This window comes from Rhamphochromis sp. 'chilingali' (assembly GCF_963969265.1).
Source record: "Rhamphochromis sp. 'chilingali' genome assembly, chromosome: 14".
Classification (NCBI taxonomy): Eukaryota; Metazoa; Chordata; class Actinopteri; order Cichliformes; family Cichlidae; genus Rhamphochromis; species Rhamphochromis sp. 'chilingali'.
In genome coordinates this window covers 21739757-22028114 of record NC_137941.1, presented here as the reverse complement: position 1 = coordinate 22028114, position 288358 = coordinate 21739757, and the positions used below count along the sequence as shown (strand labels likewise).

At 41.0% G+C, this 288358-nt stretch overlaps 14 protein-coding genes across 24 annotated transcripts in view; 6 read left to right on the top strand and 8 right to left on the bottom strand.

The window, feature by feature from the left end:
• Positions 1-1499, bottom strand: part of sox1a (SRY-box transcription factor 1a) — a 12914-nt gene extending 11415 nt beyond the window's left edge. Inside the window, exon 1 of the mRNA XM_080902697.1 lies at positions 169-1499. Coding sequence (XP_080758823.1) covers positions 169-1011 — 843 coding nt within the window. The 5' untranslated portion in view covers positions 1012-1499. The remainder of the gene's footprint in view (positions 1-168) is intronic.
• A 74268-nt stretch (positions 1500-75767) lies between these two features.
• Positions 75768-113497, bottom strand: arhgef7a (Rho guanine nucleotide exchange factor (GEF) 7a). Of its 5 annotated transcripts, XM_080903424.1 has the most exons (22): positions 113358-113493; positions 112998-113243; positions 107722-107805; positions 100618-100702; positions 100389-100522; positions 98603-98804; positions 96410-96498; positions 95620-95714; positions 95331-95426; positions 94958-95080; positions 92615-92753; positions 92469-92528; positions 92209-92355; positions 91760-91846; positions 91573-91651; positions 91346-91485; positions 89235-89456; positions 88994-89087; positions 88596-88685; positions 84005-84104; positions 76782-76836; positions 75768-76635 (listed from the first exon to the last, which is right to left on the bottom strand). In XM_080903424.1, the coding sequence occupies exons 2-22, from the start codon at positions 113160-113162 to the stop codon at positions 76513-76515; spliced, it is 2409 nt and encodes an 802-aa protein (XP_080759550.1). In that variant the 5' UTR covers positions 113163-113243; positions 113358-113493; the 3' UTR covers positions 75768-76512. The 5 variants fall into 5 exon arrangements, with proteins under 5 accessions (XP_080759550.1, XP_080759552.1, XP_080759554.1 ...); XM_080903426.1 differs by lacking the exons at positions 100389-100522; positions 100618-100702; XM_080903425.1 differs by lacking the exons at positions 75768-76635; positions 76782-76836; positions 84005-84104 and adding an exon at positions 84471-88167 and having other exon boundaries at positions 113358-113497.
• Positions 113498-120088: 6591 nt separating this feature from the next.
• aff3 (AF4/FMR2 family, member 3) lies at positions 120089-144276 on the top strand. Its single transcript, XM_080903284.1, has 19 exons — positions 120089-120329; positions 122179-122223; positions 131207-131284; positions 132363-132396; positions 132506-132563; positions 135165-135216; positions 135454-135488; positions 135636-135825; positions 137883-139859; positions 140005-140123; positions 140237-140402; positions 140488-140591; positions 141126-141189; positions 142614-142750; positions 142853-142924; positions 143028-143121; positions 143213-143262; positions 143374-143579; positions 143695-144276. The coding sequence occupies exons 1-19, from the start codon at positions 120258-120260 to the stop codon at positions 143814-143816; spliced, it is 3675 nt and encodes a 1224-aa protein (XP_080759410.1). The 5' UTR covers positions 120089-120257; the 3' UTR covers positions 143817-144276.
• Positions 144277-148038: 3762 nt separating this feature from the next.
• Positions 148039-149071, bottom strand: LOC308409944 (uncharacterized protein; the record flags this gene model as incomplete). Its single annotated transcript, XM_080902938.1, has 4 exons — positions 148039-148134; positions 148210-148317; positions 148390-148508; positions 148573-149071. 4 exons carry the CDS (start codon positions 149069-149071, stop codon positions 148039-148041), a joined length of 822 nt encoding a protein of 273 aa, XP_080759064.1.
• Positions 149072-150807: 1736 nt separating this feature from the next.
• rev1 (REV1 DNA directed polymerase) lies at positions 150808-164531 on the top strand. The gene is given in 23 exon segments (XM_080902161.1): positions 150808-151667; positions 152935-153520; positions 154622-154696; positions 155238-155370; positions 156063-156231; positions 156327-156782; positions 157285-158132; positions 158551-158649; positions 158752-158868; positions 158956-159082; positions 159160-159288; positions 159381-159535; positions 159621-159740; positions 159835-160055; positions 160168-160340; positions 160466-160742; positions 160744-160965; positions 161050-161316; positions 161640-161739; positions 161889-162094; positions 162197-162347; positions 162458-162560; positions 162679-164531. Coding segments are annotated over 21 exon segments (4251 nt in total). The 5' UTR covers positions 150808-151667; positions 152935-153520; positions 154622-154630; the 3' UTR covers positions 162791-164531.
• An 882-nt stretch (positions 164532-165413) lies between these two features.
• txndc9 (thioredoxin domain containing 9) lies at positions 165414-168218 on the top strand. Its single transcript, XM_080903669.1, has 5 exons — positions 165414-165511; positions 166314-166499; positions 166840-166958; positions 167251-167505; positions 167594-168218. The coding sequence occupies exons 2-5, from the start codon at positions 166326-166328 to the stop codon at positions 167706-167708; spliced, it is 663 nt and encodes a 220-aa protein (XP_080759795.1). The 5' UTR covers positions 165414-165511; positions 166314-166325; the 3' UTR covers positions 167709-168218.
• A 1118-nt stretch (positions 168219-169336) lies between these two features.
• Positions 169337-172407, bottom strand: mrpl30 (mitochondrial ribosomal protein L30). Its single transcript, XM_080903670.1, has 5 exons — positions 172128-172407; positions 170645-170731; positions 170187-170333; positions 169771-169844; positions 169337-169623 (listed from the first exon to the last, which is right to left on the bottom strand). The coding sequence occupies exons 1-5, from the start codon at positions 172167-172169 to the stop codon at positions 169491-169493; spliced, it is 483 nt and encodes a 160-aa protein (XP_080759796.1). The 5' UTR covers positions 172170-172407; the 3' UTR covers positions 169337-169490.
• Positions 172408-172634: 227 nt separating this feature from the next.
• Positions 172635-177036, top strand: mitd1 (MIT, microtubule interacting and transport, domain containing 1). The gene is made up of 7 exons (XM_080903527.1): positions 172635-172882; positions 172988-173089; positions 173681-173817; positions 174489-174575; positions 174675-174787; positions 174945-175005; positions 175096-177036. Exons 1-7 carry the CDS (start codon positions 172738-172740, stop codon positions 175189-175191), a joined length of 741 nt encoding a protein of 246 aa, XP_080759653.1. The 5' UTR covers positions 172635-172737; the 3' UTR covers positions 175192-177036.
• Positions 177037-177213: 177 nt separating this feature from the next.
• Positions 177214-185931, top strand: cracdla (cracd like a). 3 transcript variants are annotated; one of them, XR_013974050.1, is made up of 10 exons: positions 177214-178785; positions 179660-179719; positions 179905-180049; positions 180147-180282; positions 180373-180525; positions 181799-182050; positions 182166-183240; positions 183772-184689; positions 185062-185176; positions 185281-185419. XR_013974050.1 is itself a non-coding variant. In XM_080902592.1 (10 exons), exons 2-10 carry the CDS (start codon positions 179671-179673, stop codon positions 185475-185477), a joined length of 3033 nt encoding a protein of 1010 aa, XP_080758718.1. In that variant the 5' UTR covers positions 177214-178785; positions 179660-179670; the 3' UTR covers positions 185478-185931. The 3 variants fall into 3 exon arrangements, 2 of the variants coding, with proteins under 2 accessions (XP_080758718.1, XP_080758719.1); XM_080902592.1 differs by having other exon boundaries at positions 183772-184682; positions 185281-185931; XM_080902593.1 differs by having other exon boundaries at positions 178768-178785; positions 179660-179724; positions 183772-184682; positions 185281-185931.
• Positions 185932-190485: 4554 nt separating this feature from the next.
• ildr1b (immunoglobulin-like domain containing receptor 1b) lies at positions 190486-204678 on the bottom strand. Of its 2 annotated transcripts, none has more exons than XM_080902368.1 (8): positions 204386-204678; positions 198463-198633; positions 196130-196279; positions 195911-196030; positions 195653-195799; positions 193826-193951; positions 191503-192412; positions 190486-191023 (listed from the first exon to the last, which is right to left on the bottom strand). In XM_080902368.1, the coding sequence occupies exons 1-7, from the start codon at positions 204432-204434 to the stop codon at positions 191523-191525; spliced, it is 1653 nt and encodes a 550-aa protein (XP_080758494.1). In that variant the 5' UTR covers positions 204435-204678; the 3' UTR covers positions 190486-191023; positions 191503-191522. The 2 variants fall into 2 exon arrangements, with proteins under 2 accessions (XP_080758494.1, XP_080758493.1); XM_080902367.1 differs by having other exon boundaries at positions 190487-191023; positions 191544-192412.
• Positions 204679-212055: 7377 nt separating this feature from the next.
• On the bottom strand, positions 212056-232881 carry ildr2 (immunoglobulin-like domain containing receptor 2). Of its 3 annotated transcripts, none has more exons than XM_080902783.1 (9): positions 232725-232881; positions 227631-227960; positions 226696-226815; positions 220891-220947; positions 219823-219969; positions 219537-219701; positions 215965-216169; positions 214511-215177; positions 212056-212599 (listed from the first exon to the last, which is right to left on the bottom strand). In XM_080902783.1, the coding sequence occupies exons 1-9, from the start codon at positions 232762-232764 to the stop codon at positions 212564-212566; spliced, it is 1767 nt and encodes a 588-aa protein (XP_080758909.1). In that variant the 5' UTR covers positions 232765-232881; the 3' UTR covers positions 212056-212563. The 3 variants fall into 3 exon arrangements, with proteins under 3 accessions (XP_080758909.1, XP_080758910.1, XP_080758911.1); XM_080902784.1 differs by having other exon boundaries at positions 215965-216166; XM_080902785.1 differs by lacking the exon at positions 220891-220947.
• Positions 232882-234201: 1320 nt separating this feature from the next.
• LOC308410160 (V-set and immunoglobulin domain-containing protein 2-like) lies at positions 234202-240335 on the bottom strand. Its single transcript, XM_080903325.1, has 7 exons — positions 239971-240335; positions 239527-239693; positions 238729-238942; positions 238457-238621; positions 238225-238341; positions 237206-237329; positions 234202-237079 (listed from the first exon to the last, which is right to left on the bottom strand). The coding sequence occupies exons 1-7, from the start codon at positions 240014-240016 to the stop codon at positions 236419-236421; spliced, it is 1494 nt and encodes a 497-aa protein (XP_080759451.1). The 5' UTR covers positions 240017-240335; the 3' UTR covers positions 234202-236418.
• A 7204-nt stretch (positions 240336-247539) lies between these two features.
• On the top strand, positions 247540-274832 carry pou2f1b (POU class 2 homeobox 1b). Of its 2 annotated transcripts, none has more exons than XM_080902365.1 (14): positions 247540-247642; positions 260892-260957; positions 261597-261688; positions 263387-263560; positions 264191-264308; positions 264415-264506; positions 264693-264866; positions 265043-265184; positions 265319-265464; positions 265644-265829; positions 266360-266474; positions 266574-266907; positions 267006-267094; positions 268216-274832. In XM_080902365.1, exons 1-14 carry the CDS (start codon positions 247597-247599, stop codon positions 268485-268487), a joined length of 2046 nt encoding a protein of 681 aa, XP_080758491.1. In that variant the 5' UTR covers positions 247540-247596; the 3' UTR covers positions 268488-274832. The 2 variants fall into 2 exon arrangements, with proteins under 2 accessions (XP_080758491.1, XP_080758490.1); XM_080902364.1 differs by having other exon boundaries at positions 247552-247642; positions 265641-265829.
• Positions 272281-284528, bottom strand: LOC308409543 (T-cell surface glycoprotein CD3 zeta chain-like). The gene is made up of 7 exons (XM_080902366.1): positions 284359-284528; positions 279159-279253; positions 277649-277678; positions 277470-277490; positions 277294-277353; positions 277170-277199; positions 272281-276186 (listed from the first exon to the last, which is right to left on the bottom strand). The coding sequence occupies exons 1-7, from the start codon at positions 284420-284422 to the stop codon at positions 276109-276111; spliced, it is 378 nt and encodes a 125-aa protein (XP_080758492.1). The 5' UTR covers positions 284423-284528; the 3' UTR covers positions 272281-276108.
• Between the last annotated feature and the right edge of the window lie 3830 nt (positions 284529-288358).

Sequence of the window (288358 nt, the reverse complement as noted above, 5' to 3'; positions counted from 1 at the left end):
CCCGTTCACTCCAGCCGTGGCGCTCTGGTAATGCTGCGGCAAGGCATGGAGTCTAGTTTGCATTGAGGGGTCCCCCGGCTCTCCGGTAGGTAAATACATGCTTATCATCTCTCTCAAGTCTCCGGGGCAAGGACCCCGTGAGTGTGTGCTGCTGACGGGAGGGCTTACACTCGGCTCCGACTTCACCAGCGACCCTAATGTCCCCATGGCAGCTGAGGAAGAGACGCCGGAGCTCTGGTGCTGCGTGTAGGTGATCCCGCCGTAGCCGGATGGGGAAGCGTTCATGTAGCTCTGAGAGTTCGAGATGGGGCTGTACTGCAGGGCTGTCATGTCATAGCGGTGCATGGGCTGGGGGTTGTGTGAATGATGGTGGTGTGAGTGGTGGTGGTGGTGCGCTCCGCTCCCCGGGTGCTGGCTGTAGGCTAGCTGAGCCTCCTGCATCATCGCTGCGGCCGCCGCGGCAGCAGCCACCTGCCCCGAGTACGCACCGTTCGCCCAGCCGTTCATGTGCGCGTAGCCGGAGCTGGCGGAACCTCCGTGACCTCCGGGGCTCTCCAACCTCTGCCCGACCCCGGATGAACCCATGCCAACCCCTAAACCAACTCCACCGCCACCGCTCGGCCCAGAAAGAAGTCCACCAGCAAGGGAATATTTGTCCTTTTTCAGCAATGTCTTGGTCTTCCGTCTTGGTCGGTACTTGTAATCCGGATGCTCCTTCATGTGCATGGCTCGCAACCGTTTAGCCTCGTCGATGAATGGACGCTTTTCAGCCTCGGACATCAGCTTCCACTCGGCGCCCAGCCGCTTGCTAATTTCAGAGTTGTGCATTTTGGGGTTCTCCTGCGCCATCTTTCTCCGCTGCCCACGGGACCACACCATGAACGCGTTCATAGGTCTCTTCACCCGCTCCTGATTCGCTTTCGACCCGCTATTCGGCCCCGTTTGCCCCGTCGTCGTATTCGTTTGGGGGCCGGGGGAATGAAGGTCAGTTTCCATCATCATGCTATACATTCACCTGGTTTTTAAACTTCGCCACCAACAGAGAAAAAACAAGTCACTTTCACAACAGGTCAGGCGCACACAGGTACGGGTGCGCTCGAGATAACTGGGCTACAAAATTAATATTCTACCCCAAATTGAAATAAACACGTGATGAAAATTAATCCGAAAAGGCATATAAAATGTTCTCCAACCAGCAGTTCGCCCTGTTTTCGCCTGGGCTGGTTCACATCCACTGTGATAGAATGCGCATTTGAGCCACTTTTCCTGTCGGAGTTGAGAAGTTGGTTAAAGCGGCGGCCATATGATGAGCACTGACAGCGGTTAAATGAGCCACAAGCGGCCAATGAGGCTCTAGCAGCGGAATGATTTGCATGGCGTTTGGTCAGGTGACTAGAGGACCATAGAGGAAGAACACACCGGAGGAGGAGGAGGAGGAGAATGAGGAGGGAGAAAGGAGGGTCAATCCCACAAATAGCACGAGGCATTTGAAATTTCCAAACACGCTCTCGGAGACTTCATCCACAAAAATAACGAAGATTTGTTAGCACTGATGTAGCGGCCAAACAGTGGGTGCAGTCTGTGATTAGGATGAGTCAAACATCTCAATTTATTTATATTTAAAAAAAATAGGTTAGACTATGGCTGCTGATTTTTTTTTTTAAAGAAGGAAGAAATCAGACAGCTTATAAATTAGGAAGCATAAAAGTGTGGGTAAAATTCTTTTTTACCTTCAACTTTCTTCCCAGATTTGACATTGAAAAGACACTTCCTCTCCTATTTAACAAGTTATTCTCACATTCGCAACGCGCACTAGAAGCCTGGGCCTCACTATATTTATGCACAGGATTTGCAATACACTCTGCCCCCAAACTAGTCTCAGACGACTTGATGCTGAGCAAGCGCCTCAGATATCAAATTTTAAACCATCTCTCTCTCTCTCCCTCGCCTGTGCCCCCTTACCCCCACCCCCTCCTCCTTCCAGGTATGTAATTAAGGTTTGAAGTAATAGCAGGTGTCAGATAGAGAAATTAAGCGCATTTATAGCTGAAAACTATTTGAAAGAGATTTGGTTAAAAGAAAACTCTTGGTCTGAGAGACGAAGCCCAAGAGGATGGATAGTCGTATAATGACGTGAAATTGCCGGGGCAAAGAGCCATTATCGCCGTCTGCTGGTGATGGTGAATGAGTCCTGGCCACGCGCCCGCGTGCAGCTATAGATGAAAAGAAATACTACACGTAAACTGTCATTTTTAGTGGATATGTTGTGGGTCTGTTAACGCCTCTTATTTAACATCCAGTCAGGTATTCCGTTTGTTAAAAAAAAAAATACACGAGAGGGGAAAGCGGTCTGTGTCTTCGAGTCCGCGCATATATAATCCAGATTTCACAGCTGACCTCCCCTGAAAAGCCCAATCAACCTCTAATTGAAAGGGAAAACGAAATACCACTTCCCGCGGCGAGACTAACGATTTAATCATTCTATCGTTCTTTTGCTGTTTTTATTTTAATTGGAGCTTAGCTTGATATGGTTCTCTGTTTAGGACCAGAGGGAGCGAGATCACTCGGACGGATCCGGGCGTTTTTGGTGATAGGGTTAACTTGATGTCACGGTGGTCAATAAACGGTTACAGCGGTCCAGGCAAACGTGGCTTAAGGCCCGAGGGAGATGGCAATGTAATGATGACACCCGGAGAGCTTTGGGGAGATGAGTGCGAGTGAAGCGATCACACACACGCACTCATAAAAAGAAAAAGAAAATAAGAAACCAATTCTTGTCTCATTATACAGATACAGCGATTTGTCAGTATCTGCTCAATATTAAAAGTCTAATTCATAAAAACATTTAACCTTCTTTTTTCTTTTTATTTAAACATATTTTTAACTAAATAGTGTAAGCACACATATAACACCGCTAATATTAAACCGGCCTATTAATAAATGTATTAAATACATTTTCATGCTTTTCAGATTTCTTAAACCTGCCTGGACCCTGCCCTGACACGACTCTGCTTTAATTCACACCAGTGCTGCAATGCATCAATGCATCTCCAGCAGTTATTTTAAAAAAGTCGACATCCTGATGAAAAGATTAGAATTGTTATCGTTAGCTTTCTTAAATAGCCAATAGTAAGAGAAAATATGACTTCTACTATTACTGTCACTCTTGTTAGAATCATACTATTATTGTCGTTATTTATTCTCCGTGCTGAGTGTCTTTAGGCTTGTACGCACAGGATTAGCCTTTACAGTGACATTGGGACCCTGGTGGCCCCTGTTTACTTTCTCTGTCATTCCCCGTCAGTCACTCCTCTTTTAACAAACCTCCTTTCAAACCTCCTCGCTCCTTTTGTGCGCGGCCTTTGTGACGGGTTGTGTGCGCACTGTGATGATGGTGCGCGACTGGGGCCAAGGGTCAAAGCGGTTATCCAACCCTCCCACCCTCCATGGCCACAAGAAAATAAAAAATATATATAAATAAGTGAACAATTTTAAATAAATACACACAGCTTGCGTGCCGACTCCTCGAGCGCAGCGGCCAGCGGGTGCTATTATGCTTTTTATTTTATTTTTTTTATTTTACTCTGCGTCCAGGAATCAGTCCCACGCAAAGGGACCCCTTAATTAAACAAAAAAATAAATAAATAAATCTTTTGACCGATTATATCTGGCTTCCTCCCTTTCATCATCATCTTCTTCTTCTTTTTTTCTTTTTTTACCCCTTGATGCAGTTAACCTGAGCGGGGACAGCGTTTTTACACGGCTGTGGCTGTGCCCGAGCAGTGCACAAGAGCCGGCGCTCGTGTAACTGGGTGGCGTTAGTTTTAAGGAAGTAAAAGGAGTCCTGAACACCAAGGACACAAAACGTGGAGCTAATTATTCAAACGAGTTTAAGAGACAAAGCATCTGCTCCTTAGCCTTAAATTACACATCCTAAATCTAAAGATGTGACGGTCAGCCCCCCCGCCCCCGCCCTCCCCACAACCTACGGAAAAGTAGAAACACCAAGACAAACATAGAGTCCTGAGTGAAAACAGGCTGCCCCTGGATAGTCTAATGCGTCCCCTCGTATTTTACACCATCAAACAGTTATTCTTGTTTACGGCGAAACAAATGTAGGCGCCAGCGAACCTCATCCGATCTTCTTCCCTCGGAAAAATCTAACTGAGCTGGTTGAAGAGCAACTTGTAGGATCATGAAGCCACAGTGTGAGCTTTGCGCAGCCCCTTGTGGAGCTCACTTGTTCCAAAATAAAACGACAGCCTGCAGCTGGAAACACATATTATCTGCACTGCACTGAACACAAACGCTCCGAAATAAAGGCTGTCAACAAGACATTTATTTCAGCAAGCGGAAACGCCGAATTCAGAAAGCGTTCAAATTCGCTTCACTCTGTTAATATTATAACAATTTTGAGAATTAATTCCACCACGCGTTAAAAAGGCGATTTTACGCACAACAGACAGTTTAACTACAGATTAGATGTATATAAAAATGACTTTCTTGCGTAAGGAATTGTAATATGCAAACTTACGCATGTCCCCCTCGTTCCCTCTACTCCAGACAAAGTGGGAAGAATTCTCCCTCCATGCTCCTAAAGCCGTCCTAAACCCCTCCAAAGCTTCATGTAAGACCGCTACTCCCACTACAATCTGGCCGCTCGAGTGCCAAGGCCATCCGTGCCCGGTGCCCAAACCCACCACTCAACACACACTGAGGGGCAGAGACAAGAAGAAATGACATTTATTATACACTCTAAAAAAGACAATTCCAAGTTATTGTTTCTCTCTGCAAAAAGGGGGCTTGCTTCTAACATAATGAAGCGTCTTTTGTGTGGCACAGAACAATACAAAACAAGTATTCTAATAAATAGCCACTTTTTTGTGTGTGTGATGGTGAGGGGAGAGGAGTGTGTGTGTGTGTGTGTGTGTGTGTGTGTGTGTGTGTGTGTGTGTGTGTGTGTGGAGGGGGGAGGGGGGTGCTCTCCAGGATGAATGGGCTGGAGCGGCGGGGTTCTGAAAGGCAGCTGTGCCGCATTCGGAGAGGAGGGGCGAGGACTTGGCGAGGAGCCCCCGCACCCCCTTCGCCTCCTCCTGGATACTGACTCCCATTACTGATCCTGGAACAGAAAAGGACGCAAAGGTGGGGGGGAGGAAAAGGGGTGGGGAGGGGTCGGTATTGACTTTGGAGGCTGTTTTTACTCAGGACATACACTGTTTCCTACAATATGATCTTGGAGTCATCAAATATTGTCTCATGCTGTGATGTCCACAGAATCCAATTAGATGTAACCTGCACAGCTTGTAAGCATGTGGTTTTGACAGCTTCTAGGTGGGGAAGGATTTAGCCTACACACACTCACTCATACACACACACACATATAGCATACAAAAAACATGCAACAGCCACACAGCTGGGCTGATTAAAGCTTTCCTATCTACACACAGGTTTACCGTTTTGAGATGCAGCATGTGTTTCACACACATGGTTCGGTCTCCTCCTCTGAACTCACCGTTGATTGCTTCACAGATTAATTTCTTCCCCGGCCTAACCCTCACATGTCCCATTTGTTTTGCAAACACAGGACCAGAGCCCATTTGAGCAGCTCCTTCATTGTTAATGGATTCAGCAGTGCTTCTGCTGCTGCTCCTCCTGTTGCTGCTCCTCTCTCCCTCCAATGCCTGTTGCAGCATCCCTGCTCCAGGGCTGCCAGAACTCACAGACTCCCTGACTTGTAGCTGACGGGTGTCTTTGCTGCAGGCATCCATCTGCCTACTGGGGGAACCAAGGTGGAAAAACTCCTAATAAAAGTAATTTCATGCTTTTTCATTCTTTGCCAATAAAAATGCTCTAGGAATGCTTTCTTACAAACGTTCATTATTGTTTAGTAACCTAATCAGTTTAGAAGGGCACACAGCGCTTATGTTATTATCCCTCAAAATGTTTTTCTTTTCAATTTGTTTTAAAGCGAAAATACATTTCATAGATGCCTAAACATAGATATATAGATGCCAAGATTTCTTCCTGGTGTGCAACATCAAGGTGTGAGATAACCCACTGGCTTATTGCGTTAAACCACTGGTGGTTAACCAACATTTCCTTTTTTCTAAATCTACTTTCTTCCCAGGACAAAGAGAAGCCACATTGCAGATTAAAACAACTTCTCCACGCTGTCAGGTTTTACCGATTCGCCGGTGAATAATATGCGAGATGTGTTGCATCAAATAAGCACTACAAATAAACCACATAAGTGGGAGATTGACACAGAGTGGCAAGCTAAGTAAAAGTGGCTGGGTGAGAGAGGGGGTGGGGTGGGGTGCAGGGTGAGGTTGGGTGAGACAGCCCGAGAGGGAGATAAGATCAAGTTCAGACCTAAAAGCGTTGAGGGAAAAAAGTGAGCCAATTGGCTAAAAGCAGAGGTCTTAGTTCAGTTCATTCTGTCTATCTCGAATCGCAATCATATGGCACTTAAAAATATGAAGACCTCAGTCAGCGATGTAATATGATGTATCATCTGTTGCATGGGTGGAGAGGCGGTGTTTAGAATAGTTAACCTGGTTTATATGTAGGATTTCAAAATGTATTTCAGTAAATAGCTTAATGTCTTTATTGAGTCTCAAGCAGGATGGTAACCCCAAACTGCCAAAGTGAAAGTGTGTATTTTTTCTTTTTTCCCCCCTGTTTTTTTGACAAAGAGAACATAACATGTCATTCAAATCTGGGGCACTCTTGTCTACAAGCAATTTGTTCTTTTGTTGCTCCATGTGCTCTATTTTCATCTTCTTCTCTTGTTAGAACCGTGAGAGAAGAGCATATAAGGGTTTGATGGAGTGGTGAGTCAGAGACAGGATGACATAAAGAGAGAGAAAAGTGAGAAAAAGAGTGAGTAAAAAGAGCGAGAGAGAGGAGAAGAGAGGGGAGAGAGAAAGAGCAAGCGAGAGAGAGAGACCAAGAAGGCCAATGTCAATCCCACAGCAAACAGCAGCGGATAATCATGGGCTTTAGGAAAACACTGTGTCCATAATGCTATTACCCAGGATTACCTACTCCAGCAGAGAAGGCGAGACTCTCTTCACAATGTGCCACAGACCTTTCAGATAATCATCTTATCACAGATGACAAACCCAGAAGAAACATCCCATTATTCAAGAAAGAGGGGGGGAATCTACAGCATGTTTGGATGAAGACATATTGTAAGCCTAAATTATTCAAGTGAAAAAATATCAGATTTTGAAATTAGTACGCCAGCCGCTTCCTCACTTCCTCTCTTTCATTCGCTCACTGTCTCTTTCTCAGGGTGCTTTCTCCTTTTCCCGCAGGGCAATTAGAGACAAGATTTTATGCATTGTTCAGCTTATCAATTAGCCATAACACCTTCCCCTCTGATTGGTCTGTAATGAACATAATGGTTTTAACAGTCAGGAGTTGCAACTCTTAGAGGTGCTGTGCTAATGGTGTCGCCACGGCGATGGAGTCACAGTAACAGCTTTGCGGAAAAGCAGAAGGAGGAGGAGGGGGTAAGTCAGCTCTCCCTAACACATCTCTAATTAGAGCTCACAGTCAGTCATTACTGATGTAATAGGGTGTAACACTAATGGCTATCAGGCAAGCCTCCACAAACAACAGAGGGGGGCTCTTGTAAGGTGACAGGAGCAGAAAATTTACGGAGGAGGGGGGAAAAAATGGGAGATTATGGTGAGGAGACAGGTGAAATGGAAAGTTGGGGTGTGGAGTGGTTGGGTGTGGGGGTGTGGGTCAAGGAGTGATTCAGGGAGAGTGTGCCTTGCAGCAGAGAAGGTTTTTAAGTACAGTAGTCAGACAAGGTCAGGGCCCATTAATGGAAAATCTTTCTTTGATGATAGTGAAATCTGTCACGCTAGACTTTGGGCAATATATAGAGACTGACAAGACTGAAAATGGTGAAAATTAAGGAGACATGAGGCTGGTTCAGGGAATGTAGATGATTGAGAGCGAGCCGGCGTGGCTGTGAGGGAGGACGGCGGTGAAGGCAGACTCCTAGTTAACCACTTTGGCACTTATACCTTGTTAGCACTGATGTACTCCGCAGTCCCATTCAGCCATTGATGCATGTTTTTACACTTTTCAGCACAAATTGCTCTGGCTGTAGCAAAACAGAGTGACAGAGGTAAAGATAAGGAAGATGGTTGACAGGAAACCAATGTTGGGAGAAATGAAAAGTGAGAGATGTGAAAAGAAAGCCGCAAGCGCTGCTCACTGCATCTATCCAAAGAGAGAAACCAAAGTATGAGTAACTTTTTTTTTTAAAAAAAAGATCTTTACACTAATTTGTAGTTTATTTCAATATTTATATACAGTGCTATCTATATGATGCACCACACAGGATGATACACATAGTTTTCAGTATTATCCTGAACTAATGACACACATTTTCTGTTTTCAAGCTTGGTAACTTTCTTGGTAATCATGAAAATAGGCCACGCTAACTGGAATAAAGGTTTTCTTCTGTGCTTGCTTCACCCAGGATCAAAAGTTGCAAAGACCAGCCTCTGTAGGTTAACACTGATATTCGACCACTTTATTTGCACACACTGGTGTTAATTGGCATTTGAGGTCATCACTGATAGTGTAAATGGTGGTGAAAATTGGTGGATTAGTCTTTGCATCGGTACAACTGGTAAGACAGAGGCAAGACATTCTGTTCTTGTAATCCACCCATTAGTTCGCTGACTGTCTGTGACTTGAACGCCTCCAAAAAATTTTGGTTATTGTGAAACTGTGTGTGAAACAAGCTTCAGGGTTTACAAGTTTACGGTCAAAGTCCCAAACTTCAAGTCTTCTTTAACACAACATGGCATTCATTTTCGTAACCGTAATGGTGTGGCTGATGAGTTTTTACCTTATGGGTGTCCACAGCATTCTCAACCAGGTTCCAGCCCGAATTCAAGTTTACGAAAAATACCCAAACAAGCACTAAAGCTAGATGAGCAATTGCCTAAATGCCAACGACAGGCTTCAAAACAGGTGCGCACAAACCAGTAGATCTACGTTACAGTGACTAGTCCCACCTTTTACACAGTTTATCTCTATTATTTCTTATCTGCTGGTAGGTCACTGGAAAGGACTTAAGCAAACCCTTGGAATGCTTCCTCTCTGCTCCCTCCTTCACACTCACAAATCCCATGATGTCTTCTAATCCATCTGAGCCATTGGTAACCAGTTTTGTAGATGTAAAACATCACTGACAATGTATTGTGTCATTTTCTTGTTTGTTTTTTTTCACTGCTAATTAGCTGTTTTACAAGGTTTGAAGCTTGAAGATTGTTTGTAGATCTGTGCTCCAAATCTACACATAATCTCAGCCTTGCTGAAGGTGGTTTAGCACTTACTTGCTAAAGTAAGAAAGACTGTCTAGTTGGTACAATACTCCCCGCTGGCAGCAGCCTCCCCCAGCAGGACAATACATCATCAAAACTGTTCAGTAACAGTACAAAAAATCACAAATATCCAAATGAGCCTGATCTACAGAGCTGTATGCTGACAACACATTTTCCTCTTTAACCAAGAGGATGCAGTATCCATAATTTCCCAAAAGATTTTCGGATTTTGATCGATCAGATCACAGGACAGATTTCCACTTTGCCTCAGTCCATCTTATTTGCTTGGGCCCAGAGAAGGCTGCAGTGCTTCTGGATCCAGCAACCATTTGTGCCAATGACAATGAGACTTCCTGCATCCACGCATTGATTTCCACTACACCATCAAGTCTGTTTTTAATGCTGTGCTGCCCAAGGGATGGAGGATTACTGCGGTTAAATATTGTTTTTTGACTTTTACCATTTGTCCAGAGATTTCTTTTAATAATATTATATACCGTACATAAGAAACACCCCAAGTTTTGGCAACCATACATGGAGAACTATGCTTCTTCAGTTGTTGAAGTATTTGCCTGGGCAGTTTCACACAGTAGTAAACCTCTTCTCATCTTTACTTCTGAGAAACAAGCTTCCTTTTATACACATCCTTGTTACTGACTTTTTGCTAATTCAGTTTAATGTGACTGCCACTTAAATATGGATTTCAAATGATTTGCAAACATAGCCTTTCTGATTCTGATTCTTTTTCTATTTACACATCCTACATCACAACTTTTTTCTTTGCTTTTCTTTTCTTTTTGGAAACTGAGCAGTGAGGAGACTTTAGTGTCTTTGTTGTCACTAGGATGTGAAGTTGAACCTTGAAGGAGTATTGTATGTGTAACCTATTGTGTAGCTTTACTAACGACGGCAGCAGCAGCTTGGCCTTTGAGGAGCTGCAGGACTTCAGGGGGGCTCTCTATTTCCGAACTCAGCCTTGAAAGTGTGTTTGATTGTGTTTGTGTGTGTGTGTGTCTGAGACAGAGGGGGGGCTCCTCAGTTGCCGAACTATAGTCCCTCACCCAGAATTTGAAATAAGGTCATCGTCCCCGGGAGGCCCCAAGTCAAAGCCTTCCTTCTTCACCTGCCCTTTAACTCTCCTCATCGCCCTCATTTCTTAATTTAACTCTTCACCTGAGTCCCATGTTTCTTTACTCCCCTAACAGCCCTTCCCCTTTTTTTGTTTTGCATTGTTTATACTTTAACACTTAGCCCTCTAATACATTCTGTAGATAAACGCCAACCAAAGGAAGCATAGACACGAAAGACCAGCATCACAATGACTCTGCCACTTCAACTAATATGGAATATTATGCTTTACCTCAAAAGTTTGAACTTGTTCTTTTTGTTTGTTTATTTTTTGTCTTGTCTTGTGCACAAAAATTGAAGCTCCCAATTATGTCATTGGGCCTTAAAACTGTAATTTGATTGGAGAAATGAATTTTATGGATTAGCGAGACAATAAAAACAAAAATGGCATTGTTCGTAGATAAGACAGGTAATAAGTGTATTAAAGCTTGTGGTCTGTGTGTGTGTCTGGAGCAACACAGATGCATATCCAATAGGATGCAGAGTGAGCAGGACAATAACGCACCATTCTTATGCTAATCAAGGAGGCCATTAATGTTTACATTCAAAATCAGGCCTTGCAAAGAAATGCATTCACTCCCTGCTAAACTGGGATAATTAGTTCCCTCTTAAACCCATATTCCATTAACTCAGGTGAATCCATCTGAGTTTCATCAAATTTCTGCCTCATTTTGCATAATAATACAATTTAATAGATAATGACATATTCAGACTACTCTGGGAAAACAAGCACCTATAAGAGAATATTATATGTGTAAAAAAAAAAAGGCATTTTGCTCTATTTTATATGTATCTGAAAATATTTAAAAGCATTTCCTGTAAGTCAGCAGGACTGATTTGTGCATAAATTAAATCTCTAACTGTAAACGGCTTATTAGAGATTAGTGACTGATGCATTTAATGCTCTCTGCAGAGTTTCTGCTCACTTTGTGTATACGACACATCATATTACACTGTTATTGGAGTGCGTTTATGTCTACAGAGAATCCCTGGAATCATCAGTGACATAACAGGCATTGCATTTAACTGGAATGTAGTTTGATACATATTTGTGTGTGTGTGTGTGTGTGTGTGTGTGTGTGTGTGTGTGTGTGTGTGTGTGTGTGTGTGTGTGTGTGTGTGTGTGTGTGTGTGTGTGTGTGTGTGTGTGTGTGTGCGTGCGTGCGTTTCCTTGTGTTTGTGTCACTGAAAGAAGTTTTTTTTAATACATTCACACATGCATGCTTGGGCGTATAAAGCTAAGCAGTTCCCATCAATATTCAGACTTTATCCCACCAACAGTTTTATAGAGCCAGTCACTTTTCCCATGGTGTGTGTGTGTGTGTGTGTGTGTACGAGTGGGTGTGAGTGTGCATACGAAGAAGCAAGTGCAGTCTTATTCAATATAAACCTTTAAATAATTTTTAAATAAAGTATTTTTTCTTCTTCTCATATTTTAGCCTTTATGTAATATGTATGTTTTTCATATCCTCATTTGGAACACAGACATTTAGTATGCTGAAAACACTTATGATTTATATAGGTGAGTAGCTTCACATGTCTCTCTTTCACTCACTCACACATACACGCGTACACACACACACACATGCGCACACACTGTAATGGATAGGAGCTGGCTGAGGGCGTCTGTCAGGGGCGACTGTTCTAATCAGAGCAGTGGGGAGAGAGATAAAGGAGAAAATAATGAGTGTGGCATCAGGCCTTTCATAGCGCAACAAAAGGCCACGGGATCAGATAGACACACACAATGTGGAGAGGAGAGGAAGGGAGGAGAGGAAGAGAGGGAAAAGAGAGAGGGAGGGATGGGAGAAGGCAGCGCGGTGAAAGAGAACAAGGGATGGACGGGGGAATGGGTTTGCAAATATGCTTTCTTGCAAGCGTAGGTGATGTAGGCAACATTATGAAATGCAAGCTTATGTCTGGCTTCACTCGAAGGATGCCGTCAAATGGAGTGGATGGATGTTTCTATGACAACATCAATCATTTTAGCACAGAGTAGTCTTTCAGCAAGTACTGACTATAAATGCATTTGCCAGCACACATCCCTCCTTTTTTCCGTCTCAAAGACTTTGCTGGCCTCGTGCCCTCTTTCTTACTGCAGATTAGTGCTGCTTCATTTACTGCGTGTGATAATTTCCAGTCATCCTTTGATTTTTAATGCTTAATTTATCCAGATTACACTCCTTTGATTATTAATGCCTAATTTAGCCTGATGACACCAATCATTAGATGGTACCCAAACTGAAAGCAAACAACCTTAGTGGTCTTCCAATGTACCGATACAGCCTCTTCTACAGATAATGATACCGTTCAGAGAGCCCTGTGAGTGTTAAGTCAATGCCCACATTTTTACCCAAACTCCCATCAAACTTTAAAGAGAAGAGAAATACTAATTAGAAACTGCAAGCTAGGAGAAATGAGCAGGCAGACTCAGAACAGAAAATCCTATTCAGGGACTTAATGAGCTTGTCGAAGCTGAATAATTGATTTCTAATTCTAGCCTGCAGCTGTTGACCCAACCAGGGAGTGTTTTGAATGGAACTGAAATATGTTGCGCTCTGACTTGGCACTGTTGGCTTTCTGGTAACAAAACCATTATCAGATACTCTCATGTCTACCTCACACTTTCAGGTTTTGTTTAAACCCAGATGTAAAGTTTCTTATTCAATTACTCGGCTGCCGTGTACCAACAAATATACCCAGGCTCGCCCTTTGTACTCTCTTGACACCTTAATCCTGCCACAAATCTTGTTTAATATTTCAGACTTGCAGATAATTTAGTAAAAGGCTGTTTGATTTGTAACCCCCCCCCTTTCCCAAAAAAGCCCAGTAAGGTAAACTCTCCCAGCGTTTTAAGCGTTGAGAACCACAGTCCATATCAGATTGTAGGTGTTTTATGTTTCGCTCATTTGCTGCGGAGTGATTCTTTGTTGCCCTGTGTGGACGATCATATCCTGGGGGCTCTGGGGCAGGAATAGCATAGAGCACCCTGTGTGTGAACCACAGCCGCCCAGCGTCCCTGTAAGATGACCTCACGGAAAATAGGCCTAATTATTACCGTGACAGCCCATGCTATCATATTCTGCCAGATCAGTCACTACAAGGGAGAGAGGGGAGGGGGGGGAGGAGCGGGGGAGAAGAAAAATTAACAGAAATATATACCACTGTGCCACCAACCCCACCCCCCCACCCCAAAAGTGCGCATTTATTTTTAATACCCTAATCAGCAAGTCCCAAAGGTGGTTTGGCTCTCACTCACCTGCACAGACAGACGTAGCCGAGCACAGGTAAGGCAGCAGTGAGAGAGCAGGAGGAGGTGAATTGGGAGCAGAGCCAGAATGAGGCCAGTTTTTATCGTGAGAGGCAGCGGCTCGTGCTGCGGTTCTGATCGAGAAATGAAAAATTAGCGTGCTCATATTGCATCCTCTCATGTTCTAGCAAAATAATTGCCTCAAAAGTTGCCAACACACAACCCCAATTTCTTTCTTTCCCTTTAAGAGGAAATTTCATTCTGTACAGCAGATAGTAGATGGAAGGATGAAGTGGTGGGGGAGCGCAGAAGTAACACAGGGGGGCCCAGGAGGACACGGTAATTACAAGATACAGAGGTGAAGGTAGACAGCAGCGATTAACTGAAGGACTGTCCTACTCCTGAAGCCATAGTCATTAGGGCTGGATCATTATATGATAGATTTCAGGGCTATTTGCCTGGTTTTGTTCCCAGAGACAGTATTCCGAGAGACACCCTGGGAATGGGACATACTACACCAATAGCTACCTCCGTGAGAAAAAAACATGGCAAATATCAATGCTCTGTGCTGATGTGTGGTAGATGCTAATGATTATACTTGGATGCTTTCATACCAGACTGCTGGAGGTCACAACAATGGGTTACACAGTAAAAGAAAATTTTACACAGTGAGTTTTGACAATGACACAAAAAGCAGTTTGTACATTGTGCGTGGAATTATTTGGCTTCTTTTAACTTAAATGGAACTTTTATTGGACTTTCTTGCACTTTTGAAAATGAAAATTCCAGTCTTTTGTAACTTGGGTCTCATATTTGCAGGTTTTGTTTTAGTTACAGTGACATCGCATTCAGCAGTTTGCACAAAAGCCAGCAGTTCAAACACATCGAACTTCTTTATTTAGAAGTACAAAAGTGAGTGCACAGAAATGTCAGTAGTAATGTGGTTTTTTTTTTTATCTTGGATTTATGACGTATAAGAAGAAATTTCTCCTACCAAGTCAGTTCTACTTAGCCTTTGTTAGCAGAACTGGCTTTTTTGTCTGTATGATGATGTTTCTTTGAAGAAATCCTGCAAATTGTAGCATGTGTTACAAAATCAGTCATTAATCATTGTTTCCTGGAATGACTCAGGGTGCTATGATGTCCCCATAAATTGAAATTTATCTGTGGTTTCCAATCATTTCCAAATCACAGTCAAACACTGTAGTTAACATTTGATATTTGTACCCACAAGCTGGGTTAGGTACAGGGAGAGATCATGCATGACCCATCCATCCACCCCAAACTTTGTTCCTCTACTAAAAATGCCTCTTTTCTTTTGACTTTATTACCAACACTGCAGGCTGGTTTCTTACCTTGCTGATCTTTTTTTAGTGATGTGGCCATAGTTATCACTGTACAATAAATAAATACACCAAAGGTTTATGTTTGACATTACACCTTATTCAGGATTTTACGGTAAGGAAATTCTAACAGCTTGAAACAACTTTAGATGCTCGCTTCATATCTTCTACATTGCTGTGTTAGCAGGAAAAATATGTTCCCTGCTAACACTTACAAACATAACGTTTAGAAATAGAGACACACAGGCCACTTACATGATAAAATAATCTTAGTCAACATATTCTAATGATCAACAAAACAGAAAAAGCTATGTAGACAGATCAAAACTGGGAGAGGGGGAGCGTTACTAAGCAGATGAAGCTTCTGTGGAAGTGAGTGCCATCCAAAAATCTTACACCACAGAATAACTAGTGGCAGCTCTTGGTTTTCTCCTGTGAGCTCACTGACTTTGGGGGAAAGGAAAGTATTTCTTTTCTGTGAGAGCTCAGAAAATGTCTTAGGAGTGGCTTGTTTAACAGAACTTGATGCAGTATTTGTATGTGTTATGAGAGGCTTTTGAGGGGCTTGCTTGCTTTGAGATGCAAAAATTGTAGCAAGTAAAGAGTTAATGTTATTGTCTTGCTTGAAATATGTTTTTGAGCTTTTTTATATTAAAAATGTTTAGTTCTGTTAAATAAGTTGTTTGATCTTTATTTTCTTTTATATTTGTGATATACAGTGATTAGTAGCCACTCCTGATAGTGTTTCTTATTGTGTTTTTGTGTTTGGAACATTTTAGTTGGACCGCCCAGCCTTGTATGACCTATAGCCAAAAAGACTTTTGTCACTTCACTAAGGCAGACTATAACAAAAAACGATCTCCACCTTAACAAGTCTTAAAATTAAGTTAATACAATGTGAGTTGAACAAAACCTGACGTATGACACTGTGGCAATATTTATCCAACCAAATTCATCAAAAATGTAGAACCACTGTGTGAGAAACTAAAGACACACTCATTCCAAAGCTTGTTGAACCACTTTTAACAGGAATAACTTGAAGTAATAATTTTCTGTGTGACTTTATCAGTCTCTCACATAGTTGTAAAGACCTATTTGGACTTTGATTCGACCTTTGCAACACCTTGATTATTTTCTTTTTCAGCCATTCTGTTATAGATTTGCTGCAGTGTTTGGGATCGTTGTCGTGTTGCATGGCCCAATTTCAGACCAGGTTTATCTGTCAGACAGAAGGCTTCACATTTGACAATACTTCGGTATACAGAGGAGTTCATGTTTGACTCAGTGACTGCAAGGTGCCCAGGTCCTGTGGTTGCAAAACTGGCCCAAATCATCACCCTTCCACCACCGCGCTTCACAGTTGGTATGAGGTGTTTGTGCTAATATGCATCCCCGCTTTGGTCTTGCTTGTCCAGAGGACATTATTCCAAATGTCACACATAAGCCCATAAGTATTTACATTTGAACACGTAAGTATTCAAATGTGTTCATTTAAGCCATACCTTTTCTAACTGGGTTGTCATAAACTTTAATACTTTATATCATAACTAAGGCCAAAAGAATCTGAGAGGTAGTTCTACAGTTTCTCTGAATGTTTGGGTATCTAACCTTTGGGTGAATTTGCTAGGACATCCACTCCTAGGGAGAATGACGACTGTTTTCCACTTGTGGAAAATCTTTCTCACTCTGGAAGGATGGACTTCAAATTATCTGGGAATGACCTTATAACCTCCCACATATTGTTGGGCAGCAACTGTTGCTTCTCTAAGATCATTGTTAATGTCTTTCCAAACTTTAACTTTTATAAAGATGGCTACATTTGCTGATGATCAGTTAAAAAACTGCATTTGATTAGCAGCACCACTTGGCTGTTACTTACCCTCTTAATACCAATGTAAGGGAGTACTTCATTTTTCACATACTGCTTTTTTTTTTGGCTTCATTTTTGGCTAAATAGATAATGACATTTTGGAATATGTCATGTTTTATTGTTAATTCAAGGTTGCATTTACCAAATATTAACACCTGCTAACACCAGATGATTTTTATTATGTCCTAATACCCCTCAACGAAAAATCTAAACATTTCATACTTTTGTTGTACTTTGACTGTGAGCACCTTTTTGGGTAGGGTTAGAGGACCCTTGCACAGTTTGTCATATGTTGCGTTCTGTATGTAATAAATACTGTCTCGTGTAAATTTGCATTAGCATGGTCCTTCGCAGGCAGAAATTTCACAGTAGACACATGTGCCGTCCAAGCTCGTACAGATGAATAAACAAATGGATAAGGCTAAACGTGTGATATGTTGGCTGTAACAAAAAGCTTAAATTTCTGCTTTTCTACAAAAATGGACCCATGCAGGACTCCCGTGCTGGTTGCTGCAAATGGAGGTAATGCAGGCTATGTGTTTATTTGCATACAGAGCAGGAAAATCAGATTTAACTACAAATCATCGCAGGGGACACATGTGGAGACAAATTTTAATTCCAGGTGTAAACGCATGCTGATTTAACAGCAAAGGGTGATCACACCACGTGGTGATTTGATTTGGTTTTGTTTTCTGCTCTTTGCATGATGTTAATTAATAAATTAAGAAAGTAAAACATGTCAACAGTGCTACAAATCACACACACACACACACACATACAGAACACACAATCAGGCAACAGTAATAAGCTAATAATGAGATTAATTCCACTGATTACAAAATCAGCCTTCATTTGAGACCACTGTATTTTCATTTGTGAGTTTTTGATTGTTTGTGTTGGTGTGTGTTGGTGCATGTTGGGCGGGTGGCGGGGGGTACTATTTCGCTTGGGTTTGTTTTTTTTCCTGGAAAAGAAAAGCAGACTGTAGAAACCCTTGTAACCCAGCCCTGCCCTCCACCCCCAGACCCTCTCGCTGTCACCGGCCATGTGTAGTGTGTAACAGGCACTGACAGTTGCTGTGCAGGTCAGTAACCCTGTGGCCTTGTCTAATTGAGGCTAAGGATCCCGGCTTGTCCTGCCATCTATAATTAACTACATCATCTGCAGCCGTATGAAAGATTCAGCTGGACTGGGAGTGGCCGACACATGATCCCGCTGTTAGTGTTTACTGCTAGTGTGTATAAATGTGTGTGTGTTAGTGAATACATCATAGTCACGGTGACTTTCAGAATCTTCTGATTTACCCAATAGGTGGAATATGAATTTTTAATGCAAAAAAAATGTAATTTACTCTATCTGATTAGATTTGGATGAATACATTTAGCCCTATAACTGTAATGTTGCAGACAGTCCGTCATGTTATTACAAATAAAAGCTTGCAAAATTTGCAGTAAATCCAAGGTATCCTTGTTACCTTCTCTTTAATTCCTGCTCCTTCCTCCCAAGCTTGAGCTTTGCCATGACAGAAACTTGAAGTGCACTCTACACCTTCAAACACCTTGGCTCTGCCTTCCCCTGCCCTTCTCTGCCTCCTCCACCTCTTCCATCCTCCTCCCGTTCGCTCAGCTCTCCCGGCTTACCCTGCCCCACTCAACTCCTCTCTCTGTCCTGTCGATGCCTTTGAAATAGGGCTTTCAAAAATGCTGCTTTTTGAATTAATGAATCATTTTTCGCCAGGTGTCGTCGCGAGAGGAGGAGGAGGGGGGAAGAGGTGGGGTGGGGGATGAGGGGACTAAAGAGGAGGGAGTGGGGGCTAATAAATACAGAGTGGAGAGAGTCTCACCACTAGCAATCCCTCTCCTCCCTTTGCCCGACGTCCCCCCACGCCGCTCCACCTCTCCTCACCCAACACAGACACACACACACACATTCACACACACGCCTTTGCTTTCCTCCCACGCCCCTCCACCCCCAGCCCTAGATGAAAGGCCTAGCTCGTTCCTGTACCTTTAATTTAAAGCTGAAAAGGAAAACGAGAGCGGGGGTGCGAAACACGCTTATGAATATGGAGAAAATTGAATGAGAACCGTCCCTTTGAATAAATCAGTATGAATATCCCTTGGCCTTGTTGGGAGGAAGGTCACAGGAGACCCTTGGATATACAGATGGAGAGCAGTTTGATGGACCAGTATGTGTGTATGTGCATGTATCTGTGGTCTTGTTACATGTATGCATTTGTTTTGAGAAGTTTAGACTCTTTATTATGTTTTTGATAGTTTAGTACAAGGCAATTAAAGACAATCATTTGCTGATTAAATGGGATAGTGATTACTACTAGATGGACTCCGTTAGATAGATGATTTGAATGACTGATTCAACAGTTGTTATAGCCTGTAACGTCTGTGTCCATAAGCAGATACCTACTGCAGAGGTGCGTTCACCTTGAATGGCACGTGGCCCTGCAAAGCTTGAAAAGGAGAAAGCGCTAAAAAGCGTGCGTATAACCATGGCAGTATGGACCATTCCACATGAAGACTCTCGAGTTGTTATTTACTTGCAGAAGATTGCAGCAACGTTGCTGCAGACCAAGTTTGAGTATTATATAGTGTTCAAGGCTGCAAACAAGCAGTAAAGAAACTGTGGACTATGTGGGAGTTAACCCGCAAATTAAACGTATTGTGGAAGACATTCAACAACATCATCCCTCACATGAAAACAGTGTGGCAACAACGACAACTATATATATTTAATAACAATATAGCAATATGAGGAAAAGCAGCAGCACACTGTCCAGTCACTCACAATCAGAAGACATGAGGAGAACCAAAACAACACATTTATTAACACAATATTAATGTTGGCAGTTTAGTTTGATCTTGATCATCAATTAGCCAGATTACAGAGCAAGAATCCTGAACATTGTGATGAAAGTTTCTTTCTTTTGTTACATTATATGGAAGAGAAAGCACATTCTGAAGATAAAACTTGTGATATTTCCCGACGTCACATATGTGCATGTATGTGGGGTTGATGACGGTGGAGCAGATATTTAGCTGAACCAAAATAAATCTCTGTATGTTCAAAACTGTGAACACATATACTTGAAGTATGATCCATCCTAGCAACCTAAACTTAACAGAATCTATTGTTTTCCACAGGAAGCTATTAAATCAGCAGGTAGTATAGGTAAGTTTTATTCTAAGTTGTTCTTCATTTTGTGATGAAATAAACAGCAGGGCAACACGTCTACAGCCCTGCAGGTTCATGGCTGCCTTTGCTGCTTATAGTTCTGTTATTGTGCGCTTTTCTGCACAATGTGATGCAGGGGAATTGAAAAAGAATCCTTCAATTTGACTGAGAACATGATGCTTAGACTGTGACAAATCAGAGGGCACAGTGGTAATAGTATATATATGTGTGGTGACAGTTGAAAAGATCCTTTGTTACATGTTTTCTCCTTGTACTTCCTGTCTCTATCTACCGTCAACTCATCAATAATGCTAAAATATAGAAACTTTTTTTAAATAAATGTAAAATCAGAATAAAAATCGTCACACAATAAAATCACAAGTTTGCAAAGAGTATGTTCTGCTGCCTGCACGAGTTGTTATTTCTAAATATTTGAAAAAGAAAAAGTTATGAACTTATTTTTGAGACGCTAGCTAAAAATGACTCAAAAAATGGAAAATCTATAGACAGAAATTTTAAGCACTACATCAAAAGAGTAAAAAGATAAATTTTATATGATGTAATCAATGTTTTTTTTTTAAATCTGCATTTGGTTTATAAAGACAGAATTTTTCCCAGTGCTTAAAGGAACATCTTAAAATGTCTTTCTGCAACCCCAAAATATTTAGTTTGTACATAACAGGCTCAAACTAGAGACTTTGTTAGCCGTAAAATGTCCTATTAAAAATGTAATCTGTGAGCATAATAATAATCTATGATCGACTAATTCTTTCAGAATTACCACTTAATTTGTTTATAATTCACCAAAACTTGGGTTAACGGTGAATACTTGTCGAGTCCATGACACAATCTGTCAGCAGGGTTCTCACTGAATCACTGATGCGCGTTCTTCTGTTCTTCCTGCTGCTCATTTTCAGGCGTAGGTTTTCATGTTTAAAATGACAAAAAAGAAGAAGGAGACACTCTGTAACATTGTTGAAGATTCGGAAATTGAATTTGTAAGATCTGCTTCAACAGCCCAATGAAGACATGAATGAGTGGAAACGGAGAGCACGGAAAAGACAAAAAAACAAAACACTGGAGGACAGAGGAAGACTGGAGGAGCAGATGATTGCAAGGACTCTGTATCATTTTGAGGTTGTCTTTAACCCAGTCCACTGCCTATTGTGAGAGAGTGGCAGGGAGAAATTGAATTCCCAGTTATTTTGGTGAACAAGGAAACACTGACTGAGTCTCATGAGTTAAATACTAATTGAAGACGACAGAGATTTGGATGAAAGTCGTGAGAGCTCAGCCTGAATGGCACATGGTCTTGGACTCAGAGCACCACAATAGAAGAAGCTAGAAGTGGTGTGTGTATTCTTGTTACTAGTGAATGTGGGTTTAAGGACACTCTTTCTTTCTTTCTTTTTGGTTGACACGTGGATTCCATTCGATCGCACACATAAAAACAGAGACGTAAACCGTGTTAATATCAGTAAACCAATCACAGCAGGTTATTAAGAATCTAATAAGCTTAAGCATAGAAATCAATATATGTATATATTTTTTATTTGGTCTGGTAGTGTGAGGACGACAGAAAAGGATTAGGGCCACTGGGGGAAAAAGTGGGCAAGTCTTTTTTTTCTTCTTCTTCAGAAGTCTGAGAAAAAGTCAGAATTCCGAGATTAAATTTTGACTTTAATATCAGAATTCTGTTTTTTTTTTCTCAGAATTCTGGAGAAAAAGAAAAAAAGTCACTTTTTTTTCCAGTGGCCCTAATCCTCTTTTGTAGAGAACATCTACAAAGCAGGTGGAAGTGAATTCTTTGTCTCACAGAACATTTTCGGTCTTGTTTGGACTGAGCCAAGTAACATTTTAATGCCTTTGTGTTTTACATTAATGTTTCACATATCAATAGAAAGAGGAGAGAAATTTTAATGACATGTCATCTCATTGTCGTTGTTTTCTCTGTATTATTGTAGGTTCTTTACCTTAAAATATAAAGCACCTTGAAGCAACTGTCATTGTGTATTGCTGCTAAATAAATAAAATTGAATTGAATTGAATTTTGCTGTGTGCCGAGCATGACAAAAGTAAACACGGGAAGAAGGTGCCATGTTCTAGACTAGTTGCATGGAGAATTAACATTGATTTTATGGCTCGTTGCTAGTTTGTGAACTCTGCACATCTGTGGTACTCAGAATTCAAAGCATACCTGGCTACAGGAAGGCATTTAGCTCAAACTTGAGGTATACACCTGGTAGCTGGGTTGGATAGAAGTTGGATAACAATCTCATCATAAAGTAAACTATTGTGGCGTTCATTTGGAGAGACCAAGACCGCCTCATCCAACATGTCTTGGTGCATTTGTTTTGTCCTGTACCCGAGTTTGATTACTGTCTTCACATGTGCACAAAGGAATCGCTTCGAGGGGGAAATGAATCAGAGTTCAATTTAAATGGACTGAATAGCTAACAGCGCAGGTGTGAAAACACCTCTAGAAACCGAGCATACGGCACACTCATACAGTAGCTACATGTCAGTGACAAGGTAGTCGCATCATTTTCTGCTTCATTGTCTATTTTATTCAAAAAATTACCCTTATTCACAAAATCAACATCATGCCTGATAAGAGTCAAAAATAGCAATTCACACTAATCATGAAAGTGTTTACAGGATTGTTTACATAATATCTATACAACCTGACTTGCTTTTTTTGAGTTGTCCCCACTGCTGGCCATTTGGAGTAAGTCCTTTCTGCACACGTTTCATAACAAGTGGTTAGAAATTGGTCCCCAAAGAATGGAAGTACTAAACTAACTTTAGTACTATTGCTTTATGCCCATAGTATACATTAATTGACCTTGAAAAGAGTTGATTGCTTACAAAACAGTCTGGGAAAAACTGGGAATCTTGTAGGGTCACTATTTGAAAGATTATAGCTTTCACTTTGAGATAATTTCCCATCTTGTTTGTTTATTTGTACAAAGTGTGCTTCTTGGTGTTTCTGAAAGTTTGAGAAAAGAATAAATAAATGAATAAATTGTCTTTTATTATGTAATGTGGCTATTGATGTCAATAAGGTGCTATGCAGCATTTCCATAAAAGTGAATTGAAATGTGCTAAAATGTAATATTGCGCAAACATGACATGTGTCAAGACATGCAAAAATACTGTGTCTGAAGTCCCCAACTGTTAAAATGTTTTTTTGTCCATAATTGGAAAACTGAGGTTAATATGCAAACATTTCCTACTTTTTAAATAACTAAGACACTTTTTAATTCATTAAAATGTTTATTTTCAGTTTATGTGGATACTAACTCACAATCATTAAAATGATTGGTGCCCTAGGGGTTTTTAAATTTCTACTGTATGTCATTCAGACACCGCGAAAAGGTTTGATGCCAACCTGAAAGTCACGGCTGTGACACATTATTCTTTCAACGTACATAAAACATATTTGAGTTAAAATAACAGAGACACAGAAACCTGCAGATACAACCAGAATAAAGAAATAGGAGCAAATACTCAAAGGTCCATAAAGACACATAGGGAGGTAAGCTACAGGAAGCTCAGAGACAAATGGTTGGAATTATACTAAAAAGAAAAAAACAGCTTTAACTTACTATTTCAATTAAGCGGCACTTCATTGGAATGACAGTCTCTAAAAACAACATTGCAAATGCATGAAATACAATTCAGTGACGCAAAAACAGAACAATTTCTTCTATCTGATATCTTATCTTGCAAACAACTTATCTCAATTTTTGAACAATAGCACCTTTCCAGACTTGTCCCTTAGAGAAAGTTTTCCATCTTGCATGATATTAAATTTCTGATTGCTGAAATTTAGTCTAATATTGTTTCGAAATAGTTACTTTAAGATTCTGTTTTCAACTCAAGTGTGTCATTAATTTAGTTGTGACGCAATCATTATACAATATGCCTGTCAGTTATGTGGTATGAAAAAAAAATTAGATGGAACAAAAATACCCATAATTGTGTTGTTTTGGAAAAAACAACACAATTATCACAAATTCGTTTACGATGATGAAATATGTACTGTGCAAAAGCTGTCCGTCTGTTCTTTGTATTTTTCTAGGAAAGTGGCAAGTGGAAAAAAGTATACAAGGCAGTTTGTTCAGTTCTAATGTATGACCACCTGTATCCTTCAACAGAGCCTGAACTCTTAGGCAAACTTTCTTTAACTAGTCCTCAGGAATAGTTCTCCAGGCTTCTTGAAGGACATTCAAGGCTCTTATTTGGATGTTGACTACCTTTTGTTCAGCTCTGTGAAAAGACGATCCCACACAGCTTCAATAATGTTGAGGTCCGGGCCCTGGGGAGGTCAGTCCATGACTGATAGTGTACCAGTGTGTGTTTTTCTGTCCAGGTTTGCTTTTACTGAACTGGGGCCATTTCTGATGAGGCTTCAGCTGACAGCAGATGGATCGAATGAAAGGCCAAATGAGTCTCTCGGGTCCCGTGTGAGGTCCTGACTCGACTTTTTTTTTTTCCATTTCTTGAGTACATCACTTTCAGATATTGTTAATCTGCTGTAGATCGTTTTATAGGCCTGTCATCTCTTCTTTTGTCCTCTTCTTGTCCAGTTTCCTCAAAGTTTTCAGTTAATAGCACTTCGGGAATCACCTCATTAGTGCAAAAATACTACCTTATGGCTGTTGAACTGTTCAGATTCAGATAAAGAATTTTTTTAAATTGTGTAACTAGGCTGCTAATAATTAAAAGCCTAAAGACAAAATTTAGAATTAGAATTAGTTATTTGATAAATTGTCTGTGACGTGTAGACACAACACTGGTTTGTTAGGTTCTTCTTTATGCTTGATTGACTCATAGGTCAGCGTTAACTGAGTTAACAAAAAAAAGAAAAAGAAAAAACATTCCTCTGAAAAGCCAGGAACAAAGACTGGACTAAATGTATGGAAAAAGCCTGGAAAACTATAGCTCAAGACCACTTTAAAAATAATAACTCTGGATTTCTCGGTAGCAAAATAAAAATGAATAAGGGGTAGTGTCAGACTTTTGCACAGTACTGCACAATTACATAAATGTAAATCCACTCACATGCAGACATAAGGCACATGGTCCTCTCAGCTGCAAATGGAGACTGCTTTTATTCAAGTATATCTCTTTTTGTGTTTGATGAAGAAATGCAAACAAACCAGACACAACCCGAGTCTTACTACTCTCTCAATAACAGACTCGTACTGAAAAGATTTCCTTATCCTTGGTTTCACCTCACCTGTCCTTTACAGGAATGCGAGCCTATCTTTAGCAGGCCTTCTTCTCCAGACTAAGAGAGTGATATTTTTCACTTTTTACCCAGCACATTTCCATGGGATCTCAGGGGCAGCAAATGCCAGCTCACAATAACATGCGGCCTTAACCGTATGTATACAGTAAAAAAACCAAAAAAAAAAACCAGATGATGTAATAAAAAACATCAAAGATGTCTCAAGTGAAAGGTAACATCTGAAGTTTACAAATGATATCAGGTTTATGCCATTCGCTGCGACTCGTGGAATAAAATGTAAAAAATATTTTCCACAATATGAGACGCCACTTAAAGCTCATTCTACCTTAGCTGGTGTAAAGGTTGTATATTTATCACCTGCCAAAGATACCGTTGAGATGCATGAAATGGAGAAAGTGGTTGGAGTATTTTTTTGTTTATACGTTCATCGTCCGTCTGCCATTCACAATAAATAAGTTCCAGCTGAAACTGAAGTGATGCATCTCATTTTGTCGTGCAGTTGATAGCACTCAGCTTTGATCTTTTAAATGTCAAATTTTGCCTTTGAGAGCAAAGTCTTTGAGGCAGCAGACATATCTGCAGTGTTTGTTTTGTTTGGCCTAATGGTACTGATCACACAAATCATTTTGTGTTTCCATGTGGAAGCATGCAATGAAGTGACAACACATTGAGCAACACACACACACATGGTGCTCAGCCTGTATGTGGAAAGAAGGTTGGGGTCAAGTGCTGTGAGGCTAATTAGTTTTTCCAGAGGAATACAAGTAAAACCATCCAACGGCACAGTGTTTCTAGCTGCAGGTCAGGGTGATGACCTCGTGTTAAGAGACACAGATCTTTTCTTCCACCTCCACCTCGCTCCACCTTCACTTTTACATTGCAAAAAAAAAGAAGAAGAAAAAATTCAATTGACTTTTCCTCTCTTCTTCCTTCTGCTTCTTGGTCAAAATTCTCAAACGCAGGACATGAAAGGGGACGCTCCTGTATGTACACTCACCCATATTCACTTAAAGGTTACAAGGACTCGAGACAACTGAGACCAGTTTCCCGTCAGTGTTGTCACAAATTTTAGACAAACAATCTCTCAGATTCGTTCGAATTAAATTCTGTGCAGAAATTACTTCATCTTGAGCTCTTGCACCACACTTGCAAGTTATGCATACACTCTGAGGCTACATGTTACTTATAGGAATAAAACTAGATGTTGAGCTTCGATTTTCTTGATTTAAAAATGAACAGAAAATGCTCACTTGTATTTTTTTCTCCCTTTTTTAAATTGAAAAGCTTGTCTCAGGGCTGTGCATCTCTTGTCGCTCTGCTAATTACAACCTTATTAGCCAGGAAGGACTCAGGTGCTGCAGAATCCTTCAGTGAGGGACATCTGTGGCTGACAGTGCCAGGAAGGCTGTGTCATCCAGTCTTAATAGCTAATGAACAAACACAAGGATTTTCTCTCAGATTCATTATCGTCACAATGAATGAATTCAAGGTCCTTTTGGTTGTCGTTCTCAGCATATTATCTTCCCATCAGCCCATCAATCATCTTAGCCGGCAAACAAGTCCCTCTCTGCCAACTCAAACATAGACGCACACACTGCGAGAACGCACACAAACATAGATACACCCAAGCAGACACTCACCCACGCACAAAATCAGATCAGCTAATCAAGATGTGGTGGCTGAGTGGGAAGAAAAGTCAAACAGGGCCGGACAGATGTCTCACTCTGGTGACTTCAAAAGGGAACTAAAGAACACAAGGCCATGTAATGTGATTTAGATATAATGCTTCCAGGTCAGGGGTGATGGCTAGACTGCTGGGCAGTGGGAGAGCAGCTGACAAGCGTGTAACTAACCATGACGGATGGGAATTCAATGGACTGCCTACTCTGAACACTTTGAGCTAGACGGGAACAAATTACAGAGCTGACCACCTTGTCAGCTAGAGCAGAAGAGGAAATTCATTTGTTCCCAGAATATTTTCTGACATGTGTATGCACTATAATCAAGTCAGGCACAACTGTATTGTGAGGGAAATCCTTCTCGCTGACCCTGCAATAGTAATGTCCAGTCACCACAGAATGACGTGATGATTAATAAGGGGGGGAAAGCCATTCTTACGTGGCAATGATGAGGCAGGTTTCAGTGGCTGTGGTGAGCTGAAAGCAGAACGCACTAGGTATTTAATGCTTAAAGGGTAACACTGATGATTTTTTTTACAGCTTTCCTACGGTCAACTGATTGATATTGCTAACAACAAAAATTGGCTGCCTATCTAAGACATGTATCCAATTCATGTGCCATAAAAATCCATTGCTGTCCAGAAACTATTAATGAGGCACAGACACACTGGGTCATGTGTCTTCATTTAGAAAAACATGAGCCATATAATTTAGAAACAGCTACACATGAGGCAGAAATCTCTGTAACATATTAAAGTCATCTTTTTATCTCTTGCTGTACGGGCCAAAGTCTTTGCTCAAAGGGGATCATATGATTATATAGATAATGACAAAAAAAATCCATCAGTTTGTGTTGCAGTTGCAGAGATATAACGCTTTCACAATTGCATGAGTATTGGGCCATGTTGTGGCCAAACTTTAGCCTTTTTTCCTTTTTTATTATTGAGAAACCCCAACCGGTCGCAGCAGATGGCCGCCCCTCCCTGAGCCTGGTTCTGCTGGAGGTTTCTTCCTGTTAAAAGGGAGTTTTTCCTTCCCACTGTCGGCAAAGTGCTTGCTCATAGGGGGTCATATGATTGTTGGGGTTTTCTCTGTGTGTATTATTGTGAGGTCAACCTTACAATATAAAGCCCCTCGAGGCAACGGTTGTTGTGATTTGGCGCTGTATATATGAATTTGAACTGAATAGAACTTAACCAAAAAATTAAAAAGTGCAGTGTTGAGATGGTTAGCACTCACAGCAAGAAGGTCCTTAGTTCAAACACACCATTCGCCCGGGGTTTTACATGAGGGGTTTGCATGTTCTCTCTCTGTGTACAGCTCCCACAGTCCAAAGACATGCGGTTAGGAGGGGTTACATTAGGGTAAGGTTGGCTGTCTTTCTGAATTGGATAAGCGGAAGGGAAATTAATGGATGGCATCCACAGTATCAATCCTTGGACCCACCATTATACCACCAGCAGGACCAATCTATGTGCTAGTATTTCTACTAAGCTAATGGCTACTGTCAGCAGATTGGGTTTCTATCTATAATGGTACAGGGTTTTTAACTTTTTAATATAAAGTAACTCTAGACTATTGTTATTATTTTGTACTATATAAATATAATTAAATCAAAAGGTACATAACTTCTCTTTAATTGGAGCTTTGTAAACCTTTTCAGGTGTCATCACCACCAATGGTCTCAATTATCACACACCGTAGACCCCACCGTAGATCCTTCATGCAATGAAGGACCTTGCATAGCATCAGTGTTTTGCAGGGAAAGAACTGCAGGTTTTGCATATATGATTGTTTGGTTTTCAGATTGCATTTACGACAGCTTTCACAAAAAGAATTTTGAAATGTGAACACCATTTACATATCTAAAACTCATTATTATTAAATTACTCCAATGTGACATGAATGTGTCACAACTTCAATGACGCCTCCCAGATGTCAATCCTTTCAAAAAGAACTTACATTGTTAGTGATGCATAACAGATGCTATATCAGCTCTTTGAAACAGGGTGAAATGTCTTGTATTAGACTAAAAGCAACAAGGCTATGACCTGCCACATTCACTAGTGCACCATAGTAGGTGATGGTATGTCTCCTTGTTTTTTTCAGATGTCACTCAACCACCCACAAATACATTCCCACAATTATGTATAAATTTTTCTCCTTTGCTATTTTGAAAGATGGAAAATTGAGAATAGCGAGAGCTTCATGGCTCTTTATTTTCTTTTAAAAAATATGAAGGGCCTTACATTTTAATTGTCTGCCGTGATGATAAAGAATAAATGAATTTACTTGCTGTATATCCCACTATTAGACTGCAATTGCCATTTATTATAAACCAACAGGCTATGTGACAAAACATTCAGAGAAAAAAGTTTCAGAAAAAAGCTAATAACTCTGATATTTTTGAAGCTCAAGAAAAATCAGAGGTGATGACTTAATGTTGAGAAGCGCAGATGAGCTATTATGCAGAGAGCACAGACATCAGTAAAGAGGAGGTAAAGGAAGAAATTAAGACACTGAAGGGTTAAAGCATTTCGCCAATTATGCTCCCACTCTTTCCTATACTCTGAGAAATTAATCGGAGAAATTAGCAAAGCAATTACCACTTTTAATTGGACTAATTCTTATGGTCCTGTCACAGCTGCATCCGGAGGTACAGCTTTAAACCTTGAACATGTCTTTTCACAAACGTTATTATTAATTTCTGTGACCCTCTTTTAGCCTTTGACATCTGAACCATTGAGGGTGAACTGCTGTCAGCTTCCCCTAGATTATTATCCTCTGTTAGCATCTCTATTTTTTTCCATCTCTTACTCCCAAGGAAAGAAGACAGCGGTGCTGTCATCTGTGACAGAGAAAAATGGAAGTAATTAAAAACTGAGCTTTAAAGGTGTACAACTTTAAAGAGGCTGTGCAAAGTGTAAATAAAAACAGAATGCAATCATGGACAGATCATTAAAAACTCATATTTTAACTGAAAACAGTGCAACATATAAAATACTTCACTGAGAAATTTTTATTATTTTTGTAACATATATGCTCATTTTAAAATATCATGGCACATTATAGCTCACGTTATATTTTACAAGAATTAAAGAAATTTGAATATTTTTAGGTAAAAAAAACAAGAGTGAAACTTTCTGGGCAAACAAGAAAATAAAACATTCTCTAAAATGCAAAATCCACAGCTTCCTTCTCTTGACCAGGATTGGAGCGAGTTTGAAAAAAAGGAAAATGATGGATGCCATGATCCTCTGGGCTGAAGAGGAGAGAGAGTGTGTTGCTTGTTTTCAGAACAGTGCAAAATCCAGCAAAATCCAGTGTGTGCAATAGTGCACATGGTATAGGAAACTCGCACATCTGTGAAGATGTCCTAGATGAGTGACTAAACATACACAGTGTTTGATACAACATATAGTACTGTCCAGACAGCATCTTCAGGGAAGGCCTTGTTAGTTTCAGCAAGACAGTTTCAGTCACAAGCAAAAGAGAAATCTTGTGCACAAACAACCTGTATAACCTTTTTGCCTCTTGTTTGCAACCTTACAAGCTTTATTTAATTTGCTAATGCCATCTGAACACCAAGAGCTTTTCATTGGTTAAATGTATTATCAATACAAGAGACTTTTTTTTTTGAGAAGCACATATTGTGCCAAAATATTTATCTATATTTTGCTGATCAAACACATTTGCACTCCTCAGAGTTAAAATCCATATTAAGCTTCCGATCTGTTATGGAAGTTGCTGTGCTTAGTAAAAAAAAATGTTTTTGGCTGACTCACTCTTTTCAACAGGGAATCTAATTATGCTCATGAGGACATAATTAGATACCATGAAAATGTTATTGTGAAAATTCAAACTAAAAATGGCCATGTGAGGCTAATTAGGTCATCACAACTAAGCAAAGAAAGCACAGCTTAGCCTATTCTTTATTGGACCTACAACAGACTTATCCAATGTGCCCAGCTGTAAAACCTTTGCATAATTGTTTGAACTGCAATTTCTATGCTGGATTTTTAAAATAAGATGGCTGGAAGGAGGCAGGCAGAAATATATATACTCTTTAAAGTTTTATTTTTACTTGTTCTTTGTCGAGAGACAGCTATCTTAGCTATGTCCATAATTCCTAGGGTATGCCACTGGCTGCACTGTAGGTGACACGCAGCCTAATTAAAAAATCGAGCTGAATGCACCTGGGGACTACAAATAGCTGTGACTGGTCTGTACGGGTTATTGTATTTTGTCTTTTAAGTTTTCAAATGCTGTGGAATCTTCAGCTTGACTACAGCACAAAGCAATTCACCATTCAATTAACCCCGCGCTTTAGGGTTAAACAGGAAAGATCTAGCCAAGGATATGAAAAAATGCCAATACGTTCACTGTTTCGTTTCACACACAAAAAATGGCCATAGGAAAGAAAAGAACACCCCTTCTGTTTACTGTTGCTCAACACTGCTGTCTTAAAACTCAATTGATCCAACTCGACGCCAAGTAGTTCACTTGAGATAGAGTCAGAGTATATTTTACACCGAAGAGGAAGAGACAGAAGCATCTGTTGCCCCTGATAGCTTTGACTTATTTGACTTTTCCTGACACAGAAAGATTGGTGCCTGCTTTGAACCTTCTCAGATATGTTAGCTACAATACATTAACCCCGGCCGGTAGCAGTGATTCCCACTGGGGCCACTCACAGAATGTCTTGCCCTGATGGGCTGATGGGAATCAGAAGAAATCAATAAGCAATGATAGACTTCTGCTGTCCACTCAGCTAATCCCGTTAGTGATAGCTGTGGATTTAATCGAATGATTGCACACACTACAGACACGGAGACAAGCGTACGTGCACACAGATACAGTATACGCGCACACACACCTCCAAGTACACTTAACCCCATAACATTCGTATGGATAAGATCTGTAGATCTTCCACAGACACTCTCCGCTGTCATTTTGTTGAGACAAGCAGCAATTTGAGAGACAATTCCTTCGAGCGCGAAGAGGAGAATCAATTTAATAAATCCTTTGCTCATAGTCCAAGTTGGACCAGATTGCAGGAACATTTTCATTTGAGCAGAAGACGCGGAATAAAGACACATTTTGTCCTTATGATCACTCGATAAAGGATCTCTTTTTGATATGGAGATCAGTACAATGCATGGCAGTGTATGGGAAACTGAGCAGAAATGGACTTCCTTTGACAAAGACGATTTCTCACATGCTGTATACATATCAAAGTGACATAAACCCTGATAACTACTATCAATACATGAGCCACACATCTGTTGCAAAGTATTTTTGGGTTAATACTTCAACCCCCCTCACCCCACCCCACCCCACCCCGTCCCACCCCTTCACATGTGTGAATAGACATTATAAAAGCAGGCCCCAGTGGCACATGTTTAAAGGTACATTAAGAGAGCACATCAATTGTAGATGACATAATCCCCAGTCCTCTTTTCAGTCGCTCTCTCACTTCCTTAATCTCTCCGTTCTTTAACCCTCATCTTCTAAGAGGCTGAAAGCTCCCTTCATCTTCTCCTCAAGCTAGCAGAGAAACCGCGAGCTGCCTGGGGAGAGAGGGAAAAGAAGAGGTATTACTGAAGTCTGATTAAATTAACACTGTGATGCAGATTTCTTGCCTTTTCCTCCCTCTTGTCATCTTATCTGACTGTGTGTTGTGAAAATTAGATGAACTTGTTACATGAGGGTCCACGTATGTGCAATGTGTGCGCGTGCGGGCACACGCACCTCTGCTTTTTAATTAATTACTCTTGTTGGTGTCATTAGCAGGCTCCATAACTCCTGATTTGCATTGGTGTCTATGATAAATAAATAAATATTAGATAACGCAAGCTAATAAAAGACTGGAGTGTTCCATTCTTCACACACACCCCACCCCTCTAACCTATTGTAACCCCCCAGCCTTGCCCACCTCCCCCCAAGGCAGAAGCAGAGCAATCCCCTATAGAAGTACTATAATTACAACGTTTCCACATCCAAATAACTAGTGGTTTACATAAGTCCCGCACGAGCTGCTCACTGTTCAGAAACTATTCTTGCTATATCCCGGTCTCCCCCCTCTAATACAAATGCTGCTGAACAATGTGTGACCTCCCACAATGCACATGATGTAAGTTAAAGTAAAAATGAAAAGTTCACTTTGTGCAAGCTTACATCCAATTTACCTCCTTAAATGTGGACTGAATTCCAGCTCAGGCACTGATTAAATTCCATCTATTTGAGGCTAATTAATCATTTCCATTGTGTCCAATATTGTCATAAGAAAGGTGCTTAGTTGACACTCTAATTCATGAAATGTGGCACCTCTCGTCTAATGCGATCAGTACAATACGCCAACAGTAGCAAGAAATAGACACTAGTTCAGTGGAGATTATTAATTATACTCAATATAGATATTGACAGAGACAAAGTATATGAAGATGATCATATATATGGAAGCTAACTGGAAATATAACAAATTTGCAGTTAAAAATCATGGTCTGAAGCCCTTTTTGGGGGAGGGGGATCACATGTCCATAACTTTAAAACATAGTTTACAAAACAGGAATACACAGACGTTCGCAAATTTTGTCTTGTATGTACTCAAGAGGCAGGTATCCAAATGTTCTTTCCTCCACTGAATTTTGCAGCATCCCCTTATATCACATTTGATCCTAATTTATCCCCCCAAAAAAGGACATCGTATGGAAATTGTGCAATTTTATTACTTCTGCCCGTTCAGTGCCTGAACCAATGCCATTGTCCTGCTTCTTCTTCCATTGACCCCATCCTGCCTCCACCCATCTGCTCCAACAAGGTGATGTTTATCTCCAGCAGGAGGAAATTAAAGCCTTGCTTCATGAGCAGCAGATATGCAAATCTTATACAGTGCAAATAGATTGCGAAGCTCACACAACGGACAGTGGCGTATTGGGACACCCATTGAGCCCCAGTGATTTGAAATCCAAATCAAGACATGCGGAATTACAAGACACACATGGGCTTTCTGGGAAAAAAAAAAATCTGCACGTTGAGATATTAAGGGAAATAAATAGACGAGAAGATGAAGAATTAATGTTGGAGTGAAAATTAAAAAAAAAAAAAAAAGCCAGATTATTTATTCAGCTGCTCCGTCAGTGTAGATATGTTTTAATAACTTTTGTTCAACCACAGGTGAACGCTTATCAGAAGACATGACACACACACACACACACACACACACACACACACACACACACACACACACACACACACACACACACACACAAGAGAGTGAGAGAGAGTGAGAAAGAGAGAGAGAGCATGGAAATACACTCCTCTGATATCACCATTACATGGGATATGTATTTTCTTGAACTCACAAAATTGGAAAGTAATAGTGGCCATGCAAAATGCCTTGCAGTTGTGGAGTATGTAATTTTGATATGCATTAGTGTTATTGTCAGGCAGGGTGTATGGGCTGTTTCCTTGTGTGATTGCAGGTCTGGCTTGTATTGTGGGAGGGAAGCAGACAGGAGAAGATAGTATTAAACCTGTCCTTGCCATTCCAATCTGTCTGCATGTTTCTCTTTATCATTCTGCAGTTTCTATCCACTTACGCTATAATTAAGTTTCCTGACCCCTGCCTTGCAGCCTTAACTAGGCATTGGGAAATATACAGCCACTGCAGATCTCATGCCTGATGTGCTCTCTCTCTCTCTTTCTTTTCCCTCCCGCCTCCCTCTCTCGTCTCCTTCCCTGTTTCAGAAAATCTCTCTCCCACCGTCTCCCTCATTCTCTCTCTGAGTCTCCATGGCACTATAATGGAATAAGAATTATTAATCGAGTAATTGTGTGGAACACATTAGTTTGCACTGAATTTCTCTCATTTTCGATGCTTGATTATCAGGCTGTTGGACAGACTCTACCCTCTCCCTTCACGTCTATACCCACCACTCTCTAAACACATAAGAAATGCCCCCCCCCCCCCCCCCCCCCACACACACACACACACACACGCACACCGACTGGGCTGGACCACACTTTTCAAACCGTATAATCTCTCCCTCTTTATAATGCACATACTTGGACACACACACACATACACAGTGGACTGAAGTATCACACCTGATGCTTAATGTTTGTGAGGTGGAGAAGCGAAAGCCTTCTGGTGATGGGAGAGTCTTGTAATGTCCCTTTAACCTTCAATCTGTCTCATAAAAAAGTCAAACGTGCAGAAAACAACCTCTAGCATATGTACAACCATAAATTACAAAAACAGAAGGGGGGGGGGGATGCCTAAAAGCCAGACACAGACGTGTTGGCAGTAACACCCATCATAAAAACCCCACTTCAATCATAATTAGTCTAATTAATTTAAATCAGTGTTGGATGCCTATCTAAATACAGTGACAACATAAAATGAACATCCACCCTGCAGCACATAGCCTCAGCCTATACGTTCCCATAGTGAAACACACCCTCGTAGGATTAGAGCAGAAGAATAGGGGGATTATTATTTCATGACCTTTCAATCCGCTGCCTGTCAGGTTGAACTAAAGCCATATATGCTGCTGGAGGACTAATCTCCTTCTCCCTTTGTGTCCGCAAGGGATGTGTCATTTCTTTATCCCCTCTATCCAGATTTAGTCCATAAAATAAACTTCCTAGCCTGATCTGATAAGAAGCCATCTCCTTACCGGGATAAGGCTGTGGTGCCTCGTCTCCCTGCTTCCCCATAGCCGTATTTTTGGGTGTCAGATAACTCAGACGGGGATGGGAACAGTCAGGAAATGCCACTTTGTCTGTCTGGGAGCAGGTGACAACAAAAACGACAGTGACTCTGATTAGAAAACACCCCACACCCCACCCACCCATCACCCCGGCACAACCACCACTCTCCATTTTCCTTTCTCTCTTTCTAAAACTACTAAAAATCACATATTATCAACACTTTCTAGGCAGTGCGTTAAACACAAATAAATTGATGTTTGCAGGCACACGGACACAGACATGACACGCCAGACTCGCTGCACAGACATGCACTCGTGATTATTTTGTTATCACTTCATCTTAATTTGGTAAGTCATCACTGATTCAGCTGTCAGCCTGGACCAAGATCTGCTGATCTGACCATTGCTGCCTGTCCCCATTCTGTCTCCTGTTTCCTTCCTCCCTGTGCTATTTTTCTTAATTATTTAATGGGCATAAATCATGTTTCACCAGCTTCCTTAAAGCCACCACACTATTTGACTGGATATTATTCTTCATGCTTGCAGTTCTTTTATGAGGCACACACTCTCCCCGAAGGTCACAACCTACAGGTGGCACAAATGAGCAATAGGGATTTTTTTGGGGGGGAAGAGGTTTGATGCATCCAGTAAAGCAGTAAAGCACATGTATGTTAAAAAAAAATGCTGTAAAATTGCTTTAGAAGTGTTTTTGATGCTGCATCTGAAAATAAGGAATCAATTTTGTCATTTAAAAAAAAAGTTTTCTTTTAAATTACAACTAAGAGGTACGAGGTGGCCATGTCTAATCACAGACTAAACAAAGGCATTATTAGTCCACACTGCACAGGCTTTAAGATTAAAATTCTCCTGAAAACAGCAGAAGGAAACACATGAACCAGAAATAAAATAAATGCTTGGTAGTGGAGGTGGCGGGGTCCCGCTGTGCAACAATCAGCAGCAGAGTCGATTTTCAGCAATTAAATATCAGCAAACATAGGCAAAGATTTGGACTTGAAGCAACAATTTATACTTGACTGGATATTTTTAAAGTGTGTGTGTGTGTGTGTGTGTGGGGGGGGGGGGGGGGGGGGGGTTGAAGGAAAGACTCTATTAGAGTCTATTAGAAATAAATAAATATTTTTATGCTGTCTGATTGTGTAAATATTTCAAGGTCTCCATCTTGTTTTTATTCCCCTTCAAGGTTTTTGTTTTTTTGCCTGAAAAAAATATTCGACAGAGTTTGTTTCTTCCGTTAAAAAGACTGTTAGGATCCATCCAAGTGACCAGTCCCCCCATCATCACCAACACCACCAAAGTGTAAGTGTTGCAATTCATTGTGAACCATGCCCACGCTGAAATGCCCTTCTGCTATGGACCTCTCGCGGTGGCCGGAGCACCTGTTCCCCGGCGCCTGTTGATTTCAGGACACTGTTCCTATACACGGCATTATGGCTCTGATTGTTACGGAGGAACGTTTGTGCTTGTCCACAAAACGGGATCTCCAGCACGGGCTACAATGTCGCCTCCAATTCGACACCACCGGAGGAAAAAATAGGGGGAAAAAAACAGGTGCATTTACGAAAAGCAGTGGCTATTTATGCGCACTGTGGCACCAATTTGCTTAAAATAAGCGGACACGAATGAAGATGGGAAGAAAAAAATACTCAATGCTATCATAAAAGAGACAAAAATGTCTCTTTTAAAATGTCACAGTTGTGGTGATAAGAATCTGAGGATGCAGGGAGGACTTTGGTGAGAAGTGACTAATTACCCTGTGGACCGTCCTGATAGTGGAGAATAATTAGAATCACACAAAAGACCCCAAAGCAGCATCTGAATAACAAGAGCAACATTTTCAATAGAAAATTTAATTTGATTTTGTTGCGAGCTCCCTCCGTGCACTCGAAAGGGAAACTGAGAGAAAGCATATAAGAGGAGAAAGGAAAAATACACACGCACACACACGCGAGATACAGAGAAAAACGTCTTCCCGGGACGTTTTTTTTTTGTTTTTTGTTTTTTTTTTTTAAGAAGAAAAAAAAAAGCTGACAAAACCCACGGAAGGCAGAAAAAAAAACAAGTGCACGGCCTACACGGTGGCTTATATATTCACAATTAGAGCGATTAGATAGGAAGCATTCATTAAACACGGATTAAATAAAATAACCCGGTTTATTATGAAAGCAGCAGCTAAAAGTTTTGTTATCATTTGGCCCCGTTTGATAAGAAAATTAATCAAATATTACAAATTATGTAAATAAAAATGTTATCTGTTGCAGAATTCTTTATATCATAATGACAGCCTTAAATGCAGAATTTAAGGCTGTCATTGTGGAGAATTTTAACCCGTTTTGTTTTTTGTTTTTTTAAACTGCCAGACTCAGGAGTGAAATAATAAATAGCATATATTGGAGAATTTAAGGATTTGAAGGCCAAACACAGGAGCACGTTAATTGCTTCTTAAATTTTGTTATGTGAATATAAAAATATAGCTGTTAAAAAGCAGCTGCACCTAAAAGAATTAACACACAGCATCATAAGTACAATTTGCAGTCTGGATGGAGAAATAGAAATGAAGCAGAAACTGGTGAAATCGATGAAAGATCGCACAAAAAAACCTGTTCTCCAATCATTTTCCAAAGCCTTTTCTGCATGGCCTATATAAATGGGCATATGCTAACTATTATGTAGGCCATATTACATGCAAATGGTGTAAGAGTGCTTTAGAAGATTAGAAGATAGACACCCGGCCCACAGTGGGCTGAGAGGAGTGGGCTCTCCTCCAAGACTGTGTCCTATCTCCTCAGGACTGAAAAAAGCATCCTAATCCTTTACCTTTCATAGTGATCTAAAGCCGATTTAAAACTGTCACTACCCTAGTTTGTGTTTATTTCATGTTCATCTGCAGCTCAAGGCGATACTCTGCACACCCACTTATGACATGAGCAAAAAGATGTGTGCATATGTGTGTGTGTGTCTCAGAGGAGAAGAGAGAGCAAGACTGCAAAACATAACGAGAAACTCAGAGAGCGAGAGAGAGAGAGAGGGGAAGGGTGTGTAGAGCTAACTGACCAGTGGATGAAGAAGTGGCCATTGTGTGCGTGTGATCCGACTGCACTAATTATTTTCCTTTTCAGGTGCTCAGAATTTGTCCTTTGAGGCTCAGACATCCACCTCTTATTTCATGCGTTGTCTAACAAAACCAAGCAACTCAGCTTGAATTCGCTTCCAAAAATACACTCTCCCACACAAACAGATAGTCCAGAAGACGGATGCGTAAACACAGTCTCTCTCTGTCTCACACCCACACACACACAGACACGCACACAAGCACAGGTATGCACACTCAATAACACAAACCATTGACCGCTGAGCCGGCAGGCCTACAGGCATACCGCCTTCCTCTTCTCTCCCTCCTGCTCCTCAAGGCCTTACTGTATTATTCTGTAAGCAGCAAGAGCCCAGCATTGACAGAGCTAATCACTGGAGGCAAGAGCTCTCTCTCTCTTTCTCACACACACACACACACACACACACACACACACACACACACACACACACACACACACACACACACACAGAATGATTGACACACAATGGCAGCGAATCTATGCAGTGCCCCCCTGTCTTGCTTTTTGCTTTCTCTCTCAGCTGAAAAGACAAGGGGGGAGGTGAGTATGATGTGTGTGTCTATGCTGTGCATGTGTGTGTGTTAGTGGTGGTGCTGAGGTGGGGGGTGTTACAAGCAGTGATGTCCAACAAACTGAAACACAGCCAGAAGAGAAGTGAAGACGGCAAAAGATGAGCCTGTGACTAATGCTGTTGCTATCCCTACTCCTAATCCGCCCCACTCCGTTAGGTGCAGTCTGGAGAGAGTCTCAACCCCTCTCATATGAATATGATCCCTGTGCTGGCTGAAGCCCAGCGAACCACTGATCCTGTTATCATCTCGCTGGTGAGAAAAAGAGAAGAAAGGGAGAGACAGAGAAAAAGAGCTTTGTTTGTTATTTACGCAGGCCTCCCGTGTCACATACTCCCAACTCTATATTTCTCTATAATTTTGAGCCTTAAAAATCCTCGACCAATAATATGGTATTTACATAAGAGGTAATAGAGCCGGGCTGCACGGTAATTGTAAGGTTTTCGGTCCAACCCTCCTGGCTTTCGCACATAAAAGAGTGAGAAATTGAATATATGAACACTGTACTTTTTTCAAATGTGTTGACAGAAAGTTGAAGAGAAAGTTGCTATTCTGCCGTTTTACTGCAGAATCAGTCCTGTCCACGGTGACTTGGTGGCAAAACAGAAATCCACTGGGCAACATTTTTAAGATATGAGTAAATCAGCAGTGAGCAGCGTCTCTCTTTGTCAGGCATATGTAGCTGGACAATGACACAGAAAGCAAATATGGGAGTTTGGGAAATCCTCCTTCAGAGGAATTTGACATCTTCTCTTCCTGTCAGAGATTTAGTTTTAGAAAAATTAGATCCAAAGAAATGTTCACATATTTTTTCACCCTAAAGCCTCAAATGCTGTATACAGCTATTAGAATGTATGCTGTTTGCTTTTTTCTCTAGGAGTGTATTGTCAGTCACATTACATATGTAAGACCAGGACTATTAATGACTGCTGAATGTATTTTTAGTGTGTTTGTGTTTTCTGTATTCTTGTTGCTTGCAGAAAGATAAAGATTCAAAGTGAACTAAACCCAAAATTTCCCGAATTCTGTTGTTGTACAGTTAAAATACCCTGACAAAGTTATTTTCTGAAGTTGAGAGCAAATTCTTGATGTTCAATTGAATTATGCCCAGAAACTTATCATTAAAACTATTAAAGTTGCCGTTGAGATTGTAATTTCACAACTATGAGTAATTTACAATATAAAGTATTTACCATCAGATTGTTTGTGCTACTACTAAATTTAGACACGTCCATTGCAAAGATGCAGATCACTTATGTAAAAATATCTTCGTTAACATCGTGACAATAAGGTTTTTGCCAAACACAAGCAAATCCCACAATTGATGTAACAAGATCCTGATTTATTTAGTGTTGTTTTGACAATGTGCGGCCAGTTGTTATCTGGCTGACATGTGCTGGTTGCCCAAGGTGACAGGAAGTGGTGTAGTTAATTAAAGAGTGGACAGCACTCCAGACTCCACTCACACACTCCTGGTATTGTCATAAGCACCACTCCTACCACACACTCCCTCAAGAGTCATTTTCCTCTGTTTCTTAGGACATAGAGGGCCGTGCCATGCCCTCCAGGGCACTGAAGCACTCTCTGGTGAGTCTCTTATGGACTTGTGAATGCACAGATGCGTGCGCAGTCTGCAGTCGCCATCTCTGCATAGACTCATCCAGATAGCCAGCAGATAACACTTTCAATTCAGTTTGATATTATCGTTTTTCTTTTCTTAGAGAAATATGAACCTGTCACATGGGGCGCCTTACAGATTTGTTACATAGTTCCACAGTAGATAAATCCAACAATAGAGGCCAAGGCCTTGCCCCCTCTGCATGGACTGTTAGCAAAGTTGCAGTGCTAATCAGTAGGAGAGGATCACATCTGGTCTGACAGCAGCTGCATCACTGTTTAGAGGAGCTGCCAGTGTGAGAAACACACCGGTCGATTCTCTTTTCTCCCTGGACAGAGTGGGTGTTCTTCTCATTCATTTCTTCTTTCTCAGTCCTTTTCTTTGAGCTAGCCAATTAACCTGGGAGCAGTGCACTAATGAGTTCCCTCTGGTGGCTCCGCGCCACTCTATGGAAAAGAGGGAAGAGCAGGGTGAGCAGAGAGGGGAAAGAAGAGAGGGGTCAGCGAGGGAAAGCTTGGGACTGCATGGGGGAGTGGGGGTTACAGACATGGCAGAGGCAGAGGGGGGTAAGAGTTTTGAGAAAAGGGTGAAGAAGGGCTGATAAAAGGGTGAGGAGAGGGGAGGGGCGAGAACAGAAAGGTTCAGGGCAAGGAAAATATGGGATGGGTTGATGCAGGAGGAGAAGGGACAGAACACCATCCAGTTGGCCACTACGGGCCTATCACCAAGACATTGTCAGCCAGACAATGGGCTTATCAGCCTCCTTTTCACACCAGTCTGATTAACTGGGAGGAATGGGAGGAAGAGGAGGGGAAGGGAAAGGGTACGTCCTTGTACCAGCCCAGTAAATGTCAGAGAATGGGCCAGACCCCGGGACTAGCCTCATGGATTGAGTATACATCACTGAGAAAATAGGAACAGTTTAAAACCCACTGTAAAACCCACATCTTCCCCATATGTGTGTTAACTGCGGAGGGAGATGCGTCTGTAATAAATCTACAACCTTTGTAAATGCATCTCGCCAGCCAGATTAGCAAGGAAGCGATAAGCACCTTGGAGCACCATTAGCTAAATCAGTGTGTGTGTGTGTGTGTGTGTGTGTGTGTGTGTGTGTGTGTGTGTGTGTGTGTGTGTGTGTGTGTGTGTGTGTGTGTGTGTGTGTCATTAGTCACACAAGCACCATAAAGCAGAGAAAGGTGCAAGATTAGTAGATGCTAAGTTTAGAGAGAGTGGAAATATAAAATATTAAAAAATAGCACGCGATGTGCAAAAATTTAAAAGATGAATTGTTGCTCAAACGAATCAGCGACGCACACATTCAGATGACTGATCTGAAATAAAATTGGTGCATACTGCAAAACTTTACAATGCACACCAAATCACAAAGGCCTAAACATTAAGAGAAAGCACGTCTTCTCAAATATGATCATCTGTTTGCAACCTCTGGATTATTGTGAGTACATATTTGGGAGTGGCCCTAACACATATTTGATCACACTGCCTTGCCTGCCAGCTGTACTTCTGAAGCTTGGTGAGAGCCATGTGAAACAAATGACTGAGAGCAGGCTGGAGCAAAATTGTTTGTGACATTGTTCAATTAGTCTCCTGGGATATTGATCCCAGCTTGTTTGTTTACTTGCTTACTGCTTCCCATTTGTATGGCCTCAAGAACCATCTGTCACAGAGAAAGCAAGTGACTGAGTGAGATAAGGCGGGTAGAAGGTGACGGCGAGGCAGGAAGAATGATTTGCAACATGACAGCAGAGATGGCAAAACTTCTGAGCGCAGGCTTAATATTATATAGGAGGAAATAAGTATGGCAGAGAGATCCTTTACAGCACATTGCTTGAAATGTTTTCCAAAGTAAAGTCTTTATAGAAATTTTAAAAAAGAAAAGAAATCCTAAACCAAATGATACCATTTTAGTGGGGAGTGTTATAAAACCAATGCTTGGAGCAACAAGTGGTCGCAGTCTTCTTGTTCTTCATTTCCTTCTTTTTTTTCCCTCCTCCAGTTCTTTCTTTTTTTTTTCAAAAGAAAGGATGCAGTAATTAGAGGGTAGACCAGGTGGAAGTACACAACTCAAGAGCCCCAGCGCTTGCTCGCCCTCTCCTTCACAGGAAGATAGGGAGAGGGGATGTGGAGATGTGGAGGAGGGTAGAAGAGGGTGAACGTGACTGGAGAGGAAAAAGTGGCAGAAGAATACAGCTAGGTAAAATTAAAAAAAAAACGGGAAGAGGGGGAGCAACAGCCGGGCTTGGGAGCATATTGGGTCAAAGAAAATAAAACGTGTCATTTAGCCAAAGAAAGAAGATGAGAGCAGTGTGCACGACGAGGGGTGGGGGCGAGAGCTGGGATAGCTGGGTGAGGTGAAGGGGGAGGTAGAGGCGAGGTTAGCTGTTAAATAAGGTGGGGGTCATAAGAGAGGGGGTGGATGCCCACTGTGATACAAATGAGGGACTGCAGGCAGGGGGGGCCACCCACAGTACAACTTGGCCAACAAAGGTGCTTCTGTCTTGGCCTCCATCCTCCACAGACCTCCTTGAGAGGACAGGATTCCATTAGCAAGCTGCAGAACCTGGGGTCTATTCAACCGCCCGTCCAGGCCTGACTGTGGACGAACATACAGACACACGCGCACATGCACGCATGCACAATGACCCACACACGTGCTCATGGAGCACACATGCATGCACTCATTCACAGTCACTCACTAACGCACATCCACAACACCGCTAATTAATCCTCAGATTACCCAGCCAATTATTACCACACTTGTACTAATTAGAAATTATTTAAAGCATTTCCCAATTAGGGTTTACATGCTCAGTTGGGAAGGAGTCTGCCTCAATAAACCAACTGGTTTTAGTGTGGGGCGGAATGGTAAGCTCATTCATATACACATGTATTTTGGTGTGCACTCTCTCTCAAACACACACACGCACGCACAAATACATGCATTTCAGGATCTGACTGTGGTAATCAGGCCTTCTCAACGAGCCCCTCTGTTAGGACGAGGGGGATGAGGACAGACAAGAGGAAGAAAGAGAAAGAAATAAAACAACAAAAGACATGCTCCTTCAGTGCTGCTGCAATACTGTAGGCCGCTCTTGTTAGGGCTGGGGACAGTGATTAGGAGAGGCCACAATAAGACCCGCCAGGAAACACATGCCAATTAGGTTACCAGGAGAACCACGGGCCCACATCACTATGGGAAACCCACTAGTCTCCACACTGCAAGGCCCAGAGGCACACATATGCACACTCACAGGCACCTATGGCACATCTCCTACTATTTTGATTACATTATGACTTGAATAAGAAGAAGGTGAGGGGAAAACATGAAGGTGCAAAAGAAGACAAGACAAAATGACGGTGTTAAGGTAAAAGGAAAAGCAGCTGTTTGATTAAAGGAATAAACTTTGAAAGTTGAAAGGGTTTTTTAGTTATTCTCTAGTTTGTCTCCTTGTGTTTCTCAGTATTTCCTCTTGTCTGCTGCATCTTCTTATTTGTGTCTCTAATTCCTCTTTTCCACTTGGACCTTCTCAGCTCTACTCAACTGCTCGGTTTCAGTCGTTTTACATTACAACTGAGTACCACCCGAATGTGGTTGGGGACACTAAAGCAATGCGGTCGAAAGTCCTATGATGTCATTTGTATGCGACCAAACAAAACAGAAAAATAGAAGACAGTGGATGACTAACCCTAACCCTGCTGCTAAACTGATGGCAAGCATCTGGACCTGGTTGTGGAGATTTTTCCTTCATTGCTGGGTTTCAAAAACGACGTTTTTGATTTTTGGGAAGGAGTTGCTCTCCCGACTCACTGAGTGACGCCACCGATCGGCCAATTAGTGGCATGCAGTCTGATGACGTCACATTTTTTGGTTCGACTCAGATTGTTTGGCACCCCGGCCCACAGAACTACCACCTAATGGAAAACTTGAAAACCCCCAAACTAAAAACTGTAGTCAAGTTGAACTGATAGGCCAAACTGAGTAGGTTTTAGCAGTAAAGGCCTATCAGGTTATTTTGTCATTTCCTGTTTTATTTTGATAGTCACTTGCCTTCTGTTTCATTTGATTTGATGCCCGTTTCCCAAATTTATGATGTCTTCCCTTCTAAGATTAATTTCATGTTTTCTTAGCTCCTCTTATAAATTGCCTTGTGTATTTGTTCCCACCTCTCTACGTCCTCACCTTTTTGTTCAGTTAAAAGTTGTCCTGTTTAACCTCACCTGCCATCCAGCATTCTTTGGGTCCTAATCTCAACATGGCTGCGCTTTTACATTCTTGCTGTTGATTAAAAGTTTACCTTCGAGTCAGCGTGCAGCTTTCAGCGAGGCAAAGATGAAGGCAGTACAAACAAGGGAGTGAGAAAGAGAAGAAAAAAACACCCGGGCTCCAGTGGGATAGCAGGAGTGCGACTTCAGGGAGAATTATTACCAGATCGAATTACAAGCTCATCCATGAGTGACATGTAAGCCTCAGATACAGACTCAAATGTTTACAGCACCGATATTTGCTCAAGCACGATGTTATCAGGCCTCGATGTAATACTCAAGGCTTTTGTTCTGACTTGCGTGGCAACATTCACCATGTCTGCAGATGCAATAACCAAGAAGAAGATAGCAGCGGCACAATGTTTGCCAGCAGTGTTGTCCCGAGGAGCTGTGACATGACCCAGGCAGAACAGAGAGAAAACTCTCTCTGGAGTCTTTGCGCTGATGTGATGATGGCTGAGATGTTGATTAATGCGCACAGTCCCTGTTATTAAATAAACAGGGTGAATACACAAAATATATTGAATAAATTAGAGCGTGAACTGATCTCCACTGCGACATCCAGCTCATTAGAATGCATGAGCAAACGATGTTCTGATTGCGACAAGAGTCACTTATTAAGCCATGTTTGTCGCCCGCCAGAGCACCACTCCCTGCACTCCCCCATCCCTCCCCCTTTCTCCCCCCAAAACACCTTACCCCCTCTTGCCCACCACACAATCCACACCAAATCCCTCACTCTCCCGCTAAACGCTCCCCGACTTAACTTCCCCTTCCCAATGGACATCGCCAACAAACCACTAACCCTCTCCTCTCTTTACCTCACCTCCCTCCCACCCCCCCACCCCCCCCCCCCTTTCCGCCCTTAATTTTCCTCCACCTCCTCCCCCTTCTACTTCTCCTCCGCTGGGATCTGTGTCATCATTTTAATTAATTTCTAATCAGGCGAGAGTAAACTAATCAGGGAAGGCGTTAAACAATGACAGCTCTGCCTGCTCAGCCTCACACTGGGGGCTGCCATTACTGTTCAGCTTTGCTAAGAAGAACTGCACACTGATAAACAACTCAGTGTAGATGTGGCTATCTGCGCTCATCTTCTCTCTCGCTCACATGTTAATAAGCGGTACACTGCATCGTATACATGGCCTGCTTCTAGACTTGGACATGAGTTGACGACTTGATTGGTGCAAGATTAAATTACGGTTCACTTTTGTACGATTACTTTCATATTCATCTTTGTGCATAGATTAGTGATTGAATAAACATATCAGTTCAAGGACACGTGATGGAAATGCATGTAAATGATCAGAATGGACAAATAAATAACCTAACCCTGTCTGAATGGAACAGTATGTATCTGCTTAGAATGGTTTGCACAAAGACTGCAGTTATCTGTAGGCGGCCAGATCCCACCAAGGCTGAGCCATTCTGAAAAACAGACAGACAGAGGCAGAGAGAGGGAGAGGGAGCACTTCTGGGCAATACATTAAGTGAGACAATGTAACAAGAGAGCCTTGATTAACCTCTTCTGGGCTAACCTTGTGCCTAAAATACCTTAAACCAACATAAGCGGGCCGTAATTGGCAAATTCTAACTGTATGATTGCATGACAAAGAATGTGATGGCAGATGATGACAAAAAATTAGTTAATGACCACCATCACATGGAAGTGAACATTTTCTAGGTGCTTTCTGAATCTGGAATCTGAGTGAGCCATCAGTCACGCTTTAGGCTAGGCTACGTGTCTGCAAACTGAGGCTGGCCTCACCGCGGGCGCTGATGGGTGAAACTGAGTTACAACTCTAGGTGTTATGAAGAAAGAGGTTTTTATGTCTCTCTCATCAAAGCGTTGTAACAGGACCTGATTTCTCCTCCTGCAAGTGCCATGGCAACTAATGACCATCGACCTAAGAAACAAAGACCATTGGCATAGTTACGTGACACACAAGCAAACACGAGTGCGCTCACAGAAATGCACGCGCACGCACACACAGACACAACACTGGGGTAATAATTCCTTGTAAACTTTGTGTAAAGTCACACAACATCACAAAATCAAAGGAAGAAGAATATGAAGAGGATATTTCAGGAAGAAAAACTACACAGAGTGTGTTAAAAACGATTTTTTTTTAAGTTACCCCACCTCCCCTCCATCCTTGCCCTCTTTGCCAAGTATTAGATTCCCATGCCAACCGCTTCCCTGGGATAGAATAAGGATTGCGGAGGTGGGAAGCTGAAACCCTTCCATAACATGTCAAACAACGATGGAATCCAAAGCGCAAGAGGGAGAGAAAAAGGGTAGATTTTCTACGGGGAGAAAGAAACTGTCACATCATCAGATTGGTTATTCTAAGTGGAGGGATGTGGGTATGGGGGCGGGGAGGGAAGGAGGGACGGGGTGGCAGAGGCTTGGGCTGGCAGAATCTGGCAGCGATACACGATGGCGGTATTTCCACTAAAATAATCAGCCCCCAGGCAACGGAAGGGGGTGGGGAGGGTTTTTTTGGGAGGGGGAGCAGGGAAGAGCGACACAGAGAGGTTAGGGATTGTAGGGTTAGGAGAAGGAGTTGGGGTGGGTGATGGAGAGGGAGGATACAAGGGAGGGAAATAGCGAGATTGAGAGAAAGAAAAACTGGGAAGCCAACCAAGGAAATCCTGCTTCTCAGATATGCAGCTGTGGAATTAAAATTGGTATAAAAACACGAGAACAAAAATATACTTCACACTTCACAAGCCTATTGAAGGGTAGAGCGGTGGGAGGGGGAAGATGTGCCACTCTAAACTGGCACTGATACCTCAGGCACAAGGGGGTAAACAGCTATTCTCACTTTGTCTGCTGCAGTGGTTTCAGGGGGTGAGTGAGTGAGTAAGTGAGGTGCCTGCAGGGGTCTCATCAGGCTACGGGGCGAGCTCAAGAGAGAAGACAAGAGCTCCTCGAAGATGAAGAAACGCAAAAATGCCCCCATGAAACAATTTCTACACTTCTGCGTCCCCTTGAGCACATCGTAACGTAACAGCGAGGCATTGATTTATGATCAAACGACCGTGATCGTCACTCAAATTCAATAATAACAACCTTCACAATCAAAGGCTCTCTAAATATACTGTACCTCCACTTGAGGCCAGGATTAGGCCTTTCTGCGCGCACATTTATGTTGATGTGCTACATTACTGAACAAAGAACTATCAGAATCGGAAACAACCGTGCAAACACACAGATGAACGACAAATCAATTAATTTGAAACACGGAAAAATAAACTGCACAAACCCACATCGTGTTTGATTGCTAAAATACAAACGGCCCCTATTAAGAAATTTCACATAGGCGAGCGAGACAAAACGAGTATGGCATAAACACACAAACCTGGAGGTGCGGCACATACATCAATTCCAACTTAAAGGAATTGAAAGTTGCATTTCTCATAGAAGCAGAAAAAAACACAGCTTTTTCATGATATAAAGATGAAAAAAACTAATTAATGACTGAGAGCTCTGAAAGTCGTGTTATCAAAACCAGCCTACTGGAGTGTGACGCCACTAAAATAATACAATCATCAAGCATAATGAGTGAGTTAAGAAGTTTCTCTTATTGCATGTATTAGAGTCAATGGTTGCAGCTGAGCATTGTGTTATTTCATCACTGTAGAGACTTGATCTTAATACGAATCTCTATGTAACACAGGCCCATTCATGCAGCCTGCCTTTCCCCCTCTGATTCAATTATCATGTGCTCTTTTTGAGAGATATTCAATTAAAATGGCTCCCCCCTTTTAATTTATCTGAAAATAATTTGGCAAATATAAATAATAATTTCAAAAGGCTGCACATATGTAACCATGTGCACAGGCTTAACTTGGCCAAACTAAGTAGAGCAAGCGGGCGACTAACATTCATCTTGTTTAACAGGACATATACGATTACTGATTCCATATTTTTGCATTTATTGGGCCACAGTTTTTTCTTAAAGTTTTCTTTTTAAGATGGCTAATGAGAGAAAAAAAAACTCTTAGTTACATGATGAGAGCAGAACACTGGAAAAGGAAGGACAATTGCGTGACCATGAAATCGTGAAAGGGAAAGAAAAAGACAGAGAGAACAGCAAAACTACCTTATTCAAAAGGCAGCCTTTTTGTTGGGAGTATTCTCTACTGAATCTGCCGGCTTTCATTTCATTTCTCTGACATTCTCTCTGTCTGACCATCCAAGTCCTCTCCTGAGACAGATGAGTGGAAGCAGAGTTCCAGAGAGAGCTATCAGGATTAGGATAATTAATATCATCTCATTTCACTGTGATCCTCTCCGCGGCCCACTGCACACACAAGGACAGGATGCAGCGAATATTATGGCAAGAGTATCCAGTCGGCTGTCAATCTAGGCCGCGGAGCACCCCCCCTCCACCCCTCAAATACACACACATACACACAACCCAACTCACTCACATACAAATGCACCCTCCTCAGTGGCTAAATTGCAGTTTGAGAGACGACAGGGGAGAGGCAGCGGTGGCAGCGGTGGTGGGGGGGCCACCGGGGCCCGAGGGACGCCATACAATGGAGCGTGCGGCTGACCAGCGTTCAGGTGAAATTGAATTGGAAATCTTCCATGGCTGGTTAGCATAACAAAGGGCCTCGTGGCTTTAGACAAAGGCTGCTTCTCTAATGCACAAAATCAATCTCTCTACGGGCTTGGTGCATTGTTCCCTCCCGCCATACAGGTGTTCCTTCAATGGTCCTTAATCAAAAGTGTCAAAACAAAGTTAAGAGTTATCTCTGCTCCTCCGCATCTGCTTCTGCAGAGCAGAAAGAGGAAAAGAGACCAGACACTCAGGAAGGCAAACAGCTGAGTGAATATGTGTGCATGCCTGTGTGTGCGTGTGTGTGTGTGTGTGTGTGTGTGTGTGTGTGTGTGTGTGTGTGTGTGTGTGTGTGTGTGTGTGTGTGTGTGTGTGTGTGTATACAGGATGCTGAATGCACTACATCCTACACCACAGTCTGTTGGTGTTAAAGTTGTGTCGCCAAAGAAGCCTAATCACATTTTTCTCCTCAGCCTTGTCCGCATGTGAGCAACTGGTACTCTGTGATGTGATCACTGAGCAAATCCAGGCATGAAAAGAAAGCAGAAGTTTGTCCCGCATGCTTATTTCACAGGAAAAGAGGGTGGCAGCAGCGAGGAATCATTTTTGAAAGATCTCTTCTTTTACAAATGCACCCTGCGCATCATTTCTCATCTCTATCTTCAATCTGAAGGCCTGATTGCTAATATTGGTAGTGGTTGCCTTTCTCTCTGAAGGTTGTTTAACAATGAAAAACACAATTACACCTCTTATGCACCCCCCCACCCCCCGCCATCCCCAACTCCCTTCTGCTTCACTATAACACTCGTCCCGCTCACTCCATTTCTCAGACCTTGACTTGTTCAGACTGGATTGAATCAAAGAAGAATAGTTAAAACACTAAATAGAGACCTTAGTCCATGGCCTTTTTCTCTTTCAGTCTGTAGGCTAGCAGATTCATCCACTATGAGAAGGTAAGAGTTATAGTTCTCCCTGGCTTTATGTACTCACTTCTGCTCCAGGGCATGCAACATGATATTTATACACCTGAACTTTAAGTGGCCTATATGACACTGTAGTTTTTACCAGCACCAAAAAAAAAAGTCTTTAATGACTGTCAAAGATCTTTCATCTTGTGTTTTTCCAGTGGGCTGAACACATTAAATTCATACATTCTTTATGGAGAGTGTATGTATTGTATGGGTATTTTGATAAGGTGAGAAACTTAGTCGCCGTGCTGTCGATGGATTACTATATGTATACTAATGTACATAATATGTAGACTAATCCCATCTCCTAATAAGTAGCATCACAGGCTCAACGCCTCCAGTTTGACAGCCGCCAGATGACAATCTAACCACTACACATCCCTCTTGAACATTAGATACCATGTGGTTTAAAATGTCAGATAAGTGGCAAAGAAATCTCTGCATAATACACTTTAAACCGGCATTTTCAGATTACAGCAAAAGGGGCAGCAATATGATACAAGCTGTTTCCAAACATTACTAAGCTTTGTTTTTTTCTTGCAGTAACTTATTAATATGACTTAAATGTCGCTGCCCAATGTGGTAGCAATAAAAATCACAATGTGATTTGCATTTAGATCGTTTCTTTATAAGTCTTTTCTTTACCAAAGTGCTTGAAGACATGAGGCCATCTATCTAAAAGCCGAGTTTGAACCAGAAATAGACCTTTTAAAGGTATAATGATCCTAAGCACACAATCTGCCAAGAGCTCGCTCCAGAAAAAAAAGTAAAACATCATTATTGAAAAGTTTTAAAATTTGTGGCACTTTAAACTTTAAAAAGAAATACTCAAATTATCTTGCAGCTCAATTGAGTTTGCACTGAGGAGTGGTCAGATTTTTCAGCAAACTAATGGGACAAACCACTACACAATTATGCAAAAAGAAGAAAAAAATGCATTTTGGCATATAATTGACATCTGTACAAAGTCAGAGTCAAGCTTGTTCATCAGCCATGAGAAAGCTTTCAACACTAAAATGCTCCATGTGAAACCAGGAGAGACATCCTGCTGGACATTTCTGCTGGACTGCTTAGTAATGTGTCAGTAAAGCACATGGTTACTTCATGCACTGCATTTTTATTGACTAGTAATTAGTTACCTATTACATTTCAAAAGAAAACTTTCCAACACTGTACATTACTGTGCAAAAGTCTTGAGCCACCCCTCTTTTCTTTGCTATATTACTTCTCGTGAGCCAGATTTTCCCGCAGTTTTTAACAATAGCTCTCCAGGCTTTCTGAAGGTCTTTCAAAGAATTTCTTTGAACATTGGCTGCTTTTTCACTTATTTTCTGTCCAGTCCTTGCACCTGATCATTTTGAGAGGAATTTTCTTTTGTTTTTTTAAGCAATTTAACACTGACCTATGAATCATTCATTCAAGTAAACAAAAGGCATGTAATTCAAGGTTGTGTAACCAGTGTTGTCTCTACAAATAACAGACAGCTTGACAAAGAACCAGTTTTAAATCATATCTTAAGGCACTTTGGTATTAGCAGCCTGTCACAATCCAAATAATTTGTTCCCATTCTTTTTTAGTTGAATCTACAAATAATGGAAAAGATAAGACAGTTTGACAGGCCTAAAATAGTATTTTTGCACCAATAAGATTCCTGGAGAGCTATTTGCCAAAAACTTGGCTTATCTCAGCATGGCGTGCAAAGCGTTCTTAAAAAAAACTGAAGGAATTGGACAAGTGGAGGACAAAAGAAGAAGTAGGAGGCCTAAAGCACTATCAACAGCAGATGATCTGTATGTGAAAGTCACGTACTCAAGAAATAGGAAAAAATCTGACATAGACCTGAGAGATGCATCTGGTCCTTCATTTGATCTATCGACTGTTCACTGAAGCCTCATCAGCAATGGTCTGAGAGTAAGGGTGGCTGTCAATAAGCTATTCTTGAGGAAGAGAAACAGGGAAGAAAGGCTAAGTTAAGCCAAATTACATAATAACTGTATTGAACATCAGTGACAGCAGGTATTATGGAGGACAATTCCAAAATCTTTAGTTCAAATCATAAAAAATATACAGAGGAAGTCAGGAGAGTGGTACACAGTAAATGTTTACAGCCACTGTCATGGTTTGGTGCTGCATTTAAGCTATGGTTGTTGGAGATGTTTTCAAAATTGATTACTTATGAACACAGAAAAGTACCATCAGATTTAGATCAACCATGCAATACCATCTGGAAAGTACTTGATTAGAAGCTCCTTTAGTTTTCAGCATGACAATGATCCCAAACACACTGCCAATGGAGTTAAATCATACAGTGGGGCAAAAAAGTATTTAGTCAGCCACCGATTGTGCAAGTTCCCCCACTTAAAATGATGACAGAGGTCAGTAATTTGCACCAGAGGTACACTTCAACTGTGAGAGACAGAATGTGAAAAAAAAAATCCATGAATTCACATGGTAGGATTTGTAAAGAATTTATTCGTAAATTAGGGTGGAAAATAACTATTTGGTCACCTCAAACAAGGAAAATCTCTGGCTCTCACAGACCTGCAACGTCTTCTGTAAGAAGATTTCTGTCCCCCACTCGTTACCTGTATGAATGGCACCTGTTTGAACTCATCATCTGTATAAAAGACACCTGTCCACAGCCTCAAACAGTCAGACTCCAAACTCCGCCATGGCCAAGACCAAAGAGCTTTCGAAGGACACCAGGAAAAGTATTGTAGACCTGCACCAGACTGGGAAGAGTGAATCTACAATAGGCAAGCAGCTTGGTGTGAAAAAATCAACTGTGGGAGCAATCATCAGAAAATGGAAGACATACAAGACCACTGATAATCTCCCTCGATCTGGGGCTCCACGCAAGATCTCATCCCGTGGGGTCAAAATGATCATGAGAACGGTGAGCAAAGATCCCAGAACCACACGGGGGGACCTGGTGAATGACCTGCAGAGAGCTGGGACCAAAGTAACAAAGGTCACCATCAGTAACACACTACAACGGCAGGGAATCAAATCCCGCAGTGCCAGACGTGTACCGCTGCTGAAGCCAGTGCATGTCCAGGCCCGTCTGAAGTTTGCCAGAGAGCACATGGATGATACAGCAGAGGATTGGGAGAATGTCATGTGGTCAGATGAAACCAAAGTAGAACTTTTTGGTATAAACTCAACTCGTCGTGATTGGAGGAAGAAGAATACTGAGTTGCATCCCAAGAACACCATACCTACTGTGAAGCATGGGGGTGGAAACATCATGCTATGGGGCTGTTTTTCTGCCAAGGGGACAGGACGACTGATCCGTGTTAAGGACAGAATGAATGGGGCCATGTATCGTGAGATTTTGAGCCAAAACCTCCTTCCATCAGTGAGAACTTTGAAGATGAAACGAGGCTGGGTCTTCCAACATGACAATGATCCAAAACACACCGCCCGGGCAACAAAGGAGTGGCTCCGTAAGAAGCATTTGAAAGTCCTGGAGTGGCCTAGCCAGTCTCCAGACCTCAACCCCATAGGAAATCTGTGGCGGGAGTTGAAAGTCCGTGTTGCTCGGCGACAGCCCCAAAACATCACTGCTCTCGAGAAGATCTGCATGGAGGAATGGGCCAAAATACCAGCTACTATGTGTGCAAACCTGGTAAAGACCTATAGTAAACGTTTGACCTCTGTTATTGCCAACAAAGGTTATGTTACAAAGTATTGAGCTGTATTTTTGTTATTGACCAAATACTTATTTTCCACCCTGATTTACGAATAAATTCTTTACAAATCCTACCATGTGAATTCATGGATTTTTTTTTTCACATTCTGTCTCTCACAGTTGAAGTGTACCTCTGGTGCAAATTACTGACCTCTGTCATCATTTTAGGTGGGGGAACTTGCACAATCGGTGGCTGACTAAATACTTTTTTGCCCCACTGTAACTGGGTAGAAAAAGAGACAGTGGAACACTATCAGTCACGGACTGACCTCCCCAGAACCCAGACCTCACAATTATTTAAGCAGTTCGGGATCATCTTTTCATAGAATGGAATAAAAGATGAGCAAAGAAGAGCACTGAATGGCCTTCAAAAAGCCTGGAGAACTATTCCTGAGCAATATTTCAGACAGAGTTCAGGCTGTGTTGAAGAATAAAGTAGCCATGTCCAATATTGACTTTCAGACATGGTCTTTGGTTTTTATACTGTATTTCCATGAATGTTTGCACACGTGTCAATAAGTCGCTGCTTGAATTCCCATTTTCCAAACAAAATATAAAGACATCCACAGGATATTGTAATGTTATGTGGTGTCTAGCGGAGAATATTTAATGTGAAATGATGTGAAAAATTGTGCATGCCTGCTCACTATCAGTGTGGGTGTACAGTGCATTGAAAATCCAGGAGATTTTAGGCCACAGAAACACAGGACTTTTTTTTTAATCTGCCCTCATTTTCTAATTTGGACAAAAGTATTGGACCAGCCCTCTTAATCACCAAATTCAGGTGTTTAATTTAGTCCCACATGCAGCCATGCACTCTGCCATTACAAAGATTTGTGAAAGAATAGGTCCTTTTAAAGTGAATTTGAATGTGGAACTTGAATAAGACACTGTTGCAACAGTTTATGAAATATCGTTCTCCCTTGAAGTGGAAGAACATATGAAGCTGTAACTAACCTCAACACTCTTCAGCCACATGTGCTAAGGTGCGTAGTGCTATGCTGACTCAATAACTGGAATATTCCAAACCTGCTCTGGCATTAACACCAACACAAACACTGTACACCAGGAGCTTTATGGTGTGGACTCGTAAGACTAAGCACCTGTATTCGGGCCTTACATCATCCAGAATAACAGGAACCATTGGAGGGAACTGTTTAAAGAAAACCACCACTGGATTCTGTAGCAGTGGAAACATGTTTTACAGAATGATGAATCATGTTTCTCTATCTGTAGACTGATATAGATGGGTTTTCGTGTATTGGGACCCAGCTGACTGCATTGGGGCAGCTGTAAAGTGTGGTGAAGGAGGTTTAATGCTATAGGACTGTTATTCAGGGGATGACTTGGGCCTTTAAGTTGGGCTGAAGAAAAATCTTATTGCTTCAGCACAGATTTTGTACGAATCTATGCTTCCAACTTAGTAGGAATACCTTGGGGAAGGCCCTTTTCTGTTTCAGCATGGCTGTGCCATAGTGCACATGGTTAGATGAGTTTGGTGTGAAAGAACCTGACTAGCCTACACTGAGCCCTAGTCTCAACCCCACTGAACACCATTGGGCTGAAATAGAAAAGATATTGTTAGCCCACAGAGACAAGATTTCTACAATCATGTAGAAATCTTTTCCAGAAGCGTGGAAGCTGTCATAGCTGTAAAAGAAGGACCAACTCTGTATTTCGCAGCAAAATATTAAGAAACTAAGTTTTAGAATGAGATGTTATAAAAGCCACTGTGTGTATAACATGTAGGTGACATAAATTTTATTGCCCACATAATGTCAGCAGTCCACGGTTAAGATCATATTGAAGGGGAGAAACCTGAAATTTGAACCCATAAGGTTCTGTATTTACATGGGCTGTTCTTGGAACTCTCTAATCACATCTTGAATTTTTGGAAGTTGTATTCTTGGAAGAATGCGTTCTGGTCACCTCAGAAGTTGGGAGCCAAGGAGCCACTGCCCCAGAGCACTCTTACATCGCCTGCTCCACATAGTCAGATCTGTTTATTCAGATCCAAAAAATCTAAAGAGTCAAGCTTGGTTAAAATAAAAATGTGTTTGAAATTACCAGGAGAAATTACTTACCTCTGTAGCTGAAACCTTTTCTTTGGCCTTAGCTAATGCTTGCTAATGCATGCTTGCTGTTATTCATTTCAGTTGTGGAGTTCCTCAGTTGTGGTTCAATATCAGTATCAGTCATGATATCACCCACTACTGCTGTACAGATAACAGCAGTAGTGCTCTTTTTCCATGTCCAAGCAAAAAAGTTGCTCTCTCACGCTTTTCCAAAAATTGATCATTCCTGTCTGCTGGACAAGGTCATCCATGCATTTTTTTAACCCACTTTGACTATTGCAGTGTTGTACCTACATCAGTCAGAACTTATGTCAATGACGGCAGTTAATTAAGAACCCTGCACCGAGAAATATGAACATATTACTAAAGTTAAAGTTAAGTACATTGTGAATTGATTAAAATTTTTAATAATGCCTTTAAAAGCATAAAACGGTTGTATGATGAAGTACATTAAGGATTTATTAATCCCTTATTGTGGTTAAAGCACTGCAACTTAAGAAAACAGCAGCATGCAGAAAAACGTTAAAAAAGCACACAAAGCAGAGCTGAAGTTTTATTTCATTATGTTTTATTCAGCACAATGGAAAAATAAAAAAGCGTGACAGAAATTGAATAAAGCACAATGAAAGTCAAAAAAACAAACTCTCAACAGAAGTGCTCCTGGGAAGAAAATAACGTGACAGAGCAGATGCAGAAGTGACACAAACCAAAGGTTTGCACTGAGATGGGCTTAAGAGAAGCGCACGACTGACCGGTGTTGTGAGGGGAAAATGGTGCAGGGTAATTAATCACATGATACATATAATACTGTGGATACATGTTTGGTGTTTTTTGTTTAACCTCGTTTTCTACGGCACCATCTTCAGGACAGCTGAACTGGTGTAGCATTGTTTAAATCTTTGCATTATTAGCTGGCATTGTGCTTCTGTACCTTTAACCTACCCACAAATTCGACTTCAATCACAGCATACTACTTGTTAGCATGTTTTCTGTTATGCTAACACATTGCATGTCACTGAATTTCATTGTGTTGGCTGCCACTTTCATCTGCAAGACAAAATTACATTGAGGGTGGTTGCTTAGGCAGTAAGCATTTATTTTTCAGCCACATGGTCAGAAGTTCACCTTGTGATCTGAACATATCCAGAACAAATTTTTTAAAATTTCACTTTGTTAAATAAAGTGAACCTGGCGCTCTTGCTCAATATTTTTTTTTTCTATTGGCCTATCGATTGGTTGAAAAGTAAGTATGATTTCAACTGAAAAAGATTTTTCCGTGGTTCCCTACATCCTGTAGGCTCTACTTTACACTAGTGTGGACATATTGTTGTCAGGGCAGTTGAAAAATTAGCTTACTGTGGATGCAGTCTGTAGTGCTCTCTTCCACTATCTCAAGCTGGCTATCCACCAGCCCTCAACTAAATCTCTCACAGCCTCTCCTGCCCTGGCCCTTGGGAGGATTCATGCAGACTAGTTGATGAAAATTCACTTAGTGGAGAACACAAACAAAGCTGTCAGTCTTTAGCTTGCCCATGGGATAGAAGACGGCTATCGGGGTGGGTGGGGGGCAGAGTGGCATAGTAGGTCTTAAACTGAAAATGAAGAAGACAAGAAAGAATAGATGATGGGTGCTGTTTTAGTTTAAAAGAATCTAAGACTAGAACCGTGCTATAAGGAAGGATTACAGCTGGTTGAAGGATTGTTATTATAATAATACATTTTACAACTGCTTAAACAATCATACTGTATATTTTCAAATTTAAATAGCCATTGAAGCTTCAGACATGACAATTTAAAAAAAAAAAAAAGAAATAAAATAAAATAAAATAAAATAAAATAAAATAAAATAATGATCCTTGATTTAGTAATTTTTGCACCTTGAGAGAAAGGGTTTACCTTGCCATCACCACCACTAACAAACACATTTTCACTAATTGTTTTGTAAAATAAAATGTATTTTTAAAATTCAAATTACCCAAATATTCGAAATATTTGTTTTTATAGTTTTATAAAAACTAGGAAAAGGCTCACACTGGAGAAACTGTAGCAAGCGATTATTCGGAATATTGTAATATTGTAATTTCCTCCTCTTCTTATACCCGTTATCTCTCTTTCATTGTCTGTTTGTACTTCTCCCCCAAAAACAACAACAAAAACAACAACAACAACAAAAACCTTCTGAAACAATTATTCAGGTTCTTACCAATTTATTAACTAACTATTTTAGCTCTAATCCACCCATTGCTAAATTTATGATGGAGATTTTTTTAACCATTCTGGCATTTATTTAGGCCAAATTATATGGAAGGGCTTACAATATTAGTCAGTAATGATGATGAAAACTTTATTAATGAGGATAAATAAATAAATAAATAAAAACCACTGGCGTGTTTCCCATAACTGAGACACGCAGCATCAAGTTATTGACTCTCTCCAGCTATTCTTGTACAATTCAATCATAGGTTCACTGCTGCAGAACAACAGGAGGCAGGAGCGGTTAATCATTTGTTCAGAAACTATATGTGTCAACACATGATGGCCGTTACTGGTCTGATCGTACTGTGACACCCATGACAGTAATTACTGAGCACACACATGGACACACACACACACAGCTGCCACTGACACGTAGGAAGCAAGTCTCCAACGGTCTATTGGCCTTCACGACCAGATGGTATTTCCCACTGGCTTTCCTCACACAATCACACACATATTTGTAGGCCACATTTATATTAGTGTATCCAATACACATTTGTTACAGAGTGCATAAGTCTTCAGTAGTATTATTACTCGCATAATATTCTGGGTTCAAGGACTTACTGCTCCTGCAAGACGCAGTCTACATCACCATGTTTAACAAGCGCTCAAACTGATCACGACTGCAGAAACCTTGACCTCCTCCATCTACAGTTACTGAACATAAAGCAAAATCTGAGCGCATCACAACTTTATTGATTTATATTATACCTCAATAAGGATGGGTCACGGAAGAATACCCGAAAGAAAACTACATAAACATGCTCAGCATTTAGGAGCAAGGTGAGAGGCGTCCCAGAGGAGAAAAGTTGAAAGAGAAATCGAGTACATGGTAAAAAAGAGAGAAGTACAAACAGACAATGAAGGAGAGATAACGGGTATAAGAAGAGGAGGAAACAATGAATATGGAAGTCTCCCAGGCTACAGGAGCAAAGTCACCCCCTCGGTATCCCCACTGGGGCCTTTAAGGGTCAGCTGAGAACTAAGAGGCACATTAGTGTCTACTACATTGCCTGTTGAGGTGACTGGAGGAAGGATGAGAGAAACACAGCCATGCTTGGTGAATTATACATACATTCCTCCCTCTGACACACACACACACATAAACACAGGTTACTCCGCACTCTCTCTTATGTCAACCCTTCTTCAAGCCGTTCTGAGTCTCCATCTTATTTTTTTGCTGACCTGTATGTGGAAGGGTTGACAGAGGTGAGCACACAATCTCCCAACGCCCAAACACAGAGAATTGGATCACCCCTAGGGTGACCTTCTTGGTGCAATGCCTTGCCTATCTGCACCCTGTGCTGTCTAGGGGACCATTTAGGGCAGACGTTGACCCCTATTTGGCCCCTGGGGTTCGTTGCTCCTCTGCTTCGGCTGCTGGGCAACATGACAACCTATACAAGACCCTGTCAAACACATGACTGACACATACCCGCCCATCTTCTCCACCAACATTCACACCCGCGCCAGCAAATTATCCCAAAACCCAGACAGATGACCATGTCTTGGCTCCCTATTTGCTCTCTTGTCATCTTCCATATGTTGCGCGCACACACACACACATGCACGTGCACGAGCACACACAGGCACACACACACACACTCAGTTCTGTCCTGGGAACCACTGTGTCAACATAAAGCAGGTTTCATATTGCAGTAAAAGGAGATATGTGCTCATCAATAAACAGCTTATATGGTAAATAATTGCTATAAACAAATATCTTCAAATGTATATACTGTACAGAATCTGTAGGCATGATTTTTGTGACTGGAACTCTCCTTGTTTCTGCAGGTACTTGCAGTCTAAGCAATACTGCCCAGACATAAGGAGGCTTTGGTTGTTGGCAGGTAAACTGTCCACATAGTGACCCAAACAGCAGCAGCACATGTGTACATGAAAATCTCTGCAATTGCTTAACAATTATTTTTGCTTTTTATTAATTGTTTTAAATTGATTTGAATTCATAAATAAAGATATAAAGACACAAATAAGGTTAAGACAGACATCTGCCCCACAAAAACTGGCTTTTGCCCTTAAAGGCTAAGTCAGAAGAGTAGCTGCCGGTTCCCAGATTTCATGGAAACGAAACCAGAACAAATGCACTGTATGTTATTTAGTCCCTGTTACTTTTTCCATCCTCCTGAGATTGATTTTGTTAGTGTTGCAGGGCAGTCTGATCACGCACTGCTCTTCATAAACCACAATGCATCCCATGCCTTTGCTGTACCTGTGGTGGAGATTGGCACACACACACACACAAGCGCAAACAAATTGCACGCACACATACAGAAAAGCCATACACACAAACACAAAAAGAGGGTCCCCGCTGTGAGAAAAAGAGCTACAGTACTCCCTACATCAACAGTGGCCTAGATAAACACAATACACACAAAAGAGTCACCCCATGAAAATAACCCTCCATCTAAGCATCACTGCACTTATCTACTCATAAACATAGGGATAAATCAATTCAGTGAGAAACACATATTTTTTTCTCTCATTTGAAATTACAGCTGCGGGACCAAAGCTAGAATGATAGCATAGGTCAAATTCACTAACCTCTTCTCTCCATGGCAACAGTCTACCTCTTACAAAAAAAAGGCTTAGTGTGGTTTGTTGAAGTCACTGAGAGATGTTTTTTTTGTTCTTGTTGTTTTTTGGTGACATGCTTGTGTTATGAGAGTGTTGGTGTATCTTTGCCTGCTTTTCACAAGGACACAAGAATGCATACATGTGTATACATTTACATCTGTCTGTGTTTCAGTGTGCGTGTATGTGTGTGTGAAACGACAACCCCGTTATCACAGCGTCTGTATTAGCATCGCAACGTCTCACCGCTTTGTTTTACTCTGACCTGTATAATCAGTGTCACATTAGCAACACAACAAATCAAACGCTGCGAGTTTCCCCTGTGCAACCTTTCACACACATGCGCTCACGCACACACACTTACATGCACACCGCATGTCCTCCTTCATGCTCCCAGCTGGCCACCATACTGTGTCAAACAGATGTTAATTAATATGATAACTAATACTTATTACACAACGCTGAAAGCTCCAAAACTACTAATTAAATTTCTTCTTATTCAAAGCAAAAAAGATGAAATGGATGTAAAACAACTCTGCCCTCTGTTTATATGCAAGCTAATGCAGTTCATATCAGTGTAGGCGGTTAGGTTTTACTATATTTGAAGTGTAACAGCACGCTGACTTGAATCAACAAGGCAAGTTAAAAGTCTCTCAGACTATAGTATTCGCGTTAACTCGTGAATGAAAACAATTGTTGACACGTTATAAGATTATTAAATGTAATAAACTGGTAGTTATACTTTAGTAAATAATTATTTTAGTGTTAAACCGTATTGAAATTATAATAACAGGTAGTCATCAGTGATGTTGTAAGTTATGTCTTTTTTTTAACCAGATAAGATGTACTACTTATTTGCTCTTTAAAATAAGTATTATAAACATCGGTTGCAATTTCATATCCATCCCAATGTTCACATATGCTGGAGACTGTATTTATTAGTTATTTACAAAGTTTTATTTACGTATTTTGTAACTTTAACCCAGCTATCCAGATGATGTTCGAAGCTGGTTTGCTCAATAATAATTGGCCAGTGAGTCAAAACCGGTTTTTGTTTTATCAGTTATTAAAAGGCCAACTTTTAACAAAAGTCCACCATTAACATTTATAATAAAGCTCAATCCAACAATTAACTAGAAATGAAAGAATCAACCACCAGAAAAATCCTATTCCCAATATTTTGGTAATTAATTTACTGTCTGAGCTTCAAAATTATGAGAATTTGCTGCTTTTCTTGTCCGTACAATATTATTGTAAACTGATTATCGTTAGATTTCGGAGCGCTGGTTGAACAAAACTTACAATTGACTGAGAAGTGCTTTACCCAATCGTTTCTTTTTGTTTTGGTTGGGGGTTTTTTGGGGGTTTTTTTACATTAGGTCTCAAACAACTTTTCACAAATACATTAGTAACAATGCAAAGATATGAAACAGGATACACATACTTAGAGATTCACCACCAAATCAGCCAATTAAAGGTTTCAGTATGTGTGTTTTGTAATTCAGTAAAAACTTGTATTTATAAATAAATATCGGCTGTGAGACTTGAAAATCACAGCTTTGAGTCTTTGGGTCCACAGTTTTGGGTGAACCAGATATTGTGATTATTTTATGGAAGACTAATATAAGAGCCCGTATTCATGAGCATGTGTAATTGTTTATACATGCCTTAAATCCTTTTCCTCAACCTTTCAGTATTTAGTACACAAAAGTATTCAGATATCAGTCAATAAATTATTAAACAACACTACTTACAAGCAAATGACACTTAGTTAAGTATGTATAAATTAATAATAATAATATATTTTTTGCTTTTATTTTTGCTGTTGTCAATTTGCCCAGTTTAATAGGAAGCCAAGGCATTACAGATACTTTGATTTGGTATACAGCTACAGCTTTCATTTGTTTTCTTCTTCTCCTTTTAATAAGGGCTCTTTTCCTTATCGTTTTAACCAAAAATGTCAAAATGCAAAAGGAAGGATTCAATTAAACAAGGTTACTGAAGTATTAGGCAAAGTTTGGGATGGTGGAGAGTGAAAGTGATAGTATGATGTTCTTTCTCATGCTGAACGTGACTTTTAACACCAGCTGAAAAGAAAATGGAAAAAACAAAAAAAAATCCACTCCTGATGAAGACTATATTAAAAGCTCACTGACAAATTAATAAATGCAGGGGAGACAATTATTATTTTTAAAAGTGCATATTGGCTTTATCCACAGCAATGCAGATTCTTGTCCTGATTTCTTGATGCATGAGCAGGGAAGTCAGCATCTGCTCTGCTCCTTCTACTGTACACCCTCCAGCACTGAAAAAAGGGAGAAGAAAGAGGAAGAGAGGAAGGAAGAAACTGAGAAGAGGGGAGAAAAAAGAGGAAGAAAAGGAGAGAAGACAGACGGAGACAGATGGGCAAAAAGACAAGTGCGGAAAGACAGATGGGAAGAGGGAGCTGAAAGGAGAAGGAGAAGAGATAGAGGGATAGATTGAGCAAGGAAAAGGAGGCGTATTCTAGGAGATCCAGCTGACATTAGTGGGTGAGTTTATGAGATGTGATGATTAGCCAAATCCTGCTAATCAATGACACATTCACATGGGTTCCTGCTCTGTTGCTAAACACTAATTGGTCTATTCTGCAGCAAATAGGAAGATGCTGTTCCCCACTTCACTGTAAGCACTGCGAGCTGACACGGAGGGCACATATGGGGACACACACACATACACACACACGCGTGTCAAATGTTACTTGCATGCACATACTGTACATCTGTAGCGGATTTTGGTGCATAAAAGGTCAAATTGAGACTGATTCAATTTGAAAGTGGATGAGAAGCAGAGGATCATGCTTGACTCCCTCTAACAATAAGGAGAGAATGGGATCCTAGAGCGGCCCAGTTGAACCAGCAGAATGGGTGGGTGGGGGTCGGGGTGGGTGCCGGGAGGGGGGTGGCGGCTGGAGAAGGAGCCCTAAATTCAATTTCACTTTGTTGAGCATTTAGATAATGTCCCCTAATGTAATGTCGGGCTGTGAGTGGATCCACAGTATAGCCTCGGCGGTCGTTAATCACAATGCAGCAGCAGCACCACCAATGCCTGAGGACGGGCACTGCAAGGACGGATGCAGGGAGTACACCTGCAGCTGTGTTGGAAGCAAAAACACCAAAATATTATATTTGATTATTTTTTCCAGTCGCCTTAGTTTTCGACTCAGCTGAACTTGAATTCCAAAATACGGCTTGTGCGCATTATCCATCGCTGTCAACTCAGAAATACAAGCAAGCTTAAGAAAAAAAGCTCTGCATAGATGTGTGGGGTTCACGCGTGTAACACACATGAACCGCATATGCTGCAAGTGTGTAACTACTGTATTGCACTACCTTATCATTGCAATTTGCTCTTGTGCACTTTCTTACACATTCTTCTGTTTAAGCCTGTCTGTAACTGTCTGATCGCCATTCAAACAGGATGATGTTCACGTTGATTTTTTAAACGTTTTCATATGTTTATGCTGGAGAACTTACTGAACATTGTTTTTAGCACAAGAGCCACTAGAAAATAGAGTTATGTTCCCTTGTGCATGACCAGAAAATACTGTGCTTGTTAAATTAAAGGAGACTCATATTTCTATCTAGTGACGCTTTTTTAAAGCGAATTGATTACTCAGGAAACAATCAATTCAGTTACTTGTCAGGTAAGAAGATGAGATATTCAGTAGTTCTAGTGCTTTTAAAAATACTTCCACAGTTTTATTTTTAATGTACTTCAATTTGCTTTAAATGGTAATTCATGGGGAAAAAAGCAGTTAGTAAAGGTCACTATAAGAACTTCTTCTTGGTTTAAAATACCCAGTTTTAATTAAGTTATGATGAACAAACATCTATATTCAGTAAAGAATCCCTCACCTCGGAGGATGAAGCTGTCTTAATGTCTGATATATTTTTATTCTCACACAAGCACAAACAGACAAACGTCGACACCCACGGCGTGATGAGTACCGTCGATGTGGGGTGTATTCCTCACTCGGTGAGTGCCAGTGGTTAACAGTGCTTTGCGTTGAAGAGGGGGACAAGAGGAGGGTTCACTCAAACACATGACTGCTACAACCTAAATATTAGTGCAGGGACTCTCCCTCTCTCCCTCTCTCTCCCTCTTTCTCTCTGAGTGCGCCTCAGTATGTGACGTGCATGTGTGCGTGTGTGTGTTGATGTAATTATGTGTAGAGGAGAGGCTGTTTGGGGTAAATAGAGTTGCAATTATTCTTTTAACCTGTTTGATTGTCAGTCCCACTAACACACGGGGCCAGGGAAAGATAGAAAACAGACAGAGAGAGAGAGACAGATAAGTACTGCATTTAGCGATAAACAGTGGCACACATTTAACTCACAGCTAAAAGGCCCCAAATTTCTCGATGACACGTATTAGCAGAAATGTGATTTTGTTTTTCCTTTGGAATAAAACAGCAGAGCGACGATTGTGTGCCTCCAACATAAAACATATATAATTTTCTAATTGTGTTGTGACCTCCCAGAACACAGTAAAAGCATGAAGCGATGAATGGATGGATTTATGCGTTCATATATTTTGTCACTCTTTTTTTTTTCACCTTATTTCAAAGCAGCTTCAGATGTGCCAGGAGCGTTTAAAGGAGGTGCAAATATTTCTGCAATAAGTGATTTGATTGCTGCGTGTCATGACATGATAACGTGAACTGATTGAATTTGTGATACACTTGCTGCTGACAGCTGTTTGACTGAGCTGAAGTGTAATGCTCCATCAGCATCAAATGGAGTAACCCATTCAGCACCAATACTGGCGCATTAGAGAACAGGAAGTGCATTTTTATTTTCCCCTCAATACCTTCTAAATGGCCTCACAGCAAAGCGGATGACTGGGTTTTGAATGATTACATTTCTCCGGCAGCGATTTCAGGTGGCAGGGGAGTGTAATTCAGACCTTATTTTGAATATATGTACTCGCTACATTTAATGCAAATTATGTTACATTCAGTCACTAAATATATCAAATATAATCAATGACTTATTAATCATATCTTTTCAGATCTTCAGACTGCCAAAGTGTCAAAATAAAAGCACATAAATACGTATTAAATATGGGCTGCTCAATTTTCGATCAAATACTTTATATAGAAATATTTTCTCCTCCCACTCTCTCGTCATATTTTGCACACACACAGGCACACATACACACACACAACTAATAATGTTATCGGCTCAGATCACCAACTCAGCAGATCTCATCCACATGTCACCTGCAATAGCTCAACACATGCATGCACACACACAGATGCAGAGTTTTGTGCTCCTTGTCAATAGGACGTTAAGGGTTTTGGCACTAATGACCAGTGTAGAGATAAGAGAGGAGAGGTTAATGTGTTGCAGTGGGTGATCAAGATAAGACCGATCCCTTCAATCCTGCAGACAATGAGACAGTGAGAAAGGGAGAGAGGATTAAAAAAAACACAGGAGGAAAAATATCTACAGAAATACAAAGAAAAAAGAAAAAAGTGTGCTTGTTTTCTATAAGTTTCATTGTTGAGTGTAAAATTTTTGGTTTTTTTTTTTTAATTATTACGTTTTATGTATGAATAAGAGGATTCATGTCAATTTGGTCCATCAGTGTTTGTGCGCATAAATATGCACACAGCACACAGTAAAAACACTAAAGATGCAAACACATACAAACACTCAATAGCCACCACAACCAGCCAGTCCTGCCTTTCAGCGAACATGTTATCAGTGCAGCTCAAAAGACAAACCAAATATACGACCCTGTCTTGCATGCTAAATGGCTTTATTTGGAGGCTTTCTTTGCACCGGTTGAGATATGTGTGTTTACAAGTGAATACAGCTACTGTATTATGTGTGTGTACCTCTGGTGTTTTGTTTGTTCGGTCTATTCATAGCATCACAGGGTAGATACAGTTTATTGTGATTGCTAATAATTTAAGTAATTGCTCAGCACGTGTATCCACAAGCACACACACACACACACACACACACACACACACACACACACACACACACACACACACACACACACACACACGCTTTCCTTCCTGTGAGTGAAAGTAACATAAAATGGCTGCCCACCCCCAACTCCCCCACCCCATCTGTGTGGCCGGCTGGGTCGGCTGACATTTGGACACTTGTCAATCATCTCTTTCAATAGCCAAGCGGCAGGAAAAATGAAGTCGGGGGGTCAGCAACTCAGTGTATCGCCATGGCAACAACTGCACTGAAGTTCATGTGCCTGCTGGGCCTGTAGTTCGAAGTGTGTGCAGCTCTATGCGTGTGAGTGTGTGTGAGAATGTCCATTTTTGTTTCGGTGTTGAGTGTGTGTGTGTGTGTGTGTGGTGTGTGTGTGTGTGTGTGTGTGTGTGTGTGTGTGTGTGTGTGTGTGTGTGTGTGTGTGTGTGTGTGTGTGTGTGTGTGTGTGTGTGTGTGCGTGCCGTCTTCTGAGCCCAATTGTTCCCTATCAGCCGGAGGCAAATACTCCTCCCATTCTAGCTCTTCCACCTCTCACCTTGCAACCTCACATGCAGCTTTAGCCTTTTCTCCCTCCTTTCCCCTTTGCTCACACTTTTTTTTTTCAAACTCTCTCCTCTAACCAGCAGGTCAAGGAACAAGGCCCTGCAGGAAGTACAGCATCCAAAAAAAAAGAGCGAGTACTTAACCTTTCACCACCTCAGCCTTCCCCTCTTTTTTGCCCCTCTTTTGCCTCTTACCATTATCCTCTTCCTACTTCCTATGCCAGTGTGTGTTTCGCTGTGATCCTCTACTCACGCCCGCTCTAAATGCAATTGTGCATTCATCTGCTTGTCAGTTTGGCCTTTGTTGTCGAGAGGGTGAGAAGCATGCATGTGTTATCCCATGTGGTTCACATGTGTAAGCGGGCCTGCGTATTCAGCCAAAGCACAAGAAAACAGAATGAGCGAGCGCGCAAGCACAACAAACTATGTGGAGTCTGCGCCACTGGAGGTCTGTTTATGGAATGAATGCAGAGGATAATTTGTGTTCTCAGCCAGGGAAAATAGCTCAGATTGAGCCTCAGAGGACAATCTACTGACCCGTTTACCGAACACTTATCGCAGAGAGGTTCACCAGCACTATTCATCCTTTTGGGGCTCCGACTGCCACACACACAAGCAAGCAGCTAGTCCCCTCCTATCTATCCAGACTTTAATGACAGCACGATGTGCAGAGACAGCAGCAACACAGAAATGAGTTCAATACAATGGTCCAACGGGCATGAAAACCTGTAGCTCTGGGGGAAAAAAACAAAAAAAACCCAACCTAATAAAAATTTACACTTACACTGTAGCTTCTGCCAGATTTTAAGGATTAGATAACATTTTAATTGGAGGGCTAAATGATAAACTTCTGCTACTTAACTGGATTTTTTATTGACACGTGTTGGAAAACAAAGCATGCATGAACCACACAGGTTTGCTCAAAGTATTTAAATTTATCGCCCCTCTTACTGAACATAGCAATTTTTATGAGTAAAATCTGCCAGTAATAGCCGTTTGATGTGGATTAACATGCTCCATTACCCCAATGCACCAACACTGCCAGAATCATTAAACACACACATACACACAGAGCTGCAATACGTAATATAGACACCAACATTGCTCCATCCAAAGGTCCCCCTAACAATATGCACACACACACACACTTGGTCCAACACTCTCCTCTTTCCAGTTCCATCAATGGACAAGGCCTGACTGGAATGGTGTAATTCTCTGGGATAATTCATGGATAATTTTGGGATAATCTCCAGCAAACCATTCGCAGCGGTGCCACCCAGTTTGCCCGTTGCCTGATTACCAGGCACCAAATGCCAGCCACTTGTAGTGACCAACACCGCCAACAACCACTCTGATGCATGCAAATAAACAAAACAAACAAGGACCTCCAGCAGGGAAGCATCCAGCTCGGCTTGCACAGATATTCAACAAACACTGCAGGTTATCACAAGCACACATACACACACATTTGCATACACACACTCATACACACGAAAGACAGGGCAAACAAACCAAAAAACACAACAATGTGAAGACATCTTGTTATATGCAAAAGCATGCGTGTTGAGAGCAAATCCAGCACCGACACACTCACGCACACAGAGACACACACACACACTCACAAATAGGAGAACATATGCACACATACGGCCGAGAGGTTTTTCATTAGGTGTGATTGCCATCTCGTGGCAGGAGTAACCATATGATTAAAAATAAATGCAGCACATGATCTTCACTGTGACATGCAATTAAATGATCAGCGTTATGTCTTCTCATTTTGCACTGAAAGGCAAAAAGCACCTGCTGAAATCTATCTTAAAGAAGTGTTATGATTTAAAACCTTTAAAAAAACAAGGTATACGAGCCCCTGTTTACTGTTGCACATAATGTCACATTTATGGTTTTATAAATCTATAACATTTTTGCGTAAATACACACACACTGAGGCAAATAACAGAGAAAATCTTTGAGCACAGAACCTCAGGAGGCTTATGCTGGATGTCTTCTGCAGGAGGGCTACAGTGCTGGTGTATAGCTTGTTAAATACTGACATCTAGTGGCTCAAAGCAAAAACTTAGGTGCCTTAGGGATTGAATTGCACGTGTTGGTCAAATGAAATATCACCACCTCTTGGCTAATACACCTGCATAACCAAAACAAGAAGAAAGCCTAATATATTTAAGCAATTACAGCAATTATCCAGATATTTCATGCAAATCATTTTCCCCTCACTAATATTTTAAATTCCTTGAGTTATTTCCACAGCACTCATTTGGCGTGAAATAGCAGGTAGAGGTGTTTGCATGCACCTAAACAGAGCAGAGCCTTCTTGGTAATTATGACTAACAACAGTATTTACCTAACACCATGGCTCGTTATTTAACATTTTGCTTTCCAATGAAAGAATCCATCCATCAGTGAGACAGAGGGCTTCACACTCGGACACACACACACTTACATGCACACATCAAGTCCTCTTGATGTGCAGTTATGTGCAAACTTGCACACTAAAAGTAAAAACACAAACATTCCGTTAAAATGTAAAAAGCTCATCGCTCTGTCCATTTGATATTTACACCTGTGGACAAGTTTTTGCACAGTGTGTCCACAAAAACTTTTTTTTGCGTGGACCACAACTCCTGTATGTGGGTTACACCTCACAGGTGACACTGCACTTGTTGCACAAAAAAGTGTAAGAGCATGCAAACAGCCCTGACTCCCCCACACACACACACACACGCAAACTCAGTCAACCTATTTAGTACCATTTGAGATTTACTCACTGTTAATTCAAAGCTCTCGCTCTCGGTGTTCACAGTTTGGGTTTTGAATTTGGGTCCTCAAAATCCTCTCCCTCCACTTCCACAAAACTCTGTCCAGCATATACCACTTTAGAAGAAGAAGAAGGAGGAGGAGGAGGGAAAAAAGAAAATTAGAAGCACAGCTGGCAGCACTTTTTGTTTCCCAAAGCTTCCAGAGGAATGGATGTTTCCAGTCACTTTGTAAAAATCACTCCATCAATGGTAACAAGCCCGTTTACATGAACCAAGCAGCTGCTCAGATCACATACAGGAAGCAGGGTCCCTTCAGTCAGCCTGTCACTCCACTCGCACTAAGTCCAGCACTTTTTTTCTCTTTTTTTTGGTCCTGCTGTTTGAGATGACACTTCTTTAGGGATGTGCAGCCTAAGCTGGAGATCATCGCACAGACGCAGCTTTGACCTGTGCGATTACAGATGATGACAGAGAGCAATAATCTGCGTGGACTGATGCATCAGAGTGTCAAGAAAGCTCACCTGCTCTCCTCAGCCACACTCCTGTCTCCGGGCGGTAAAAGCCCTCCTGTCATGTTTACACCAGCGCAGGCACACCGGTCTCCTCTCTCCTCTCTCTTGTCAGACATTGACTGTGGGGGGTTTTTTCTTTTTCCACTGCTCTGTCTCTGCACTTGACCAATCCACTCTATCAGCTCCACCACTCTCAACACCACACAGATTTGCACTGTGCAACCTTTTCCATTTTCTATGATACTTTCACTCACTTGCCTTCTCCCCCCACTGCTGCCAAACCAGTCACCTGTAGACTCAGAGGTACTCAAAACCATTTCCCAATCTCCCGCCCTCCTCGCCTCATTCTTATCTTGTCTATCTCTCCTACTCCTATTTTCACCTTCCTCACTCCCACTCACTTTTCACTCCTACCCACTTTCAGTCCTTTCCCTTCCTCTAATAAATCCTCTGCCTCTACCCAACTATTACAAATTTTCTCTGACCCACTATTTGCTATTAGCCCCTCGTCTTCCTCCTCCCCTTCTTCTTATCCCTTCACTCTCCATCGCTGTCTCTGCCTATCCTCCTTATATATCCTCAGCCTTCGCTTTGCTTTCTCCCCATCTCCAGCGGCATGAATATATTATTATCTACACAATGGGGCCCTGCTTATTGTTTATGAATTACCAGCCTTGCGGCCAAACAAAGCCTATTTTCATAAGAAACCTCCATTTCATTTCAGCTCCAATTAGATTGGGGGCTAAAGAATAGGAGTCCTCAGGCCTCAGCCCCTAAGGATGGCAGGTCCATTCAGCTTCATTCAATGGGGCCTTATTGCTTTCCCATACAAAAGAGCACGTGGATGGGCTTTCAGACTGAAACACCAACCAAAAATGACTGGGAGACAGTACTGTACAATAACAAATCTTTAAAGAAAGGACACTGAGCGCTTATCCTCCCATCCATCAATTCATCCCTCACTCTTCGCTTTCTTCTTCTCCTCTGTTCGTATATTGTAAGACCTGGACATTAATGACAGACAGTTGAAAGAGAAAGGGAGTGAAAGAAAGAGAAGAAGAAAGAGGCAAAGCAGCTCAGTTTTTCACAATACATGTCAAGTCTAAATGATCACTGGCTGCTGAATAGACAGAGGGAAGGGAAAAGAAATGAGTCGTGTGTATGTATGTGTGTGTACAGCTGATTGATTCTCTGCTTTGAAAAGAGGGAGAAAAAAGAGTGAAGGAAAGAGAGAGGAAGACCTTGGTGCTTTTTTTTCCCTGAGCTCCACAATAGTCGGGGGGTCTGAGCTGTATTGTGGAGCAGCCACAGTGACAAGCTGTCACTCCATCCTGGTTGGAAGAAAGAGTCAGAGAGTGAAGATGGGCTGGGGCAGGTCAGAACCCCGATAATATGCGTCTGCCTCCTTATTTCTAAAGTTTCTCACCCACCAGACACTTGACAGGAAGAAGAAGGCTCTCAAGTGTTCCCCGGGAAAGTTGAAGGACAAATAAAAGCAAGCTGGAGCCCAAATGTTAGCTGCAATGTGTACTTATGTACCTTTATGGGCAACATCATGCTCAGAGTGCCAGGTAAACTTCCCAGCAGTAAGGCAATGGCTCTTTTCATGAGCCAGTTCATTATTTAGGATAGAGAGGCAGCCAAACACTTTCAGGGAGTCATGCCAGCAAGGTCAGAGTGTGGCAGTGCTGGCCTGGCTTTATCTGCCGAGATCTGCCTCACAGGATGAATGCGAATTGTGCCTTTGTTCCTATGAAGGAATATTCAACATGAAACAAAAGGCTGCCGTTTTCATTACAACAGAGTGGACAAGGTGAGAGTCACAGTGAAAAGGTTGACATCTGCGCTTATTCATCCAACAACAGCCGGATGAGATCTTCTCCACCCTACAAAGCTTGTCGCGATTACCAGAGTGCACAATAGAATTCAATAGACTGGATTTTTTAAAAAGAGCTAGAATACACACAGACCACTATGATATAATGGTATTGCATGTAAATAGTCAAGCACTTTGGCCATCAGTTTTTCATGCCAAACTTACCTTTACTGTGTTAAACAAGGCAAGAGGTTAAGGTGATAGGGCACTTTTTAATGTGTGCAATAAACAGTGAAAGGCTGGGGGAGAAAAATAGATATAGGCTGGTATAAGGCCTATTTTTTCAATTTAATATTGCATTGCTTCCAAAAAGCAATGGCAGAGTTGATATCTCTCCTACCTTGCTTTCTTTCTCAGCTAACCCTCCTCCTTCTACCTCGTGGATCTGTTTGGAATATCATTCACTCGCAAAGTTCTCCCAAAACATGGGGGGATACACAAAACTGGTGTCAAAGTTCATAGAATGGGCTTGGTACCTAACAATTTGTGTTGAAAATGCGAATCAGTGATCGTTACTTACCTTCAGTTATTGTGGTGCTGCTCTTTCATTCAATAAGCAATCCAGTGTATTGGTGAGTGGCTACACAGGCCTCCTTCAGAACCTCCTCGGCTGTGTCTATTAGGAGCACTATTTTACCCACGGGTATATCCAAGTAACAATGTTGTCGAGCATTGGCGGGCTTCATAACTGCTGGAGAGTTCCAGGAATTGTGGTCTGACTTCATGAAAAATATAAAACACATACAAGAAAGATGCCTTTTCGATCCTTTCCCATTTCTGACTCCACAAAGTTCTGTAAAACCCCTTACGTATTTTTGTTTTTATTGTTTCACATTGTCTCGCTGCCAGTGTTTGTGATTTCTTTTCTCTAATTGCCTACACTGAAAATATTTTCAGTAGGTCTTAGCTTGTGCTCTGTTGTGAAAATTGAAAACTTACAAATAAATAAATAACTAATAAGGCCTAGCAGCCATTGTTAGGCACCCTCCGGCCAAGTGAAGAATGACATCTGAATAAGATGAATTAATTCACTCATGTGTAGCAGCAGGACCGGGCGTATGGCTTTATTGCCCCTTACTTCACAGTTTTGGCTGCTTTTGGTTATTTTCATTCCCGTTGGCTTCATCTCCAGCTCCAATGTAACCCAGTTTAGCCCAGAGTCTTTATTCTCAGCACTAAACAGCAAAACAAAACAAAAACAGCAAAATCCAGATGTTTCCCTGTGGAGAAACTTCAGAAACCAGATCTATATATTGAGCAAGTTGAATTTAACCCCGGTCCAGATATTTGACATATAAATGAGAGGTAGACAAGTCAGCGAGCTTTTTCTACTGTCATCAAAGGTAAACACAGAGAGCCAAATATTTCATCGGTGCTTATTACAGCTCAGTAATATTGTGGTAATAGTGGTAATAAAGTGGTGATAATATGGAAATTTCAAGTTATTACTACAGTATTACCAAAGTATTAACTAATCCTATGAGACAAAACCAGTTACAGTAATAGCATAGTATATTGTATACACTCTACTGATAAACTGCTTGTAATAAATCCATAAAAATCTCTGCATTAAAATGTTTATATACTGACTTGTAAGAAGAACAGTAACAGGGTTGTGGTTGTTGTTATAAAATGTAATATTGTTTAATTACATGTTATTGTTTAGTACCTAATATACTAAAGCACAAAAGGAAAGAATATAGTGGTTTATAATGGTTTAGGCACATATTTGTGTTCATGATATTAGTGTTTGGCCTGTTATTAGCCAATTAGATACATTTCAATCTAATATTACTCAGCTACAGTCACTGTTAAATCTCACAAGCCCATATTTTAGTAACGATATACTATAGAAAACATACTGTTTCATTCAGTCTACTAAATTTCAGTGGAAACCACTGTTCTTTTAAACACTAGAATTATTTACTTCACATTTTCAGGTGAAGATGTTTTATCAGAAACTAAACAACATTTAACCAAAGTAGAGCTTAAAATAATAACTTGTTAAGTCTGTGGACTTTTGAAAAATTATTTATATATAAATTACTTCATCTACCACTGGAAAAAGTTTTTAGACAGGTATACTCTTTGGTGAGAGTCATTTTTTGACTTAACTTGTTGTGATTTTCTTGGGATAGAAATAAGTTCTGCTCGTAGCATCATGTAATTATTGGTTCTCAAACCTGTTGAAATATGGCGAGATTCCCAAAAAGGCTTCAAACCAGCACCTATCCACAGCCTCTGTGCATAGGTGCTGAAAAGAAATAATGAAGTAGTCACACAAAGGCGTATAAGCTGATTTTGTGGTTTTCTATGTCACCTAAAGCTTTCAGGCAAGTTAAATAAAAACTAAAAGTTTAATAGTAAAATTTTGAATTTAAATATTGGTATTCTTATTAGGTTTCCTGACAGACATGTATTAATCCCAGCGGGCACACAAGTGCGAGCGCGTGTGTGTATATATTCCTTCCATAATACTAAATGGGGATGGTGCAGATTTAGTAGCGGCATTCAAAAGCATACCTCAAAAAACACATTTATTTATCCCAACGGGCAAAGGCTCATCTTTTAGCAGTATTTACAATATACAGTACAACATTAATATCTGTACAGTTCCCTTAGGAAAAATGAAAAAGTAAAGTTGTCAAACAAAAACAAAAGAAAAAAATGGATTAAAAACAGACATAAAGGAGTTTCCTGGCACAAGCTTTGCTAAAGGTTAAAAACATCAGGCTTAGCCTGAGTCTGAGGAGGATACCCTGCAAAAAAATCATTTCATAAAAAATTAAATAAAGAGGTTATGAAATGGCTTTGTTCAAGTTAAGACTTGTCAAAGCCTTTGGACCATTAACACCATTAAAGTACCATTCTGTACAGTGGATAGTTGTGCCGTTAAATGATTGTAAACAGACGGAGAGGAACTCTCTCCAGTTATCCTCCAGCTTCGTGAACAGAGCCACAGACATTGATGCTGGATGGTTCAGTACAGTCATGCTTGCTTAGTGATCAAGGAATGTTATTTTGGGACAGATGGTCGAGGAAGTTTAACAAGTCATCTCAATAAGGCCTGTCTATTAAGCTGAATGGCACTTAAAGTGCACTGGTGGATCCATCTCAAACAAGCCCACATTTACTTGCCTTAAGATGGACATTTACCTTCACGCAACTGAGCTTAATTCATGTCTTTCAAACAGTGCAATCAAGTCCACAGGTACTGTACAAGTTCTTTCTTTCTACAAGCTTCACATGGGTGTTAACTTGAGCCTCACAGGTTTGTCTCATCCCACGCTGGGTCATTAATGCTCTTCAGAACGTTTCTAACAACTTTTTCTAGATCCTTCCGTGCTCGCTGCTCTTCCTCCAGTGACCTCTTCATCTTCTTGTTATCCTGTGTTGGAAAACAATCATGAAATACATTTTAAAACAAATCTGAAGATGACATTTAGTCACTCAGCCTTTAAAATTATCCAGTTTTGACATCTATAATTTTATAAACACAGTATCATGAGTTACCCAACAAACATCCAACATCACCTGTTTCAGCTCTTGAACCTCATCCCTCAGGGCATATACCACGTCCACCAGGCTCCTATTTAAAAATAAATAAATAAAATTTTAAAAATAATTATAGAAATTAATAAAAATATTTACAACAAACGCACTTAGAGAGCGCAACTTCCCCCAAAGTGCAAGAGACTTTGATGTTTTGTGATTTTTTTTTTTTTTTTTTTTAGATGTGGAAGGCCTGCTAAGGCATCATTGTGAGGTGGTAGGGCGAAGTACTTGAAAAAAAAACAAAGCAAAAAAACAATGGTGCTAACAATGAGTCATAGACAATTGTATTGTAGTTTTAAGATGAAGCATTACTGATTTTCACATTTTGTCTGACCTTGACAAAATTTTCACCCAAATTAAATCAACTCAAGCTGTTGTTGTTATCTACCATCACACAAAATTTGAAAATGATATCTCTAAAACTGCTAACAAACAGTCAAAAAAAAAGACAAAACAACACCAACAGTTTATTTTTCCTACAAGGAAGGCTGACACATAGGGCTGGGCGATATGGTGTAAAATCCATATCACAGTATATATCACGATATATTCTTTTCTTCCGTATTTTAGCACTATAAAGGCGCACTTAAAATCCTTTAATTTTCTCAAAAATTGACAGTGCGCCTTATAATCCAGTGTGCCTTATGTATGAATTCTGGTTGTGCTTAATGACCTCGAACCGATTTTATGTGGAACACGGCGCTCAAAAATCTGTCAAAATGTTTTAGTACGACTTTGGTAAGCTATGAAGCCGCACCGCTTGGTGTGATTGTCAGAGCATTACGGCTAGTGATGGTAAATTCGATGATTTTTACTGAATCGAGTTTGAATGAGTCACTCACCAAAATGAATCGGGTTTTTTGAGTCATTTGAGTCACTAAGTCAGTTGCCCAGAGAGTGCAAAAAATTTACATTTTCACTCAAACTTACTTTGTTTCTCTTTTCATGTATATCCTACGACTAAGATGAGTGATTAAAAAAGAAAAACAACTATTTTTATAGAGCAAAAAAGAGCAAAAAAATTACGATTTCTAAAGGGAAAATTCATTTTATTTATTGTTATTTTATTTTATTAGTATTTTGCTCAAATGTGTCAAATATATATTTTCTCATCTAAATGTCCACTGAGCTGCAAGCCAGAGGGCGGTAATGTGCCTTAACATTGGTTTCCAACCAAGAAGAAGAAGAAGAAGCTGTGAGCCAGGAGGGAGGGGGTGAGTGAATGATTCCTTTATGCTACAATTCAGCACAGCAAGGGAGGGGGTGAGTGATTCGTTCATGCTACGATTCAGCACAGGAAAAGAGGGGGTGAGTGAGTGATTCGCTTACGCTATGATTCCGCACAGGAAGGGTCGGGGTGAGTAACTCAAATGTGCTGTTGGCATGTTAGCAGAGCGATGCTACTGTGAACTGAGGAGCTATTGTCTTGATGTGAGCTTTCTACTCAGGGCTTTTTTTCCCAGTTCAGAGCAGAGCAGTTCAGTTAAGAAACTGGCTGTTGTTTCTTCCCCCATAATTGTAATTATAAGGTAGATACATTTCTGCTAGTGAAATTAGTTTGCTAACAGCAACAGGGATGAGTCAGTGAATGAGACAGTTGGGCTTGTGAATCATGATTCACGAGTCAGTAAAGTGATTCTCAAGTATTGAACGATTCGTTCATGATTTGCACATCACTAATTACGGCTACTAGGGCTGGGTATCGTCACTGATTTCTAGAATCGATTCAATTCCGATTCACAAGGTCCCGAATCGATTCGATCCACGATTCGATTTAATTCGATTTAATTCGATTTAATTCGATTTAATTCGATTTAAATCTGGGAAATTTCGACAGTCAGAAATATTATAATTCAGATCAGTACATTTACATATTTTTGTATCAATAAAAAGGAAGCTGACACTCGCAAGACTTTATCAAAGGTGTGAGCGTCACAGCAGATGCTTTTGTGTCAAAGTAGCTGAAGATAAAAAACAGAAAAACATGAAGGTGATTTTCCTGGCCTGGGATTTTATAAAAATATTCTGCAGTACATCAAAAACGAAAGAAAACCATTAATCAACATATGAACATTACCTCTGAAGTTACAGCGGTTTTATTAGAGACATGGTTAAGCGTTTTGCATTTTGAATAATTTTAAAAAGTTTAAATTTATTCAGTATTGAACAGCAGAAATGAGGTTTTCTTTTCGGAAGAATGTAAAAGGGAAAAAAACAGCGGCTGACAGCGCTGTAAACAACAGTAGACTTGTGTAACAAGCAAGCGAATAATGAAGAAAGGGAAACTGTTCTTGAAGTACAGAGAGAGAGAGAGAGAGAGAGAGAGAGAGAGCTGTGCATCGCGGTGGAAGCAAAACAGTAAAAGTCAGAGTGAATTCATGACGATGTTTATGTGAAGCGTTTGGATCTTCTTCTGCTGCTGGTTCGGTCAATATTGTTTGGAGAGAGATCAAACTAACAGCTTTAGAATCGGCTCATAAAGGGCGTGAACACAAAGCGCGGACCCGCCGACAGATCAGAATCAGCGAGCTGTCGGCTTTCAGCCCCGACCGTGAGAAAGGCGACATCTCACTGATTCTGATCCGCGGGTCGCGCTGTGTGTTTAAGTCTATGTGCAGAATCCGTGTACCTGCTCTCATTTACTGTCTTAACTGTTTGGTGGTTCTTGAAATTTTGTGAGATGTCACCAGAGATTCTGGCATTTCGGGCAAAATAAATTTATATTAAAAAAATCGATTCAGGATTTTAATGAATCGATTTTACGTTATCCAAGCCAGAATCGATTTTAATCGATGAATCGATTATAAAAACCCACCCCTAACGGCTACCATAGTCAGGAGCCTCGCGGAGTAATCTGGGTCCAAAACTCTGTCCGCTTCAGGTCCCAAAGTCAAACGAACACTGCGGCATCACTGAGCATTAAAAACTGTCTAAATTCTTTTATCTTTAATAAAATGATCAGCGTTGCTGCTTTACCAGGTGTAACAATTAAGTTTAACATTCAGGCATCCATGAAAACCGAGCAGAGCTATGAATTAGCAGGAAGTTAGCTCGCTAGTTTCCACCTAAACATGATATAGCAGAGTTCTGACAGGGAGGTTTCTGGAAAAAACAAACAAACATATGGCTCTGCTATCACTTCCAACATTAACGAAGACAGAAAACTAAACAGCAGTGACGTTTGTAGGGTTACTGAAGTTGGACTAGCTGGTATTTAATGAAGTGCTATATGATTGCTAGCGAGCTATGTTAGCATAACATAAACAGTGAAGCTGGAGGATGAACGCTAGCTTTTTTCCACTCAATAAAAGTTAACGTGAGGGTCTGATGGCTAGGGACAAATGCAATCGCATGGCATAATGCTGTAAACGGACCAAATTTCAGTCAGGACTAGGGATGGATACCGATAGGTTCTGACATAAACGGTAGCAACCAGACCGAAAAGCAGCGCACATTTCGGTGCTTTTTTTTCTTGAGATGTCATACACTTTGGATTCTAGCCAATAATTTTACCTTTCCAAGGATAGTAGGTGGGCCCAGGTACGTACGTTCTTTTAGAGCAGAGCTACAGATTAAAAATGCCCAAGGCAAAGCGGTCAAAAGTTTGGCTGTACTTCACAGCAAAAGATGCAAACTCAGCAGCCTGCAACAAGTGCTTTACGGTAATACTGTGCAAAGGAGGTAACACCTCGAATCTGATGAAACACCTGGCAATGCATAGCGTTTTTTTAAAAGCCGAGAAATGCACAGTATTTAATAGCTTGCTGCAAGACCTCACACCGAGCACATCTACTGCTGGTGTGGTGCCTGTTATCAGACCTGGAGTTAGCAACATCCCCCAAGAAACCGAAGAGTAGAGTCGTCAAAGGAGCTTGCAAAGAAAAGCGTCTGGACTTCTTTAAGTTAATTGAAGACGTTTCACCTCTCATCCGAGAAGCTTCTTCAGTTCTAAGGTCAAATGGTGGGGAGTCCCAGATATAAACCTAGTGGGAGTATCCCCCCACAGAGGGACAAAAGGACCCCCTGATGATCCTCTAATCGCCTGAGCCAAGGTGTGAAACTGGGTGTGGGTCCCAATCAGCCAGTTTCGGGTGACTTCATTGTGAAACCTGGCCCCACCTTATCATGCGAATTCCTGAGGTCAGATGGCCCAGGATGTGAGTGGGCGTTAAGGCATCTGGGGAGGGAACTCAAAGCTGGATTATAGATGGCAGAGAGTTGGTGTCGTAAACCACCGCCTCTGTTCAAAGATGGTCGCTCACAGTGCCATCTATGTCCACTGTGAGCGACCATCTTTGAACAGAGGTGGTGGTTTACGACACCAATGATTAGAGGATCATTAGGGGGTCCTTTTGTCCCTCTGTGGGGGGATACTCCCACTAGGTTTAGGGAGCTTGCAAAGAAAAGCGTCTGGACTTCTTTAAGTTACTTGAAGACGTTTCACCTCTCATCCAGACGCTTTTCTTTGCAAGTCCAGACGCTTTTCTTTGCAAGCTCCTTTGACTACGATGACCTGGATGACTGAGAACCTTCACAGACATATCCCACTAGGTTTATATCTGGGACTCTCCACCATTTGACCTTAGAACTGAAGAAGCTTCTCGGATGAGAGGTGAAACGTCTTCAATTAACTTAAAGAAGTCCAGACGCTTTTCTTTGCAAGCTCCTTTGACTACAATGACCTGGATGACTGAGAACCTTCACAGACGAAGAGTAGAGTCCTGGCCCCTAGCCCTGCCAGTGTAGCAGAAATGATGACGGTTGATTATGGCAGCAGCAGCCGTTCTTCTCTGGTTGAGTAACTTAACGTTATTAAATTAATGCACGTAAGGTGAACTAGCAAACACCATCATAGTTACATGTTGTCTGTCTTCTTGTTTGATAGAGTGATACCATATATACCCCATAGCTGCAGAAAAGGCTAACATTATTATCTTTTTATAAAATAAAAAAAAAACAGCTAAACATGAGAGGTTTTAGGACAATGTTTGTGTTTTCCATTGTTTAAGCACCGGTTCCAACCAAAGGAGGTATGGTGTATCAACAGAAAAGGCTAACTTGGTTATCATTTTGCAGAAAAAAGAAACTGCTAAAAATAAAAACACAAGAGGTTTTTGGACAAAGTTTGTGTTTTCCATTCTTTAAGCACCGGTTCAAGCACCGTTTAACCCTTTAAGACCTAGAATAGAACCAGAGCTTATATTATATTTTTACATGCTGTAATGCCATTTTTGGGAACATTTCAAGTTGCTATACATCAATACAACCATTATAGCCCAAATTTTAATAATAGGTATGCATTAAGTGGATAGCAATTACATAAATTGCAAAAAAAGTGCAATAAACTACAAAAAAATTGAAAATTGTTTTTGTTTCTTTAACATATATTTCTAATTAGAAAAATTTAAGGGGCTTATCAAAACTGTAAATACAAAAAAGTTGTCTATTCCAACGTAGGAAGTGTTACGAACAGCTGATCGGATCGGCAAAGCGTGTTTCTGGGATATTATGTTTTTGTTGCTGCAAGCGTTTTTTATGCAGTTTTTGCAAAGCTATATGTGGAAGGAAACCGTGACCTAGGACAAGCTGATGGCATAAGATGTAAGTACAACTCCTCCGGTTTCATATGCAAAAAAAATTATTGCGCTAGCTTACGTGGTTGCAGTTCTACAGGAATTTAAAAATAGTTGCGCAAAATGGAGCGTGCCCGCTCCGACCGGTTTTAAAGGGTTAAGCACCGGCACCATTTCAAAAGTACCGGTTTGGCACCGGTATCGGATAAAACCTAAACGATACCCATCCCTAGTCAGGACAACAACTGAGATAATCCATCCACAATACGAGGTTAGTCATTAATATACTGCAACAACATGGGAATAGAGCAGCTGCGAGAGAATTCAGCATGAATCAATCAATGGTACGGAAGTGGAGGAAGCGCAGTTTTTCGCTTTCCTCATATTCCAAAACGTGCTTCGTCTCTTCACTATTACTGTCGCCCAATTTGCAGACGATATTGCTTGCAGACGATATTGCTTGCAGACAATATTGCTTGCAGACAATATTGCTTGCAGACGGTGCGATGCTTTCGACCAAAACAGGCGCAGCTTGATGACACCATCAACATGCGCTATTGCGGCAGAGCCAAATTCATACAGTTTCTACGGTATACTGTTTATACCGCCCACCCCTACTGACACATACCCTTATACAACTTATTTTACTCCTCACTAGACTACGGTTATATAAAAAAAAACTGTAACACAACTGTCATTTCAACACAGACCTCAAATGGTGAGGAGAGCCTTCAGCTAGCTCGCAGTAATGACGCAGGGTTCCAACAACAGTTTTCTATATTAGTATGAATCAACTGTGAATCAAGAAATCACTTAAAATAGAACTTGTCAGAAAAAGTGGTCTAAAAGCAACACTTCACACCATTATTTAAAGAAAAACAGATGAGAAACAAAGTCATTGACATCTATCAGTGTTGAAATTGCTACAAAGCCATTTTTGGGACTCCAGTGAACCACGGTGAGAGCCATTATCTACCAATGGAGAAAACTTGGAACACTGGGGCAACCTTCCCAGAGGGAGCCAGCCTACCAAAAGTACTCCACAAGTGCATCAACGACTCATCCAGGAAGTCACAAAACAACCCAGAACAACATCTAAAGAACTGCAGGTCTCCCTCGTTTCTGTTCAGGTCAGAGTTCATGATTCAACAATAAGGAGCTCTCCCTTGGATGTCTCTAAGGAGAAAACCGCTGCTGACCAAAAGTCCAGCCTTAAACCTGATTGAAATGCTTTGGCATGACCTTAAACAGGCTGTTCATGCTTTAATAAACAAACCCTCCAATCTGTCTGAATCAAAACCATTCTTCAAAGAAGACTGGGCCTAAATCCCTTGCTTGAAAGCAGTTCTTGCTGCCCGCGCGTAGCACTAGCAGTTATTAGCCTTTTCCACACAGGGTCAGGTAGGTAAAATTTGATTATCTGAAACAGGTAGGTGTGTCAAATATGCAAAAAGATAAAATAAATAATAATAAAAAAAAAAAACAGGAAGGGGGCAAATACTTTTTCCACAGCTCTATAAGCACCGCATACAGAATACAGCAAGGACTAAGCTGAGTATTACAGGATTTAAAGACATTAGGCATAAACCAGGATAGAAGCATGGAAAAGAGAGTCATCCATCATCTTACTTTTCTTCCAAAGTACTTTGTCCATTGCGACTGGGATCCTCCAAAAGTACTTTCTCCTCACCGGGGATGATCACATGGAGCCCTGTTTCCCTTTGTGGCCCTGTTTCAACACAGAACAGCTCTTCAACAGATGATACTTCCGAACGCAGTAAGCCAGTGCAGTCATCTTTGGTAAATGACTTTTCCTTTTTTAAGACCAAAATCCGAATTTTATTGGAATGACACACAGCATCCAAGAGACACAAACACGCACAGCTGGTTGTAGTTGTGTGTTAGTCATGCACAGACCAGTTTTCAGACAGAAGACACAGAGGATAGTGAAAGCAAATGGGAGACACAAAAACAGAGTCATGTGACCATTCGTCATACACCTTGGTAATTTGAAACTAGCAAAGACTTCACCATCTCTCCCAAATGAAACCACATACTTGTTCTGCAAAAACAAAGTCACATGAATGCCAACGTCTACCAAATGACAGATTTATTCAAAACTCATAATACAGCGTTTGGGACTTGAACACTTCAGCAGTGTAGAACAAATACACTGAAGGCGCTGTTTGCAGATAAGACATGGCTACATGTGTGAACTGAATACAACATTTGAGCACACAGAGGACAATGTTGGCTAAAGACAGTTAGTCTCGTCACCCTGCCTGTCCCACAGTTCGACTTAGTTTCTTAAACCACAGAATACACCTGTCACAAAATATAGCACATGATATAAGGACAGTGATATTCTTAGCTCAAATACTCATAGAAGATTGAATGGGTTTTTTTCCTTGCTCCAAGATGACTAGTATTTACAGAAAGGGTCATTATGTGCTCTTTAGATTTCAAGTCCACTCTGACAGTATTCTGAGCTGAACAAGTAGTTCACATAGAAATGTTCCTGTATAATCATGATCTCTCTCTCTCTTGCTTGTTTTTCTTTTTAAACCCCTCAATGCTATCAAAACACAGAGGGTGAGCATTTACACCACAAATGAGCATTTACTTTACAGTAACACTGAATACTTAAGTCTACCTTTAGGATTATATCATACACACTCTAGGCAGACGACAAAAAGTACAGAATTTTAACAGATTCTATCCCTCAACCCACCCACTGGCCTGTTACATGATTGTGCAAAAGAACTCAAACACTTCATGTCATAAATTCTGTGTAAACGTTGATACAGACCGAGAAAATTTCAAAAAGAAAACAAACGATTCTTCCAGGGATCATTTTGTAAACATCGGCATACAGAATAAAATATAAATAAATTTTTTAAAAAGGAGCATTTATACCAAATAATAAATACAAGAAGAAGAAGAAAAAAAAGAGCAGTTCAAACTGTAACATGGACCAATATATTCTATGTCACTTACATTGCTTACTGTAAGAGGATGTCAGCCTGTACTTTTAATATCCAAGACTGGAAAAATACTTCTTCATAAAAATAGTCATTAACGCTAGATAGTATGGGAAGCCTCACAAGCCGGACAACACGAAGGCAAGTCTCGGTAATGAGGCCACAGCATAGGTGCTAGTTTGTTGCAACAACAAAAAAAGAAAAAGAAAGGAAAAAAGAAAGAAAAGGGGTGATGTTTTCAAATGGCATTGAACATCTTTGTGTGGTTGAAATTGTCAGAGCATACAACAAGAGCTACACCCAGAGTTATTAGTTTCATCTGTGATTTTATAACCATCCTCTCCTGTCTGAGAAGCCTGTCAAGCTAGTTGACGTTGAAAGCTAGTAAACATGGCTGACAAGCTGTTCTCCTGGAACATAACGCGACTTCATGACTCAAAGTTGGACGCAAGTAAATGCTTCTTCCCATGAATGAGTGAGATGAGAAAACTGATATCAATTCATGCTTGCAGGGTTAGAGCTGGAGCTGCAACATGTTTAGCCAAAACTAGCATAAAAACCTAGCACAACTTAAAAAAAAGGGGGGGCTGTCAGTCAACAAGCACCAGTTAGTTGGCTAAAATTAACCTGCTTAATTTTGTTTATTAAAACGGTGACATTTAAAAAGGTCCTAGCTGTTGGATTTATTACCGTTAGACAGAGGCAGACTAGCTCTTCTCGTTCTTTATGCTAAGCTTCAGAGTCATACTGAACGTGGGTGTTATCACTCTTCACACAGAACTTGGCAAGAAATGTAGTGAGTGCATTTCCCCAAATGGTAAGTTGTTTCTTTAACGTATGGGACACATATCCCCCATCAAACGAAGGCGTTCAATTTCTACTATAGGATTGTAACCGTTTTAGCTTGTAGCTCACAGACTGACACCCTTTGCTTGTTTTATATGAAACCTTTTATTTAAATAATTCATTAACTTGAGTATTAAACCATTATATAAATGCAACCCTGTGATACGGACAGAAACATAACTAGACATTAAAGGGGACCAATTAAAATCCTATTCTTATTCCTTGACTCTACTAGAGTGTCTTTGCATGATTATTGCTCATAATAATCCTTATTTAGCTTATACTGGTCCTTTGTGTGGTCTTGACTTTAATCCAAGTTATTTTAGCTCCTCTCCCTTTTAAGCCACCAAATTTCTCCTTATTGGCTGTCTTTACAAACAGAAGATGTATCAAGAAGACCCCTCTCTTTATCGTCATACATCTCGACGTGTTGTTATGTATCCCGAAAAAAGAACAAATGAATGTCAAACTAAGCTTTTAGAGCACTGAATCCTGAAGGCTGAGATTTTGACTTGTATTTCAAAGTTGAAACTGTATATTTAAGAGAAAACTGGGAAAAGCATAATGGATCCACTTTAAGATCAGACTGAGGATCATGCCTTAGAGACTACACTAGGAGTAAACTATCAAAAGGAATAGTAATAAAAGTCACTTCTTCGCTTAAAAAAAAAAATCAAAGGAAAACAAATTATGTCCAATTACTTAATGCCAGCGGTGGTATGTAGTCCTGCAGATAGTCTGTCCCCCCCACCTGATACCAAAGAGCTAGAATTATATTTGCAATGGTCACAAGAGACGTACTAAAACTATCTGTACATCTGCATACTACTATAGGCAAGTCTGAAATTGAGTTTTTTGGTCATTTAGACGGTCAGAACCTTATTATTTATCAGTCTTGGTAGAACGACTTTAATCAAATTAGTAACACCTTACTCAGAGAGTGAAGTGATAATCTTCTCTTTCTGTAGCAGCTATGGACAAAGGACAAAAAAATTGGACTGAATTTGACAAACTATTAGGCGCTGAATATTTAATTAAACCACTGAATATTCAGTTTGGACTGAACACACAAAAGCTATCTGGAATGTTAAATTTCATGCTGTCACGGGTTTGCAACACGGGTATAACTTCATGTTCTGAAAATTCTATTAAACGTCGATAATTTGGATATTGCATTTGCATTCCGTTATATTTTCAGACAGCAGGGGGATATGTGCCTGTACCTGTGTAGCATCTGTGCTATGTTTCAGCATACATACTCTAGAAACACATACTGGAGAGGAGTAGTACATGGTAAATAGAATACAGTCGTTCCTGAAATACATCTGAATATCAGACAGGAAAAGCTCAGTCCCCACTTCTCCCACCCCTGGGTCTCCCTCCCACATATTCCACTCTGAAATCCCTGTACTCTCTCCTGAGAGCTTACCCCATTTATGTTCAAACCAGGGGAGTGGTCACATTCAAGATAAATTAACAATAAATTATCAAACAACTACTGCATGACAACTACAGAAAGAGAGGAGGCACATAAAAGGGGAAATGGCAAAGGCAACAGGGAGATGCCTGAAACATCTTCAAACAAACTGTCGAAAAATAAATAAAACAAATAAATTAACAAAAAAAATTGAAAAATCATAATAGAAAATAAATAGATAAATTAAAAAAATCTTTTTTTTTCAAACACATTGAAGAGAAAAGAGGTAAGCAGGCTGTACTTCACTTCACAGCACAGCTTGGCAGTACTGTACGGTCTTCAGTTCTGGTGAGAGATGCAGCTCTTGCGTGGCACTGAGCCCATTCTGTAACTGTGCGTGGTCCAGATGGAGTCATAGTCTGAGTCCTCTGAAAGGTCAGAGGTCAGTTCTGGCCGGGACACGCTGCTACGGCGGCCCGGCGAATCCACGCAGGACTGGTCCACGTCGGCCAGCACGTGGTTGTGCATCAGGTCGGTGCCCTGCCAGGCTGGGTGGAGTGGGCGGGGTTGAGAGTGATGTTGCGAATGCAGGAGGAGGAAATGGTGGTCGAGGAAAGACGAGTGACGGCACAGGGAGGGAGGGAGGAAGGAGGAAGCATACGCAAACACGCAACAAATGGCAAATCATAAAACCAATGGAAGATGCAGGATGAGACGATGGATAAAATTATAGAAAAGCATCAAATAAAAGATGAGGAAAGGATAAACTCAAGGAAAATAATGCCAAAAGTAAAGGAATGGAGGAGAAACAGGAAGAAGAAGAGATACTGTTAGAGGGGTCAGTACAGAATAAAGTTAAAGAAAGGCACTGAGTACAGAATACAGATGCAGCTGCTACAAAGAGAGCAAGATCCAGTATGAACCTCTCTTCTTTCGTTTGTATATCTGGACGGGTAAGAGTTTGTTTTTTTCTTACTAGAGTTAAGAGTCTGCCTGGTTTTGGCGCTGGTGCAGTATGCCTCGATAACTTTCAGGATTTGGGCGTCTTCTTCCAGAGCAGCTGTGCCTGAGAAAGAGACGGTGCCAGGAAAAAGCACATTTAATTCACATGCTAATGTCTTTGTTCTCTCACTATGAAAGAAATAGGAAGACTGATACCGCTTTCTTAGCCGTCTAGTGAGTAAAATGTAGGGAGAGAACAAGCTATTAGTTTAGCAGCACTGTTTAATCTATAAGGAAAAGGAGGTATACACAACAATATGCAGTTTTCCGTAGAGTCAGGCAGCAATTCAGCCATTTCTTAAATGTCATACTATTACTTTTTATGGAGGCAAAAAAGACTAAGCATATGAAAATAAAAGACTTTACACATACTCTTCCTCAAGGCAAATTCCTCTTCAGACTGTTTCCGCTCGGGTTTGCGCTTGGGAAGAAGTTTCTTCACACTCTTAGGACTTTTACTAAGATCCTGCACATGAAGGGCAAACGGTAGAATACTTTATAAACAGGCTATATTAATTTTTAAAAAAGGATCATTATTCATTTCACTAGCACATACAGTTTCTTAGCATTAGGATTATATAGTTTTAACATAAGCAACGTAAATCAGGTTTACCTCCTTGTAACAGAGGGCGGCAGAGGGCCGTAGTGGGGGTGCAGGTCGCAGGCAGCTCAGGCTCCATGGTTTGGGGGTATTTGGTGGTTCCAGTGGGCCCCACATCATGGTGTTGTGAGGTGTCCCATGGGAGGATGGGTGAGGCAGGGTGTGGTAGGTAGGAGCCACTGTCAAGGCCCTGTTCTCACCATGTCGGGATGGGGTGAGAGGGTGAGATGGGAGCTGAGGGGGACGAGAAGCAACAAAGTGAGTGAATTATACAATGAATATGTAGCTTGCAAAGAAGAACAATAACTATGGATTTACTCTTCATTTGTTTGGCGCTTACAAAAAGGTGTTTTTGCTGTTTCATACATGAGAATAGCAAACAAGCGTCACAACAAAAAGCAATAAAAATACTAATGTTTAATTTTTACCCCTGTTCCAAATTATCTTCACATGCCTCAGTATCTATCAAGACAATTGTTTACAGTGCAGGACACCCAGGGCGTTCCAGATGTTTCTATAATGTGAGGCAATAAATGCAAGCCATGTTGATTTTCAGAAAATTTCTAGGGGTTATAAATTGAGGGGAGTTGATTAAAAAAGAACAATCAGGTCACGGTCAGAAGCAGATGAATAAGTGAAGGACCTCAGGTCACACATTGTGAGAGTTCAAAAGGATGGCGTGGGCTACAAAGGCCATGACCAAGCTATTGCAGATGCCTGCAGCCACAGCCTAAAAAGATCAGTAATAGGTACAATTCCACACAGTCAAGGTCCAAAGAAATAGTAAACCCAAGATGATGCCCCTTCTCACAAGAAAAGTGTTACGTGAGGCCAACAGTAACCCACATGTCGCAACCAAGGCGAACCTACAGAAAACCGATTTCAAAACAGACACTGCTCTTCGGGAGCAGAGGAGTGGTGAAAGAAAGGTGAAGCGTTCAACCCAAAAATACATTCCCAGCAGTCAAACGCTGAGGTGTGAGTATAATGCACTGGTCTTTGTTTTTCAGCAAATGGGCCTGGAAACCTTGTAAAAGTTGGTGGAGTCATGAAATAGGACTATTATATCTAGATTCTCAATGAAAGCATAAGCCAGGCTACCGAAAAACTTGGACTTGAGCAGCAATGAACCTTCCAATAAGATAACGATTCAAAACACAGAGCCAAATTATTCAAGAAATGACAAAAAAATGGATTTGGAGTGACACACCCAGAGCTTCGGCCTGAACACTACTGAGAGTTTGTTGACAGAGTTACAGGTCATGGGAAGGAACCCCTCAAACCTTAGGAACCTGGAGAAATTAACTAAAGAGGGGTGGGCATAAACATGGTTACTGCGGTCACAATTAAATAATCATGACACCAAACAACTGAGCAGGAAATGTGTAATTCATACTGGACTGAGCACTGCGGACTGAAAAATGTCACGAATAAATGTTCGGTTGATTGTGGGCACAAACTTAAGACACAAAATGCCTCCTTCAAGAAAACTAAATGTTTGCAGCGTCTTATTTTGTGAGGGGTCACCACAGTTCATCACCTGCATTCACCTCACCTTATCCCTAGCATCCTCTTCTGTCACAACAACCCTCTGCATGTCCTCTCCTTTACTACATCCACAAAGCTTCTCTGCAGAAAGTGTGTAGAAAGTTCTTTCCCTCCTGTTTGGCAGCTTCATATTCATATTTGAACCAGATATGGTATATCACGCTTCCATATTGAGTGTCCAGAGATCTACTCCTGGTTGGACATGCTAAAACTCCACTACATACATCTGTGACACAGCCCTATGTATGGCATTTAACTCATTTCACAGTGGTGTCACCAACATGCACAGGGGTACACCAAAAATAGAATTATATCAATTTGTTCTTTCTAAGGATAAATGCTAAATATTATGCATTTTTAAAGTTAATTTCAGTAAATGCAATTGTGTATTGTGGTCAATTCCAGTAAAAGTAATCAGCCACTTCACGTGGGTTTGCATCATCATTTGAGGTGATTATATGTATAATGCACTGTAATTAAAGGGTCACAGTCAGTGAGAAATCAATATATTCTGGGTTTCAATGAATAGAAAGAAAATGATCTACATGTGGGTATGTTAATCACTGAGTTCTGACCGTGTGGCAGGGAACAGTGAGTGGTTTGTGGCTGGGCGCTGTGGCTGCAGTGTGTTTGATTTGTCTGGTCAGGTGTTCCACCCAGTCCTGCAGGTCCTGCTGGTTGGTGCATATCACCAGGAGACGGTCAAACATTGTGCCTGCAGGAACAGGGACAGTATTGTTTAAAGTGTTAATAAAAATCCACAGGAATGAGTCAACATCTTGCTTGTAAAACGTGCCCTTACCATTGAGCTCGAAAGCATTTCTATGGGCTTCGCAATCTTCTAGTTTGGTTACTGTCATGCCTGCCAGGGGCAGTTTTCCCTGGAGAGTGAAATAACCACATCATACACATGACATGCAAGAAAAAATAAAACAAATAATTTTTTTTAAATTTATTTTATATATATATAAATAAATGAGACTACTGACCTGGAATATGAAGCCACTCATCCTGGGGCTGGCAGACAGCATGAGGAGGATGTGGGGGAAGAGCATGAGGTAACGCTCATTTTTCTCCTAAAGCAGAAAGTGTAGAGAGTATGAGTAAGCATTTCTTTGTACAAATAGGATGCCTTTAGCTTGTATAGCCCACTTCAAAGTCTACAGATGAACAAATGGCTGCAGCAGCAAAGGTTAGGCAGGTATAAACAGTAACTGTTTTTAGCTTTAATTTAAATTTTGCGAGTTTTGGGACACATTTCTTTACCACTAACTTGAACTTTAACAGTAATTATTTTGACTCTTTGCATTGAACTAACTATTTGTACTATGTGTACAAAAGACTACAATTTATGCACTTTAATATTATATTTACAGGAAGCGAATATTGCAGCAGTTTATAGCAGAGCGAAGTACAGATGAAGGAGCCAAATAAATACCTCTGACAGCTGACTCTGGACCAAGACCTGGCTCATGTAGATCACAGAGCCTAAGGTTTTGATGTCATCCCCCTCCCACAGCCGGATGGATTCTGTAAGAATCTGCAGCTCCAGCTCCTTTCGTTTCCGCACCTCCTGGCACTGAGCCTGGCGTGAAAGAGACAGACGGCTGTTTCAAAATCTTTTCTTAAACCACTTCATTTCATAGAAAGTCTGGTTACGTGTTGTGTCTGTCTGGAGAGGAAGAGAGTTCAGCTTACCGACAGACTTTTGAAAGACGACATGCACTTCTGGATGTCTGGTCTGTCTGGGTGATTCTCCTAAAAAGGGCAGGCACGTTGTACATTTAACAAAAAAAGCTAAACACAGGAGCTGAAGAAAAATGGCTATCCAGTGACACACACACCTCCATGTGTCTCTCGAGCTCTTTAAGTAGTGTGGGGTATTTGTCCAGCCTCATAAAGGGTTTACTGAGGCCTGTGGTCAGGGTGAGGATCCCGGGACTGACAGCACCGCGCCCTTCCATAAAATCTCCCAATACATCACTGCAAGAGAACCAAAGACAAACAAAACATTTAAGCTACACCACAAACAGCATCATCACAGGGTCTGCACGCAACACATAAGTTGGCTTTGTTAGTTATTTAATAGTTGTAAGAACCACTGAAGGTCAAACCATCCTAATTGGCATTCTGATTGTGCTGCTCACTCCTGTTACCTTCATAAGGAGGCTTATGGAGGCAGCTAGACCTATTATTTCAATCAATCTGCACATTGTTTTTTTAAAAATCTGACTAATCTGACTGACTATTAATCTCTGGCTTACTTCCACAGCTTGTCTTTTATTCCGTCTTCCTTCTCTCACCCCAACCGGTCACAGCAGATGGCCGCCCCTCCCTGAGTCTGGTTCTGGTTTCTTCCTGTTAAAAGGGAGTTTTTCCTTCCCACTGTCGCCAAAGTGCTTGCTCATAGGGGGTCATATGATTGTTGGGTTTTTCTCTGTGTGTATTATTGTAGAGTCTACCTTACAATATAAAGCGCCTTGAGGCGACTGTTGTTGTGATTTGGCGCTGTATAAATAAAATTAAATTGAAATGAATTCATCAATGCTCTGTAAGAATGTCAGAAAATCTTGACTATTCCTCTCACTGTGACTTAAAGCCCAACGTGAGATGTTCACTTAGAGCCATAATTTGTTGAACAAAGATACTTTTTTGGTAATATTGCCTCTGTTCACTACCACAGAGGACTTCATCAAACATAAAACAATGTGTCAATATGTGAATTGCTTTTAGCTTTTTTTATACACAGTCCTCCACTTTCAAAAGGCTAAAAACACATTTTTATAAAAAAAATTGAAAACCCAGTTTTAAAAAACCCACCTCTCATAGCTACCTGTACACCCTGGACAGGTTGCCAAGCTGACACAGGGCTAACACAGAGAGACCATATACAGACAATCACTTGCACTCACAGGCAAAATAAGATTCATCAATTAACCTAACCCCACTACCTGAATGACTACGAGAACCCACCCAGAGAGAACCCCTCCCAGACACGGACACAGGGAGAACATGCAAGCTATACCCTGAAAGCCCCGACCAGATGGTGGAGTCAAACTCAGAACCTTCTTGCAGTGAGGCAACAGTGCTGCCCACTTTATAAAGTCCGTATTTTGTTTTTTAAATTGCTACCCATTTGTCTCATATGGTATAAATTTGAAAATCCTTAGTGAGTTATCACATTCACAAGATTTGTTTTTAGAAAACCTGACCTCTTACCTACACTTTGAGGTCGAAGTCACTGAGTTTCAAATTTGTTCAAGGGTTTTTTAATAGACGCACCTATGATATCAATTTGATATCCTATATCGCCTCATTCGAGTTATTGTGTTCATGTAACGACATTACATCCATCAGGCTCTCAGGCTGAGGGGTAAAATGATAAATAACACACTGCCTTTTCAGCACCTCCATATGGACAGCATTTGTTACAATCCATCCAGGCAGTAACGTTAGAAAGCCTATGGACACGTTTAGAATGACGGATAATTCAATAAGTATCTACAAGGCTGACAAACTTCATATTTCAGATGCGACTCAGGTGAGCTTCTACAGCTCACTCGAGATAATCTCTCTCAATTTTCTGTCCTCTAGAGGTCCTCGCAGCTCCTTTAAATTTCATGTTACTAAGACTGCTGAGCAAAATTTACATTCAGCCTATCACCTCCAGATAGAGTTTGTGCTAATGCGTCAGACACATGAGTGAAAGAGAATACTGCACTTCCTCTTCTGTTAAAGCACAATCTGTCCAAACACTGATGGAGCATTAAACTGTTACCTGTGTGGTCATTCTTGTTGTTCTTGGATCTACTTACTTTGCTAATGGCTATCTTCTGGTCACTTGTTTTAATAACTAGCTGACATGCATCAGGTGAAATTAAGCCATCTCACAAACTTAATGGTTCAGTGTGCCCCACCTTAAGCCTCTTACGATGTCCCGTCTGTAATTTACTACTGCAAATACATTAAATTAAAAAAAAAAACACCTCAACAGCAGTGTGTGTAACAATGGAATATCGACTGGACAGTGATGATGACAGTGACAAGCCTAAACAAGAGGAAGCTAAGACCAAATTTAACGTCAACAAGATTTGTTAACACGGTCATTTGTACGACCTGCTGTGCCACGTGTGGGAAAGGCCGACGTCACTGTTTAATGATACTAAATACAGCTGATATGAGCATACCTGTATTGGGTGAGTACATTAACTGCAGAGGGATGGTTCGAGCAGTAACCAACATAGAGAGCCTTCATCTGTGGCATGTGCTTGAGGAAGAAGCTGCCCACCCTTTGTTGGCTTTCTGGAAGCCTAAACAGATAAAAAACAAAAATAAAAAATAGGATCGCAGAAGGTCAAAATACACCTATATTAACTCTCCCACACTAAGAAGAGGCAATATGCACATATGCAGTGTAATTCCGTAAATTTCCATAGTCTAAGTACAGTCTAGCCCAATATCCCTGTAGTACATGCAGCCCAACACTAGATGTCCTTCTGTGTCTTGAGAAACAGTGAAGATGCTGCTGCAGTGGGGCTGTGTGTGCTGGGAGGGACTAACTTGGTGCACTCCTCCAGTGATTGGACGAGCATCTGCTGGAAGGTGCTGATCTCTTCCAGGTTTCCCAGAATCAGAGCCACATCTGAGCTGCTCAGTCTGGAAGAAAAAGTGATGAAGTACGGAGATTGGTAAAAAAAAATTATTCAGTAACACGTACAAGTAAGCCAAGGACTTCTGCCCACTTAGTCCTTTAGATTATGCAAAAAAACAAAAACAAACAATTCACGTGAATTTTATACATTTCAAAAGAACTGCATGTTATGTCGCATTATGTCTAAGTGAGTCATACTTTTCAATATTCTGAAGAGGTCGCAGGTAGTTCATCAGGAGACTCTGAAGGTCCTTGGAATATTCAGTCTCTGTTTCTAAAATGTTCTGTAACACCTAAAAATAAAGGAGAGAAATTAAATTATTATCTATAATAACAGACTTGTTATAGTCATTCAGAACGGCTATAACACTCATTCTGTTAAATATTTATTTGATTGCTTTCTAGTGCACACCAAAATACAAGATTAAAATGTGGATGTAAATACACAGTGTATCAATTATTTTCACAATTTCTGTCAAGGTAATTAATAACTCAAGAACAGAAGATGCATACATAATTTGATCTTCAACAATAAATAAATGAATAAAAACATAGCTTTGGGTTCAGTGCTGACCTCCAGCATTACATTTAAAAATGGATTACAATGCAAAATATTTATAACTCCAATAAGGGGCAGTTTTTTTTTTAATAAAATCAGTATTTTTTTTTTAAATATTCATTTAATGCAGTCGGTTGTACATAATCAGCCAAAAGACCCACATATACAGATAACCATACACAGAGTAGCTACTATGTGATAAAGATGCAGTGTGATAAAACAATTTTGCCCATCATGTAAGGCAAAATAACTGAGAGGACAGCTTCTTTCAGTGAAGGTCATTAACAGAAGGAAAAAAAGCAAAGACCCACACAAAAACAGGAAGACGTGAAACAAGAAAAGCCAAAGATAGTAACCACAGAGGTGCATGGAGGAAAATAATACTAACAGGAGAAAGCAAAAAAAAAAACTGTTAAGTTGCTTGCTTACCAAATTATAGTACGTCTTGCTGATTGCAGATGTGTCAAAGCCTTTAGGTGGGCTCTTAAGGGTGCCAGACTTGGGGGACACTTGTTTGTCTGCGATCAGAAGGGAAACAAATGATGTGATTGATGCAAGTATACACTGACCCTCAAGCTATTTTGAATTCAATATTACACAAACCACATCAACAAGCCAGTTTGTCTACCCACAGTTTATAAATCACTGCACACTTTATTAAGTACACCGTCACAGCACTAGGTTGGACCCCCTTATCCATTCAGAAGTGCCTTAATTCTTCGTGGCTCAGATTCAAAGTGCTGGAATCATCACAGTTGCTGTAGATTCTAACTGTAGCCTTTGAGTACAGTGAACTCACCGTTATATTTAAGAAACCAGTTTAAGCTGATTTGAGCCTCGCCATATGGCACGTTATCCTGCTGAAAAGCAGCCACGAGGAGATGTGCACATCATAATCATACAAGGATGGATGCATACTTCCATCCATTCCATCCATTCGCTTATCCTTTTCAGGGTCGCGGGGGGCGCTGGAGCCTATCCCAGCTGTCATAGGGCGAAATTTATTGGACAGGTCGCCAGTCTGTCGCAGGGCCAACACACAGGGACAGACAACCATTCACACTCACATTCACACCTAGTGGCAATTTGGATTATCCAATTAACCTATCCCCACAAACTGCATGTCTTTGGACGGTGGGAGGAAGCCGGAGTACCCGGAGAGAACCCACGCAAACACGGGGAGAACATGCAAACTCCACACAGAAAGATCCCGGCCTGATGGTGGAATTGAACTCAGGACCTTCTTGCTGTGCAGTAACAGTGCTAACCACCGTGCCACCGTGCTGCCAGGATGCATACTGTCAGCAACAATAGTCGGTTAGCCTGTAGTGTTTAAATTAAATTACACTCAACTAACCGTGCCTAGGAAAAATTGCCCCCATCGCTACACCATCAGCAGCCTGAAACATTGATACAAGGCAGGATGGATCTATGGTTTCATGCTTTTTTTTGTCCTCATCATCTGAATTTAGCAGCAGAAATCGAGACTCATCTGACCACGCAACATTTCTCTAATCTTATGTTGCAGTTTTCAGCATGTGTGAATTGTAGCCTCAGTTTCCTGTTCGTAGCTGACAATAGTGGCACCCAATGTGGTCTTCTGCTGCTGTAGCCCATTTGCTATAATGTTTGATATGTTGTGAAATGTTACCGTTATCCTCGGTTGTAACATGTGGTTATTTGAGTTATTGTTGCCTTGGTATCAGCTTGAAAGATGCTCCTCTAAAGTGTGGCATCAACAAGACATTTTCTCCGAAAGAACTGTCGCTGACTGGACATTTTCTTTTACAAACCATTCTCTGTAAACCCAAGAGATGGTTGTGTGGGAAAATCCCAGTAGATCAGCAGTTTTTGAAATACTCTGACCAGGCCATCTGGATACCACTAAAAATATAAATTGTTTATACAGAAACCATTGGGCATACATTTATTTATTCCTTACGTAAATAAAGAAAACAACCCAAGCCAATTAACCGCCATGTTTTGGGTCACAGTGCAAGCAGAGTCATTTAAACTCCCACCAAGGTTAAAATATTCGAAATACGAGACACGGTGCACTTCTCTTGGCCTCAAGTTTCCGAACCACAGTTTTAGCTTGTTAAAATGAACCCTTCATGCAGAGAAAGCACATCTTGTGTTACTCGAAAACATCTTCACAGTGGCAGCGCTGTGTCACTGGCATCTCGACACAAGCGGGAAAAACAAAAGACTGCAGCAGATGTGGCACTACATTACTGTCACGGCATCGGGTGGAAAGATGGTGACAAAGGCAGCTGTGAAGCCGTGCAAATGGTTAGCGTGACAGAGATTTCTCTTTAGTATACTATTTTCCACAAAGGTATGCAGGGGCAGGAGATTTATTTAGAAATACGTGGACTGAAGGATGCAACTGCCAATTTTTTATGTTGCAACAAACACAGTGTGATGAATCACTACACTAAGGTATTAATATCTTGGTCTAGTGAGTCCAATTTTGGAAATAGCATGAGTGTCTCTAAATGTGAAATTTGTTTCAGAAATTCAACCAGTTAGTTATTAAAAGCACATCAGGAAGTTCTGCGTCTCCCTTAAATTCTTAATCAGACCCTGTTAATCACTCATCAGGTTAGCCGAGGTACTTACCGGAGCCCTTGACCTCACGCACATAGTTGCTAGGAAACCAGCCAGTCTTGCCATTAAGCATCCCTTCCCACCAGCCGCCCTCCTCCTGACGAGTCACGCTGATGAAATCGCCCTTAGCAAAGGTGAGCTCATCCTCGTTGGTCTGCTGGAAGTTGAAACGTGCCTTGACCAGCAGCTGCTGTCCGCTGTTCTCTGACATGTCCTGGTGAAAGAGGCGGGAGCGTCAGCAAGGAGGAGGAGAAGCCAACGGAAATGGAAATAGCATTTGTAACCACTACTATACAGCAAATCTTACCATCTATAACTATTGAAGTCTTTGCTCTGATTTAACTAAAATGTGATAAACTGATTATTGCTATTAATATGTTGTGACAGACAGGCTGACCTGAACTGGTGCAAAATGATGGATTTCAGTAAGAGACAGTTCCTGCAGTAGAAACCTGAAACTTCTACAGTTCTGGTGATAATTTCTGTTCATTAAGTTTCCTACTTCTTAGAAATTTCTGACATAAAATTTAGACACTTGCTGAACAAGTGTCTAAAAAAAGAAAGCTTCTGTGATTTGCCATACCTCGGATGATGAACTTCATTATAAAGGCTACTCTCCTGGCACTGATCAAATTAGGGCTGTTCGATATAACGATATATTTCGGATGACGATATAAAAACGTCTATCGTTTCATTTTACAGTACCGTTTGTTTCGTGGTGTCGCAAAATAAACTGTTTACGGCAATATTTTTTCATGGTTTTGATGGTCACTGTAGTGGCTATATTAATTTCTTAAAGTTCTCTCTTTCTCTTATATTTAATATAACCACGCTACAGACGGACAAGCACCTGTTTTTATGCATCGTCGTTAGCAACAACGATGTTAAAACCATCTCGTGTCCGCTTGTTTATGTTCCACACAAACCTTTCACCATAAAGCTCAAGATCCTGTTGAGACTTTTCAAAATAAACTGAATCACGTGAAAGAGGATGCAGAGTCTTTACGGATGAGAAGCAAAAAAAAGCCGCCAGGTGCTAAAAAATAAACCTTAGACTCAAACGTTAGAACAGGCTTTTCCCCGCAGCACGCCGTGTAATAAATACTCACAAAGAAAACGGCGGCCGTTACAACTTATGTCTAAAAATGTATAGTTTCATGCATCTGTTAAAACACTCGACTCCAGGTACATGACGCGCAGCTGGAAACACTTCACGCAAGTCGAGCTGCCTGAGATTCACAGAATTTACAGAAAATGTTAAATTTTTGTGATTTATATCGCTATCGGACAATAGATGTCTTATATCGGGATATGAGATTTTGGTCATATTGCACAGCCCTAGATCAAATCCCCAAAAACTTCTCTATTCATCATCATCATTATCATCATCAAATACTTTTTAGACTAGATTTTTCTTCCAGGACTATGTTCCCTTTATGCTTTAAAATGGCTTAGGTGTAACTGTACGCCTCTTTCCGTGTATGAGGATGACATGCAAATTTGCTGCTGCCTCCATCTACCCCTGAGTCATTTGCCTGCAGCAAACTCTGCTCAGGCACTATAAAAGCACTTTTCAAAATGGCAGCATGTAATACTGGAGTCATGTGTCTGGACCAGAAACCAGTGAGCAGAAAAAAAGAATAAGAACAGACTGTTTGTGACACATCAGAAGTTCAATGTTAAGTGTTTTATTTATGTTCTCTAGAGTGTTAGAGCTGTAATGATAAATAACATATGCCTTTGACACATATCCACCAAATCTGCGTCAATACGGGTCAGAAGCACGTGTTGACCTTACCAGGCTGCGAAACTGGTTCTGCAGCAGCTTGGAGGATCGGGCCAGTGAAGCCTGAGAGGACAGCGACTCGAACGACTTGATGCGGTGGGCTGAAGAGTGTCGGGCGCACACCGAATCGCTGCCCACACCGATATCTGCGCAAGAGCGGGGAAATATAAATCAGCCTCATGACTACTCCCACGCCCATAATGACACTCTCACACACACACACTGCACATTTTTAACTGACCTGCAGTCACTTTATTCAGAGTAACCAAACTGCTGAGCACTTTGGAGAAGTTCAGTCCCAGCAGCAGGTCACTGGCCTCGAATGGCTACGGGTGAGAGACAAAAGAACATGAGCCTGACAGTCGGCCGCAGCGATGACAACACCGAGCAATCAGTCAGTAACAGTCAGCTGAATAATGTACATAACAAACACTATTGCAAAACACAGAGAGGATAAAACTCAAATATTGATGATTTTTCATTATTAGAAGCCAAACCATACAGGATACAGAGTAACACAGAGGCCATTATTTGGCGAGTTAAAACTTTTTTATCTTAAAAGAGATAAAGCATATTTCCCTAACATGACTAGTTATGAGTCCTTAGTAAGATGATATATCAATGCTGTATAAACAATAAACTTGTTCTACTGTTAAAACAGTTCTGCCTAACTCGGCTCGTTTTAGCAGAGTGCCCTCTGGTGGATAAACTATGCAACGACAGCACTCATTACATAGCTGAAGGGTGTTTCTCACATCTCTTTACTTTTTTTTAGATTGTCATTTCACTAGCTGGGACCACATCCTCAATTAGGTTGGACAGCATTCCTAGTAGATAATGGCAGATGGCGTAAGCATGAATTGAAGCCGCAATTTGGGGACTGGTGGTGGCTCCTGAGCAGATCCCCATCTACTAACCGTAATGAGAAGTCAATGAATTGAAAAAGGGAAGCTGGGTGGGACAGAAAAACGAGAACAAACAAGCTGTAGTGCCAGGGGGTCATACATAGACAGACAACCAGAAGGGGAGTGTATGAGGTGTAATTATTATCTTATCAGCTGTTATAAATGCAGACACCAACATCGCCAAATAGCTAATATGTGTATTTTTATTATTGTTAGCAAAAATCACAAAAAGATAATAATAATTTTCTTTATATAGAATTATTTTTTTCATTTTCATCCATTCCAGCCATCATTATTCTTAACTGTTGTTTCCCTTCAGGGTCACGGGTGGGCTGGAAGCTCTCCCAGCTCAGTGGCTAAGAGCCAGGAGAGGCTGCTAGTTCGTCACAGGGCGAACACATAGAGACAGACAGCCATTGACATTCACATCTATGGCCTATTTAGAATCACCAGTTAACCTACTTTGCTTGTCTTTAACCTTCGGGAGGAAGCCTGAGTACCCAGAGAGAACTCAGGTAGGCTGAGAGAAAACGCAAACTCCACCGAGCAAGGCTTCAGTCAGCTGGGGGATTTGAACCCACAACCGTCTCTGTGAGGATATGATGCTAACCGCTGCAGTGTCACATCCTTTCATTTTGATCAGTGCGTTTTCGTACATCAACTCCTTAATGTGTGGGCTGCAGTACATTTGTGAAAACGCCTTAAGTGACAGAAACTGCAGACCTTGCATTTAATATACATACGCAGGGAACATAATGTTGTTTACAACATTTTCAATCAGAATTCCTCAGGCTAGTGTGAAGTCTACTGTGTGAGTGACGTTTACTAAAAAACTAGAGCATCTAATCGTTTTGGAAAATGACATGAACTGAATACGTCTTTGACCTCTTTTGTAATACATCCTTTATTCAATCTGGTAATTTCAAGGAAATACAGATGTAAATGAAACAGAATGAACGTGAGCAGAAGAATCAGAAGACTGATGTGATAAGTATCCCTTATTTGGCTCTTTTCATGGAATTTCGTGACAACAACAACAAAAAGCACTGTCTGTCCCACCACCACCCTGACACTGGCCTCTCTAGTATGAATGGCAGTGACTGTATCTCTGTTGATGACTTAGGCTAGAGCTGGGCGATATATCGAGTTTTTAAAAAATATCGATATATTTTTATACGAGATATAAGATGTGACAATATCCTTTATATCGATATAGTCTATGTTACGTTATAATTATACTTGTGGAGCCACAAGTTTGCCTCTCTTTCGTCCACTTTCGTCTTTACGCAACGTTACTCGGCCTCGCCTCTCCTTCACTGAACACAACTCCCCCTCCTCCCCCATCGCTTCACCTGCAGGAAGCGACAAGATGGACACGGCAAATCTCCGTTAACGAGTTACTGCGCATCGCCCCGTGCGTGGGGCTGGACGGCGTCAACGTGTTAGCTAGCTAACCATGCTAACGAGCTAACCACGCTAACGCCATGCAGTCCAGAGGGGCTGCACGGACTAAAATCCTTTCATTTTCTCAAAAGTTGACAGCGCGCCTTATGTATGAATTCTGGTTGTGCTTGATGGCCGCGAACCGATTTTATGTGGAACACGGCGCTCAGCAATCTGTCAAAAAATGTTTTAGTACGACTTTGGTAAGCTACGGAGCTGCACCGCTTGATGGATTGTCGGAGCATTACGGCTGAGCCTCGCGGAGTGATACGTACTGTGCTTCAACGTAATATTACCCTACTGTGTATAAGGACTATAAATGGCACCTGTTAAGAGACGTGGTTGCGAAGTGGATTTCAAACTCCAGGCTGTCAGTCACGCAGTACAAGTTGGGAACAGAGCAGCTGTGAAATCTGTCTTTGTTATTGTGCTCAGCATCTTTTAGTTTACATTTTGACTGCACAATTGTGAGCTTTTTGTTATGCACAAAAACAACATTGTTTTCTTTTATTTATGGAGCATTATTATTTAATAAATGCTCATAATTTATTTTTGAGTAAATTTTATGTACATCTGCTCTATGTTAATAAAAGTGCCTGTGTGACATCTGGGACACAGCTTTGACTAAGAACTCTCTTTTTGTTCTTTCTTTATGGCTTTAAAAAAATATATCGAGATATATATCTTATATCGCCATCCAGCTAAAAAATATCTAGCTAACTTAGGCTATCTCTTCCTGTGCAGTGCCTCCAAGTGATTAGTTACTCTCGCTTCGGTAGCACAGAGGATGAGCGACTGTGAGATACAAGTCTCTTTCATCTTCCGCTCTGATTGTAGACATGTCCTCAGGGAAAATGTGGATGACTGTTTGAGTGAGTGGTGTGGAACATAGAGTATGTAGGTGTTTGTGTGCTTGTGATTAAAAGCTACAAGACTCGCTGCCACTTCTCTAACATCTTAAGATTCAGTTTTAGACCCTTAAGATTTCTTCTTCAGTTTAAACAACAGCTTTTGCTTCACGGTGAAACATGACGAGTTATGTATATTAAAGATTTTTGCACGGCGATCATTAACATGACTAACGTGACGAGCTCCGACTTGTCTGCTGAGCCTCAGCATCATAGCCAGGTAATGATCCCCGCAGGCTGAAACAATGGTCCAACACCCTTCTGTGACTCAGCACGCTACAGCAGTGATACACTTGCTCTCACACCGTCACAGCTGAGGAAATGAGCAGTTATCTGCACAGGATGATAGAACAACCTGGTCCATATATACTACGGGTAATATGAGACTGAAGGATGAGTCGAGTAGATTATACTGAAAACAAATCAACACCGAAACAAAACTCTGAAACAAAAGCGCTCATATTAGGCGGACAGCGTTAGAGATGCTGTAAACTTACAGGCAAGGCAGCTAAGCAGTTTCCTGTTTGGCAAAACAGCAACAAACAACTCTTCACTGGCCAAGTCAGTCAGCTGATCTCAATCCAGCTGATCATGTGTTTGAGTTCATGAAGACTGTACTCAGGACAAAAGGCCCCTGACAAAAAAGTCAAGCTTACAGACCAACAAGAGTTTTTAAAATCTTATTAGCTACTTTAGCCTTGCAGATTCATGGTGCTTACAGCAAATTGAAGGCTTTAAATAGCACGATACATGCCTTTTTTAAAGATCTCACTCGCTTTTAGTGCCTTAAAACTGTTAGATAATTTTTAACAATAAAACCGAAATCAACTTATCAGATCAGCGTAGCCTACAGACTGTATATAAAAGATGAGCAAAGCCACTGTAACTTCACCCATTTTGATGCCTTGACTGGAGAGTGTTACCCAATTGGTGTTTTGAAACCAGACATCACAAACGAGGAGTGGAGCTGTCTGAGTAAAAGTAAAAAAAAAAAAGTAAAGTGTAAAGTGTGCGTGTTAGTCCCCATAGGGAAATAGTTCCTCTGCATTTAACCCATTCACCCAGTGAAGCAGTGGGCAGCCACCAGTGCAGCGCCCGGGGAGCAGTGTGTAGGGACGGTACCTTGCTCAGGGGTACCTTGCTCAGGGGTACCTCAGGGTAGCCGTTCAGTGGAGTCGAACCCCCGACCTTCCGATCATGGGGCCACCACTCTACCTACTGAGCTATCCCTGCCCAGTCTGAGTAAGACTGCATGATCAATTCTGACTCTAATGGGAACAACAGTTTACGAAATCATCATCACGTTTGTCCTAAGAAGTAAGATTAGCAATCGAACCCATGATGTCATCAGGAAAGTGTTTGCAGAGATCGCAGATCAATGGATCTAAGGGTTGTTTAACTGTAGAACTAACCAGAGTCACCCAGTCGGCCACTGCAGAGGATCCAGGTTTAAAGCCCTCGCGCTTTGTCTTCATGTTTCAGACCCAAACACTGTGTCCATCACTTATATTCAGTCTGTGGCCAACACTAGCAACCATAGACTGTTTGAGAGATACCTGGTGCTGAGTAACTATTATAAAATGGTAGCATTTACTCCTAATGCCACCAACAACACAAATACAATTAAGTTCAGTTCACTGATATGAATTGGTTTTGGCAAATCCTAGCAGACAGGTAGCAGCTGTAACACCCCTATTAATGCAAGCTTTTAAGACATCAGTTATAGGGACATAAAACGTTTTTTGTAGCTGGTCTTAAACATGTTTATTTCTGCTATAAATGGGTGTCTCAACATGGGAGTCTATAACTTTCTTTTTTCAACACCCTTCAGTGGTCATTTGAGGAATTTTTGCCACTTCACCGGTTTCATTTTTCAGCCCAGGGGGTTGCCACTTGGTGTAGACAGGTGGATTTGTTATTAGTCTCTGGGTTGGCATAGTGTTACTATTCCAGTGGGGCCAGAGGGGTAATGAGAGCTGTACTAACTGTATTTCCTCCTCTATAGCATCATTAAAGGGCCGTATTGCCAAGGTTCTGCTTAGACCCTCAGACAGCTGACACAACACAGAAATCCACTGAAAATAAAGACCAGGCTAACAAGTCTGATTTTCAGCGTTTGCTTTACAATTTCTTGCTTAAAAAGACAAAAACCTATTGATTTTCTTTAATGTGGCACAAGAACAAGACGAATTAAAATAAAAAACATTTGTCTCTTCAGCTTTCAACCAAGTGACATTAAACAGAACAAAGCTGAAGCCGAAGCACACTGATATTCTGGAAACCTTAAATAAACCATGCTGGACTCCAGGAAAGCTGCATCTTGAGCTCATCTCTGTGGCAAGCACTCAAAAAGCTGGTACCAAGATTGCAGTTTGATGGCACAGATACATAAAACGCTAAATCCTAAACGCTTTGCCTTTTCCAGATTCTATTTGGGATATCATCACTTCTGTAGGAATATGGAACTTTAAGTTTTATCGGGGTAGCTAGATGGGATAAGTTTGCTCTTTCTGAGGGACCACAGGGGTTATGGGAACTCCGATGATTCCTCTTCCTGTGGTCAAAGGCATTAATGTTGATGGATAAGTAACAGCAGGCGTCCAAATATCAGACGTGGTCGCAAGCATCTAAGCAGAATTATTAAAAATCAGATCGAAACGACATCGTTCCTGGTGAGATATTTCAACCACACATGGGACCGCAGCAAATCTGGGATGTCCCCACTCAGCCAAGTGTCCAGCTTAACTCTATTTAAAAGAGGTCGGCCAGAACTGCAAAAGCACAGTGCCTCCCCCCCCCCCCCCCCCCCCCCCGTCTTTAACATGCAAGCGCCCACTGCTCTAATCTACCATCGGACCAGTTACCCGGGGTCCGAGCCAGCAGTGCTCTGGATAACATCCATCTTTGCCCTGCAGCTGGTGAGCAGTAGGACTCCCATGTCCCAAATTACTGTAATCCTGCTCTCTACAGTTCACTCAAAAACAGTTTGCAAACAGCTGATCACACATGTGCACACGAGGATTGAACATCCTTTAAAAAAAAGAAAGAAAAAAGTGGTATTTGTGAGTGGTTCATCCTCAGGTAAAGTAACAGCCTGACACAAAAGAGGAGATAGGATGAGGACTATACGAGAAAGAAACACAGATCCTTGCTCAGCACTGCTGTCAGGACCTGTCCCTGCAGTCAGCCAAAGCAAAGGTCTTTACCAATAAAGCCATGCATGCACTCAGCTTGCTTTACTTGCATTTCATTCGTCTGTTACTACTAAAATGGCATGTTTCACACACTCAAATTGACAGTGCTTTTCCCCCAGCTCCTCCTCTTGTTCTGTAGCTGGAAGACTCACCAGGGAGAAGCAATGCTGAGGAACACTGACTTGCATTGTCAGAGTGGGACGGTTCAATGACCCCTCTATGCCCCAGCTGATACTCAGCCATAAACAGCACTCTGTCCTTAATTTGCAGAAGAGTGGGGTTGGAAATTATACAAAATTATCCAGATATTTCTACACGGGCCCAGGAGTGAGGTGCTTAATCCGGGGACATGTTAAGACTTTACACCTTATTATTGTTATTATTATAACGCGTTAATAACCATGTTGGGACAAGACTGGCTTACATAACCATCCCCAGCCTCAGTGACTTGTTCTCAGAGACATGTTTATAGGGTGGCCAGTGTGAAATGGTGGTGAGGGTAAAGCCACGCATGAGCCCGAGGACAAAGCTATCTGGATTAATCAGACAGCGTAAACACAACACGTTCCTGAGACTGCGCGTGAGGAACGTGGATATTTCCACAGTATCAATCAGAGCCCACCGAAGTGGCTAAAATACTGCACATGCATCCACCTTACGGTAAACAAAAAAACAAAAAACAAAGCTCTCAGCCGAGCGATGGGTGATTGTTCTCGCTTGCTAATTCACTCCTCCTCCCTCTCTGTCAGGGGCTCCGTCCCTCCACTCCATGGACGCATTGTCCATTGTCTCCTCCTGAACATGCAAACTCTACGTTTCATACAGCTTCTCTACGTGGTTAAGTGATTGCAATCCCCTCTACGCACACCTAAAATAAATCCGAGAGGGTACTCACCTCGACGCGGAAAGCCGTGCAGCCCTTCAGAAACTCTTTTATGTTGCTCAGGCACTCGCCGTCGTTCTTCGGTTCTTGGTAAACCTGAAAAAACGGAAACGCTGGTCAGGAGTTAAACTTCCAGTTCACGCTCGCCTCTCTCACTGCGGTTGCGTGCGGCTTTCATTGCCTTAAAAATCTATCTTCTTCTCCTTCTTCTTCTACGACGCGCATTCTACTGTCTCCCGTGTGTGAGCACTGACCGGGCCTGACACTCCGGGAGGCTGAACACAACCCCCCCTCTCAGCGGGGAAGTGGAAGAGAGTGCAGCGCTGGGTCGAGGGAAATGACGTAGACAAATAGGGATGCCCCCCTTCCCCGTCTTCCCCACCCCACCAACTTCTGATGTTGCTTTAGCATGTGAGTGCACTGGTTTTTATTCCTGTCCCATTTAAATTCGTAAAGAAGAAGAATAAAATAAGGCAAAAATAGTGGGCGGTGTCGGTAAGCAAAAATATGATTTTATCCAAAGGACTGCAAAATTATGTTGAATCAGTAAAATATTCAAAACATGATCATCTTCATGATGATAAAGTTCAATCTACTAACAAAAAAATACATAGAATTAATAAAATAAATTCTATTTTAGCCTACTGATTAGTACATTTTATAGATGAAATCAAGCTTAGCAGTCGTTCTTGGTCAAACATATCTGCAGCATTCCTGTACTGCCGTTTCTTTTTATTTGACTTGCAGAGAAATATGAATGAACTTAGCACAAAAATTAAGGACATTTGCTTGTTTATTTTGCTTAAATGTTGCCATAATTGTGGGGAAAATGTATTTGCGGTTTGAGCAGCAGAGTTGAGTGTGTTGTTGCCCTCGCCAGATCCCCTCTGCCAGTGCCAAACAGCTTATTCTGCTATTGGATCTTGTTTGGTGTTGTTTATTGGTCTGGATGATTGAAGTCTAATAAAAACAACACGTGTTGGCAGTTTAACAATTTATTCATTTAACAAACAGGAGCTCCAGTAGCATGTGGAAGAACTGCTGTGGAATGGCGTCCCAGCCTTCGACCAGCATTTGTCACAAGTCAGCCAGTGTGGTTGTGTTAGTCACTCTGGCAGGAGCAGCACATCCAGGCTGATCCCACAGGGGCTATTCCATCCTCTCCACTCGCAAATTCTTGAAGTAGTGTCTGATATACATCACTCTGTGGGAGTGAGCAATGTCATCTTGGAGGATAGAGTTTGGCCTCAGACTGTGGGGATGTGGGATTGCTACTGGTTGCAGAATCTCATCTCAAGCTCTCTCCAGTGACCTGGAGGCAATTTCAAAGGAAACCTTGTTTTTCCAGTGAGGGAGATGCCCGCCTTCACAATCACACTGCATACACCAAAAGCTGTTACCCTATTGGTGCATCAATCAGCATAGCGTTCTCCATATCTTCTCCACATTTTGAGCCAATAATCCAAATGCTGAAAGCAGAATATGAACACATCGCTGAACATAACGTTCTTCGGCATCCAGGTTCCAGTGCACATGTTGCAAACAAAAGCGCAAATGAGCCTGACAGTGAAAGGCAGGCTTCCCAGCAGCTCTATGAGACCAGAAATTGTCTAGATAGCGAGTCGTCGGCCATATTGTCCTGCAAACCTAGACTTCAAATCTGTAGAAGACTGCCTGTGGTTCCTAGGTGCTGACAGGTTGAGAAAACAGTCTTCATGTGGTGTCATCTTCTTGGGATACCCATTTGGTAGCCTGTCTCTGACATCCTCTGTTATATGGAAGTCAGTTTGGAAATGGTAGTAAGATTCACTCCAAATAATGCTGCACCTTGGTTTGGTGAAACATTAGCTTGAAGTTGCCCTTTGGCACAGGCCCTATCAAGATCAGTCAATTGTGGTATGCTTGGAGGAGACGGCAACTGACCGCTGTAGCAGGGTCCATGCTCACAGGTACTGACAATCAGGCACCTGATTGTCAGTACCTGCAATGCCAGAAGCTCAAAACAAGAGTCAGTAGCAAAATATGCTACATACTCAACTCTGCCTCTCAACTCACAAAAGCATTTTTCTTATAAATTTCGCACCATTTAAGGGGAAATAAACAGGCCTTCCAGAGGTGTAAGACTTATTGCTAAGGAGCATTGTTACAACAAATAAATCATTGACCAAACTTTATATTTTACCTTTCTGCTAAGTTTATCAATATATGTAAAAATGTAAAATGACAGAGTATTCAAGGTGAGTACCAGTTCAAGGATCTGGTATATGAGTGAAGGTTCCACAGGAAAAAACTCACAACATCAAACACTTCTCATTAGTTTTGTAATATGCTTCTTCACAGGACGCTTGTTTATGTTGGAAACTGTAATTTTCTGAGGTGACTTTTTTTTTTCAAATCAGCTGTTTTGTGGGGGCAGTTAATGCTTGATGGTTGGTACTAGTATAAAGCCCTGATATGTGCTGTAAAAACACAGTAGACTAAGGAGGGAAATCCCTCTGTGAAACATACTGTAATAGGCTGCAGCTGTATCTAGCGTGTATCTAGTGGCACATCTGGCCACTTTATTAAGTCCACTGGTTGTTTTGCAAATATTTAATTAGCCAATTACATGGCAGCAATTTAGTGCCTTAAGGGTGTAAACATAGTCAGGAGGACCTGCCGAAGTTTAATCTGTATATGAGAATGGGAAAGAAAGATGATCTAAGCAACTTTAAATGGGGAACACTAGCTGGTGCCAGAGGAGCTGGTCTATTCGGAGTATTTCACAAACTGTTGATCTACTGGGATTTTCCCACACAACCATCTCTAACGTTTACAGAGAAAGGACAGAAAAACAGAGAAAATATCCAGTGAGTGGCAGTTCTCTGGGAGAAAATATCATGTTGGTGCCAGAGGTCAGAGGAGAATGCACAGACTGCTTCAAACTGTTGGGAAGACAACAGTAACACAAATAACTGCTTGTTACAACCAAGGTATGCAGAACAGCATCTCTGAATGCACCAGACAGTGTACCTTCAGGTAAATGGGCCACAGGAGCAGAAAACCACTTCAGGTGCCAGTTCACATGAGCTCACTAAATATAGAACGTTTGGTCTGATGAGGCTCGGCGTTTGTTGTGACGTTCAGATGGTAGGGTCACAACATATGCACGGATCTGTTGCAAATATGTCTTGAGTTCATGTCAATATGGACAAAAATCTCTGAGGAATGTTTCCAGCACCTTGATGAATCTGTACCAAGAAGAATTAAGCCAGTTCTGAAGGTGAACGGGAGGCCAATATGACTCTAGCAAGGGGTTCCTATAAACGGCCTGTGAGTGTAGTAACTTTTCTCTCTTGGCCACGCTTCAAGATTTATTAGCACCAAATGGAAATTTCACTTGTGATGGCAGAGCAATGCAGACACACCTGGTCACAAGCATAAAATAAGGAAACAGGTGTATCAATGGGGAGTCACTGCATGAATTTAAATTAAGTTTAAATCCACTATGGTGCCCCCCATGCCTTTGTTCTGTGCAGCTAGTGTGACTTGAACTGTTAATGAGCAAAATGTATCTTGTTTTTCTCTTGGGCCTCGTAAAATGTTAGCACGGGCTGCAACACATGGAAAGGGCTATCTCCTGTTCACATCTTCGGCTTTTTAGGTAGCTATCACGACTGACATATGGTCCAGCTGTGCCACACATCTTCCAATTTTGGCATGGCCATACTGTACAGTGCAGCCCAGAATGATAGTGATTGGTCAGCCTGAATTTGTGGTCACAGAGAGACACCCTACTTATTAAAAAAATGTAAACATGTCAAGACAGATAGGTAGATAGATAAAGTATCTTCATTTCATAGTTTTAGTTGTTTTTCAAATAAAAATTGTTCCTTGGATAGTGTATATTAATCATAATAATTTAGCAGACACACTGTATTAAAAATTCCTTCATCACACTTGGCTAATATGTCATTATTTGGTTGGTGCATGTTTTGGTTAAAAAAAAAAACGTAATAACAATAATGATAATAATAATAATAATATTTCTATTCATTTACAGTTTCGGCTCATTGGATCTGAAAGCAGTTAAGAATTAGCCCGAGAGAGAGAAAATACATATTTTTATCTGGTTTTGTTTTTTGTTTTCCTTCTATTAATATGAATAAAGCTCATTACTCTATGTGGTGCTTGCACATTATTCATATGCTGGCATACCTGTGGCCACATAAGTGATTACTTTATCACTGCAAGCCTTTACACACACACAAAAAAAAACTTAAATGAAAATAAAGAACATTATTATTGTGACAGAAGTAGATTTAACATTATTGAGACATTATTTGCCCACACAGGATTCCACCCATCACCATATAAGGATAGGTAGCCTATAAATAAAAAAAAGAAAAGAAAAGAAAAGGGGGAGGCTGTCTTTTAGCCACCCTCAGATGTTCTCCTGCATGCTTGATGATCAAACATAACCTCCACCCCAGAGTGATATTTGTCATTTTAAGGGAGGAAAATGGAAAAACCCGTTTGGGCATTGGCAGGCAAATTTGTTGTTGTGAGGGTGCAGGTATAGCCTCCGGCAGCACATCCTCTTTTGAGGAAAACAAATGGCCTCCTTCAGGTTGTTGCTGAAACCAGCAGACGCTGCTGGTAAGCTGACAGACACAAACACTGCGCTGTTTCTTTAAAAAGGGAGAGGGTCTATCGCTGTCTATGCGCCTTTGCAGTCAATGGCGGCCCACTCTTATAGCAATGGTCTGTGTACAGAAAGCCCCTCATCCCCGGCGGATCAATCGGCGTGCACTATCAAAATACACTGACATACAAGCCGCATCCGCCGGGATTAAAGAGAAAATAAAACGGGTTCTTTCAACGATAGCAAAGATCTGCTGAGTGGTTAGAGCTGCATTAAAAGCATATGTCGAGGCCTTTATTTGAAAGCCTCTAAAGCATCTAACAGCTCCCAAAGAATGACCAGTCTTCATTTTGCTGTAGTGTTACGTTATTGAGAGCAGATTATTATTGGGTGGTACAGACATCGACCTGTATTTTCCCCCTCCCTTTTTCTCCTCTTTTTACACGCTGACATACGCGCAACCATAGTACTTCCATCGCAGACAATAACACGGGCTGCCGTGACCTACAAAAGAAATTTCCTCATGGATCAGTGGGCAGAAAGAGAGGCCAGACAACAAACCGCGTCGGTTTCCCTGTGCTGGGCAACGCGGAGACACGCCGACGCGGGCGGGCGGTTGGGGATGCGGAGGAGAGCGGGGAGTGAGTGTCGGCTATTTCCCTACCTTCTCCGTGGACCCCGGGCTGAGCCGCTCCAGGAGTCTACACAAGACCACCCCATCCTTCAGGGAGGTCTGCAGAAATGCCTCGGGATCTGAGATGGTCTTCTTTGGCGATTCCAGCACCCCGAGCGTAATCAACCATGTAACCGTCTGTTCCGCCGAATTCATGTCCAGTCACAGCAGATCCGATTCAACAAAGCGGCTGTGTTTTGGTATCTCAGCAGCTCAGCGCCCTGGTTACGCTGTCATCTGTGCGTTAGAACAGGAACAGCATTAATCCAACCATATGATGCATGATATGAGAGAGAGTGTGTGTGTAGGGTGTGCTGTGGGAAGAAAGGGGGGGGGGGGGGGGAACTGTACCTCGGGTGGATGCGGATGACGGCTGGCTTGTGGAAATTCAGCAAGTCTGTTTCCCCCCCTCTAACCTGGAAAGCTGTCAAGTGCGGTTCGTTGTAATGCGTCGAGGCAGTGGACTGCATACGTGCGCATCGCAGCCGCCAGCCGCTTGTCTATTGGATGACATCACAGGAGAGGGACAAGCCTGTCCAACCAGTTGTTGGGGCACTTTTATCGTGTCATGAATAGGCTTTTACTGCGTGGCTTTGCATATCCTGCCCTTTCATCCGTTTTTATTATAACCACGCCACAGGCTATCCGTTGTTATCTGCTGTAAGCTGTGTGTTTTTTGGAGGGTTTTTTTTTTTGGACAGGCCTCAGTTGGAAAAAAAATGGGAAGCAGCTGAGCAGACAAATCGGCTTACTGATGTCCTTTAAAAGACAAGCTCTGAAGAAAGGTAACATAAAATATATTTTCACCGAAGCTCCTTCATAACACCGATCTATGTATCCATAAAGACATGCTGCCAAGCTGCTGCATGGACTATTATGGTGTAGCCCTCAATTATGGGGTCAGGATAATATATATTGGAGGTAACATAAAAAAAACAACCAAATAAATTAATAAATAAAAAGTCGTTCTACTTAAAAAAATGTTTTTTTTTTACATAACTTTTATATTCACTGTAAAACGCTAGCTTCACACACACACACACACACACACACACACACACACACACACACACACACACACACACACACACACACACACACACACATACACACACACACATCAATCTTCTACTTTTAAACAGTGTTACCGGTAAAGAAAAAAATAGCCCTGTTCTGTTTACAGTTTGGTTCAGTGTAAACAGCACACTGTGAATTTTACCCTGAGGGCATCAGCTCATACTCTTTGTATTTACAGAACGTGGTTTGGGTTACAGGTGTCATTAAGGCTCTGCCTCCTCACCAGCTCCTCACATAGTCCTAAAATATCTCCCAAAGAGAGGTTGGTGGGGACATTCCAGTTATTTTTCCTGCACTTTTGAAGCTTTGAGAAGAGTTTAATGGAAGAGCTACCGAAAAGAGTTTGTCATCTGCCTCAACAGGTGATAGATTCAGTAGATGCCCTCAGGCAGCTATTCATTCTACGCCTTTAGAGAAATGCACACACTGAGTGATTTGTCAACAAATATAATCCACCAGATGATCCCGTTTTTACTGAGAATCTAAATAAACGCTGACTTATGTGTCTCATTTTAAAGACTTGCCTAAACCGTCCACACATTCAAAACATATAATTAGACTCATTAGATGAAGGAAAACCACCTGATCTTAAAAAACATTGAAACTACAAAGAACTCAGACCGAAACATTATCATGCAACCATGTTAATATTAGGTTAGCCATTAAACTGGCCGTGAGGGGGGTTGAAGAAAATGAGCCAAATATGGCATCAAACTGACCAGGAAGAACATTGAAATGTGATTAAATAATGTGTAAATAAGGTGCTATTGAACAAGAGAATATTATTTAGCTCTCTCACTTCTTTTGTCCTGCAAAGGCAACAGGGAAAACGTTTAGGGGAGCTCTCATATTTCCACTGCACCCTGCACTGTAGCAGAGGAGTGCATAAGTTTCCACTTTGGCCACGAGGCGGCGCCCTCTATTCACTGATCTGTTCTAATCTTCTCAGCGTCGCATGAATGCCTTCTGGCTTAAGTTACGAGACACCTCTTGGTGGCTTATATGCTGCATGCTACACTAACACGGCGTGAACAAGGTAAGCAAGCAGCCAATTAATAATAACCCACAAAAATATGAATACAACTCCTGCTTTGTCTTCAGTGTATAAATTTGAGGCAGCATGGGTACAAGTGCTTCTTAATTAGACTTTTTTAAAATAAATTTTTTTAAAAATAGATTTTTTTTAAAAAAATTGCGCAACATCTGGAAAAAAAAGTTATTTTCATCAAAACTTTATTAATAACTGTCAACACTTCTAAGTAAGCGTGGGCCAAAATATTGATATGGCAATATAGCCTATCGCTTCCATCTGCAATGCATTACTGATACATGGGTATCCATTATTTTTAATAATACATGTAGGCACTCTAAATGGACTCCCTCACCAGTCTGACTGATCAGAGCGCAGACTTTATGACTCCTGGCGGTGGCATTTGTCAAGTTTATGAAGTGGAGGGATGTTAACAGTGAGGACCAAAGAAAACAGTTGAAACTGTGGGACACAGAGTAACTCTTTACTTACTCTGACAAGTTAGAGTAAGTAAGGAGTTGTGTATTTATTCACTGATGCATTACAGTGAATAAATACATAATTCCTTCTTTTTTGCCTATTTGGGGTGTTTTGGGGTTCTTTTATAGCTGTACAGATATTTAAGCATGACAGTGTTAAAATGTATCAACTATCTTTTAATGACTGTATCATTATATCATCATTACCATAAGCAATGTGTCATGATCGTTTTCTATATATTCTGTGATTCCTGCCACAGTTTCTAACAGTCGGAGGGATGTTTCAGAGTCTTTACTCCAGTGAAGTTTTTATTGTTATAAAGCAGCAGTAGATCATTTATTAACTACAAAGGAGGGGGAAAGGGAGGCTGGACTGTTAAATCAATTAGATATTGTATTTTAGAGAAATATGAGCACTGTACAAAAATGCACTAACAGTGTAGCTCACCCCGCTTCTGTTCTCCTCACACCTTCTCCATCTCCCTTATTTTGCAGAAAAGGAGTGTGTGTGGGTGAAAATGTGTACATGCATGCCTGCATGTGCGCGCACACATGTGTTGTCAGGAAGGGTGACTCTTGAGGCAAGCTGTGTTCTAAACAGGCAGCCGTTGAGGGATACCGCTGTACCTTTGAGGTCCTGTCACCATGGGCCTGTAACCAAGGGTGCCACTGTGTGGCTGTGGAGACTAGCTCCAGGCATTTCATATCCCTCCATTCCCAGTTCATCTGTACAGTTTCCACTCTGTTCCACAGGCAGATTCTGTACTTTCATTCTCTTTGCCTTTGTGTGCATGCAGAAGGAACCAGGAATAGTTTATGTAATATTAGAATAAACCAGTCAGATTCTCAGAGAGGTACTCCCACAGACTTCTCAGATGGACTTAAATAGCTCATTGCTAAAACCACTGGGTTCATTTGGACTCACTTTATACAGAATTTTGCTCACATTATTTGAAAAATGGAAATTATTACAAATAAACTTGGAAACGAACTGTTTGTTTATTTATTTGTTTGCTTATTTATTAGATATTTATTTATAGATAGGAACATTTACTCCCACTAATTACACTCAGCTGTTGAGTTATTATTAGCATCTTAGCAATTCACTCACTTTTTTGGCTACTGAGGAGATATTTCATTGGTTTATCCATACACTTTTCTAGAAGCTTGAAATGCAGTTTTCATTTTGATGATGACTTATTCATTTTATGTATTTATGCATTGCTTTGGATTTGTGCCTCACAGCCTATCCATCACTTTAAAGGAAGTCAAGTGTTCAAACCTTCTCAGGTCAGCTAAACTATTCTTTCTATGTACATGTTTCAAGGCTACTGGAAAAGTAGCCTGGAAGCATATTAGTTATCGTATTTGCTACATTTAACTTTTTTTTGTAACTTATCACTTAAATATGCATTTTACAAAGTATTTATTTATTTTGCTTGTTTGTTTGTTTGGGGAGGGGGGTTTGGGGGGATCATACTCATGATGTAGAAGTCTCAAAAACGTCTTAAAAGCTCATCCATTACACATGATAGTAAGGAAGTACAGAGTTCATTATAAGTATATCAGTGCACAAGAAATGAACGGAGCATATCATGTAAATAAAAATGAGTATGCTCACACAAACACATGCCACCTGTACTACTATACTATCTGAAATCAAAGAAACCATACAGAGAGCAAGTCCCATTGAACGAGCTAAAGTCAAAGGCTCACAATCAGTCTGTAAAGTCAAGTCCATCTCATGTCAAATCTAAACAAAAGAACAGCACACATGAACTCACAAACAAGCGCAGTCTTCTCATGTGCACGAAGTTTTTGATGTCTTCAGCATTTGGCAGATCAAATGAGTTTCTTCATGTGGGCTCATAAACAAGCAAAACTGAAGCGTGTGACAGAGTCGCAGAGTTATCTGTGACTGCTCCCGTGTTCGGTCTTTGACAGCTGCCATAAACAAAACCAGGAACACTGTGTTCTCTGAAGTGTGTGCAGCCCAAACCAAACTCCACATTTAATCAGTTAAAATGTTCCCCCTGTCCCTCTTTATAAAGAATATGCTGCTGTTACAGGGAAATAGCTGGTTTGAATGATCATGGTGTCACCTGTGCTTCTTTAAATCAATGAAGTCAGAACTCTAACGTATCAGCCTTTTTGTGTCCATATCTCATTCTTCTTCCGGCATCCCCCGAAAGCCATCTGAGCTAGAGAGACAGCTCATATTTTATTGTGACAAGGCAAAGTCCATCCAAGAGCCAGAGTTACTTCACAGGCCAGAATGCATTAAGCAGAATAATGGATGGGCTAGACAAACACACAGTGCCAAAATGTCAGAAAGAGAGATGATCAGACATACAGTACATTTTCTGTGGAGGGGTTGAAGCCTACAGCAGGACATGACAAATTCAATTTTCCTCACAACATGCTTTCAGCCAAAGATTTTTTTTCCATGTGAGGTAAAGCTTTGCATGTAGAACTGCCTGCTGCAAAACTAATAATCATGTTTACCTGATCTTATAGCAAGAGTAAAATCAAAACAAGACACAGGAGCGTAAATCAGGTGCAACATGAATGTCCCTTTATGGCCATAAGAGGCGTGTGAAACAATGTACACAATGTGCTTGATTTGGCTCCCTTTTTGCCAAACTTTACTACTAATATATAAAAGTGATGCATGTTTACTTTGTCGGACATGCTTGCATAGACAACTATATGTGTGCTGATTTTCTATGAGCTATAATATGTGTGAATCTATGAGACTGTTTAAAGCTGATAGGAAAGTAACGGATAACTTAAATAACCACTCATTGCAACCTGTGAATGCAGAAGAGCACATAAAATATTGCACCCTGAAGCAGATGGGCTACAGGAGCAGAAGACCACACCAGGTGCTAGCTCTGTCAGCTAAATGCAGGACAGTGAAGCTGAGTCACTGATTATTGTTGCTGAATATGTCCATCCCCTTATGATCACAGTGTGCCTGTCTTCTGATGGCTGCTTCCAACAGGATGGAGTGTTGCAAAGCTTAAATCAACTGTCTTCAAATCTTGTCTCGCTACCCTGATCCCCAACCGGTCTCTGCAGATGTCTGCCCTTCCCTGAGCCTGATTCAGCTGGAGGCTTCTTCCTGTTAAAAGGGCGTTTTTCCTTCCCACTGTCATCAAGTGCTTGCTCAAAGGGGGTTGTTTCATTCTTGTGGTTTTCTCTCTATTACTCTAAGGTTTTCACCTTAAAATATAAAGTGCCTTGAGGCAACTGTTGTTGTAATTTGGTGCTAAATCAATTTTAAATCATGCTTTTTATTTGTTTTTGTTTCTAATGTCTCTGTAAAGCACTTTGAATCACCTTGTTGTTGAATTGTGCTATACAAATAAACTTGCCTTGCCTTGCCTATATAAATCAAATTGATTTAAACTCATTACAACCAAGGTATGCATAGGAGCATCTCTAAAACACATTGAAACACACAACACATTGAACTTTGAAGCATTTACACTACAGCAGCAGAAGACCACACCAGGTGCCACTCCTGTCAGCTGAGAACAGAAAACTGAGGCTACGGTTCTCACAGGATCGCCAGAAATTGGATAATCGAAGACTGGAACAACATTACTTGATCTTATGAGTCCTGGTTTCTGATGCAACACACCAATGGTGTGGCACATTTATTTTATTTTATTTTATTTTATTTTATTTTATTTTTTCAAATCAATGTTTCAAAGATATTGAGATATAATGTTGGGGAGGTAATGTATTTTTTGACAGACTTCAGGCACCTTAGCGCCATAACCTACCTGTGTATTGTTGCTGATAATGTCCATCCCTTTATGACCACAACACACCTATCTTCCAATAACTACTTCCAGCAGAATAAAGCACAGTCTCACAAAGCTCAGATCATCTTGAACCTGGATTCTTGAACATGACAATGAGTTCTCAAATGTCATCAAATTTCAGTCCAGTAGAGCACCCGGGGGATGTAGTAGAGCAGTAGATTCACATTATGATGACTGTGTGATGCTAATCTGTCAGTATGGACAAAAATCTCAACAAGGTTCTGTTTTGAGAGCCTTACTGAATCTATGCCATGAAGAATTAAGGCATTTCTGACCGTAAAAGAGGGTCCAACCTGATACTAGCATGGTGTGCCTGATAAAGCGTGTATGCAGAAACCAAGTTCTTACTCTTTAGCTGTTATCAACTTCCCGTATCATGTCATGCTATTATTTTGTGCTCGCTGCAATGCCCCAAGTAACTGAAATGATAAATAAGGCTACTCATACCTTCACCCTAGACTGGATGTCCCAAAACGTTTTCTAATTCTACATCATCGAGTGTGTCGTCAGTGGTGCACTCGACAGCTGACGGCTATGATCTCCCGTTTACGCACTTCAAACTTTTCGCACATCCACAGGTCCACTGAGTCGTGATCTCTCTGGTGTGAGCTACGCGTGTCATCCGTGACGTCGCCGGACCGCCTACCTCGCCCTCGGTCTGCCTCTCCGGTGAGACTCCGCTGCCGCTGCTGCTGCTGTACGGTGGACCTACGAGCCGGGACCGATGCCAGCGTGATGATGGTGGTGATGGTAGTGAGGGAAGGATCGGATCTGCTAACACCAGTCCTCACTGGTATGGACGCCGGAGGAGAGCACTGACTATCCAGGAACCATGCCTACTGTCCTCGCTGGCAAAGGGAAACTTTCCATTGTCTGCTTTCTGCTCCGATGCGCATATTCTCAGGTGAGAGGGCAAAGAGCAGGGACTAGGTCCTACTTAGAAAACAGGAGTAGACAGCTTTATGTCACTGTGCTTATTTTATAAATGTCATGGATGTAAATGCTGCGCTTCGTCCTCGCATTTAAAATGTCACAGATTTGTTCCTGAAGTAGTTCGAAAATATTATGTGAATAATAACAGGTTCATCTACATCAACTGTGTAGTTAATATTTATCACTGTGTGCAGAATCGTGCTTTTTGTACTCCTTTAAAAAAAATATATATATAGCATCTGTAAAATTTCCGTTTAAAGCTCAGATAGAAAAAGGCTAAAAATACCTTGAAATTGAGCATAGCTTCAGTAATTGAAGATACTTTAAGAATGTAACAGGTGGTTTGCAGCCTTGTAGGCTTGCATGCTGTTTGCTGCAGGTATTGTGACGGGTTGTGGTTTGTTTGGTCCAGAGGGGGTTTACTCATCTGGGTATTGCACCAGAGCTGGAGCCTGTGATGTTAGTAGGCATGAACTTGTTAAACACATTGCACACGTAAAGTAGCACTGTGTGACTGTAAGTGTTAGCTGATGAAGCAGGGCAGACTTTTTCCTGTGCACCGCCACAGGTACTAAAATACTATCCTTCTGTGTTTGTTTTTCATTTAGACCTAAGGCCTCATAACTGTCTTGTGGGTGTAGCAATGAGACAGCTCTTCACACACACACTATTTTCCTTCTGCAGGCTTACACTTCAGCCACTCAGACACCATAGTGAGTCATGCATGCGAGCAGAGACACACACACACACACATGAATGCTTTTGCTGCGCTACACACATGCACTGAAATGAATTATAAAGTGCAAAGGAAAAGTTAAATGTGTAATTGTCTAAAAGCAAATTGTGAAATAGAGTCAGATCATTGTTCTGCAGGTCGGGGTTGATTCGAAACATCTGAACTCAGTATTTCTGCTGATACTTGGTGCAGCACTGTCATCTGTGGCAGACACGAAAAAACAAACGAAGAAAACCAAAACTCACAGTCAAGACGAAACCCACTCCCACGACACACACGGTTACACAGATGGGGAAGTGAAAGTAGCGTGAAGCATTTATTCTTCGTCTTAATGCTTGAGCTGCGTGGTTCTGGGTTTTTCATACAAGTGAGTGTGAATTTAAATTGTGAGCTCAAGTGTTTAAAAGGATAAATGTATGTGTGTGAGAGTTAGAGACGGTGGGGTTGCCTAATGTGGATGGAAACAGAAAGTTGCTTGCAAAAGAATCAGCATCCGGCTGATTATCTGCAGCTGTGATTTCTAAGATATGAGTCATCAAGAAGCTTCAGAGTCATCCCAACTCTCACAGTTACTGTGCATGTGAGAGACTCTCAGGTTTACAGTAAAGTGCTACGCTAAGGTATGAATGCAGCTGCAGCAAAAAGGCGGGAAGCAGAATGCAGAAGGTGATTTTTTTTTTCTTTTTTCATTTTTTTAAGCCTGTTTGCATCCTTGTGATGGAGGCTGAAACGTAAAACCCGTGATCAACGCCCAGAGCGAGAAATGAACTAGCCCGTGTATTTACTGTGTGTGCGCTGACTGCATGTGCATCGCCATGTTTGCTAATCAGCGCGCCTAAGTGTGCAGTATTTGAAATTTAAATGAATACACCCACGCCTCACTTAACTGAAACTAAGATGCTCAAATATGATTTGTGTGCACAGTCAACAATAGCTCTTTATTCATTGTCTAATTGGTAACTAAACCTGCATCTTCTGCTTTGAAGTGTTTAAAAAAAATCCCTCTGTCAGGGAATATCTGTCAGTCCTAACCCTTAGTCACGTTCTCCTCAATTACCAAACATCTGTCCTTCTTTTTCCTCAGGAAAGAGGAAGCCAACACAACAGCTGTGCCAAAGATATATTTGAGGTAAGAAATAGCTCAAGTTTGATTTCAGTTGGTTTGTTTTTAAAGCATTAGCACGTATTACAACTGCCTTATTAAATTTGCCACCTCATATTTGAGATGTGTCTTGCACTTCTTACAGCTCTTTCATTTGATTGCATGTTTTTGCAGAGTCATTTCAGTCTGTCTTTAGACTCAGAAGGCTGATTGTGTGGATGCTTTAAGCATCCACACTATTGAGTTCCTGTTTCTCTTTATTCTTTATTATTCTTAGGACTTCCGTACACTTTTCGCCGTGGAACTACTTCCACAATTTTTGTGCTATTTTCACCGTTCAAACTTTAAACTATTCTCCTATTTTTGCTCTTTCCGGCTATGACTTTTGGTATTTTATACTATTATACTTTTTAAAATATTCCACTTTTTTCCTTTAATTTGTCCCATTGAAATGAATGGGAAACTTCTGCAATTCTGCTAAAATTTGCTTGTTTTTGAAACTTAACTACTTCCTCATATTTTCACCTAGAACAACCATTCAAACTTTAAAATGTTCACAAATTATTGGGCTATTCAGGTATGATTCAGCTTTTTCAAATCTTTTACTGTTTTACTTTTATGCCTCTTAAAGTTTTGAGTTGCAAAATTGTGATTTTTCACAAAATACATGCGTTGTTATGGTTGCTATGCTCTTGGCTTCCAGTGTGACACTGAAGCTTTTGCAGTCTTCTCTTCATGTCCGAACAACTGTTTGCTACTTGCTCAATTTTCACTCAACTTCCACAAATTATACATCAAAACGTAGGTATTTTTGCTGGCTTTCAGAAAACGTCACTATCATTGTTGTGGTATTCATAGAACTTTCGCAAATCTCCTCAGACCAACACAATGTCAGAAAACTCTCCATATAAAGTCAATGGAGAGTTTGTTCAAAATCACCGCTGCATTTCTGTAATGAGAGGCATATTCGAATCGTCATATCTCCTTAACGAAGCAAAGTTAAGACATGAGGCTTGTCCCCGAATATCTTCAGACACCCCTGACGCTCACAATTCAAGAATTTCTTTCTCACCTATTACCGTTCTGAAATGAGTTGGACTTGTTTGAGGGTAGGAAATTTGTCCTTCGCTCAGATTTCTTCAGATTTCAAACCCTGGAAATGAACCACTTTTTTCTCTCGTCATAACTTTTTTTTGGATTTCCACAGAGACCTGAACATTTCCATGACTGTTCACCAAAGCCTGCTGTCTCTTACGGTGAAAGAATGATATCGATACTCCAAATAGATTTCGAGTTACAAAGCGTTGTTTGAGGGCAAGTCAAGGCAGTTTTTGCTTCGCTCTACTCAGTTATGGTGCATTAGAAGTCAAATATCTTTAATAATTCATATTTTAATGATAAATTGTTAACACTGGAAGATTCCCCCATCTCTTCTGAACAAAACGGTGTAAGAATGACCGTTCTAGCCCCTACGGTTAGGAAATTATGGTCATTTGTTTGAGGGGAGTCGTCACTATGAGAAATAGACTGCAATAATCCTGTGCCTCTCTGTGCTGCGTGTGTAAAAAGATGCACCTTTTTTGGCGGGAAAACATAAACAGCCACTCTGATTGGTGGATTCAAATTTAGCAGCTCCCAGGCTGACCTAGAAACTTACTTCTCTCTCCCTGTGTGTGTGTGTGTGTGTGTGTGTGTGTGTGTGTGTGTGTCTGTGTGTGTGTGTGTGTGTGTGTGTGTATTTAGTGGGAGAGAGAGAACCCTGCCCATATTTGGCAGCATGTCATTGTAGGATTTAAATTGAACATAGTTAGACTGGTTGACTGGATTAGAGCCTGTGTTTGTGTGTCCCTCTGTGCATTTGTGTTTCAATAAGTTATTACTATTCTGCTAAATCATAGTATTTCTGGTACTTTTCGGTACTTGTGCTAAATACAGTATTTCTGCTAAATCATACTATTTCTGCTTTTCATAAGATTTGTGCCTAATATAGTATTTCTGCTAAATTATAGTATTTCTGCTTTTTATAGGATTTGTGCCTAACATAGTATTTCTGCTAAATTATACTATTTCTGCTTTTTATACTATTTGTGCCTAAAATAGTATTTCTGCTTTTTATAGGATTTGTGCTTAATATAGTATTTCTGCTAAATTATAGTATTTCTGCTTTTTATAGGATTTGTGCCTAACATAGTATTTCTACTAAATGTAGTATTTATGCTTAATCATACTATTTCTATATATTTCTGCCAGGTCCCCAGGCAGCCAATCCTCTGTGAGGACTGAGACATTCAAATTTTCAAATCAGGGCCTGCACGGCTTCCCAGCCAATCATATATGTGTCCTGAGGCATTCAAATTTGCATATTGGGGCCTTCATGGCTTCTAAGCCAGCCAATCATATCTGAGGGCTGAGGAATTCAAATCCACAAATCAGGGCCTGCACAGCTTCCCAGCCAGCCAATCATATATGTGGCCTCAGGCATTCAAATTTGCATATTGGGGAATTCGTGGCTTCTAAGTCAACAAGTCATCCATGTCATATATCTCTAAAAATTCATATTTTAATGATAAATTGTCAACACTTGAAGATTCCCCCATCTCTTCTGAACAAAACCGTGTAAGAATGACCGTTCTAGCCCCTACGGTTAGGAAATTATGGTCATTTGTTTGAGGTGAGTCGTCATTATGAGAAATAGACTGCAATAATCCTGTGTCTCTGTGCTGCGTGTGTAAACAGAAGCACCTGTTTTGGAGGGAAAAAGTGCACAGGCTCTCTGATTGGTGGATTCAAATTCAGCAGCTCCCAGGCTGACCTAGAAACTTACTTCTCTCTCCCTGTGTGTGTGTGAGTGTGCGTGTGTGTGTGTGTGTGTGTGTGTGTGTGTGTGAGAGAGAGAGAGAGAGAGAGAGAGAGAGAAAGGCTTTTAATGGGATGATCTCATTCTAAGATTCAAATTCAATATATTTAGACTGGTTGACTGAATTGGATCTTGTGTGTGTGTCTCTCTGTGCATGTGTGTTTCCTTATGTGTACATATTTGTGATTGTGTGGCTGTTATAGATTTTTTTGCCAATTTTTTTCATTTAACAAGTATATTTGAGGGACCCTCAGCATGTTCAGCATTTTTTCAGCTGTCCATTTTGCTTTTCCAATTTTTCTGTTTAAGTTATTACTATTGTGCTAAATCATACTATTTCTGCTATTTCATAAGATTTGTGCTTAATATAGTATTTCTGCTTTTTATAGTATTTGTACCTAATATAGTATTTCTGCTTTTTATAGGATTTGTGCTTAATATAGTATTTCTGCTAAATTATAGTATTTCTGCTTTTTATAGTATTTGTGCTAAAACATAGTATTTCTACTAAATGTAGTATTTATGCTTAATCATAGTATCTCTATATATTTCTGCCAGGTCCCCAGGCAGCCAATCCTCTGTGAGGACTTAGACATTCAAATTTTCAAATCAGGGCCTGCACGGTTTCCCAGCCAATCATATATGTGTCCTGAGGCATTCAAATTTGCATATTGGGGCCTTCATGGCTTCTAAGCCAGCCAATCATATCTGAGGGCTGAGGAATTCAAATCCACAAATCAGGGCCTGCACGGCTTCCCAGGCAGCCAATCATATATGTGGCCTCAGGCATTCAAATTTGCATATTGGGGAATTCGTGGCTTCTAAGTCAACAAGTCATCCATGTCGTATATCTCTAAAAATTCACATTTTATTGATAAATTGTTAACACTGGAAGATTCCCCCATCTCTTCTGAACAAAACGGTGTAAGAATGACCGCTCTAGCCCCTACGGTTAGGAAATTATGGTCATTTGTTTGAGGGGAGTCGTCACTATGAGAAATAGACTGCAATAATCCAGTGTCTCTCTCTGTGCTGCGTGTGTAAACAGAAGCACCCGTTTTGGTGGGGAAAAGTGCACAGCCTCTCTGATTGGTGGATTCAAATTCAGCAGCTCCCAGGCTGACCTAGAAACTTACTTCTCTCTCCCTGTGTGTGTGTGTGTGTGTGTGTGTGTGTGTGTGTGTGTGTGTGTGTGTGTGTGTGTGTGTCTGTGTGTGTGTGTGAGAGAGAGAGAGAGAGAGAGAGAGAGACAGAGAGAGAGAGAGAGAGAGAGAGACTTTTAATGGGATGATCTCATTGTAAGATTCAAATTCAATATATTTAGACTGGTTGACTGAATTTGATCTTGTGTGTGGGTCTCTCTGTGCATGTGTGTTTCCTCATGTGTACATATTTGTAATTGTGTGGCTGTCATAAATTTTTTGGCAGATTTTTGTCATTTAACAAGTATATTTGAGGGACCCTCAGCATGTTCATCATTTTTTCAGCTGTCCATTTTGCTTTTCCAATTTTTCTGTTTAAGTTATTACTATTGTGCTAAATCATACTATTTCTGCTTTTTTATAGGATTTGTGCTTAATATACTATTTCTGCTTTTTATAGGATTTATGCTTAATCATACTATTTCTATATATTTCTGCCAGGTCCCCAGGCAGCCAATCCTCTGTGAGGACTCAGACATTCAAGTATACAGATCACAGCCTGCACGGCTTCCCAGCCAGCCAATCATATCTGAGGTCTCCCGTTTCCTCTCTCGTCATATCTCAGCGACAGATGTACAGAGAGCAATGAAAATCGCAGTCAAAGTACACCAAAGTCCGCTGATTCAGCCAGTAGAAGAATTATGCTTCTAGTCCACCTAGTTTTTGAGTTACACACTGTTTTGTAACTCCAAAAATGGCATTTTTCGCCTCTCACCGCGATCTAATTCTGACTCCTCATCAGCCTGTTTTTCAAAACGCCTGCTCTCTTTCCCAGTGGCGCAGTTGGTAATGACACGGGTCTGCAAGCCAAAGATCGTGGGTTCGATTCCACCTTGGTCAACATGTTTTTTTTTCCCTACAAATTAATACACTGTCACAGACCAGTAATTCATATTCATCATTTATTACAATTCTGCAAACTTTTATGATTTTACCAGCTTTTCTAATATAGACCTCACATTCTTGTTAACACTCCATGGCACAAATACTCTTCCCTTTACGCTTTGTGTATGTGTGTGTGTGTGTATCAATATTTCTCCCATTTTAAAGTATTACTCCTCCATAATTGTATTTCTGTTAAATCAAAGTACTTTTATTACATCTTAGTACTTCTGCTCAATCATAGTATTTCTGCTACTTTGTGGTACTTGTGCTAAACACAGTATTTCTGCTAAATCATACTATTTCTACTATATTATATTTTTCTTTCTAAATATAGCATTTCTGCTATATAATAGTATTTCTGCTATGTTATAATATTTGTGCTAAACCAGAGTATTTGTGCTGAAACATAGTATTTCTGCCAAATGATAGTATTTCTGTCAAATTATAGTATTTGTGCTAAAAAATAGTATTAATTTAAAATTACAATATTCATAGTTCATCACAGTGTCTCTGGTAAATCACAGTATTTGTGCTATGTTGTACTATTTTTCTAAATCATAGTGTTTCTGTAATGTTTAAGTATTTTTGGCTAAATATATTCTTTCTGTTATCTTATACTATTTCTCCTAAATTCTTGTATTTTTGAGAAGTTATGTTTCTGGCAAGTTACAATATTTCTGCTAAATTCTGCTATGCTATTGCATTTCTGCCAAGTATTATGTTTCCTCTAAGATATTGCAGTTCTGCTAAGTTATTCCATTTTAGCAAAGTTGTTTTGCTTCTGCAAAGTTTTTACAATTTCTGCAACTTTTCAGCTTTTTCAGCTACCTTTTGCATACAGCTTCAGCTTTAAGCATCCACACTGCATTTTCGCAGGAAATGCAAATTTTTCTAGTTACAATTACATTAATGCTTAAGAGGAGAAAATGCCAGCAGCAGCTCATTTGTGGGCTGCAGCCTGTGCATATATGCATATATATGCATTATCAGTTCATCTGCATTTGCTGAACACTTCTGTCATAAATGTCAGGAAACAGTGGAAGATATCCAGCTTTTTTCCACAATCTACACTAACATTTAGATGTCATTTTGTCTTTGACTTTGGGATCTCAGGATACAGTAGCATTGATGATTATTATTGATATATTTTAATAGAACACATGTGATAACATGGTTAATAATCCAGTATCAGATGCTATCTGGTTGACACTAGTGTGTAGTAGATTGTGGTTATTATTGCACCTCGAGGTTGATACCAGAAGTTTGTGCTTGTGTATCAGTTCATCTGGTTGCCTTATCACCACCCAGTAGCTGTAACTCTTCTCTTGTGCACCTTTTTTCTACAGTTACAATTGTTTTCCACACCTCTCACCTTTAACAATTAGGAAGTTATATGATAAATTAAACAGAAACTCCTCGTAGTGCAAAAACAAGAAGCATTTTAATTACAAAAACATACACAGATTTTTCTTTTATTTAAAGTTACTAAATGTTTACTGTTGACTGATACCACCTAATCATTCTGACCATAATTAACCAGATCTGAGTGTGTGCCAAGCGGCCCACTGGTCTAAGTTGCTACCCTGTGGACAGTCACTAGTGTAGACTGAAGAGCAGGGCAAAGAAGAAGAATAGAGTTACAGAGGACCTGTTGGGGAAAGGTGGGAGGAAGATAGCAACACATAATACTCCACCTGGGAGATACTGTTGTTTTTAATGGAGAAAAGGGAGTGAGGGCTGGTGCTGTGTCCTTGGTGACTAAAGGAGAAGAGATAATGAAGTGAAAGGATGAGCGGAGAGAGGAAACACACACCCTCCAAGGCTTAATGCTGAGGGTGGGAAGAGGGAGGAGGAGAAGAGGGAGAGAAAAAAAAAGTAATTTAATGTACATATATATATGTGTGTGTGTGTGTGTGTGTGTGTGTGTGTGTGTGTGTGTGTGTGTGTGTGTGTGTGTGTGTGTGTGTGTGTGTGTGTATACATTATTATTTTTTGTCTTCTCTCTATCTTTTGTTTTTTCTTCTTTGGAAAGAGCCAGACTAGACTGTTTACCCCGAATTCCTGATTTTATGCCAAGCTAAGCTAACTGGATGTGGGTTTTATTAAACGCACAGATAATAAGAGTGCTGATAATTTACTTACCTGAACTCTTAAACAGAGTAAGTGCAGCAAATTAACCAAAATGTTAGCTGAATCCTTTAAGATCAGCTCCACCAACTCTCTGCCGCACACACACAAAAACACACTCACGCAGATCTTCTGACATCAGATCTGATAAAGCATGACCTTTTCCAGAGCATGCTCACCGCTTCAGCAGCCAAGTAACCCTCTGCTTTTGTTCTTTACCCAACGATTGCTGCATGCACGTATATATTAGAGCCAGAGCTGCCATGCTTCCACATTGGGACACATCTGAGGAATCACATGAGCTAAAATGGGGGATGAATGGTACAAAATCAAGACGTTTTGTTAGCATCTATGAGCTCTGGTTAGTCTGACTGCGGGCAATCTAATCAGAAGAGATTATGATCAGAGCTGGAGCAAAGGCGGTGTTCTGTGGATGCACTGCCTCCTGCGTGTGCCTGGTTTCCTCTCAAGTGCTGTGCAGAGAGAACAAATAAGAAATGGCGCACATTCTCGTAATAGTCCAGGTGTATAATAGTGTGTATTTACCACAGACTTTCACATGTCACCTCAGGGCGAGCTGCAACACACACACACACACACACGCAAACGCGCACACACCATCACAGTCTAATCTGTAAGTAGTAACACAGTTAATCATTTGAAATATACTATAATGTGTCATGCATCTAATGTCTGCATGGAAGCTATTATTAGAACAAACAACATAATGCACAGGTACTCATCAGACTGACAGGCCTGACATCTGTTATACTAACCAAGAAATATACAGATTTTATGAGACATCCCCATTAAAACTGCTTCAACTGTGGTCGACCAAGATTTATTTTTTAAAATGTAATGCATGTAATCTTAAAGTCTGAGAAGTTTAGAAAATGTCCATCACAAGTTCCTCGAATATGAAGTTGTGTCTAAAACTAGTACAACTGTCTCAGTGTACAGGAAATCAAAAGCGAATGCTGATCTCTCTTTCTGTATAAATGAGTTATCAGGTGAACAGTTAGTAACCTGAATAGCACAACCCCCCCCCCCCCCCCCCACACACACACACACACACACACACACACACACACACACTGTGGGAGCACATTTAATCTGTGGTAATAGCTGAAACACTGCATGCCACAGGAGTGAACCGAAGACCCTGCACTTTGTAAGTAAAGCAGTGTTTCCTGTAGCAGTCCGTGACGGGTGGGTCGATGATTCTTTTACTTACTTCCTTCTAAGATCTTTGAGGAGATATTTAAAACAGATCAATCCAGCAAAGCTACGTTTTCACTTTTATTGCATGTTCTACAATTGGTGATTGTACCGGCGCACTCAGCACTGATGAGCACTCGTTGCGGTTCGCTTCCAGATGTCTTTCATGCTCTTCTCCCCAGGGCTTCCTTCCACAACAAATGTTGTGATGAGCTTTTTGTGTGTGTTCGGACTCACGTATTGAATACCTTTGAAAATGCAGAATGAAAAATGCAACAGCTCTATGGTGCAGTCCTCCTGAAAACTGCAAAATCATGTCTATTTCTAATTTTATTAGATCACACTTTGAGCCCAAAATGTTCCGTTTTGTTCACATTCAAAGCTAGTGAGCCGCTGTTACATGCACCTGTTTTTGTACACCGACAGCTCTGGTGAGCCGGGGGTTTTAATTCACTGCACACTGATCACAGATGTTTCAAGCGTGCAATTCACATCTCTCAACTTACAGTAGACAGGGACGCTAACCCATATTCACAGCCAGACACGCTCCCCCTGGTGGGGAGGAACAGTGTTCATAATTAGAGTCAGCTGTTAAACATGGTGCTCAGGACTGTAGAGAAATGAAGAAAGTTCTGCTGATTTAGTATTCAGGAAGATTCATCCATCACAGTGGCATTTCACCATTGGCCTTTGACCCCAACTCTGCATTTCTGCTAAACAGGACATGACCCAGTCCTGGAGGGACTTTGGGGACTCCTTGAGGCGTGACCCAGCACAACGAATCCTGTACAACTCTAAGGTATGTCTGTGACTTTGTGTTTATCTTTAACGTCTGAAGTTCAGCTTTATTACTTCATTTATACATCATGTTTGGGGTTTTCTTTGTGAAGTAATGGTTTTCTGTATGATTATCAGTCTCTCACATCGCTGTGAAAGGATTTTGGTCAACTCTTCTTGACAACATTGGTTTAGTTCATCAAGGTTTAGGCATTCATTTATGTGTAGCTCTCTTAAGGTCCCACCACAGCATTTCGATCCGGTTGACGTTTGAACCTTGATTCTATTCTGTTGTAGATTTGCTGCTGTGCTTGGGATCTTTGTCCTGTTGCATGACCCAGTTTTACTCAGACTTCAGCTGTTGGACAGATGGCCTCCTATTTGACTCTAGAATAATGTGATATACAGAGTTCATAGTTGACTCAGTTACAGCAAGATGTCCATGTTGTGGGGCTGCAAAACCAGCCCAAATCGTCACCCATCCACCACCGTGCTGACAGTTGATATGAGATATTTGTGCTGATTTGCTGTTTGGTTTTCTCCAAACGTGGCACTCTGTGTTATGTCCAAACATCCAAATACTTAGATCTCCTCTGTCCAAAGCACTGTGTTACAGACGTCTTGTGGTTTTTTCCAGATGTAACATGTTGTTTTTAGAGAGAAGAGGCTTTCTCCGGTTCTACTTGTAGTGTCACAAACTTTAACATTTAACATGTTAACTAAGGCCTGTAGATATTGCTCTTTGGTTTGTTACTATTTTTCTAGAGGTTTGCACGATCTGACCTGGAGGTGAAGCTGTTGGGATGTAAATTCCTGGGAAGATCTGCAGGTTTTAAAATTTTGTTCAACTGCTCAGACTTTCACCTCCTGGTTCTCATCTGTGTTTGAGGTTGAAGGACTGAGATTACGCTCGCTGTTTCTGAATCAGCGTGTCTGTGGTTGACAAGGAAAAACAAATGTGTGAAAAAAAACCAAACCTCAATCACTTCTGGTGATTTTCCTGCATATTATGAGTCAATGTTTATCTATAGGGACGACACATTTTTAACTGTTAAAAGTGAGATTTACTTACAGTTGTTTTGTTGTCTGTCTTTCCAAAGGATACCAAACAGCCAATTACACAACAAAGGCAAAGTATGTTTTTGCCGATTTTTCTGTCAAATTTGAATATCTGACATTTGTCATCATTTACAAGCAGCTCCCTGTTATTAGTGTTGTAATCTGGTTTCTTTCTCTCTGTCAGACCGAGGGGATGTTCCGCTGCGAATGGCCCGTCACCCTCATGTGGCCCCCCACAAATCGTAAGTGTGGCCTAAGGAAACACGATCCTCTGATGTTCCTCAAGCTTGAGCTGCTTCTGTAGCGCGCACACATACACACACACACACAGAGTGATGAAACACATCACAAATACTCGTGCGTGTCACGAGAACTTCTGTAAACTGTATTCATCAACCTCATCGTGTCAGTAGCTGCGAGGAAAAACACGAGTGATAGCGAAAGAGGGGCGAGAGATGTAGACATCTCAGGTCAATCAGCTAACGGTGTTCCAGGCTACAAGTCGGGTTAAAGGTTACTGAACATTCCTGAAAGCTGTCAGTGGAGACCGATGTGCTGCTGTTTGTTAACTTTTTACATCCTCCTTTTAACGTGAAACACATGTTGAGTGGTGTAAGCCAACTATACAATTTCACAACCTTTGTTATGTAAGACAGAATTTTTTTTTTTTTTTTGAGGGGGGGGGGGGGGGGGGGGTGACTTTACTAAAATATTTATAGAAAGTTCTTTTTAAACATTTGAACATGTTTCTGCAATGTAAATAAAGCTTGTGCAGTTACATAATATAACCAATACATAACCAGTCATCTTTACTGAAGACAATATTGAGTAAAGGGTTTAGCAGTGATTGGTTAATCTGACTTAGTTATCTTTGTATAGTTTAAGAGCCAAAGGTGCTTAATTTATGTGGTTTTGAAACTGAGTTTTATTTGTTTTGGGGAGAAAAATAACTGCATTGAAATTTAATTTTGAAATCAAAAGAAACTTAAAGTACTGTACAAAAGACTTAAACCACCACTCAACTCTTTATATTTTATTTCCAAGGAGCCAGACTTTCTTGTCATTTTGAAAGTCTTGCAATGTTTTTCTTTGGACTTTGGTTGATTTTTTTATTTAGTCCTTGTACCTGACCATTTTCAGAGGAATATTTTGTTTGGTTTTGCAAAAAACACTAGGCTAGTGGTCTCAAAGTCAGTCCTTTGTTATCTTGGCTGTGTGCTTAGGTTCGTTGTTGTGGCGGGGCGTGGCCTGCGGTGCCGTGCAGAGGAGGCGGACGCACCTGCACGGCATCCGCAATCACGCCCCGCCGAATTAAATATTGTACTGGGTCCTGTGGTTGGGTTGTTGGTGTTATGTTGAGCTGGAAGCGGGAGAGCTGCAGCTCTGAGTGCGAATGTACAGCAACCGTGTAGGGATTAATAAAAGCAGCAAAATGCCACTGGGTCTGCCGTGGTCGTTTACAGTTGTCTTGTTGGAAAATTAACCATTGCCCCAGGTCCAAAGGGCTCAGGAGCAGGTTATCATCAAGAATGTCTCTATACCCTGATTAGTGTCCGGATTCAGTCCTCCTTCTGAAAACATCCCCATAGCATGATGCTGCCACCACTTTAGGGATGATATTTTCAGGTGATGATGGCATTCACACCAAAAAGCCACACCAATTTTTTGTTTTTGCTCAGACCAGAGAATTTTGCTTTTTATGGTGTCCTTTGGCAAACTCCAGTTGAGCTGTCATGTGATTTTACTGAGGAGTGTCTTCATCTGGCCACTCTACATCACAGGGCTGGCTGGTGGAAGCTTCTCCTCTCGCCACAGAGCAATGCTGGAGCTCTGTCAATGTGACCATCAGGTTCTTGGTTACATCTCTTATTAAGACCTTTCTACCCCAATCGCTCAGATTGGCAGGGTGGCTAGATCTTGAAGACTCCTGCTGGTTCCAAACTTCTTCCAGTTACGGATGATGGAGGCCTCTGTGCTCACTGGGGCCTTTTAAAGCTGCAGAAATTTTTCAGTATCATTCCCCAGGTCTGATCCTTGATACAATTCTACAGGTCGGCAGACAATTCTTAGACTTCTTGGCTTGGTTTATACTCTGAGAGGTACAGTCAGCGATGGCATCTTATATAGACTGCCGTGTGTCTTTCCAAATTATGTCCAGTCAGCTGAATTTACTCCAATACAAGTTGGAGAAACATCTGACAGATGATCAAGGGAAGCAGGATCCACCTGAGCTCAATTATGAGTGTCATGGCAACATGTATTTGATACATGTTATACTTTTGTTTTGTTTTTTTAATAAATTTGCCAGAATTTTACACAAACGTTTCATTTTGTCTATATGGGGTCCTGAGTGTAGAATTTTCAGATGAAAAATAATGAGGGGTGGCTGAAGACTTTCACACTCTTTTTCACTGCACTGCAGCTCTTAATTTTTGAAGACATTAATAGACGGAGCTGTTCATGGAAATGCAAATGTCAGACTTTAAACACCGTTGAAGTGTTTACCTTATAATGTCAAATTGAGCCCATTTGAGAACACTGCAGATAACCATCCAGATAAGTGAGTGGATTTAAATCATGTCCTGGTTGCACCCTCATGTAGTTTCCACTAATGAATATATGTCTGAAGATCTGTGGGCTGTGTTCAAACTTATCATTTCAATAAAGAAGAACACAAACGTTTGGAAGTGCTGAAAATTTGAAATGCATCATTCTGATAGACTGATTAAAAAAAAATGTATCAGATCGAATCAAGTATGGGCTGTGAAAGGTGGTTGTCTGGCAGGAGAGATTAGGTTTCAGTTGGTTCTTGGCTTTGTGACTGTGTATTTGTTGGTTTACAGCATGCTCGCCGATGACTTGAAGCTGAGCAGTGATGATGAGGAAACTCCCACGGTAGGTAACACTCATCTTCCCATATTGTTGATCATTTCTTTGTCAGTAGTCTTGGCCTGAGACGGACATGATTAGAAGATATTGAGAATCCTTGAGGAGACAGAGAGACTATGCGGGAGAGTGTGTGAGGACAGAGAAAGCCAAAGGGAAAGAAAAAGTGCCTGGCTTCTCCTCTTGAATGACACTTTTTCTAATGTGTATAATAACAAATTACTGTGTTTGTTTTGTGTCCCACAGGTGATTCATGAGTCAGCTTCCTGGGACAGACACAGGTACCTGCTTACAAATCCTTCACTTCCTTTTCCTTTTTCTTCTGTATACCTGTAAATATGAGTTAAATATTGTGAATAACAACAGTATATATGCCTGCGTACCCCCTCTGACCCCTCTCTGATGTTTGTGTGTGTGTTGACTGACAGCCTGTCAGCACAGCGAGCGCACACACATGGCAGGCGGGTGAGACATTCCAGCTCAGACTCCTCAGGCTCAGACTCCACCAATGAGTCAGGCAGCAGTAGCTTTCATTCCCGGAGCCCAAGCCAGAGTCCAGAAGTTCACCCTGATCCCGAGTCGCCTGCCAACATCCAGCCACTGTGCAACAACAAGGAGGTACCAAATGCTGAAGCCACAGCCTCCCCGTCTGCGTTCTCCGTCTTCTCTGCCCATGTCTCACTTGTTTCTCTCCTTCTCTGTTTATGAGCCTGAGGGTGATTTCTCTGCAGGGAGTTGTGGGCTTTAAGGCAGTTGACAGCAGGTGTGGAGAGGGACAGAGCAATGAGGAATGCATGCAAGTGGGAGAGGAAGAGGACTTGGGGGTTGAGGGGCAGAGGTAGCTCGGAGAACTAGTGCGTAGGTGTCATTTTAAAAGTGTGACTCTTAAAGAGAGAAGCCCTCGGGATGTGGAAGTCATCAAAACCTGAATTCGGGTTGACAGTTACAACTAGACCTTTTTCAAAAAATAGATATTACAGTAAAAATAATGTGGACTGCTTGTTTGTTATTATCTCAAATAAATACAGATAGGGTGTAGGCCAGGGTATGGGCTGTTGGAGGTGGGGGGCATTGTAGATGTGTGTTGTGTGGGAAATGAAGGGGAAACCAGCTTCTCTTCTATGAATGCAAGGCCCTGTATGACATAGCATAGACTGTATTACTGAACATGCACAACATTGGGCCCCTATATAGAGGAAGGGAGTGTGTTTGTGGGGAGGGAGGGGGGGTGTAAACCATGTGTTTTTCATTTACGTCAAGTATTTGAGTGTCTCCCAAGGAACAGATGGGGGGTTGGAGTTGTGGAAGCAGCAAATCCAGAGTTCCAGGTAGTGAGAAAAAAAAGGGAGGGACAGAAAAGTAGGAGGGGAGGCAGTCAAGAGGGCACAAGAGATGCAGTGTCTTCTCTGGAAAGGGAGCGAGGGATGAGGGTAGGAGGGCAGAGGGGTCACTGTTTGGCTTGAGGAGTGGAGGTTTAATTTAGCTCCTGGTCAGCGAAGACAGAAAAGAAGTGAGCACGTAAGAGAGAGAGACGTTTGCGCTCCAGCTGTGAGTAAACTCTTTGTTGTTGTTGTTTTTTTACGTGAGTAAAAAGCTCCTACTTTCTTTCTCATTCTTATGGTTAGCAAGCCAGTTGTTGAGCAAACATTAAGTGAGTCATTTGGTATAAGTGGATGAGGGGTTGAGCTACTGTAACCTCAGTCCGAGTCCACTGAGCATGCGTTGGAAAGTATGCTGTTGAAAGGTTCTAATGTTGGAATTTATTTATGAGTCATAATCCAGATTTGTCATTTGGACTTTAAATAGTTTCACAACAGCTGAGCCGGTGAGGTATTTTCTCATGTGCTGTGAAAGTATTACAGTTTTACATGTTTCTATTAGAATGTGCAGATAGTGTGATATAAACACATTTGGGTGAGGCTTGTATCATTCCTTACGATGGTTGAATGTAAGATTAAGTGATCCGGAATCGTCTGTTCGCCCTGGATTATCACAAAATTAGCCCATAATGATGCAAAATAGGTCAGGAGGTTTAATTACTCTCCTACTTATAGTAGTAGTGTAATATCTTGGGGGTTTTTTTAGTAGTATTTCATGATTTAATGTTTGACCTTTCGATTGCACGTGTAGCCTGCAAAAAATTTACTGCATAATTAAGTCCTAACCTCTTGCTTTATTAGAAGCCCCTGCAATCTGGCAAGTCTCCACTGCTTTAGCATCGAGCTGTTTCTTTCCTCAAACTACTGAAATCATTCCACACTCTGTTCTATAAAATTATTTTTTTATGATTGAATTGTTCACTCACTTTTTATATCCTTTTGTGTCTGCTTTCTAGACACATTCAGATCAGGTTGATGTAAATAAGAATAGGTTGATGACAACTTTTAAGGACCTCTTTAGCCAGCATTGCCTTTTTATGTTGGAAGTAGTTGAAAAAAGTACATAAAATAGAATTATAATTAATTCAGCCAGTGGCAGTGATAAAATGCTGTGTGCATATGGCTATGTCAGTAATAATAATTCAGATCTACAGTGGATATAGCTGCATAATAGCATTTTTATTATGTTGTTCCAGCCTATTTCTGTATGTTGAAATCCTCACAATCCCCGACTGTCATCAATATTTTATGATTAATTTGTCTTTTTATCTCTCTCTTTTTCTGTGTTTTCTTAAGCCTGATCACCCCCCTGCTGCCCAGTGGCAGTTAGATAAATGGCTGAAGAAGTCGCGGAAAAAATGTGCCAGCACTGAGCAAAATCCCTCCCAGACTATTCCAGGACGCCTGCACTCTCCCCACACCCACCGAGCCCCATCCCCAGCAAGGTCATTTGACAGCAATCAGGAATACAGCCCTAGCCAAAGCCCTATTCCCAGCCCACAGTTCAGTTACAGCAACAACAACAGCCCCCTTCCAAGCCCTGGTTACAGCTACTGTCCAAGTCCGAGCCCATTTACCAGCACTTGTCAAAGTCCCAGCCCTAGTCCAAGGCACAGCCCAATTCCAAGTCCAGTTCTAAGTATTTGCCCCAGTCCATGTGGGACACTAAGAGACAGCCGTAGTCCTAGCCCTATAGCTAGAGATCCTCCAAGAAGCCCGAGTCCCAGTATACCTGCTCCTTCCAGGGTTTGTCACTACCCTGAGTTTCAGAGTCAGAATCAACCTCAACCCAGTCAATCAACCAATTCCCACAGGATAAAAATTAGGCCATGGATCGCCCCGGTGTCTGACACTAATACAAATATCAAGTCCACGAGTAATACTCATCTTCAGCCATCTCACAAACACAGACCCAAGACTCGACCACCACAGGACCAAGGCCAAAGTCAGACTAAATCAAAGGCTTCTGTCATTTTAACCTCTAGTCAGAATCAAAGCCACACATCTAGACCCAAGCCTAACTTTTATCCAAGCTCTAAACAGCTGGCTGATGTGTCCCAAACTAGAAACACATCACAGCTTGCGCAAATCCAGGGAAGCAGGTCCAGTCACAAGCCCCGACCTCCATTTCAACCAAATTCTCAACATAGCCCCACAAGAGCAAAGCATTTAGTCCCTACTGCTCGTGAAATCAATCCTCTTCATAATTCTCAATCTACCTCCAGAGCTGCTAGTAATCCTGGTTGTGGGCCAAACTCTCAGTCCATCCCTGGCCTCAAAAAACACAGGTCCAAGTCTTGGGAGGCCACTGCCCCCACCACTGTAAATGTTAATCACGCGAAAACAACACCGAAAAAACCTCAAACTAAGAAACAGGAGGTGGAACGCAGAAGAGATCATCTGACCACAGGAGAGGGGAGAAAACACGAGAGAAAGGAAGATAGACAAAAGGAAAAACAGCAAGGGAAACGGGAGCAAAAGGAAGACAGGAGGCTGGCGGAGGAGCAGCTATTGAGACGGTCCTGGATCCAGAGTTCGGCTGAAGAAGAGGAGGGGGAAGAGGAGGAAGGAGTGACGGAACAGGACAGGAGGAGAGAGGAGACGGCAAGAGAGGAAAGTCGGAGGAAGAGGGAGGCGCAACAACAGCGACATAAATGGGAGGCCAAACATAAAGTCCCTACCAACCACTCACATCAGCAAGGGGGGACAAAAAAGCGGGGAAGAAGTGAGGAGGAGAGACAGTTCCAGCCAGACCCGTCGCCTCCTTCATCTTCACGGTCCCCAACTCCTCAGAGAACATCCTCCTCATCCTCTTCTTCGTCCTCATCGAGTTCAGATTCTGAATCTGAATTTCAAGCTCCGATTACCAAAGTCCCAGCAGACTCCACCTCTCAGAGGAAACTCGCCAAGCCAGGGCAACAGGGCCCAGGAAGGCCTGACGCCAGCAGGCCTAAGGTGGTGCAGCAGAGACAACCGAGCTCAGGTAACCCGAGTGAGGACCAGCAAAGTGCGGGGAAGCAAAAACTCTACACCCTCGTCCCCTTTGGACGAGGGAACAAGGCTGCACCCCACTCCCAGCGAGGGCTCCGAAATCTGGTGGTGCACATAGACCTCTGTCTTCTCAAGAGGGTCCCAGACACTGCTACTCAATCCACTCCTAAAAAAACCTCCTCTTCCTCCTCATCCTTATCAGCCAAGGACAAGCAAATTGAGACTATGAAACACCTGCACGTCCCTGAGACACAGACTAAAGACAGCACAAGAAAGCGCAAGGTAGACAGTGTTTCCTTTCATTCTTTGCCAAATGTGACGTGCATGTCCACAGAAATGGAATAAATCATTGTGTTCTGCAGGAAAAATGTCATTTGAATACTTTTGTATGGTCTCATGATGTACATGTGTGTTTGTGTGTGACCAGCTGGAGAATGGTGTGTCACACAGAGAAAACAAGAGGAGTTATGCAGACAAAACCTCAGGCCACACAGAGTCGTCATCTTTCACAGCTGAGACCGTAACGACTGATACCGTGGACAGTGGGTAAGAAAAACTATGACGACACACTTCAGTTTGCACATACAGCCACGTGGCATGCACACCCAGTTGCACCGATGCAATTTAATCCCATATTATGTGGCATTTGTATCAATCAGGTGTGTGGAGGACGATTTGGACAGTAAGAGGCCGCTGTCTCCGCTGTCTCCCTTGTCTCCCCGGCCCCAGAGCCCCGAGATCCCCAAGTCTAACTCCAAAACAAAAGCTGCAGAACAGCATCACACCCACAAGAACAAAGACAAGAACAGAGATTCTGCGATAAAGGTAGCATAAACAGCTACTCTAAATAATGCCAACTCCACTTATTCCAACCATTTTTGCTCATCCTCGTCTCCTTTCGTGCACTCAGCCCAAGATGGAAGTGGAGTGTGTGAAAGTGTCGAAGCAGCCCCAGCCACCACCTGAGTCCTGGAGCACTGCAGCACAAAGGGGGACTGTGCCAAACCACGAAACGTGAGCGATCCCGCGTAGTCCACACAGTCCATTCCTGCACAGCCCACACTGCCTTTCTGTCATATAAAAACACAGACTGACAGTCTATGTAATCTTAATGATGATATGTAAACAGGATTATGTAAAAAGATTCCACAAAAATCACTATAATTAACCCAGATTGCATTTCAGACAATGTGTAATTAGATCATAATGAAGTTGTCAGGGGTCACGTGATTACATTTTGTTCATGTCTTTTAAAATTTTGAACTATACTTTAAAATTAGGAAACCTTTGCGATAAACACAAAACCCCATGTTTCACAGTAGATAAGGTCATTTGATTTACCCAAGTGTAAGTGCTGAATATTCAAAATACATTTAATTTGCTTTGCTAATACACTTTTTAATTGAAAAACATCACCAACATTCAGTACTTTCATTTTGAGACCATTACATTTTCCCTTATATCACCCAGAATGCTCTGCATGATCTCATAAAATACTCTTTACAGTCTGTAATCAACGTTATTGTGTGTTTGTCTTTTTTTTTCTAGTCCTCACCATGCTGAGTACTACTTACATGAAGCCAAAAGGATGAAGCACCGTGCTGATGCCATGGTGAGTCTTTGATCTTTGCTTGAATATAAATTGTTAATATTGAAATTATAGTTATTGCAGATAACGTGGAAGAAGTTTGGAGCTTATTTATTTATTTTTTAAAATCTGTGTTCATTAAGCATGCAGTTCTTTGTCTCTGTGTAGCTTTGCATGATTCACAGTTCAAAATAATCCTTCTTTGTGCATTTCTGGACTGTGATGTAGCTCCTCGCTTACAGTGTCTCCGAAATCACAGACTGCATTTAAAAGATGGGCATAGCTACTGTGACATCACCCATCTGGATTATGAACATGGAAGACCCTTGTTAACAAAGTGACCATACTTGGATGAGAGTAGGGAATGCTAATTTATCAGCTAATGTTAACAGGCTTGGTTTGGATGCAGCACCCAAAAACTTTGTGGGTGCACTGCAAAATCAGTGTTACATATAAATAAAATACACAATCCAAAATTTCACTCAGTGAAACAGCGCAAAACTATTCGACACTTTGTAGCTCACATTATTACTTGTTATTTGTCGGATAATAGAAGTAAAAATTAAAAAACAACTACTCTTAATGCAGGCGTTCACAACGACTGCGTGATGGATTCATTTGTTTTTTCAAACTGAGCTTGAGTTTTCAGATTTTTCCGACCAATCAGACCACTGCATTCAGCAATAAACGTGCACCAATACTGAATATACAAATAGTGAAATAATCCAATTTTACCTCAGACACAGACACTGCTCTGGGTCAGTCGGCTCTCTAAAATGATTTCTCTCCCTCCTAAGATGTGTTCCCAACTCTGCCAACATGAGCTCAAACTGCCCCACTGACATCCTGAAATATGCACGACAGCGGCCGCGATACAGCTTCACCTCCTGAAATTCTCCATGCTGCTGCCTTTTCCTGGGAATCGAATGAACACAGACTCTCAGTTTCTTCTTTTTCTCGTTTAGAAACCTCAGGAGCAGCTGATCATCCCAAACAAATTAGAGACCAAAACTTTTTTTGTGCCAGGCTTTAAGTGCTATAGTGTAAATATGCCTATCAAGTTAGACATTTTAACATTGGGGTCTTTGTGGATTGACTTTTTTTTTTAAGTGGCCAATCCAGGAATTGCAAGAACCATCTGAAATGAAACATTTACAGCACTTTGAAGCATACCCTTACAATAAAGATTACACTGACACCATCTTCTGGTATAAATTGGTTTATATCAGGGCGATTGGGGTGCCAGCCATACGTACAGCCAGTTTAGAATCACTAAATAACCTAACATTTTGGCTTCTTTTGCCTCTCCAACTGTGGGAGGAAGCAAGCTACTGGATTCAAACCCAGAACTTTTTTTCTGTGACAGTGCTAAACATGTATCACTGGGCTGCCCAAAAAAAATTAACAAATAAAATAATATTTTGCCTCTTTTGATTATTTCTTTCCAGGTCGACAAGCTAGGGAAGGCTGTGAACTATGTTGATGCTGCTCTCTCGTTCATGGAATGTGGGAAGGCAATGGAGGAAGGGCCGCTCGAAGCAAAGTCTCCTTATACCATGTATTCGGAAACAGTGGAGCTCATTAGGTGAATGACATTTCAATGCTAAAGCGGTCACAAGTCATTTGGATTTGGATATGTGCATAAACACAAATTGTGGCTCTGGTGTTAAAAAGCCTGTTTCTTAAGGTACGCAATGAAGCTGAAGAGCCACTCTGGCCCCGGGGCGAGACAGGAAGACAAACAGCTGGCGGTTCTGTGGTACATATTTCTTCATCTCATCTGTTTAAGCCACATCTATCATCATACTGAAGGACGTGCATTTTGAGGATAATTTTGCGCCATGTCCGACTCTTACCCACAGTTTCCGATGCCTGGCCCTCCTTTACTGGCAGATGTTTCGCTTGAAGAAGGATCACGCACTGAAATACTCCAAAGTGCTGCTGGATTACTTTAAGGTACATCTAAAAACAAGTCATTTACTTGAAAACAAGTCAACTTTTATGTGTGGATGACACGTCAATAAGCCTTGTTTGCATGTTGTTACAGAGCTCTCCTAAAGTGCCTACTACCCCACCCGGTTGGAGTGACTCTGGGAAGTAGGTGGATGATAACTTTGAATGATCGGCCTTTTCTTCAGCCCATTTAGTCCACTGAAACCACCGCTGATTGCCCATCACTCTGTTGTGTATGTGTGTTTTCACTCTTAGGGGTACAGGAGGACCCCCCTCTTCACTCTCGCCTAATACCAAACACCTCGCACGGGTTTCCCACGAGGGCAGCAGCTCTGCCTCCCTCATAAGCATTCCCCACCGTATCCACCAGATGGCAGCAACTCACCTGAACATTACCAACAGTGTGCTGTACAGCTATGAGTACTGGGAGGTGGCAGACAACCTTGCAAAGGAGAATAAAGGTAGTGGTGATTTAAATGGGAAATAAAAAGGGGAGAGATTACCATGAAAATATGTCAAATGCATTTTGGTTTTCAGATGTTTTAAGACCAATATCTTTTTTTTCTTCCTCATCAGAGTTCTTCAACTACTTGAATACTTTGTCTGGGCCATTGACTCTTCACAGTAGCATCGCTCACGCTGTCCAGTACACCAGGCAGGCCCTTCAGTGGATACGCATTAGTGCCAAACTCAACTAACTTAGAAAGGATTCACTATAACCTGCCCACTGGATCTCATTGACGGTAGAGGAGGTAAAACTCTGGAGAGCACTGAGATGGATGAACTCCCACAGAGCCTAATAACCCCCACAGTATGTTTTGGTGCATACGCTTCCTTACTGTGTGCACATTAAATGAGCCTCTTAACCATTTGCCAAATGTCCCTCGGACCTTGGAGGATTCACATGTATGTTCAAATTCACCCGGAAAGCCTTTTTCATACTTTGGAAGTAATCATTAATCTAGCGGACTTTTTCTCAAGGGGCCAAAGCAGGAGAATATCCTTAATAAAAAAAAAAGACCTACAACTAGAGAACTTGTTTGCATCTTTTGCTAATGACGGTTGTAATGATGTACTTTTTTTCATTGTTTTTACTGTGCAATATTTGATGGATGGTTTGTTTTTAGAAAAAAAAGAGGAAGACTTGCAAGAGAATAAAATGTTTGTCCCTTTTTATTTTTGAGTGTGGAGTTACATAAAGAAACTTTGTACTGAAGACGTCCCTCTGTCGGTTTACAAATTGGGTCTGGTTAAGGGTTACATGGAAATACATACAGGATGATAATCTTTTCCCTCAATGAGGAATATTTCTTCTAATAATCAGCATGTGAAACCCATCAGAAACCACTGGATGATGGCTGTATATAGTGCTTTTCTACTCTGAGCACTCAAAATGCATTTTACTAGAAGCCTCATTCTCCCAATAACACACAAATTCTTACAAGTGCTTTTTTCTACACCTAAGCACGCCCTGTCTAACATTTGCACACTCCAGTGGATGCACTAGATTTAAATATCATCCCCAAGAATACTTCAACATGCAGACTGGAGTAGCTGGGAATTGAACTACTGACCTTCTGATTAATAGACTGCCTGCTCTACCCCAATGTTGAGATTACTTGAGAGAAAAAATGTAGGTGGCTAATCAGAGGCAACATGTGTTGCATGTGTTTCAGTGTACTTAATGAACCTTTAAATAAGTGCAGGTGTACGTTTATAGAAAGCTACTTTGCATATTTTTGACCTTACTTGTGAATAAGGACTGCTCAGATGAACACACTTTCTTATGAATGTTTCTCATTAGGAAACTTAGTTCCTTTGATGATTTGGAGGAGGATCTTTTCTGGGCTTTTTTTCCATTACACTCATGCACGCACACACAGTCATAGTTGATTTACACACAAGAGAAGAAGGTCCGCACAATGTGACTGTAAACAGATTTATGTTCCCCAAAACATGAGTCATGAACACAAACACTCACACTGAGTGAAAGTCAGCCTCATTAGTCACCAAGTTACACTCTCCATCACTCCACTCCACCACTTCCTGCTGCACCAACACAGATGTCGCACATGAAGCTTCAGCATCCGATGTCTGGTACCATAGCAACAGAGAACAACCAATAAGGGGTGTGGGGATGGGAGGGGTGAGTGCTTTTTGGGACAGGCTTGGGTCAGTAGCATCCTTGCTTTCAGTGAAATACGAAGTCTCCAAACACAATCAGTAGCAGACTACTTGTTTATCCCCCTGAAAAATATGACCCACTTTATTTACACTTCCTTTAACACGCAGGCTCCTTTGTTGCAGTCTATATTTTAAACAAACCGATCAAAGATGAGAAAGCTTTGATTAAGTGTCCAAATCAAACAAGGTACTGCAAAGGAGACAGGGCCCAGACTAGTTTTTTTATGCTCCTCAGCGTCCAACTCACTTATTTTGCTAGCGATGGAGGAAACTCCACCCCGTCTTTGCTTTTGCTAGCGCTGTTTTTAATACTATGCAAGACTACATTAAAAAATAGATAGCAGGTTCGCGCGGATGAGTGTTCACGTCCTCGTTCGTGCTGCACGTGCCTCTGCGTCACGGCCGTCAGTTGCCTATGAGATGAACGGTGTTCCAGATCTACTGGCGTTTAGATCAACTGGCGTTGGTCGAACAGATGTGTGGCAGTCTTGCGTTTCAGGAGCTCCTACCGACAAACCAGCAAAAAAACGCCAAATGTGTCATCTGTGACACTTGTGAGGTTGTCTCAAACACACTCCGTCAGTCTTGATGCTGTTGAACAACAAAATGTTTAAAAATGTGGCGAGTTTACCTGGTGATATTCTCATGCGCGACGCGATCGCGAAAACAGCAAACAAGTAACACCACGCCGTTGTTGTTCACAGGACAGCAAGAGTAAACGATCGGGAGACCCTTGTCGTCGTTATCGTTCCACTCGCACGGTTTATTTCACCGAATTCAGCGTTTTTGCTCCACAACTAAAGCGAGCAGTTTGCTCTGTGCACCAACATGGAGTCGAGTCAACCAGCGCCACCTCTGGCCAAGTGCCACAGCCTACAGCCAGATCAACTGGTGACACACATCTGCAGCACGTTTGAATTCGTGTCATGCACATTTGTACCTTTCAATTGTGTGTTTGTGCGTCATGCAAATAAACCTTTGAAATGAATGAAATGATATCATGTATTTATTATCAGCCTACATTTGTACAAAATGCCAAATGACATACACATAGTCATAAGAATCACCATCCTGATATCAACACTTTTGCCCATAAGAAAAATGTCGTGAACAAATATATGACACACCAATATTTCACCAGTGTTGTAACTCACATGTCGCCAGCATAGTCTGCCTGTGTCTCCCCTCTGCAAACGCACATTTCAGAGTTGGATGTGATATACAGTCTGCATAAGTGTGGTCAATCCCATAACGATCCGTAAGGGGATGGCAGCTACGCTGAATGTACAGCAGTCACACAGTGATCAGCAATAAACAGTCCCCAAAACTTGCATATAATCCCCAATGTGGAGCCCATCTACTGACTACCACATAGCAGCTGGACCAGTCCCCAATGCAGGTCAGTCCACTGCTGCCACCTGTGGCCAAGTACCATAGCCTACCACTAGATCAACTTGTGACACACATCTGCACCTGCTGCTATGATCACATTGAGTAAAGGCTGAGTGGCTGCACTCACACGTGGTGCATCTAAATCTACCCACAAATATGTTGAAACATGCAATGCCAGCAATGTGGATTGTCAACACTACAAACAATCAGTAAGCAAAGACTACACGGGTCAATTCCTTCTGTGTTCATTCAACACCCGCTACATTTGTAGTCGCCTACTGCAGAGGGGAAGTCGACACACACTGTGTGGTACCACTTCCCACAGAAGGTGCATTCAATCTGCAAGGAAAAGTAGATTGTCAGTGTCATTCAGCTGGAGTCAGGCTCTTGAGTAAAGCAACTAAACATGTCACAGTGTACAGATACTGCATATTTCTGTGCAACAGTCTCATCTGTGCATCACTTGCTGTTTCCATGCGTCCTGTAGGTGCTCTAGTGTCTTTGAAGTGCAGAGGCATGCAGGTCACCTGAACTAGAATTCCACTGTTGGTGCATCAAAGTGACATGTCACCCAGTGATGTTGAAGTAACCCAGTCAAGGTGCGTCCATCTTAGGTATTGATTCTGTTATCTTACCCAGTCATCGGTTTCTGCACCTGAGCTTGCCTCACCACAGGCACGACATAGCTGGGAAATGTCATCTATAAATACATATGTCACAATGTGGATACACACATAACTGTCACAAATGGAGGTCCAAATGCCGTTTCCCGGGTATACCTGAGTTTTGGAGCAGAGAGAGCGCTAGCTCCAGTCTGAGCCTGGCAACCCCCTCCTCGTCAACAGGGAAAGATATATTGGTCCCCGAAAGTATTTGTTCTGCAAGCTGAACATTGTCTACTCATCAGAATCTGTCCATTTAGGTACAATACACCATGAGCATTGTACTGACCTTGCATACAAAGACGCCACAGGATGTTAGGTCCTGCTGTTTTGGATGGGCAACAGTTGAGCATGTCCATTTGCCGATGGCTGGACATTTCCGTCTAACCAGAGCTCTTTCAAATGTTAAAAAAAAGAAAAAACAGATGGGTACAAAAAACAAGAAAAGGAACAGGTACTGAATGTCATCCAGTGCAGCAGCCTTATGTGATCCACATGTACAAGTTAGAAATATGACTGCTGTGGTTAACATTAGCCTGTCGTGCGTACCTTGTCACATCCCTGCACCTATCGAGTTGTGCTTGTGTTGCCCCAAATGGGTCAACAAAGACAGCCCGCATTTCTTTCAGATACATTATCTTGAAAAACAAATGGAGATCATGTTAAACCTAGTAGGTTCACGTCAAATTCTGATGGTTGTGTGGCGTCTTACAATGAGTGTCCAGTGTCTGTTGTCACAGACTGCCCCAGCTGCCACGTCATAATTCAGCAGATCCAGCTACAAAGTGAAGATCGTGGCATTACATCATGAATAGTCGTGAATGAGGATGGTTACATGTCAAAGCCAACTCACCTTCCTGACACCTTTCATGGACCCCTGCCAAACTGATGTCACGAAATAGGAGTCCATAATCAATACAGCGTGTTGGCGCCCCACCAGTGTCAAATATGCATTTATGATCTAGGGGCACACACGGTACATTGTCATTCCCGTCCAATGAGGTGACCACTCATGTGGAAAACATCTACATACCTCACTTTCCAACTCTTTCCCAGGGGCCAAATCTGCAATGTTCTCCGCAAATAGCTTGTAAGGCCCAATTCTGGACCACAGCACCTTTCCCCTTTCACCAGCCCAGATTCTGGTTATTACTGTGAAGACAACATTGTCAGGAACTTGTCAGACATATCATTTGTACATTGTCTGCTTACTCACCATTTTCGGGGTCACAGCGAGACTGCACCAGTGCTGGCCCCTGGCAGGGTGGCGGTGACAGTGGGGGTGCTGATGGCCCCTGGCAGGGTGGCGGTGACAGTGGGGGTGCTGATGGCCCCTGGCAGGGTGGCGGTGACAGGTTCTCCAGCTTTGCTGGGACCCTCTCCTCAGGCTGGAAGTAGTGCGTCAGTTGGTCAACGTTGACCTTCACAGTCCGCTTGCCCTTCCCTGACACCAAGTCAGCACTTTTGCCTTCCAGCTTCACAATCCTCAAGGGTCCCAGCATATCAGCATCCAGTTTGCCACCTTTTCTCTGTTCCTGCCTCACATTTTTCCGCAAAACCATGTCTCCCACCTGGAAGCCATCCTCCTCTCCCCTTTCTGCCTTCCCCCTGCGGATCTTGTCTTGGGTGGTTTTGACATTTTTGGTTACGTCAGCGTAAACCACCTCCTGGGATTTTAGGCCCTCTTGGGTTTCCACAGTGCGTTTGAGGCTCATTCTGACAGAATGTGCTCACCCATTTTTTAATGTCACCCTCCATGCCAGGCCAGTAATAGCGTGCCATGATGGCACAGTGGGTCTTCTCCCATCCACAGTGTCCACCAAAGTGGCTGGAATGAAATTCCTCAAAAATGTCATTTGCCTCCTTGGCAGTGCAGACCACTTTTGCCAGGTTCTCCGTTCTGTTCTTCTTCTGCCTGCTTACATAGTACAGGTCTCCATCTCCATTGGGCATGTGGGGCGAGACAAGAACAAACAGACAAGAGGGAATGTTCACATTGACGCACAATGCTACACTCTGATGGTTTACATGACATTATCCATTGTACTCACCATTTATCCTGAAGGTCTCAGCTCTTCTTTTGATTGTATATCTTTCCCTGCTGGTTGATCCTTCAGGATAGCGATCGTGGAGCTTGAACTCCAGAAGCTCCCTCACAATTCTGGGATCCATTTCCCTCACCTACACCTGTCCACCTATCTACCTACTCCACTGTACCACAAACACACAGACTAACAGACACACCACACAAACCAACTAGCACACCTCAGTCACTCACTTTCAGGAGTCCACTCTCTCACAAGCTCTTCCCAACCACACTGGCTATAGTTGCCTTCTAATCACTATCTAACTGCTGTAAATTCACTGACTGCTACCACCTCACGAAACCCACAGATGTTGGTTGTACTCACTGGGCTTATATAGACTGCATATGACCACCAATTCCTTCCAGCTGTGCTGCTTAATCACCTATATTGGCTACCAGTGTTCCTAGCAAACACCACACGGTTGCCTCATGTGACTCCAGTTGCACAATTGAAATATACAGAATCACAGTAGAGACATAGGCAGCCTATTCTGACAAGGTGTGTTGTGAGCACACTGATGACATATTTCTATGTGATCTATGTGTGGAATGCATATTGTTGTTGGGTAATAACATGAACAGAAGGAGTTGTGATGTCTACAACTTCATGTATATGATGGGATTTAAATGGATACACAATTGTGTTTCATGTGGTTGCATGGTTTATGGGACAGCAAAGACAACATTGACAATTACAAATGTGTTGTGCAGGTAACATATTCAAACGTGGTGATGGGACCAGCTGCAGATGTGTGTCATACGTATATCTGGCTGGATGATGGACAGAAGGAATTGACCCGTGTAGTCTTTGCTTACTGATTGTTTGTAGTGTTGACAATCCACATTGCTGGCATTGCATGTTTCAACATATTTGTGGGTAGATTTAGATGCACCACGTGTGAGTGCAGCCACTCAGCCTTTACTCAATGTGATCATAGCAGCAGGTGCAGATGTGTGTCACAAGTTGATCTAGTGGTAGGCTATGGTACTTGGCCACAGGTGGCAGCAGTGGACTGACCTGCATTGGGGACTGGTCCAGCTGCTATGTGGTAGTCAGTAGATGGGCTCCACATTGGGGATTATATGCAAGTTTTGGGGACTGTTTATTGCTGATCACTGTGTGACTGCTGTACATTCAGCGTAGCTGCCATCCCCTTACGGATCGTTATGGGATTGACCACACTTATGCAGACTGTATATCACATCCAACTCTGAAATGTGCGTTTGCAGAGGGGAGACACAGGCAGACTATGCTGGCGACATGTGAGTTACAACACTGGTGAAATATTGGTGTGTCATATATTTGTTCACGACATTTTTCTTATGGGCAAAAGTGTTGATATCAGGATGGTGATTCTTATGACTATGTGTATGTCATTTGGCATTTTGTACAAATGTAGGCTGATAATAAATACATGATATCATTTCATTCATTTCAAAGGTTTATTTGCATGACGCACAAACACACAATTGAAAGGTACAAATGTGCATGACACGAATTCAAACGTGCTGCAGATGTGTGTCACCAGTTGATCTGGCTGTAGGCTGTGGCACTTGGCCAGAGGTGGCGCTGGTTGACTCGACTCCATGTTGGTGCACAGAGCAAACTGCTCGCTTTAGTTGTGGAGCAAAAACGCTGAATTCGGTGAAATAAACCGTGCGAGTGGAACGATAACGACGACAAGGGTCTCCCGATCGTTTACTCTTGCTGTCCTGTGAACAACAACGGCGTGGTGTTACTTGTTTGCTGTTTTCGCGATCGCGTCGCGCATGAGAATATCACCAGGTAAACTCGCCACATTTTTAAACATTTTGTTGTTCAACAGCATCAAGACTGACGGAGTGTGTTTGAGACAACCTCACAAGTGTCACAGATGACACATTTGGCGTTTTTTTGCTGGTTTGTCGGTAGGAGCTCCTGAAACGCAAGACTGCCACACATCTGTTCGACCAACGCCAGTTGATCTAAACGCCAGTTGATCTGGAACAACGGCCATCTGAGGACAACCGTGCTGGGGGCCAGACAGTATACGCACACCACGGAAAAAAAAAAAACGTGTATGTGTCCCTAGACTGCTCCGCCAACCGCTGTTGTGTCGCAGAAAAGCGGACACCTTGCACACAAACCCTCCTGAGTTCAAATGAGCAGCGTCACTCTGAAATAACCGACTGTCGCCGCGACAAAATAGCGGCTTCACAACGGCGACTCGTTTTTCGGCTCCCGAGTGAGTAAACTAGCACCGCCAGTGGGTTAAAAACTGCACAGAGCTTTCTGTACTGTTATAGACAATCCAGGTGGCATGTACGTGACTGTCCGCGTAGTGGCAGCATCGCAGCTTCAAGCAAATACTGTATACAGTGCTGAAAACAAGAAGCCGGGGATGATGCGTCAAGCTACCTGAAAGGGTACACGACGATCGGAAGTTGGGCGTATTTTGTTTTTGAAAATAGCGGTTTATGCTAGGCAAATTTTTCAGTTTAAATCAACAGATATATAGAAATGTGTTTGATTTTAAGGAAAGCGCACTAATTATAATTTGGTATTTTTTCTACACTACATATCATACATACAGAAATACATTTTTAAAAACTATAGAAAATCAAATGCTGTCCACATGTTTGAATATGCTGAACGGTTATCTTAGCTTATGAGTGTGCGTTTTCCACAAGTTTAAAATATAACATAAAACTACTGTGTTAACAGTCTGGATATTGTAAAATAAGCTCATGTCTGCAGTGCAGTATATATGTGAGTAATCATACACACCATAAGAAATTACACTGGAGGTATAGGTCAATTAAATTCCACAGAATTTTGCTCCCTTACACAAAATGTTACCATAGTGGTCTATTTTTGTTCTACCACTTTTGGCTGCTCAATATAGGGGTTGCCACAGTGGATCATCTGCCTCCATCTCACCCTGTCCCTAACATCCTCCTCTGTCACAACAACACTCTCCATGTTCTCCAAGAACTTTGTCTGTTGTCTTCCTCATCTCCTCCTCCCTGGCAGCTCCATGTCCAAGATCCTTTGTCCAGTATATCCACTGTGCCTCCCCTGCACATGTCCAAGCCATGCCAGCTTTGCTTTGCATTTGTCTCCAAATCGCTCAACCTGAGCTGTCCTTATGGTGTACTCCTTTCTAGTCGTGTCCATCCTGGTCAGTATTCAGCTCGTGTCTTTTTCGTGTCACCATCTCCAAACTATATACCATAGCATCTCATAAAACTTCCCTTTCACTCTTGTTGCTATCTTTATCTCAAAATTATTCTTGACACTTCTCTCTGTCCATTCCAAACCGCCTGCACTCCTTTCTTTACCTCCCTTGTACACTGTACATTGCTTTGGATGGTTGATCTCAGGTATTTAACCTCATCTACCTTCACTTCACCTGCTTCTTGCAGCTTCACTGTTAGTGTTTCCACAAAGCAGTTTCCTTTTCATTCACAGACATGCATTCTGTTTTGTTTGTACTGACTTTCCATCTGCAGAGCATACCTCCACTTGTCCAGGCTCACTACAGATGATGTCATCTGGAAACGGAGACTCCTGCTTGACCTGTCCGTCGTTATCATTACAAACAAGAAAGGGCTCAGAGCTGATCTCTAATGTAATCCGACCCCCATCTTGACTCTATTTATCACACTTCATGGCAGCTCTGCACACCCTTGTTCCAGAAAACCATAACAGCCTAGTCGACAACCTTTATTTTGAAAGTTTTGCTACCGGAACTACTTTTGCCTTGCTCATTGGTGCTTGCTGAGAGAGAGAAAAGAAAGCAAAGGGATTCAGGCGGTTGAAATGGAGAGCGAAGGGACTGGGAGGGTGAGTGAAAATGTTCAAGAGACATGGCGTGGCAGCATGACACAATAAAGGGGACCTCGGTTCACCAAAAGGAGTCCTCGGAATAACAGAATCGGGGAGGCGGAGGACTCGATCTGACTGTCAGAGGATTTTCATCTCGCTTTGCTTTGGTCTTACCTCGTTTAACCCAATCAGTGGGCACACAACGTTTCAGCTGAGCAGTATCTGCAGAGAGAAGTCTGTGGCTAACAACCAAGTCTGACAGGATACAAGGTAAAGCACTCTCTTTGCGAGCAATCACTCAGGAAGGTTGGTTTGTTTACAGCCGTGGTTATCGCCACACTAAAGTTGCATAGTGTTATAGCGCTGTTTAACGCTGGGTTGCTAATTCTATCAGTATTGTTAGCAAGAGTCTGCAAAACACTCAAACTGTTCCTGATCCTTGATTTATAATACCATTTAGTGGCGTAGCGACATGCATTATTAACCAGCTAAAACCGCTTAGAGTTGCTAGGCTAATGCTAGCCGTCCACCTAGCTCGTACATGGAAGAAGTGACAAAGTGGCACATGGGGCTATGCTGTGACCGACTCGTTGTGACCTACCTGTCAACCGCAGAGAATCTGCCCGGGCATGTCCTTTGGCACGGACGGCTTTCCCTTAAAGTGTGCGGCCAGTACCATGGCATCTAAGCTCATTTAACATTGATTGGTTTAACTGTTGTTAATATCAGTCATCAACACTGGTTGCATTGTTCCTGCCATTTGGTTTGCACATGGGGAAGTTTTGTAAACAAGAGACATCACTCAGGAAGGACTGACTTTACTGTCACCTGGTGTTTAAAATAACTGCCACACCATCTGAGCAGCATTTATGACATTTAGGTTCATTTCAGATTGGATAAAAAGCTGTTATGCATCGCAAAGGTAATTTTCTTGTCCTCCTGGATTTAACCATAACCTGTGAAATTAAGTCAGCAGTTTTATTGTGTGCATTTATGATTAATAATAATAATAATAATATATTGGATTTATATAGCGCTTTTCAAGGCACCCAAAGCGCTTTACAATACCACTATTCATTCACTCTCACATTCACACACTGGTGGAGGCAAGCTACGGTTGTAGCCACAGCTGCCCTGGGGCAGACTGACAGAAGCGAGGCTGCCATATCGCGCCATCGGCCCCTCTGGCCAACACCAGTAGGCGGTAGGGTAAAGTGTCTTGCCCAAGGACACAACGACCAGGACAGAGAGCCCGGGGATCGAACCGGCGACCTTCCGGTTACAGATACGCTTCCCAACACAACTCAGTGATTGTGCATCTCTGAGTTGTTCTGTCTTTGTACTTAGGAATTGTCTCTCTTCTGCTTTCAGATACTCAGTATGAGTCGAGATGGTTGGATGAGGAAAAGAGCCAATGCCAGCGATGACAATGGTTGGGGCGAAAGGGTGAGTCTTATTTAACTCAGCTCGGTATGGAATGGAGCTGTGTGTAAGGATAGTCAGTTAAAAGGTATTACATGGTTTGTGCATTGTGTGCCTTCCAGCATTAATGGGGACACTAGGAACACCCCATCGCCCTCCCACACACTCATTATAACAGCTAAGAGCTGGATTTAGATCACTAGTTGTCTAATTGGTTAAGACTGGCATTCACATTTATGCTTTATAAGAAGAGTGACCTCTCCATATAGCAGTCCAATATACAGGCAAGGCAATAATGAAAACTCAAGTAGACAGCAATATATCATAATATCAGTATCTGTGCAGAATAACTGAGTGAGAAAACCTCCAGTGTATGTGTGTGTATATATGTGTGTGTGTATGTTTAGATATTGTGTGCAATATTATGACTGTATATAGATATCACATAAAATATTTTAAAATCTTCATATTTTTGCTGGTCATGTGCAAACCATAAAAATCTGGTTTGTTAATTGTTTCCTGTTTGTCTTTTTGTTTCTATAACTGCTCTAATTACTGCATGCAGGGCGGCTACATGGCCGCCAAAGTTTCTAAGCTGGACGAGCAGTTTAGACTTGACGCCCCCAGAGAAAAGCAAAAAGAAGGAGCGTGCTCCAGCATCTTCACCGGAGTGGCTATTTATGTCAACGGATACACAGGTAATGCTTTGTAAATATTTATGCAGATTATAAATTTGGTTTGCCTCATTTCTTCAGCTGCTCCAGCATGAAGACCATAAATTCTCTCAGATTTCTCTCTCAGAGGATTAACTGATGAAAACAGTCTCCTGAATGCTGTTTTCTTTCAGAAATTAAAAAAGTACGTACAGACTTCTTTGGCATTTTTCTCACACTGATTTATTAGTTTTTTTTGGTTTGATTTATAGTTTCATAAATCAGTTTTTGACTGTCTTGATTTTATAACTCAAGGTACTGTTTTTCCACTGTGATCAAATCACAGGTTAGTGTATGCTTGATGTAGTATTGTATTTTGCTTTCATAAAAGCTTCGTAGCTCAAAATCATCATATGAAAAATGATCAAGGGAAAAAATAACTTGGAAAAACTGAAATAAACATCAGGCTCATCACCTGATGACATCTGCAGCACACTGGAGACTCATCTCACAGGCAAAAGATGCCAAAGTGCAGTAGCTTGGGAGTTTTTATCCACACAGTGACTATGGCTGTGTTAAAATTGCTGGTTTTTGAGGCACTGGGAAATATGACAGTGATGTATCCTGATGAGCTGACAGCTGTCATGATGCGCATCAAGATGCTGTCTAAGGTGTTTTTTGCCTTTTAGTAAGTTGACATTGTCATTTTTGCCACACTTTCATATTTTTGGGAGCAGATCCCAGTGCAGATGAACTACGCAGACTGATGATGCTGCATGGGGGTCAGTTTCATGTCTACTATTCACGCTCCAAAACCACCCACATCATCGCCACTAACTTGCCTAACAGCAAAATTCAGGAGCTCAAAGGGGAGAAGGTCATCAGGCCAGAGTGGATCACTGACAGGTCTGTTCATTGCAAGATGATAATGTTTATATTTCATATTTTGTTGTACAGTATTAGCTGAAAACCTTGTTTATCTTGTCATTTGTTTAAAACAGTATCAAAGCTGGGCACCTCCTGCCATATCTACAGTACCAGCTGTATGGCAAACACAAAGGCCCGCTCTTCCCTGGCATGACTCTTCGTCAGACCTCAGAGATTCCTGGACCGAGCCATGGGGTGCTTCAATCAAGTACCCATCTAAAACTAAATCTGCCGCATTGCAAAATTAAACCCCCTGTTCTCAATCATAAGAAGTCTTTATGCAGCGCTCAGAGCACCCCCATCCCCGTCCACATCCCCAACCAATCCCGACCTCAACCTGAGTCCATTCAGCACAGCTCTCCAGCTCGCTTTGTTAACCCCGAACCGAGTCACTCTGCATCCGGCCACCTCATTACAGATCCCAGCCACAGAAGCCCTTTGCACACACACCTGCTGCTTAATCCAAACTCCACAAAGCACCCACACAAGTCTCCGCAGTCTGCTTCCCCACAGGAAGCAGAATTAAAAACGTGAGTATGTAAAGTAAGTAGTTACACTTAAAGTGGACCTCTTGTGCATTTTTCCTTATTCATTATTTAGCATCGAAACACTATATTTCAGACATTTGTTCTCCTTTCAGACCACTCTGATGTCATAGAGGTGGCCTATCCTTTATAATATGTTTGACACAAGGCTCCTGTTGTGCACACATTCGATGTTCAGATAGTCTTTTTCAGAATGAAGTTGGCTTAAAGGGAGATGTGTTAGCACAACTAATTTCAGATCGTGTAAGATAAATGAGGTTTCATTTGAATTGAGAATCAAGCAACTCTGGTAGACTCAAGTAACACAAACAAGGATCTGAAAATGTGAAAAATAGGTCCACTTTAGGTAATAGCTCAGTAAGTTCTGTAGATTTTTTTTTTTTAAACTAACTTTACATTTTAAGGTTTTGAACAGAAATCTTTAAAGAGCTTGAAGTTTTTTTTAAATGTCATTGATTAAAAACTCTTCATGTCCTTTTTATCACAGAAATAGAAACTTGCAGACCTCAGTGGATGTGAGCCATTCGAAAATGAATGAAATCCAAGAGTGTAGCAAAGAAGAACCTCATCTCGCTGGGGCCTCAGATGTGAAGGATGCCCCCTTGACCAATGGACACACTCACATTGTTAATGGTGCCTTAAATTCAGAGGACCTGTCCCCTGTTACAAATCAACCATTTTTGATCAACAGCCTGTCCAAATGCAGGGTTAGGAGTTCACCAGATAAACCTCAAAGTCCTTCTGTACAGTTCCAGGCCAAGCCTGACCCCTACGAGTTTCCCCAAAGCCCTCCAAAGCAATCTGACCAGTCCCTTGTCCTCGTGCAGCAATCCAGCTCACAAAGAGCCAATGAGAAAAGACTTAAGCCTCCACCACCAACCTATCAAGAGGCTATAAAAGCCACTGAAAGCCACCTCTTCCCAAAGCAGCTTCAAGCACCCCTTCAGGTCGATATGATTTCTGAAAAGACTCTTTCTCCTGCATCTCGCTCTCTTTCACATTCTCCAGTTCGACTAAACGGAAGTCACCACAACGCCTTTACATCTGACTCTGCCTCCCTCAGCACAAATAATGTAACATTCAAATCTGAACCTCCCATGGACGAGTCATCGTCATCATCATCCAAGTCTTCAGCACAGCTGCTAGAACATACGGGCAGTTTGATCTCCGAGTTCTACTCTCACTCACGTTTGCACCAGATCTCCACGTGGAGGAGTGGCTTTTCTGAGTACGTCAATGAACTGCACAGCAAACGAAAAGGAGCAGGGGGCGCCAGCCTTCCTGGGAAAGAGCGTTTGAGGAAATCTGCGGCCCAGCGATCTATAGACACTAAAGGTAGGAAAGGTAGGGTTGCTGTGTTTGTTTTCTGTACATTTCTGAGGGCTTCTTTTCTTTATGTTGCCTAAAGACTTTGGACCAGGGATAAAAGATGTGCCCTTGCCTGCTCCAGCTGGGGACCTTGGTTGTATGTCAGTCAAGGTCTAGATCCCCTATAAAGGGGAAAAAAAAGCTTAGCAGTATATCATGATTTATAAATCTACAATTACCATTTTTTTTTTGCAGTTGTATGACTTATATGCTTGTATGCTAGAAAACCTGGTATATATTGAGTATAGCAGTGAATACCTTTAATTGGTAGGCCGTCGACATCATTGAGGCACTGCATACATGCACCACAATTGTGCATTAATATTTTATTTAAATCTGAAAAACTGCCCATTGACAATATTTGTATGTATTTGTTATGTGTCAGGTTCATCAGCCCAAGTCAGTGTTAAATCTTGTATCCTCCATGTGGACATGGACTGTTTCTTTGTGTCTGTGGGGATTCGAAATCGACCAGATCTTAAAGGCAAGCCACGTTTTTGTCTGTTTAAATGTGCTATCAGTAAATTTAAAAAAAAAATATGGATGTAACACACTCGCTGCTCGTGTTTAAAATTGGTTCTTCCAGGTAAGCCTGTAGCTGTGACCAGTAATCGTGGACAGGGCAGAGGGCCTGTGAGACCAGGAGCTAACCCTCAGCTGGAGATGGAATACTACCAGAAAAAATACACACATCCACAAGCTGGTGAGATTGTCATAACAGTGGCTTTCACAGGCTTTTACATGTCCAGCCCTTCTGTAACTAAGCGTCCCCTCTCTGTTCACCTTTCAGAGAGCGCAGAGGATGAGATACACACAACTCCTTCACAAGAAAGCCCTGACTCTCGTACCAATGGAGTAGAGCAGGATGCTGTTGCTCTCTCAATGGCAGAGATTGCATCCTGCAGTTATGAGGCCAGGTAACCTATAAAAACAGATCAGGTCTGCCTTAGTTTCGTAACAATAAGAATATGAACATATATTCTTTCTTCCACAGGCAAGCGGGCGTAAGAAACGGCATGTTTTTTGGGAAAGCAAAACAGCTGTGCCCCGCACTGCAGTCTGTCCCATATGATTTTGAGGCCTATAAAGAGGTGGCCCTCAATATGTATGAGACTCTGGCCAGGTAGAAAAACAGCGCTATCTTTTACTCACACTAATTATGTTCTCCCTTAATTCTTAATATGCATAACTTATTCATGATTTTAATCTTTTCAGTTATACCCATGACATCGAGGCCCTCAGCTGCGATGAAGTGTTGATAGATGGCTCTGCACTGCTAGCTGAAGTGGGCGCCAGCCCTGAAGATCTAGCCAAAGCGGTCAGAGCAGACATCAAGGAGAAAACGGGATGCTGTGCTTCAGTGGGCATGGGTAATTTGTTTGCCTAGTTCGTACTGTAAAATAGATCAAGGCGGCCGCTGCATTTTACAAAGTCTGACTAATCTGGTCTCTTCAGGGTCCAACATCCTTTTGGCTCGGCTGGCGACTCGTAAGGCCAAACCTGACGGCCAGTATTTCCTAAAGTCTGAAGAAGTGGACGATTTTATCAGGGACCTCCCGGTGACAAGCTTGCCTGGTAGGTGTGCAGCACCACCTTCTGGACAATCCACTGATATCAATTCTGTGTGGTAAAATATTCAGTCAAATGATGGTGATGCTACTTTTTCAAGGTGTTGGGCCTGTTATGGGGAGAAAGCTGGCCCTCATGGGTGTGCGGTCCTGTGGTGACCTCCAACAAGTTTCTCTGTCTAAGCTGCAAAAGAAGTTTGGACCCCGTACTGGACAGACTCTGTTCCGCTTCTGTAGGGGTCTAGACGACCGGCCAGTCCGCTATGAAAAGGAAAGGAAATCTGTCTCTGCTGAGATGAACTACAACATCCGCTTTACTCGGGTTAGACCTGCTATTTGTCCTCCCTTCTGTGTCATGTGTTCTACTTCAACATGCCAGCTTTTTTTTTTTTTTTTTTTTTCCCCTTCTAATCCTCTTATGTATCATTTACCAGGTTGATGAGACGGAGTGTTTCCTCACTAATTTGTCCATGGAAGTGCAAAAACGTTTACAAGAAGCAGGTCTGCGGGGTCGAAGAGTCACTCTGAAAGTCATGGTTCGCAAAATTGGAGCGCCACTTGAACCTGCTAAATACGGTGGCCATGGCATATGTGATCATTTAGCCAAGTAAGAAAGAGATCGTTATTCTGTCCTTGTGTGTTACAACTAAATCTTCATATTTTCTCCTCTGTTGTTTATCCTTACCACTGTTTCTTTGTAAGCTTATCTTTATCTGTCTCCCTTTTCATCAGGACCGTGATGCTCGCTCAGTCCACTGACAGTGGTCAGCTAATCGCTGCTGCAGTCATCAAGCTGTTCCACGCCATGAAGGTAGAGGTGCAAGACTTGAGAGGAGTTGGCATTCAGGTTCAGCTTCTTGAGGGACATCAGTCTGCAACACAGGACTGCCGAGGCCTGCGAGGACGCTCCATCAAAGAGATGCTGTTAGGCCAGGCATCGAGTGCCAGATCTACTAACCGAGGCGCGTTCGGTGTTTTTTGGTTCCGCTTGTCTTCATTGCTGTCTGTAAAAATCACTTACGTCTTGTAATATTATTACAGATGCTGCAGACGCGCTTCAGGAGAAGACTACTTCCTCTACAACAGTCCCAACAGCAAACTCCGCGCCATATCCTTTGTCACCTGCTGAGCCAGTACCCGGAACAAGCAAGGAACAACCAGCGTGCAGACAAACTCCAAAGCATTCTCGGACACGTCTCAACTTCAGTATCGAAGTCCCCTCCCCTTCACAGGTCAGGACTGGAGTGAAATGTCTGACTGGTAAAACAAAACCTAAACGGTAACATGCCTCTAACTGTCTCCTAATTTTGTCCAAGGTGGATCGTTCTGTGTTGGAGGCCCTGCCTGCAGAGCTGAGAGAACAAGTGGAGCAGTCGTGGACCAGGAGAGATGGGAGGCCAAATAACTGCCATTCCCCTGTTCTGCAGCTTTCCCCTCTCATTTCTCATCCAGCCTCTCCCCCTCGTCCTCCCCTTGCAACCGTACCTGCACTGAATTATCCACCTGTAGGAACGTTGGTCCTGCAGATTCCAAACCAGCCAGAAAGTCCAGGAATTGTACTGGAACTGCCCAACTTCTCACAGGTGTGTATGCTATAGATTTTTTTTTTTTTTTGGTGATGGTTTGCCGGTGGTTTAATTTTACAGTCTAAAGTAGAGAGAAAATCAGGAAAAATTGGAAACTGTAGTTTCTGTTGTACTCCATTCCACAGAAACATGTAGTGCCTTGCTGGCTTGTAGCAATTTTGCTTATTGGAGCCTTTAAACAGCACAAAGCGCTTTTCTCTACTGGAAATGTGCCATGAACACATGAGTTGTGACTGAAGCAGATGGTCCCACAAGTTAAAGAAAACAAAAGCTGGTTTCATTGTTGGTAGTAAGTGAGCTTCCCATCTGTCTGACTGCAGGTCGATCCAGATGTGTTTGCTGCCCTTCCCAAAGAATTACAGGAGGAGCTGAAGGCTGCCTACAGCCGCGCAACCGGTATCCACCCTCAGGTGAAAATGTGTAAGTCAGCAGATGAATTTCCTGAAGGAGTGCTTTTCCTTTTGATTGGTTGTTTTTACTTTTTATTTTTTTAACCCTGATTATATTATTTGATTTTATTTTGTTTCTTGTTTGTTTTTTGTTTTTTTGCCCTTCTGGTTTCTCTGCAGTGGAGCAGAAGAATCCACTGCTGCAGCTAAAACAGTCTGGGGCCGGAATCGGCAGTGGTCGTGTAAAGCTTCGCTACAAGAGAAAAAACGCAGTCAGTCCTCTTAAAAAAGGAGCTTCTCCACTCAAGAAGCGTCCAACAACAAACAGCCCAGCCAAAAGCCTGCCACCTACTGGAAAATCACAGGAACCAATAAACAATCGAAAGGCAAGTTTGTCCTCTGCTCTATGCATATGATGCTGCCAACACGTGAAAACATGTGATTTAGTTGACTTATCTTTAAAAATTGCAACTTCTTTTCATTCCCAGACTGAAAATGGTCCCTCAACATCAGTTTCGAAACCAGAGATCCCACCAGCTGTGGTTAAATTGGCTGCTCGTCCTCCTCCAGCACTGGCAGGAGCCTGTGACTTGACAGACATTAAAACACTACTACGGGAATGGGTTACCACCATAACAGGTACACAGATGTGTTATGATGGCGTTTCCTGTGGTGGTGCTGTTGTTGTTGATTTTTATGGGTTTCCAAAAGTGCATCTTTATCTATTTATTTTTTGTTTATTTTTTTAGAACCCATGGAGGAGGACATCTTGCAGGTGGTGAAATATTGCACTGACTTAATTGAGGACAAAGATTTGGAGAAGTTGGATTTGACTATGAAATACATGAAAAGGTTAGTTCTGTGGAGTTAAGATTCCTCAATTTAACGGTCTTCCTCTTTCTTTGTTTTCAAGGTTTCACTTGCTTGTTACGCTTGAGCTTCGTTTTTTTGTTTTTGTTTTTCCCTGCAGGCTCATGCAGCAGTCAGTGGAGTCTGTTTGGAGTATGGCTTTTGACTTCATCTTAGACAACGTGCAGGTGGTTTTGCAGCAGACTTACGGCAGCACTCTGAAGATAGCATGAAGAAAGACGGGGTGCTCTCCCTCGCTACATGCGATCGTTGTAAACAACACTTTTTTGATTTGTTAATTTCACAATACAAATCATGATGTCTAAATTCTGACTTATGAAAGATACAAATAATGGCTACACTTTTATGAGAAAGAGCCATGACAGTATTTTGAAGTATTTTGGACAAAGCGGTTGTTTTTATCACAGAACAATGATGATAGTAGCAGCTTTTTGGAAACTCACTTTCATTCACTCTTATTTTCCTACGACTCATTTTCATATGCAAGATTTTATTAAGGGCAAAAAAAGCATTAAGGGTATCTGTTTTTTGTAGCACTGCAAAACTTTCAGCTGGTATTAGATCGCATACTCCTGTGGTGACCTGAGCATTGGTGCTGTAGATCTGCTCCAGAGATCTGTTTCCAGAGACAGTTCAGGGTCATTTTGGGTTAGAGAGTCACAGAGAGTCAGATCTGGAGACGGCTTTCTGGCTCGATACCAACGAAGGCTGCTGTTAGATCTCTGAGTCGTAGCTGGACTCTGAGACAAACAATAACATCCGTTCCATCCAGGCCTGATTTCGAAATGTATTTTTTGTTTTCATTTTGGGTTTTTCCCCGTCTTGAGCGTTAGAATCTGGTATGTTAAATTTTCCTCGCTTGGATACGTGATCATGTTAAAACAAAAAGTATATTTCAGCAGTTTTACAAACCGCTTACCTTGTAGCATTCTTTATACATAAGACATTTTCAGAAATGATTGGAGAATTTTTTGGGGGGGTTTTCCCCATCATTGTTTTATCGGTGCTCTTTGCCACTAGCACTTATCTGTGAAGCATCTACTGCTGCGTGCAGCAGTGTTGCTTTTTCTTTTTTTTTTTCTCTTGTTTCTCGTTTCTTTCCAAAAAAAGAAGTGCCAAACGCTGTTATTATACTGTGTAAATAATGTTTTAAAGATCTTTGTCTAAAGTTTTAAAAGAAAAAAACATGTATGTAGAAAAATTACCTCTTGTATTGTTTACCGGTAGTGGATTCTTAGTAACTGTCTCTAAATTGTAACTCTTTAAATGTTTCTAAATGTTCCAACATGGAAGTCAGAAGCTGGCCAAAGCACTTGAGGTGAGGTTAACTGTTGATTCTCAGTAGCACTCTGATATAGGAGGATGTCGACAGGGGTCATGGCAATCAATGAGTAGCCTATGCATTTCTATTTTTTCTCACATAACAATGAGATGTCCCTTCAAGACCACGTAACATTAAATAAAGCATTTAGTGTTTATGCTGAATGTGCATAGGAAGAGGTGATCTGATTTTTAACTCTGTCACCCACAGTGTCTGATTCACACCCTCGAGACACTTTGTACAGCTTGCAGCTGTGTCGCAGTATTTGTGTGAGGTTTGACTTTAACAGCAGATGCAGCTGCTTGACTTGTGATCGCACCATGGAGGATAATTTGCTTGCAGTTAAAATGCGTGTTTTAAAAGATAATTCTGATATGCAAACCAAATCAATCGGTCATCTTTTGAAACTTGTTGAAATGAATGTAATTTAGAATGTGTGATTCACTTTCAAGACGTTGCCTCTCTTCACCTCTCACGTGTTTCCCGAGGGGAATGGCCAGAAGTTAAAATAAAAATAATAATAATAAATTGGCCTGTCTTGTCTAATCTGGCTCGTGCCTGAAGACCTGAAGCTGTGAAACTTGTTTGTAAGTTTTCTAAACCTTGGTAATAAACTGTAAATTCTGTATTCATTTATTTGTCTTTGCCTTTCTATAAACTGGCCTTCAAAAGGACTTTCAGCTGATAGAATATGGTTATGAAAATTATCTTCAGTGTGTCTGTTGTGTTATTCCCAGGTCTGACAGTGATGAGCATATAAATATGCTAGACATGTCTGTTAGAGATGTATATTATTTTGATGCCAAAAAACATTGAATTTAATAACTTATTTTGTATTGTTTAAATGGGATAAAGTTGACAAGCCACACCATTTTTTTTGGGGGGGGGGGGGTCTAGAGAAGGCATATGATAGGATGGCAGGAGAGGAACTGTGGTACCTCACTAAAGAGTAAGTGGTAAAGAAGTATGTGAAGGTGGTGCAGGACAGTGAGACAGTGGTGAGGTGTGCAGCAGGAGTGACAGATGGCTTGAAGATGGGGGATTATATGAAGAATTGATGATATCATCAATGAATATATAGGACAAAGGAGGTTGCTTTTGGAGCTGTAGCGGGTATAAGCCATGGCAACAGCTTTAATCTTCACATTTCGACTTGATTCTCAAAATAGAATTTCGATTTCCCCCCCCCCCCCCCCCCGCCCCTCTTAAAATGCTATTTCAAGTCTTACCTCGAAATTTCGACTTCATTCATGATGTTTTGGTTTTGCATATAAACTACAAATATTCTTCAGCACGGGATTTACTGCAAACAATATATTTTTTCTTTAATACATCAGATGACAACTGAGCTTTTGGGTCGCTATAAACAAAAGCAGCAGTACAACGTGAAAAAATATAACACACACACACACACACACACACACACACACACACACACACACACACACACACACACAAAATAAATTAATAAATAAAAATTAACCCGTAGTATTTCACGAGTTGCCCGGATGTACTTCCCACGACGTCAGACGGGCCCGCTGTGACGTTGTATCCGCAGAGAAACGTTTCGTGCGCGGGCTGAGGTGTTGACGAGCATCTGTCACTTTACTAGGTAATAATTTAATAGCAGCTTGGTTATACTTTATATTTTCGACAAAATGCACAGTTGACGTTCATTTAAAAAAAAAAAAGGATCAATACAACTGTTTCCAAAACTGTTGCTGTAACGTTTGTTAACAATGGCGGGGCTAATGCTAGCTAGTTAAGATAGCAAGCAAACGCAGACTGAGAGTTTATAGGGAGATTTTTGTTGAACTGCTGGCGTGTAGAAGTACGTGTAGCTACGTTTCTTAGTTTGTATAACTTAGCTGTAGATACGTAAGAGGTACCCAGTTACGGTCTGTGCCTGTACCAGCTAACTGTAGGCACCACCGGGCAGAAACAAGGTGTGCCCCCTGCCGTTACTGGCTTTGTCTGCGGCGTTAGCTAGCTAAAAGAGGAGCTCTCGGACCAGTTTCTGTGTAAGCAACGTTGCTAACGTTACATTGTTGTACATACTTGATCACACCAGCTCACAGTGTAGGGGTAAAACAGGGTTTTCCCCATTATAAAATTTGGGAACAAAGGCGATGTCGAGATTCCTTTCTCTTTATTTTGCGTCTTTGCGCAAAAGAAAGCTTATAAATAAGTCGTATGAATAAGTTAACTATTTCCTAGTCGTCATGCGCTCCATCACGCTACCTTTGAACTTGTAGCCAGTGCAGTGTGGATGTCACATGACGGATACACATCAGCCACTGACATTTGCAGAAAGCTTGTATCAGCTGATATCGATATTAGGCACTGTGATGTTGTTATTGTCCTGCTGTCTGGTGTCATGTCTCACCATTGTTTATCTGCCCATTTTCAAACAGAGTCAGGCAGCCATGGCTAACCAATCAATGGAAATCATAGCAAAAGTTTTGGAGCAGTCAGCCAAGCTGGTGGAGGAGCAGGTGGATGCCCAGTTGGCCAAGCTGAATGAAATGGATGAAGATGATTTGGAGAGGCTGAAGGAAAGGCGATTAGAGGCACTAAAAAAGGCCCAAAAACAGAAGCAGGTGTGTGGGACAATTTATAATCACTGTAACATTTTGCTGTGTTAATTTCTTAAAGCAGATAAAATAATTTGAATCACTGAGAAGATTCACTTCTTATCCGCACCATCAGCAGAACCTAGTCTAAAAAATGAAACTTTCGACACTACAATTTGTACTGAAGTCACTCAGTTCTTTGAAGGATCACAATAAAAGACCTGGTGTCATGTTTATAGACTGCCTTGCTCTGAAGTTAGGCTACACAGCATTTGGGTCTATTATTCAAACCCTTTAAAGAGTGTTTTCATTGTACTCCACTATAATAGCTTTTCTTGTATTTGTAATCTTTTGTTTTGCTTTTCAGGAGTGGTTGTCTAAAGGTCATGGGGAGTACAGAGACATATCCAGTGAGAAAGACTTTTTCAGTGAAGTGAAAGACAGCAAGAATGTCGTGTGCCATTTCTACAGAAATTCAACCTTCAGGTAAGTCACTAAATGATGCAACAGGACCATGAATTAGAAATGTAATGTAGTCCAAAAAACAAAACAAAGAATCAGAGGTAGTTTATAGAAAATTAATATGTTCTGCAAATTAATGAATTTATTTATTAAAATCATCTTTTCAGACAAAATGACATTTCCTACGTGTGAAGTGTGGGAATTTGACCTTTAACAATCAACATTGTGCCTTGTTTTGCGTCAGTTTTTTTTTACTCAGTCGCCAAGATATTAATCTGTTGATGTCAGACATCTGAACTTGTCGCTCTGTCCTTAGATGTAAGATCCTCGACAAACACTTGGCCATCTTGGCAAAGAAGCACGTTGAGACCAAATTCATCAAACTGAATGCAGAGAAAGCCCCATTTCTGACAGAGAGGCTGCGCATCAAAGTTATTCCGACTCTGGCTTTGCTTATTGATGGAAAAACAAAGGACTATGTGGTCGGATTCACTGACCTGGGAAACACGGACGAGTTCACCACAGAGATGCTCGAATGGAGACTTGGCTGTGCGGACGTTATTAACTACAGGTGAGATGTGCAGTAGACTCACTCAAGCACCTTATGTGTTGTGAATGAAAACGTTTTATCTAACATGATCCCTTTTTCCTGTTTCTAGTGGCAACCTGAGGGAGCCCCCAACAGCGACACAGAGATCAGGAACAAAGTTCACAAAAGTGGAGAAGAAAACCATCAGAGGGCGAGGTTACGACTCTGATTCTGAAGATGACTGAAGAGGTTTGACAGTGTTCGGGTTTACTCTCTCAGGGCTACCTCATTACTAAAACTCCAGCAGACAGCCCACTTCCTTTTTTCCCTCTTAGTAATTTCTATTTTTTTAATTAACGCAATCCACTGATTCATTTTATTTAAAAAGCATGTTTGTTTCAGCCTTATTTAAGGACTTATCCACCATGATTTATATTGGAATATCTGAGTAATAAAATGTATGGTTCATGAACAAGGGAGCACACTGAGCAACCACTAGCTGTTAGCTGTATTTTGTTTTTCTTGATTTACAGGTGTAATCATTTATTGTAGACAGCTGTCTCACGCACTTTCCTGTAACCTTTGTACGTCTCGTGTTGGAACCAAGTTCATGGGTGCATGTGAGTGCCAAGATCATCTTTGAAGAGCAAAATAAATTTTTACATGACATTTCATGGTAGCATGAGTTTGACCTAACTAATGCAGACTTAATAAAAACAAGAAAAAGATGGGGGAAAAAAAACTGCTTGTGTATTTTTTGTGTTACTTCTTCAGGGTTAGAGGCAGCGTATTTGCAAGAGTTGTATGTTGCCTTTATGGATGAAAATAATACATCCTTAAACTCACTGGATACTTTTGTCTTCAGAACAATCTAAATTCTTCATAGCATAGGTTGAACATGGTGCTTGAAATATTCCTCAGAGATTTTGGTCTATATTCACAAGATTACACAGATGGAAGCATCAGAAGATTTGTGGACTGTGATCAACAACACTTGGGTAGGTTGTAGTGTTTAAATGATGCTCTGTTGGTACACAACCTTGGAGAAGGTTGTGTTGGAAAATCCCAGAATATAAGCAGTTTCTGAAATACTCAAGACTACACTGTCTGGCATAAACAATCATGGCACACTCAATCACCTTGAGGCATTCTGATACTGCAGCAGGCTGTAATGACCATGTCTAAATGCATGCAGTTGCTGCCATGTGATTGGCTGATTAAATATTTGGATTAGCAAACAGTGTACCATATGTACCTAATGAAGTGGCCAGTATAATTACTGGCAATGTTTTTATGTGAGCCTTTGTTCTTAGAAAACAAAATAGGTGGAGTTCCCATTTGCTGTTTTTGTCTTTAAACTGAAAACTATAACCATCTAAAAACATTTTATGGGCGTGGATTATTTGTAGCTGATGAGACTGGCTGGTGCTATGCTGAGCACGTTGAGCATTACTACAAAACTAAAAACCGCAACACAAAAGGGGACCCTCGATTTCTATAAATAACTGTTTGGCAGTCTGATACAATTGAGGTGGTGAGCAAAAAACTTGTCTTTGGGATTTAGGAAGTCATTTTTAATTTTAACAATCTGAACCACTAACTGTTGTTGAATTATCTCAGAACCCAAATTACACTTTTTACCAAATTACTAGCTGTCTGTAAAATTAATATGCTGGTATTCAAATTGCTAAACTGTTGATATGTAGAAAAAATAAAAATAAATCAAGTTTTCTGGAAAAGTTTGAGTAATTCCTGAATTAACTCAAACTTAGAACAGTGGGTTTGCACAGAGTTGAATTTTTCAGATGCGACGTTAATGTCAGTATTCCTGCTTCATCAGGATGGCACTTTGCTCAATCATTTGAGAGACAGGTTGATGAGAACATTTAATCATATTCATCTGCAGCTCAGCATCAAAACACAGGAAACAGCAATCAAGAAGTCTGGTTGGTGCCACAGCTTTCTCTCACTGCAGAGAGAATGACAACAGGACATTTTCCAGGACATTCACACACGCAACAGTGGAGCTAAGATTCGATTGCCTTGTTGTCTACAGGTTGGAGGAGGTGGTGTACAATAAGTTCTCCTTTGCTGTTGATGTATGCATCGGCCATGTCATGCTCAGCAGGGAGCCCATAGGGAGTCTTTAGTGGCTGTATCCTGAAGGTATCAGAAAGAGATGGCAAAGGAGATATAACAGTATAGATATGTAGGCATCTCGGGCAACCTCAATTTGAAAAAAAACTAACCTTTTTTTAATAGTACTTTAAGAGTGATGTGTTACTACTTTTGGTTAATTAATCCTACCTTACAAGGTGCTTGACAAACTTCAGTTGGCTGTTGACTGCAGGAGTATTTTTATGAATTACAGGGACGTGAGCCTAAGTGCGAGACAAAGGCAGAGAAAATTATTCCAAAAGATAAAGGCTGTGAGCGTCTGCATGAGGTGACACACTCTGTACAGATCATTTATCCTGATCAGAGCTCCTTCAGGGTACAAGTCACTGTTGAAAGATGCTGAAAGACGCAAAGAATTAAATGGAAATTCCTGAACTAAAGCTGACAGCAGTGTTTTGTTGTATGTGCAAAAAAAAACAAAAAAAAAAAAACATTGAACATGATCCGGTTACATTAAGTTAATCCAAAAGTAAAACAAAAACGATCTGTAGCCTTTACAAAAAGGGAACCCAGTTTGGGGTCCTGTACCATGACAGAAATTTTACCTTTTGAAGCCCGAGGTGTTTTATTATCTCTTTCTCCCAGTATGGCCTTCGCAGCGCACTTTTGACCCGCATCACTATGTGCAGCTTGTGCGGCTGGTCTGGATCGCCACCATATTTCTCGTGCTCTTTCGATCGCTCAGCAAAAATCTGTTAAGAAAATACAGAATAAAGGATTATCATTATTCCATGGCAGGATTCATCTGTAATGACGGGCCTAAAGCAACACTTTAAAAAAAAAAAAAAAAAAAAAATGCTGAGTAGCTAATAATCCACCTAAACCATTGTGTCTACTGGACCTGCTGGAATTATACCCAAACTTACTTAATCCAAATAAATATTAATGTAAAAGAATTATATTTTGACACACACATGGGTAGGGCCACAAGACGTTACATACTTTGAGTGTTGCTAATTACTTTACAAATGTACAACATTATAGATTCTAAATTTATTCTTACCTCTGGTGGGATTCTGGATTTGGAGAATTTGCTTCTTGCTGACACATACCATGCACAAGGTGACAAAACTGGAGCTTCTGTCAGGGTCTGTAACATATGCAAACAGAGAGAAGGTAAAAAGCAAAGCCCAGTATCAAGGAAAATGTGTTTACTTACATATGTAGAAAATCTAAAAAGTTCTGTAGAGTTAAGTCTCAGAGATAGATTGCTGTTACTGGTGGTAGATATTCTTTTCTTTAGGGAACAAAAGTTTTTGTTTTTGTTTTTTTAATGATTTAAAAATCTGATATTCTGACACATCAGCAGATATTTTGTTTTTATCTTTCAGATCCACAAAATATGAACAGATTTCCCTAACATTTGTCATGTGTAGTTATCCGTTTACTGATTTATGCTTTGCCTGACTCTGGTCAGGTTGTTGGATTTGTGTTACTCCAAACAGCTAATAGCAAAAGGGAAGTTGGAGCACATTCCTCCCATATTAGCTTTTCATCTCTGGATCCCTGTTAAATCTAGAATTGGATATAAAATTCTTCCTCCTTACATACATCTGATACACCTGAGCACTTCCACTTGTCTCTTTTCACTCCCCTTCTGTTTACACACCACTGCACCAAGTCATTATTGCATACATACATTTTTGCCTTCCCTCTCTCCCTTAGTCTGCTTTTTCCTACCTCTTTGCTTTTTCCCCCTCTCTCTTCTATTTCCTCTTATCACCCTCTCCAGTCACAGCATATGCCTGCCCCTCCATGAGGTGGTTCTGTCAGAGGTTTCTTCCTGTTAAAAGGGAGTTTTTCCTTCCCACCATCACAAAGTGCTTGTTCATGGGGGCTAGTTGAACTCTAGAGTCTTTACCTTACGGCATAAAGCGCCTTGAGGCGACTTTTGTTTTGATTTGGCGCTATATAAATAAAATTGAATTGAATTGAATTAAAGCATATTGAAGCGATTTTTGATGTGAACTGGTGCTATATATAAAATAAACCTGAACTGAATCTTAGATGACAATATTAGTATTAAAGTTCTAACTTTAATACTTGGAGCACTTTCTGCAGCAAATGTAGCCTAGTGCACATCACAGCTGACTGGATAGTGGTGCAGAGAAGCCCAGTGGCTTCACACAACAAGTGAGTTTCATTAATGCTGAGTTAGTTACAATGGCCTCATTTTCTTTTCTTTTTTTACATAACTGAGCACGTTGTATATGTATCCAGGACATTGGTCATTATATTTGAAAGTTTCGCGTCCTAAAATTCAGCACTGCAGTCATCTAGCAAACAAAATAAATAAATCCAGTAAACCTAGAAAAATCCAGTAACTATTCTCCAAGTTCCATCCCTGATTTGGGTTTCAGGTTTAGCTGGATTTTTCCTCAAGCAGCGTTAAACTAAATGAGCCCGTATGTCAACTTCAAGATGTACGAAGCACTTTGTAGACAGTTCAAGTCTGAAACATTAAAAACGTGCAGTGATGTACCCACCTTTACTGATAAAAAGCTCAAACTGCGACAGACAGCTGACATGTTGTGTTCCTTCTGCTGCTCTTTAGCTAACAGGGGCTACGAGACAAGGTTACAGCCTTGCTAACCGCTAAATAACACGGAACTCGAGCCTAACTAACCGCTATGAAAAACTGACCTATAATCATACCAAATTTACCAAGTTCGCACATTTAAACATTAATTCGGCACTGAAAACAGCAGTGAAACAGGAGAGTCACGCTGCTGTCAAGCCCTCTCTCTCCGCCGTCTTAACCGGAAACGTCGGGGAGTTACATTAAAAGAGCACCGCCTCTTCGAGAGCACCGCAATTTGCACATTGTTCCTACCCTAATTTTTCTAGTGTGATAAATATGTTGTTTGAATAAATTTGGACTTAATAAAAACTGAAAATACTTTAACTGTGTGTTTTTATAAAAAAAAATACATAACCATCAATTTTCTAACCAAGGTCATTACGTTTCTCCGGGAGTTATTTTTATGGGGCACTCGTGGGTAGAGCTACTTCTCTCAGCTTCTTTCCTGTCACTGGTGAAACGTGAGGTTTATTTAGAGTTATATAGGTCTTAAAAGACAGTTGAAAGACAGAACAATGACACAAAACCACCTGTCGGGAATGGAGGCGTCCGCCGTGTCTGTCTTGAAGCGAGCGGTGGAGCTGGACCAGAGCGAACGTTTCCAGGAGTCTCTCATCTGCTACCAGGAAGGCATCCAGCTGCTTATGGACGCGTTAAAAGGTCCTCCTTTAAAAATAAATAAATATTAATAATTACATATTTTAAACATTGCCCTGAATTACGCTGAACGTCTTTTTTTTAATGTTCTCTTTGTCCTGTGAGCAGCTGTAAAAGATGACTCAAAGAGAGGACACTACAGAGAGAAGATAAAGGGCTACATGGACAGAGCAGAGCAAATCAAAGTTCATGTGAATCAGATGAAGGAAGGTAATTTGCCAGTAATGGAGCAAAAAAGGGCAAAGTGGGCCGGGCAAAGATGAATTACCCTGATCGACTGAGCCTCTTGTTTGCAGTGGTTTTGACTGTTAGACCTGTAGCACCTGTGTGTAAATGAGAGGGAGACAGGTGTAACAGTGGAGCTCCAAGGGGCAGAGGTAGATGTAGCGACCCCGAAAGGGAGCAAGAAGTAGAACTTTGTGGTAATTTTGACACAAGCAAGAACTCAAATCAGGTGAACAAGGTGCTTCAGTGTTGCATATGACCAAATTAATAATTTGCACAATCTTACTGACCCTGTTGATTTGGGTTGCTGAAGCCCACTTTGCCCTGTAATCCAGCTCTAGCTGAATATTGACTGTGCGATCTTCTCAACAACCAAAATCTTGTTTATTGTTTTGTTATATCCCTTACATTTATGTATAAATCTAATTATGTCTAGTATCTCTTATAGGCAGGATCCTATTCCAGTGTAGGACTGTGCTGGTTAAGTTTTTAGATTTAGGGGGAAAATATATGGTAAGAGCCACAGCTAAAGAAGGGGGTTTTCAAAATTTGTGTTTCTCTTATCTTCCCTGATAGATGGGAAGTACCACGAGCAGATAAGAATATCAGAGGATGCTACTGGTTACAGCTATGAGGTTCTGTTCAAGCCATACATCAGCAGCGCTCTCACTGAAGTCTGGGTGGAGGACCCGTACATACGGCACACCCACCAAGTAAGAGTTTTGTCCTCATTAACTGGGGTTTTTATTCATTCCACTCTGTCATCAGTCTTTTATCAGGCTTTGTTCAGAGGTTGGAGCTTATCTTTAATGAGTTCATCCATTAATTTGATACCAATAGAATGATACTAGAGGACTAAGTCTGCAATACACGTATACATTTTCCGCCTTGGGTAGCAGGAGCAGCCGACAGGGGGGACATAATCTCTTTAACATGTCCTGGTCTGCGCCAGGGTCTCTCTGTGGCCAGAAAGCCTTCAACATTTAGATGGCTGAAAGATTTATTGATTAATAGAACTATCACAGATTAGTTGAAGTTAAACAAACAAATGTTATAAAAATCTGTCTGGTAGGTTATGAAAAGACTGCTAAGCTGACTTTAATTAAACTTTTTGTAGAGGTCGTGTATGGGAAAAGGAGGAACACATTCAGTTATGATGTGGATGATGTGTTTGATAAAAGCCTGAACGCATATACTGAAAATCTTTTTTTTCTCTGATCATGTGTTGCAAGCTGCAAGCAAGCAGCTTTCTCCTTATTAGTTTGACTAGGACTTTATAATAAATAATTGTAATTTTATGTTTATGATTTAAAAATCAGCCCTAAACTGTACCAACCTTATATAATATGCCAAACAAAGCCCTCGCCTTTCCTCTCACAAACAGTTGTACAACTTCCTTCGGTTCTGTGAGATGCTGCTAAAAGCCCCCTGCAAGGTGAACAAGATCCACCTCCTCACGTCGCAGGATGAAGTGAGTTACTCACACAATAGAGCTGCATTTTATAGTCAAAGCTGAGCAGCCACTGCTGTCTTCTCTGTTTAGTTTATACTGTCATTTCCCGTCCCGCAGGCTGATAGTGGCCAGCAGAGCGGCGCTCTGGCCGAGTTGAAAGAGAGTCTCAGCGCTCACGGAGTGACTCTAGACCTGCAGTACTCCTCCACTATCCATGACCGGGAGATCAGGTACACCTGCAGATTTTCCTCATTTACAGCAGCCACATACGTGCAGCATGAGGAAGTTCATCCTTGTGACATCTGATGTTCACTTCTACATTAACACTCCATTGCTCAAAATACGGTCTCTTTTATCCCAGTAAATTAAACCTGATTTTATTTTTAGGTTCGATAATGGTTGGATCATAAAAATTGGAAGAGGGTTGGATTACTTCAAGAGACCTAAAGTGAGACTACGCATTATATACTTATTAGTATTCATCTGTAAGTATGGAGTGGCTAAAGTGAACGAGATCTTTCTGTCGTTTGTCTCGCAGGGCCGATTCTCTGTTGGATACTGTGACTATGACCTCAGGCAGTGCCAGGAGACCACCGTAGACATTTTCCACACCAAACACACAAAAACTCTATGAGACTCACAAAGCTAAAATGATTATTTTTTTGCCAAGCCGTTTAATTTACTTACCTGCCTTCCAAACACAAGCAGATCTACAGTATTGTAGGATTTGCTTTAGCTTGCGGGTGTCTGGGGACTGACTTTTATAACAAGATGGGTTACTGTTTGATTTCTGCTGCACTGGAACGTCTTAAATTTCTGCTAACTGTACTGCCGCTGCTATTGGTGAATTTTTAAGTTCAGTTTTCAGTTCTTCAGTTTTCTATGATTTTTTTTCCGTTTTCTATGATATTTATGAAAAATATGGATATTTTTATCTTTTTTTTTTTTTTTTTACTTCCACAGATTGTAATTCTACAGAGACCTTTTTGGGGGGAAATTAATTATTTCAAAACATTTTTTCTAGATTACTTTACACAATTAAAAATGTATTTTTGTTTAAATCAAATTTAAATTTAAAAATACAAAACCAAAACATATTTAAAACGCATTAATAGTAAAATGTGTTACAGGATTGCCAACTTTAGGCCCTTTTTAAATGAATTGCTTATGATGGGTAATTGGACCTCTAGGTAATGAAACATTAGGCCCTTTTCAGTTGACTGGAAATGTACCGTCCTGATTCTATTAGTAGATTAAAGAAACCAAACATGGCCCTGAATATCGTTTTGTACTGAAAAATGAATAAAATGTAACAGTTTTTAAACTATTTATAATACATAAATGCAGAATAAATATTAAAACTGACCAAAGTGTGCTGAAAGATTGTGAGATGCTTTCTTGTTTTCTACAGAATAAAAAAGTCCAAGACACAGATAAAATGAAAACAGTGACCAAGAGGACGAGAGTGGGTAGAGTTACACAGAAAGGTGCACTTACAGAAAGTGTTTATGGTAATCAGCTGGTTGTTTTCCAGGTTATTATAGGGTTAGGGTGGAGGATTACTCTAAAACCTAGAATTAAAACATTTTATTGAACTAAAAAACAAAAACTAGACTTGGAAAAAAATTAAACTAACTGAAAAGATTTTGTGAACTTGGAAAACTGACTAAAAAATGGTAAATGGCCTGTATTTGTTTAGCACTTTACTTAGTCCCTAAGGACCCCAAAGCGCTTTACACTACATTCAGTCATCCACACACTGGTGATGGCAAGCTACATTGTAGCCACAGCTGCCCTGGGGCGCACTGACAGAGGCGAGGCTGCCGGACACTGGCGCTACCGGGCCCTCTGACCACCACCAGTAGGCAACGGGTAGAAGTGTCTTGCCCAAGGACACAATGACCGAGACTGTCGGAGCCAGGGCTCGAACCGGCAACCTTCTGATTACAAGACGAACTGCCAACTCCTGATTGGTCAAATTTTATCGTAGCTTGTCTGATGAAGCGTTGATAGACAAGACTGAGTCCTCTGATTCAACTAAACATTTGCCAACAATAAAAATCTGACTTAAAAAAAAAAAAAAGAGCAGATGCAGGTCAGTGCAGATCAGACCTTGTCATAGTCTCCACACAGTCAGATTATATCCATCAAAAACCACTCATTCACTTATACACACTGTATTTGATTCAGACATAGGTCTTTACATCTGTAACAAGTTCACAAACATTGCAAATCCCATTCTGACTCTTATTACAACAAAGTCTAAGCTTAAGGCACATTCACCACCTGCTTCATAGCTTTCATACATATTACACTGATCAGCAGATTGAGCAGTCATGGAGCACTGAACTCATGATTCCTTAAAAACCTACATATTTCCACAATTATTGAATTCTGGATAAGGTTATTAACACTTACAATTACCGGAGATGTACATGTTTAATATCTTTGACTGATTTTTATGTCCCAAAGCTATATTGTAGCCATAGCTTCTTCTGTTTCTGCTGGCTCTGTATTGGTGCAACATTTCATGCATGTAAGACACTGATGTCTAGTTAACGATTACCATCAAACTCTTATCTGAATCCAGAATCCCAAACTAAATACAGATAAGCTGCAGGGGAAAGCTTGTTCAGTGGTTTCAGATATCGGCCAATTGTTCTTGGGTGAATCAATGGAAACATCTTGCCAAAAAAAAGTCGTCTATAAAAGTGAAAAAATGAAAAACCCCAAAGAAAATTCCCTCACATTTTTTTCACATTTGCTAGAATGAATGGTAACCCTCGTGACTTCAAACAGCGCTGTGATCGGATTATCTATCGGCCTTAATCTCGATATGCACAGCCCTCATCTGGCCTGTGAGAGGAAGAAATTATAATCCATCGCAACACCACATGAATCAGAGACTGCCATATACTGCTAAAAATCAGTACCTTTGCTTTCTTTCTGTCAGGGGGACAAATGCTGTGATGACAAAAGCAGAAAGTGCAATAAACGTGTATGATGCTTTATTATCTACAAACAGCCTCCCTATGATAGCAGATATTAGCCATAATCACATTACATCCCTATTATAAGATAAAAATAAGCCTGTGTGTGTATTCTCCTTTATGTGTAGATTATGGACAATAAATCTATGAATGAGGGAATTAAATAAAACCACATCCCAGACTGTTATGTCACTGTGGGCTCTTATCACGGTGCATGTGTCCCGTTGGATGTAATCCAGATGTTACCCAGCTGGATGTGGGTTCTGGTGGGAGAGACGAGGATTTATCTGTAAGGAGACTCATTGGAGATGCTGCTCAGCCAAGCTTCCAGACACATGGATGCAGATGCAAGCGTTCGCATGCCAATTCCTGCAGGCCCTCCCTCTCGCCGATTGTAGCCCAGTGGCCTAGATTAGCTCTCCCATCTCCCAGTACTGTCCTGTATGAACGCGCAGGAAGTAGGACTCGCAGGAACAATGTGTCATCTCGTTGCTGCGAAACAAGGCGTCGTCTCACAAATCGTGAAAAATGTGTGCGGGAGTTATAGAGGAGCAAAGGTCCCAGGCGAACATTTCAAAGACCGCACCTTCAGGACTGTGGCCAAACAGTCTTGGGTGAAAATGATGTGACGTGCTGGGAGGTGGCTGATTCCTGTTTGTTTTTATTTATTTATTTCATTTCTGAACGCTCACAGCACACCCATAGCCTCCGCTCTTTGATCATCGGAAGGGCGTGAGCGAGCCTGTGCAATATGTAAACAGCTCTATGAGCCATAATTCCTATATTCATGTCCTCTTTCCAGCTGGAGCTTTATTTTTTATTTTTTTACCCTCTACTCTCATTTCTGGGTCTAAAATCAGGTTAACGTTTTATAAGGAGCTTAGCACAGAGGGCCACAGTGTGCCACTAATGTAATAGAGTATCTCTCTCGCTCTCTTTCTCTCACTCTCTCTCTCTCACACACACACATTCTCATCTGTCCTCTTTTCTCTTGTGCATTTGCTCACCCTGTCAGGAAGTGACCTTCTCTCTCTCTCTCTCCCTTTCTTTCTTTTCTCCCAGCCTGTTTTTTTTCCCACCTCCCTCACTCCCTTCCCTCGGTATCTCCCTCCGTCTGCAGATGTGGTATGTCTGAGGTTTAATCATTAAGGCAGGGACACAGCTGATACAAGACCGCTCCGTGAAGAGAGGAGGACGATCAGGAGGGACAAATTGAGGTGCTTGGTTTTAGATTTTTGGTAAGTTCAGCCGTTGTTTTCTTTTTTTTTCTTCCTCCTTCCCCATCTGGAGTGCGTGTGTGTTTTCCCCCAGGGAATGTCACCTGGTGGAGAAATGTTGCAGCGTTGTGGATCATTACGGCGTTGTGAAATCTTACAAGAATCTCTCTGCAATGTCAATAATCCACCGGATTATCCTCTGTTTCTCTGGGAGCTATAGTTCAGCTCAGTGAACGGTGAAACCGCAGGGAGCACTTCACTGCGGAGAGGAAATCAAGTCTGAGGTTTACATACTGTTTAAATCGATTTGCTTAAACTGATCGCAACTTTTTTGAGGATCGAGTGAAAAGGGTGTAATCGGTGACATGAGAGGTGCAGTGTGGACTTTGCTTGTTTGTCCATAACCTGGCACATCTTGTCTTATCAGGCAGTTATACAGCCTCATGCTCTGTTGACAACAGTTCCTTAGATACACCAGCACCCTGCAAAAGGTGGGATATACTAATGTCAGGCCGGTCTTCATGAAAAAAATTGGAACTGACTTTAGCATAGAGTAGCACGCCAACTCAGTAAGATGGTAAAGCAGTGAAGGAAGATTTTAGCTTTTGCTTTGTTCATCATATGTGCTGTACAGTGCGATGCCATGCTTCAAATCCACGTTCTTGCTACTCTGCAGTACCTGGGGTGTTTTTTCTTGGCAATGCCACATGTAACATCGATTAAGACGTTGTTCATCTTGACAACAGACTGTCCTCACCCAGCCCTCCCAACTGATAATGAACAGTAATAAACCTTTGAACCTCGAGTCCATGTTTACTCCTGCAAAGACAACAAGCGAAGTGTTTTCCACTGAACACTTAACTGTCATCTGCTCTACACTTTTTTTTTCTTTTAGGGATCAGACCGATGGAGTCTTTCTCGGGAGACGCAGAAGAAAGCGCAGAGGACGTCGCAGGTGAGGTGATCTGTCTCGTAGTTTAACCTGAGAGTGCTAACACATCGTCATGAAGTGAAATATGAAAGAGATGCTCATTGATAGAACGTCTCGAAAACAGAAAATAGAGAGCACGTGAGTTCTCCTTGTTCACGTGCGCGTGAAATGCTGTGACCTGGATCTGTCTCGGTCTCAATCTCTGTTAGGACGTAAAAGATCCAAGATCAAGGATCTGAAAACTCGTCTCTTTGGGAAAAGTAAGAGAGCAGGCGGAGAAGGAAATACCAAACTCAGCCAGTCAGCCAGTGACATCACTGCAGGAAAAGATCTCGGATCAGAAGAAGATTTGGTGTGAGTGTTTACGTGACACGACGCCTTTCGAAAAATTCTCTTTCAGGTTCACTTACTTGTCCTTACTTTGACTCGTCCTTCTTCTGGCTCCACTTAGATGCGCACAGGCCATCATGGGATCGCGGGCACTGTCCCACGACAGCATCTTTCTGGATGACCTGGTCATGACAGAGCCTGAACCCACCAGGGTCTTATCTCAGGAGAACGTTCACAGCAAAATCAAAGCTCTCCAGGTACGGCACTTCTTTATTTTAGGCCTGTTGTTTAAACTTATGGTAACAGTGACTCTATTAAAATCCTCGTGATGCGCTCTGTCATCACAGATGACGCTTCAGCAGCAGAAAATGCATTTGGGCCCACCTCCTATGGTCCTGCGAATGAGACGTCCACCAGATCTGAGCAGCCAGGAGTCACTTCCTCACAGTCCTCCTCATGATTCAGGAGAAGACAATACATCTCAGGAAACCCTTACAAAGGTGCATAATCCTGCTGATTAGATGATGCGTGGATTCAAAAGCAGGATTTGCATTTGTTTAAATTTAACAAGCAAGCATAAAGTGTTCTGATCATATGTTTTTATTCTCAGCATATCCCATAAAAAAAGGCCAGCGCTGTACCCCCATTTTTTCCTATTATAGTTATAACTGAAAAAAGTGGGGTTATAAATACCTATATAGCATCATTTAAGAAAACAGTATATAGCAATCCCTAAAACAGCTGGTCGCTGTAAAACGTTTTATTTAAGCAGGAGAAAGTGGTGCATATGTTGGGGACTATTTTAAGACACAGATTAATGCACCGTAAATCCTCAGGATTGACTGGACAGAAACTTCAAGAGAGGAATCTGTCATCTGAAATGCTGTTTCCAAAAGTCGAATCAGTGATGGAGCCAGAGGGTTCTTATGTAAGGTGCACTGTTAAACTGTGTCCCTGCAAGCCTGGCCCCTCTTTGGCTCCACTCCATATAGAATATCAGATAGGTAATAGAGGTTATCAACAACCTGTTAGGTGAGGCTGTGTGCAGGCAGGAATAGGACCCAAGGTGCAGACTCCGGAGACAGTCGTGAACTCAAAAAGGCTTTAATTAGGTACTCAAAAATATAACATAACTAAAAAACTCAAAACAAACTTAAACTGGAGGAATGACAGAACACACAGCTAGGAAAACGGTAGATCGCGACACGGACACAGAGAAACACAGGGCTTAAATACACAGAGGGAGCAATCAGGGAATGGGTAACAGGAGGGAAACACAGCTGGGGCAAATCAGGCCTAACGAGACAAGGGGAAGCAAAACCAGACACATTAACATCAGACATGGACTTTCAAAGTAAAACAGGAAACACATAACACAGACTGAACAAAGACACAGACTCGCACGCACTGCAACAGAGGGAACAGAGACGTGGGACCAGGGCAGACACAGACACTGACTGGACATGGGGATATAGCCACTAAGGACACACAGAGACGCGAACTAGACAAGGGGATACAGCTGACAGGGGAGACAGAGCAGCTAGAGAAGACAGAGACATAAACTATAAGACAGAACTCAAAGAAACCAAAGACTAGAAAGTATAAATAATATAATAAACTCAAAACCCCTGGGTCAACGACCCAGGCATCCTAACACAACCATGTGTGATACATTGACATAATAATCCAAAACACTGTATTTTGTAGTTCTTTCTCTTAGCCCATTGTTTGCAGGATTGTACAGCGATTTTGTTGGCCTTTTTTTCTTTGCAGGCGATATCTCAGCCAACATCTCGCACTCTCTCACCCATCCCCAAACCTGCACCTATCAAATCTCTTCCCTCGACTCCATCCCATGCTTTTCCTCTTTCCGTCCCCTCTGTTTCTCCTTCTGCTGCTGAGGTCCCGTCGGATTTTAGAACACCGGCTCAGTTCGCTTCTCGATTAGACACTTCTGCCGCACGCCACCGAATGTCTATCAAACCCAGAAACCAGAGGGCCAGCACTAAGATGAAAGCTGCCGCGGTAAGTTGCTGTAGTTATTTCTCTCTCTTGTATGCTCTTTGTATAAGCAAATAGTGCACCGCCACTTCACTTTCCTGCCCTTCATATCTCTCGCTCTTTTTTTATTTATCTTCAGACTGTCTCTCAGTCTCATTTAGACACCATGAACAACATTGACCGACCCGAGCCTGTCAAAGAACTAAAACACCATCTTGGTGCTCAAGAAGAAGTAACAGTGGAAACAAAAGAAGAAGAAAAAGTTGCTGTTCCCATTGTACATCAGCGTCTTCCTTCAAAATGTGCAGAAATGGCACCGGTCACATCAGAGGCGGTACCCAAACCAACAAGTCAAAGTTTCTCCAAACAGGACTACGTTCTTCCTGAGACTGTAGCCTCCCAAGTACCTCGAGTTAAACCTCGCAGACGTGTGGGTTCAGCATCTGGTGAACGTCCACACTCGTCCTTCATAGAGTCAGGACTGAAGGAACAAAGACAAGGGGATTTGGAGAAGCAACTAATGCCTCATGATGATAATGCCTCAGGAATGGCATTCAGGTGTTCCTCTGCTAGCCAGGAGGTTCAAGGTGATAGCGAACCCACAAGAGGAATTAAACGATATGCCCAAGGATCTGGCTCTTTCCACTTTTCTGTCACTGCATCGAAAAACAGAGATGGAGAAAGACCCCGATCGGGCAGTTTTTTGGGAGTTTTGGAACAAGCTGAAGCCAGGAACAGGATCAGTAGGGAAATGGAGGAGAAAAACAGGGAAAAGGAGGAAGTTAAAGAGCCAAGAGAGCATCCTTTTGCTTTAGGAAGGTTTCGTCAAGAAGGCGCACCACCTAAAACCTCAGCTGTTCCCTGGGACAGGAGTGACAGCTTCAAAAAGGTGGAATCAGTGACAGCATATAAAGATGCACCTGCAGACACAGGCGCTGCTGAGGCGGAGGAGATCGAGAGCAGCCAGGAAGAGGTGGAAGAGGCGGTGGAAGCAAAGGAGCCCCAGGAGGAACAAGGAAAAACAGCTTTCGGTGTCAAACTGCGCTCCACATCTCATTCACTTCGATTTCGGCTTGATACATCTTCTAACAGGCATTCAAAGTCAGCACTGGGTGAGGACCAAGGTGACCAAAAATGCCAAGAAATAAGTGAAAAAAAGTTGCAAGAAAATGCGTCTTGGATGCCATCCTCCTCTGGAGAGGTCAGACCAGCTGGTGAGTCTTTCAGAGCTCCTAACATTGCCATGTAGAAGGTTTGAAAGTACTTAAAATAGTTTTTAAAAATGTCTTGCAAATTCAGAAAAATCCAGCTAAGTAAATTAGAACTAAAAGGAAAAAGCTAAAGAATTTAGGCAAAATGTGTAAAGTAAAAATAAAATAAAATAAAATAAAATGAAGACTAGATTGAAATAAATATGTAATAATATAGCATAACGCTGACATAATGTCAAAATATCACACTGGAATCACGCTGATTATAGAAGCTGATGTTTAATTTGGAGATCTGCTTTAAATTTACACTGATAGTGAAGCAGCGTCTCACAGCCATTATCTCTTTGATTACAGAGTTAATATTACACAGATGTGCACCGTTGTTGCTGTTTAACATGGTAAATAATCACTCTAGGAAGATAAGATTTTTACTGATCACAGGGGAACTTTGTACTCATTAAGATACCACCCGGGCAAACTTTAACGGTAACAGTGCTGCCGAGCGTATCTAACAGATTTGTGTGTCTCCCTTAGATCAAACCCCATCTGGCTTCTCTCCTCCAGTCAAACATAATGCTCCATTTGCCAGCGAAACGTCCGACGTTCAGCCTGCAAACCTAAAAGAAGCAGAAGCTACACCCCGGGAGCCTCAACCTGCCCCGCAGGCGACCTCATCTGAGGTGTCCTGGATGGCTCTGGCCATGGAAAAAACCAAGAGCCTTCAACAGCTTTTCATTAGTAGATTCCCCAGAGATTTTGCAGGAAATTTACAGGCAAACATGCAATCTTCAGCACGACCGCAGGCACAAGCGCAGCCCACAAATCCAACAGAGACTTTTACACAAGTACGGACACAGACTGTGCAAGCTGCAAAGCAGCCATCGGCAGAAACGAATCAAAGCAGAAGCCAAGCACAGACTGTCAAAACATCACCAGGATTTCTGCAACAGAAGGCATCTCCTGTGCTGTCCAATGCCTCCAGAGATCCACAAATGTCAAAACACACCAGTGAAGACCAGATGAACACAACTAAGTCTGCCTCACATTCAGTGGTAACCACCAATCCGTGGACAACCCATTCTCCTTTGCGCTCCCCTTCACAAACAGACACCTCGTTTCAGTTTGCACAAGGCAGCGCCACACAGTCTCTTGCGCAGTCTTACCTTTCCTCAGGCCAGCAGCAATCCTCCTGGAGCAATCGAGGTCTCCAGTCTGCCCAGCAGCTCAAGCCCACACCTTCAGCGCAGACTTCAGCTCCCGCAGCCTCGTCAGCTGTTGGTTCTGCTTCAGCTTTTGCCTCAGGAAGAGGGGAGAGAGAAGCCAGTGAGCAAAAAGAGGCTCCGCCACTCACAAGCCGAAGAGCATTTTGGTCTGGTTCTGTAAGCGAGAAGGCTGCTTTTTTAGAGAGACGGGGAGAGTGGACCACACCACCTGGACCCAAGGGGGTTTGTGGTACTTCTTTATAACTATCTTTCATATCATTTGCCATCCTCACAGTGCTGCCTGACCTCCCCTTGCTGTCTGTGGCAGTCAGATCAATGCCCATTTGAAAATATAAATGTTTAAAAAATCTCTAAGTCTCTATTTGGCAACTATAACAGTAGCCTAGCATGTGTCCGTCATTCATTTGGTGTCCTGGTGGCTACCAACATATTGTTTTATTGCAATGGAACTGATGATTTTGACTGGGTTTATTAGCAGGTTAAATTTATGATTGTTTCTGGACTTTTTATGGCACTTTCTCACGGTGGTTGAAATGCAGGCCATGAACAGATAATAGGGATTTTTTGAACTGACAAGATTGTCCTGAATGTGTGTTCTTAGGTGGAATTGAGGAAAACGCATACAGACATGCAGGGATCAGGTGAATCCCCTACCTTGGCAAAAAACGCACCTGTGATCAAAGATACAGATGAAAGACAAGCAGTAAACCTTGCAGGTGTGTTTGCTCAGAGTGATAATAAATCATTGCTGTACAAACACCTTTTTAATATTCTTAATGAACCCATTTGACCTAGATTTTTTCTGCGTTTCGTTTTTTAGAGTTAAGCCCCACCAACGTTGCAGAAAGGTCGCGTGAGGACAGATGGTCACGGAAAAATGCAGCGTCTTCTTCATCACCGTCATCATCACCCACACTGCCCTCAGTGCTGCAATCCATGTCTGACAGCGGTCAGCCGTCCTGGATGGAATTGGCCAAGAGGAAGTCAATGGCCTGGAGTGATAAGACCATGGACTAAGAAGGACACGAGTCGATGAAGAGCCCATCATAAAGACTAAAACCGCTTCTGTCAGACAGCCGGTTGTTTGATGCCGTTTTAATTTGGATTTAAGTGTTAATGTTTAATTACGGAAGAGGATTAGGGCTACTGGAAAAAAGAAAGTGGGCACGTCTTTTTTTCTTCTTTTCCAGAATTCTGAGGAAAAAGTCAGAATTCTGACCGTAAAGTAACAATTTTGAGGTAAAAGAATTTTGAGTAAAAAGTCAGAATTCTCACATTAAGGTCAGAATTCTGACTTTTGCCCACTTTTTTTCCCGGTGGCCCTAATCCTCCTATTTAATTGAGAGTGAGGGAAGCAGAATATCTTCTGAAAGTTCATCATGATCGCTGTTATTCAGTTAAGGACGAATATTTCATGTGATTGAGCATTTCACAGCTCTTAAAAGTTTATGTTAAATAATAAATTTGTAAGGACGAGTTTGTTGTTGTCATTGAATGACTTAAACTTCAAGTAAAACGAAATGGTCAAATTACATCGCAGTATAGTCATTCACTTGGTATCACCTGAATATCTCCTGAAATTGTCCATCAAACTGCTAAAAATAAACTTCTTATAACACACAGTATGTGGAGAGCGACAGTCAACGCTGAAAAATGTCCCGAGCTACCTGTTAGATTAACCTCTTGTCTGCCGGTGTTTCCTGGACGTTTACTTCTTCACTAACTTAGTCCACAGCCCCACCTGCAGGCCAGATCTGAGACCTTGTACTAAGCTCTACAGCATTACAGCAAACATGGATTCAAAAATGGTATTTTTTATTAAAAAGTCTGAAATCAACAGGTACCTTATTTTCACACTTTAAAAAAGATGGGTGTGATTTAAAAGTAATAAAAAATAAAAAGTCAATTAAAGCTGACATTTTCAGGACCTCTCATGGCCTTACACTGTTAACATGACTTATAATAACCCCGTATCATTGTTAATAATTCATGTTAGCCCATGCTACACCCACACAGGTGAGTCATCTCCTGGGACTATGTGGGTGACGTCGCTGTCAGCCTTGTTTGTGCATCAGAGATTCTCAGTGTGAACATTTAGACTTCCTAATGTCTGCTAGATAAATGAGGCTAGATTTGTGAGTTCATAAGTTTTAATGTATAAAACAACTTTTGAATTTTTTTTCAATTAGGCAGTTTATACTTTCAATCCTTTTTACAGCCATATATTTTGTAATAATTGCAGCGTCAAATAATAAGAACAAGTACAGGACTTCTCTTTGACATCAGGAGACTGCAGAGTATGAAAAAGGTTATCTGATGTCACAGTTTTTACACTGGGATGTAACCCATAATGCACTGGGCTCCCAGGAGACAGCAGCTCAGCTGTGAAATTAGTGTTGTCTGGGGAAATGCAGAGTAACACTTTTTTTTAATGAGCTTTACATTCTGAAATATTTAGCACACAGACTGGCCTTAAGTATAACTCTGTCACGACAATACATTTTCTGAATTTAAGGTTAAACAATTTAAAGGAAATTATTTTTAGGGAGGGAATAACAAACCCGACTGATGCTGATACAATCTTGTAGTTAAAGTGGGAGATGAAAAAGAAGCCAACAAGTATTGTTAGCTATAGGTTATAAATACTCTACTCCAAAATCGTGTGCACCTGGTTGTCAGACAATCATGCCGGTATTTTCAGCTTTAATGGAGAATCTATAGTGGAAAAAAAGAATCCGCTCTACCTGGATTTGATTTTCATCCCCACATGGCTCTGTTATCTGGCTGCCACATAACGCCTCTGGAGAAGCCATTTCTTTTTCTACAGGACTCAGCTATGTTTGCTGGCACAAAACAGTTTTCTTTGCGTCACACAAACCCAGTCAGGTTGCGTGTTCTTCCAGGTAAGTTTTGCAAAAGTTCTGTTCCCAGTCATCAGTCATGTGTCCTCTGTGTGGCACCTGAATATCATCATAATTATAAAACTCACTGCCAAGGTAATCACAACCTTAACCATCCTGCAGCCCAGGCACTCACAATACAACTGACTCACTCACGTCAGTCTGCTATTCAGTTCTGCACCATGCCAGCCACCCACAACAACAACACAACTCACCTGTGCATTAGACTCCAGATAATTATAGGACATTAACTGATGTAACAACAGTTCACTGTCACTTGTTAGCAGAAGAGCAGATTGAAAGAGTAAAAAAAGTAAGAACTTCAGAACATGAAGTCAGACTTCCACGTTTGAAGGAATGAACTTTAAATGATTCTTTTCTCTTTGCATTACTTGGATTCAGACCTCCTATAGGTCCACTCTAAATGCTGAATATAGTTACTTGTTTTAATATTAGAGTACAGCTTCTGTCTTTAACACCAAGTGAAGTCACCAGCAAAAGAGCACATGTTCTTTAGCAAAGATTAAACAAAGACAAGGTTAAATAAAACCTGATGTAACGTCATTGGTCTTCACTTCTATTGTGAGTTAAAGAGTGTTTGTGTCTTATTTACTGTGAAGTAACCGGGACATCCAGAGCCAGTTTGGCTCCCTCACTCGTTTTTTCCCAGGGTGAATGTAGCTGTTGATTATAATGTGGATTTGGGGTCCTGTGGGTTAATAAAATTATGACAAATGACACATCCAGGAAACCTTCTTTTACACAGTCATTGTCTCAGCCATGTGTATAAAGAGTAATATCACTCCTAGCTATAGTTTGACAAAATCAATATCTTTGAATTAGAGAGACGGTGCCATGTTTGTTTATTACTAGAGATGGCACGATACCACCTTTTTATGTCCGATACCGATATCATAAATTTGAATATTGTCCGATACCGATATGAATCCGATATAGTGTGTTTTTTAATTAAAACTGTTTTTTTAATATCTTGCTGCATTTTGTATAAGTTCAGATTCAAGTTTTAAAAAAACAAACAAACACTAAAGCTATTCTGTTATACCTGTATGCAAAAAATACACTGCACCCAAAATATTTCATAGTTCAGCAATACTGATCAATCTAATAAACTTAAACCTACTCCATCCTCCCTATTCTGGTATTTTAAAGAATAAGCAACCTAATTAATAGGGTTGCAAACTCCCACTAAAAAAAAATAAAAAATAGGGAACCACCCTCCACCTCATGATGCTTAATCGACGTAATCAACATTAATTTGATGCAGTGTGGAAAAAAATGCACAGAAAGCCATTATTTTTCAAGAATAATTAAATAGATTCAACATCTTTCTTCAACAGAATTGCAGACTGCACAGATGGTACCTTCCCAAAGGAAAAAGTACTATAGCTTACTAGTGTATATTAGGCTTAATAGTTACTATATACAGTAATGGACTTCTATACATTTTACATCATATTAAAACTTTGGGTGTAAGATTCAGATAATTAATTATTAAAAACTAGACATTTTAAATGAGAATAAGAAAGAAGAGTATGTCTTTGTGCCCCCCCCCCCCCCCCCCCCCCCCCCCCCCTTCCCTGTAAATGCCCTATCGGCCCCCCTTGGCTAAACTTTGCTAGATCCGCCCCTGCACACTTACCAGCCGTCAGCTACGTAGAAAACGATCCTGGTGTAGAAAGTAATATTAAATAAATTCTAACAACAGCTTATCAAGCTTAAACGTGCTGCTGTTGTTCAGCCGCTGGTTTCCTCTTTCTGGCGCGAAGTGGGCAATAAACAAACAAGAGAGACGGACTCGCGACAGAAAAGCCGATCAGCTGATCATTGATCAGTTTCACGATTGAAGTAGCAGCAGGAGAGGGAGGGGGAGAGAGAGCCAGTCGCTCCATATATCGGTTGTTAAGCTTAACGCTGGAATGCTTTACAAACATTCAGAGATGAACTTACACACTTGCTTTACTTCTCTCTGGGATAACTTCCTCAGAGATGAAATGCTGGTTTGGTAGCGAGGCTACAAATACACACAGCCGCTCTATCACATGAGCACACTGCTCCGACGTGCTACGGTTATGAGCCGAGTTGCGCCATGTCGCAAGTTTTGTGAGGTGCTTTTTTGATATTTAATGGATCGGATTACATTTTTTATTTCTCTCCGATATCCGATCCAGTAATTTAGTTTATCTGACCAATACCGATACTTAATATCGAATCGGTACATCTCTATTTATTACTGTTTAATTCTTGATGAATACATTCATATTCCTTTTTTTCCCTTTTAACAATTCAAAAACTGAACATTAGCCACCTTTGTAGATCCAAAGCACCTGGCATTTCTTCAGCTTTGCGGAGACTGTGGTGGTAAAGTGGGCCATCTAAAAATCTGAAGGTTTGTGGTTTGATCCCTGGCTCCTCCTATCTGCATGCTGAAGTATCCTCTGGGAAAATACTGAACCCCGAATTGCCCCCGATGCATCCATCAGAGTGCGAGTGCAAATGTTAGACAAGGGTTAGGAAAAACCTGCTTGTAGGAATCTGTGTGTGATTGGGTGAATGAGGGTTGCAGTGCTCAGTCACTGTAAATAGGTGCTATATCCGGCCATTCATCAGATGTACTAAAAACTTGAATTACTTTCCTCCTACATGGTTTAATATTTTACTCTCTTTTCTCAGGCAGTTCGATTGTGCTGTTGTAATGACTAATGTGACTAAAACATTGCCACTGCAAACTATACTAGTTCATAATGCAAACTGATATGTGACTTTAGTATTCCAAATGTCCACGTAATCCACTCATCCCTGAGGTAATGGGCTACTACAACAGGACTAATGAAATAAAATCCACGTCATGCAGGCAGTATTGTAAAGATTTTATTAAAAACACATACTTTACAACAAAGCTACATCTCTATTAAAAAAAATCCAGTCACAATTATATTTTGGTGTGGGTGCATCCAGATATAAAAAACAGTCCATCTTCCCGCAAATGTAGTTTCCATTGCTACCGTTACTGCTTTATCCACGTACAATGGATAAAATATATATATATATATATATATATATATATATATATATATATATATATATATATATATATATATATATATATATATATATATATAAACAATTTTTAAATAGTGGAAGGCAAAAAAGAAATTACTGTAAAAAAACAAACTTGACAGCAAAACAAAAATAAAAACAAATAACCACTGTATCTTTATTAAACTTATGCTTAACCAGGAAGTAAAACTAGAAAGTAGGGATCTCTTCTGCGAGTCCTGGATCTTTTTCAGCACAGGCACCTTTTTACAACGACAAATGTACTTAACCCAAAAAATCCATCACCACACGTAAGACAATTCAAGAGAACTAGGACAAGAATCACATACAATCATATTAATAACAATCAATAATATGATTTCATGCAGCTGCACATCACCTGCAGTATACACCATCACCCACAGGGTACAATTATACTCATACAGTATATTTACACTACTAAATGAATCAACAACATCTTTGTTCCTTCCAGGTGACCAAACAGGCACCAACTTCTTTATCTTCATTTTTACCGTTTTCAAGAAAAGATCAAAAGACAGAAATGTTTCAGATGACTACAGTGGTGTTGCTATGGGAGCTTCGATCCTACGAGAGAAAAGTGAAAAAGGTGAAATTAGAATTTAAGATGAGGTTACGCACACAGGTAGAGAAAAGCACCAAGACATTAGAAGAAAATAAAAAATGAAAGTAGTTAAGACTAAATGAATGGCACTTCATCCACACCTTCAGGTATATTTGTAATCTTTACAAATCAGTCTTTTGCTTAATTTGCAATTAATTAAAAACCCCTAAATGCAGTTCTGTGAAATTGCCCGCTTTTATAGTTTTCTCATAGTTTTGCATAAAACCTCTTCAAACCATTTCATACACTGAATCATTTCAGTGTATGAAATGTATCCATTTTCTGTGTCCTCGGTCAGGATTCTAAACATATTTCAGTTAAAATACAATAACTCTGGAGTCGTTGTAGGATCACAGTGGTGCACTGACTGATACTGCCAACCTAAAGGTGTGGCTGGGATATTAAAAGCCATGCAAGATAAAAGAAGAATAAAACAACACACCACTGGGTCAGAGTGTGTCACTAGCTGTGTGTGGATCTTACAGAAAGGCGGTCGTAGTTCTTCTGGTTGTTACTGCGTGGAGGCTGAATGTCGATGGAGTGGTAGCTGGGAGGCAACTCTGACCAGTCCTTCCCTTTTCCTCCTTTTCTTCTCATACTGTCCTCTTCATCTGAGCTCCAGGACCCGTTGCGGTGCAGGGGAGGTGAGTAGCTCCTCTGCCTACGAGGAGCTCTGCTTTGTAGCTCATCCATGAGGTCATCGCGACTTCGGGCACGGTGCCTGGACGAACTCCCTCTCTCATTCCTTGAACTCCTGTGAGATGCTCTTCCCCGCCTGTTGTCCCTATCCGAATCATCAATGTAATCACGCAGGATTCCCCGCCTGGGAGGAGACGCACTTCTGTATCTGTCTCTTGATCCACGACTGTTGCGGTGGAGACCACCTGCTGAGCGGTTTGTACTCCCACTGGACTGGCTGGATATCCTGAGAGCCCCCCTAGCTCCATCTCCACCACCAGGGCCCCTGCGTGAAGAAAAGCTGGGTACACGCTGGATAATAGGAGGCAGGGTGATCACTCTTCTCTCCATCCCTCTCGTCCCCATCTCATCCAGTGCTGACAACACACTCGGAGGCCCTGGTGTGTAGGAAACTTGTGGAGGAGCATGCTGAGCCTGTAATGGAGGCACATTCTGGACAGCATGAGGAGCCATCCCTGGTGCAATGACATCAAGCCCTCTCACTTGATTCTCGAAGTATTCCAACACCTGGTTGTTACCATGAATGCTGCCACGCACACTGCTGTTGCCATAGTGTAAAGGAGGAGGTGGCGGCTGCTGCTGTAGGCCCATGGGTGACAGCTGCATGGGAGCCATGGCAAAGTTGTGCTTGTTTGGGTAGTCTGAGTATGAATCTGAAACCAAACTGACAGCGATTAAGAAGATAAACAACAACTGTTGAACCTACATGAACTCAAGTTATTCTCTGGACATTTGAAGGGAGGAGTATTGTTTAGAGGAGTATTGCCAAATTTGTACACAAACAAGGAATTTGTCGCAGTGTCATGATGCAAAAAACAGTGGTACAGAAATAGAACATATGGTATTTGCAGTATATGTATATATATATATATTACAAAAACACAGAAAAGGAATATATACTAACTACCTAGAGATACAGATATACAGAGTACAACTAGAAAATAAGAAATAAGTAAGCCTACGATTAAGTGCTTTAACTGAATCTGGTGTGCAATGTTGTTATAGGCTGACTAAATAAGGTTGTTATTGTAGCATATAGTCCAACAGCCTGGGGAAAGAAACTATTCTCATGCCGTGAGATGTCTGTTCTGCAAGGTGCATGAGTGCACAGGGAAGGCAGGGGTGGGCCCAATTACATTAAGAGATTTGATTGAGCAATCCAGTGTCAGTAATGAAAATGAACGAATGGGCTGCTGTCAGTGCTTGTAGGGCCGGTGCATATGTGTTGCATGTAAACGTTTTACAATGAAAGGCATTGTGACCACTGAAATGCTCACATGAAGTGTTGAACCAGTATTAAACACAGACTGTATAAAAAAGACAAAGCCAGTACAGAAGATTCTTAAACCAGTATTCTTTCTATTGGCCAGCAGGGGGCAACTCCTCTGACTGCAAAGAGAAATCAGACTGTATATAATTTTACCGAATAACTATTCTTGCTTTATTGCCTTAGTAAACATTTTTCTGTTTACGTGCTCAATCACTTGTTTCAACACTTCCTGAATACAACATGAAGTTTATTTTGTGATTTATCATCAGCTTTAAAGTAAAAGAGAAGATGAAGCAGAATATGTTTCAGGTCAGTGCTAAATTATCACGATGCATGTTGTACGAACATGCAGTGCCCTCCGTTTCTGACTAATATCAAAACCAGATTTAAAAAAATACAAACAGGTGTGAAAAAGCAAGAGTGCACAAACCAATGAGGGAGCTTTGAATCGTCTTTTATGTACAGTCTATGGTTTTAACGCTGTTAGAGTAACACAGATACAGACAGGGCAGCATAAGCAGATTCCAAAAATTGAGGCTTCTTGCAAAAAAAGAGTTCACGTGGTGGAAACAAACCACATTACAACCAGAGGTAAAATAAATAAATAATAATAAGGGCATGACTGCAATACAAGCCTGCTTCAAAGGTTTCTATTGCAGGTCTGCTACCTTCACCAGCTGAAGTGAATAAAAGCTCTGATGCCCATATTCAGAATTCCACATTGTTTGGGGGTTTATTTTACGTCATTGCAAATAAAGGATTAAGGACAAGTCTTATTGTGCTTTCCCTCACTCACCTGAATACAGAATGGGAACGCCCTGGGAGGAAGCATTGGAGCTGATGGGAGCATAAATGGGCTGACCATTCATCCAGGGTAACATAGCTTTCCGAGCTTCTTTCAGCATCTTGTGCTCCATCACAGCTGAAGTCAAAGCACATGGAGCAAGCAGTTCAAAAAGACTGATATAGGTACTTAACCAGCAGATACTGATTTACAGCAGAGGGTAATAATAATACTGCTTGTTTTTAAAGTACACTGGACCATCTCAGTAAATATTCTGTCTTAAAACAAACTGAGGGGAATTTCAGCTTACATTTCTTTACTAATGTATTTCCTCTTTTGTAGCATGCCGTGAGAAGGGCACATAATTACAATGTGTTTGCAGAGTGCATATTTCACATATTTTCGAGAGCACACAGGGCTGCGCACACACACAGGATTATATGAAACACAATGACACATCTGGCAGCTGCGGCGACCTTCAAAAGAACAGTGCTGCATACCATTTACAATTCATGTCCTCGTCAAACATTTAGAAATTTTTCTCTATGGATTTTAAATTTGTTTGATCTATATCTACTCATAATAACTCTCTTTATCTTAGACTACAGGCTTACTTAAAAATAATTAATCAGTTTAAAATTGCAAAATGGTTTATGCAGTAATAATGAGATACGGCGTATGGGTTCTCTCCATGCACTGTGGTTTCCTCCGATGGTACAAATACATGTTTATTAAAAACTTGTGAAACATTAAACTTTTATCTAATGCCTGATTTAGACTTCTGCAGGGAGCCATTGCAGAGATCTACGTAAGTCGCCGACGTCATTGCCCACATTTATACTTTTAAGTGGCTATGTGTTATTTACCATGTAGTCGTATCCCAGTGTTTCATATACAGTGTTGGGGAGTAACGGAATACATGTACCAGCGTTACGTATTTAAAATAAAAAATATGAGTAACTGTATTCCGTTACAGTTTCCGTTTAAATAGGTGGTAATCAGAATACAGTTACTTTGTGGAAATAAATAGAATACACGGCGGTCATTTCTTGTTTCATATGTTAGCCTATGCCCACTCTATGCCTTCTCCAATTTAGGTGATTAAAAACAGTTGGGTGCAGGTTTAGCTCAGTTGGATGAGCATGTAATCATATGTCGTATAGCTGAGAGAGGCCGGCCTGGGTTTGAGTGCAACCTGCGGACTTTTTTTTCTCAGTTTCCATTCAGGATTAATACATTTTCTCTGATTCTGATTGCTGGAAATCCAAACAAAACACACAATAACAGGCTCTAATGTAAGCGTCCTGTTAATGTTGGTGGCGTCAGTTACATGGACCCAGAGCCAGCATTTCTTACTTGGACACCACATCATAACAAGAATGGGATGGGTGAAACTTCAGTATCTTCGGTGTACTATTGTTGTGTGATTTTTATCACTATTAATGAAGGCTACTCGCCACCAAGCTAACACTGTTAGCTGGCGTTGGCTGAGGTTAGTCCATAGACTGCAGACTGTTAGGCCGTTTCTAAATACTCAAGTACGCAAGTCTGTACTCGCCTTTTCGCTAGTCTGGACTTCGGAAGTTCACACAGGAGTCCGGACTTCCCGAGAACGCAGCGCGATCGTTCTACAATTGGAACGGCAGTGTACTTGATGAGCTATGACGTAGATTTCCAGCTGAAGCCTATTCAGCTGCAGTATTTCTACTTTGCCACATAGTTACATGTTTGAATACTTTTCTGGCAACAGAAGTTTCTTTCTCATGATTTAGTGAAGTGAATCTTCCACATGTAGAGCTACAGCTAAAAATGTACAATCAAAAAAAGCATTTCTTCTACCTTTTTCTGGACAGCAGCATGTCCGAGGGCAACAAGGGCAGCGGACGTAGCAGCAACAATTCTGCGGGCAGCACTGACAGCAGCATATGCAAAAGAGCATGATGAGCAGGAGACCACCGATGATGATTAACAGGACCGTCAGCCAGTCTGGAGCAAGTGACAGTAAAACATAATTACTGACAACATTACTGATATAGCAGTATATTTTACATTTTACTACCTCAAATAACTCGACTTGAAGCGACTGAGGGGACTTACGGAAAACGATGAGCTTGACTTCACGATCCGAGTCCCCTGTTGTGTCACCGGGAGCATCAATGGTGCAAAAATACACACCGTTATCCCACCACATCACCTCAGTGATGACCAGATCAGCAGCTGTTGTCAGAAAACATCACATTAGTCTGAAATGTGAAAGAAATTGAAATACATTTAGACTGTACTGCAGCATTATAGTTATGATGTAATCAAACATACTGTTTCGAATTGTAATTCTGCGGTTCCTGTATTCCGCACCCAGGATGGGCTCATTGATGCCCCGTTTCTGGATGACAGTACGAACGGTGCGCTGGCGGTCCGGGCAGTCATTGGAGGGGTCCTGACCGAGCTGCAGAGCTGCCTGATAGGCTTTAGGAAAAAAAGGAAATTATTTAAATAGGAATATAAGTACATATGCTGCTTAAACCACTGAAAAACAGTCTGATAGGAATTAAAAATATGAAGGAAAATTAAACAGTACACACAAAGATTAAAAACACACAGCTGATGCCTCAAACCTGTGTAAAATAAAAAAAATACAATTTTTATTTAAATTTTTATGAAAATATGCATAATGCAGAGCCTTGCAGGCTGAAATTAGACATGTCTGTAATTCTGTATGTGTTGGTGTGAAAAGGAATGCAAGGATCGGGTGTGTCTATATGCACACCACACTGAAACAGGGCAAACACAATGGAACCACTGCACGCTTGTCATGATCTCTGGTATGGACCCTGGGATTTTCAGCGGTGTCGAGTTGTGGGTTTTTTGTTTTTGTATTCTTTGATATTCATAATGGTTTCCCCTCTATTTGTATTTGTATTTTCTTGGTCTCTTTATGTTTTCTTGTTTTGTGCTTCTTAAGCACATGCTGGAGGTTAACTCCTGTTTTACTTGAAGATTAGTTTTGTTCCCTGTCTGTCCTCCCCTGATACCCTGGTTGCTTTCACCTTTTGTTGATTAGTTTTCACATCTCACTTCTCATCTGTGTCCCATCCCCCATCAGTCCTCTGTGTATAAATAATCCTGATTACACTTTTTCTTTTATTGTGCTGTCACTGTATCCCTGGGGTTGTTCCCTGGAAACTTTGGATGTCATTTGTTATCTCGCTGTGGATTTTGTACTTTGAATTTAACCATGAACCTAAAAAGGTTGTTTTTTGTTTTCTTAGGTTTTGCATTTGGGTCCTTTACTAACAACCGTAGTAATACTTAGCCCAAAGTTAAAACTCAGATATGCAATGTTTGGATCCACTGTGCATCTTTCTGTTTGTCAAAATATTTTTGAAAATTACTGTTGACTTATTTGAAATGTTGTCCAGCTGAATTAAATTTTAATTAGTAACTTTTTGAATAACTTGTGTCGTGTTCAGGGTGCTCCCCACCTCTCACCCGGGGCTCAAGGCTCTCACAACCAGGGCCCTATACTACAAAGCAAGATCAACATACCTAAGTTATCTTTCTGTTATCTGGAGTCACTTAAACTAACACTGGCAATCTGGATAAGCATTCAGTGAATCTGGTTATCAGCTCGCTAAGTAAACCCATCGTTTCCCCTGCTTGCTGACGTGAAAGTGGCAGCATCTGACTAACCCCACTGATGGGTACCGGGAGCAGAGCGGCTAATTTTGAATGGAAGATGAAAACAATAATATTAGAAACATATTATTTATCAAAATTATTACATTTTTATATTTTCTAATTAGTTTTTATTTTTATTTCATTTTGATTACTCACTCGCTTTTAATTCATTTCAGTGTCAGTTAACTTGCAGAGCGGGCTTGTCTCAGATTAGTTTTTAATTATTGAAAATGTTATATATATATATATATATATATATATATATATATATATATATATATATATATATATATATATATATATATATATATATATATATGAAAATAAGGAAAACATACTGTTTGATAACATTTTGAAATATTGACTTACCTTTTTGTGCACAGATAGCTACAACTGATTTACTTTGCTGTTAAGACTGGTTTGTATCAGGATCTAAGTCAATATTGAATACATTTTTGGTAATTTATAAAAGACTTGCATATTTGAATCCTTTGGTCTACAATAATAGAAACACAGGATTCTGAGACCAGAAAAGGGAGCTCATATCCTGAATCCTGTGCGGCAAAGATTTGAGCAACAAAAGGAAAGAAAAAGGGGTCAAAGTTTCAGTTAAATATTAAACAAGGTGATCCACAGGAGTCATTCATCCAGTCGGGCTGAAGACTAGAACTGTAAAAGCAGAAATTACTGCCTCGCTGGTATACGCCTTCACCAGCAAGTCACGTTGCAGTTTTTGTCAACACAAAATTATAAAAGTATTTTAACTGAAGATTGAAGGTGATTCTAATAAAACAAACGCTGTGGCCATTACAAAGCTGGAAAGTGCTTCAGGCGTGGATGCTGACAAAATGAAACTACAAACTATGAACACACCAACAAAGCACAGAAAGAGTCTAATCTGTTAATATCTGCTCATTTTAAAGTACGTGTATCAACAACGTACCATCCTCTTCTTCCACCTGTAGCCTCACCTGTGGAGTAGTAATCCAGTACGGGGTCTTTACAGAAGGATTTGAACTTCCAGGAGACCAGGACGTCCTGCTGGTTCGCTGAGGTTGAGTAGTCACAGCGCAGAATCACAGAGGCAAACAGCATCGTCCTCCTCTCCGTCTCTGGAACATTCACTGTAACGGACAGCAGCTCTGACACAGGAAGGGAGAATGGTGAGATTGGACTTTAAAAACTTAAACAGCAACAACTGATTTGACACACACACAATTGGAATTGATATTCCATCAGCCAAAAAAAAGACCTCGTGCGATGGCTGCTGAGTGATGGATTGAAAAGAATCTGACCAAACTGGTTAACAGTTTACGCTTGAAATGCTTAACTGTGCGCAGATTGTACTCTATTATTACAAGTAATAACAGCCTTCAGTCACGATCTATAATGGCAAGTTTTGGAAAACAAGCTGATGACAAAAAACATCTGCTGATGGACAAATGTATCAGTTAAAGTTAAAGGTAAAAACTTTCTCCTCAGTTATCCTTGAACGATGCCAGCTTTACTCAGTAGATTTATATCTCAAAATACAAGTCCCCAATCAGTTATTTTCCACAGTTTATTATCTTTGTTCCATCCATCCATCCATCCATCCATCCATCCATCTTCATCCGCTTTGTCCGGGGCCGGGTCGTGGGGGCAGCAGCCTAAGCAAAGAGGCCCAGACCTCCCTCTCCCCAGCCACCTCCTCCAGCTTATCCGGGGGAATACCAAGGCGTTCCCAGGCCAGCCGAGAGATATAATCTCTCCAGCGTGTCCTGGGTCTGCCCCGGGGCCTCCTCCCGGTGGGACATGCCTGGAACACCTCACCCAGGAGGCTCCCAGGGGGCATCCTTGTCAGATGCCCGAACCACCTCAGCTGGCTCCTTTCGATGTGGAGCAGCAGCTGCTCTACTCTGAGCCCCTCCCGGATGGCCGAACTTCTCACCCTATCTCTAAGGGAGAGGCCAGCCACCCTTCGGAGGAAGCTCATTTCTGCCGCTTGTATCCGCGATCTCGTTCTTTCGGTCACTACCCACAGCTCGTGGCCATAGGTGAGGGTAGGGACGTAGATCGACCGGTAAATTGAGAGCTTCGCTTTTACACTCAGCTCCCTCTTCACCACGACGGACCGGTGCAGCGTCCGCATTACTGCAGCTGCAGCCCCAATCCGTCTGTCGATCTCCGGCTCCCTTCTCCCATCACTCGCGAACAAGACCCCGAGATACTTGAACTCCTCCACTTGGGGCAGGAACTCATCCCCGACCCGGAGTGGGCACTCCACCCTTTTCCGGCTGAGAACCATGGCCTCAGATTTGGAGGTGCTGATCCTCATTCCCGCTGCTTCACACTCGGCTGCGAACCGTTCCAGTGCGAGCTGGAGGCCCTCACCCGATGAAGCCAACAGAACCACATCATCTGCAAAAATCAGAGATGAGATTCTGAGGCCACCAAAGCGAAAGCCCTCCGCCACTTGGCTGCGCCTAGAAATCCTGTCCATAAAAATTATGAACAGAACCGGAGACAAAGGGCAGCCCTGGCGGAGCCCATCACCCACCGGGAACGAGTCCGACTTATTGCCGGCAATGCGAACCAAGCTCTTGCAACGGTTGTATAGGGATCGAATGGCCCGTAGCAATGGGCCAGACACCCCATATTCCCGCAACACCTCCCACAGGACACCCCGAGGGACACGGTCGAATGCCTTCTCCAAGTCCACAAAACACATGTAGACTGGTTGGGCAAACTCCCATGCACCCTCAAGTATCCTCGAGAGGATAAAGAGCTGGTCCAGTGTTCCGCGACCAGGACGAAAACCGCATTGTTCCTCCTGTATCCGAGGTTCGACTAACGGACGAACTCTCCTTTCCAGCACCCTGGCATAGAATTTCCCAAGGAGGCTGAGGAGTGTGATCCCCCTGTAGTTGGAACACACCCTCCGGTCCCCTTTCTTAAAGATGGGGACCACCACCCCGGTCTGCCAGTCCACAGGTACTGCCCCTGATCTCCACGCAACATTGCAGAGGCGTGTCAACCAGGACAGCCCTACAACGTCCAGAGCCTTCAGGAACTCGGGGCGGACCTCATCAACACCAGGGGCTCTGCCACCAAGGAGTTGTTTAACTGCCTCAGTGACCTCGCCCCCGGAAATTGGCGGGTCATTCCCCTCATCCCCAGACTCTGCTTCCTCCTCGGAAGACGTGTCAGTGGGATTAAGGAGGTCCTCGAAGTATTCCTTCCACCGCCTGACAATTTTCTCAGTCGACGTCAGCAGCGCTCTGCCAGCACTATACACAGTGCAGGTAGAGCACTGCTTTCCCCTCCTGAGACGTCTGACGGTTTGCCAGAATCTCTTCGAGGCAGTCCGAAAGTCTTTTTCCATCGCCTCTCTGAACTCACCCGAGTTTTTGCTTCAGCCACTGCCCGAGCCGCATTCCGCTTGGCCTGTCGATACCTGTCGGCTGCCTCCGGAGTCCCACAGGCTAACCAAGCCCGATAGGACTCCTTCTTCAGCCTGGTGGCTCCCTTCACCTCTGGTGTCCACCATTTGGTTCGGGGATTACCACCACGGCAGGCACCAACCACCTTGCGGCCGCAGCTCAATGCAGCAGCTTCGGCAATGGAGACGCTGAACATGGTCCATTCGGACTCAATGTCCCCAGTCTCCCTCGGAATGCTGTTGAAGCTCTGCCGGAGGTGTGCGTTGAAGATCTCGCGGACTGGGGCCTCTGCTAGACGTTCCCAGCACACCCTCACTACGCGTTTAGGTGCACCAGGTCTGTCCAGCGTCCTCCCCCGCCACCTGATCCAACTCACCACCAGGTGGTGATCAGTTGACAGCTCAGCCCCTCTCTTTACCCGAGTGTCCAGAACATATGGTCGCAGATCTGCTGAACAGGGTGTTCGTTATGGCCAAACCGCCATGGCACCGCTCGGGTTCAGATCAGGGAGGCCGTTCCTCCCAATCACGCCCCTCCAGGTCTCGCTGTCGTTACCCACGTGAGCATTGAAGTCTCCCAGCAGGACAACAGAGTCTCCAGGTGGAGCACCCTCCAGCACCCCCCCCCAGGGACTCTAAGAAGGCTGGGTACTCTGAACTGCCACTCGGCGCATAAGCGCAGATGACAGTCAGGACCCGTTCCCCGACCCTAAGGCGCAGGGAACAAACCCTCTCATCCACCGGGAAAAACCCCAACGTACCGGCAGCAAGGGGATATTAGGATACCCACCCCAGCCCGCCGCCTCTCACCAGGGGCAACTCCAGACTGAGACAGAGTCCAGCCCCTCTCCAGGAGACTGGTTCCAGAGCCCAAGCCATGTGTAGAGGTGAGCCCGACTATATCTAGCCGGTACCTCTCAACCTCACGCACTAACTCAGGCTCCTTCCCCACCAGAGAGGTGACACCTCTCTGGTGGGGAAGATAACATTATCTTTGTTATAAACTAAAATTTGTTGATGCACTAAATGTTAGGAACTATGTGAAAAATGTCTTTAAACCATTTCTGCAGTTAATATTGCGAGTCTTCTTTTTAGAGATTGTTCAATCCAAAACTTAATATCTTCTCATCACAGAGCCATTTTTAAACTGAAGAAGACACTTTCTAATAATAATAATATGAATATGAATTTATCTCCTCACTATAATAATAATAATAATAATAATAATAATAATAATAATAATGGATTGCATTTATATAGCGCTTTTCGAGAACCTCAAAGCGCTGTACAATTCCACTATTCATTCACTCTCACATTCACACACTGGTGGAGGCTACAGTTGTAGCCACAGCTGCCCTGGGGCAGACTGACAGAAGCCAGGCTGCCATATCGCGCCATCGGCCCCTCTGGCCAACACACTATGCAAATAATGAATACTGAATACATGATACTGAATTACAGGTTGTAGATTTTCTGGTTCCCACATGTCAGGCTAACGTGTAAATGAGCAAAACCCAGTAGGAAGATACTTAGGAGCAGAGACTATGTTCATATTTCTACTTATAGTTGAAGTTGCTTCTTTTATTAAGTTTGAGCTGAAAAGTGTTTGTGATCATTGAGCTCTTAAAAGTATTTGGTACTTTTTTCCTTTAAATCATAGCTGCGTTAACAATCTATGGCACAAAATACTACAGTTCCAATAAACAAGGCATCTTCAAATTACTTGTTTTCATTGACCAACAGTTTAAAAACAGTTTCACTAGCGGTGGAGTGTTCTCCACATGTTCTGTTCTCCACAGAATATTTGCAATTATTTCCTGCTCCCCTTTGTGTCATTAAAAAAAAAATCAAACAAAACATGTTTAGATTAACTGTCATTTTGGACAGTTACAGGAAGTCATGATGGGTATATTAACCAGTCTGTGATACAAGTGGAAAGCATGTTAAAAAGATGATACGTGATAATTAAGTCAGCTGCAGTGCTACTTATCTGACAAAGATTATTTTTTACTGTGTGCTGACATAATGTGATACATTCAGTGTAAAGATTGCACAGTATTACACTGAGCCACACCTGTGATCATGGGAACCTGTTTCATGAACGATATCAAGCTATTTTATACAATTACAATACAATACAATTTTATTTATATAGCACATTTAAAAACCCGAAGGCACACCAAAGTGCTTCACAGTAATATGGAGAGTCAACATAAGTCAAAAACAGGGTACAAATCGGGCACAAGCACAGACAGGATAGAGGCACTAACAGACCAGGAGAGTTAGATAAATACAAAATATGCTACGAAGACAAAAACAGCAGTAAAATTAATAAAAATAATACATTTAATAAAATCTAATAAAAGATTTAAAAGTTTAAAAATTAAAAGATTTAAAAGGGTATTAACTGGTCGGGAAAGCCAAGTCAAATAGATATGCTTTTAATCTTGATTTAAAGGACTGGATAGAGTCTAAGGCTCGAATAGAAGCAGGGAGGCTATTCCAAAGGTTGGGTGCAGCTGAAGCAAAGGCACGATCGCCTCTGGTGTTCAGTCTAAACTTAGGTTGGGCCAGGAGTAATTGACCTGATGATCTTAATGCACGACAAGGAGTGTACAAATTGAGGAGGTCAGTGAGGTAGCTGGGCGCAATGTTATTCAGGATTTTAAAAGTGAGTAGCAAGATTTTAAACTCAATGCGATATTTGATTGGTAACCAGTTTAGATCAACAAGAGCCGGAGTAATAGGGTCAAATTTTCTAGTGCCAGTAAGAAGGCGAGCCGCAGCATTCTGAACGAGTTGCAGCCTTCGAAGAGAGAAGGCTTGGAGACCACAGTAGAGAGAATTACAATAATCTAACCTGGAGGTCACAAAAGCATGGATAAGTTTTTCCAGGTCCCTGTGTGGTATATAATTTCAGCCATAAGCACTCTTGCCAAACAGGTAATTTTTAAATTCTATTGATAAAATCCCTTCATAGATCCTGTTGAACACAGTCTATTAGCCCATATGAACATCTTGGCACTACAGAAAAAGGCGAACCAGTGGTTTAAGGTTAGAATAATCGGATTTTAAAAGTTTAAAATGGTCTGTATCTGTTATTTTTGACTCATTAATCCAAATAAGTCCTCAATTATAGATGACCGCTGTTAGTAAATTATTATTATTAATAAACTGTTAGCTGAAAGTTCCTTTCCTTTAAAAATCAATAAAAACTCAAAAGAGAGGGGTTAACATAAACGTCGCTTTGGCCCTCTTTTGTTTACAGCAACTTAAACAAACCCCCCACGGAAAAGTAGTGGAGCGGTCACGTGACCACAGGTCGGCCTTGTCCTGTTTACACCTACCAATAATTAACTTTTAAAAATTACTACTAGTTTCGACTTTTTTGCTTTAGTCGACACACATCTCCATTTAGAGCGACATGTATGAGGAAGAAAGTGCGTTTGCTGGAGAAACCTTTAAAGCCTCACCTGTTGGCAGGCGAACCAGCAGAAGCGCCATCAGGATCATATTTCGCATCTTGCTGCTCTGTATCCTCCCGCGGAAGCTCGACTTCTTTTACTGACTGAAAATCCACAAAAATCCGGAATGTTTGTAGGAAACCGCCTCGCACGCGCCGCTGCACATACTAACGAGACTTCAGTTAAGCTACAACGTCAGCCCGCTCGGCTGTGCGGCTCGCTTGCGATGAGAGGCGAGTACCGTAGTTACAACGTAACAACCGACAACCTTCCAGTAAAGAGGCGAATCATCCCCCCTCCCCGCTGGCCCGTTCCTCCACACTGCTCCAGGTGACATCAGTGGCCCCGCCCCCTTTGGCAGGTGCCGCAACAAGGAAAGAGAAAGAAAGAAATAGGACGATACCGAGATAAGCTTAATATACGTTCTATGACACTGGATACTATAGCTCAGGTGAAAAATAGTCCCTCAATCAGAAGTAGGGGAGACCGGGGATAGTTGTAACGTGGGTCAGTTGTAACACTTCCAATTTCTCCAATCAGGGCTAAGTTTCAAATGATGTGACTCATCCTGTGCATGCCCAATTCAGTTCTGCTATCACATGTGAAAAATCAGCACATTTTGTCAAACACAGACAATTTAACATGAAAAAAAGTAATTTGTATGCCAAAAAGTAAGTTTTTCTACTTTATTTCAATTTCTAATAGCATTATCTGCTTTGCAGTTAAACTCATCAAACTTAAATTATGTTATTTGTATGTCTATGGGGATATATTCTGTGTAGGTCTTTAGTGCTAATGTTTTAGCCGTTGGCTGTAATGTTAGCTAGTTCATGACTATAGGAGTCTGGGTCAGTTGTAACAGCAACAGTCTGGGTTAGTTGTAACAATAATGCAGATGTTACAACTTACCACACTATTACTTTAACTTATATTAAACAAGTTGGGGCAACGACATCAGCAGAGAGAGGTTCACTGGTCGCTTTTGTATATGCGGATAATGCCATTGGCAACACAATTCCTCCACTGTTTGCGTTCCCACACCACACATACATTATGCAGACCACTGTGTCAGAGATGGACCAGTAGGAAATACTGGTAGTGGAAATAAATCAGGATGGGTGCAAGAAACAGATTTCCTCATCTTTCTGAAGCACTTTGCAAACCACACCAAGGTATGATAAAAAGTAATGGAATTGCGATGCTGGTGAACAACTACATTTTTTCAGCTTCATTGTTATGTTCAAAATTGGTGCAAGAGTTGTAGGTTATAATGCCCACTGAGCCAATGAGGCCAAACTCAAGGAAGACCAACCAAAATGAATGAAATATTCAGTTGCAGAAATTTCCATTGTGGTATCGCAAGAAATAAGTGGTTATATAAATATATGAGTATACATAATAGTTATTATTCATAGATACCTACATCCTAAGTTCCTGTTATTCTTCTGAAAGAAACAGAATGAGTGTGTTACAATGGTAATGCCAATGGTAATGCCAGGAGAGGCAGTATTAGTTCTGTGTTACATTAATGTGTAAGGAAGTGGAAGAAGTGTGTGTCCTGTAGGAGGCAGTAGAAAATGGATGCTCATGTTCTGTACATGCCCTGAAAGAAAGGTTCAGTAAACCAGTGCAACGATACTCCGGTGTAAGGCTCAATTATTGTATTTTTATTTTTTGAAGATGCAACATCCATAATTTGTCTTTTTTGGGGGGTTGGAATATGTTCAAAAGCTAGATTTCTGCATTCTGTCACACACACACATAGCTACATAAATGGCTCTAAGTGCATTCATGTGTTGAATAAACAAAGATTACATGTTAATGTTTTGTTAGTACCCTTATTTCATTGTGTTACATTTTACCCCAGGATATGTTACAACTAACCCAGACTGGGTTAATTGTAACATTTCACTCTTTGTGTTTGAGGCCATACCAGGCAATGGGTAATTGTGCTGCAGAGAAAATAGCTGCAGTATTTAATAGCAGAGACATGTAAATACTTTGCATTACATTTTGAATCCACTACCTTAAAAGAGCTTCAATTTACAGACAGAAATGTCAAAAATGTTACAACTATCCCCGGTCTCCCCTACTTGACTCCCTGGTATAACTCTCAAACACATAGCTTAAAGCAGATAACTCATAGACAACTGGAGAGGAAGAGCTGGAGAGGAAATGGGCAAATTTAGAGCAAATATAGAAGATCATCCTTTAGCCTAGAGAATCAGTTTGCTGCTTTATAAGAAAGAACTCCGTAAAGCTAGAAAAATATTACTATTCATCATTAATTGAAGAAAATAAGAACAACCCTAGGTTTCTCTTCAGCACTGTAGCCAGGCTGACAAAAAGTCAGAGCACTGTTGAGCCAACTCTTTAATGTTAACTAGTAATGACTTCATTAACTTCTTCACAAATAAAATTTTAACCATTAGAGAAAAAATTACCCATAATCATCTCACAGATGTAATATTATCTGCAGCTACTGTCAGCACCACTGACATTCATTTAGAGTCTTTTTCTCCAAATGATCTTTCTGAGTTAATTTCAGTAATTACTTCCTCCAAACTATCAACATGTCTTTTAGACACCATTCCTACAAGACTGCTCAAAGAAGTCCTGCCATTAATTAATGCTTCAAGCTATCTCTAATAATCAGCTACATACCAAGGGCTTTCAAGCTGGCTGTAGTTAAACCGTTGCTTAAAAGGCCATGTCTTGACCCAGTGGTCAATCTTCATTTGTTTCATATCAAAAATTCTTGAAAGAGTAGCTGTCAAAGATCTCATAGATCATCTGCAGAGGAATGGCTTATTTGAAGAGTTTCAGTCAAGTTTCAGAGCCCATCACAGCACAGAAACAGCTTTAGTGAAGGTTACAAATGATCTTCTTATGGCCTCTGACAGTGGACTCATCTCTGTCCTGCTAGACCTCAGTGCAGCTTTCAATACTGTTGACCATAATATACTATTAGAACGATTAGAGCACGCTGTAAGTATTACAGGTACTGCTCTGCAGTTGTTTGTATCATATCTATCTAACAGACTCCTCTTCACACACTGAGGTTAATTATGGAGTTCCACAGGGTTCAGTGCTAGGACCAATTCTACTTACATTATACATGCTTCCCTTAGGCAGTATCGTCAGAAGGCATAGCATACTGTACATTTTCACTGCTAGGAATGTCTTAAAGACATAAAGACCTGGATGGCCGCTAACTTTTTGCTCCTTAATTCAGATAAAGCTAAGGTTATTGTACTCGGCCCTGAAAATCTTAGAAACATGGTATCTAACCTGATTCTTACTTTGGATGGCATTACCTTGGCATCCAGTAACACTGTGAGTGACCTTGGAGTCATTTTTGACCAGGACATTCAATGCACATATTAAACAAATATGTAGGACTGCTTTTTTCCATTTGCGCAACATCTCTAAAATGAGAAATATCCTGTCTGAGAGTGATGCTGAAAAACTAGTTCATGCATTTATTACTTCTAGGCTGCACTACTGTAATTCATTATTATCACAATGTCCTAAAATCTCTCAAAAAAGCCTTCAGTTTATCCAAAATGCTGCAGCAAGAGTACTGACAGGGACTAGAAAGAGAGAGCATATTTCTCCTATATTGGCTTCCCTTCATTGGCTTCCTGTTAAATCCAGAATTGAATTCAAAATCCTGCTCCTCACACACAGGCCCCATCCTATCTTAATGACCTTATAGTACCATATGACCCCATTAGAGCACTTCACTCTTGCACTGCAGGCTTACTTGTTGTTCCTGGAGTATTTAAAAGTAGAATGGGAGGGACAGCCTTCAGTTTTCAGGCCCCTCTTCTGTGGAACCGGCTTCCAGTTTGCAATCTCTGCATCGAATCATACTTATTAATCTCTGCCTCTCTTCCACAGCATGTCCTTTATCCCGCCTTCCTTCTCTAACCCCAACCGGTCGCAGCAGATGGCCCCACCCCTCCCTGAGCCTGGTTCTGCCAGAGGTTTCTTCCTGTTAAAAGGGAGTTTTTCCTTCCCACTGTTGCCAAAATGCTTGCTCATGGGAAGTCATATGATTTTTGGGTGTTTCTCTGTACGTATTATTGTAGGGTACCTACCTTACAATATAAAGCACCTTGAGGCGACTGTTGTTGTGATTTGGTGCTGTATAAATAAAACTGAATTGAATTGAATTGAATTATACTCACCTCAGCTGATCATCCTAATCATTAGGATGCTACTTCATATAATATAATATATAAAGCATCATAAAAAGAAGTTTACATATGCAGTAATGATCACTGATTCATTATTGACTGAGCTGTGGATTATCCTCTGATATTACTAATAATTGGAGTGGGGGATAATTGAGAATATATGATGGTGATAATATCTAAATCACCCAGCACCTAAGAAATGAATGTAAGAGAGAGGAAAAGGAGAAAAGAAAAAAAAAATACTAGGATATGTGACTTGCTATAACTATTGGCCCAGTTTACATATTATGGTGGTTATATACTTCCTGTCCACTTTTTTAGTTATACCTGTTGCAAATATCTAATCAGCCGCTCAGCGCATTTAGGTATGTAGGTCAAGACAACCTGCCGAAGTTCAAACTAAGTATCAGAATGCGGGACGTATTTCAGAAACTGTTGATCTACTGGGATTTTCCTGCACAATCTCTAAGGTTTATCAGAGATATAAAATATTGGTGAACAGCAGTTCTCGATGAGAAAATACCCTGTTGATGTCAGAGGTCAGAGGAGAATGGCCAGATTGCTTCATGGTATCCTTATACAATACAATACTTTATTGTATTACATTATACTATAGTTTACACCCTAGATGGAGGCATTCTTTATGTTAAAGTTAAGATCCATGATGGGAGTTTTAAGTCTGTTTTCCCTCACTGTATAAAAGGAAGCTTGGATACTGTGTAAAGTGAGTGAGGGAGAAGCAGGTCAGTTCCATTCCATTTATCATTTATGGCATGCAGCCAGAGTGTAAAGTTCACAGATGAGCCATGTTGTAGAAGCATTTGAGCTCTTTGAATGATGTTTACTTTTCCTTTTGAGGATGTACACCACTGCAGACTTCATGGTAAAAACAGAAGACAAGCGTGCCTGAGGTGGACTCAAGTGCTGAGCTCAGCTCATTCAAGTGTGCTTGAAATTCAGTGAAAAACAAAGCTTCATGAATAAAGAGCTTTAAAAATGTTCCTGGCTTCACTCTGAAGCTCACTACATGCTAATTTTTCAATTCCTTCTTTATCAGTACCTGCTGAGGACATGAAGTACCTTTGTCTTTGTGAGTCTCCAGTGTATACAAAACCCGTGTTATATTACATTACCAAATGTTATCCAGTTATGGTTTTGTCTGCACTTTTTTTTCTTTCATTTTGTTCTAACGTAAAGAAATACTCACAGTGAGAATGACAAAAAAATAGAGACAAAACACATCCACAAACAAGCAAAATCATTCTACACAACACAAAATAACTTTACACAAAGGAAAAGGAGCAGAAAGACACACAAACCCTGAAACTGTTTATATTAGTCCAACACATGCCTCATATGAGCACCACTGTGTGTATTTTTATACTGAATGTTGTCAGTGTTTACTCAGCTCTGTATATTTAATAAGCTCTGATAAGAAAAACACAGGCTTCATCCAAGGTACACATGCATTATCAGACTCAATGAGCACTCAAAGATCAAATTCTGTGGTGACAATAGAAATTTACATTATAATAAGTGACACTGCTTACATGATGATATAAAGTGCATTTACTCAAATACAATACTTAATATAAGAGGGTATTTCTACGTTGTGCTACTTTGTACTTTTTATCTTCTTATAATGATGATCCAGTGATACAATGTATTATTATTATAATACAAATAATGACTTTATCTGTCTGTCTGTCTGTCTGGAGGTGAAGTGTGATTCTCAAGTGAAAGTGAAAAAATTCTTTCAGCACTATGGAAAACAGCTCATTCAAAACAAATCAGTTTCCAGGCTCTCGTGTAGCACCACTTTACATGTATTAAATCTGAATTTATTAAACACTGGCTGCACATGCCAGACACATGCCTGATTAAATGCTTTAGATTCATTGACTGCAGGTTTAAAACCACATAAATATGCCTGAAAGAGCAATAAAATGCAAATATCAATTAAAATCAGAAAACTGTGACGTGAGTGAAAATATATGTGTAAGAAAACATATCAACTTAATTTTTATATGCGAAGGTTAACAATGAATGAATAATTTAGGGATCAGATATACACATGCTGAGTGATGATACATTAGTGTTGAATGCAATTTTCTGTCAGGCTGGAGTACTTTCTGTTTTGTTGGTGAATTGGCATAATCTCATCTACTTTTTAGCGTAACTAGTACTGTAAAAAAGTCTGGAGCCACCCTCCTTCAAGGAGCATTCTAGTAATTTTTAAGAATAAAAAAGTGACTGGAATCAAGAATAAGCCAATTTTGTCTAAACATAACAGAAAACTAAGCAAAACACATAATTTCTTTCCATTTCTTTAGTTAAATCTATGAAAAATGTCAAACAGACAAATAATTACCAGACCTGAAAAGTATATAAAAGAGATAAACAGCATCTGAAAGTCATACCCTTAAGAAATAGGAAAGACCTGACATGGGAACTCATTTGCAAATCTGGACCTCGAGTCTACTTTTTATTGAAGCCTCAACAGAAACAGTCCCAGTCAAAGGGTGGCTGTCTAGAAGCCACCTTAAAGGAAGGGAAATGGGCTGGGCAACAACTGGACTGAAAATCAGTGGCAACAGGTCTTATGAAGTGATAAATCAAACAATGCTGGTTCAAATCAACTGATAGGTCAGGAGAGAGGTGCAATAGTGAGTTTTTACACCCAGCTGTAAAATACAGATTGAAACTCTGTCATCGTTTGGGCTGGACTGATAACATGCCAGTGCTGTGGATCTTGACAAAAATGATAGAAATCAACCATCTGTTTGAGTTTGTCTCACTGTACAGAACCATCTGGAGAACATCTGGCTTAATTTTTCAGCATGACAATGATCTCAAACACGCCGCAAATGCAGTAAAAGCATACCTCAATAGAAAAACACTATCAGTCATGGATTGGCATCCTCAGAAATCGAACCTCAACATTACTGAAGCAGTGTGGGATCACCTTGACAGAGAACAGAATAAAAGACAGCCAAAGAAGAAGAAGCTTTAGATGTCCTTCGAGAAGCCTGGAGAACGATTGCTGACGACTGCTTAAAGAAATGAAAAGAAAGTTTGTCTAAGAGAGTTCAGGCTGTGGTGAAGAAAAACGTTGTTGACTTTGGAGATTATAAGAATTGTACATACTCTGTTTTGTCATTTATGTTTGCACATTTCATTAAATCACTGCTCCTGTTTCCCATTTTTCCTAGCAATATATAAAGACAAGTTATTCATTATGTAAATAAACCAACCCCAACTCCAATCCTTTGACCGGTTTAAATGAGTCAAAGTTCAACAGGATGCGCCAAAAATCTGATGTCAGTATTACAAACAGCAGTTTCCCTTTAAAATGATCAGACATACCTGTTGTGTTTCTGAAGACTTCGCCATTTTGGGTTGGGAGTGTTTTTTTCAGTATTCTCCGATATTTTACAGAGCAAAGACTAAACTGACTAACCAAAAGAAAGAGGAGACTATAGCAAAGTTTTCTTTATTTAAAAAGTTATTAAGCAGTGCAATTGCAATCTGTAGTACAAATTCAAGGCACAGTATTTCCAGGAACACAGGTAACAACAGGCAAAGGCAAAAATACAAAGTGAACCTGAGCTGCAGAGTAGTAGAGAAGTATGGAGGCTGAAGGCTGCTTGGTTGCTGTTCTAAAATTTTTGAATAACAAAAAAATAAAATACAAAATCTGTCCTTGGCACCAGTGTGAGTCCAGTTACATCATTGAAATACAAAGTAAGACAAATTAAAAAACAAACAAACAAACAAAATATGATATGCATGTACAAAAACACAAATATTAAATCCACTTTTTCCTCAGGATTCATTACTGACGTTTTTCAGTGATGTTATTTCAGTGAGATGAGCCTGACTTGCTGTGGTTGGAGCTGTAACAGTTAGCATCTCCTGCGCAGCTGCAGGACAGTTTTAATGCACAGGCTGGCAGCGCTGTGCTGGGTCCAGGCTGGAGACCCTGTCACACTATGAGTGAGTCCCTGCTCAGTGCAGTGCTCTGTTAGGGAAACATACCAAGAGCAACATATTAGGAACTTCACTTTCATGCTCATGCAGGGTTAGCACAGCCTGGGGACAGAGCTTTGTAACCATGCACAGAAATCATGCAATACTGCAGTGGTTGCCACCTTGCTCATAGAGGAAGAAAGACTTTGGGATATTTAGAAAGCCAGAAAGCCTGTGTGTAATGGTTGCATGCTAGGCTGTGTTATAGAGGAATAATGCGCTTTCATTCATTATCAAAAATTAGGTTAGAAAAGCCACTGCTACATAAAGTCGTGTAGAAACAACACAAAATGATTTAGTGTTGACACCACAAATCTAAAATCCACAATACATATTATGTACATAACACTGAGAGACATTATTAAAGATATATAAAAGATATTAAAGGACAAGGCAGATGTTTTTTTCTCTATATTTCTTACTGTCAACAAATCTCATGTAAAGCTCAAACCAGCAGTGTTAGTTTACGCACACAGTGCTTCTGTAAACGTTGAAACCAGCTTTAGCAGATTTTGGGAAAGCATAGCTTATAACATTTATCGGCTATTTTGTTTTATAAACCAGCTCAAAAGCTTGTTAACACAAATATATAATCACAGGGAAGCAACTCACTGATTTAAATGACTTTAAACATTGCGTGATAGTGTTTCTTGCTTTAACCTAATAGGAAGGTAACAGTAACTCATATAATGTTTGGTTACAACCAAGGTATGCAGAAGAGCCTTTCTGAAAACACTACACGTTGAACCTTGAAGCAGATCAACTGCAACAGCCACTCTTGTCAGCTAAGAACAGGAAACTGAGGCTACAAGTCACACGTGCTCACTAAAATTGGACGGAGAAAACGTTGTCTTGAATGATGAATCTTCATTTCTGATGCGACATTCAGATGGCAGAGATGGAATTTGTTGTAAACATAAAAAGACAGATCTATCCTGGTTTATATCAACAGTTCAGGACATGGTGATGGTGCAGTGGTGTGGGGAAAGTTTTCTTGGCACACTTGAAGAGCATTATTTAAATGCTACAGTCTACCTGACTGTGTATTGTTGCTGACCATGTCCATCTTTTTATGGCCACTTTGCACATCTTTTGATGGGTGCTTCAGAAGTGTATAGTGGAATATTGTTTTTAAATTTATATAAGAGATAAACAGCTGAATGCTTATTTATACAGCAGTCAGCCTTGAAGTTACATAATAGGTCAACCGGACAGTTGTTTCCAACCATGTGATAAAAGCAAGTGAGTTGCTCCCTTTTAGCTCAGTTTTGGTCTCCACCAAGTCTTGTAGGGATATACTTGGTTGTCTGTTTCATAACTGCTCCACTTACTATGAAAGAAAGTGTGCTAACTCTACTGCTTTAGTACTGAACATATAACAGTATGTGTGTGGACTATAAAATAATAAGAGTGATCTGAAAAACAATAAAACATTGACCTGATTGCAGAGCTGTGGGCTACTACAAAGCTACTGCTAATTAATTGGGGGTTTGTCCATGAATCCGTTTCAGTACGGAATAACCTGGAAACAAACAATAGGTCCCAACTCGACTCCAATTATATCGATATATAAAGTTCACCTGGAAACATTTTTACTTACTATTTTTTTTCATAGCATCATGATGATGAATGTGGGATTAAGTCAGGATGAACGATAGTTTTTAAACTACATAAACCTTTTGAGGACATTAATTGACAGAAAGGAATAATTCATGACTTGATTACACAGACAGTTGTTTCTAGACTGACACATTGCTGGTTTTATGCTTTTTACAGTATTTGCTGACAGTAAGACGAAAATAGGATATCACCAGATTTGTCCTGCAACAGTTTACAGGATTTCAAGGCTCTTTTTCCTGAAGAACAGAAGAGGAAGTCCTTGTTCCTGCTATAAGTAACTCACCAGATTTCTGCTCCTTTCTCTCTCCTCTCTGCCCCCTTGCAGTGTGTGGGACATTCCCTGGTTGGGGCGGGTGTAAGAGAAGGGCTTCATGGCTGCCTCTGTGGTCCTGTACCTCTCTGATCTGGGAGGTTCTGCTGTGCGGTACCGCTCTGTAGTTTGGTCAGCCCTGCGGTATCTCTCAGCCTCGAGCTCAGAGTACGGAGGCAAAGAGTCCTCATCTTCTGGGCGGTTGCTAGGTGAACGGCTGTAATAACTATCGCTGCCCTTTCCTCTGGAGCTGCCTTTAGAGGGAGTGTCACTGTCCTCGTCCATCCTCCCAGCACCTCTGTCCCTTCCCCGGCCCCTCGTTTTACTCTCAAGCATGCTGTTGAGCAAGGTGTCATCATAGGCTCTGCTTTGGGGCAGTCGAGACGGGCGATCACTGTCCCACGTGTCCCTTCTCTTTTGCAGTACTGGTGACGGGCTGCGGCGCCCCCAGCCATCATGTTCATTTCTATAGGAGCGCCTGGGAGGGCTGTAATCCCGCTCATAAGGCCGGTCTGATGGCGCACCCCGACGTCCATGTGCGCTATAAGACCGAGCGAATTCCTCCAGCTCATCCAGAGAGCCCGTGCGCCCTCTTCTGCCCAACGTCTTTCTCTGCAGGTTCTCCGATCGGCAGTTCCACCTACAGCGAGAAGCAGCCCACGCTATACATGTTAATAACAGAACAAACAAAACTGGAGAAAACATTTATCTCACCAAGCAGCAACCTCCAGGGCTGACAAATGAAGCCAATTTAGAAAACCCTTGTAGACTCCCATGTTAGCTACTTTTAGCTGATCCCTTATTCTCAATGGGTCACTACAGCGGGATGCTCTGCACGTTTGACAGAGGAATTTGTGTCTCCTCCCAGGATCAAACCAGGGATCTTTCATTTGTTGGGCAAAAGTGTAAACCACTACACTAAAAGCCATTACTGCAGACAATGTTTACATCCTGGTTTAATTTTGCTTTTTAACAGCTCTTTCAACAATTTTTTAAAATGGTAATTACCTGTATTAACGTTCTATTCATGAACAGTTTTGGTGAGAGAAAATAGTCGTAGAGTAACACGTCACTTTCAGGAGGTTTACATTTGGACTGCTTTTACTTACAAAGGGGGAAAAAACGTGCAGCCACGTTTGCTGCAGGTGATGCAGTGAAGTACATTGAATAGTGGATCAATTATAATTTATTGTTTCTACTGGCAAAATTACATTCCTTAGCAATAATTTGTGGTTGACAAAAAAGTATTTCAGCCATTTTTTATGGTGTTATTGTGTTTTGCCTATGAATATCTTTGGATTCACTTTGCTTCAAGCAACATAAAGACGTCACCGTGACACATCTACTGTCAAATGTTTTCTGGCATTAAACAGTAAACACAACAACCTGATAGAAACTCTTCAGAGGGAAGCATCTCTCCACCTTACCTGCGGTCCAGTTCATCATCTGAGTGGTTAATTCTGTCTTGTCTGAGTCTTCGGCTTTGTGTAGGTGGAGCTGCTCTCCGCACCGACAGGTCATCGAGGTCTGCGATAGGTGGAAGTGCTTTCATCTGGACCGCCTGAAAGGTGTTTCTGAAGTCTGTAGTCCCTCCATCATGAAGCGAGCTGAGCTCTGATATGCTCCTGGCTGCTGGGACAGACACATCACTAACATGATATTTGCTGTTTATACTAATAAAGTCATTTTGAATGAACAGCGGGTGGTATAAAGGTATGAATGCATTCAAGGAAGAATAGGATCAGACGATGTTTTTTATTTTTCTAATTAAAAAAAGAATCATTAGGGAACAAATTAATTAACATTAATATGACAAATGCACGATCTGTCTTTGTTATTACTATTATTATTATTATGAACACAGGAACTGCAGTGTATCCCAGACATTCCACAGTGATGCCATTAATGCTCCATACATGTGCTCATATTTCCAGCCTCTATGTGGGATTCAGCTGATCTATTTTGTACAATTGTGAAAAATAATCTACACCTTTAGATTATTAAGGTTATAAATTTCAGGACAATGTAAAAAAAACTAATCTGGTCCTTCTCAGGTTCTAAAATTACCTCAGATGAACAACAACACGTGACATATTACACTGTATTGTTATTTATTTAGCAAAAAACTAACCCATAAAGCAGAGCAGTTTGTGAGAAAAATATGTACACCCTTACTGCCTCCGTAGTCATTAACAGTGCATCGTTCCACCGTGAGAAAGATTATTTACAAATTTAATCTTCCCAAGTGGCCTTTCCAGCAAATTCACCCTAATTTCACACTGCTCAGACCCTCTCGCTCTACAGGCCCCAGTCAGCATGTTAAACGTTGGAAGTCCAGACTGTAGAATTAGAAACAGACTGAACAAGTGTGACATGCTTGGAAGGGCTGCCAGGTACAAGCATCTTCTCTCTAAAAGCAATATTCTTGTGGAAAGGTTTGGAAAATTGCTTCTAAATAAACCTCTAGACTTTTAGAACAATGTTCTTTGTACACATGATGCCATGGTACTGGGACTTTACCCAGCCTTTTTTTATTCTTTCCTTTATAATGATGATTTAAGTTCAAGTTTATACAGATTTAGTCTTGAGTTTTATTCATTTATGTTTATGTTTACTTGTATTTCCAGGTTTTGGTTTCTTATCTTTGAAACTCATCTTGCGTGTTTGTCTCATCGCTGTGTCTTGCGTGTGAGTCTGTTTGTGTCATTTGTGTTTACGTCTCCCTCGCTCAATGTGTGTCTCGCTCCCTCTGTTCCCTGTACCTAGTCAGTCTGCATCATAGTGTGTGTTTCTCGTACTTCCTGTTTTACTTTGATAGTCTCCAGTATTGTCTGCAACATGTTTTGTCCCCTGTCTCGTCAATTAGATTAGGTCCAGCTGTGTTCCCCAGGTGTTTCCTCTTCGCCCTGATTCCCTCTTGTGTGTATATATTGTCTGTGTCTCCCTCTGTCCAGTGTTGTGATCTCCCTTAATGCTGTGTGTTCTGCCTGTCAGTTTAGTTTCTAGTTTCTCCCAGTTTGGTTTCATGTCCTTTGTATTTCCAGCAATAGAGCTGAGTTTTGAGCTCAGTCCTGCTTGAGAGTCTGCATTTTGGCTTTTCAATCCTGCCTGCCTCATACAGCCTTTATGACAGATGGAACCAAAGCGGAGTTGTCTGGCTTTAAAGCGTCACGTTTGGAGAAAAGCAAATCAACATATATCAGCACAAACACCTCATAGCAGCTGTGAAGCACTCTGGTGGAGAGGTGGTGATTTTTCACTTGGTTGCAGTGACAATGATGGGAATATTACAAAGGAAATTCTACACAGACAGGCTTTTTTTTTTTTTTTTTGGCTTTAGCTGAGTCGACAAAACCTAAATCCCACGTTGGAGATAACAGGTATCATGATGGTGGATTTCTCTGTAATGCCTCTGTGTGCACTCCCATAAAAAGGGGCGTTTCACAGATCATAAAACTCACTCCTACACAAAACAATCCCTGTGAGTGTCACTTACTCCAGACAGAGACATTATCAGATAATAATGACTACTCAACTCATCTGTTAAGTACGGCTTAACAAATTACATATTTCCCCAGAAGAGTCTTTATTCCACTTGAACCATGCAGCAAAATAAAAGAATCCGTTAAAATGACAATTTTAAGCCAAAACTCTGAACATAACCTGGTTCTAACCAGACTATATGTTCAGTATACGTTACCATGGTGATTTAGCAAGGTAGAAAAAGAGACACAGACAACTCTGACTTGACAAAGCTGAGAAAAGAAGATGTGCTTCACATATTTTCACATGACTGTGTGTTTTCAAACTCATGAAAAAGCATGACTCCACAAGTTAACCTTGCAATTTGTGAATGAGAAAAAAGGGACAGATGTTGTTTTTTTCAAATATGAAAGGATTAGACGGCAACTAGTAAGATTTAATTCCCACAAACCATGCACATAAAGCACATACATACATATAAACGCACACACTGCCACACAGATTAAAGAAACTAGCCTAATCTGTGCAGGCTTACATTTGAATGCTGCCATCTTGCTGCGCGGAAACTGAGCCAGCTCCTTCTCTATGTAGTACAGAACTTTTATTGAGTCCTGGGCTGGACTGGCTTTGAGCTGGTAACCACTGCGCACTGTGAATGTCAACACACACACACACACACACACACACACCTATAGATAGATTGAGAAAAACAAAACCATGCAAGGACGCACACAAACACTCTTGAGTGTGCAAAGTATACGAGACAAAACAACCTTACGTGTTAATAACGGATTAAATTCAAAAAAAGGAAAAAGAGAAGAACATTTCTTCAGACATTTCAGACATTCAGACTTTTCACTGTAGAGACAAGGATGATGGATGAAATGAAGGTTAGTCGTGTCAGTGTTTGATGAAGAGAAAAAGGCAGCTGTCACTGACGTTTCTATGTAAGACTATAAATAACGTTAATTACACCACTTGTTCAAATAGTTCTCAGAGAAGGTTTTAGAGCTCAAAAGCAGTGATAAAGAAGAGTGAATACTGAGCTCATCAATATTGTTTTTGCCTCTCCAAAAGCGTTAAAAACAGTTATTGAACTTTCAACACTAGAACCGCTGATCCCAGTCATTTTGACCCCATCCTCCAACAGTACCAGCAAAGAAGTCATTTCCAAAGAAATCAGTTAAGTTGTTCATTTTCATCTATTTTTTGAATAATAATAATAATAATAATAATAATAATAATAATAATAATAATAGCAGTAAGATTTGACAAAGTATTTAATCGGTTTTGGGGTTTTAATAATTTTGATTATTTTATTACAAATCACAAAGGTGAAATTAGAATTTCCATCAATAAACTATGAGCACAATAAACAACACGTAACTACCATATGCAAATATTAAATATATTTTGCATACAGGCGGCCTATAACTTATTTTGAAATTTTACCTGTAAAATTACAAAATAATTCTCATCTTTCAGGAACCATTTGAATTCTTCCTCTACTACTCACCTCCAGACAGGTTATTCTCCACTGAGGGGATCGAGTTGATCTTTGTGTCCGTGTAAGAGGAAGAGGCCACAGGGACCACAGTAGGTATACCAGGAATGTAATAGGGATACACAGGGACCTGAGCAGCAGGCTGTCTGCTCTTTGCCATCTTCCCCGCTTCATACACTGCATAAACAACACACTTTCATTGTTGATGTTAAAGAATGGGGATATTCAATTAAAAAAAGGACATTCATTTTTTTTAAAGAGGATGCAGGACAGTCATTGGGTTGTTTGTGTTACTCACGGTGTCGTGGGCAGCAGCAGGTGTCAGGGCAGCAGCAGCAGCGGACGTAGCAGCAGCAGGAGTGAGGACAGCACTGGCACCAGCAGATCCCCAACAACAGCAGGAGCAAGATGCTGCCCAGGACTACAGATCCCACAAACGCCCATTCTGATTTACATACATACAAAAAAAAAAAAGGTAACAGTCAATGATTAAACACTCTGAACAGTGATTTAACATCACTACACCAAAGTGAGAAGTTCAACCAGTGGAGGTCAGCAAAACCAAGATTTTCACATAACAGTCATATCTAGTGGTAACTAGATGCAACTGAAATATGGCCACAACCATTAAAATAAGTCAGACTGGGCCAAACTCAAAAGGATTTGTGCAGTTTGTGACAAAAGCTCAATATCACTAACGTTACGTTAAAGAAAAAAAATGAAGCTGAGTGAAGAAATTCAGCCAAAGGGCTGAAAATTGTTCTCCGAAGTTCACAGTCTTTTTTGAAATGTCTTTGTTTATTTCAGATCTCAGCATTTGAATTGCTGAAATGTTATAACTGACAAAGATTTTGGACAAAAAAATAAACCCAGTCTCTGTTTTTTCTATTAAAAAAAGCTGATGTTTGGCGCTCTCCTCCACTGATGTACCCGGACAACAGACCCCTACAAACAGGAAACTTTAGGGGATATCAAAGGAAATCAGAGTTACTTTTATCCGTTCTCACATCTTTGAACCATCCAAACCATAACAACAGACTTCCTCAGGGTGTGCCAAGAGTCAAAATCCACTCACTAACAACACATTTCCCCTGTGAAATTTGAAATCATAACTGGAGGTAAACAATAACAACTACAACTCTGTGAATTTGGCTTCATGTAGCTTCACTAACTGTGTTCATATCGGGCGTAGAAGCTCCAGCTACAAGGCTGTCATGTTTATTCAGTCAAATTTCTAACAAGTGAATGTACATTTGTTAGTCAAAGAGAGTTTTATCTGGTCAGTTGGAATTAGAAACATCAGGAGGCAATAGAAAAGCTGGAAAATGCCAGGCAGAGAGACAGACATGCAGCGTAGGGACCGTACCTGGCATAATCTCCAAATCAAACTCAGGGAGTAGATCTTGCTGCTCACCTGTCCTGCCTGCAGAGAGAGGGAGAGGACAGGTGAAGGCCGGCAGAGGAAGCGGGAAGCGGGAGTCAAAAGGTCAGGCAAATTAGCAAATTTGGCAGAAGGCAGATGATTAATGGTCATGCACTATTTGGGGAATGAAAGTTTAAGTATGAAAAAATGGGTCTGCATCTAGAAAATATCAAACTTATCAATGAAGACGTTTGTTGTTGACCATGCTGTCTGTGACAAACTGAAATCTCTATTAGATGGACTCCCGTGACATGTGGTTCACATGTTCACATCCCAAAAGTTTGACCCTTTTTGATCTGGAGGTCCATTTACTTCCCATTTGTACCACCAGGATGTTTTATATAGATAATAACTAGGGGTGCAACAATACATGTATCTGTATTGAACCGTTCGATACAGTGCTTTCGGTACGCATATGTATTGAACGATACAAAATTTTAAATTTATTTGGTCAACTTTTCTTCTGACGATGCCGTCTGTGTTGAGGGCTCAGTGGATCTGCGTTCAAGCGCAGATCCACTGAGCGCCACCCATATGCATTCACTCAAGTTAGCATGGCAACTGCCTCAACTCTACTGTATGAATGTGAGAGTGAATGAATAGTGGTATTGTAAAGCGCTTTGGGTGCCTTGAAAAGCGCTATATAAATCCAATCCGTTATTATTATTATTACCCGAAATTGAACCTCCTCCACCGTCATTCAGATCTGGAGTTTGGAACTATTTTGGTTTTCATGTGAAGAATGACCCTACTTAAGCACATCGTGGACAAAAGTACAACAGTATGTCGGATGTGCCACGCAATGCTCAATTAAATTGGTGGGAACACAACGAATATGACTGCACATTTACGCCGACATCACGCTAGTGCAAAGACAAGTGGAAGCAGACAAAAACAACAACAAGCACGCATGCTGCAAACCTTACCCGACTCAATTAGACAGCTGTTAGAACATGAAAGAGATAGAGAGGGCAATCGCTACTTTTATTGCTGTCGACAAAATAGCTTTTATTTTGGAAAGAGCCATATATCTGTAATAAACTCTCGTTTCCACATATGAGCGATTTCTCCATCAGATACATTTTTTTTTGTTATTTTGTTGTTTCAGCAACATTTAATTTAAAAACTGTACTTTTGAGTTAAAAGAAATATTTATAATTTTAATAACTTGACATGAAAATTTTTTTTGTATCGAAAAAATATCGAACCGTGACACCAAAGTATCGAAACGAACTGAACCGTGAATTTTGTGTATCGTTGCACCCCTAATAATAACATAAAATTCATTGTTCCCAGAGATCCCTCTCTGATCTCTTGAACTACAATATGACCCACGTGCCAGACAGCAAGAGGTAGACTAACAAAAAGCAAGCCTTTATTAGCTGCTGGCAAATTAATAGGTATAGTTGAACTGAGACTAAAGGAAACACAAAATAGAAAGGGCCACAAGGAGGCTAAGCTAAGAGAAACTCCCAAACACCAACACAGAGTCTAAAAGGTGATTATAGCAAATACAAAGGAAGACAGGACTATTTATACACTGGGGGCTGATTGGAACAAGACAGGGGTAAAGACAATCAGGATAATCACAAAGGAGCCAGTAAAACCTGACATGAAAGAAAACCAACCTTCAAAGAAATCAGGAAAAAACACAAGAGACAATTACACTGCAACACAAAAACTAACACTAACAAGATGTCAGATGAAAGGGAGCACAGGAGGGCAAAGGCACTAACCAGAAAGATGAGACAGAGGGAGCAACAGATAGGGATCCCAAAAGGTTGATTCTCTTCATCTGCACAATAACAGTAAATTTGCACAATAACTGAAACAAGGCCCAGTTATTGTGCAAATGTACTGTTTATAAGGTTGGGGAAACCTGAAGTCAGCTGAGACGGAAGAAGTCACTTGGATGAGTGAGGAAACGTTTCTCCCACTGAAAACGCTACGTCCAGATGAACAGAATCAACCTTTTGGGATTTACTTACCTGGATGATTGAGCATGCATCAAGACAACAGATAGGGAAACACAGAGGGAACTAAACACACAAAAAAGCTAAATAAAATAAAGTAAAACTTAAAAAAACTATTAAAGCCTTTTTCTTTGATGCCATGCACAGTCGACGTGTCTCAGCATTAACATTAAAACTGCACACTGTTAACTGAATGCTGTTAATCATTTTACATGCATGCAGACACCCAAACACATGCAAGCAACTGAGACGTGAGAGGCAACAGACAGGGAGGTTTGGAAACTGGGACACTGATGGCACCAGGACAACAATTTACCGCGCAAGCTCGTCAAAACAAGGTCATGCAAGTCGCGCTGCTGTGAAACAATGTGCCTGTTGTGCTCAATATGTATGACATAAAGGTCAAAATCAGAACAAAAATTCAAGGAAATTACTCGCTGAATACAGAAAGGGATCAGCAACAGGTGTGCAGGAGTCAGCTACGGATGTTTTTAATGTGCTTATTATGAGGTCTGAAAACCCTGATTACAGTAAAGACTGGTTACTGTCTGACATGGCAACACTGGTAGACTAAACAACCCCTGGTACTGAGGCTGCAGAGTGTGCTGAGTAAGCGCTTATTAAGGAGTGGGGAAAAAAACAGCCTTGCTACCTTGGCCCTGCCTCACTTGACTGCATACCATCCGTAACCTGAGAGAGCTGAGGAGCTGTGCAGCTCCGAGAGGGAGGGGAGGTCGACGAGTAAGAAATGGACAGTGTTGGGGAGTAACGGAATACATGTACCGCCGTTACGTATTTAAAATACAAAATATGAGTAACTGTATTCCGTTACAGTTACCGTTTAAAAGGGTGGTATTCAGAATACAGTTACTTTGTTGAAATAAATGGATTACACTGCAGTACTTTCCTGTTTCATATTGTCGCGGGTCAGGACTGTTTGGGTTTTGTTTGACAGCTACGTTCTTTTGTTCCAGGCGGCAGCGTTACGGTTGCCATGGTTACAGGGAGACACGCTCTCTCTCTCTCTGCGACTGTGTGTTTCTTGGGTGAGAGAGCGCATTTTCGTTGTTGTTGTGCTAAGCTAACAGGCAGAATGCTACAAGAATGTAGCATCATGGGCAGTGTAGTCCGTGTTGCAGGGAGAATGCACTGCCATACACGTTATGGGTCTGTGAGCGCAAGGAGGGAGAAAAAGGGGAGTGGAAAGGTACGAGTTGTCATCGAGGAAAAACGGGAGCTGGAAGCATGTAAATATAATAATAACCACTGCAGCCAAGAAGAGTGCCTGACGAGCCCAGTTGTAAGTAAGCTATTAAGACTCGACTGTACACCGTGTTCGTGTTTTCCTCCGAAAACAATAAGTTCCGTTGGAGCAGTCTTTCAACGCCTCTCTCTGTCTCTCGCAAGAAAGTTGACCCACACAACAAAGTAAAGCTATTTTTCGGCTACGAGCCGACAGGGACCCCGCCGTATTAGTCAGAGGTCCCTTTACTACAGTTCGGAGTCGCGGACCTTCAGTAATAGTAATAAATCACACAGCAATAGTACATTCACGTTGTTGTAAAAAGCATGATAATATATTAAGCAATCCAAAGTATTCAGAATACGTTACTGTCATTGAGTAACGTAACGGAATACGTTACAGAATACATTTTGGGGCATGTATTCTGTATTCTGTAATGGAATACATTTTAAAAGTAACCTTCCCAACACTGGAAATGGAGGAGTGCATGAGAAGATTTTGCAAGGCAAAAGGGAGGGAAGGGGAGTGAGTGTGAAAGAGAACTGAGTAAATGTTATCAGCGTTCAAGGTGCTGGTGAGCAAAAGAACACGCAAAGAATGTTTTTTTGATCATGTGCTTTCATATTTGAACTGTAGCCTAAATATGGAGTTAGAGCCAAGCAGCAGTTTTGTAGTAACGCTGGTGAAGAAAGTTGAATATAAGTACCAGAAACTTTTAAAAACAACCAGTTTGGCACAGAAAAAGTTTTACACACTTTCTAATTCTAACTTCAAAATTACAACATGCACAAGCTAAGAAGTTCAGCACTAAAGCCAAATGAGTCTTGTTATTCTCACACGTTTAAGCCCCTTCTTCTCTCCTGGGAGAAGACTGTAATCAGATTAGTGCTAAACTAAAGAGGGCTACATGAATAAGCAGACTTCATAAGCATCAGGCTGGCCTAACATAAAGGGAGAAAAGTAACTAACAGATCACACCATCAGTTATTTTTTTAAGTGTTTTAGTCGTATTTATTTCATATCACAAGCAAAACAAACAACCAAGTAGACTTTTTGATCCTGGAAGTGCAGCGCAACAGCAACATCGAAGCAGTATGCTGTGTTCCTGTATAAGTCAGAAGTTGGAATTCCAAAGTTACCAGTCGGAATTTGAATCTGGAACACCTCCTCACCTCAGAAAGTCGGAGCAGTCCCATCAACCCTGAGCTAACAATCCTGTTTTCCCTGGCTTTTTCTGGAACTTGCTAACTCAGGAGTGACATCACTCCCGACTTCCTGTATTCCAGTTCCAAGGTATCTGGAATGTTGCTTCAGATATATTCATTCACACAGTCAGGGTTCATAGGCAACAGACCAAAGAAACCAATCCTATCAACCAGGAAGAGTTGGCTAATCTCTCTGATGTCACAGTTGGGAAGTTTATCCAACAAAAGAAGGATGCTATTATTAGTTGTTCGATAATATCCTCATATCTACATGTGCATGTCTACATGTGCACGACTTCTACTGCCATCATCTGCTCTATGTTTCACTCTGTGTGTTTGCCTTTTAGCTCCTTGTGTGTGATGGTGAAACAGACACATGCAGAGCAAAGGAGCAGAGAGACAGGATGAGTGAAGTTAACATTACTGTTACTATAAGCAGTAAAAGTGAGCGCTAATTCATCTGAATGATTTGTGTTGGCAGTTAGCACTTAGCTGTTGTCCCATGAGCACAACCTACTGTGGATTTTTTAAAGGGCTTTGAACGCTCCACCAAAACAGCAGCCTCCAGATATTTTGGCATTGTGTGTGAGAACTACTAAGTAAAGCTTGAAAAAGTAAAGGGATAGGAAGGGGAGGGACAGCAGGAAAGGGGAGGGATTAATTTACATATCCCACACTGTACATGCTAATTGAGGCAAAAGGCTCAGCTTTTGCTGATATGAAGGGAATATTTTCATCTAACTGTATTGAATACATCAATGCTTGGAGGGGGACCGTTAACAAGCTCTTGTTTGGTCTGAAAATACATATTACCAAGTTCAACATCTTATAGTCTGGGTTAAACAAAAAGACAATCTTACGTAGTGAAAATGCTACTTCAAGATTTACAGTAAGTCATGACTCTCTGATCTTAGTGCTGAAGTGTTGGCAGTTTAGTGAAGATTTGGGAGGTATGTATAATGATTAACCAGTGATACTCCCCAATGAGCAAACGCCACACAGACAAACACGCTCGCTGTTGTTCAGCTGAAGCTCCCCTGCAGTCTTTGAGCCTCCTGACATACTGTGTAACTGACCTGAGATGTAACGGCTCCACAGCGGCTCTCTAAAGCGTGCGACCGGCTAAAGAATAGAGTCCGTTACAGAGGATCGAGGGCATGTAAAGAGGGAAACACCATTTAGCTGTTTCCATGGAAACCGTAGTAAGGGCACTCGGGAATGCAGCACAATTAAGAGACCACTTCTAAAACCTTTACCAACAACGCGCAGGAAAAAACTCCCAAACAAACAAATAGAAAAATATAGGTTAACTTTCTCGCATGCTTACCAAGCACCAGTAATTCCACCTGATCCTCGTTCTTCCCCTCCAGATCATCAGCGATCACAACTTTGCAGAAATACACCCCGCTGTCGCCCCACTGCAGCTCCCCAATACGCAGGTCTGCTTCTGCACAGATTACAAAACAAGGACAAAGATTATATTTCTACATATTTACAAATATTAATATGTCAAATGGCACAACGTGTTCACAAAGCAAACTTTTTAATGCTGCATTTTTAAAATTCAAGCGGAATCATTTAACACTGACGCCACCCAATAAGACTGTGGCCCAAAATTTGAGGACTATGAACTGGAACTCTTTTAAGATCGATGACATGCTATTGATTGTTCAGTGGGAAGTGAGAGTATTTTCCCGGTTATGCTTGTCTCTTTGTTAGAATTATAAATCAAAAAGTCTGAATTCATCTAAAGATCCAAAATCTGTAATTCACGTTTGGACTCAATACTGAAAAAGGGGAGGGAGAATGTCATGTCTTGACAAAAATATGTTCAGTTGAAATGCGAGGAAATGTAAGTCATGTTCTTAACAAAACACCACAAACTATCTGGATGTGAAGAAAATTTGTTAAGGGTCCCGAAGTCAGTTGTTTGTTTTTAATGTCAGTAATGAAAAAAATACTGCCAAACATAAAGAAAGTCATTATCGGCCTACATGTATTTCCTTTGGCCTTTATTGTTATTGGATTTTGTGACAACAGGAGGCCGTTGTTGACACATTTAAATGGCAGACGTGTTTTGTCCTGATAAGAAGCCCACATATGAATGGGCGCGAGGGCGGGGGCCTCTGTGTGGTACCGCCATTCTTGTAGGACTGAAGCAGAAGAGATTTATTTATAAAAAACCCCGTCAGCTCTGACTCATGTGTGACGATCAAACAGTCTTTCACCTTATTTCACTGAGGATAAAAGTGGCGACATTACTGTTTATGATGCTGATGTCTCTGCCTTTGTAGTGCTCAGCCAGCGTCATGGAGGCTCCCTGGGACGATGCCACTACCCGAACTGTGCGGGTGTTGTCAGAGCACTCCAGGTGGGACTTGGGTCCCAGCGCTGAGGTCTTGATGCCCAGGGTCTCCGAAAGGGAGAAGGACTCCTGCATGTGGTCTCGACAGTAGGACTTGTACCACCACTGCACCACCGGGAGCTGGACGGAGGACGTCTGGTACTGACACGAGAGGACCACGGACTGGAAGAGGATTGCATACTGCTTTTCCTTCTGCACTGAGACATGCACACTGTCACACACGCACACTGATGGACACATACAAGCAAAAAGAATAAAGCACAGGTGCTTTTGTTAATCTACTAAAAATGGACATATCAGTTCAGTTTGACTATTAAGTCATGCAAATGGTAAATATGCACGATGCTAACTTAAGCAAGTCAGTTCCACCTATTCTGCAGAATGAAATACAGAGTTTACAGACTCATTTTTTAGTCCAACCAATATAAGCGCCAGATCTGAAAACACACTACAAGCATTAAAATCCGTCCCATTTAAACAAAATTAAACCTTTAACATATTTGTTAATCAATAAATTATGTAACAACAATGAGAGGAGCCAATATGTTTAATGTCAGAACTGATTTGCATCAATTTTACTTGGTTAGTAAGTCAAAGATCTGATTAGGCTTTACACCACTACTTAGTTGCGATTTTATTATTAACTTTTTAACTACAGCTAAACTACAGTCTTTAACAAAACTTACCTTTAAATCTTAATGAGCTATATTAGACAGCTTTACTGTCCACTACTTGGTCATTTTGAAGGCTGCAGCTTTGTTGGTGTTAAATGATAATGTGACCTTTGTGTTATTGGGGGTGGGGTCACTCTGCCCCCCTCAACTGACTTCTTTCTAGTCAGTTATTGCAGCTCAAGCTCAAGTTAATTATTCTCTGAACAGTCTCTGCTTTGGCAGCAATCTCAGTAAGTAGTACAGCTAAGGGTGCTGATTTTGGAGTGCATGGGTCTATGCAAGTGAAACTTTGGGAAGTGTCTTTGGAACGATCAGCACGTGAAGCTAGTTTGCTTGTAATCATGGATACTAGATCATGAAGAAGATGTGAGTGGGAGTGCAAATGGTCTGTCTCTGTGCTAGTCCTGTGATAAACTGGCAATTGCACCCCTCGCCCCATTGGAGCTGGGATAGGGTCCCACCCTCTTGTAAGCCTTAATTGGCTGAAAAAGATGGATGGATGGATGAATCATGATGAATAATGAATTAGCTTATCTATCCTTAAACTGTGTAGCCTGTCTAGGTTTTCAGAGGATGAGTTTATTGCCTCCTGTAGCACTCTTTTAAATACACATATAATGCATCTTACTGTGAATTTCAGTTTATAACCTGTGTTTTGTGGACACTGCACGTCAGCTGCCTGTCCATTTCACATGCTCTGAAGCCGACTCTGTAATAATTTGCTCTCTGTCATCAAACTTCAGGTGAAGGAAAAGACTGCATAACTAGCGGAAGGTGATAAACTAGCAGGTGAGTCTAGATAAGAAAAGTTTGAAAACAGTAAAATGATGAAAGTGGCAACTTTATGAGCAGAGCAGCAGCTGCATCTCATCTTTATCTGTACAGATGACTGATGATGACTCTGTACTTCAGAGAAACTGTCATTATCATCATATCAAAACCAAAAGAAAGACAGGAGGAGAGATTAAGTGTGTGGGGGTCCGCTATTGTTCGGTGCTGGGGTCAGGAAGGTTAAATTCCAGTGTGCGTGGGGGGCTGGGGAGATCTAGGGAGAGGCAGGGGGTTGTCATCATAGAAGGAGGGGGGTGGAGCAGTCTGATGGGGATTTTCTGGTAGTCATATTAGCTCTAGGTGGGGCAGGAACTCAACTCTAAACATGTCCCAGAAGACAGGAAATCAAAACAAAACCAAGTCCTCCAGCCTGCATCTCCCAGGGTCAGTAAGAGGAGAATACACACTGTGTTTAGACATTTATCTCAAATGAGCACCTCTACAGCATTCTTCTGAAAAGACATCAAGTTTCCCTATTTCCAGGCAACAGTTAGGACTGCGAATAACTATTCTTCCCCCAGAAGGGAGACCCAAGGTAGAGGAATGTCATCACTGCTGGGCTTTTATTTGTCTGTCTGTATGTCAGCGGGATTACGCAAAAACTACCAGGCTTAATTCCAGAAAAATTGGTGAGGTGGAGGAAAGAAAGAGCTCATTGCATTTGGGTGTGGATCTACACCACATTCTTTGAAAAGGATGTGTTATCCGAGTAATTGATTTTGTCTGTGAATCCCAGGAAAAGGGTTATAAAGTCAAGCTGCTGTGTTTTCTTTTTTTCTGACATGTCCAACAATCCAAAACTCAAAGAAATTCAATTAAGAATAAGAAGTAGTTGCTTTCAGTTGCTGCCTTGTTAATAAGGAGTTGCCACATATTTGATCTGGCACATTTCTTTTACACCAGATGCCTTTCCTTACACAATCCCAGAGGGATTTGGGTCACGGGATCTTTCAATTGTTGAGTAAATGTGTAAACGACTACACCATGAAGTAGGGCTGCACGATTAATCATTAGAAAATCGCGATCTCGATTCATACTTAAAAAAAAAAGAAAAAAAAGACGACGACCACGATTGTACCGCATTTTGATCCGGGATGTAATCTGCATGAAAACAAGCGCTCACTCTTCCTGCTCAACAAATGACAAGGGCGGAGCCTTATACCACGTGATACAGAAGCTGTGCTGTGTGATGCTAAAATTAGCAGGGAAAAAACAACGGAGAACACGTCAGGGATGACGAGAAAGTGACAGGAGAAAATCCGTCCCGGTCAACCACCCAAACATCAATAACGGGAACCTTATACAGCGCTTCCCTATACACGTCGAACTCCCGCAGGCACAAAGAAATTACGGAGGCTATCACTTATGACCTGACCAAAGATATGGCTCCCATCAACACTGTGCAAAACAAGGGATTTAGGAAAATGATCAACACCCTAGACAAACGCTACACAGTGCCGTCCCACAACTATTTTTCTATTGTTTCACTACCTGCTCTATACACGCAGTGTCGAGCAACGGTGGAGACGGAATTTCAAGCAGTACAACATTTTGCGGCAACAACAAAACGTGAGACATTTGTTGTTTTTATGTTTATTTATTGTTTTTATGTTCAGTTTCAACTGTTACGAAGTTGATGTGCAGTTAATAAGTGCAATAAATATTTATACTGGAAAAGAGAATCGTGATCTCAATTCTAAATCGTGATTCTCATTTTATGCAAAATCGTGCAGTCCTACCATGAAGCCAGAAAAATATTGGTATATAAGCAGCAAATCTTTCAATTTAGAAGCTTAAACCAGAATGAATAAATCAACAGAAAAAAAAATCAACAATAATTTTAATAACTAATTTATTAGTTAGTCATAAATTTTCCTGGTTTTCTCCAAATGCACTAACATGGAGCTAAAAATAAACTGAAACAAAGAGTTACGGATATGACACTGATTACATCTTAGTCAACTTCTCCATTAAATGACTAATCAGCATGCTGAAGCTTTGTCAGCTTTGTGTTTTTAACATTAAGTTGAGGCCAGCTGGTCGACGTCATCAGCTTACTTCTTCCTCTGATACACTTTAACTGCACAAACAGGAGGAAGGGTCACCAAGCTCCTAAATTCCTGCCACAGAAAGCTGTGGTCTTCCCTGTATTTCTTTTTTTCATGGACCAGTCCATTGTTAGGGCTTCCCCTCTCCTGTCCCACTTGAGCAACTGAGAGGGGGAGGAGGTCGCAGACTCCCAGCCAATGGGAGTGTCAGGCCTTCCTCCAGCTGGATGTGAACAAACCAATTAAGCACAAGAGATTTAAATCAAACCGTTAGCCCATGAACTGGAATTCATGAATATCATGAGTTTGAGGTGAGAGGAGTGAGGACTGCTGTAACTGCTGACATGCATCATGATTACACCTGTTAACCAATGTTTACTGTCTGCCGTGACTCACTGTAGGTTAATGACTGGGTTTCAGAGGCAGCAGACAGTCACACCCTCACCACCTGCATACAGTGGAAAGGCCTCAACACATAAAGGAACATAAAGGCCTCAATTAAAGATTAGATGCCAGTTTAAACCGGGGTGAGCACAGTATGTGGTCGCAAATGTTTCCCAGGTCAAAGCCCTGCTCTTGGAAGCAGCACGTTTCCTGAGCAGTCAGACTTTTCCTCTCCAAAGCTGTCACATTTCCTGCCTTTACTTTGCAATACATTCCTTCACATTGACTCATTAGCCCAACAAAAAGTGATAAGGATGAATATAGCCACTGCAGTTTCACAAAACACTCACAATGTTCACAACAAGTGACGTGAAGAGCGCATTCTTCACAGATGCACCATCATCAGTACATTTCCAGCCTTCCTGTTTTTTTGGTACCCTTAAATATACACACTTATATATATAAATTATATAGTGGCCTTATATTTACATTTTGTATAACTAATCGGTCTGACTAATAAAGTGATAGTGAAACAGATCACTTGTGTTATTCTATAACTCAGATGAGTTTCTTAATATAAATAACAAAGACATGCATCATTTTCTTGTATTTTAGATTCCGAAAACAAACAGAAGTGCCTTTTTTCAAGCACATCTACCTGAAAATAGCTAAAATACATGTAGTATTTATTATTGTACTCCAAAAAAAGTACTTTTATAAAAAACACCACAGCACAAAGAAGTGCCTGTAATAGCAAAGCTATAACCCACAAATCAGTAAAACATCTTAGGACCACAACATACGATCGAAACAGCATTAAATACCAGAAAATAATTACTTGGGTTGCTCTATAAATGTTAATGGAGCAAACCATCGCTGTAACTGAGAATCTATTTCTCTTTATTCACTCAAATAAAACAAAAAGAAGCCTTTACTGAGTCCCGTGTAGCCCCTGGGTCTGGGATAAGCACCGAGTTTACATGGGATCAACCTGCTGCGCTTTAGCCGTAAAGAAAACACATTTTAACGTTTTACTTTATAAGGTAAGACCTACCTGAGGCTCCCAAAAAAATAGCCAGCCGGTAAACGTTCATTATATTGTCCGTTTTTATACTAACGAGTAGTTTAACCGTTTGTTGGTCATGTCGTTTTCCGCTAACTGCGTCTGCTGCAGACCGGACTCGGACTGCGTCTAACGGGACTGTACCACTTCTCAGGGAGGTGAGGCTCAGCACAAACACTGCACCGCTCTCAGACAACTTCAGCCTAAAATTTCGGCACAAAAACAGCGTATGTCATAAGTGTCTCGGTTGCAGGATAATTTTGGCTCCTGCATTAGGTTGATTAGAAGTGTCTGCAGGGGCGATTCTAGGCTCAAACTTTTATGGTGGCTCAGCCCCAATCATAATACATGCAGTGCCCTACAATTAAGATTAATGGAATATGCTGCTTGCAAACATATTCAACCCTTTTCACCTTAGAGAATCTCAGTTCGATTATATACACATTACAATGGTACTTGCAAAAGCAAGTTTGTATCACCTATTTAACGTCAGATTTGACATCAGATTGACAGTTTTTCAATGCTTAAGTTATCAAACCTAAAGCAAAGGCTTAATCATGTTGATCAGAATTTACCAAAGCAAGTTGAAGAACTACTTTTAGTGCATAGTATTGGATGTTAATCACATTACTGTAATCGCGTTATATTTTTCAGTAATGCAATAATGTAACTGTTATTGTACTAAATTAAGTAATTACATTACAGTTACCATTATGTCTTTTTTCCATTTCAAAAGTTCTTTAGTTATCTGAACACTATGTGGATAGAAAGAAAAAAACATCAAACCTTTATGTTTCTTCTTCCTGCAAACTTCCACAACAGTCACCTGATTTCAGTTTGTGTGCCGCTGAAGGAAAACGGTGTGGTTTGGTGTGATCTGGTGTGGTCTGCAACATTTCTGGAGGGGAGATATGGATATTGTTTATTAATTTATTTGTTTATTTATTGATCAAAATACTGATCATGGCAGATGACGGCAAAATGCAAATGCATCCAGGACAGAAATAATCACAAAAAGTCCAAAGAATGAGAATTATGTCACTGGCAACACCGTTAGACCCACCATACAAATCACTTGGTTTCTTAAGCCCAACAAAGGCAGATGAAGCAATAAAATGACTCAACTTTGAATGTGTGAATACAATAGGGTCTAGAGAGTCACATTGATCTCCAGCATCACAGGATGCTGTAGCTGAAAGACCTGGTCAGTATTTTTGCTTTGGTTTAAAATAGCTTTTATAGCTATGAGCTATTATGTGTACACACAAAGCCTTGAGAAATAAACCTTTTTTTTAACCAACTACTCGGCAGGGCCGGACATATGCGATAAGGAAGTACGGTACACAATATCAATGTTTTCTGTGTATACTTGATTTTATTTAGTGTTGCATAAACACATGTAATATTAAGATGCACAAGCTCAATTTGTGAACAAAAAAAGCCATCCCACAGTATATAGTTTGCTAATGATTTTATTTTCTGACACAATACAAGAGTTGAACAAAACAGTCGAATCACAATTTTTTGGTTTCGTATAACACCATAAAACAGCCTTTTTAGTTTAAAATAATGAACAAGAAGAAATAACAAATTAGTAATTTTTGTTAGAAAAATAGCTAACAGCATACACTTTCATCTCAAGCATAAAAAGGAGCTGAACTCAAAAATACAAAAAGAACACATTTTGCATTGTGAAAAGAAAGTAAAAAAATGCACGAACTGACCAATAATGGCAGTAAATGTATCAATAACAACAAACTAACATTTATGATAAATTTGAACATGGGATTCAAGGATTAATCAAACTTTTTGTGAAAATTAACACTAATACATTTGTTATATAGGCCATGTTCACAGCAAACCAATGTCCTTCAAGAAAATCTGATCATGTGATGGTGTATTACAGCAAAGTTGTGTAAAACAAACTTACTGAAATTTGTTCGGTCACGGAGTTAGCAGTAAGGTCTAAAGTTACAGTTAATACAGAAAACTAATGGAATCAAATTATGTTTTCTTTTTCTTTTCTTTTCTTTTTTTTTTTTACAGCCTGGTAGTAACAAAGTGCCCAAAGATGCAATTTCAAATTGGCTCTTTGCTAAGTTGCCTGCAGCCAACACACTGGGGCGGCTGTGGCTCAGATGATGGAATTAGTCATCTACTGATTAGAGGGACAATGGATCAATACCTGACTCTTCCCGACTCTTTCAGTTGCCTCTGATGTATCCATTGGAATTTGAGTAAATATGGGTAAATGTTAGAAATCGCTGTTTCTAACATTCATGAATGTGTGTTAATGAAACTTGTAGTAAAAAAGCACTTGCTCCGATGAGTAGAAAGGTGTTAAACAATCCATTTATAATTTTCCCTTTGGATTAATCTGTGAGTTAGGTGCTTTTTGTTGGCCTAGTATATTGTTGCGAAGTTTGAAGATGATCCATAAAAAAAAGATTATATCTTTACAACTTTGGCAATAGACTGCTAACAAGGAGACAAACAGACAAGCGAACTCGATTACATACTCTCTCCCTTCAGGTGGAGAACAAGGGGTCATTCAAGACTTTTGGGCAGTTTTGTAGCAATCAAAATTCAACTTAATGAGTTCCATCAGTGTAATGTATGTTGAGTTGGCTCAAATACCTATGGTGGTAGCACGCTCAAACTCCAAAGCACGTACAAACTTCAAAACACGTAAAAAACTCCAAAGCACGTACAAACTCCAAAACACGTACAAACTCCAAAACACGTGCAAACTCCAAAGCACGTACAAACTCCAAAACACGTACAAACTCCAAAACGCGTACAAACTCCAAAGCACGTATAAACTCCAAAGCACGTATAAACTCCAAAACACGTACAAACTCCAAAGCACGTACAAACTCCAAAAAGCACGTACAAACTCCAAAAAGCACGTAAAAACTCCCAAAGAAATGCAAACTCCCAAAGAAATGCAAACTCCTAAACGCAACGGAAGTGCTCCAGGACGCTAGGGGCAGTGTTGAGCTTGATTTGCAAAATAAACGGCAAGTTTGTTGCAAACACATGGAGTTGGATAGGATAAACACACCTGCAAGAATAGAACAACCACGCTTTATAGGAAAGGTAATGTGCAAACTGTTGTTTGTTTGATTTCTTTTTAATTATGAATGCTTGGTTTATGGTGGAGTCAAATCTGACGTTAGCTAACAGTCAGTGTGCTTTGCTCATAGAGAAGCTTAACACTGCCCCTAGCGTCCTGGAGCACTTCCGTTGTGTTTTGGAGTTTGCATTTGTTTTGGAGTTTGTGCATGCTTTGGAGTTTCCACATTCTTCGGAATTTGTACGTGCTTTAGAATTTGTACGTGCTTCGGAGTTTGTACGTGTTTCGGAGTTTGTACATGTTTTGTGAGCTTTCCAGGTTGCTATTTCTATTTTCTCATGATGCATTCAATTCAGTTTTATTTTATTGAAATTTCGCCAAATCACAACAACAGTCTTCTCAAGGCGCTTAACATTGTAGGGTAAAGACCTTACAATAATACAGAGAAAATCCAACAATCAGATTACCCCCTATGAAAAAGGACTTTAGCGACAGTGGGAAGGAAAAACTCCCTTCTAATAGGAAGAAACCAGCTGGGGCTGAGGGGAGGGGGACAAGGCAAAAGACATTAATTCATTTTGCAGGTTTCACTTAAGCAGTAAAAGATTTTTACTGGTTTCTGTCACTGTAATCAAGTCGATCTCGGCTACCACCATAGCGATCACCGCGGTCATGTCGACTGTAATCGTCAAGGCGATCTCGGCTACCACGATAATTGTCACGGCGATCATCAAGGCGATCGCGACTTCCACCATAGCGTTCACGTTGATCATCAAGCCGATCACGACTTCCACCATAGCGTTCACGTTGATCATCAAGGCGATCCCGGCTACCACCGTAACGTTCGCGGTGATCATCAAGGCGATCCCGGCTACCACCGTAACGATCGCGCTGTTCATCGAGGCGATCTCGACTACCACCGTAACGATTACGTTGATCCTCGAGGCGATCTCTACTACCACCGTAACGTTCGCGTTGATCATCAAGACGATCCCGGTTACCACCATAATGGTCATGCTGGTCGTCCTGGTACCGGTGAGAGTCTATATCACTGCCCTTGCCTTCATACCTTTCTTTGCTGCTATTGTAACTGTACTGATCATCTGCAAACTTCTGCACAACTTCTTCGACTCTGGAAATATTTTGAGGTGCCACATCATTATCCTCATTCTGGCTGGCCTGTTTCTTCTCGCTGTTTGACTTGTTGTCTGAGTATGGTTCTTCACCTTCGGCAGCATCTTGGTCGTAATACCTCATTTCTTCAGGGGAACTAGGAGACAAACACATGAAGGAGCTGGATGGTTGATTGACTGAGATACTTTCAATAATTGTTTTAATCAAAAATTGTTTAAAACAATTTACAATGACAGAAAAATCCAGAACACACAGTACATACCCCTCAGGATATTTATTCTTCTTGCTCCTTCTCCGACAAAGACAGAAGATGAGAATCCCCACCACCAGGAGCCCTGCGAGGACTCCTCCTATTATAGCTGCTGTGGACCCAATTTTCATGCTGGCTGGAGAAAAAGTAAGTTAATATAGTTAAGTCAGGGTTAAACCTTTCATCCAGGGTTTAAAGCTTAACTTTGAGCTGTTGCTGGTTGTCAAGTTATGTTTTGGAGAAGGTGAATTTCAATTGCAATTATTTAAATTATTATGTCAGGCAATTTAAATCACATGGTCATGGTAAAATAATAAAATGCTGACCAATATGTCAATATGGCAGCAGTCCTCAGACAAGCTGCCTCTTTTTATAATGAAATGAGAACTCTGCACTCACTGTGATGGCTTGTCAACCACAACCTGTTAGCCAATGAACGTACCCCCAAAAAACTAAGACTCTTTGAAACTAAGACTGGACAAAGTTTACAAAATGGCTCAATGTTTTCTTTAATATGATCCAAAATGAGTGACCGAGACCATGAACACATCAGGAAAGTGTTTACAAAGGTCAAGCGAAAAGCTGCTTTCTCATAGACCTCAATAGGACCTGAAGATTTTTATTAACCACAGCTATTGCCCCCTGGTGGCCATTAAAAAGAATGCAGGCTTAAAGCGCTTCCATTTTGGTTTTGTTTATTTTGTCATATATCAGCATTTCGGGGTTAGTATCTCGCAATTTCAGCTAACTAGGTATCGTGAAATTCTGACTTATTTATTTCTGTTCGAATTATATGTGTCTGAATTTTGAGGTAATAACCAAAAATGTCAACTCAGCTCTACATAACAATCCCCAGCCCCCACACTCCCATATTTAGAAGGTAAATACTACATTTGCAACTAAGATGTCATCTTGGTATCTACAATGAGTTTGTAAGAAACATTGTTCCAAAACAGTCAACTGTTGCAGCTGGTGTAAATGAAGATAAGTGTAAACTGCAAAACTGAATTAAAAGAAGTTGGAATGCTCACCAGGCATCACAGCCAAAGTAAAGTTGCAGCTGGCAGAACCAATTCGATTTTGTGATGTGCAAATATAGTACCCAGATGTCTCCCTTGTTATATTGAAGAGAGATAGGACTCCATCCTCTGAAAAATAATGACAAAGATTAGCTGAAACAGTGCCGAGTAATGCCTTTTTTTCCAATCTGCTGTATTTACACAGAGCACTTGAAAGTGACATATTGCTAGTAGAAGAGCATACTTTGAGTTGCTTTAGGTGGAAATTGTCTGGGACTGTTGTCGACGCTAAAGCTCTTCCAGTCGTAGGTGGGTGCTGGGGATGCCTCCTCAGACAAACAGGTGAGTGTAACATTTTGAAAATATTCTGCACTTCCCTGAAGCTTGCAGATTGGTGGAGAGGGAGGGACTACAAGATAAAAACAGTTAGTATAAACAACAGTTTTGATTTTACGTCATTTCTGAGATTGTATTTTGGAGTGTAAGAGGCTAATCTATCAGTTTGCTAATTCTCACCCAGGACCACAAGGGAGGTGGTGGTACCAGTTGTTCCATCATCGTCACCATATATAAGGACACTGCACTGGAAATGGCGGTTTTCCTGCATGGTGAGCTGTGTTAAATGCAGTGTGCTCACTCGAGTGTTAGGGTCAACGTCCAAGGATGCTCTGCCTTCATAAGCTGGGGAAATTTCAACCGGTTTGCCATACCATGCAGTAGCCACACGTTTCTTGAGAAAAATAAAAACAAGCATAAGATATCTGCTTAGTTTAATTATGGAAGTAATATTTGTAAATATTACAAAACACAGTGGGTTGCATGCAGAACAGCCCGTAAAGCCCTTTACGGCATGCAAATGAGGCATATGTATGATTTTATTCTATACAGGTCAAACGCACTGTTTTAGGAACAACCTGGAACTAGAAACTACCAGCTTGGGCAAATAAAAGCTGTATGTAGACTTAATCCTGTTTCTGGGTTATCTGATAGGTGAAGGAGTAGTTTATACACATGAAACCATACATGAGTCATTCACCTGTTCGTTATCCACTGGGACAAAATCATTACAATATTAGTAGGAAGGAACCATGTTACATTCAAGTAAAGTGTAGAACACACTTTTCTTTTCATAGAAATTCTATTTTATTAAAACTGTAACTGTTTTAGGACTATAGCATATTTAAGACTATACTATATGCTATATTATATTATATTAATACTATAATCCCAAAACAGCCCGGAATCTTGAGTAAAATCAGTAAGGGTCTACATAAACATATATTTAGTATTTAGTGCAGTAATTTCCCTTCTTACCATTGGGTCTCCAGTAATTTCTGGGAAGACTTCCCATGTGAGTACATAGTCGGTCAATGAGGGATTTGCAGGGACCCAGGAGCAGGTCAAGTCAATGCTGCCTCCTTTTTCAGCCTCATATTCATTTTTTGGAATGGACACCTGAAGACTCTTGCAGCAGGACAGCACTGGAATAAAAAGGAATGACCAGTGTCTTTTAGTTTCTTGTGCTTCTTTAATGATCACTTTAAAAACTAGTTTCATGAATATGACCAACTCAAACTTTTACATTTATTTCAAGGCAGCTGTCGAAAAGAAAAATCTGAATGTCTCCTTTGAGTAAAACGATATCCTGTTCCAGGTGAGTAGCAAGAAGTTGGGTTAATGATTAACACAGGCGATAATACCATAAAGGTGTGGCAATGGTTTTGACAGAAGTGAAAAAACATAAAGCATAAAGCGTACCTGTGAGTATCAGAAACAGCTTTCCCCATACAAGCTGCCTGTCCATCGTCGATTATAAAAGAGAATTTTTAAAAATCCAGAAAAACTTTTAAAAAAAAGAAGAAAGTTTATGCTTTCAGTCCAAGAGCAAGAACCCGCCTAACCTTCACGGTGAACTCCCAGGTGTAAAGAAGTTGACTCTTCCAGGTAATAAATTAGCAGCTACAAGTCACATGTCACCTCTGCTCCAATCACTGATCTGTTTCGCTTTTGATTAAACCTAGAAACTAGAGCTGAAAGTGATAAGCAGGGAATACACATGAAAAAGAGCTTATATTCAATTTAACATACAGACAGATGTAAACAAAACAACAGAAAACAACAAAAAACTTCATGTGTCTCTCTCAAGTGTTTCAGTATTATTAACTTACAAAACTGGATGGATTTTGAAATTTTGACCTTCCTGGAAAGCGAGATTGTCTGTCCGCAGCTGCTGTTGTGCTCAGTTTGACCTGCAGGATGCAGTGTTGTATTGAAAATTTTATAACAAGCATTATCTAGCACCTACTCTAGCACACCCAACATAAAAAGCAAATGAATGTAATTGAACAAATAATTAACCTCTTTTTGTGTTGGCTGAAGCTGAAGGAAGCTGCTTGAAAAAGAAATTACTGTATGAGGCACTTGTGCAGGGAGGAAGAAGTGACCTTCGCTATAATACAGTGTGCTTGGTCAGAGGCTTTGTGGCATTCAGACGCAGCCCTTGATGATGCAGTCCTACAGACTGATGAAGTCTTAAAGTATTCAGCCTTTCATACGTGTGAGGTTGAAAGCTTTAACCACTGAGGTTTAGCTTTAGTCATTTCATGTGTGAGAGAATCTAATAGTTCCTACAAAAAGTTGATTCTGTTCACCTGGATGTAGCGTTTTCAGTGGGAGAAGTATTTCATCAAACATCCAAGTGACTTTTTCACTCTCAGCTGACTTCAGGTTTCCCCAACCTTATAAACAGTACGTTTCATAACAACTCACAGTAGGACCACTGAAGGAACAACAGGCTGTGAGGTCAGTTTTATGCTTATAATTCTGCAAATTTTCATGACCACTGATTAGTGGTCATTGATCAACGGCCATTGATTAGTGACCATTGATCAATGGCCACCGATCAATGACCACTGATCAATGGTATTGAGTACCATTCACAGAGAGTCAGGGGATTCCTGCAATCACAGCATTGTAAGATGGTGAAAGATGAACTCTTAGGCCCCTCCTCAATTCAGAGAAGGTCTTTCAGTTTTTACATAAATGGCCTCCTTGTCTCCCTGCTGAAACCAGTGTTCCTCCCTGCCTGGCCTAATGAGTTAGCTCTTCTGTGTTGTGGTATCTGCTTAGCCAGAGGTTGTTTGGTTTCAGTTTGCTTAGGTACAGTGGTCGGACCATGAGCCCTGCAGGTTGCCACGTTTATTTTCTCATGATACATTCAATTCAGTTCAGTTCAGTTCAATTCAATTTTATTTACATAGCACAAAATCACATCAACAGTCACCTCAAGGTGCTTAATATTGTAAGGGGAAGACCCAACAATAATACAGAGAAAATCCCAACAATCATATAAGACCCTATGAAAAAAACACTCGGCAGCAGTGGGAAAGAAAAAAGTTTTAACAGGAAGAATCCTGTGGCACAAGCAGGCTCGGGTAGGACGGGACAAATAATAAACTAATTTCCATGATTTAATAATTTATTCTGAATTGTTCTATAAAATTAATAATGCTAAATTAATTTTGTCCAAATTCTCCATGTAATGCCGGCCGCTGCTACACAACATTCTCATGTTCATAATTAGTGTTTTGAATGTACCATCACTTTCATATTTACATAAGTGTTAAAATGTCCCTGACTTTATTCTGCAAATTTATTTTAACAAGCTGCTTGCAAACAAGTCTTATATGAAAAGGGGCACGGCTGAATTTGAAGTTGTCATGCTGCCCACGGAAAAATGTTCTTGTTCTATCATCTGATTATTTTTACTACTACTTACTTTTCCAACTTTCTGTTGTTCCCATCCTGGCTTTTTGAGATCTGTTGCTGCCATTTTATTTAAAATGAGCTGATATATTTAATGTTTTCTATGTTGTATTAAAATAGATCAAATATGGGTTTGCATTCTCTGCATTCTGTTTTTTTTTTAAATTTCATCTACATGTTACCATTTTAGGCATTTAATGTACAATTGAAAGGTATGAGACATGTTTTCCGCTTGCAACATCTGGCTTTTGCGACATTTTAAACAGAATTATTTGGACACCTGTATTATTGAATGTGGCTCTATAGTGTAGTGAATTACACAATGACTTTGCAAGCACAAAGGTATCTGGTTCAGTTCTAGTCAGAGACACAAATCCTCCTTGGGATTACGCCAGGAAGGGTGTCCAGTGGTAAACTCATGCTGTGACAAGGGAATAAGTGAAAGTAGCTTTATTTGGACACCTTTTGACTATATTAATAAAACTGAACTGAATTGAACCAGCTGAAATGGGAATTGTAACAGCCCAGCCATCATGCCGGAATGTTTTATTTTCATTTACACTTTTACGCTGTCCAAAAATTTTAGGATTTAGATACCAAACTATGAATACTATTTGAATGTACTGAACATTGTTGTACTGAATGTACTGATATTACAACATACATGTTGTAATATCAGTAAATTAAAAATGCACACAAAAATGTGCAGAGCATGTCAATTGACCACTATGATTATTATCCACTCTAGCATCCACTCTGTTACCGTTGTCAGCAACACAGAAGATGTTTTTTTTGTTTGTTTTTTTAAGTGTATCTACCATGACATTAATCAGCTGAAGCAAAATGTTTTTTCAGAGCTGCCTATATACTATATGCTAGCGGTGTCAAACATGCGGCTCGTGGGCCAGAATCGGCCCAGCAAAGGCTGCACTCCAGTCCACTGGACAGGTTTGGAAAATGTGAAGGAGTGCATAGATTTTTATTTTACAGGTCCTCACATTGATTAAGTCTCCTGCCATTAAAATTAATACTACACCAAAGTAATTAAGTACCAGATAAACAGTAACAATAATTTGTTTTTTTTTACAGTGAGTTCACAGAAAAAAGGACAATCAGCATGTAGCATGAGCATATGACAAGCATATGCTCCGTCATTAAGAAAGCCCAGCAGAGGATGTACTTCCTGAGGCAGCTGAAGAAATTCAACCTGCCAACACGGACGATGATGCAATTCTACACTGCAATCATCGAGTCCATCCTCACCTCCTCCATCACCGTGTGGTACGCTGGAGCCACTATCAGGGACAAACAGAGACTGCAGCGTGTTGTGCGCTCTGCTGAGAAGGTGATTGGCTGCAGACTCCCATCTTTGCAGGACCTGTACACCTCCAGGACATTGCGGCGTGCAGCTCGGATCTCAGCTGACCCTTCTCACCCTGGACACAGTCTGTTTGACCTGCTCCCCTCAGGCAGGAGGCTCCGGTCCATTCGCACCAGAACCTCTCGCCATAAGAACAGTTTCTTCCCCTCTGCTGTTGGACACATGAACAATAACCATATGACTGTTCCCGCTACTAACACATGACCCTACGCTGTGTTCACTGCATCATTCCATGATTGGCACTGATCACCACCTGCACTCATGTATATATCTTTCAACGTAGCACTCTTAATTCTTATTCTCATGTATATATCTCATGTATAGCTCATGCACATATCTTTCTACGTAGCACTTTTAATTCTTATCCCTACTTTTATTTTTTCATGTCTATTTAAGTGCTATTTATGACACTATGTTTGCACTGAAGCACCGCAGCAATTTCCTAATATTGTAAACCTGCTCAACATTTGGCAATAAACCCCTTTCTGATTCTGATTCTGATTCTGATTCTAACACTAACCCACTTTAACCCATTTTAAAAAACTGAAAGTACAAGTTTTTTAGATTTGTCACTGCTTTGCCGAGGTCTGGAGGAAGAGCCAAACTGTCACTCCCAGAGCAGAGGGAATTGGTTATGATGTTGAGAAACCACCCAAGAAGCACCGAGGCTCAAACCTGCCATAAACTGGAAAATTCCAGAACACCAGATTCACTGTCCATTGTGAAGCAAGTTGTACAAAATTGCGAACTGAGACCCAAGAAAGAAGCCCCTGCTCCAAAATCAGCACCTTCAAGCTCAGCTGAAGTTTGCAGCTGCCCACATGGAAAGGCCTTCTTGAGAAATGTTTTATGGTCAGATGAGGCAAAGATTGAGCTACTTGGCTACAATAACAAGAGGTATGTTTGAAGGAAAATGAATAAGGCTTTCCAACTTTGTTTCAAACTGTAGCATCATGATGTGGGGCTGTTTTGCTCTCAGTCATACTGGTACGGTGCACAAAGTGGATGGAATAATTAAGTATATGAAGTCAGCAGCTAGACAATTTAAACTTGGGACATGGTTGGGTAAAAAAAACCCAACAGGTCAGTGACCTCAAACGCACTGGATCTGGAAGGGATCTGGATCTTGGAACGGCCTTCAAACTGCCCTGTAGAATTTTCAGGTATCTGTAGTTTACTTGAGTAATTTTGTTTCCGGGTAACTTTTTACTTTTACTGTCTGCATTTTTAAATAAATATCTGTACTCTCTATTCCTTACATTTTCAAAACAGGCAAAGTTAGCACAACACCGTCCATAAGATGCAGTTGTAGGCCTTCAACATCGAGCTAGCCCCACAAAAGAGTAGCTAGAAGAACATAAATGGAGTGATGCTTTTTAAGTGGCAGGTCATTTTAAATGCAGCGTTTCTATCAGCTCAACAAACATAATTGAACACAGTTTGTCACACAGTGTGTTGCTAGCTTAAAGGTCCAGCTGCTGTAATTCACAGGAAGAGAAAAAAAATGAGACCTAACTTCACTCCATGATGGAGAAAGAAAGAGGAAGAAGGGAGGTCATATTGAAGGCAAGGACTGCTCAGTGGTAAATGTAAAGCTTACATGTAAGTCCTCATGTTTTAAAATTAGATATTGGGTCTCTACGTGTGGCGTGTTTTTTTCATGTACTGAAACGTGCTGCACAACAACCTGTTGCATACTAACTGTGCTATTTAAAGACTGCGTGAGAAGACTCTGCAGGTTAGTCCAGGATAAACAGGTTAGTTTGCAGTACTGTGGTTATTCACAGTAAAAGTGTGTTACCAGAGGACAGTGGCTGTGGTTTCATGGTCAGAGTTAGATCACATCAAGTGTAGCAGAGATGTTGCTTAGATTCATTTACTGAATCCCACCTTCATACCAACCTTATAGTGTCTTATGGAGGACTTATGAAACATCTGCTTACATTTTGTTGAATTCAGGTGAGGGCGTCTTGATGCATGCTCAATCATCCAGGTAAGTAAATCTCCAAACGTTGATTCTGTTCATCTGGACGTAGCGTTTTCAGTGGGAGAAACATTTTCTCACTCATCCAAGTGACTTCTTCAGTCTCAGCTGACTGCAGGTTTCCCCAACCTTATAAACAGTGCATTTGCATAATGACTGAAACTTAGCACCACTGAAGAAACAATGGGCTAGGAGGTCAGTTCCTTCATCTTGATTAGAGAATTTGCATAATTCAGGTGAGCACAGTAAACCTCAGAGCAGCACAGGTCAGCTGATCTCAGCCTGTACACAAAGAAAATCTGCTGCAGCTCTCAATAGAAATTATTCTGAGCTGTGAGTCACTAAAGCCACTAAAACTGATTTTAGAGTTTCCCACCTGATGAATGCCACTTTAACATCGTCCCCCTCCCCATTTTCCTGGTCAGAGGCAAAATCACCCTCCACAATGTAGGCAACAGAAAATAGAGCTATTTTTTTTTATTTTTTTCTCTTCTCATGTTTTACTTAACTGATTCATGTGTAGTGCCTTTGTTATAATTGAATTTAGACTGAAATAAAGTTTGTTTCCTATATACTATCATTTAATTATTACAGGTTCAGTGAGCTTTGCACAAAAACAGCTGGTGGAAATTAACTTTTACTTTCTTACTTTGAGTACACTTCAGAGCCTGCACTTGAGTAAAGAAGTTGCTTCATTACTTTTACTGGGGTATTTTTTTAACACTAGTATCTGTACTACTTAAGAAGACCTTAAAATTATTAAATATATGTGGACTATGCTTAAAAGCCAGGTCTGTGCCAGGAAACCAATAATTTTAAATGAACTCTATAAATTCTGACGAGCGATCAAATATCCAACCACAAGCTTGCTTATGGCTATCAAAAGCATCTGGTCAAGGTGCAAGATGCTAAGGGACATTTCACCAAACATTAGTGGGGGTGTATGTATTTGAGGATGAAGACTTTTGACACTGTGTGGATTCAAGAAAATCCAAAAACAAATTCAAACTGGTGTAGCCATTTTTTATTTTTTCAAAGCCAATAAAGATGTGTGCTTTACCCTGGAAAATGAAAAGTTCAAAGAAGCCAGTAAAAGCTCATTCATCCCCGTGTTCGATGTATGTAAATGTCTGACCACAATTGTAGATATGAGAGTATGTTGTCTGTTTCTTTATATTAGCCCTGTGATGGACTGTCAGCCAGTCCAAGAATACCAACACCTGGGGTATACACAAGCCCACCATGACTCTGGATGAAGGGATAAAATGATAACATTAAAAACGGAAATATTGAATTTCAGAAGCATGACACTTAAAAAAAACCAATCAATATATATATATATATATATATATATATATATATATATATATATATATATATATATATATATATATATATATATATATATATATATATATATATATACACAGACACACACATATATAGGTCTAATTTAAGAATTAAAAAAGGCACACTCTTTTCCCTATAAAGTACGGTTATTCAAAGTGGGATGAAGTGTATATTTTGATATATATCCTGGTATAGATCAATGGACAACATGCAGGAAGGGGTGGGGATATAAGGAAATGTGTTCTTGATTTACATGTTTACTTTTTCCATAAATAAACAGAAACAGCAATGATATCAGAGATAGTAAGCAAATATATGAAAAAGAAAAAGTCTTTGCATTGTTCTTCTGTTGCTTCATGCTTTGTATATGTTTTTGAAGTAAGACGGTCTAATCAATGTTTTGCTGCACCACATGGAGACAAAGCATCAATACAAGTTCATAAATCCCCAGTAAATAGCAATACAATATTTCTCCTGATATTTCTGTGAAATAGTCTGTGCCTGAGTCATCGATTAAGATGACTGTGGTTGTCACACATTACGCATTTTTTTTTAAATTCCTCTGGGTATATTTTGTTTTATTTGACTTTTAAGTGGCGAGTCAAACCAGCATAAATGGCTCTGGGCAATTTTCAGGGCTAGTGTTGATGTTTTCCGCGATTATACTGCGCAGGTCCGCTGGGTGATCCGCCCATGGCCTGTTCAATTCAAAAATTATTGTGTAAAGAAAACAAGATGCCTGTTTAAGTATGTAAATAAGCCACAGCTCACAACACGCTCCACTATCCCCAGACCAGGTCCCTGAGCGCATGCGGGTATCCGTGAAAACGTGCACGTGCATTTGTGTATGTGTATATGTGCGAGTGTGTGTGTCAGGGCTGGGATTTCGGGTTAAATATTCAAAATGGCGGACGGAGGAGCAGCGAGTCAAGATGAGAGTTCAGGAGCAGGTAATGATTACAGCATTTTACATATTCATACTCATATTCAAACTGTGTTACTCACAATTTATGTTAACGGCATACTGATGAAATGCAGATTGATTAGCAGATATGGGCGATATTAGGCGCTGTTTTAGTTTACACACAGCTAGCCAACTGTAATTTGACAGAGGAGGAAACGAGCCTTTGCAGTGCGACGGCAAATTACATGGAAACATGCCTCCCCCCCTTTGTGTGATTAGACGGCTGTACGCCGCTACATATTCATACCTCTGTCGACAAATACAATTTAGCATATTTTATTAGTAATCGCCATCGTGGCTCTGGTTCATGTATGACATATTTAGACCTTTCACGAACGCGGTTTGATTGAAATGATTATGCTAGGTGGCTAGCGTTAGCTGCCGTGCTAGCGCTTGGCTTTGTGTTGATGCACACACCGAAGCTTTTGAAACGGGTTTGCATATTCATTTTAGCCGAGTCGGGCAGCGGCTGCGCTCGTATGTTTTCAAAGGGTCGTTTATAAGGGAGGAGGGTGTTATTTAATCCAACTGTAGCAGACCTTCCCTTTGTTAAAGACACACGGAGTCAGCTCGGAGTGCTTGTGCTCGACGTGATTTTTATAGCGGAGCGTTTTGCCCCAGCCTTTTGTGTGCTCGGCGCAGCGGAGCCACGGCACAGCCTGTTGTGTTATTCATGCGGGGCCTGCCTGCCTGAGCCAGAGTGTGCGGAGTTCAGCGCGTTACAGCAGTCGACGAGGAGCACACAATAAATGCATGTCAACACAATAACGTGTCACGACGCCGGATGACTTTTCAAATGTGGCCTCCCGTGTTTCATTTGAATACGGCTGTCCTCCAAGCGGCTAACTGGCTACAACTTGTCAGCCCTTTATCGGCTAACTTTACGTACACGGCGATTTTATTTCAAAAATTTTTTTAAAGTTTAGTACAGATACATATATAGTAAGATGTTGAGATGAATGTGTTTGACATCTTTATTTCGGAAGTTAAATAGTTAGAAATTTGGGTGGAGCACTTTTTTAAAAATATTATTATTTTAAACTTGAGGTGGGAGTAGTCTGGCATCGGCTTGGTCCTGGTCTGCCAGGCGAACTAATCCATCTCATTACAATGTGTGTAATTTATTTGTGCAGCTTTTAATTGCGCCTGACGTAACGGTTTTGAGAACCGGGTTTGTACGCGTCATGCGTGTTTGTTGCTGGAGTTCTTGGGCTGAATTCAAAGATTATACCTGTGTATCCCCCACCCGCCACCCCCAGGCACAGGGAGGGGTGGTGAGGCCCACTTCCGGAAGGCCACAGTAATAACAGGCAGGGCATTCTTATTATTCACTCTGCTGCTTTCATGGCCGGGCAAGACACAGCTTGATGGCACTTTTTCTTCTCCTTTAGTCCATGTAGCTGAGCTTGCTGTTTAGTTTGTTTTATAGAAGCGTGTCTGAGGTCTGTAGTAACAGTAAAGAGCAGGTAATTATCTTTGCTGTTCAACTTTTTATATTTGAGAAAATGCGCCAGAAAAGCTTTTGTGTGACACATCAGGTGTGTGTGTGTGGGGGGGGGGTTCTTGTCTTTTTTTTTTTTTTTTTTTTTTTTCTAAGTGGTTTAACTGGCTCATTATCTTATAATTACAGAGGAACGTATTGTCCCTTAGCAAGTTAAAACAAGGTTTAGGTTTGGTTTTTTTGTTAAGGATTCTTGAATAAGATTGAATTCTTTCCGATGTAGATACACTCATTTCAAACTTTGCCCACATTGTTAGCAACTTTATGCGCAGACAGGCATTACAGGCAGTTTCCTTCTATATTGCAAGACAGTTATGAATCTAAAAGATATAGATTGTTTGAGAAGAAAGGCCATAAATGGTTTAATATTCAAAATAATGCTCGAAGTGTTACATTCTAATGTGTCTGTTAGCATTTTGACTGTCTGGAATTAAAAAAAAAAAATCTTGCATATTAAATTTGGGCACTTAAGAACATACGAGAAGTAATTCTGTCTTCCTCACACTCAGTCTACTTTTCTCATTTAACCAGTTTTACAGTTCCACCCTCATTCCAGCCTTGTAGTTCCATCATGAATATTCATTGATGTAAACACAGTTGTTATGAATAATGCATCATTCGCCGTAATAAATTCAGGACATGCCATCTCAAAGTACTGAGAAGGCCTCCATGAAAGCTCCAGTCAGACGACTTCTTCTTTCTTTCTTTTTTTCTTAAATGGAGGAAAATTATAACCAAAAAAAGAGCTCTTTTGTGCCCTCGGGTTGTAACTACTTGTTTTGTTTTTGGTGATCTCTGGTAAAGAGAGCAATTCCTTATTAAACAGTGCAGCAAGGTAGAGCTGGGCGATATATCGAGTTTTAAAAAAATATCGATATATTTTTATACGAGATATAAGATGTGACCATATCCTTTATATCGATATAGTCTATGTTACGTTATAATTATTTCATTTCATTTCATTTCATTTTTATTTATTTCACACTTGGTACTACAAATCAAACAAAACAACCACATCTTCTATCAACAAAACACAACAACCATGTGTGAAAAGGAGCAGGAAGAAGAAAATATTCTTATTAAACCCTGCCCCCTATCTACCATCGAACTTATATCACCGATGGGCACCAAAAATCAGGAACAAACTAATATTGACATTTCTCTCCGGTCGAATCCCAAACCAACATCACATTCATTCGCATTCTTCATACTGAGTTATCGTTTTAAACATATAACACTTTTTAAAACATTGTAGATTTATACAATTCTTTAAATTATAATGAAGTGAATTCCACAGTCTTATACCCCTAACCGTTGTGCTCATTAATCTTTGTGTAGTCCTGGCTAACTGATGTTTAAAATAAAATTTCCTTCTATTCTCTTCTCCCCTTGAACACATCAAAAATACTCTTTGTAACTTAAAAGGCAAAATATTATTTTTAGCCTTAAACATAATTAATAATGTCCGTAATTTCACTAAATCTCCTAATTTTAATAATTTTGATTCTATAAATAATTTGTTTGTATGTTCTCTATATTTAACATTATGAATTATTATACTTGCGGAGCCACAAGTTTGCCTCTCTTTCGTCCACTTTCGTCTTTACGCAACGTTACTCGGCCTCGCCTCTCCTTCACTGAACACAACTCCCCCTCCTCCCCCATCGCTTCACCTGCAGGAAGCGACAAGATGGACACGGCAAATCTCCGTTAACGAGTTACTGCGCATCGCCCTGTGCGTGGGGCTGGACGGCGTCAACGTGTTAGCTAGCTAACCACGCTAACGAGCTAACCACGCTAACGCCATGCAGCCCAGAGGTGCTGCACGGACTAAAACCCTTTCATTTTCTCAAAAGTTGACAGCGCGCCTTATGTATAAATTCTGGTTGTGCTTGATGGCCGCGAACCGATTTTATGTGGTACACGGCGCTCAGCAATCTGTCAAAAAATGTTTTAGTACGACTTTGGTAAGCTACGGAGCTGCACCGCTTGATGGATTGTCGGAGCATTACGGCTGAGCCTCGCGGAGTGATACGTACTGTGCTTCAACGTAATATTACCCTACTGTGTATAAGGACCATAAATGTCATCTGTTAAGAGACGTGGTTGCGAAGCGGATTTCAAACTCCAGGCTGTCAGTCACGCAGTACAAGTTGGGAACAGAGCAGCTGTGAAATCTGTCTTTGTTATTGTGCTCAGCGTCTTTTAGTTTACATTTTGACTGCACAATTGTGAGCTTTTTGTTATGCACAAAAACAACATTGTTTTCTTTTATTTATGGAGCATTATTATTTAATAAATGCTCATAATTTATTTTTGAGTAAATTTTATGTACATCTGCTCTATGTTAATAAAAGTGCCTGTGTGACATCTGGGACACAGCTTTGACTAAGAACTCTCTTTTTGTTCTTACTTTATTGCTTTAAAAAAATATATCGAGATATATATCTTATATCGCCATCCAGCTAAAAAATATCGAGATATGAATTTTGGGTCATATCGCCCAGCCCTACAGCAAGGTAAAGCAGATGTTTCCAGCTGGTCTTTATCTGTAAAAACGGAGGCTTTTTAAGACAAATGACACACTAATTTGGAAGATTAAATCAGACTCTATATACTAAAGATTGGAAGTAGTCACATTGTTCCTGATGATGACTGTCATGTGCTTAACATAATTAAGATCACTAGTATTAGTAAACATTTGTATTTCATTAAAACGTTTTTTTAATGCTGCAAACACGATATAATGCAAAGCACGTTAAGAAAACAGAGGCCTTTTGTCTGAAAATATCCAGACTGAAATATCATTGCAATAATGCCCGTCCTTTAAATAGATGAGATTAAAATGTTGGCTTGTATCAACAGTCAGGAAGCTGGATACTTTTTTTTTTCCAAAGGAAAAAGGCTGCACACATTAGGGCTGCACGATTTTGCATAAAATGAGAATCACGATTTTTTGGCTTAGAATTGAGATCACGATTCTCTTTTCCAGTATAAATATTTATTGCACTTATTAACTGCACATCAACTTCGTAACAGTTGAGACTGAACATAAAAACAATAAATAAACATAAAAACAACAAATGTCTCACGTTTTGTTGTTGCTGCAAAATGTTGTACTGCTTGAAATTCCGTCTCCACCGTTGCTCGACACTGCGTGTATAGAGCAGGTAGTGAAACAATAGAAAAATAGTTGCGGGACGGCACTGTGTAGCGTTTGTCTAGGGTGTTGATCATTTTCCTAAATCCCTTGTTTTGCACAGTGTTGATGGGAGCCATATCTTTGGTCAGGTCATAAGTAATAGCCTCCGTAATTTCTTTGTGCCTGCGGGAGTTCGACGTGTATAGGGAAGCGCTGTATAAGGCAGAGGTGTGGACTCGAGTCACATGACTTGGACTCGAGTCAGACTCGAGTCATTAATTTTATGACTTTAGACTTGACTTGAAAAAATGTTGTAAGACTTGTGACTTGACTTGGACTTTTACACCAATGACTTGGGACTTGAATTGGACTTGAACCGGTTTACTTGAAAAGACTTGATATTTTACCCCAAATATAAAATTTAACATGCATATTATATAGAGATTGAAAATGTGACGTCATTCACGGGTAGAACCGCAAAGGATTCTGGGAACTCGTGGCAAGCGGTACTAGCGCACGCAGGCTTTCAATTGAAATCAGTTACACAGCGATAAAAAGAAACACAAAAATGTCAAGAAGCTGTTGTATTATTAACTGCAATAGCCGGTCGCATGACAGCCACGGGAAGCCGATGGGTAAAGAGATCGGTTGTTATCGGATTACGTCGTTGAAGAGAAATTGTTCTAGCCATGTTTCTGAAGTAACAAAGACGCGACGGATGGCCTGGATTGCAGCCATTCAAAGATCAAATATCACGTCCCAGAACACTCCAGCTCACAGGTTAGTCTGCTCCAAGCATTTACACGAAGGTCAGTCTGCTGTTGTAGTTAATACGTCATTTTCATAACATAATTGGTGATATAGGTTACAAGCAAGTCTGGCACTGAACAGAAATTGTCGCACTATGCTCCTTTATTTATTGTGCATAAATAGTGAATTGTCCTGACACAATATTGCGTTTCGCCTCTGTTATTATGGTACATTGACAAAAACATATACTTTTATTCACAGGATAAAACAGGTTTTTTGTATCACTAATTGCCCAGTGCGATTACAGCATACAGTATTATTGTCACTGCTACATTTCTGTGATGCTACCAGAAATTATTTCCACTGCTAATTAATTACCGTTGAGCTCAAAGGTCCTATTAATAAACGGTTAACGAATGTGTATTTATGACGACGATTTGTGAGACTGGTAAACTTATGATACGTACGATGGTCTTTCGTTCTACACTGTGCGTTTCAAGGTCCTGCACCCATCCGTCGGTAAACTGTACCTGGGCTTGTTGCAGTGACCTGAAGTTACTAAACTTCACGAGTGTGTGCACTCACTCCAAGAACCGTATGATTATAAATATGCATATAAATATGCTACGATGAGATAGCTGACTTCATCTAACTAGCAAATGTTGTCCAGGCTACGTTGGTGATACAGTTTTTTTTAATGTGTATGATATTTTTGTCATGCGATTTTAAAGCCGGTCCTACAACCGCATCCAAGAATAACATGCAGCTTATCTCAGAACTGTCGGTGAAAATTATTCTTGGAGCTAGGTTTAATTGAGCTGCATTTTAAAGAGGTGCAATTTCACAATTTGTGTATATTTTCTAAGTTCACTATTTTGTCATGTGTTGAGAAAAACACAGATTTTAAAATTACATGGTCTAATATTTACATTTAGCATAACTGCAACATTATTTTTTCGTTTTTTTTTTTTTTTTTTTTAAAGACTCGAAAGGACTTGAAATTCAAAGTTTCAGACTTGTGACTTGACTCGGACTTTTACACCAGTGACTTGAGACTCGACTCTGACTTGCCTGACATTACTTGAGACTTGACTTGAGACTTGAGGATAAAGACTTGAGACTTACTTGAGACTTGCAAAACAATGACTTGGTCCCACCTCTGGTATAAGGTTCCCGTTATTGATGTTTGGGTGGTTGACCGGGACGGATTTTCTCCTGTCACTTTCTCGTCATCCCTGACGTGTTCTCCGTTGTTTAATCCCTGCTAATTTTAGCATCACACGGCACAGCTTCTGTATCACGTGGTATAAGGCTCCGCCCTTGTCATTTGTTGAACAGGAAGAGTGAGCGCTTGTTTTCATGCAGATTACGTCCCGGATCAAAATGCGGTACAATCGTGGTCGTCGTCAGATCGCACATAAGTATGAATCGAGATCGCGATTTTCTAACGATTAATCGTGCAGCCCTACAACACATTAATACCGTATTTTCACGACCATAAGGCGCACTGTGTTAAAAGGCGCAGTCTCAGTTATGTGTGCCCTTACTGTATTTAACACACACATAAGGCGCACTGGACCATAGGGCGCATACAAGTACCGTATGCGTATTTAAAAATAAAGCGGGAGCAAACGTGAATTCGGTACCTTACTCACATTTCTATTGCCGGTAATCGTCATCATCAACAACACACAAGCATACAAGTGTGCATATTTAAAAATAAAGCAGGAGCAAAACTGAGTTTGGTACTCACATTTTTATTACCAATAATCGTCATCATCAACAACACACAAGCATACAAGTGTGCGTATTTAAAAATAAAGCAGGAGCAAAACAAAGTTTAGTACTCACATTTTTATCATCAATTAAACCCATCGAAGTCCTCATCCTCTGTGTCTGAATTGAACAGCTGCGCTAAATCTCCATCACACATGCCAGGTTCACTGTCTTCACCGTCAGAGTCACTTTCCGTGCCGTGCGGCTCCTCGGAAACGATGCCGGCTTTTGCGAAAGCTCGAACAACAGTGCCAGCAGACATGTTAGCCCAAGCATCTACAATCCATTGGCAAATTGTGGCGTAACTCGCCCGGCGCTGCCTTCCACTCTTAGTGAAACTGTGGTCTCCACCGGTCATCCATCGCTCCCAGGCCGCTCGCAGACTTACTTTGAACGGGCGGTTCACACCGATGTCCAGCGGTTGGAGTTCCTTTGTCAGGCCTCCCGGAATGACAGCAAGCTCACAGTTCATTTGCTTCACAAGTTTTTTCACATCGGCTGTGAGATGGGCACGCATAGAGTCACAGATCAACAGCGATGGTGATGCGTGGAAAAAACCACCTGGTCTCCTTACATACACCTCCCTCAGCCACTCTTTCATCATTTCCTCATCCATCCAGCCCTTTTCATTTGCCTTAATGATGATTTCTGCTGGAAACTTCTCTTTAGGCAAAGTCTTTCGCTTAAAAATCACCATAGGCGGCAGTTTCTGTCCATTAGCATGGCAGCCAAGCACAACAGTAAAAGAAGACTTTTCATACCCCGTTGTGCGTATCGCTACTGTGCTGGTCCCCTTCTTCTCCACAGTGTGACTCACCGGGATGTCAAAAGTGAGCGGGACCTCGTCCATGTTTGTGATGTGGCTGGGCTGGATGTTTTTGTCGCCGATGTGTTTGCTGCAGTAGGAGCGGAAGATGGCCAGCTTTTCCTTATAATCCGCTGGAAGTTGCTGCGCTATCGTAGTCCTGGTCCGGATGGAAAAATGGCACCGTTTCATAAAACGAAAGCACCAAGACGGACCTCCTTGGAAATGCTCAATGTTCATCTCTTCAGCAAGTGAAACCGCTTTTAGCCGAATGGTGACCGTCGAAACGCTTCTCCCGCTCGCTCTTTGCTCGATGATCCACCGCTCGAGTCTTTCCTCCAACTCGGGCCACCTCGCCTTATGTCCGCGGAAACTCAGCTGCGTTTTCTTGACCTGCCGGAGCTTGTTTTCCAGCTTCCTCCATTTGCGAACCATCGATTCGTTTATCTTAAATTCTCTCGCCGCTGCTCGATTTCCATGTTCCTCCGCGTAGCTGATGGCCTTCAGTTTAAACTGTGCTTCGTAAGCGTGTCTCTTTGCCATTTTCAGGGTTGTTAAAACAACGATGTCCTGCATAATGCACATACCTGTTCTTTTATACAGGTATGTGCGATTGTCCCGGTATATACGATCAACGCCCACACTTCACCCTTTAACGTTCTCATGGTGTTCTCTACTACGTCCTCCTTACAACACATAGGGCGCACTGCGCTATAGGGCGCGCCGCACTTTTTGAAGAAAATCTAAGCCTTTTAAGTGCGCCTTATGGTCGTGAAAATACGGTAATCAAATGTTCATGCATGTGCTGTTTTCTTAAGTAGTGAATGTGTGTCTGAATTCAGACTGTAGTACTGGTTCATGTGGCTAACCTCTGTACGTGCCTATTTGAAGTAGCTGAGTTGTTGTCCCTGAGAAACTTCACTTTAATTTGGTTAGATTGAATTTCCCACCTAGCCTATAGACAGTTGGCTAATGACCACCCTAGAGAGATACCACAGTAGCTTGCAGTGATGTTAGCCCCATTACTGTTCATCAAATTACACTGCTTCCAGTGTTTGGCTCATTTGTGAGCTCAGTCCACTGTTGCTGCTTCGACCCTCTGTTGTCAGACTGTTTGGGTTTAATACACTGACTGGTATTAAAAGCGATTTTGAATTGTTTGGGTATTCATTTTGATGCTGCATTAAACCACAAAGCTTTTTGCCTAGTTTTAATTGCCTCAAACTGAATGATTATCTGTCGTAACCGTACACCAGACTGTTCCAAACCAGTCTAAGTATTTAAGACTGATCCAGATGTGGAAAAGTGGTCTGGATGTATTTTATATTTAAGATGAAGGATATAGGTAGCAGGACAGAATGTGGATGTGCTAATTAAGTTTCATTCTGTCTCAAGTTGAATCTCTCCGCTCACATTAACGGCTCTGCAGTATTCAGCCAGCCATCCCATATTACTGCACTAATGAGATAGCTATTTAGAATTCTCTTTGCAGGGTATTTGTATAAAGCATTGTTCCACAGCAAGGTTTTGCAAACCCATTCAACCAAGTAGCTGTACATGTGTTGGAGTGCACTGCTGATAACTGTGTCTACTTCTCCTTTGTTTTCTCATTTGGTTGCATTAAGTCAAGAACAGAAGACTTATTTCTTAACCTCTCCTGTGCACTTTGTTGAGATGGCCTCTTTGAGACTTTGCAGGCTAGTGTGACATTTCCCATAACTGCCTTAGTAAACAATAGTCTTGAGTCAGGCTAAAATCTATTGTATGGAGGCTCAACACTGGACATCAGTACACAGAAGTGTAGGTATACTTTCTAGAAGCATATAAATGAAGACTATTGGTGTGGTCTGAGGCTTTGTGAGCATAATAACAATAGTGGGGGACTGAGGGGTCCAAACCCCAGTTCCTGGGGTTGTCAAAACAGAGCAGAGGTTTCTGACAAAAATTCCCCCCATTCCAGGGTGCATAGCGAAGAATATAAGGTCAAGCAGTGTTTCTGGAGCTTGACCCTTTTTAAAAACAGTTGTCCCTAGAGTTGTTAACTAAACAAATATGTTTGTGTTTGTAATTATTATAAAAATGTGCCTTGAAAGCACTCACACAAATTATAGAATTACAATTACACCAAAGGATATACTACACAGCTCTTACTTGCCTTCTTAATTGTACCACTAGAAATTCTGCCCATAATGGAACATAACAGCTATGTCTCCTAATGCTTATATGTTGGGAAGTCTATTCATAAAGTTATCACAACTTAAAAAATTCTTGACAAAGTTTCAAGCAGTTTGGTTTGTTACAAGTCACAATGACATCTGTCATTGTGTATATTAAGATAAAGTTAAATAAAAAAAACACCAGATTTCATAAAACTGTAACATGCTCTATAAAATATAGTTAAGATGCCTATGCATGTGTTTATTTGGCAGACGGGCAATGACACACAAAAGAGAGATCTGATCATTTTTTTTAAAGCACAAAAAGGCCAAGAATGTAGAAAGACCCTCAGAAATATCAAATCAAGTCTTAATTAGAAAGGAATGAAGTGCTTATAGAAATGTTTCATAATAGTGTCATCAGTCAGAGGCAACAGAGAGGTTAGAGCTGGACAGAGAGTTGAGGACAGTCAGAAAGAAGAGTAGAGTCTGGTAAGTTTGCTGAGCATTTATTTCTTTTCTTAAATAAAGGGTACGCTCTTATTTAGATAACCTATTTGCTACCAGCTACAAGATGGCACAAGCAGATTAGCAGCAGTAAGCGGTGTTCTCTGAATTTCTTTAAAAGTCCTGAGATGCACAAAAAGAGAGCTGGGTTATCTCTTTTAGTGTTCGGGTTGTCCGTGTGGTTTAGGCAAGGCGCAGTAGACGCACTATGACTGCTCGCAAGCTGTGACTGTTACCTGGACTTTTCTCACCTCTATGTCTAATCTGTGTCTGGCATTTGCAAACTAACATCTAGAAGAGTTCAGGGCTCCAGTGCGTGTGTGTGAAAGTATATAAAATGGTAACATTTTTGGTTGTGGTGGGAATTTGTAACAAAAGCTGCTGAATATTCATCGGTTGAAGATTCTCATTTGTTTGGATTTCAGTTACAGTAAACCTCTTACTTTTGGGTGTTCAATCATTGGTCAAAATCAGATGTTTTGAAGATATCATCTTGAGCTTTGGGAATAAAAATAATTGGCAGATTAAATGATAATGAAACTAAATCTTAGTGGTGACTCTAATGAACAACATCCATTTGCCACTCAGTTAAAATATACATTATACTTCGCAATGGTTGTGTTTGCAGCTATTTGGGGTATGTCAGACAAAAAAATCTCAAGGGTCTCTGGCTATCTGCAGTTTAGAGATGGCTGCCATTATACCTTGGTGAGTGAAGGCTTGCTTGTGCTGACAAAGGTGTGTTTGTTTTCCAGTATGTACTTTGTTAAAGCCACTGGGGCCTTCTTGGCATTGTTTCCCTTGGTCAGCTAGTATGTAAATGCCTTTCGTCAGGCAGGAGGATAAGTGAAGAAGTTGATTAGAGCTTTAGCCAGGAGCAGTTGTTGTAGATTTAGTTGGTAAGCCCCTTCCCTTCTAGACCACAATACAACCATGCATTCCAGTCCAGTCGCTATGACTCACTGGACACCAGTGCAGCACCGTAACCGAGCCGCTTCCCTGCTGTATTAGCACTCGGCGCTTGTTGGAAATGAATTTAAAAGGGCTTCAAAGGAAATACTATTGGAATGTAAAGCTAATTTAAATATGCTAATCCCCAAGCACAACATAAACGTACACAGCAACAGCCCGCCACCCACTTTCTGTAGCCGCTCGCTGTGGAATGCCTTGGCCACAGGGGGTCTAGCAGTAATGACAGGCTTGTGGTGGATTAATGTGAAGTTATTTATTTCCGATTGAGCAAGCTCCCCCCTCTTGCCCCCCCCCCCCCCCCCCCCCCCCCTTAGAAATTGGGCCAAGTCTCCATGACTCCTGGAGATGTTCTGAGCAAGCAGTCGTAGACGTTCTATTAATGCAGTCCACCTTGCTAACATACCCAGACCACCTCATGGTGCATTCTGGGATATCTTCAGCCCTTTACCTGCTCTTAGCTAATTACTTTTTAGGCCCGCACTCGCACAGTAATTGGTGTTGTGCTGCTGCCTCCCCTCTCTCTGCTGCGCCAAGTGCTAGTTTGAGCACTTTTTTTCTCCTTCTCCTCTCTATCGTCCTTATTCCCCTGTTTTTTATCGTCCTCCAAAAGCCATCCAATTAATATGCTAATGAGCTGATAAATATTTATAGGGGTTTAAATTATGCAGAAAGCTTTCAGAGCCCGGTGTGAAATGCGTTGCTCGCAGGACTTCAAAGCCTTGCATTGCTAACGAGGCAGGGGCAGATTTGCATACGGCTTTAATCAGCTGAATACTGATTATGCTTCATTATAGAGTTGGAGGAGGAAGGGTGGGGGGGCGGCAGCAGAGTTGGAGGAGGCCGCCAGCTGCACTTGTCGTTTGTTTCATTCCAGCAAGAGAGGGAGAGGGCGAACTTTTTCAGAAGTACAGACAATCTTGGCACACGGGAGAGGGGGAGCGGTAGAGAGAGAGTGCACAGTAGGCACAGTAAAAGAGAAAAAGGGGCAGAGCCATATGAAAAGAAAAGCGCGAGCAGGGAAAGGCACGGAGAGCTGTTTGCCTAAACCCCGTTGGCTCTCTCAGTGCGCGTATCCCAGTGTTGCTCAGTGAACCGTGCGGTGGACACTGCCACTGTGTCTGTGTGTAACTCTGGTTGTATTGAACTCTGCTCACTGCTGACCAGTGGAGAGTGAAGAGAGGAGGTGGGAGAGCGCCGGACACCCTGTCGGTGGGCTTGCCCAGCCCAGGCAGTTTTACTTGATAGGTTCAGCAGCCATGCTGGAAAACGCAGGTGGAGCAAGAGCGGGTGAGTTTTTTGATGAGGTTGTAACAGAGCTCACCTGGACTGCACTGGTGGTCGATGTCATTGTGCAATTATGTTGCATTAAGACCTCATGAGTCTGCTGCTGGGATTTTGTTTTTTTTGTTGTTTTTTTTCTGTTAGTTTTTTGGAGATTAGTATTGTTCAGTGCTTGCTGCTTTAAATGATGAATGCAACTGAAATGCTATTGTTCATTAAGAATATCCTGACGTGCAGTGATGGTTGTACTCAGATGACAAAAGTGAAAGTACGCCTGAAATCAGAGAATAGGTTCTTCTGTTTGGCGGCAGTGCCTGTGAGCATGTCTCTGTCTGGCTCTTTCAGATGCTAAAGTGAATAATCAGTCAGAAACTACTAAATGTGCAATGGAGAGTGGTGACGGGAACACCGGTGAGTGATCTCCAGCTTTTTCTCCCGTTATCTTCATTTTTAAATCAGAATGTGTTTAGTTTTAAAACCTCATTCAACAGGTTTCAGAGTCATAGCCAGCAATTATTTGGACATTTTAGCAGCTCAAGTCACAGAAACCCCCCCCCCCCCCCCCCCCCCTGCTGTTTCTCTTTGTATGATCTCATTTTGAAAACATTGATGGCAGCTTTCCAAAAATGCTTGCTAGCAGCTCTCTTTGTCATATGAGGCATTTACCTCACAGTGCATTATGTCTGAATATTACACGCTTAGAGTGAAGATCCAGATTCATTGCACAGCTTTGTACTCCTGCTGGGTAATGACACATTAATTGATGTTGTTGACAGTATTGTTTGTTTATGCTCTTAAAATATATAATTTTGCTAGCTAGTACAGATGCTGCCACTTTATAAAAATATGTTTTTAGAGTTTTTCCTCGTATTTGAAAATGGATTCTTCTTCTCTTGTCAGTGATTTCTTCTTTTTTCTTTTTTAATTTGTTATTTTTTGTTGTTGTTGTGTTTTGTTTTTGCGTTGTTGTTTTTTTTTTTTTTTTTTTTTTTTAACGGCATACGTTGTGTCAAACAGCACATGGCATAAATTCAAATTTTCTTTTCTCAGGTATCCAAACCAATGGGTTGGATTTTCAGAGGCAGACGGTGCCCACCACAAGTGCAATCACTAATGCACATGCACAAGCCCTCCTCCAACAGGTACCACACTGTGTACAACATTGCATACTTGACCTTTTTAAGTAACTTTTTGTTTTCCTGTTTTTGTGGTGGGAGCACGTTTGGTTTTGGTGTAATGTCACACATTTGTTGTAGCCTCGAAAATGAGGTGTGAAGTTTGAACAGAGGTATGCTCATCTTCACTCAAACATGCACAAGCAGAAAGAGTTCATTTAAATGAGCCAGGCTCTCCCAGTGTCGCCTGGCAACAAGGCAGATTAATCAACCCTGTATGCTAATTAGCTGCTCTGTGGTTGCTCGGAAACAGATGGCCGAGAATATGCAAATCTATGCAGAATTTACATGCACTGCATAACAGTTATTTTAATTAGCATCTCAACTCTCCCCTCCCCTCCCTTCACTTCACTTTTCTTGTCTCTGAAGGCTGCAGCACATTTTAAATACCCACTTTATCGCTGCCTTTCTAATTCAAATTCCTCTCTGCGTTCAAAGACCAAAGACTCATTTAAAGAAAGCCACTCAGGTAGCATGGAAATAGAACGTTTCATTGTTTTCACTAGTATGCTTTTTTTTTTTTTTCTTTTAATTTAGCGGTGCTTAATGTTTGAATTGAATATTCATTGAAATTGCTTTTAATTAATTTCATGTTGGCTACAATGACATGAAGTTAAAACTCAGAAGATCTCGTCTAAGCCTCCCCCCCTCTGCTTCACCCCCACTAGTCAAAGTCGGAAGACTCGGGTGCTCTTCCGACCTCCGTCCAGCAGAGCGTATTGCCTCAAACCCAGCTAATGTTGGCCGGGGGACAGATTGCTGGAGTAAGTTAAAACCCTGGTTGTGTATCTTGGGGTGACACCCCCACACGGTCAATCACAGCTGGGTGACGAAACGATAACTTGGCTGAAGCTGGCGTCTTCTCTGCCTGTCTGCCTGTTCATCCCTGTGGTTAGACATAGTCTTTGTGTCTCTGCACTCGCCATTAAACCAGCCACATGACACATTTCATATCCAGCCATGGCCCAGGGATGGTTGAATGCAGCTGCAGTGCGATGTAGGATTGAATGTTTACTCAGCATGTGGATTTGAGTTTGAACATGACATCAACATGCTCATTTGCACTTGTGCCTGGCTCAGCTGCATGAGTCTCCATCTGCCTGTGGAGGACCATATGTGTGTTGCCACATTATTCAGTATAACTTTGATACCTCTGTTAAAAGCTAAGTGCAATACTGTTCATTAGTTTTCATAAACAGTCACTAGTTTGACATGGTAAATTTAAAATAATAATTAAAAAAACTGTTTCAGTATCATTTGTAAAGGTGTATGAACACAAGTCGGTATAATTAGAATAGACAGAGCTGTGGTCTAGTTCAGTGAACTGGAGCAGCCACCGAAACAATAAAACAATTGTTGGCAAATGCATCAAACAATCCGATCAACCTGCTGCTGTTCATAAAGCCAGACCAAGGCTCGGGTAATTAAAGTGCCTCTCTTATCATACATAATGATGAAAAACCAATATATCAAGACTCTAGTGAGTAATATTATGCACACATGAATTGGATTTCTCTAATATTTCACTGCAGTATTGTACTAGCTTTGGAAGGCTATCGAAGTAAAGTATAGTGACAACACTGACATACTTACTAACTTATCTGATGATCATAAGTTACTTGTATTAACACTTACGTGTCTCTGTTTTCCTCCTGTCTGCCTCAGTTGAGCCCAATGCAGCAGCAGCTGTTTCTCCAGCAGGCCCAAGTGCAGCTCCTGGCTGCTGCCGTGCAGCATTCTGCCAACCAGCAGAACAGCACCACCGGGGACAACATCTCAGCCTCTGCAGCCACACCAATTACCCAGCTGCCCCTGTCACAGCCCATCCAGATTGCCCCTGTAAGGCTCAATCCCCTATGCGCCAGAGTTCCTGCAAGCTCTGAAAAATGTTGTACCGTAAAGTGTTTGCAAGCTTGTAGCCCTACACAACACACAAAAAAGTAAAGCTGAACATCTTTCCACATACAAACAATAGACATGAAAAGTCTGTGGTGAAATTAAATATCAATATTGTTTTTTCAAACGGTATGAAGGCCATATTGGATTATTTGAAACTGCCTTTCTGGGAGCAAACAAGGCAGCTAAAGAATGAGGGAAAACATGCAAATGACCTAAATGACTCGAGCTTTCTCTCTTAGACAAAATGAACTGTTACAAACAAAATAGTCCTCAACATCTGTGGTAATGGCTTTGGCAAGAACGTTTATTCATCAAAGTAGTTGAGGACTGCACTTTAATAATGGAACTTCTACACTTATAAATATGTGGAGACACATTACACATAGCTTAATACATATTTGTTTGCTACCCTGTCAGAGCAATAGAAAAGTAGAGGTTGTACCAAATTACACATGATTAGAATAAATGTAGACATTGTGGGACAATTTTACATGAAACAAAGTTGTGTCAAAGTCTTTAGGATTGTGAGCTTTATAAACAGTTAGATGGTTGTTTTCATATTTTTTGCAGTCTTTACAACAGCAGAATCTAAGTCTGCCCCAGTTTGTCCTGGTTCAGCCTGGCCACCCTATCGCCACGTCACTGCAGCCTCAGTTCATTATCTCACAGGCTCCGCAGGCCCAGCAGGGTAGGTTGATCTGTTGCGCTGCAGAATTACAAGGAGAGATGTACTCAAGTATGGCTATCGAAGCTTTTGTTTAATCTTTCCTTTCCATCCATCATCCCCACTTCAGGCATATTGCAAGCCCAGAGTCTTCTAACTCAACTACCTCAAAGCCAACCTAACCTCCTGTCGACTCAACCAAGCATCACCCTTGCAACTCAGGTTGGTAATGATGCAAGTACATCTTTTAAACTAGCTTTAAAATTGTCTTCAGTTACTCTGGTAGTGCTTACATTTGACAGCTTGACAAGTTTTTTTTTTTTTAATGATTTATTCTCAATAATTTATTCTTTAACTCTTTTTAAACCTACAAAACAGTCACATTTGCTGTATTTCTCGTCTTTCCAGCCTGCAACCCCAACCCGCACAACAGCAACCACACCTATTCAGTCCCTGCCTCACAGTCAGACGCCACCCAAACGGTTGGATACTCCCACTCTGGAGGAACCTAGTGACCTTGAGGAGCTGGAGCAGTTTGCCAAGACTTTTAAACAGAGACGTATCAAACTGGGCTTTACGCAGGTGTGTGCTGAGAGTCAGTCAATCACCATAAGTTCAGTTATATTTTGACTTGCGGATGTGGGCATTTCTTTAAACTGCAAACACATGGCTGTTTTCATATTCAGATCATATTCAGATCTTTGTTCATGTAATATACCACTATAAATAACTCACAGGTAAATCTCTCCTTCTCACAGGGGGATGTTGGCCTGGCCATGGGGAAGCTGTATGGAAACGACTTTAGCCAAACTACTATTTCTCGCTTTGAGGCCTTGAATCTGAGCTTTAAAAACATGTGCAAACTCAAGCCATTGCTGGAGAAGTGGCTCAATGATGCAGGTTTGTCTCTTACCCCACCTGACTGTGCAGCTGATCACTCTTGCTTTCTCACATTGGTGCTTGTGGGTGGGTTGTGTATGCATACCTTGTCTTTACCTCCCTTCCTTTTCTTTGTGTCAATGCTGTTTGTGCAGAGAACCTGACATCTGACCAGTCCCTGTCGAGCCCCAGTGCCCTGGGTTCCCAGGGCATGGGCATAGAGGGAATCAACCGCAGACGGAAGAAAAGAACCAGTATCGAGACCAACATTCGAGTGGCCTTAGAAAAGAGCTTTCTGGAGGTGAGAAACACACACTTCGGAACTCCATATTGATTATATAAGGAAAAGTTTGGTTATTCAGTATCTGAGATGATCACATTATACACTTTTAGTCCTCCGTTAATGGTAGAAAAAACACAGTACAGCAGTTTCCTCAGTGCTGACAGGGAATCTCTGGCTTCTTTGCCCTCTTCAAGCAGAACCAAAAACCTACCTCTGAAGAGATCACCATGATCGCTGACCAGCTCAACATGGAGAAGGAGGTGATTCGGGTCTGGTTCTGCAATCGACGACAGAAAGAGAAGAGGATTAATCCTCCCAGTAGTGGCAACAGTGGAGGAGGCAACACCCCTATCAAATCTATCTTCACCCCCAGCAGCCCTTTGGTAAGACTGCCACTCACCAAAGGGATTCTCAGCACTGTTTAATACTGTGTTTAAAGTTTATGTGTCTATATGTGGATCACGTTAGGAGACTTAACGTAAAATATGGATGATGCATCTGGGTCTGAAATGTGAAGTCATTGTAGAAGTACCATAAGATTTCATCCTGTCTCTTGTCCTCTGTAGAACTCTACACGAAAAGAACTTCAGTAAATATTTGTCTAATAAGTTTATTCTTATAACTTATTTATTCCCTAGATTTACGTCATGCATAACACAAAATAGTGTCCATATTGCAAATTTTAGACCCATTTGTAGTTAGAAAAAGCAGTGTGATTTTTAGAATTGTCCTGTTTCTCTGATCCACCTTTTGTTAAATCTAATTTTGGGATCATTCATCTTTTTATATGTACTGTCTCTGATTACATGGCAGGTCCTTATATGTTCTGTGGGCTCAGCTAGAATATCAGAATGTCGACCAATTTGTCTTTCGACTTGTATTTAAATCCTCCAATTCTCCTTCTTTTGCCCAGGTGGCCAGCACAGCAAGCCTTGATAGCAGCCCAACTATTACCACACCCACCACTCTGACTGTAAACCCAGTGATGCCTCTCACCAACACCAGCATCCCCAGTTTGTCTTTCACAGGTGTGTGCGTGCACTATTCACTTTGTGCGTGTGTGTATACCCGATGGTAAATGTTGATTAAAAATTCACTTTAATTTCTTTTTATCTGCCTTCAACAAGGCACGACAGTTGGAGCCACAAACACTGCATCTGTCATCTCAACTGCGCCTGTGGTTACCACAGCAACAAGCTCTCTGTCTTTAAGCACGTCCCAGACGAGTAATCAGTCCACGAGCACGGAGAGCAAAGCTGGCACGCAGGCGCCAACCATTGTCACCCAGGCGCCTTCATCCATCGCTACCAGTTTAGGGACGGGTCAGGTGATGGTGGCAGCTCCGGGGCTTTCTGCCGCGTTGCAGGGGGCCGCCTCGCTACCCAGCGCCAGTTTTGCAGCTATGGCTGCTGCTGCAGGGCTCAACCCAGCACTGATGGCATCTTCGCAGTTTACTCAAGGGTTAGCATGAGCTGTGTTCATATAAGATCTTTGTGAAAGCCAGACAGTTGTTGAGGTGTTGTTTTTGTTATACTACATGATCTTCTTTGTGTGTCCAGGGGTGCCCTCCTCAGTCTGGCTCCTGGCGGCCTGGGCAGTGCACTGAGCCCTGCTCTCATGAGCAACAGCACTCTGGCTACCATTCAAGGTGAGCACCTGTTACATGACAAGTCATTGAATTATGTCTGTGCACATAGTTTCTAATCAGAATTGCAAGTAGTTATGTGATTATGAGGTTCCAAGACCTGCAGATAAGGACTGATTTTTGTAATGTACAACCCCAGATCCAAAAATATTGGGGAGCTTTGTAAAATGTAAATTAAAACGGAATACAATGATTTACAAATCTCATCAACCCACTTTAAAAAAAAAAAAAAAAAAAAAAAATTAATGACAGCCACTGTACAGCCAAGATTTCACAGCACTGATCGACATATTCCTTTTCCTCTGATTTCCACTCCCTCAACGCTGTGAGGAGTACTGACGGCTGGTTCAGTCACACTCCCAGGACTACTACTTTTCATTTTCTGACTATTGTTCATCTTTTAACAATAGTCAGTAAACATCTGGGAATTGAGAACAGTTGCTAGCTGCTTAGAAGTCCCTGGGTCATCGTGGTCATATTTTTGTTTTTGTTGTGATTTCAAGATGTTTGCGATTGGGGTTTGTGGATGATTGCGGTGCCAGCTTAATTTAAATAACTTTATTGTGTTAAGTCATTTGTTTATTTAAATATCAGTTTGAGGTCATTGAGGGTGTGACAGGAAGTTATGACAAAGCAATGTTCACAAACTGTCAGAAGGTTATCTCTTTTGTTTCTTTTTAAATTGCAATAGTTTAAAATTTATATTATTTTGTTTTCTTTAACAGATATTTTTGGCCTGGGGGAACGTCTTAACGCCAAACGACCAAATTAGACTAAATTTAGCAGAAGGAATGACTCAATGAATACAATAGCTAAATAAGTTGGAGTGTATATAAATGATTGAAAGGATGATTAGAAAAAATAAGGGCAATAAGACTGCCCATTATTTCTATAATTAGTGTAATGAAAGCAAACACTTAATGAGGACATGACTCATTTGCATAATAAGAACAGATTCATTTAAGCCACACCCACAAGGTTTTATCCTGCTTAGAGAAAATTACTTCTGCGAATTAAACAATTTATCGTGCGGTCTCAAAAAAATGATGATGGAAATGCTCTCCTCATTTGGTGAACCTGTGCACCTTTCTTACCTTTACACCGTTTCTTTCACATCTCCATAGCACTGGCATCGAGCGGCACAATCCCCATCACCTCTCTGGACGGCAGTAACCTGCTGTTCGCCAACACTTCTGCTGGTAACACCCCCAACCTGGTGACCACGCCGCTCTTCCTGAACCCCCAGAACCTGTCGCTGCTCACCAGCAACCCCGTCAGCCTGGTGTCGCCCGGCATGGGAGGGCTTCAGGTCACTGCCGACGGTCATCATCAAGTCAGCACGGCTGCTGTGCCTGTGCAAGCCTCGACCATTACCACTGCCCCCAAGGCTCAGTGAAGCCAGTCAGGCTGCATCTCGAATTAACGCCCAATTAATTACGTCAAGCACTACTCCTTTCACAACGTGTAGGACGAGGGTGGTACTCTGATATAGGCTCTGCACTTCACTAACCACCCCGCATCCTCTCCATTGTATCTACCATAAATTAATCCTTTTGCTGCCGCCAAAAAGAAAAGGACTTAACATAAGGGTGGGTTTAACTGTTGGTTTCTTTTATTATTTTTTTTCTTTATGATTCTTGGATGTTTTTTAATTTTCCACACAAACAGTAACCAGATGGACACTGTTGTCGGCCTGCCGCTTCTCCTGAACCTTGACAAGTGTCCAGGGAGAAAATATCGTCAGCATCATCGAGCTGTATATACATATACATATATACATATATATATATATATCCTCCTCTTTGCAGGTCAGAATTTTCTCTGAAATTCTTCTAACCAAAAACAAACTTTCTCTTCTAACATTCAAACTTAATTGATTTACTACTAATTTCACAATGTTCATATGGTAATCACTAATGGGGGTTTGTGTGTCGCTCTTTTTAATTATCTCTCGTTTTTGTTTTTTGGGGGTTTTTTTTGTTCGTTTGGTTTTTTGTTTCTTGACAGGCCTTGTTGTAAATCATATCAAATTATATTTTAGAGACTTTTTTTCCCTTTTTATCTTTTACTGTCTATATTTTTCGACATTTTCCGATCTTTGTAAGTCTAATGTTAAGTTAAGATTTAACTATCACTTTTTAATCGTGGTTATAAGGCTTTAAAAATAAGTAATAAGTGGCCGATATAAAGGTTATCATTGCTTTAAGGGTCGGAGGGACGTGGCGTGTCTCTCCGAGTCTCTCTTCTGGAAACACTGAGTTTTACATGGGTGGTGGTGCAGTAGCCACCGAGCCTCTGTAAAACGACGGTCTCGGTGTGGATTATCGACACTGATAGAAAAATGACTGAAAACATTACATTGAGAGCTTTAAAGTGAGCTGCAGACCTGAGTCTGATTAAGGGTGACTTGTTTTGGTTTGTGATCCGTTGGAACACTGTACATTAAGTTTTGGATGTGGACGTTTGCGTGTCGTCGACAGCTCAGGCAGACGCTGAGAGTTCAGCAGCCGCACGATCTACGAGGCTCTGCAGTCTTTTTTTTGTGGAGGGAACTAGTCATGTTCACCAAACCTGAACTGTGGTGTGGTGGCTTTGCCTAGATGGGGATAGTGTATTGGGGGGGGGGGGTGTTTGGTTTCTTTTTTCTTTTTTTTATTAGAAGTACCGTCGTATCTACTTGTGCACAGTATCTGTACCAAATAACTGGATTGATGAGCTGCAGTCTGCCTGTTTTGGGAGGATTGAAATTCTGTCTCTTTATTTTGTTTGCAGTCGTTCGACTGGCTTACCTACTTTAAGATATACCAAAAATATTTGTTAAAATAATTGCTGTGTGTAGTCGGTGTAGCTTAGTCTAGTCAATATATTTATGAGTACAAAAATCTCTTCATAGTCAGAATATAGAAATGCAATATTTTGATGATCATTTTCCAAAGACTACATTTTCTTTTTTCTTTTCTTTTGTTATTTTGTTTGATTTGACCAAGTGTCTCATATTTAAATTTTTAATTGGCAGCACAACTGACCAAAAAGAGAGGGATTGGTGGGTTGGAGTATGAGGAAGTAGTTTCTTTTTACTTCTATTATTATCATTTTACTTTTTAAATTTAGTTTTTATTAAATCACCGTGGCCTCGGCCCAATGCTTAATCTGGTTTAATGCGAGCCGTTTAGTGGCGCCTTTTCCTTTCTAATCAGTTGTGGTAGCAGTTTTGGACTTTTCTGAAGCATAATGGAAAAGATCTGATTTTGGTTTTGTGCTAATATTCAGCCATAAAACAACAGCTTGAACCAAAGTGGTTTTCCTCAGTAGTTGCTGTGCCTGTCTTGAGCACACAAGTTGCTTTTCACTCTCTTAAATCTCCACAATTTATTTCTTTATTTTTCTCCCTCCTCAGTCGATACCTGATTTTCGTGATTTGGTGCTGCTGGATAAGGATCACAGAAACTTTAGCTTTAACAACTTGCTGCTGAGACTCCTGTCAGAGTTGAGCTGTCAAGACGCCTGCATGCTTTCTAATAGCTTTAAGACTACATCCTGTGAGAATCAGGGTATTGTAGTTCGCACTATCCCTGCTGGAGGGATCACTTATGTAAATCCATAAATACTTCACCTCCTCTCAGCTCCGCCGTTTCAAACCAGCATGCTAGGAACGAATATGCTGCACCCGAAATCTGTCTGGGGACTAGTTTAAAAACTCCCCGAACTTATCTTAGCCAACACAGCGGTGGGATAAGTACCGTTCTGTGCTGCACGTTCAGCTAAACCCCACACAAAAGTAGCATTGTTCTGCTTCAAAATGACAAACACAGCAATTAGTAACTCACTCAGACTGCAAGCAGTGAAATTTGTCCCCGTTCCCCTCTCGTGTGCTTCTTTTCTGTTGAATTATTTTTGACTAAATATACCTCAGCAGCGCTTCAAACATAGGTTCACCTTTTAGACATTTCTCTGTATACAGCATTGTAGAATGTATAATTACTGACTGGCTTGCCATTCAGCGTTTATACTGATGAACCATACATAGGAACCATTGCAAGGACAACCTACTACTGCTATTTTCTAGTACTACTATTTATGGGGTATTTCCAGGTTTAAATATTATTTTGAGATCCTTCTTGCCAAAGTAAAAGCCTTTCTCTTTGCAGCTTGGTGGGTGTGTTTTGTTTTTCTTTCTTTCCTTAACTTTGAGGCCACAAGAGCCCTGAAGAACTCAGTCGTGTTTCAGTGCTTGTTTGGAGTTTTGGAGGTTTGCAAGCAACATGAACCAGTTGCCACTGGCACCATAGGATGTTACTGAAATATTTATCTGAGGAAAGACTTAAGAATTAGAGAAACGATCTTTTCTTAATTCTATACATATAAATATATATATAAACACTTGTAAGATATTCATATTTTATATTTGAACCAGTATGTTACCAAGACTGAATGTAGTGTTTATCATACTTCCCCCCCCAGAAAAAAAAAATCTCCCCTAAGTTTTCTTTTCATTTTTTTTTTTTATTAAACTGTCAAGACCAAAAAATTTGAGATGGAGCTCGAGATGACGCCTCGCTGAACCAGCGACGTCTGTTCGACAGGAGGGGCTCGCTCAGGCGCTCCTGGCAGACAGGTCCTGTGGTTAATAGGAGACTCTGAAGCATTTGATCTTAATCTTTTAATAGATGTATAAATATATATATTTGGTTGAGTTGTTGTGGATTTGATTTGCTGTGCTGTCTTTAACAATCATTTGGTTTTTTTAATGTATTACTTTATGCCTTTAATTGTTTTGTATAGTGTGAGAGGGCAAGATCACTGGCTTTCTTAGTTTGACAAAGAAGATTAACATTATCATTTATGCCTTATTGTTACGTAGAAGACATGAGCATTGTAGCATTGTTGTTCTGTATGTGTGTGAGAGTGAGAGAGAGCATGGGCACCCAGCTCACCTGGTGCATTGTTTTCACTGAAACAGTACAGTGTACTCTGGGCATTTTAGAGCGTGGGACGATTATGTTGCTACCTATGGTTTTTAGGTGCGACTTAGACAGGTAGGAGGATATACCTGTGAGAAAAAGCTTTACTAATAATTCCAGCAGGCAGGTGTGTTTGTGTGAGTGTGTCATTTAAAGAGAGGCCAGGGAGGACAGTCTGCAAACCATTTTGGTGCATCTTTCCCATCTTCCAGCAGGTGTTTAGACTGATTTTTGAAAAAAAAAAAAAAAAAAGGGTGAGACAAGAGGACTTTGTTTTGTTTTGGGATTTTGTTTGAAGTTTCCTGACTGAGGGTCTTTACAAATTAACTTCAAGCTTTAAGCAAGCCACTGCCGAGAGCCAAGCCAGCTTTCAGTTTGTTTGGGGTCCGCTTGGACTCTCACGAACTGTCTGCTTGCCACTGGCTTTGCTTGTGAAGCTTCGGTTTCAGGTGATCCTGAGATTCTTGCGGATCAGCTGTGCATCTAACAGACGGTATGTTGACCCACCACACTGGTTTGCTGAGAGTTTTGGTTTTTTGTTTGTTTGTTTTCTCCTTTTACTAAATGTCAAAGGTTGCGTGGCGCACCAGTAAGGCTAAAGGAGCTGTTGTATACCTCATTTTTAACTCAAGATTGAGTGAAACCTGCTTTAATCTACTTATGAAACAAATGTTTTTAAAAATCATAAAAAAAAAGACTAAAATACACCAACTTGTCAGTGGAGAAGCGTGTTCATACCTGTACTTAGTGAAGGGTTGTGGAGCCGCCACAAGAGGGAGACGAACTACATACCAGTACTCACAAAGAGGTGTAAACAAGAGAAGGCATAAAAGGTGAATCTGTGTGTAACAAGGGGCAAACATCTGCTGCTCTTCTTCCACAATTTCTTGTGCACTGAAGGATTTCATTCATGAAAACGTGAATTTTGATGAATTCTATGGACACCCCCCACCCCACCCTTTTTTTTTTTTTTTTTTTAAAGTTTGACAATCTTGCTTTATTTATTTTCTCACTCTTGGCTTGGTACAGGTATGTGCACTTCTTCCCACGTGATGGCTCGCCGTCGCAGCCCGCTCTCGCTCCCCTGTGGTACCAACGATAACCAAAGAATTCTTACTAACTTGATTGTATGTGATCGACGCCGCCTCTCGCCCATCCCCGCCTCACTGCTCAACATCAAATCCCAGCTGCACGCCCCTCGATTCGTTTGTAAAGAGGTTGTTGTTTTGTTTTTTTAAAATTGCATTCGAATGTGCGTCCGGCGCCCCCTTCGACGCCTCTGCAGTGGTTTCAGTGCCTGTGGGCGGGGATCGGAAGGGAGGGGTAGCAGGGGCCGGGCGGGCTTCGCCGGCAGACACGAACCGATGCGGTGGTAGCTGGGTGATGTTTGTTAATACACACTGAGGGTTGATCCTGTGCACACTGTATCTGCTCAGGACTCTGTATGATTGTCTGTCTTGAGCGCTGTTGTCGTTTGGTTGGTTGGATTGATGTCCCACCCTCCGTCGTTCCTTTCTCAAGGACTGCGGCGAAAAATGCTATTCCTGCCTCTCAGTGCGTCTCTCTTCCTCATCTGTACACTGTAGTCCCAGGACATGACCCTGTTGTTGTCTCCAGGAATACACATCCTGCATTCGCTAAAACTCTCTGCTGTGTCCCCTTCCCTGTCCTCCTCCTCCTTCCTCTCCCTTTCATCTGCTCTCTTCTTTGACTCCTCACTACAGACTCTGATCAGCTGTGACACTATGCATCATGGTCCTTCACTTTGCATGGACTGTGTCCCTCTGACTCAGACCTCCTGGTCGGCAGGGCTTCAGTGACACTTTGTTCAATGCTTTACTCCAAGTGAGGTTGTAGGACCTCACAAGCGCTATCCCAAAGCAAAAATCCAAATATTTAACTTTTGACAAATGCAGATACCAAAGATATCTCTCTGTCCTGTGTGTGTCTCTGTTGGTTTCTCTCTCTCCCTTTCACCCTGCAGCATGTGTATTAAGAGACAAACCCAGCACTGGCTTTAAAGTCCCAGCCTCAGTAATTCCAAAGCTTAGATGTATATTTTGGTATATTTCTGAGAAAAAACTTGCGTGAAAAAGCGTCTGTTCCTCGTTTGTTTGTTGTAATCTCTTTTCTGTCACAGCATGGAACTAATTGCAGAACTGTCTTACTCTTGGTAGGTTAAAGATATAGTATTTTTGTATGTTTTTGGGTGTGTTATATATATATGTGTGTGTGTGTGTGTGTGTGTGTGTGTGTGTGTGTGTGTGTGTGTGTGATTATCAGTTCACAGCCCAAGTGACCATGGCTTTCAACAAGAGAGAAATAACTTAAAAAAAAAAAAAAAAAAAAAAAAAATCGCCAACCATGTACATATTGTGTCTGTGTATCTCAAGAAATGTATTCTGTAAAACATTTCACTTTGGAAGCTTGGGCTCATCTAAAGGAATGTGTCCCTGTTTTATTTCCCTTTTCTTACTCTGCAGTCTGATATTAATTGACTTCCAGGACTCGAATGTAATGAGTTTTGGTTTCCATTGTGGAATACAACACTGAGGGACACTGCTCCGATCTAAATACGACAAAAAAAAAAGGCCTCCAGAGATGGCGGCATAGAGCTGAAAGATTGTGTAGGAGTTTTAAGTATGTGAATCAGGATACATAGTAGATTTTGATGCATTTGTCTGCTGTATTTTTGTTTTTATACACATATAAAGATAATCTTTTACTGTAAATGTACAGTTCTCTTTTGTTGTAAACATCATTAAACCATTTTCCAAGTGTTTTGACATGTGCTTTGTCTTTTATTGGGATTAAATGTGCAAATTTTAATCATTATACATCAGTGCCAGACAGATTTTGCTTCCATCTATACAACATTTAGGACAAAGATTTCAAAAATTGATTTGTTGGTACACTTTGGTTATAACGGGATGGACATGGTCAGTAACAATACTCAGTCTCTGCTGTTTAAATGATGAATGCCAAGTTGATGCAAATATGCTATGAAGTCGTCCCATGCAACATATTTAACCTACCATCTGAAGTTGTAACAGAAATTGAGACTCCTAAGACCACTTCCTGGTCTTAGGAGCAGCAGAAGACGGTGTGGTCTTCTGCTGCTCCTAAGACCACTTCCTGGTCTTAGGAGCAGCAGAAGACGGTGTGGTCTTCTGCTGCTGTAGCCCATTTGTTTCAAGAGTCTTTGTTCAGAGATGCTCTTCTGCATACTTTAGTTGTGTAACAAGTGTTTATTTGAGTTACCGCTTGCTTCCTATCCCCTCACTGGATATTTTCTTTTTCATCTCTGTAAACCCTTGAGATGTATCTGTGAGAGAATCCCAATACATGAGCATTTTCTAAAAACATAATTCAAGCAGCCAAGTATTATAAGTAATATAATTCGCACTGATCTGCTGCGATATAAATCCACCGGCTTTGGCAGGTCGTGGTAAGGGGATGTCCAGTCATCTCTGGCTTCAGTATGTTGCAGATTCTTTTGGCGCTGTGGGTTGCAAGGTGGAGCCTCCATGGCTCAAACTTGTTTTGCAGGAATAGTTGAACTGATTCAGGTTTGATTTGGATTCAGACTGCAGTTGGACTGACATGGGGGTGGGCGGCACTTAGACAACAACAATATAAAGTCTGGTCAGAGCCCAGCAGAAAGTTGCATTTTAAGAAGACTGTTGATGATATTCCCTTTATCTGTCTGCTGGATTTACTGTTGCTGATAACTGTTTAGCATTATCAGCTGCTGTGCAAGTACAACTTTAAAGATGTAAAAATGGTTACATCAAATATCTGAACTCATAAAGAGTTTGTTTTTAGCCTTAATGTAGGGTTCTTTGTTAGTTTTTATTGTATAACATGAGAGAAAAGCTTATCACAACATAACACAAATACAAAGTGACTACAAACTATTTTCTCTGACTAGACATTTAATTTAGAAGCAAATCCTCATATCTGAGAAGCTGAAGCCACAATTTTATTTTATTTCTTGTTAGTTTAATAAATGACTCGAATTGTGTTTAGTAACACTATTGCTGATACTGTAGGATGTCAGTGGGGAGACAGAGGAGGAACAGGACGAGGAGATGAGGTACTGGGAATCAAAGACTCAAGGGGGTCCCTCGCCGTCTGCAGTAAAGAGGTGAGAAAAGGTTAAAGCGCCACGCTGATGGGACCTTCAGTTCTCCTAACCGAGAAGAGTCTGCACAATTTAATCCATCCGCTGTGCAGATCAGTGATTCAACATGTAAACTCAGGCAGTTTATCATCACAAGGTCAGTAGGATGCTTTGATTACATGGTGTCTCCATATCAGGGGCGCCACCAAGAGGGGGCCACACCCCAAAATTTGTTGGCTCTCTCTCTTTTTGTGATTGTTAGTGTTCCTCTTATTAACAACACAAATATTTTAGAAATCTGTCAGAAATCCATCAAGCATTTTGTTCAACCTCTAAAACCAACAGTTCTGTCCAGTAATGCAGGTAAATAACTATTTTAATTTTTAAAAAGTGGTTTACAATTTTTCCCTTTTTTGTACAATAGTAAATTTGAAAATTCATTTACAACAATCATAATTATACTTTAGCATTAAAAATATAATTTTGATTAAAGTGCTTGTGCAAATTAATTGATTAACCATTACAGAAACATGAAATATGATTTTTGGTAATTATCCATACTTTTAATTTACAGCAGCTGTGGCATAAACCTTACACTGGGTGGTGGTCTAATACATTTGTTTTCACTTCAGATCCTTCCAACTTTTCTGTTTCAAATTACCCTTTCTCTCTTTTTTTTCTATTTTTTAAAGTTTCAGCATCCTGGTCTTGCAGCAAACTTGTCAGGACTTGAGCAATACAGGTTATTGATACTGATGTTTTTAGCAACACCTGTGTGTTTTTCCTGCTCTGGCAAGTTCAAACATCTGCTGTTTAAATGCCTACAGGGCCCTCAGCATTGTTTCTCTTCTGCATAGAAACTGAAATTTTTGCAAGACTCTTGGAACCATGGGGATATGAAATAAAGCAGAGCGACAACAGCACTACTCTGAGGACAGATGCTTTACTGGTTAAATATTTCTGTCAAACCCTGTAAGTAAACAAACTTTCTTACCTCAGGTTTCTTTTTCTTGCCTGCTTTTTTCTACAATATGCAAAAACAAAACGAGAATAAAGGCACCAGAAAATGTGAGAATGTGACCATTAAGAAGTTTACCAACAAATGAAGTATCCCAAACCTTTCTTTTTGATGGGTCAAGCACCTCGTAAGGATCAGCATCTTTTGGTCTCTCAAGTTCCTGGACATAAATGAAAACAAATAACAATAATAATACAAAATTATACAATCCAATCTGTGGAGTCAAACATGATCAGGTCACAGAGCGGTTGGAGCTGTAGGTGAAGCTGTCCTTACCTGATAAATGCCATTTTCTTCCTGTTATTCAGCAAGAAGAGCACAAACATGAAGTGAAGCTTGAATGCACACACATCCTCACACACATTTATTTAATATCATTTAAACAACAGTTGAGAAATATTCACCACCAGCAGCAACTGTAAAGCATAAAGACACCGAAGAAAATGAAGACTTACAGTGACTCCCACAGATGGGCCTTTGGAAAACTATAGAGAGAGGCAAAAAGGACAAAAAAGTACAAATAAAATGTAGCACAGATCAATCTGATATAATAAGTCAGTTTGGCCTATCAGTGGCGATTAAAAAGACAAAAAATTCAGGCTGTTTATCTGTAATTTCTTCAAATTGTGACTGAGGCAATTTGTTACAGAAAGACAAAAACCCTCACATTTAGTGAGATAAATGCTGTTAAAACTTCTAAAACATCTTTTCCGGGGTGAAGATTAGTTATTTTATATCGCTGTTAAAAATCTAAAACTGATATATTTGAAAAATTGTATTCACTAAGTTACTTATCAGAAGAATTTGTCAGATTAGAGAAGTAGAAAATGTTGCACGGTTGGCCCTGCAACACAAATGATTTGCACTTTGAAGTCATTTAGTTAATTAATTGACTATTAGGCTGCTACAAAGTCACTTTAAACTAAACTATCAAGGTATTAAATATTGTTACGCTTAGTTCTTCTTTTTATTTATGCACAAAAACACTTATTTCACAGGAGAGAAGATATTAAATATTGACTAAAAATAGTGTTTATTTTTAGTCTAAATTTTAAGTTTAGACCAACCAGACCAATAATGTGCATGTTAGGGTTGTTTTGCATGACGGGTCAAGACGGGAAAATTTCTACCTCGTCAAACTTCAGGGAGCTCTTGAGATGTCCTTTGTATTTTATGAAAAGGATGATTCGGGGGAAACGACAGCGCTCTTTATCCTGTTTTAAGAACTCTACACACACCACAAGCAGCTGACCTTTACGCCCTGCTAATCTGCTCTGAGTAAAGCCATACAAATATTTTAATGGTGAAGATGCAGTACTGTAAACTATTTTAAAGACAAAACCAACATATGAGTTAAAAAAAAAAAAAAGGTTCTTAATTCTGAATATTTGTATTATCTAAAGACGTCACAGAATTGAAACTGTTTGTTAAACAGGTTTTTTAAAAAAGTGATGTGACCGGTTTTAAAGTTTTTCTTGCTTTAGAGACCAACAGGTGATTTTAGGTGAGAAATTATCATTACATTCAGGATATGAGTGAGCTAATTAGTATTTCTGCATACCACACATCCTCGTTATATGCTTTCTGAAGCTAATAATAGGATGCAAGATAACACTGAGATGTGTCCCTTTCCTCTGGACTGTTTTTAATGAAATATTACAGATGAATAGCTAATTGCTCATCTTTTTGTGTGTGAAAATAAGTGACACATACAAATAAATCAAGACATTGATGTACAAGCTAAATAACAGTGGCCCCCGTGTTGATCCTTGCGGGACTCCAGTGTTGCAAGCTCTTGATTACAGCAGCACATTACTGATCCAAACACACTGGTTACAATCTGACAGATTTTTACACACTTTACAAAGTAAAGAGTGGATCATGTTCTGGATTGGTATTCAGTCCCATGATGTTTTTCTGCATGCGCTGTAACCACCAACTTTTACATGGGCTGCTATAACTCACCTTTTCTCTAAAGAACAACCCTGTGACAATGATGCAGTAAATGATCAGAAATCCATCCAGGAAATAGCAGATGACTGGTTCAGTGAAAAAATTATCTGCAGAGCAAACAGAGAGAGAGAAAAAAGAAAATTTTCAGCTGATGTTCGGAGTAAATAACAAGTTACTTATAGCGAAACGTGACTGAGTTCTGGGAAGAGAAGAACATATTTCAGTGAAAAGGGAAATTTTCATCATTTAATTCTGCTCAGCAGAAAACCTCACGTTACAGGAGCACAAAGGCCAAATAATATGACAATGGAGTAGAAAAAGAAGATTTTACGTGAAATAAAAACAGAATCTGATTGCATCTAAAGCCATGTAGTGCTGTGTGCGGAAATATCTCCTATTTGATAAAAGATTATATGTGTTCCAGATAGCGGTGCATAAGAGATGAGAGTTACACACAGCACTGAGGAAACTACCGATACTGATCAGATTTTCATTTGCAGTAAATCTGCATTCTTACATCATGCGTCATGGCTCTGTTGTTTACAGAAGCTCATCTTTCTGCCACTTCTCAAGTCCAGCTGAAGTCACCCTGGATTTTGTCGGCATAAAGTTTTAATCCCTCGAAGCAACTGTTTCTGTTTCCTTGAGTAATTTTTGTTCAGTGTACGTATTACATCACTGTTCACTAAAACTGTAGGTTAATTGTTTATTATTCCTTGAAATTATGCCTTGTTTTTTCATGTAAAAGATGCCCAGGTACTGTTTTCTTATTGTAAAAATATCCCTTTCAAATGTTTCACTATTTGAAAAAGTAATGAGGTGAGTCTGAAGTATGCCAATTCTCATCTGCACACTAATAAAGGAGATATCTAAGAAAAATACTATGGTGAAATCATATTATTGCTGGAAAAAACAAATATCCAGTAATGCAAGTGTAGCTATAAATTGTATTTTATTCTTAATAAAAAAAATATACTCAATAAAACATATATTTTTTATTTTTTAAATATTTTATTATGTTTAAATATTACTATATTGCTTACTTTTTTAAATGTGTGTTTATATATTTTATGTAACAATATTATTAGGATACATAAAAATGTAATATTTATAAGTATTAGTTCATTGTTAGGTTTGGTCAGTTTCAAAATTTTCTTTATAAAATTCACCTTTGGCTCTATTCAGGGAGAAACCAAAGGACGTCTGTACATATGAATCCGTTACATGGTGCACAAATGTTGTGGAAAAACAACAACATTATCTACAACATTTGTCGTGAGACAAATGAGAAAATTGAGTAAGACCCCTGAAACAGGAAATAAGAAACTACGTATATGCAGCTTAGCACACTGAGTGTCTTCCTGTCTGCACGATGGGCTGCTTTGAGGTTTTTGTGAGGCTCATTTATCACAGAGTGCGGTTGGAACAGAAGAAATGTTGTGAGAACGTAGCCAGTGGTGGCGATTCACTGAGGCTGCAACGTCCTCATCAAACCTCCATCACTGAGAGCTGCTTCAGGATGTAGCTGCTCTTCTCATCTCAGGCTATTTTTATACTTCTAAACAGGAGATCTGTAAAAGTGACTTAAGAAAAGGAAGTATACCGTTTTCACTTACCATTTAAATTTGCTTTATTTAAAAAAAAAAAAAGTAAGTGGGTTGAACCTTGTTAGGAAAAAGATAACATTTAGTTTATATATGATAAATTTAGAAGCTTTAGAAGCATCTATAGCTTACGATAACCCTTAAGAAACCAAAATATAAAAAAAAAAAAACATATTATGAATAAAACAGGTTATTTATGATTTCTTTCTATTTTTATATACAGAAATGCTTTTTGCTCTGTTTGTATTTATCATACCTATACTGTTTCTGCAATCCATTTCAAATATTCTAAGAAGCTCTAATGTTATTAGTAATTGTGGATTTTTAGCGATTTTTATACATTTAACCAAACTTAGCCTTGTCGGTTGATTTGTTTTCACTGTCATTTTGGTCATTAAGTGTCTGTCTCAATGCGCTGCTTTACTTCTTGGTGGCATAGATTCAACAAGGTGCCAGAACCATTCCAGAGATTTTGGTCCATATCACTCTCAGCTGCACATCCGTGATATCAAGCTCCCATTCCTCTACGCCCTAAATGTGCCATACTGGATTGAGATCTGTGGAGGCTGTTTGAGTACATTGTCATGTCAAAGAAACATATTTGAAATTATTTGAGCTTTGCGACGTTTTTCTGCTGGAAGCAGCCATCAGTAGACTGGTATGCTGTGTTCATAGAAGGATAGACGTAGGTCAGCAACAACACTGTTTAAACAATGCTTACTCTGTACCGAGGGGCCAAAAGTGTGACAAGAAAATATCCCTCAAATCATTGTACGACAAGCAGCTTGAACTGTGGATACACAGCAAGGCGGATTAGCAGGATTCAAGTTGTATGTGCCAAATTCTGACCCCACCATTCCAATGTTGCAGCAGAAATCGAGACTGATCAGACCAGGCAGTGTTTTTCCAATCGTTTCGAAATATTGTGCACATGACCCCATGTGAAATGTAGCATCCGTTTCCTGTCATTAGATGATGGGAGTGGCACTCAGTCTGGTCTTCTGCTGAAAATTCAATGTGTTTTGCATTCAGAGATGCTCTTCTGCAAACCTTGGTTGTGATGGGTTGTTGTTTGAGTTACTGTTGACTTCCTCTAAGCAGTCTGGACATTCTCCTGAAATTCTGACATTTTCACCTAGAGAACTGCTGCTCTTCTCTTCCTGACCATTCTCTGTAAACCCGAGACACCGAGTTTCTGTGATGTCATTGGCTGATAATAAGTAGTTGAACAGGTGTCGCTGACAAAGTGGCTGGGGTTCATAAATGACCTCACTCCATCACTTGTAATGTAAATGTGTTCAGACAATGAGCATATTTACTGTTGTGAGAGAAGTTTAGAAGAACATTTTCTTTTATCTGAATTTTCCTTTACACTACAATCTCCTTTTTTAACCTTCATGGTTCCTCTTTAACACTCACAGTGCCTCAATGGCATCGACGGCACCTCGTGTGATAGGCCTCATGATTCAACAAGCACTAAGTCACTTAAAAATGAAAAATATCACAGTATAGTTCCTTACTTTCTAATAAGACTGTAAACACGTTTCCTGTCACCTATAGCGGCACAAACACATTGGCTCAAAGCTTTTTCTTTTTTTACTCTTATGACGCTAAGTGTCATTTCTTAACCACATTTCAAAGGGTGGAAACTAAATGCTGGATGCCCTCTGATGTCTTCTTTTTTTTTATAGCCTTTACAACTCTGAAGGCATCAATTAGTTCAATTTTAGATCCTGCTGTTTAGAGGAGCCCAAGGTTGTTAAGTGTTATTAGGAACTTATCAGCTCTGAAACTGGCAGCAGCTAGCAGAGTCTTAATGACTCAATTAAGACCTAACGACTTAATGAAGTTCTCAGTGTTTTGTTTGGAGTGAGGGTCATTTTTATGGTCCGTTTGGGGCGAGGGTTCTATTTGCTTGTTTTTATTTTGAAAATATATATTTTTTAAGCCAAATTTTTTTACGCAGCTGAATGAGAGAGGAATCAGTCTTCATGTCTGACTCTGAAATGTAAAGACAAGGATGTTTACTTCACAAAAGCTGTGCCCACTGAATCCTCTTAATGAGGAATGTGCCAGTAATTTTAAATTCATGCGCCGCAGCTGTTGTTCCGACTCTCAAAAGTCTTTCAAAGTCATTCAAATTATGTGGGCGATGTTACATTTCCAAAGATACCACAAAAGTCAGGTTTAATTAAAAAAAGAAAGAAAAAAAAGCAGTGTTAAAATAATGCACAAAGGTACGAAATATAATGAGTGAACTATTTGAATATTTCAGCGTAATAAAGCTTTAATGAAGAGCTGGAACAAGCTGATGCAAAATTAATGTGCTGCTCTATGAGACGGATCATTTTTCTACGCTTTAGGGTGCTTAAAGGGGAAACAACAGGAGGAAAAAAGCATGTTAATGGGTTAAAGTGTGATTTGCTGTTTTTATCGCACTATATTTTAAGGGAAATAAAGAAACGATGCCCTTCAAAGGGTTGCATGGATGTGAACGCAAAAAAACTAACAAGTATGCATAAGAATGTGTTGACACAGAGGCCATTCTTTACATTTCTTTACTGCTGTAGGAGTCTTTACTGCATTCAAGCGTACGGCAAAAAAATTCTCCCGTAACGGTTTCGCATGCATCAGCTGGAGGATGGGGGGATTATTTATTCATGCATGCTTTTGTTTCTCTAATGCCTTCATCACGATGAATCTGACTGAAGCACAAGACAGCACTTGAAAGCGTTTGTAAAACTGTGGCATAAAAGAGAAAGTCTGGGAAGCGTCAAATTCACGCAAACATAATCTGCCTATAAAAAGTCCATAGAAGAGCTGCCCTGTATTTATTGATGCACGGAGCAACAGGTAAGTCATTCGAGAGAGCAGGGTAAAATGCAAAAGGCCAATGTGCTTCTGCAGCACGTACTGTCCAAGAGAGTTAAAAATGTTTATTTAGTGTATTTAAATTTAACTTGAGTCACTAGGGGACAGCGGTCGTGTTAGTCATTCTCAACTACTTTGATTCAAATGTTCAGAATATGGACAGATATTTTTAGAATATTGAATGGAAAATACAAAAGTTCCCTCGTGTTTAATTTCCTTAATGTGTAAGAGAAGCTTAGCTACTTTTTCCATCCAACATAAAGCTACACAGTGAATATAAATCTCCTCTAATCATGACTCACTTGCTGCTTTGAACTGAAACACTGAAAAAGTGATGACATATTTTGTCCCAGTGTAGATGCATTTCTCCAAAAGCTACCAGATCCTCAACTATGAATGTAAATGTACATGTGAAAAATTGTTGTAGGTTTACAGCTTTGTTGTAGCAATGGTAAGAATTTGAAAAATGAAATAACGCTTTAAGATAAATGTTAATGTTTTAAATAAATGGTATAACTCAAGTAAAACCACTACAGCGCATGAATAAATGTACTTACTGAGATTTTAAAAAAACAAAGAACTGTGTTTAAAGAATTTCGTTTGGAGGTTTTTAATGCCAGAGAGCTTATGTTTGTCTTTTCAGTCAGATAGACAGTTTAAGCTTCTTTTTTTCACATGCAGGAAAATCATTACATTATTGTTTTTTAAAGCAGCTGTTTTGCATTTGTCTGACTTACCAGAACAGGAAACAGGCACCGCTAGTACGGAAAGCGCAAACACACCTTTCCCCAGTGTGTCCATGGCTCTCTGTCTGTAAAAACAAGCCTATCTGTGCTTCTATCTTATGACAGCTATGCTTCTGGTTTCCTCACACTAATCTCTGATCACTGTGATCAGAGGAAGTGGCTGAACTGACAACCTACCAATGGACTGAGACTGGGGCTGTCTGCACTTCAAAGCATTTTATAACCTTCAACGCCCACTGTAGGTCTCACTGACGAAGCTGGGTTTTGTTCAAATGTTTTCCTAAAAGCATGATTTTAGCATGAATGATGGGCTCATATTGTGCCTTTAAACCTTTTAAAACAACTTTTTCTTCTTTAACCAGCAGCTCTGCTTTTTGGGTCAGAGGAAGTCTATCTTAGGCAGTAATGAGGAGATACACTGTATCAGATACACTGATACATGCTGGATGATTTGGACAAGTGGAAACATGTTAAAAGGAAATTAAAACAAAAAAACTCTCAAACTTGTGGCATGGATAGCAGCTAGATTGAGAATGAGTAACTACCAAGAAGCATATGTGGGTTAAGTTTTAGAAGGTAATACATGCAGGCTTTAAGTTATTTAACTTCATGTTCAGAAAAGTGTATGAGTGTTTTATTACACATCATAACACTTTTTTCATTCGGTCATCATCCATAAAATTGTTATTTTATTGTTGGGAATATTGTTTGTATCTATGGCAACATTCTCCTCATGTGACATAATTATAGCTAAATTGTATGTAGTTCACACGATTTTAATAAACATTAATCTTGTAATATCGGCTGTATTACAGCTTATCTAAAATATATGAAGTGTTTATGTGCTAAGTTTGATGTAATGATCTATTTTGTGGTGTTCTGCTGTAAATATGTAGATTATGAAAATCATGTAGAACAAATCTACGTAATGTAAAGTTAGACAAATATTCTTCTTACGTAACACTGCACGAACCATTCTATACTCAGACTGTGATGTCCCAGATGTGTCTGCTGTTTAACAGGGGATATGTTTAAGTAGCTCAAAGGTCAAAAGACAGGTTGTGAGTGTGTGGGTAAAGGAAAAGGTTTCAGACATGAGCCCTCTGCATCGCGTCTGTCTCACGTTGCATTATAACACTGATCTGTGACACTGAAGGAAACTACTGTACTAACATGTAGATAGATGAGGCCAGGTTAAGGCACAAGTACGAGACTTGAGTTTCACATTGGTGTGCAGATTGTGCAGGGATGTCTGACTGAGGTTTTGCCTCGGGAACACTGACACTGAGGGACATAAAGAGGGATTTACATTCAGCAAAATACATTTTTCCAGTTCAACTTGATTCTATTTCAGAATTTATGTAGGATTTTTTTTCATAAGACTAATAAAGGGGAAACAACTTCTTTTTTTGGGAAACATGTTTTCTTTATGAATTCAGAACAATTTAGATTTGTTGCGTCATTTCTTTGAAGTTCAAATACTCTGCCTTCCCTTTTTCATTTGTATTTACATTATTTTATTACTCTGTTCATGAAATCCAAACGAGTGTAAAATATATGCTGCTAATACTGCTATTCAGAGTTAAACAGGTTGGTCTTGTAACTGGACGGGTTTTTTTATTTAGTAAAGGAATAGTTGCTGTGTTGCAGGGGATGTTTACAGCTTCCTGGAGTCTTGTCATCAAAGTGAGGCTGTTAAGGTTGCCAGGCAACACTATTACAGCTGGAGTGCTAAACTGTTTTAGAACGAATCACGTCTACATGTGTCTGCACATTATATACATTTTCAAAATAGATAATGATATAGCCTAAAGTGAAGAATCTTAGCTTTTATTTGAAAATATTTGTATCCAAATTGGAGGAAGGGTTTTTGGAATAAAGGCTTTTTAATATATAGCCATCTCTTGTTTAAGGCCTTAATACAAATGCAGGTGTTAAAAAAAATGAAAAATCTGCTTCATGGAAAGGTATCTTTCTTTGTTATGGCTTCATTAATTAAGCAGCAGACTTCATTCCAGTGTGGTATTTGAAAGGTAATGCTGTGAGCCTGCAAGACAAGCTGCACTCAAAGGAGCTCTTAATCTATGACGCAGGGTGAAAAACAAAACAAATCTGTCAAAGAGAGGAGGAACATTGAGTGGCCAAATCAAGAAGAATAAAAGAACATACTGGGTCAGCTTGGGGAGATTAAAAAAAGGCCTGGATAGCCATAGAAGAAAGGTGTCTTTGTATGGAGCAGAAAAGCTCCTTCATAACATCCATCCAAAGTGAAGAAGACTCTCCAGGTGGGAGGCCTATACTATACAAGTCTACAATACAGAGAAGCCTTGCAAAAGAACGTGCACAGGGTTCAACGCAAAGTTCAAATGAATAATCAGTCCCAGGCATCTAGTCAAACTAGCTCTGGAACAGTGTTCATTGTTCAATGCATTTTTCTTTTAAGTCATTGTGAGCTCATGAAATCAGGGTTCATAACAATGGCTCTAATCCCTCCAAATGCATTCTTTGTGTGCAGAACATTAAATTGAAGCTCAAAGTTTTCCACTTTAATTTTCTCTTGTGGTGCCATGTGCAGGGGTGTCTCCAGAATTTTTTCATAGAGGTGGCCATATGGGGACCACTAAAAATATTGGGGTGGCACCCCAACAACAGAATGTCCCATTTTATTGTGCTGTTATCAAATATAGGTCACTCGAAAATTATGATTAAAAAAAGAGAGAAAGTAAAGAATTATATGCCCAATTAATGACCTGGGGATTAACTGGGCAAATTTGGGGGGGGTGGCCAGTGATCCGCCAGGCCAACCCTAGGTGGCGCCCCTGGTCATGGAGCCAGAATTATGAAAACGGTCATACTCTCTGTCTCCACCTCAAACTGCAGATGGTCACTGACTCTACAGAGGCAAGTTATTTCCTCTTGTTTCAAGTCTTTGTGCTGAGATGTGACTTCCTTTCAGTTCACAGCCTGAATACGCAGACATGAAAAAAACATCCTTTTATCTCATTCCTGGAAAACCGACACATTTCTTACACTGATACATGATTGTTTTAACACAGTCCTTCACAACAGCACTTTTTAGACACACACAACTCTGTGTATCCCCTCCTGCTGTAACAACGCTGTATGAAAAGCAGGTGCAAAAACTGTTGCACAACTACATTCATATGTGAAGTATGATTCCAAAAGTGTACCTGAATGCTGCACTATTTGAATATACACACATATCTACAGTCCACCCCTTCTGGTCGGTCCAGTTTAAAATAAATACCTTTCAGTGGTGAGGGCTAGGAAAAAGGGAGACGCGTGCTTGTGTGTGTTTCCTTACAGCAGGGGTCGGCAACCTTTCTGATGATGTGTGCCATCTAAAATTTCCTCAGAAGTCAGTGTGCCATATGATTACATTAGCAATAAATTTAATAACGCTCTATATGAACAGTTACACACTATATAGAACCACTTTATAGAATTATATTTGTTTGCAGATGTTGGCTGCTATCAGCAAATATTTATCAGCTATTTTGAAACAAAAAAAGACACTTTTTATCCATAACAAGAACTCCATAACAGCAAATGAACTGTACAACAGAAAATGCAAATGCTATTCATGGTCTCCTCACAACAATGATAAGAAAATGTTCTGCAATGTTCTGAAGACAGTTAAACTTGTCAGGTAGTGATGTCCAACAGGTGAAAATGCAAGCTCCATGAACACGCACAGCTGTGGATTCCAGCTGGGTTCGTAGTTCTGCAAACTTTGACCCCCACAGAGTCAAGCTTTCCAGTTCAATCAGCTGCATTTCGATGTCGCATTAACTGGCATCAACTCAGCCAGTTAATGCGAGACAAATCCAGCTGCTCATTTAAGCTTTCTGGTTTGAAAAGAAAACATTGGTCCATATGACAAGGCTCAATGGCCCGAGAATAGGGATTGGGCTCAGGCGCAGAACCAAAACCGGAAGCTGAACGACTTTTAACAGAGTTTTATTTTACA

Coding starts and splice junctions, on each gene's coding strand:
- LOC308409543 (XM_080902366.1), bottom strand. CDS start 284,422: ATGGACACACTGGGGAAAGGTGTGTTTGCGCTTTCCGTACTAGCGGTG. Junction 277,679..279,158: donor GGTTGTTCTTTAGAGAAAAG/GTGAGTTATAGC, acceptor CTCTCTCTATAG/TTTTCCAAAGGCCCATCTGT. Junction 276,187..277,169: donor GCAAGAAAAAGAAACCTGAG/GTAAGAAAGTTT, acceptor TCTTTACTGCAG/ACGGCGAGGGACCCCCTTGA.
- cracdla (XM_080902592.1), top strand. CDS start 179,671: ATGGAGTCTTTCTCGGGAGACGCAGAAGAAAGCGCAGAGGACGTCGCA. Junction 180,050..180,146: donor GGATCAGAAGAAGATTTGGT/GTGAGTGTTTAC, acceptor GGCTCCACTTAG/ATGCGCACAGGCCATCATGG. Junction 184,683..185,061: donor CACCACCTGGACCCAAGGGG/GTTTGTGGTACT, acceptor GTGTGTTCTTAG/GTGGAATTGAGGAAAACGCA.
- arhgef7a (XM_080903424.1), bottom strand. CDS start 113,162: ATGAATTCGGCGGAACAGACGGTTACATGGTTGATTACGCTCGGGGTG. Junction 88,686..88,993: donor GGAATTTGCCTTGAGGAAGA/GTATGTGTAAAG, acceptor TCTCTTTCTCAG/GCACAGCTGCTCTGGAAGAA. Junction 76,837..84,004: donor CAAAGTACTTTGGAAGAAAA/GTAAGATGATGG, acceptor ATTTTTAAATAG/GAGCCTGGTGGACGTGGTAT.
- mitd1 (XM_080903527.1), top strand. CDS start 172,738: ATGACACAAAACCACCTGTCGGGAATGGAGGCGTCCGCCGTGTCTGTC. Junction 173,090..173,680: donor TGTGAATCAGATGAAGGAAG/GTAATTTGCCAG, acceptor CTTCCCTGATAG/ATGGGAAGTACCACGAGCAG. Junction 173,818..174,488: donor ACATACGGCACACCCACCAA/GTAAGAGTTTTG, acceptor TCTCACAAACAG/TTGTACAACTTCCTTCGGTT.
- ildr1b (XM_080902367.1), bottom strand. CDS start 204,434: ATGCGAAATATGATCCTGATGGCGCTTCTGCTGGTTCGCCTGCCAACA. Junction 196,031..196,129: donor CAGAATTACAATTCGAAACA/GTATGTTTGATT, acceptor TTCTGACAACAG/CTGCTGATCTGGTCATCACT. Junction 191,024..191,543: donor AGAACTACGACCGCCTTTCT/GTAAGATCCACA, acceptor TTTCTCTCGTAG/GATCGAAGCTCCCATAGCAA.
- ildr2 (XM_080902783.1), bottom strand. CDS start 232,764: ATGAACGTTTACCGGCTGGCTATTTTTTTGGGAGCCTCAG. Junction 226,816..227,630: donor AGACATCAGCATCATAAACA/GTAATGTCGCCA, acceptor TAATCTGTGCAG/AAGCAGACCTGCGTATTGGG. Junction 219,970..220,890: donor TGATTTGGAGATTATGCCAG/GTACGGTCCCTA, acceptor TATGTAAATCAG/AATGGGCGTTTGTGGGATCT.
- LOC308410160 (XM_080903325.1), bottom strand. CDS start 240,016: ATGGACAGGCAGCTTGTATGGGGAAAGCTGTTTCTGATACTCACAG. Junction 238,342..238,456: donor TCCACCTAAAGCAACTCAAA/GTATGCTCTTCT, acceptor ATTATTTTTCAG/AGGATGGAGTCCTATCTCTC. Junction 237,330..238,224: donor TACTTTGGCTGTGATGCCTG/GTGAGCATTCCA, acceptor CTTTTTCTCCAG/CCAGCATGAAAATTGGGTCC.
- pou2f1b (XM_080902364.1), top strand. CDS start 247,597: ATGGCGGACGGAGGAGCAGCGAGTCAAGATGAGAGTTCAGGAGCAG. Junction 264,507..264,692: donor GCATCACCCTTGCAACTCAG/GTTGGTAATGAT, acceptor TCGTCTTTCCAG/CCTGCAACCCCAACCCGCAC. Junction 267,095..268,215: donor CACTCTGGCTACCATTCAAG/GTGAGCACCTGT, acceptor ACATCTCCATAG/CACTGGCATCGAGCGGCACA.
- mrpl30 (XM_080903670.1), bottom strand. CDS start 172,169: ATGTCAGCTGTCTGTCGCAGTTTGAGCTTTTTATCAGTAAAG. Junction 170,334..170,644: donor AATCCAGAATCCCACCAGAG/GTAAGAATAAAT, acceptor TTTTCTTAACAG/ATTTTTGCTGAGCGATCGAA. Junction 169,624..169,770: donor TTTGTCAAGCACCTTGTAAG/GTAGGATTAATT, acceptor TGATACCTTCAG/GATACAGCCACTAAAGACTC.
- txndc9 (XM_080903669.1), top strand. CDS start 166,326: ATGGCTAACCAATCAATGGAAATCATAGCAAAAGTTTTGGAGCAGTCA. Junction 166,500..166,839: donor AGGCCCAAAAACAGAAGCAG/GTGTGTGGGACA, acceptor TTTGCTTTTCAG/GAGTGGTTGTCTAAAGGTCA. Junction 167,506..167,593: donor GCGGACGTTATTAACTACAG/GTGAGATGTGCA, acceptor TCCTGTTTCTAG/TGGCAACCTGAGGGAGCCCC.
- aff3 (XM_080903284.1), top strand. CDS start 120,258: ATGCCTACTGTCCTCGCTGGCAAAGGGAAACTTTCCATTGTCTGCTTT. Junction 140,124..140,236: donor ACTGATACCGTGGACAGTGG/GTAAGAAAAACT, acceptor TGTATCAATCAG/GTGTGTGGAGGACGATTTGG. Junction 140,592..141,125: donor ACTGTGCCAAACCACGAAAC/GTGAGCGATCCC, acceptor TTTTTTTTCTAG/TCCTCACCATGCTGAGTACT.